Source organism: Oenanthe melanoleuca, chromosome 10 (genome assembly GCF_029582105.1).
Source record: "Oenanthe melanoleuca isolate GR-GAL-2019-014 chromosome 10, OMel1.0, whole genome shotgun sequence".
Lineage (NCBI taxonomy): Eukaryota > Metazoa > Chordata > Aves > Passeriformes > Muscicapidae > Oenanthe > Oenanthe melanoleuca.
This window is the reverse complement of record NC_079344.1, coordinates 3,126,185-3,371,138: the sequence shown is the minus strand read 5'-3', so window position 1 is coordinate 3,371,138 and position 244,954 is coordinate 3,126,185. Positions and strand designations below refer to the sequence as shown.

Genomic DNA, 244,954 nt, shown 5'->3' with positions numbered 1-244,954 from the left:
CTGAGTCCAGCATGCTGTAAGGTGTAACTGTCCTGTGTTGATTTTACTGTCGTGATCCAGATAACATCTTTCTGCTCCTCTCTTTTTAGAGAGCATAGGATTATGCCTTTCTATCAAAACAAAAAATAACAGCTTTTGTACTGTTGTTATTTCATAAGTGAGATGGGAAACTGATGCTGTTCAAAAATGTGGCAATTCTCTGCTGCAAAGCAGCCTGATGGAGAAATTACCTTTTGCTGTCTGCATGTAGGAATGTTTGTCAAAGTGTCTAATGTGAGCCATGTGCATGCCTGCTTTCTTGTTAAATCCCATTATTTTGGGTTAAAGCATGGCCAGTGAGGACAACTAGGCTAAAAAAAAATACTTGTTTTAAAGTAATTGGTGATTTTAGAATCTTTATCCTTGCAAGTGGTTGCATTCTACATCTGTTTTATGTAGGCTAGGCTCTGCAGAAGGTAAGTTCATCTGTAGTGTTTTAATGTTATTTCTATTTACTGTTTAATGTTCAAAAACTGTATCTCTCAATTCTTCCTGTTTGTTTCAGTGATGTCCTAGTCAACTTTTGCCCTGCAAATTGTACAGAAGTGTTTAAAAAAATGTAAATCTCAAGTCTCGTGTTCATTTTTAACAAGGGCCTTCAGTATTGGAAACAAGGGATACATAATTCCTGTTGTCTCTGATTCAGTTTTTTTGTAAAAACCTTTATTATTATTATTTTTTCAATAAAAGTAGCAATATATATTTAGTGATATATACACAAATAGTTACATCTGTAAAAAAATCCATTCCTGCCAGCCTGGGTCAGGTGAAGCAAGTCAGCAATGGTAAGGTATGGTTGAAGATTCTCTGCTGCAATGTAACCTGGAACAGCTGATGGAAATTAAAGCCATACACCTTTGGAGAATAGATGTTGGTAAGCATATCTGTAAAACATGTTCTTAGATACTAAGTCACTTGATGAAGGCATTTGTAGAAGCCTTGCTGAATGCCTGGTGAGTTGGGTATGCATGGTCTACTGGATCCATCCATTGGCAATATCAAATGATTCTGTAAAAATATTATTCACTATCTCCAAACTGTGCCTTATGATCTTGTAAGCAAGGATCTGAGAATAATTGCACTTAGTATTACATGGTCTTTACAGTATTGTGCACCACTTGTCTGTTTTGTACAGAAGTTGATGAGCACAGTAGATAGGGTGTGAAAATAAACTACAGCCAGTTAAGGTAAATGCTGGTTGGAAACACTTGGGTTATGATATTAAGTTTCTAAATTATATTAAAAATAAGCAATATTTTGTCAGAAAAATTATGGCTGCTTCCCTTTCAACTTTGGAGGAAGAACTGGGGGGAAGATCTAAGAGTAGATCTTAAGCTGTAGAAACAGCTTAAGGAAAATGAGATCAGCTATTTAGTCTGGTAGGCTTTTTTTATATGTTTGCATTCTAATGATGATACTAAATTACATACATTTAAAAGATTCATTTCTAGATGTGATCCTTGTTTACTGGTTGATTTTATTTTTTTTTTTAATATCAAAAATAAAAAGCACCTACCTGAGGCTTTCTAGTGATTAAGCAATGTATAGAAAATATACCATAATGTAATACAAAAATATCTGCATAGATATCAGGCCAAAATGTGACAGAAATGGAGGTGGTGGAGTGCAAGTCCTTGTGTGCATTGGCGCTTCACTTCAGTCCTGTTTTAAGACAAAAAGGTTTTACAATAGGCGTGTAGTTTTATGGTGGTAGAAACTGTCAGTAAGAACCACTCTGAAAATCCCTCAAGGAGATAGAAAATGTATGTGAATATAAATAAGTGAAAAGTGGAAGATCATTCTACCTATCCAGTGAATCTTTCAGCCTGGTTTTATGTATATACACAAATACATCTGTCACTACTGCATCTGCCAAATCTGAGCTTTGCAGGTAACAGAGGAGGTGTGCTTGTGTATCTAAGTCTTGTTCACCTTCCATGGGATCCACTGGACATTCTGGGGTGGTCAGAATGGATATCTGCCACAGAACTTGGTATGCTTTGAACTTTTAATGGATTGTCATAGTAATCAGGAATAGTTTTACCATATGGTCTTGAGGGTTATTGATTACATGATAATAATAATGTGTATGTAGTTGAACTACTCTTGGCAAACAGGAAAAACAAAGGTATTCACCTGTTTGTGAACAAAAAAGCACTTCTTAAAATAAGTTTGCTTTGTCATACCATGAAAGAAAATGAATATGATTAAAAGCACTTCAATTAAAAAGAAGTAATTCAGATCAGCAATTTGTGTTAAATTCCCTTTGTGCAGGCTTCTGCACAGGAAGAACTCCATCAGAGCTCCTGTGCAGTGTGTATGTAACACAGACTGGTGAATACAAAATCACACTTAACTTCTGACAGCCTCTTACTGCTGCTTTTGATTTATCAGGCTTAATACTGCCAAGTGCTGCTGGTTTTTTTCTGCAGGCTGAAGAGCTGCAGCACCCTTTGAGCTCACATGTGAGTGAAAATAACCACCACTGGGGGGGAGTCTTACCCAAGAAAGAGCAAACAGCTTTAGAGAGGGGAGATGTTGGGAAGGGCAGCAGGTTTTTATTGAATGCTGAAAGATGCTGCTTAAGTGTGGTGGCTCTTCCTTTGTATTCATTTTCCAGGCATTTTCACAGCAGACTGTACCAATGTCATATATTCAAACTTACTAACCAAGAGTTAGTTTTATAATTGGGCTTTTCAAACTTGTGTGGCCACTTGGGATGCTGCAATCCTGCCCACATTTGCCTTCCCTAAGCCTCGGGAATCTGTCAGAGGTGCAGTGTCAAGCACTGACTGTGCAGGCCTGGGACTGGGCTGTGATTCCAGCTGTGCACAGATGTGTGGCAGCTGTGCTGGTGCTGTGCCTGCCATGTGAGCCCAGCCTGGCCTGTGCAGCTCCAGGTGCCCAGAGCTGCTGGCTGCAGGCAGCTCTGCCTGCGTGGGCACAGGCACAGCCCCACTCCAGAGCTCTGAGCTCCAGGGAATTGCTTCTGGTTTATAGGGAAAGTGACATCCATACAGAGCCTCAGCTGTCTGTGCTGTCATTTAAAACTGCTGTCAGAGCTCATAAACAATGGGCATGTTCTTACAGAAGGTAGCCAAGGGGAAGATGTTCAGAGTATTGAAAGAGAGCCTGGCATGGCCTTCAGTGGTGTGGCAATAGGGAGCCCAGAGCTGCTCGTGCAGCTAAAGGATGTCTGTGTTCCTTTCAGTGTAAAGAACACTTGCAGAAATAGTTCTTTATCATGTCCTTCTGCAAAACAGGTTGGCTGAATTTTTTTGAGACTTGCTACTGCTTTCAGAAAACAGTGGTTGCTTGCAGGCTGCTTTTGTAGTTACAAAACAGATGTTCTTATTTAGAAAGCTGTGAAAGCAAAGAGACAGTGCAATCTCAAGCTCACTGTAGCCAGCTGCATTTGTGCCATCTCGTTTTGCTACAGCATGGTATTTTCTGCCTTTGTCATTTTTCCAGGACTGTGGGTTTTCTTTATGGACTAATAAACTGAAAGGGGAAATGCCTGAAGGATGCTCTGATGTAATATACCCAGCAAGAGATTTATGAACTTTTATAGATTTTTTTAGTCTGCAGTTAATTCATTTTTCATGTTCTCTTTGCATAAACTGTTACCTCTTTCAAACTAAATTGCAAAAAGCCTTAGGAAAGAATTCAGTGTTGTACAGAGTAATTTTCTAAAGGACAGTCTATGTAAGCTGTAGTGCTAGGGTTTTTTTACTATCTCAAAATGTTTTTTTCATAGCAGTGTGAAGTCTGTATAGCAATCTGGATGATGTAATCTAGATGAAATAAAAGGATTTTCTAGATCTTGAGGTTTTTTCCAAATCTTTGTCCTTCAGGAGAAGGAGATGACCTTTGTGTCATGGGAATATATAAAAAAATTCATGTTTAGACTGTTGGGTAATTATGTATATGGAGTTAAAAAAATGAAATTTTTAAAAGTCTTCCCAGGACTTGAGACTTTTGCTTTAAATGGATGATCCAATATTTAGCCCTTTTTAACTCTGTGTTTTCTTAATTGTAATAAGAAAATAATTACTTGGAGTATAGGTGATAATTTTTCTATTAACAAAATAAAAGTTAAATGCCAGATGTTCTATGAATACCTTTATGTAATTTCATAGACTTTAAGAAAATCTGCATGAATTTTTTTTTTTAATTTTAATCCAAGAAGATCAGAGATTTACTTATCTCTAGTTTTCTGTAAAAATGTACTAATTTTGGGTGGTGAGATCAGACATTTCTTGCAGCAATCACAGCTGAGTAAGAAGTCTCTTTCTGTTAAGCAAAAATTGATGTTCCAAAAATGTTTCTGCTCTTGAGTAGAATGAACAGATATTTTAAGGGTTTAGTGAGGCAACGAAATCCAGGGATCCATCTGTGCATCATTTTATTCTTAGTGAATGTTAACTTCTAAAAATAGGAAGGATGCTGGGGTTCTGGTGTAGAGTGTTATGTAAGGACAGATATAACTATGTAGGAGAGTATGTGCTTATAGCATGTACAGAATTCCAGAATGTTGTGCCCCTGTGTTTACAGGCATGGCATTCACTAAGGAGTTTTGTTTGGATGTTTATTTTGCATTAAGAACAGCCTTTGTAGGACCAGTGAGTAAGGGGAGAGTCCCAAATGAAAGGTGGTATAAGTAATTTCATTCATTCTGTATGTCTTGATAAATAATGAACTTAAATACAAAGTGAATCTTCATATTTAAAAAATTTAAATTTGTGGACAAGTTTTCTTAGGTCACTTGAATGTAACTAAAGGTAATTAAGGAGAAGAAAGCAATAATTCCACAACAAAGTTACCTCCAAAACCTCCACAACAGTCCAGGTCTCACATGCAGTAGTTGCTCAGAATTTTCTTCTTCAGTTTCAGTTCAAGTATGCTTCCAGGAATATCCTCAAAGTATTTGGGAAAAGAAAATCAAATTGAAAAGAGGTCGATCAAAAGTATATCTTGTACAGTCATAATTCTTGTGGAGCAATAGTGCTGCTCAGCTGCAGTTTAGCTGAATGCAGAGGGAATGGAGTTAAGTGTAGAAGTGAAACCAGGTTAACTTTCAGTCCCAGTAATAGGAATTGCAATACATACTTTTATTCAGCATCTTAATTTTTTTTTAGCATTGTTTGTGATTCTGATGTAGAAATGTTTCCCTCAGCACTAACAGAAGGCAAATTGCTATGGAAAAAAGAAGTTGCACTGTGGATATGTGGTCTCATGAAATGCCTGTGTCTTCACTCTGGTGCTGTGCTGGGGCATGTGGAAATCTCCCTGCTCTGCTGTGTGTTGCCTTCACATCAGAGCACCTTGTGAAGGTCTTGGCAGGAAGCACTGGGATTCACTGAGGTTCTGCTCCCATTCTGGCAGTGTGCCCTTGCAGCAAAGGCATCTGCAGTGCTCCTGGGCTGCATTAAGCTATTGCCAGCTGCTCCAGGAGGGGATCCTTCCCCTTGGCTCAGCACTGCTGAAGCCAGGCCTGCAGGTCTCAGTTCAGTCCTGGCTCCTCAGTCCAAGAGAGATGTGGATGTGTTGGAGAAGTGGAGCCAAGAGCCAGAGATGGTGAAGGGAGTGGGGCAGCTCCACTGTGAGTAAAGGCTGAGAAAGCTGGGGCAGTTTAGCCTGCAGGGGAGAAGACTGGGAGCGGGGGGATGTCTTTTATTTTTAATATATGCAGAAACCAGCTACAACAAGGAAGGGTGCAAAGAAGGTGAAGCTGGGCTCTTTTCAGTGGTGTCCAGAGGCACAACTAGAGAGACAGTGAGTAGAGAATGGAACCCAAAGGGTTCCTTCTGAGCAGCACAAACAACTTGATTGCTGTGAGGTTGCCCCTGGAGGTCATGGACTCTCCATCCTTGGAATTACTCAAAAGCCACCTGGATCTGGGTAACCTTGTTTGCACAGTGAGAGCTGGACGGGGTGACCTCTAGGCATTCCTTCCAATCTTAACCATCCTACAACTCTTCTGACCAGACAGTGTCACTTTAGTGCCAACCCAAGTGATGCTGTGCCCTCATTTTTAAAAGTCTAGGTGAGTTTTAATCTATGAACTGCTCTGGCCTGCTAATTTTTGGAGCATATGCTTGTGTCCAAAAGAAGTGGTGACAAAAATACCATACTTTGTAACAACCCTCTAAAACACCAGTGTGGTTTAAAAATTGATTAAGAAAAATTGCACAGTTGTTGTTACTCTTTGCTCTGCTGTCATACTGTTTATGGAAGAAGATTGGAAGCAAATAAAAAACAGTTCTAGCTCAAAATCTGTATGTATGGGTTACACATTTTTGCTGTTAATTGAACAAAATGTACTTGTAGCTGTCTGCAGCATTACTTTAATCTAGCTGAATTGTGTTCAGTGAGGCTTCCTGAAGGAAATGGCTGCAGAGTTGCCACAGTACAGTATGGATGTTGCTACTAGTGCTTTTATCCTGTAATGTGATCTTATCATGTAATACTTTGAAATTTTCACTCTGCAGACATTAATGCTGTAAAGCTTTCCATATTTGCACAGTATTTGCCATATTGAGAAGGTACAGTAACTCACCTGTATTTGATGCCCAGTGTCAAGAGGTATTAAAAGGGTCCAATACTAGAAGTGATCTGTCTTTTGCAGCAGTAGTAGCCCAGCTGCCTAGTCGGTTGTTTTCAGCTGGACAATGCTGTAGCTGCCTCTGCCTGGGAAATCATTGGTTTGGTGCTTGCAAGCAGCAAGGGCACTGTGACACATCATGGGCTGGGAGAGGCACAAACACACCGTGGGTCATGCAGGCTTCAGCTGCTCCAGTCTGCATAACTTCAAGGGTCAAGCTGCAGCTCCCTTCTCTCTGCTCCATTGTTCCTTTCTCACCTGAATAGTTTCTCACTGAACATTCCCAGGAAGGTTTCATGTTTGACAACAAAATCTGTTCTTGCCACCCAATGAACCTTGAAATACTTCTGAAAATAGAATGAGGCTAATGGAGGAGGTATCACTTCATTCTTACTACAATCTAGAGCCTCCTTTGTCTCAGTTAAATATTTACAGCCCATGTTCTATAATTCAGCAGGAAAAGGTTAGAGAATTCAGACATTAGAGTGTTTTGCTTCTAAAATTCAGCACATGATAAAAATGATTTTAGCTTCTAGAATATTGCTTTATTTATGAACCATCCCTGTCAGAGATGTTAATTTACGCTTTGCTTGCAGTGCAAAAGCTGCCAGGCCAGCTGTTGGATGCTGAAGCAAACTATTTATACATAGACCTTCAGAATAGAATCTTTTCATGGTTGTACAGAGTTAAGATTTAATTTGCCTCGTCAGTTTTTGTGTGGGATCACGGTTGTGGACTGTGGCTTCAAGTGATGACTGAAGTTGGATTTTATTTGCATTTCTTTAAGAAATAGTTTTTGTTCTGATTTAGGAAGTGACTTGTGTTTTCATTTTAACTGTTCCCCAGCACTTGGGATGGCACCTTAGAGCTAATAAGTGCTGTGGATGTATGTTTGTAGCCATCACTCCATTTAAATGACAGATCCTTCCTAAGATGTAATAGGCTGCCCACTGTGTCTGACTAATAATTGTTAATGTGATTCTCTGTTGAAGCAGAGAAAAGCTGCAGCCAGCAATTTGAAATGTGTGTGCACATACTGCTAATCCAGCCTTTGTGTATGTACTGGTGTTGAGTGGTGTAAAATTTACATGATATGTAAAGAGTCATGGTTTTCTGTGAGAGAAAGGAAAATCAGGCTTTGGGTTTTTTCCTAGTGGTCACAGAAGGGTCTTGTTATGAACATAATATAAACATTGGAAGTGAATGCAGTAAGAGACTAAAAGTGATTGTAATATCAACATAATAAGTCAAAATAGTTCTTTATCAGCTGGACATGCAAAGAAAAACAAAAACAAAAATACCCCCATTCTACCATTTCCATCCTCAGGTGTCCAAAACCTGCAGCAGAAACTAGCTTTACTTCACTCCAAGATGACAGCAAAACCTGTTGTGGACCTGGAATATACATTAGGAACAGGTGGGAAACAACAGCTGTATTGCCTGAATGTAGCAACTTTTTACTTGTCTAGCTTCTACTTCAACTTTTTTTAATCTGCTCTTAATTTGACATTGCAGTTAGTGAAATTTTCAGCAATTTTAAACTTACAGACTTTTTTGGGAATACCACAGATGAGCCACAAGTACTCAAAAGACAAGGACAGTGAAGGCAGCAGACCATAAAATGCCAGACTGACGTGGAGAACAGTATTATCATACATTGCATATGTGAGTTAAGCAGTTCTGAAATGCTGTGTTATGGGCACATATGGTGTGAGCTGTGTAATCAAGTTGTTATGCCTGGGTAGATATTGCTTAGAAGAGGAATGATGGATGGTTGCAAATAAGCTATTGCCTAGCAATCCATGCAGTTGTTGAAGGACTTGTGTTGCTCTGACCTGTGCCTGGCACACACAGCCCCACCTCCCAGCACTTCTCTGTCACTGCTGCTCTGGCTACTCACTGAGGAATGCTGGGGGAAACAGCAAATCATGCTTAGAACTCCAGTTTGCTGTAAGACACCACAGGAGGGGGAAAAATAAGCTGTAAATGACTGTGGCAGATATCCAAAAGTGAAGCACTTTTATTTATTGTTTGTTTTAAGCATTGCTTTAAACGGATTTCAAACATTTTTTTCTGAATCATCCCGTGTTAGTCAATCTGCTCTTCCACAGAGAGTCAGGAAGACATCCAAATCTGAAGAGAGTAACTTCTGGGAGAGACTAATGTTTTTTATGTGCCATTAAATACATGTAGGAATGTCACCAGCTGACTCTAAAAAGGATAATGACTTCATTGCCAAATATAAAAATTATAAACAGGAAATTGTTAAACTGTCTGTCAAGGATCTCCAATGTCCAGTAGTCTGTGTAGAGCCCATTAACTCTGCAAACCTGCTGTGTGTAATAACTGCTGTATCTGAAGGGCATGTAGGGAAACAGCTCAGTAGCAAAGACCAGCAAATCTCTTGCACTTTATGGAAGTGATTAATTTGGTTTCAAGTCCTTCATTAGAGTATCTCTGAACATACCTCTTCTTGTGGAGACGATCAGGAGACTGCTCTGTTGGAAACCTACCCATTTGTGAAGAAGAGTTCATAAGAGGCCCTGAACTTGGGTTGAAGAGGGCTGGAATGGCTGTGCTGTACTGAAATGAGATTGCTCTCTGATGCTGGCCAAGAGGATTTGTTCAAATAGCTTGTGCAATTGGGTAAGCTTTTGTATGTGGTAGCTTTTGTATGTATTGTCTTCACCAGGCAATGTACTTTGTAAGCAAGCTGCTACCTAACAGAATAAATATGGTTAGAAACCATTCAGATTAAGGAGGGGTAGCTTACTGGGTATCATAATAAGTATCATAATAAGTTCCTAGGATATTAAAAACACTGCTTTGTACTATGTTTTGGTTTGTGGCAGCCCAAAGCTTTATTATGGGGTTAAGTTGGCTCATCTTCTACTTTTCACTATTATCAGGGTCTTCTCAAAACCCAGGAAATGGAGGAGTTGAGAGTCATTTCAATGGCTTTGGTCTACTGTGTTAAATATGCTGTTTGCCTGACACAGTCCCATTCAGGATGGGGGAATCATTTATTTGTTGGTTGTTTTGAATGAAATATTGTTCATTTGTGGGTATTTTTAATTTAAGAGTTTAAACATCCAGGCTTATTTTCAGTCTCCCAGCACCACCATTCCCAGCTCCCTGGATGTCAGCTCCCAGTGCCATGATCTCTCTTCTCTCCTGTTTTGTGTGTCCTGATATGGAGGTGCAGCTGTGCTCTGGATTCAGTCTCATAATTCTTCCCACTCTATACAACAGCTTTAATCTTCCACCTCTGTTTTTTCTTGGTCTCTTGTAGTCTTTCCCTAAATAATTAAAATAATGATCAGTCTGTCTCCTGTTATGCAATAGAGATCACCACTTCAGGGAACCTGTTCCAGTGTTTGACTACCCTAATAGTAAAAATTTGAAAGAAATACTGACAAGGTCATATATTCATTGTTGACCAATAATGCATACTCTGAATATTCACTTTATCCTCTTCTATACCTCTGTTTTTGGTAAAGCAAAATTATCCTCATTGCTTCAAAGCAGTTCTCTTGTGTTACAGCATTTCCTCTTGCACAGAAATATCTGATGCCTGTAGTGCTGCCTGTGCTGTGCTAACTTGTTCCTCAATGGTTGTAATGTCCTAAGATTTGGAAGAAGAATCACAGCAGGTGAGGGAATGGAAGCTGTCAGGCCATGAACTTAGTAAAGGCTGCCAACCATAACATTTTACATTGTGAATCAAAATAATCAAGTCCTACTTTTGTTGGATTAGAAAATGTTATTTTTATGGAATAGAAAATAATAAAAACCAGGTTGTTTAGTATATCAAACCTCTTCATACTAATGATCCTTCTGTCTATCTATATCTTTAATATTGCTATTAAAAGGGACTTAATTAAATAAAATTCTCTGTGATTTATTGAAATAGCCTGTAATTGTTCAATGTGCTTATACCTTCTTGAAATTCCCAAAACACATTGTGCTAATGCAGCTAATGGCAAGTCCATCACTGCACCACCTGTCTATTTGTGATTTGTGAGGCCTATTAAGTCTATTTATCATCGAGCTGATATGAGGCAGAGAAGAAAGAATGAGGTTAGAATAATTTTCATAGAGGAAAATGGCAAGAGGAAGTGGGCAAGGTGAAGTAATTCTTAAAATGAGTGCAAAACTTGTTAAGTCACAGTTCTCTAGTTCTTTAAATTAGAATTTTCCTGAGAGTTTGATCAAAGAAACCATTTTGGTTTCTGAAGAAAAAATACTGTAGCAGGCTCTTTGAAAATACCCTGACAGACATCCTTCCCTTTGCAACTTGATAACGAAAGGGAAGACTTGAAATTTACCCAAGCTCTGAATTACACAGAGTAGATATCTGTTGGACTTTTGTCTCCCCAAAAGTGTGACTCTAGTGTAGATTTTAGTTTAATTTAGTTTACTTTCCAGCAGGATAACACCTGAGGATTATAAGCAATTTCCACAGTGGTCTAGGCTATGTATTTAATTCTATACTTACCAGCAATCAACTGAATATATAAATGTAAAAAATAGGTTTGTATACACACACAGCAGAAAGCAAAGTAGCTCATAATATACAGATGTAAGAAAAAATTACAGAATGCTATAAAATCTCATTAAAAATGATGTATTGTTCCAGTAGCTTTATCTGGGAGAGGGAGTGGGGAGCTGTAATTGCCCTTCAGTTGCACAGATCATATTAGAAACAGTGTTTAATATTTATATGCCAGAATGGTTTTATTTCAGTCCTGCCTTATTATTTTATCTATCTCTACATTTAAAGTAAAAATGTTCCTTATCTTTAATAGGAGCAGTACACTTACAGTAATGCTTTTCTTAAAAACAAACAACCCTAAACTTGAGCATAGCCATAGCCTCCCCTGACAGGAAGCACATTGGACACAATTTTCTGAGGCCACCAAGTGTGGTGACCCAGAGCAGCAAAATGCCTAGGATGAATTTTATTGACAGTTTCTGCAAGTCCTGTGTGAATCAAAGGGGTGACTTTCCAACAGGTGCCAACCTCCTTAGCTGGTAATGCAGAACATCACTCAAGAAAAAGGATTGAGAAGCACCTGTACCCTTCAGAACTGAAAACAGGAATTCATCAGGGTAAGAAGCACAAGAGGAATAGCAGATTTCCCCCCATTGTTTCTAATTTTTTGAAGCTTACTTTTCCAACCCCAGGAACATTTCACCCTTGTAATGATTAGAGACTATGTGATACTACTCAGAAACTGTTTAGGCAGTAATTTCAGGAGAACAGGGAGCATTAAGTGGTTGTTAGGTTGAAACAAAATCTTCTGAACTACTAAGAGATAATTAGGCTTTCAGTGGGGAAAGAAAAATATAATTTAAAGGCCTTTTCTAAACTTGGTTTTTCCTGAAGTGTTTACCTAACAGCTGTTCTCCTAAGGGACTCCCTTCTGAATTATTCATTTCCACAGTACAACACAGACTCCTACCCAGGGGCCTGAAATACTCAGAGAAAAACTTGAAATAATAATCCAACTGTCTCATATTCCGTGTAATTGAGCAATTGCCTCCAAATTGCTCTTGCTAACTCAGGCCCCAGTGCCCTTTCAGCAGGATCACTTTATTGCAGGAGATGTGTGTGAAATGGTACCAGTTTGAGCAAAGGTAACTCTGGCTTTGGCTCTGGTGGTGCCAGGGGGAGCAATGCTTTTTAATGCTTTTTGCTGCAGGGTGAACAAGAGGGCACTGAACAGGCTGGCAAACCATCAAATGGCCTCTTGGGAAGAAATGCTTTAACAAGAGGGAGATTTTAAAAAAAAAAAAAAAGTATTAAGAATTGTGCTAAAATACTGGCTGAAGGGTAATCCTAGTGGTACTCAAGCTGACCTTGTTAATTTTCCTGGTTCTTAGAGAAAGAAGCACAAAGCCTGAATGAAATTTCTCACTAATCCTTTTGTTTGAAGGGTAGTGAGACAATCTGCTTAATGATTTTTGGCAGTTGAGGTAAGTCTGTTTTTCAGCACTTGTCAGAATAACTAATATTCTGTTAGAGTAATTGCTTTTTCTGTATGTGCACCTCTCTATTCAGTGCTTTTGCATTATTGTTTTTATTATAAATCCTGCAGGGAATTATTCTCTCTGCCAAATCATTTTGTATCCTTGGCTTACATTTCACCTATATAGTTTTTGCCAGATTTCCCTGTATTAGTCTCTGACAACCACCATAATATAAGAGGAATGTAAGATTTTTTTTGTTTGTTCATTTTTAAAATTATCACCAAAAAGATTCCATTTAGAGACATAAAAACCCCCAAAAATAGAGACTGGCATTGGAATACAATTCTTCAGCATATTAAATCATTCTCATCTCGGCATTGCCAAAACCAAAGAGAGACTTTCATTCCACCTGTCATTTCCACAGACCTCAGGCTACTGTGGTGAGTGATGCTGCCAGCACTGTTCCCTAGGCAGCCACAAAAGTACACTGCTCATTATGCACTGATATTCCAGAGGGATATTTTTGATTTCCCCTCAGGGCCAACAGTAAGCTACTTTGGAAAATACAAAGGCAGTATTCCTTTAAAAAGAACAAATGCCTATCTTTCAGAAGAAACAATGTGTGGGAAATTATAGAAAAGATTTATTTTCCTTTTGAGGAAACCCTCTTCTAGAAGTGTCACTGGGTGCAGTCATTTGCATGGGTAAGATTTACTCTTTGTAGAATAGTGACAGAACCTTCTGAATGCACAAGTGATCAGCCATGTGTGTCCCATTGCCCTGGCCACAACCAGCCTGCTTATTTCAGTATCCTGTTTGGAGTGATCTGTTCTTTCTGGACTGGAACTCTGCTGTATCACAGGGCCCATGATCTATTTTTGTACCTTCCAACACAAGAGTCTTAATTCTGATAGAAATTTGGCCATGTACTTTTTGACGAGATAAAAACTGTTTTACAGAGTGCCACCTATGCTGAATTAATGCCCTATTTTAAAAGCACTTTGAGGAACTAAGAAAGCTTTACATGCTGTTAAAAAAAAAGCACACCCAATGTTCAGAATGCTGTCAAAAATGGAATATTGCATTTTTATACCAATTTAAGTAGACAGTTAAGAGTAGCTTTTCACAGAACAAATGTAATTTCTTGACTTACTCCATATTTTTCTGTGCTGAAAGGGAAGTTACACTTTTGTGCATAAATGAGCCACTTAGAGCAATAAAGATCCTTGGTACATATGGATAACAAGTTTATAAAGGCTTTTCCATACATTGATTGTAGCTGAATCATAAATATATAATAAATAGTTATGCAGAACTTATCTCTTCCTGAAGGCTTTTTTTCAGAAGGTGTACAGTAAGACTTGTCTGAACTTCAGTTCTTTTACAGTAAATTTATATATATATATATATATATATGTGTGTGTGTATATATATATATATATATATATATATATATATATATATATATTTCTGCCATTCTGTTACAAAAAAAGAGTTCATATAATACCTAAGAACTCCACATACCTCAGGATTTTATTCAGGTATGATATTCTATGTGGGTGATGCATTTCAGAAAAAATAGCTGCTCTTCAGACATATTTGTTTTAAGGAAATAATATTCTGTTCTACCACAGAAAAAAAATCCACATTTTTCAGCCAGTGTGTTGAAGTTAGAAAAAATTCATTTGCAATGCCTGGACAGATAAACAGTAAGTTTGGCTTAAAAAATAAACCTTGAACACAGGTTCAAGTAGGAAAGTAGGGAAGGTAAGAATAAAAAAAAAGAAAAAAAAAGAAAAAGTCCAACAATTAGAATTCAAAAGATATTTAGGGGGTTTATTTAATAACTATGAAATCTGGTTCTCTAAACTTTTCAGTCCTTGGTCAGCAGCTGATTTGGCTATGCCATTCTGCAGAGGGCTGTTGTGTATTTGGTGGACTGTCCTCAGGGTAGTGGGTTTTTAATCTTTCTCAATTTAGGTCAAGTAAATTGGGTTTGATCCTAAATACATTCTGTATTTCATCAGCATTTTAAACAAGTGGTTTTATACATGCTGAGATTATGTTGTTAAAGGATGCTGTTTTTGTGAAACCAACTAATCTGTGAATATCCTCAGTGTAAAAACATGACAAACCATGATAATGGCTGTACAGTAATGGCAGGTGCTTTGTCTGCTTCAGGTCAATGACTGGTTGGGGTAACAGACCATTTCATTGGTAGTACATGGTGCAGAAAATCTGAGATATTCAGGAATCCACATATAACTGCAAGTCTTTAAAAAGTGAGAGAATGATTCCTCTGTGCACCCAAGGATAGTGGTTTGCAGCCTGCAGTGGGTATGTGACTGTTCCCCTTATTTGTGTTATCTCTTGGACACAGACTTGTCCAGGCATTGGTTCATTACAGGGCTCCTGATGATTGTAAGGTAGATTTCTTGTTTTTAACGTATCCTTTTGAAAGCTTTCATAAATAGGCACTTAGGTTTCAAGCAAGGAAGCAGGGCTTAGTCAAAGTCTGGTGATCTTCACAGTAATTTTAAAAGTTTTTATTCATAATATTTCTGTACACAGAACTGGTGTGCTATGTGAGCTCTTCATTCACTTCCACAGAAAATATGCTGTAAAAGACTGGGAGTGCCATTGTACATCTGATTTGCCAACTGAAAACAAAGTGGATGCTTTTATTAGTATAAAAGTAGAGAGTTAGGAAGAGAATTTTTATTTTTGAGGTTCATTGATTAACAAGCCTGTCAGAGGCAGTGTTCCTATTTTAAGAAAATTGTTGAATCATCAGGAAGCAAAATAATACCAAAGATAGCAGTGCCACCATAAGGTTTTAAGTATACAGATTTAACTCTATGATCCCTTTTTATACTGGTGGGCACTGGCATGTATTGTCTTGTTGTCTTTCACACATTTTGGTATCTGCTACTATGAGGGGTTTTTTATATTTTCAAAGCCTACGGCTAGTAAAGTAGGATACTTCCTGCAAGATGTTGATTACAACTGGATGTGGTTTATAAATAAAGTAATCTTTTTTATTTGCTGTCTTGCCCTCCTTTCTGTCCCTGCCCAGTACAATTTTTTGGAAGATAAACTAAAGGAAGATTGACTGTCAAGTGCTAGAATATGTAAAAGTCTTTTAAAATGACTGAAATACCAGCTTCTGTTGCCTTTGGAATCAAATATCCTTACATGCTTAGAAGTTGGCATGTGAGAATAAGTTGCTCTTCAGTTCTGCCAATGATACAGACTTTATATTTAGGTAATTATATCCATAAACCAATTTCATTACTTCTGTAAAAATTAGATATATTGGAGATGGTTTCTGGTAAACTCAGATAAAGTATGTTGGAGTGCCTTACAAGTTATTTTTAGAACAGGGCAAAGTGTAGCCATGGGAAAAAATAATTAATTTTTTTATATACATGCCAAGAAATTATTATATGCTTCAACAGAACTTATCCTAGATGTTGTGGTCTGGATACTTGATTCCCTTTGAGGAATCAGCAGGGTAGGCAAAGGAAGTGGAATTACTACTCCTGGTGTTATAGGGATGCAACAGCATCTTAATGGCTGAGAAATTGCTTGTTAAATTTGAAAATAATAAATATACTCTAAGTCAAGATATCAAGATGAATGATGAAGGTTAAATATGGAAAGAGATATGTTTTGTAGGGTTTTCTCATTTTGTATGTGTGTGTAGATAAAGTTTACATTTTATTTTTCAGGACTTTCATTTGACCAATTTCTACTACATCTTTAGGATGTACATTGTATGGGACAGCCTGGTTTGTTAGAGCTTAGTAAGTCCTTAGAGCTGCATACATAAAGAGGAGCTGCTTCAAATAATGAGTTCATGTAAGGGATGCAGATTTGAGCCATGCTGCTTGTAAGTGGCAGTGGCAGGGCCCTTGGGCATGCTCTCAATATCTGTGCCCTGTAGGGCATCTTGGTAACGGCAAGAGAGGCTTTACTGTAACTATGAATTTACTTCTCTTTGCTCCAACTATCATACTTGAAAATGCCATTTGCTTCATCTCAAATAACAGTTGAAGAGACAGATGCATGAAATTCACTGCAGTGCAAAGTGAGGTAGAATAAATACAAACTTCTATCCACTAGTACAGTCCTGAGTATGAAGCTGCTTTCTGAACTGGTGGGAGCCAGTAAAGGCTGGCAGTACTGATGCTGTTACCATGGAAGTGGCATCGTTATCATACTGGCTTCTGGGTTTTAACAGGCTAATAATAAGGTCTGATATGTAGTGCCCTTCTGTCTGCCTTTGGGAAACAAATTATTTGGTGAATTAAAAATTAGTAGTTTATAGTGTTCCCATATAAACACAGCTATTCCAAAGCTTTTGTGACTACAGTTCTGGAAGAAGTTTGAGTACATCATCCCACTTACAGTTACAAGCAGTGATCTGGCATTGAAAAATGCTAATGGAAGTATTGTAAAAATATCTCTTCAGCAAAATAACTTTAAATTAGGGGCAATACAGCTTCCTGAATTGTTCTCAAATACTCCTCAAACAAATCCAGCAACTAAGACTCTTCAAAGAAAACTAAGAAGTGTATCCAGAGCTAATTCAGATCTTGAACAGTATCTGTCTATATCTGAATGCTCACGAATATTGAAGTGACAAAATGTGGTCTAAAGTCCTGTGGTTTCCTACTGGAAGCCAAAATAATTGCCTTCTGTTAGCCTTAGCTGGCCATTTTGGAAGCAGCTACCTGAGAACTTACACACACGTGCGGTTCGTGGACAGAAAAGGAGTATTGGATTTGCAGTGCCAGATCCTCCTCTGGATTACCCACAAATGTGGATTATTAATTTTTTTTATGTACAAGTCAGAAAGTCCTTGGAAATGAAGGCAAATTGCTTTGTATGTAATGCATACAATAGTATCAGCACAGGGAGTTAGTGAGATGTAAATTCACACCCCAGTGTAATGTGTCCTAATTTCTCTAAGCCCTAGGGCCATCTTGTTCCTGAATGAGAGCACCCAGATAGAGCTTTAAATGCATTTATTAAGGTTTCTAATTGTCCTGCTGTTGAATAACCTGAAGAATTTCTGCCTTGTTGGAGAATGAGCTACTTAATCATGGAGACTGCACAGGTTCAGTTTGCATCTGGGCTTTGGATTTGTTTCTTTTTGCTAGAACCTTTCACTCTATTTGGCAGAAAAATGGAACAGACTTTTCCTTGGCTTAGAAAGAGGGATTTTGAAGTAATGTTTCTAATGTTGGACACCAAATAGTTCTGCTTAAATACAAGTGGAAGTTAGTTTTAGTGTAAACTGGCATAAGCAAAAAGCCAGTGTGATCTATAACCATATATTCCCACCTGCCTTCATTTATCTGCTCTGGCTTTCAGATGGGAGGTAGCACACTGTGCCAGCAGTCAGTTTGGGAATATCTGTTGGTGTCTTTTTTCTAGCTGACTCCCATTTGTTATCAGGCCCAGTCTATGGTACTGTAAGCTAACTCTTCTTTTGATTATGAGCCATATTAATGTAGTACAATTCTGCATTTGACTAAAAACTTCCAGCAAAACTGCTGTTTCTTCAGCACAGTTTTGTCAGGTGCTTTTGTCCCTGATTAAAATACAGCTTGCACATGTGCTGGAGCAGTGTTTCAGCATGTTGGGGTGACAGCAGCTGTTATCCTGTGATGTTTTGTGACACAGTGAATTAAGCTGAAAGCAGCAAGCCTTTTTGTGTTCTTCTGTTACAGAACATCTGGATGTTGTATAAAAGGAGGGGACCTACTTTCTGACATTTTCCTGTCAAGGCACACTTTCTCACTACTACCTCCCCAGGAAACTGTTTAATGCTAAGAAAAGTTCTTGAAAGAAAAGATGAAGAGCCTCAAATACAAAGATTTAAACCTGGTGTACATGCGATGTTTGGGTTGGGGTTTTTTTGTATGAACATCACAGAATTACAGAAATGTAGGCTGCATGTACCAATTCCTGTATTAAAAAAAATTACTGTTTTAGCAGATTATGGTGCTACAAACATGTTAATCTTGGCATAGTTTTACTACCTAAACTGTCCTGCAGTATAGTTAGATGATTATTTGGGATTTGGGTTCTGTTTGTGTGTTTTTCATGAGTAGGCTAAGCTGTTTGCAGCTGATACTTAATCACTGTGATTTCCCTTCTGCAGAAAAGTGGCTTTAGGTGCTTTGGGTAGCCTTACCATGCTAGACCCTGTTGGCAGCAGCAGGGCTGGGAAGTTTTTATAATTAGGAGCTTGATATGTTTCTACTACTGGGGATGCTGCACCTGAGATTTGGCTATGGCTTTCTGTGAGAAAAAAACCCTAAAAAATAAAAAACGTTCAAGATGCTTTTTGCGCACCACTGCGACCCAGCCGTGCCCTTCCTCAGCCGCTGGACTGGAGCTGGGGGGAGCTGCCAGGTGCCGCTACGGCACGAAGCCCAGGTGGGAGCCTGGATTTTGCGGCTTTGCCCTCCGGGCGCTGGCGGTGGAGCGGGGCGGGCTCGGGGGCGCTGCCCGGTGCCGGGGGGGCTCGGGCCGGGCCCCTCCACCGGGCTGGGTCCGCAGGGCCGCCATTGGCCGCGCTCAGCCCTCCCCCGCTCGCTCCCTCCCCTCCCGGAGCGGCGGGGCTCGGGCGCTCCCTGGCAGCCACGGGAGCGGCGGCGAGCCGGGCTGAGGGGCTCCCGAGCGAGCGGGGCCGGGCCGGGCCGGGGCCGCCCCCGCCGGCGGCAGAGGTTGAGCGCTGCGGCCCCGCGGCACCCCCCGCCCGCAGCGGGCACGGGAGGCGGCGGCGGCCGCTGCCCCTCGCCCGCCGTGCCCCGGCCCCGGGCGCAGGGCGGCTCCTCCTCCATGCGGCGGAGCGCGGGGGCGGCGGGAGGCGGCGCGGGGCCGCGCCGAGGATGCCGGCGGGCGGCGCGGCGGCGCGGGGCCCCGGCGGGGCGCGCTCCCTCAGCCCCACCGCGCTGTCCCGCAGCCTGTCCCGCCTGCGCGAGCAGCGCGCCCGCTCGCGGGCCATGCTGGCCCTGGGGGTCACGCAGATGGTGCTCGGATGCCTCATCGTGGCCGTCAGCTTCGCCGCCCTGGCGCTCACCACCTCGGCCCGCGTCCGCCACTCCTGCCCCTTCTGGGCCGGCTTCTCGGTGAGTCGGGGGCGCGGGCGGCGCCGCCGGTGCCTCGGGGATGCGCGGCCGCCCGGCAGGTGGGAGGCGGGCGGTGACCGCGGGCCTCGGGCAGGTGAGGGCTCCTCGATCGGCCGCGCCGTGCTCAGCGCGGCTGCGGCGCTTCCCGCAGCCCGGCAGCAGCGCCGCGGCACCTCCAGCTCCCGCTCGGAAGGGCCGGCCGGGGTAGATTGGGTTTTACCAGCAGCGTCGGCTGAAAGTTGGGATGACAAACGAGCCTCCGGCGCTGCCCGTTCCATCGGCGCTGACTCGGGCTCACCTTGAGCTGCGGCCGCCGCGCAGGGTCTGGCGCGGTCGCAAATTCAGCCCCGAGGGCGGTGCTGCGGTGGCCGAACGAGCCGGGCACGGCAGGAGCGGGTTTGAGGCGCACACGCGGCTCCGTGGAGCAGCCGTGCCGAGGGGAGCGCCGTGCCGGGAGCGCCGGACAGGCCCTGGCTTCGGGCACCTGAGCCGGGCGGGGAGGATGCTGCTCTGAGGGAAAACCTTGTTCCTTCTGAACGCAAATCGGGGTCCTGATTCCTTTGCCATACCCGTGCTCACTTTCCATTGTGTTCTGCTGGCACACACGCACAAAAAAAGAAGTTGATAGTCTGACTCAGGTGGTCTGATGTAGTGCTGATCATAAGTGGCTGCATCAGTGTGTGGGCACAGTGCACGCATGGACACATTAGCGTGATACTGCTTCGTGGAAGTTTTTTCATAAGCAATGAAATGGGGCTTGACATTTCGGGAGAATTAGGCATTTCTGAGGGCACTGCTAACAGACTCCATGTTATTGGTGAAGATTTGCTCCATTTAATTTAATGCATTACCGGTTTCAATTATGTCTCTTCAGCTCTTTTAATGGACCAGAGAGTTTTCAACTTCCAACGAGCTTGTTAGAAACTTGAACAGTTAGATAAAATATTTTGGGTTATTTAGTTCTAAGCATGTGGTGGAACTGGTGTAATTTTAAAAAAACCTTAAGCTATTTAATATACTCTTATGCAGAATATTACTTTATTTTTTCTGAGTCTTTCAGAGCAGAAGAGTCATTATTTAGGTATCTTTCTTGATTTTGTTGTATTTTATTCTATTATCGAAAATGTCAGTTTACACTAAGAGCATTGATGTTGTAATAGTAATTCTATTTGATCCTCTGCAAGATAATATGCAATTATTTGTTGTGATGAGGTGTGAATTTGTCTGCTTACATAGTAATGTGCTACTAAACCAACAAGCTTAGGCAGCCTTTGTTTCTTACCTTGACAGAGTGAGCATAACTCAGATGCATAACTGCTTGTGGATTCCAGTAACTTTTCCAATAGCACCTTTCCCCCACCTCCTGTGTTCTGTGTGCAAAGACACTTCTGGTGGTTATTGTTATGCTCCCAAGATAGGCTGCTTTTCTGGCTGTGGATGCTTTCTACTCTTCTCTCAGTGCAGTGTATTTCACAGAAAATGTGTTTCCCACTTAGATTTCATGCATGTTAGTTGCTCACCAGAGACACCAAACCTGTGATTCCAGCGTGTGGTGGAACGGGTGGAAGGCTCAGAGAATTGCAAGACTGCTGACTGGAATGCCTTATTTTCCTGTGTTATCAGAACGAGGCAGGTGTACATTGTTTCCTAAACCAAGAGTTTACTTTTTGAAAAAATAATTCTACCTTAGAAGTGACCTATCTGAGCATTAGACTAAACCTTGGTTTCCTTCTGTTATCCTTACCTCTAAGTCTCAAGAACTAAGATAAAATAGAACAGTTTTTGAAGCATGATGAGCCCTAAAGAACTTTTTGAAGTTAGTTGATTATACAGCCTTTTCTAAAAGTCCTTTGAGGTATTTAGTGAATTTAAGAGACACTAGATATATCATCACTCACAGCTAAAAATGCTTCTGTGGAAGAGTAACAGTCTTTAGCTCGCTTCTGTAAAATACAATTAAAGAAATAACTACAGGTGGGTTTAAGCAATATGAGAGAAAAATAACAGAGCTAGCCTTCCCCTCTTTATTTAGTGCCAAAATCAAACATAGATATTCACACTACTTCCCCCTCACTTCTTGGAAGTAAATAACTGAGTTGTCTGATATTGAAGTAGCAACTCTGAATCTATTTGTGTGTGTGTGTGTGTATTTGTGTTATACTGTAGTTTTTAGCCATTAGAAATGTACATTCTGAAAGAAAGTAGTCTTGGCATTGGTATATTTCAGCAGTTTTTGACACCAAAAATTTTCACTAGAAATCTTAGCATGTGATTTGCTGTGTATTCTTCTATCTCCTTTATGTGTTGTTAGTTGACAGTCATTGTGTTCTTGTGTGGAAGTGTGTTGCTGGAAGATCTTGTGCTGCCTTTCCTTTTTAATAAGTTTCTTCTCAATTGTGCCTCTTTTCATCCATACTCCATGTTCAGAGCAGACCAATTCTTCTGGCTTAAAAGCATCTTTAATGTAGAATGTTTTCAAGGTTCATGACATACATGTTTTTTTGTGTTCTTTGAAAAATGAAACATATGTAGGGGGATTGTTGGTGTGAACTCAAATCCAACTTTTCTTTTATGGAAAATGGGAAATATGTTATATACTTGTCTATGCTATGAACTGGGAAAGCTGAATGTAGGAGCCTTTTTTGTATTCTTCTCTGACATTGTACAAAATAGGTTTTAAATCCTCACATGATGCTTAAAAGAGTTAATTTTCAAAAACTTCTACTTGTCTGTGACCTTGGCTGTTCCTCATATGCAGCAGGTTGTCCTGGCATGTTCCTATTCAGAATCATTGTGGAAGTGAAGGGGAAATGACAATAAGGATGATTTGTTAGCAACTGTGTTTTTCTCTTCTCCATTTCAGTTAAAGTGTTTTTTTCCCCTTCCTCCTTTCCCCTGTTCTGTCCTCCTTTTGTATTTTCCATTATTGTCTCTGGATAGTCAGGAGGAATAGAGTGGTAGTTGTACCTTGGGGCAAGGAATCTCAGTTTGCATGAGAAGCCTCTTGTGAACAGTGTGACGGTGAAGGCGAAGCGAAGCTCCTTGAAAGAAAGTAACCTTGCTGCTCCTGCTGTGTGATAGTGTTCACTGAACTGGCACAACTTGTAACTCGTTTATTTCTTTGTCTTGGAGATGACAATTTCATGTCTAGGACACAAAGGGTATCTTTCTCGTCTACCTCTAACTCTGTGGTTATCAGGTAGTTTTTCACAAAATGTCCTCTGAACTTCTGAGTGTGCTCCGTGAGAGCTCTGGATACTCTCAGGGAATATGAGAATCCATGGTATGGGCTGCTTGGTGGAGTCTCCTGGTTAACACACACAGCCTGAGAGCTCAGCCTAGAACTTTCTTGGAGGAAACACTGTTTGAGTGAGTATGTGACCAGATGCCTTCTCTGCAGAGGGTTATTCTAATAGAAGATTTCAAATCTGTGGACTTGTAGCAATGATGATTGGTTTATTGTGGACAATTTCTTATTTTGTGATGGTAGCTGCTGGTCCAGACAGTGTTCTGTATCTCTAAATATTCACTTTCATACTTCTTTTGGAGGAATTTGTATTGTTGGTTTGGGAATAGGGTAGGAAAATTTCCACACAGAAAATGTTTTTGCGAGATTTACCAGACTTCTAATGAAGATTATCAAATAGTCAGGCCCAGGGAACGAATGAAATTGATTTATCTTTGTGGTTGTTGAAGATCTTATGCCATTCCTGAAAGATGATGCATCCACACACTTGGACAGTTATTTTGAAGTTCCTTGCTTCAATTTGATGGATTTTTTTCCCCTTGCCTTTCCTTCCCTGTTTGTCAGGGCTTTGAACTGTAGTCTCTGGAAGGAAGTCAACTGTCTGGAACTTTGTGTCTCAGGAAAGCTGCTAGGGATGTGTGTTGCTGGTGCAGTGTTGGTAAAAAAATATCCATGTTACCTGCACAGACTTGCTTCTCACCTTTATAAAATTCATCAGGATTGCAATGTGTCTTGTCTAGGTGATGGATCATTAACAATTTTATTAGTATTCTTGGTTTATAATCCTGACGGTTTTGTGTGACTGACAAAAAACCCAAACACATCCAACCCAGAAAACCCATGAAACTATTAATAGATGCCAGTTAAAACTTGTGGCATTGGTGCACAAGAAGAGGTCCTACAAGTCATAGAACATAAGAACTGAGAAGCCTTGGGTGCATCCTCTGTGCTTTATGAAGTCTGTGGTCAGGCAGGGCTTTGGAACAGGGCATTCCTGGGTGAGAATGTGGTTTCCATATCCTGGTGGAATGATAACAAATCAGATGGTTCGACCAAGGAAGTTAGAAAGATGACAGTGTTCCTTTTTAATTCTTTGAACTATGCATAAATAAAATAAAATATGCATAACTACGCATAAATAAAGTAAAATAACTGTTTGTAGCTTCCTGAGGATTTGGGGCTAAGTACAACCTTGAAATTTTTTTGTCTCCAGTGCACTAGAGAGGAGCAGACTCATGGAAGGAAACGTTATTTGTTTCATGAGGCACATCAGCTTTTATTGTTTCTGAGTATGTTCTGTTGCCTTAGCCTTAAGAGCAATTTAATTTTAAAACTTCCTGTGTTACAGGAAAGAGTAATGGACTAAAGCAAGGATAACTATGATGATAAGCAGGAGGTGTCCAATCTGTAGGGAAGAAATAGCATCATTTTTATTAATCCTATATTATTATAAATTACATGTATTCTGAAGTCTTTATTTTTCTGTAGACAGCCAGACTACAGAGCAGAAATATTACCTTGAGTAAGTCTCTTGCTGTTGTCAGCATACAGTTTTTAGTTAGTTTGTTGTGGGTTTGTTTTTGTTTTTGTAGCAGAAAGACAGGTGTATGTCTCAGTGTCGAGTTTTTCATGGGTTTGGGTCTTCTAAGAGATGAGAGGAATTGTTGGTTGCTGTAAAGTTGTTTATTGCAGGAATACATAAATCTTGAAGGCAAAGAGTTCCTACTATTAAAGTCCATGCTAAAGCTTTCTGCATTGAGTCCTGAGCAGCCCCTCCTGCCTTTCCATTTCTTCTTCTCTTCTCTGTCACCACAATGCAGGGGATTTTATCCATAAATCATCCAGTGAGCTAAAAACACAATTCTAAAACATTCTTCCTACACCTCTCAGAACTTAATTCTAAGGTACAAAAGTAGTGTCAGTTCTTACACATAATTTACACATATAGTTCTATCTATTCACAGAAATGGTTCTACCTGTTTTATCTAGAAATGCAAACAGTGTTCTGCTATGTTTTTGTTATGTCTGGAGCTAAGTTGCTGAACTTTAAACTAGCCTTTAGGGCTTTTTACTCTCTTAAGGCACTTGAAGTATATTCCCATTTAAAGCTAAAACTTACAATTCTACTTCATATCTGTGTGGCTTAATATATTTTAATTTCTCTAAAGGCTTTAATTCAATCCCTGCTTTCTTTTTTCTCTCTCTGAGGGACTCAGAGAGGCTTCTATTTTATACACTTCAACATCTCAGTCTCCTTAGGAATGAAATATTTTTCCTGGGTGCTGGTTGTCCTTTCCAGCCATTTTTTAAATTCTGGAAATGGAGGAGCATTTGCTGTGAAAGACAGCAAATAGTACCCAGGAACTTATGAGAACTAGCTGTGAGGAACAGGTAAAGTCTATTGAGAAACTTGGACAGAGGTTCCACAAGTACCACTTGGTAGAAGTGGGAATTTCTAAGGTCAATAATCCAGTTATTTGCAGCTGCTGAACTTATTACACTTTCATTTTTGTTGTATGTTGTGACTTACTAAAGGAATGAGTTGTGAATTATCATGCTTAATTAGCTATTCTTTCACAATTCATTTTTGTGCTCACTCCTGTGCCTTCTGGGCTCCAAGGGCAGAAGAGATAATGAGACTCTGTAAGGTGTGAACTGAGTGAAAATATGTAACTTACAGGAGTGTAACGATTTCAGTGGTGTATTTAGAGAAAGCTGCTCTTCTAGAAGCAGGTGGTGTGGTCATTACCTCATCTCTTTGGGAGCAACCATATTGCTTTAAAGGAGTGTTATGCAAATGTGACAAATGTAGGGAAATTTATAATTGAGGACTATTTATACATTCAGGGCATCCTAACTTACATGCAGGCAACATTTTAAGATCAAAATGCCCTAAAGCTTAGTCTCCCATCTTTGGCAAAGTCACAGAATCACTGTCTACCCCATAAACAGAGGCTACAATCTGCTAATAAGGACACTATGCTGATAATTCCTGCAAAATTTCTTGCTTGTGCTGTTTGAAACTTCAGTCCTGCCCCAAGTATATTTTGCCATTGTTATTTTTGGTGGTCTGTGGATGTGTCCATGTCAGTGTTCTGGTCCTGCTCATGTGTGTGCTCCCACTGTTCCTGCACACCAGGAGTGATCTCAGAGCACACAGACTCGACTCTTGAGGGGTTAAACGAAGCCAAAGGTGAGCTGGAAGAACACAGGGAATGGAATCTGACTCTGGGAGGAGTGAGGTGTCTGGGCCAGACTAAAGCCTGTCTGACAGTCACTCAGCCATTGAATGCATGGTGTGGATGCTCTCAAACCAGATTCTGTTGCAAACAGATTTGTTCAAGGTCCATTTGCTCTTTAACAAAACCTCTAAGGCCAGTCTGAAAGCTCCTGTATTGTTCAGAGGATGTGAACTCCCTACACATTTCTAGAAATGCCTTCTGCTGGGCAGAATTTTCCTCCATCCTGGTTACATCTACATTGGTAATTTGATGCAGGTCTGCAGATTAAAATAGCCAATTGTGAAGAGCAGATGCCAGTGCTTGGTGTGTTACTTTTAAGGGCCTTGAGTAGGTGGAGTACTTTTGAGTTAATTTGCAGTAAATGAGAAATACTTCTTTGAATTACTGCTGCATTGCTTTTAATGAGACACTGTTTTCTGATAGATTGTGATTAAAAAATCAAAGGAATAATTTCTACAATATTCTAAAAATTTAGAATTTATTTGGTTTATTATTTTCATATTCCAATAAAAATGAGAAAATGTAAGCACTTTGAAGAACACGTATTTTTGCTTAAAGAAGATAAAATGAATTTAACTCTTGGATTTCTGATCTTTATAACAGCTTGATCTATACATAGATGTTGAAACAGCAGCGCAATTTTAAACTTTTGGGTCTGATTTACAAAGTAGGAGTTACTCTACTTTGCAAACTTGCTTTCAGTTTTGAATATGAACTTTGCTCCTTTCTAGAAGCCATCATCATGAGTAATTTCTGTTCTGCAGAATCAGCAAATAATGTCCTCGCTGATAACTATGCAGATTTTTTTATTTCTTTCACTTACAAAGAGTCAATCTCAGCAGGATTATTTTCATGTGTGGGATATAATGTTCTTATGAAGTTTTTTTTTTCTACTGTTTTAGCAGAAAAGAGCATGGCTTAGTCTGAAGACTTTAGATAAGCCTTCAGTGCCAGGTGAGATAAAAACAAGTGGTTTTAAACTGAACACACTTAATCCAGAGGCACTGAGAGAGAATAAACATGTAGCTTTATGCTTTCACTTTTGTATTCACTCTCTTCAGAGAATAAAACTTTTTTCATCTGTGTGGAAAATTGTATTTGCATCTTTTTATCAGATTTGTGACAGATTTTTTTTGTCTGCTAAAGAAATTAAGATTACTCTCTAGTTTAAAAAAAACACAAAAAACAAAGCAAACAAGTATTGAGCATTCAATGTAAAGAGCCAAGGGATGACACAATTTATCAATAATAAACATAAGTCATTATCTCACTATTACACATTCTAGTGAGTGTGCTTTTATCAGAACAGATAAACTTGAGTTTTCTTTTGTTATAACAGTGAAAGCATTTGTTGACTAATGTTATTAAAATAAGAGGTTTTCAAGTTCTGACTCTGTAAACAATCATCAAGAATTTTGATGGGGCTGTGAACATGTGACTCTGCTGAAAATAACATTGGTAGAAAGTGGTTTTGTCATATCTTGAAAGTAGCTGTAGTTCAAATTTTATCTTTCCAGAGGCTAAATGTAAAACCTTTTGAAAACTTGTGAAATATGTGGCTAAAAAACCAAAAAATTTACACTCTTCAGTGCAAAGACTCCTGTCCTGTGTTTGTGTTGATGTGAAGAGAACTCAGTCTGTTTTATGTGACTTAGGGTATCAAACTATAGATTTGACTCTTTATATGTTCCCATTTCAACAGAAATTTTCTGGGGGGGGGCAGGGTGATCACTTACACATTCTTGTGACAAGTTTCAGTTTTTATGTTTATGAGCTGAAAGTAAAAAATGCATTTAGAAAACTCCTAATGAAAGTGTAGGATTTTTAGATGCAGAACAGATGATCTTCTCTTGCTTGCCTATACAGACATGATTTGTGTCTGAAAGGTCATATCTATTGCAAATGAGAATAAACCAAATGGATGCTGTTGTAGTCCTTTCTCCCTTGAAAATTGCTCTCCTAAAAGCAATGTTAATTCAAGGAGTGCTAGATTTGAGTTTTCATTTTGCAGTGGTTTTAAACACAATAGAGTTTTCACATGAAACAAATTTTCATTACATGTAAAGAGTAAAATGGAGCATCCAAAAAGACTATTTTTGAGTTTGTCACAAATATTTGGTTATAAAGGATACTCGAAAAATGTTGACTTAGGGAGTGGAGATTTCTTTAGATACATCAAAGTGTTACAAATAATTTTCATGTTCAAATTAACATTCAAACCAGAACAAAATAAGCCACAAAACACTACTGGAGTGAGGGTGGGGGGGTGGGGAAGGAAGAAAAATACGTGTAGGATAATGGCTCATGCCCCTGAGACACATTCTCATTGTGTCTGTAATTGCAGGACTCCCTTACAGCTGCACCACATGAATTCACTGATGCAGCTTCTCCACTCCTACCACAGGACCTGCTGCATGGAGAATACTGGGGGCAGGACAGAAGGGGTGGCAGGTGCACTTTGCCTGCCTGACAGTGCTGCACACTTTGGGTAAGATGTTAACAACGTGTCCATGTGGCCCTTTGGGCACAAACCAGCAGTGGTTGTCCTTTCAGCAGGACAGGATAATGTTATGGTGGGTGGGAGTCAGGTTTAACATCTAGACTTAAGTCCTTCACATAACCAATTCTTCACATTTGTTCTGGTACAAGAGGAGACATTAACTTTTTTAAGGGGTTCCTAACAGCTATACCTCTTGTCCTGTTTGTTCGGATGTACATTGTTCTGGGCCTAATGGTTGTAAAATGATTTAGAATTACTTATTTTCCTCCCTTAAAACATCTCCTTCATTCCTTATGAAATTTGCAATGAAGCTTCACAGTCAGACCATACTTTGAGATCCTGCAAAATATCATTAGTAAGTAGTAACTAGTAGCAATACTAAAACACTGCTATCTGTTTTTGAAGTTCATGTAAATTCAGTAAATATTTTCTTTCCTAAGTAGTTTGTCTTCAATGCAGATTTTCCTTTGAGCCTTTCAAATACTCACACTGTGGTTTGACAGACTCATTCCTCTTGGTATATAATATTTGCCTTTTGAGTGAAGAAGAACCTTTTCTGTAAAAGCAATAATGACAGTACAAACAATAAGGTGTTGTAGGGATAATAATGATAACCAATATCTGGTGGCATTTAGTGTCCACCAGGGACCATGTGCTCATCTTCCTTCACTAACCTTCCTGTGAATCAGGTGTCTGACAGACCAAATATCAAACCAGCTATTAGCAAAGGTGCTCCCCAGTGCTAATACCTGTCAGTCCTAGGTGAGGATTGTCTGAAGAGTTCAATCATACTCATCATTGGTTTGTGAACCTAAAGTAATAGGCAGGAAGGCAGAAGGAAGCAAAACCATTTTCTGCTTTTATGACCTTGTACCTTCCCCTGCAGCAATGCCCTTTTTGCTTCTGGGACTGGAATTCATCACTAGGCAAATTGTAAAGTCCTTCCACCTGATAGTTCCTTCTCATGTCCTGACAGTTCAAAAACTTCCAGTATGAATTGTTTGGGGTTAGCTTCACGTTTTGCCTCAATCAGCTGTTCTTGTTCCTAACTATAGAAGTAATTGTCTTGTTAATTAACCTATTTTGAAAAATTAGAGAAGATAAGAAGTAGTGGGTAAAAAATGAGTCAATTTGAGAGTTACAGTTTCTTTTCAATCTTGACTATTTCTGCAACAAGCAATTTTTTTTTATTTTTGGAAGTTATTTTGGGATTCTGAAGATTTCTTCCCTTCATCAATGATTTGATTTATATAACATCAATGAAATAAAATAGGTCTGTGAAGAATTTTACCCATGGAAAAGAAATCCTATGTAATAACATTTAGAGCTCCTTGAAAATAAAATCAATTAGCTTTTTTGGTCTATAGTTAGGTATATTGTATTTAGGAACTATATGGGAGTCTCCAGGCAATATATTTCCTTGGATCTACTGTATTTGGCTTAATCAAGAGAAAGAATCTGATGCAAAATTGAATGCTCTAGTAATGAGCCATAGCCCAAATTCTTGAGAATTAGATCATTTAGAAATTAGAGCAATGTTTTAAGCAATATTTCCCTGATTCAGAAAGGTCTAAAAATACTTCTGGTGTTTTGTGTCTGTCTGTTAACCATATAATATAAAAAATGTTGGACCTCCTTTTGACTTCCTCAACCTCCAGCCTAAGTGCCTCAGGAATCAGTGTTTTGGACACTTCAGCTGTTATTGTAATTCTTGTGTAGAGCTTGAGAAGGTAAATGAGACCAGTGTTAGGAGCAGCTTTTTTGCAGCTTATTTTGGTTTTGGGTAGAGCATTGCAGAGTGCAGCACTGAAACTGTGCTGTGTTTCAGCCAGGGAGGTCCATCCTTGGCCAGGGGTGGAAGGGAGCAGCTCAGGGGTGCCCAGCTGCTGCAGAGCTCAGCTCCCCTGTCATGGGAGTGCCAGCCAGCCCCTGCCCCTTGGGACCTGCAGGAGCAGCAGAGGTGGCTCTGTGTGAGTTATCCCAAATCCTGCCTCATGGCAGGTCAGCTGCACAAAACAAAGCTGGTGTGAATTCTGACTTGTGGCACGGACCACAGAACATGCCAAAGGTGAAGAGGATGTGAAAAGCTTATACTTAAAAATAATCTGAGGCTTTGCAAAGTGTTCTGTTTCCTGAAAGCAGAAAATTCAACAGTCAGTGTAATTATATTTGTTAGAAGCCCACAAGAAGCCTGTGGATTAAAAATAAGGCACAGTGATTATATTAATCAGTAGACTCTAGTGGAAATGAGAGGCTTAAAGGTATAAATATACATAATGATACTTTGGATTAAGTAAAAAAAAACTTCCTGAGGAGATCATCCTGAAGAAGATGAAAAATTATAATTTTACAAACAGATCTGCAAAAAAGGATTCCATTATTTTCCAACTAAATTGTTGGTGAATAGCTTGAGAAATAAAAAGGTAAGGTTGTGTATTAAGGAAGGTGGTTTCTCTAGTGTGGAAAAAGATGCCTCATATAACTATTTTAGTTAGTAAAGTTATAATTGGATGGAGTATGGTTTACTGGATTTCTCAGAAGCAGGCACAAACTTCAGTGTATGGCAATAAAATCAATGTCTTTGGTGTTTGTTACAGAATACCTTGGTCATTTAACTGGGAGAAATGTTTGCTTCCCCAGTTGCCACTTGAAATGCCTGAGGAGTGGGAAGATGAGAATAAGCAACCAGTGTGTTCTCAGACAAGATTCACACCTCCCCAATCCCCCAAAAACTTTCTTGAGAAATGTGCTTTCTGTTCCCTCTGTGTTTCCACATCTGACAAGTGATGATCTGTTACTTTAGTAAGCTCTAAATATGCCCTACCATTGCTTAACAGGGCTGTACAAACATGCTGAGGGAACTCTAATAAACATTATAGTGATGAATAGTTCTTGCCCTTCTTTGCCTGAGAAATTAAAACTTTTCTATCTTAACCTACCCATGTTTTGAAAAAATAACTAGAGCATGTTGCAGGGACAATGAATTGTCATTTCACTGACCCAGTGGTCTGCAGCAAGGCTTTAAAGAATGTGCCAGCAGACAATGCAAGGAATATTTCCTAGAAATCTGGGATTGTAAGATAGCATTAGTTATGGTATAGGTTCACGGTTTATAATCCTGTGGAGTAGCAAACATACAGAAGTAACCCTTTTAAATATAAATGGAAATTCTGCACACTCATTTACTTTTTGTTGTTGGTTAGGTTTTTTGTTAATTTGTTTGGGGGATTTTTTTGTCTGGGGTTTTTTGATTTTGTTTTTGGTTTTTTTTTTTTTTTTTTTGGTTGCTGGGATTTTATATTTTGCTGTTCAAGTTGGGTTTTTTAATGTATATTGTGGGGATTTCACAATATGGTGTTGAAACAAACTAGAACAGGGCAAGCTGATAGCTGATCTTTCAAGGATGTACTGGAGGGGTTTATTTGTTTGTTTGTTTGTTTATTTTCCTACAAAATGAGGGGAAAAAAAGTGAGAGCCAGAAAATTCTTTTGCTTGATGAGGTAATAATATCAGAGTTTTGGCAGTAGCCTTTCTGTCTGTGGAAGTGAGGGTCTCCAGTTCCTGCACTGAGCAGCTGGGAGCTGTGCCCTGGTGCTTTTGCCAGATTTCCTTGGCTCCCAGCTCAACAACCTTTGTGCTTGAATGCAGCTACTGAGTGTCCCTTCCATCAGTAAATTAAACACCTCCTGGCTTTCTGTCATGCTTTGATCTTGTGATCTCTTCCACTGTTCTCTCTCATTTAGCTCCTTTGTAGAAAGTGTTGATGAAAGTTTGCAGAATCCAATTGATTCTTGACTGAGAGTAAAAAATGGTTAAATATGGTGTGTAGTTTTTTAACTGGTTATGTGTTCACCATGAAGAAACAACCAAAACTAAACCAAACAAAAAAAACCTAAACCAGAAAGTATTAAATTTGTAATTGGTCTTAATAATGTTCCTCCTGCTTTAGTTGCATGAGGAAGAAACATCACAGTCATAAAGTTAGTGCTTACAGTGTATGATGGGAAGGACTGGATTATTTAGTGGCCAAAATTGTCTTCTACCAATAGAATTCTCTCTTCCTGCACCAACACAGGTAAAAGCTGACTTCCAAAGGACACAGCTTTGCTGAGGGTGTGAAAGTAATGTCCTAAATAAAAATGGAATCAAGCTTGAGAAAAAAGCACTGTGGGGATGATGCTTGTGATTAGGAAGATATTTGGAGTCTTCTCCAAGTTTGTTAAATAGCATAATGGTGCTACCTGGGCTGGGTAAGAGTAAGTGCAGCTTGGATCTGAACGCTGCAAATCACAAGAATGATCAGTGATGATAGAATGAGGAAAAGGCTGCTACTATAATCTCAAAGAAACTGCCAGAATCGGTGATCACAATTAACATTATCTTCATAGGCTCTAATTAAGGGGCAGAAAAATGATGGTTCTTTCTGACAGTTTTTTCCATTTGCCTCTGTTGACCCACAGAAGCAGAATATCCTTCTGATTCTTACCAAGAAATTTATTTGACAAAAATAAAAATTCACTCATCAAAATGTAGGTATATAACAAGAATTTATCTACATTACAGAAAAAAAACCCCAGCTATGTTATAGCAAAAGGAGATTGAAGTAAATTAACAGGGCAAGTAAACATGACATGGACTCTAAAATAGCACCAAAGGCTGATTGTTTTTCTCTGTGTATCATTTCACCATGGACACAAGCTATATTGCACTTCATAGACTCAGATGGTAGGACTTGACTTATGAGTTTACTGGTGTAAGGCTATATTTTGAGTAGATTTTTCTTCTCTTTTTTTTTTCTTTTCCTTCAGCCTAGTGCCCTGCATGGATTTATGGATTTAATACCTGATGGTGTGTAACTAACTGGGCAGCAGCAGTAGCTTAGCAACATCAGCTAGTGCTGGTGCCAAAGAACAGTGTTGGCTTTCATCATTTTAAAATGCCAGCTGGTCCTTTAATAGTCTTTCTATATTTAGAGATTAATTGATAATTGTGTTTAAACTTGTAGACCTAGGCTTGATTTCACCATTAAATTGTTTGATAAAGGATTTGGGAGTCTCAGAAGTTTTAAGTGTAGGTATTGTATAAGATTTTAGAAGGGCATGGTAATAACTAAATCCCTGAGTGAGATACTTGGTGATGAAGAGTATACAGAAACCTTCCTTGCTTCCAATTCACTGTAAGTGCACAAGCAAAGCTGCCTAAATGTACCAAAGGAGTGGTAGAATGCATTCTCTGAGAATTATGATGTTTTCCTAATAAATAGTACTGTCCAATAAATATATGCACATTTTAATGTAAGTAGATTAGAAAATAAATTAGTATTACAAACATATTCTGATGCTGTGCTTATATGCATGCACACACTAAAATAAAACATCAAGAATATATATTTTTACAGAAATTATAAAATTATAGAAATGTACACCTGGGACATTTCTCAACAGCTCATCTACTCTATTTTCACTGTGAGATCCATCCATAAACAGCAGCATCCCCAGCTGAGTGTTTGTTTAGATGTTCAGATGTTCCTAAAGTTAGGTAATAAAGGAAACTGTAACCTTTATTACACCTTCCAGCACTTAACTACACCTGTGCTAGTATGAATCTCATACATTAACTTTATATATCCTAATACTGAATGTAAATTTTTTTCTGCAAACTAAGCTTTTGATAATTTTTGATGCATATGTAGTGGACACAAGGACAAATTATTTTGTTGCTATTAATTTGTTAAGGTTTTTTAACCTACCAGAAAAATGCTACTGTTCTTTAGCCTGGGTAGACCATACAGAACTTCCTAACCTCACTTATAAGTAATTTTCTAAACCTCTTTGCGTCTTTATTTCTGACCTACATTCTCTACAGTATTTGGGCATATTTAATAAAATGTGGGCGAGTGGGCAGAACATTCTTGCTGAGAATCTTCACCAGTGCTTACTGCAGCAGAATGGATACTGTGCAATCTGTTTGTATGACACTCCTGAAAATTTATTCCCAGATGCTGTCTGTGTCCCTCTGTCCCTTTCTTATTTATATTTTGATTCCTGGTTAAACTAACCCTCAAGTCCTTTTCTTCAGTTTTCCCATTTTTGACAGTTAGGGCCCCTTATGTACTGAAGTATTAATACCTTACTTCTCTTGAGTTTGCTACTTTCCAGCAGTGTTAGAGCATCCTCATTTGCAAGCATCTGTTAATTTCCTGAAATACTAGCATTTCATTTTTCAAGGTTCTTGGGTTGGTGGTGGTGCCAGCATGTCTCCCAGCTTCAGGTCTCAGAATGTCTCCATGTGTGGGTTCAGATGGGCACTTTCAGAATGAATTATGCACACTGGGCTTTGATTCATCTCCTGGAGCTCTCTGAGCTTGCAGACTGGGTGACACTAAACTGGAAAGTGTGCTTCCACAGCATCTCTATACTGCCTGGCTGTGGATGGGCATTTAAATCCATGGGCTCAGACTAGAGCTAGATCTTGCTTCTGAAGGCTTAACAAAACACCCCAACAACAAAAAACCCAACAAAACCCCCACACCCTACTGCAAAAAAAAACAAAAACAAAAAAACCCCAACAAAACAAAACAAGCAAACAAACAAACCCCCACAAGCACTGAACCAAAACTGGGAATGGAGGGGATTTTGGCTTCCCACAGCATCTGCTCCTCTGCAGTCAGCTCCTGCTGGCCTGCACTGCCTGGGGCTGGAGCTCTGCTGTTAAAAACAGTTTTGTTTTGGTAAGCTGCACACACTCCCTCTGCTAATCCCATGTAATGTAGCTTTTTGAGGGGTACAAACTCTCAGGTTGTAGCTGGAGATTTGGGTGGGTTTGGTGCCACTTTGTGGTGCTGTGTTTCAATAGGCTGTGCCTAGTTGAAGGGCTCAAATTCACCTCACTTCTTTTATTAATTCTGATTTACAGTCATACCCTGAAACTTTTAAAAGTATTGAATAACTCGTCATAACTACAATTTTTTGAAAAAAATGTATTTTCTGTGAAGAAGTTTGGGGAATTTTTCATGAGAGGAGCTTTCCTGATAGCTGATGGACAAGTCTTTGGCTTTGTGCTGCTAGAAGTTTTGCATGTCCCTCTGTGGCTTCAGCCAGTTGTGTCTTTCTGGTTCAGTCCCTGTATGATCCTCTTGCCACACTGCAATAATCTGACAGTCTGGTTCATTAGAGCTGCTTTTGGTAGTAGGTGTAATAGCTGTCATTGAAATGATTTTTTAATAAGTATGTAGGATGTTTCATGTTTGTAAATCTGCCAGTTATTAACACTTGCACGTGTTTTCTGGTCTATTCTCTCTCTTATTGTTCCTCAGAGGAATTACTGTACAAATACTTGGAGAAAATTACTTTCTGTTGTGTTTATATAACACTGCTAAAGGGATTTATAAATTGGAAGTCAGCACTATGCAACTCAAGTCATGTTTGACTCAAGCTGTAACGGAAAATTATTTTGAGTATTTAATAGTTTTCTATTGGGGTCGAGGGTGATCATTGACAATCCTTTTTAGGGTTTGCAGATATCAGGGCAGAAGTGGAAAAATAAAAGAAGGGTGGTACAAGGACTTAGCAACATGAAGTACTTTAATAATGATGGAAGTAAATGTGGGACGAGGCCCAAAAATCTGAATGCAGCAACCACTGAGCATGGTCTGCAGAATTGCTGGAGCAAGAATGAGAAAGTTTTGCACTCTGCATCACTTGGCATCAATTACTCCTCTGTGAATGGTGCTTTTGTCATGCAGCATCTCTGTTGCTTCTCCATAGGTTCACTCATCCTTCAGCCATTTTCAGGAATTTACAGAATATATCTGGAAAACTCATAGCTTAGCTTTCATGTTGAATATTCAACTTTAAAGTGGATAAATTATCATCTAAACAACAGAATATTTTGAATTTCATTATCATATTTTTGTATGTCAAGTGCTTTATTTCTTTTTTGGCTGCTTGCTAGAAAAAATACACTTTTTTTTTTTTTTTACGTATATTAATAGTTACAGTATTGCTTTTAGTTTTAAGGATGTTTTTAAATTTGATTTTTCTGACTTTACTACTGACTGCTGACAGTTTTCTGACTTCAGTTCTCTGGCCCTTTCTTTTTCATGTCCCATTTCCCCAGAGCCTGCCTGCTGCAGAGCTCCCTGTTTAGCAGTAATCTGCTTTTATTCTTTGTGTGTGTGTGTGAATTTAAAATCAAACAAAAAACTGCCCAAACAAAACCAGATTCCACTGAGAATTGACAGTGATCTCTACCTCCTGTCTTGATAATCCACTTGATGCTGCCACTGATTTCCATATCTCAAGATGGGAAGTAGGATAGGCAGTCTAGAGGGAAGAGACAGGACAGATTTTGTCTTTTTTTCTTCTTGTTATAAACAGCAGAAACAATTTTGCTGCCTCTCCTGAAGGTTTTTTTTAGTGCTCTAAGGCAGCTGTTCTGTAAAATGATCAGTAATATTTCTTGGTGCTGTTTCTTGTGAAGCTGTATTGGAATTCTGGAACAAGTTGGGTTTGAGGTCTTTCTGTAATATAAAGACTGAAAAAATGAAGGATGCTTCTCTTTGTCTTTCACTTGTTGTGGATAAAGAAGTCCTATGTCCTTCAAAGCAGTTATTAGCAGTGTGAGAAGCTGATGAAAACAATTAGAACATGAGTGAGGGTCTCTCTATCACCACCAAATTTCTGTGGCAGTTTCTATGGGGGGGGATATAAGGAAAAGATTAAGAACCTTCTGAGGTAACTACAACAGGGGTGAATTATAGATCTCTAAAGGTGTGTCTTCTGAAATTATTTTTAATACGTACAACACTACTTGTTTATTACAACATACTACAAGCAGAATTTGACATGCTCTATAAGATGTTCTAAGCTCATTAAATTTTGCAACATTACAGTGAATTAGCAAAGGGCTGTCTTAATTTGCAGAGTCTGAAGCATGAAAAGGTGTGAGATTACCCACTTAAGTGAAAAAGATTTGTGCTTTCCAGAATCAGGAAACCTACTCTGTGCAAAACGACCTGAGCTTTCCTTCCAGCTTTTTCCTTTGTATTTTCTTTCTAAGTCTGGTTTTGTTGTTTTTTTTTTGTTTGTTTTTTTGTTTTTTTTTTTTTTGTTTTTTTTGTTTTTTTTTTTTTTCTCCTTTCATGTCATTAGACTTTCCTTAGGTGATGTCTTCAGCCATTGAGTAACTGACAGTTCATAACCTTATGAAAAAAAGTACATGGTCCTATGGTGTGTGATACTGGTCTAAAGCAGGGCTTGATGCTGTGTGGTGTTATGAAGGATCTGTAATGTCTGGGAACAGTTTTACAATGAGAAGGAAGAAAATTCTGAAGGAAGTGGGATGAGAAGAGGTAGATGAAAGTTCCTTTATAGATGAAAGTTCCTTGATATGCTGAAACACAAAAATTACTGAGAATAGGATGATTTCTTTCTATCCAGGGAACAAAATCAGTGTCATTTTTAGAGAGTAATTGGAGTTTTTTGCAAGAATTATTTATCGGGAGAATTGTTAAAATTAAAAGGATTCCCAATACACAGTAATACTTTCTGCACGCTGTATATTATTGTCTTTTGTTTTTCATGGCCCTCATCATTCCTTCCTATTCAGTTTCTTTCTTTAAGGAGTACTTAGTGAAGCAGAAGCTGTGATTAATTTATGATGTCCATGCCACCTTCAAGATCAAAATTAATTTCTGTTATAATTCCCAGTTTCTGTGTGTCTTCTCCTGATCCCCTTGACTCCAGAATCAGCAAAAGTGTGTTTGGTTTGATCTTTGATATTCTGATCTCATTTTCTGGGCTAATCTTGTATCCATTCCTGCAGCTGAGAAGTGCTGATGTTGCTGGACTGGTTTAGGGTAACAGGGCTCTGAGTCCCTGCAGGTGCTGTCCAGCTCTTAGCTCCTCAGGGAGTCAAGGCACTGCAGTTTGGATTGCTGTGGGTTGTGCTGGGTCCTTTACAGTGATTTTGCACTGAGACATTTAAAATTTCCTAATGTTCCACTGGCATTCTGCTGGGGTGTTTCAGCAAGACTGACATATGCCAGGTGTAGATGCTCTGGTGCAATTCACTCCTCTTTTCTTCCCTCTGTTTGTTCTTGCAGAATGAGTCACTTGATATTCAGGACTGTCTTGTACTCAGGCCAATTTAGCAGTCGTCAGCTTTGCAAAATGCACTTAACAAGAACTAAATACAAATGCCTAATTATGCATGTGCACCCATGGACTGGTTTGAGGCTCATTTATTGGAATTGTCTGTATACTCTTTTTGATTCTTTATAGGAGTTGGATGAGTTTTTTAAAAACTGATTTACAGATTGCTTTACAGTTGCTATGTTTCATTCCTGCACCAAGATAATTTCCCTGGGATACTATACAATGTGCTATATAAATAAAGGTGAGTTTTAAAGGGGAAATAGCTCAGAAATATACTGGGCAAGTTACTCATTTTCTGGCTCTAGGATGGTGTTGACAAATGCTGTTTGTTAGGATCTCTGCTCTCCTTTCTATAGATTAGGTCTTCATTTTTGATTGGAAAGGAATGTAGCAGTAACTGCATTTAACTTGGCATAAAGTCAGCAGAAGTTTTTGATAAGAAGAACTTCATTTTACTGACCTAAACTCAGAAATATGTGTGAGCTACCTCAGGTAGCTGAAGCTGATTTGAGCTGGTATCTCTTAGATACCTGTCAATGGAAAAGCTGTAGGAAAATTGAATCCTACTTAGCAAGCTTTGAATATTTTGATTGACTTTTTGTCTTATGAAAATCAGTAGTACTCTAGATGCTTTCAATATCTACGTTTCCCAAGTTGATGAATGAGACAGGAATAGCAGACTATTTGCATAATGTAGTTTCTATTAATGTGACTTTCACATTTTTCAGTGCCTTTGTTTTCGTGTGTGGAGCTGTTCTTTTTATTGCTATATTATTTTCTCTTCCCTTGTCCTTTCTGTCAGCTTCCTTGGCACTTGCATTGATTTTTTTTTCCTATTAAAAAGAAAAAAAACCCACAACAACAAACAAAGAAAACACAACCCTGAAACAAAGAAATTGACCCCCTCTTCCCAACTTCTAACCATTGTTGTTCTGCTAATTTTGTAGTGGATTGCCACAGTTCTGTATCTGATATAACTCCTAACCAGAGACTCCTTGAAACACAACACAGGTTGTCATGTTCCTACAAATCAAGAGCAATAACTAGAGAGAGTCTTTGTTGACAGCTCTGAAGTACTGAGGCTGATTTTCTTCACATTAGCTGCCAGTTCAGTGTTTGAGGTGAACTCCATTTGAATTTCCCCTGTTCATTACTCAGCAAGCTTCAGTGTGGTCCTTGGTCTGTTCAATATTGCTAGAAAGCCAAGTTTAAGTTTCTCTGCTAAGTGCTTTTGATACTTGTGTCAGAACAACCACTGTTGTAATTGTTTTCCTGTCAACTTTCTCCATGTGTACAAAAAGAAAGCTGCTGGCCAGAGCAGAAGAGGTTTATCTCTCTCTGCATTCTTCAGCTTAAAAATAAAACTTTTGCTTCTCAGGTGGTGATTCTGGAAAGATAATGTGGAAGGATAGTGAGAAGATGGTTCTAAAACCAGATACTGTGTGCAAAGTCACTATCCCATTCTATTATAAGCCTAAGTTCAGTAAAATCAAGCATGTTTTTTGAAAAGACAAGTGACACCTCATATTCTGGAATACCATCCCACTGTTTCAGGTTTGGAGAGTTAAATTTCAAAATTATTTAATTAGACTGGAATCTAGATGCCAAAGTTATAAGTTACAAAACTTTTTAGGTTGTATTAGTGTGCATAAAATGTAATAGCCCTAAATAATTTGGAAGTAAGTATTAGTCTCTCTGTCTTGTTTTTAGTTTATCCTGTCTTAATGAATAAAGTATCTCCAGCTGAAGTAGGGATATAGCTGCTTTTATGAAAGTCAATATGTTAGGCTTTTGTTGAGTCTGTGGTCAGCCAGGCTGCAGTAACACAAACATTGAGAGTGTGGGAATCTTACTGGGATGGTAATTTCAAAGCTTCTTTGTGAGCTTTTTGCAGGCAATCAGAGACAAGTAGAACAAACCAAAGAGGCCCTGTCTTTGAAATATAATTGAGTTTGATGTACTGCTTACTCAGTTTTCTTTGCCTTTGACTCTGTGGAATTTTTTTAAATTAAGACATCTGACTGTGTGATGAAGTGGGAAAATAGTCATATTTGAGCTTAGCTATTTAATATTAGATAAAGTTATAGTGATTTCTTAGGAGGTATTTAAGCAGGTGTTTTAAAGATAATAAAACTGCTCAGTCTAATGCCTGTATGTGAATGCCTGTACCATATGAAATTAACATTTCTGTAATTTTTGGTCATGATGGTGGATCCACATCTAAAGAACAGACATAATGTTGGTTAAACAAACATGCTTCATAGGGCAGTGGGAATCACTTTTTCTGGATTTATACTGCCTCTACAGGTGACAGTACAGATGTATCTTGTAGAAAAAAAGGGTGGCAAGGAGGATCCTGGTAATATAGGCCAGGTAGCCTGACCTCAGTACCAGGTAAGGTTATGGAACAGTTTACACTGAAGCCTTCACACAGCACTTACAGGATGGCCAGGGGACCAGACCCAGCCAGCACAGGTTTAGGGGGGTCGTGTTTGACCAACCTGGTCTCCTTTTATGGCCAGGTGGATGCAGGAAAGGCTGTGGATGTTGTGTACCTGCATTTCAGCAAGGCCTTTGGCACTGCCTGCCACAGCACACTCCTGGAAAAGCTGCAGCCCCTGGTTGGACAGGAGCACTCTGTGCTGGGTTAGAACTGGCTGGATGGCCTGGCCCAGAGTGCTGGTGCATGGTGCTGCATCCAGCTGGGATCAGCAGCAGTGGTGTCCCCCAGGGGTCTGTGCTGGGGCCAGTCCTGGTCAATATTTTTCTTGATGACATGGATGAGGGTATTGAGTCTTTCATTAGTAAATTTGCAGATGACACTAATTTGAGAGTGTGTCAATCAGTTGGAAGGGAGGAGAGAGACCTGGAGAGGTTGGATGGATGGGCAGAGTCCAATAAGATGAAGTTTAACAAGTCCAGGTACCAAGCCCTGTATTTTGGCCACAATAACCCCCTGCAGTGTTACAGGCTGAGGATGGTGTGGCTGCACAGTGCCCAGGCAGAAAGGGACCTGGGGGTCAATGGCTGATTGAACATGAGCCAGTGTGTGTCCTGGTGGCCAAGAAGGCCAATGGCCCCTGGCCTGGATCAGGAATGGTGTGGCCAGCAGGAGCAGGGAGGTCATTCTTCCCCTGCACTCAGCACTGGTGAGGCCCCACCTCGAGTGCTGTGTCCAGGTCTGTGCCCCAGTTTAGGGAGGACTTTGATGTTTGAGCATGTCCAGAGGAGGGACAGGGCTGGTGAGGGGTTTGGAACACACACCCTGTGAGGAAAGGCTGAGGGAGCTGGGGGTGTTTAGTCTGGAGAAAAGGAGACTCGGGGGTGACCTTATCACTCTCACAACTCCTGGAAGGTGGCTGTGCTCAGGTGGGGTTGGTCCCTTTCTCCAGGCACCACTGACAGAGTGAGAGGACACAGCCTTAGGCTGTGCCAAGGGAAATATAGGTTGGGTGTGAGGAAAAAGTTTTTTTATGGAAAGAGTGATCAAGCACTGGAATGGTCTGCCCAGGGAGGTGGTGGAGTCACCATCCCTGGATGTGATTGAAGAAAGACTGGATGTGGCACTCAGTGCCGTGGGTTAGGTGAGGTGTTAGGGCACGGGTTGGACTCGATGATCTTGGAGGTTTCTTCCAACCCAGTGATTCTGTGCAATGCAGGTTTTATTTGATGCAGTAAGGAACCAGCTTCTGCAGGTCTGAGTTCTGATGATGAATGATGTTGCAAAACCCCAGGAACAAATTTTTAGGATAAAGTGTTTTGATCTAGCAGTAGTGTAAAAATGCAAAACTGATCTTTTAACACTATAAGATGTTTTTCCTCTTAATCTTGACACAAAGTTTCTGTTATATTTATCAGAAGTCCTGACCTTAGAGTCAAGTGGAATAAGTCTTTGGACTCCTTACTTTTTCTGTGGGGAAAGGGTTTCTGTAGAGTGAGTGTGGTTTGTGGTTGAATGGCCATTAAATAATCCTAGAAAGCAGACCACCAGGATCTGGCAAATGGGTCTGCTGTGAGATGAGGTCTCATACGAAGATTAGTGTTTTATTTTCACTTCATTTCTAAATTAATATGGAAAACATTTCAATTTGATGATCCAGCTTGGTTTTGTACCCAGCATTAGACAGGATGTTTTTCTGTGTGCAGTGTTTCAGAGTTCATGTATTTCGACCACGTTTATTATAAATTACAACTTGCTGTGCAAATGAGTTTAGTGTTATACATCAGTAATCTCTTTGAATCTCTTATGAAGAGAAAATAGACACCATTTTAGTTGCTCTGTAAGGATTATAGGATTCTCTCTTTCACATTCTCCTTGCACTTAAAGTAGCTCTGGGCTTTGACTTTGGAGCTAAGGTTATACTGCTGTTCATTCAGCATTCAGAATATTATTGCCCAAATAATCAATTCTGGAACCCTGTCAGGCTGATGCTGTGACCATTGCCCCAGAGAGCCCATTCCAGTGCCCAACCACCCTCTGGGGGAAAAACTTTCCTAATCTCTAACCTAAACCTCCCCTGACTCAGCCTTATGCTGCTTCCTCGAGTCCTGTCCATGGTGAAGGGATCAGTGCCTGCCCCTCCTCTTCCCCTCTTGAGGATGTTGCAGACTGATGAGGTCTCCCCTTGGTCTCTTCTTCTCCCAGCTGAACTCACCAAGTGATTTCAGCCACTCCTGGTGTGAGACCCTTCACCATCTTTGTTGCCTTCTTTTGGACACTTAATTACCAGCTTAATTTTTTTTTTTTTTTACATTGTGATGCCCAGAACTTCCCCCAGCACTGGAGGTGAGGCTGCCCCAGCCCAGAGCAGAGCAGGACAATCCCTCCCTTGCCCAGCTGGTGATGCTGTGCCTGATGCCCCCAGGACATGCTTGGCCCTGGTGGCTGCCAGGGCACTGCTGGCTCATCTTGAACTTGCCATGGAATTCATTTCCAGAGCCCCTGGTGTGCTGGCATGTTTGGAAGGCATCCATCCATCCTTAAATTAAACCTGTGTTACCCAAATTCATTTGTCCTTTCCCTCTGGAGTCCTGTTTTGATGTGGTGACCAGTCTGTAGTGGTTCTAGCTGCCTGGGGAGTGCTGTCTCAGGAAAGATGGTGAATGCATTAGTGTAGGTGGCTTTCACCAGGAGCCTGGTGACAGAAGTCAGGAGGCTGAGGACAGTGTTTATCTGATCTGACCATTTAATATTTACTCTGCTCCTTTCTCTCTTTCATTGCTGCCTGTGCATCTTTAACCTTTTCCTTTATCTGGTAGCATGGCCTGGAGGCAAATCACTAATCATGCTCATTAGAGTATGAGGTCTATTGCTATTTGATTAATCTTTCTCCATGTGCCCTGTGGCACTGCAGTTTGAAATATAGCTCCAAAAGGTCTGTGGAATTAGAGGAGTGGAGCTTACTCTGTCCTAGTGAAGTGCAGAGGCATTGCACATTGTTTTATGTGCTTTTGGAAGCCCTTCTGAGTTTGAGGCAAAGAAAATGTTCTAGTTGTTTATACTTAAATGGCTTTATAATACACCCCAGCTTTCATCCCCTGAACATTCTGTCAGTAATTGAAAGAGCCATTGTCTTGTTTCCGTTATCTAAACAATCTCAGTCTTCATTCTCATAATTATTGGAAGAGCCCAGCAGCTCTTCTACTAAATTATTACTAATTTCCTAATGCTACTGGGAAACAATATTTCTAGAATAATTTTCTGTGCTGAGTCAATGATACAACTCAAGATTGGTGTGGAAACAGATTAGGAAATGTCTAAAGAATTTTATCAGTTTTTTTTTTGTCACAATAACATTATGGATATAATTTTTTTAAAAAAACACAGTGAAACATAAAATGAAAATTCTGGAAGTGAAGTTCTGACAGCTGGGTGATTCCTTTGCCTTAGTAATGGAAAAATATGGAAATATTCATTATTGGAGTTAAGAAAAAATTTTCACATTTTCAGCCCTTGAAGGAGTATAACTACTATGAAAGAAATAAAGCATGATTTATTTTATAGACTCATAAATACCTTTTCAATTATTTCAAGCACATTATTTCTTTCATTACAAACAATTAAAAATGTGTCAGTAGTTTTGGAAAGAAAATTCAGTGTACTTTTAGGTGTGGAGGTTTTGTCCCTGTTAGAAATCATCTTTGTAAATCTATTGTATGGAATTCACATAAAGACCAAGAAAATAAATATTCAGATGAAGAAGAATTGACACTTGAGTTTACAACACCTGCATACAGATGTATCATATTGGACAAACTGCTTCTAATTTCACTGATTTCTTTGGTTCAGTGCATTTTAATTAAGCTTTTGACTGCTCCTCAGTAAACCCTTCCTGCTTCAAAGAATTGATAAGCTATCCACACTTATCTGAGCTACTGTAGAAATGCTAAATATCATGTATGGGCAGCACATTTCTTCAGTCAATTTTTTGTGAAAGAATTGCTTGGTCTGGCTTTCATTTTGAACGTTGTGGAACACAGCAGCTGGTTCTGCAGCAGTGCATTGTCACTCAAAGCTCTTGTGTTCTTTTGGTTCATTCATGGGTCATTCTGGAGAAGGGAAGTTGCTTGGGTTGTCAGGGAACTTCATTTTAATTTGAGAGAATTGTCCAAGAGTCACAAAATCTTCTTATGTTATCCCTTACAGCATCTCAACAGACTTTATTCTGAGTTCAAACTCTTCCCCTATGAAACAGCACATATTGAGCTCACTCTTCAGTTATCTGTTTATTTCAGGTTTGTTCATAAATAATCTAATACATTTGAAAGCTTAGAGAATTGGTTCCAAACTGCTTAGTTACCTTTCTGTTTAAATGCTCTTATGCTAATGGCTGTGTGCCTTATTAATGCTCATGGATTACATTAGGGGGCATAGAAAATAATGTAATAGTGTGTTCTGTGAGTATGTTTAATAAAAACCAGATTAGAATTAAGACTGTATTGTGAGTCACTGACATATCAGCTCTGTGCCTAATATCTTATCTAAATCCCTGTCCATAGCTTTCAATACAATTTGCATATTTTAGTGAAGCTGAGCATAACAGTTCTGAACCACTCAGAAGAGTAAAAAATACAGCACACGTGAAGTTTTTTGTAATTGAAAAATATATTATTCTGATGGGTATGTGCTCTATCAGTGCTTGTTTTTCTCTGTATGTCAAATTGTTTCCTTCTAGAAACAAATTATAGATGTGTAACCAGCAGATTTCTGAGGGGTGTGGGTAATATTTGATAGGAATACAAAGAGAAAACAAAAAAAAGCTCACCCTAGAGCTTAAAATAAGATCAAAACTGTGTACTCTTAATGCATTCTGGTAGCTGTGTCAATGTATAGGTAATTTTACTGTCCTGTTCTGTGGGGCACCAGGGGATTTTGTTTCTCTGCTCCTGTTTCCATGGCAATTAGAATTAGATTAGTTTTAGGTTCACAGTGGATAAATGGGAGCCACTAAGCTATGATGTAGTGTTTGTGAGTCAGGAACACACTGAGTCTTTTATAAAGTAGCCCAAAACTCTGCTTAAATCATTGTGGTTTTCTGGTTGCTGTTGACTTGCTTGTATTTATCTTTCTGCCTTCAGCTCTTTTGCTCGTGCTTGCAGTCTGGTGGCACTTGTGCTTTTTGTGTTTATAGGGATGTAGCCTTTAAATGAGAGAGCAGTCCCTGAATTCTAGGGGTAGCTGCATATTGAACACTCAGTCTGCATATTTGCTAATAAATATTTATATTAAATCTTTTAAAAACTCTAGCCCAGGACTGATTTTTGCAGTGTTTTCAACATGGTGTAATAGTATGATTTTTATCAGCACCCACTCTTTAGGATGACTTTCTTGGAAGACCATTCCAAAGCCAAGCCACTGTTCTGTATTTGTTCATACAGTTTTCATGTGTGTGTATGCCTATAGAATTATATAAACCTTTTTCTTCTTCTGGTACTTGTAAATACATTCATACCACCCTCACCCAGAGAGATTTTCATTCTTCCTGTTTTTCCAGGAATTGGAATGGAGAGTAATATTACTGGTGGACTGTTCCAGTCAGTTTTCAGCTAATTCCCATGCAGCTCTTTTTCCTATTGTGTGTATTTAACTTTACCAGCATTTTGCACTAATGGATTGCAGATGCTGCAGAGAGTGTTATTATAAGAAGATTTCATGCTCTGGTAGTAATGTGCCATGCTTTTATAGTCTCTGAGTATGTGATAGTTGTGACATTATTCACACAGTATTTAATGCTTGCATTTTGTTCAATAATTATCTACCTTTTTACAAAGGCTATGGTAGATTTCCCAGAAACATTGTCCTGGACTGCCAGCTCAGTGACATTGTTTTAGACTCTCTGAGGTACACCTAGACCTAAAGACAGTTGGGGTTATTATTGAGGTACACTTGAACTTCACCCTTCCAGGAACATTTGAGTTGACAAAATTAATCCCTGTATTAGACTAGAAAATAATTTTTAGATCCCAAGTAGGACTAAGGAAAAAAAAGTCATTTTATTAAGAAAATTAATACATAGATGTAAGTAATTTAAAATTTCTACAGTTTTTTTTTTTTTACCTTGATAGTGTTTCACTATACTTAATGTGGCTTTAATTAATAGTTACATAAATACACAATTTATGTGGTTCAGAAAAGAAGTTTAAAGGAACCACACTAGAGAATGTATTACATACAAGAGATATTTTGGCTCCTTGGAGGCTTGGAAAGCAGATGATTTAAGATACATTGAGAGGCTGAATCATTGATCTGTCCCATATTCAATGTCAGAGCCCTCTGGATTTCTAGGGATTCACCAGACTGTGGATGCAAAGTGCTGGAAAAGACACCATCAAGGGCTAATCCTTTGTTTGCAGTCCCTGTACTAGGAGATAATTTTACCTTCTGTTTTTGTCCTGCCTCAGTATGTGTCTGCTAAAGTAAAGGCATGTTTGTCATGCATGAGCACCACCTCATTAATGATAATGCAGTTTTCATATGCATGTTGAGTAGTAACTCAACATTTCTAGTGCTGCAGAAGTCAGCACTGATGTACTCTGTTTTTTCCTCTGTGCTTCAGCATTCTGATAATCAGCAGATACATAAACCCACATATATCTGTGGGAACTCTCCTTAAGGAATCAGGCAAAGCTACTTTTTACTATGTTTTTACTATTTCAATTATTATGTGATGGGGAGGTTCATTACAATTCCGTAGGTGGAAATTTGGTCCAAGATAGTAGATGAACATACTCTGCAGGTTCTGAAATCAAAACACATTGCCAAGGTTATGGAATTATTAAAATCTTCAAACTCCAGTTTACTTTTTCTTTAAGAAAGAAAAAAACCTGTGCACAGAATACATAGTAGTGATTTTTGAAAAGCATAAGAAGCTGTATGGATTGCAATGTTGTGCTATTGAATATTCTCAGTTACTAATGTAAGATATTTTGGGCCTGTAAATTACATACTACTTTTCAAATAATTGCTACTTTTGTATAGAATCGAAGTGAGGTTTCTACTAACTGTATTTAATGTTAGCTGTATTTAGTGTTAGCTGTTAGTTGTATTTAAAGGAAGAATAAGCTGAAGAGAAAACAAAACATAAAGACTGGAGGCTTTTTGGTTGTTGGTTTGTTGGGGTTTGGGTTTTTTACTTGTTTATTTGGGTTTGTGGAGGCTTTTTTAGTTTGGTTCTGTTCTTAAATTCCTGGTCATCTTCAATATCAAGAGAGGTCTGTAGATTTCTGTTTTGATAATCTGGTATATTTTGGTAATTTGGTGTATTCGAACTAGATTTGGGTGTGTGATGTCCTCTGTGTGATTTTTTTCCTTGTTCCATAGCTGTGCACATTGTGGTTAATGTGAGGTGCTTGGCACTGGAAGTAACTTCATCTCAAAGCACAAGAAGTTTTTTTGGATAACCAGTGACTGACACAGGGCAGTAATGGGGTTGTAAAATTACACTACAGCATTGTTGAAGTGACCTCTTACAATGCCAGAATTAAGAATGCAGGTGGAACACTGAGTTCTTGTGTCTATTATCAGTGTAAATTTATCAGGTGGCCTGGCTGTGCTTGACCTTTTGCCAGTACAGTGAGTGCCACGAAGCTCTCCTTTTCCAACCCAAAACACATGTACCTCTTTCATCTTACAGGGCCTCTGTAAAGGTCAAACACAGTTGTAGTTCAGCTGAACAAAAGAGATCAGCTCCCTACTTGCACCCTGTGCAATGCCACAAGTAAGACAAGAGGGGTAGGGGTTTAATTCATGGAAGGGAGGTGACAGTAAATGAAAGTAAAGATTTGCTGCTCATAGGTAGTGCACTACAGTATCTTGGCTCTGACCATCTGACTTGGAGACTGAGAAATACTGATTTATGTATGAATATTTTATGTATCAATACATGCTGTGGTTTGGAATGCAATTTCTTACTTTTCCTAAAGGGTTTTCTTTAATAACCTCACAATTTCAGCCTGCCCATTTATTTAATTGGGAGCATGTTGCTGTCCAGTGAGCAGACAAACTAGCTAACCTTGTCATTTTACCTTCTGAGTGCAGTTTCACATTACAGGATTATCAGCCCAGAGCCAAGTTATCATACAGTAATAATAAGCTAACATAGCTGTGTGAGCACATTTAATTAACTGCAAAGATGGAATTCTCGGCTTTTCCTTCACTTGGCCACCATCCAGAAGTGTGTAACTTCTCTGCTGTAGGAAATGCTGTGGAATACAAACTATGCACATTTGCATGGAGGCATTACCTGGAGAGCCTTTGAAATCCACATCCTAGTCTTGGTTTATTTTTATTATGCATTTATCTCTCAGCTGTTGCATTTGTGCTTTACTTAGAAACTATCACTGAGATTTTACTAAAAAACCTCATTTCATAGGTCTTTTTTAATGGCATAGCTACCAAAGAAAATACCAATAGGTGCATTTTCCATGTTGTCTTCTGAATAATGTTTTCAACAGCTGCTGCATCTGTGGATGTTGTCAGGTTGTGAAATATGCTTGAAACATGCTCACAGTATGAGTGTCCACAGAGCAGACTTTGTGAGAGCTTAAACTGGGCACTCCAGAGCTGCAGAGAGCCAGCAGCTCCCTCTCCCACATTCACACCACACACCACTGGACTGGAGTGTTTCCAGCCCAGCTCCCAGCACGGTGTACATTGCAATGCAGTGGCTGGGCACAGAGGCAGTTCTGTTTGTCATGCTCTACTATTTCCACACCTGAAAGATTGTTAGGAAAGCAGGATGGAGTGGGAATGGTGACTAGCTAATATAAAAGTTATTGTTACACAGATTCTTTGCACAAGCTGAGGTGAAAGAGTGACACTGTGGATGCTTGGAGTAAATACCTTGTGCATTCTCTTCTCTGCATTTAATATGGGTTCTACTTTACTATTTTTGTAATTTAATGTTCTAATGAAAATGTTCTTCTCTACTAGTTTTTCTCCCACACTAGGGTCAATATCCCTCACTCCTTTTCTTGTTTCTTTCTCCATTTTTCACTACATGTAAGGCTTATAGCATCTCAACTGTAGCTTGCATGTTGTTTTAAAACACTTAAGATTAGCTTAGATGTATAAAGGTCTAAATCCTGTTTGCTTTTGGTTTGTAGTACAGGGAGTAATGTGTCTGTATGCTAAATCCAAGTTTTTAAGGAATGTATGGGTCATCTTTCAAACATAAGATCAAATGGGGAGGTTATTTGAGTGGGTGAAACAGAGTACAAAACCCTTTTACTAATTTATCTGGATACCTGGATGATTTTGTGATTGCTCTGTCACTACTCCTCTTTTCCTAGCTAATTTTCAATTGTGCTAAGACACCACAAGAACATTTGCCCTAAACATTTATTCCACTTTAGTGTTGATAACATTTGGGTCTGGGAGAGAAGAAATGTTTTAATGACTTCTTGTGATCTGATCAGAATGGAGTGAATCTGGCAGCTGGATTGAAATTTGTTTAAAAGCAGCTTCGTACTAGTTCTGTTTATATTTTATTGACAATAAAAGGAAAGCATTTTATTTTTAACATTTGCTTTCTGTCATTCTGGAAATACATATCATGACTGTGTATTAACTTCATCCTGTTACCTCCCATGTTTTCAGTGACACTGCTATAACCATTGTGCCTTTTTAGTAACTCTGCTTTCTGTTCCAGGTGCTGTTGTCAGGATTGATTGGTGTTGTTTCATGGAAGAGGCCCCTGTCCCTTGTGGTGAGAAACTCCCAGAGCTTTTGTCTTTATAGAGAAGCCTGATAGTCTGTGGGGATGGTTTGCAGTGCTGTTGTGTATCCTGATATTTATGAACACTTAGTACAAAAGTGAAAGGCATTTAAAGTTGTAACATATAAGCTACCTGGGTGAAAATAATATTTTTCTGCTGTCTCACAAACAGACTATTGCTCTGCTTGTACCTTTGCATTTGACTTAATTTGCCAAAAAATGCACTGCAGAGCAATCTTTTTAGCAGGTATCTGGATGGAAAAAAGCAGATTCTGAATTAGTAGTTGTTTGTCTTCATCTGCAGGCAGATTTCCAGCTACATTATTATTTCTGTTGTGAGATTCATGTAGTTACTTAATGATGAACAGTAACCCATTCTTTGTGTGTGCATGCTAATAGAGTTTCAGTTAGCTTATTAATGTAAAGCAGTATTAGATGGAAATCAATCTTATTAAAAACAAGTGTGACTGTGTCAATAAGGATGTGTTAGCAGGCAAACATTGCCTTTGAAACCATGTGTGTGTGTAACAGAGTAACATGAAACATTTATAACATAGTACTAAAGATCATCCTTGGAATAAAGAATATTGTGGACAGTGTGAAATTTAAAGTCTTATAATAATAAGAGTAAACCTAATTAGAACTTCAGGTGTATCTTTCAGTGCTATGAACTTGGACAGTAGGCACAGAGCTCACATAATTTGAATAAATAATATTGACACATCACAAATGTTATCCAGGGCTGTTGAGACTTGGCTTCTCTGATTACTGAACACTCACTTGCATGTTGTAAATTCAGCTGGGCTTTCTAATACTGGCTCATTGAGTGAAATGGAAATAGGCAGTGATGGTCAGTGTAATTCAAGGGAATAAAGAAAAAAGGGAGGAAACAGTAATGGTAACCTTACTCCTTGGAGAGCAGTTCATCTCCCTGAAATCTGCTCTAGGAAATTATTTATTTCCAAGAGTAAGCTTAATGGTCTTGGGTTAGATCCTGGTCTGCACTGGCCCTTGGTGGTGATACTATAATCAGCTGAGGAATGGAGACAGGGATGGTGTTTTCTGTGTGTGATTTAGCTGTGTAGTGGTTTTACAGAGGCTACATAATGTCCTGATTTCCTTGCTGAGGTGTAAATACTCAGCTGGACCCCACGTGTGCAAGGTGACTGTTCTGTTTAGCAATCAATAATTTATAACTTTACAACTCCCAGCACAAAGTACCACCAATGTACTAATGAGCCATGTTTCTCCTGATCTGTTTATACAACACATATGCCAAATACATATGGTCAATAATTACCTTTTAACCTATTTTATAGTATTACAAGCAGCTAGATAATTGATTGTAATACGTGTGTTTTTTGATACAAGATCTGGCATTGCCAAGAGTGATAGCAGATAGATAAATAACTTTATCATTTGAAGCTATGAATAAAGTTATATAAAATTAAACCATGCACCATCTGTGACGTCCTGAAAACTGGTAAAACTGTGATAATATTTTAAGGTGCCAGTTTTCTGCATATTTTGGATTTGTGACTAAAACTGGTTTATAATAACCAGTGTTTTGACTATTTCTGTGCAGCACTTGAGCAGTATCAAGGCTCTCTGGTTTTCTCACACAGCATCACTTGCTTTGGCTTTCTCCTTCCTCTTTGCTTATTAAGCTATCTTTATCTCCATGCACAAGTTTTTTTCACTTGGGCTTTTCTAATTCTTTTCCAGTCCTGCTGCAAGGGGCAGTGAATGGGCTGTGTGATGCTTTGCTGCAGGGAGGGTCAGCCCCCCACACTGCTGGATGCACTTTGCTCAGCACTGTAATCATACAGGATTTTTCCACAGATGCAGTGTCTTTTCTTTGCAAGTATATTATTTTCTGCAGGAAAAAAGATGAAGTTGAAGAAGCATTACACAGAGATAGTTCATCTACCATTAATTTCTGGCTGTATCATCCTAGAAGTGCATAATGTAGAATTAGTGTAGAAATGAAAGTGTTGTTGCATAGTTTAACACTTTGGTTCCAAAGTAAAAACTGAGAGTAGTTGTGTATTTATAAGCTATTAGTGTGAATGCTGTTTGGGGTTCTGCATTCAGTCAAAGATTTACAAACATGCATGAACTAAGGACAAGTGTGTATTTACTAAGGACGTTTATAATATTAATGTATGTAAATTTAGGAGTTCGGCTAAAATGTTTTTGCAATTCTTAATTGTCTGGAAAAATTTTTGTTAGTTTATCTGAATTTTCTTGGTCACCACCTAGCTATTGGTGGCTTATGTTGCTAAAATGCTTTACACATGCAAGGAATCAGTGTCTATTATCAAACCTGTATTCACATTTACCAGAGGAAATATACAGGCAAAGGAGATTTTTAAATTGCTTACACATTGATTTTGAACAGTACTTGCTGTATATTCCAGGTTTTTCCTCATTAAATTTACTCTATTTTCATTTTGAAGCCTCAGAGTATTCATAGCACATTTGTAAAATCCCTCAAGAGTCCCTTTTTTGGAAACCAAGTGTTGTCTGTGTCACTACCACTGCTTAGTGTTAAAATGCAGTGTTAAAGTAGGAATTTGTTTCCTCATGGTCTATGGAAGTGTCTGAAAATTGGGAGAAAGCTTGTGTAGTTCCTGAGGCTGAACAACCTTGAAAAAAACTTTAAATTGTGCAGTCACATTATTTTTCTGTTACATTCTAATCTATGGTAATTGCAAATCTATTTGTGCTAAGGAGATTAATTCAGCCTCAGAATTGAGTTGAAAGCTTCTCTGCTGCCATCTGACATTTGGATGACCCCAGAAAAATGTTTTTATATTTCTAACTGAAGGTTTTTAAAATAAACTGATAACTTTAATATTTTTTTCAATGAACAGAAATGTGGGGTGTCTGTGAATGTCAGTGAGCACAAGATAATACTACTTATTAATAAATGATCTTGATTACTCAGAATAGCTACTTAAAAGAATTTACTATGAAATGTGCATTCCAGATCCAGTTCTGTGCACCAGTGAACACACAAACCAGTGTGTGTATAACTCAATGTGTTGTCCCTTCAAATGAACCATTGTTTCAAACCTTTTTTGTTTTTGATAAGCACATGGGATTTTCCTCATTTGAGAGAAGTAAGAGAAGCCACCCTAAATAGCTGCAGTTCAGCCTGCATCAGGCAAAAGGATGAGCTGTGTGCAAAGTCTCAGGCTGCACCCACAGTAAGTCTCAGTTATACACAAAAATGGACTTTTAAAGAAAGTATTCATCTTGAGTCAGCTTGGTAGTTTGTTGCAAAATTAGAGATTTTCTTTCTAGAATTCCAGTGAAAAACTTGAATTAGTTGAAATTCAGACTTGAATGTTTTTCCTTTTTTCTGTAAAAGAGATAGAAAAATATCTGCATTGAAAAAGGAAATTACTAATAATTTGAAATCAATACATTCACATATAGTCTTGCCCCATAAGATGGATGAATATGTAAAACTGGTCCAAATGTGTTTCCTCATTGATTATCTCCTCTCACTAAATATCATTGCAGACTACAGCAGGAATAACCAAACTTCAGGGAACAGATGAAAAATAAAACAGATAGAAATAGTGTACTAGTATTTTGTATATATTGTATTATATAGTAGCAAGTTTCCTGTATTCTGCTTAGTGAGGTGGAGTGTTGGCATGTTCCTGGCCATGCTGCTTAACCTGAGGTCCTAGAGTAGCTTAAGGGGTGAGAAAAGTCTTTTTAAACTCTTGTAAGAGAATATGCAGCTTCCTTTCAGATGAAATCTGAGAGAAATCTTTGAATTAAAAAAAAATGTGGGTTGTCCTCCTACCAATATCCACCCTCAAGCAGAGATTTGGTGTTTGCTTCCTGGAATAAAAAGATGATCTGTGTAGTGGAGAGCCAGTGTCAGCATACACAGGTTAGTTCTGCAGGAGAAAAGCAAGGGAACAAATGCACAGTGTGGGGGAGCAGCAGAGTGTGGGGCTCCCCTGCATCCCCTGGTGTGTCACTGCTGGTTTGATACCTGTGTGGTGCTGAGAGGAGCTGCAGAACATCCCTCTGCCTCAGCACACCCCTTGATCACTCTGCAGCATCACTTCAGCACAAATGTTCTTTGAATTCCTTGATCAGAATATTCTCTGGGAACCCTGCTATGAGACAAACACTTGTCTTTGAGGCTGAAGCATCAGTTTAAAGGTGAACAAAACACTGAGTGAAAGCAAATGCATCTTACATACCTGTGTTTTTCAGTTTCTGATGAACTGGGCAGGGGTTGAATTCTGGGTATTGCTGCTTTCAAGAAAAACTTGGGAGGCTGCAAAAACTTCTGTTTGGAAAGCAGATCCATCCAGTGCTGGCTCAAAAACCAGCTCTTCAGATGCAAAGCTGTAAATATTGCTCAGGGCTGATGTGAACCCAGGCTTTGGAATTGAGAGCAGAGTGTTTTTCTTTGACCTCTTTTCTGAGAGTATAGAAGGAAACTAACCCAAATTCAGGGGAGCTGAAAGCTAAATCAGGGGGAAGAGAATTGTGCAGGACTGGGACAGGAAGGAGAAATTGAAATGTGAGTCTGGCAACATGAGGAAGATAGACATCAAAAGATTTGAGAAGAACAGGACCTAGATGACCAGAAAGAATTGAACCAAAGCCATTTCAATAAGAAATCCTACAACAGGATCTCTGATGTTTCAGAGATTCAGTGCCACAAGTACCATAAATAACTGAATTGCAATAGATTTGTATCTTAGTTCTGAATTATTTCAGTGAAGAAGGTGTAGGCTGTAAATAGTATTTTCCTATACTTGGGTCATAGTTAAGTTTTCTTTGCCTCTTGCCTTCTTGCTCTCCCTTCACTGAGTTGTATAAAGCACTAAGGTGGCTGTGCTGCTCTCACCAAACTGCATCATCTGTCTCTGCACACTATTGCAGCATGGCTAAAAGTCTGTGAGACAGGATAGAGAAATCAGGTTAGTGTATTCAGTGATAACTGTATTCCAGGTTACATCAGTTTGAAAGTAAATTAAAAATGTATTTCTGTGTCATTGAAGATGCTTCTCTTTTATATTTATTTCAAACTGATGTCCTGAGAAGTCTTTACCCATTGTACAAACTGTTGGTTTAGGCTGTGAAATAATGTCTCTTGTTGGATTGAGTAGGGGATCTGAAAAGTGTGGTCTTCAAAACTTGAAATTTGAGTTTGTATAAACTCTGATTACATTCATGATCCAACATTTTTTTTTGCAGGTGAGTTAATATATCCATTTAGCTTTTAAAATGTGCACTGCCAATTGCTGGGGTTTTTAAAATTAATTTTATTTTAACTTACACTGCTGATTCCCTTCTTTCTTCTTTAATATCATGAAACAACTGACAGAAAAAACTACCCCCATTGCCCTTTCATTAGAATATACCTGACAGAAGAGGAAGAGGGGAAAAAATGAAGGATGATCCAGTAAAGTTATGAACTGGGTGAGAAAGAACACTTGAGATGGAAACAGAACAAGTGAATCAGGGAAACCTTTGCAGTGGTGGAGAAAAGGTATCACAGGGTGAAGCATCTCTTTAGAATGAACATTCTAAGTCCTCTTTTACAGCTTAACACTTCTTAAAGCTTTCTCTTGCCTAGGTCTCTGTCTGCCTCTCCCTGGTGCCCTTTTGGCCAAGGCTGCCTGTTCCTGGGCCCAGCTGCCCCTCACGTGAGAATCTGGACTCCTCTGCTGGGCATCCCTGTGCTCATTAGTTATCCCCAGTGGCAGAGTTTAAATAGACCACAAGCAGCTTTTCCTGAAGAGGAGACAAATCCTGCTGGGGCATAACACTTCCCCTTCCTAAACAAGCACTTGGTAATTCCCCTGGAGCAGTCCCTGCCCTTCCCCATCTGCTGCCATCCCAGCTGCTCCTGTGGTGCATTCCTGCCCTGGGAGCTGCACAGCTCCATCCCAGAGCTGCTGCTGGGGTGCAGAGTGTGCTCTGGCTGCTGCATCCACCCCTCCTCAGCCCATCAGTAATTCCCTTGTTCTCACACACTTTCTAAATATATCTGCTGATGGTTCTTTCATCTCATCTGCTCCTTCTTTTAGAAATGCAGGCTGCACCCCATCTGCTCCTGGAGTTCTTGGCAGCCTTTGCACAATCTAATTTCTTCAGCTTTTCTTGGTGTGAGTCTGGTTTGCTTCAGCATTTTTTCTTCCTCCTTGGTAAATTAATCTTGTGTCACATATCACTGGGGCTGGCTAGTTGGGCAACATGGGAGCTATTTGTTAAACTTTGTATTTTGTTTTCAAATAATGAGGAAACACTAGCTTCAAAAATTTATTCAAGACAAGATGAGCTGCATTTGAAATGCTTTTAAAAGTAGAATAAATATTTGTAAGAACTAATACAAATATTTTGAGGTGTGATGGAGTTGAGAATGGATACCTCACTTTTTGACTCGTACTCAAATCAAAACTCACATGATTTTAGTTTTATTTGTGTGACAGATGGAAGGAAATACACTGTTACCCAAAGAGAATATAATTATCCTTTGCTTGTTGAAGGAAAATACTTCGATTTCAGTGGGATTTGTTTGCCAGGTAAATCACAGTTTATATCCTGAGCTAGACATGTGTGTGATACTGCAGATACCATAAATCCTCCAACAGCCTTATGGATTAAGTTCTACTTCAGATATATGAGGAAAGGTCTTTGAAATCTTAAAATTCATTTAGTGATGGATCTCCATCAAATTATTCATGTGAGTCTTCTTGGAGATGCGTGTGCAATTTTTCTTGAAATGGCCAAAACTCGAGTGAGTTTGCATTACAATCAAATTGGGAAGAGCTGCTGTCCATGTTGAAGCCTTCCCTCAGAAGCTGGTACTGAAAATTCTCGTGTGCTCTTGCTGGAGATCAGCAGTTGTGGCTCCTGCCCCTGCTCACCTGGCAGAATTTTCCTCCTCAGGAAGGAAACTCAGAGTTCTGGTGTGCGAGGGCTCAGAGAGACCAGGCTGCTGTTAATTAATGAGAATAATTGCAAGGGAGTAGTTAATTGCCATTAATATGTGGGGAAAGACAGATGCAAAATATCAGTGTGTGACCTTTATATCCTGCTTGTGTCTCATTACATTTCTGCCAGGAAGGGCTGCTCTCAGAGCCTTTGATGCCTGTCCTTGTCAGCAGGACAACACCAGCCTTTATTTCCTCAGGGAATCCTGCTACAGATGTTATGGAGGTTAATTTATATGGAGTAACATTTCACTGACATGTGCATGGAGGTGAATCCTTCCAGCAATGTGACACTTGCAAAAAGTAATGTATTGTTTAGGTAGATGAAACCATTAAGCAGTTGCAATGGAAGTATAAATTCAGTCTTACGTTGATTTTCTTAAAAGTTATTAGACTACTCATGTTGTTGAAAAAAGTGTGTTCATTTTTATTTATCTGTTTTGTTTAAGTATAGATTGTATACAAAGCTGATTTAGAAAAATGCTGTCTTTCCTAATGTCCTAAGACCCTAAACATCAGCTTTCTTTTCCTGTTCTGCTGTCCCCGTGGAACGTTTTTGAGACAGTGTCTTACTTGTTAATTTTTAAAAAGTTTCAGTTTTTACTTCCTTGGAGAGTGTGTTGGAAGGAAAATTAAACTAATATGGCTGAGTTAGTTGCAAATTTTAGATCTGGCTCATGTAGTCAAAATTCTATTCAGGAAACCTTATATTTGACATTTTTATTATCACAGTGTATATCAAATGCTCTTTTTCCACCTGACTGTGCAGCTGAAGCAGTTGTTTTTGAAGCATTTCAAATTGACAACATTTTGAGTGGCATTAAAATAAGTTAGGGCTGTTTGATTTCTTTCTCTTTCAAAATAACTCTTAAGTTAAATTTCACATGCATGGATTTTTTTTATTTAGGGGAGCAGTGGTGCATAAGTGGAAATGTCAGTGATGAAAATCAGATTAAAAAAAAATCGTTGATAAAAAAAGTGCTGGTTTGAGTGCCATTTCTGTTCAGTAAGTTTTTTAAATGGGGTCCTTTAAAAATTGTATGTTTTATCTATTTAAACCTATAATATGTAATGAGCATTCAGCATCTGGCTGATCCAACAGGTGGCTTCTGGCTGTACCCCAGATAATCTTGCATTAACTTAGTCCTGGCACACTTGCTGATCTCACTGCTTCATAGCTCTTGGTGGTGATAAATTTTCAGGTTTGCTTCTGGTGTTTAACCTTCTGCACTTCTGCCAGGGAAACTATAAATTCTGTAGCACAAATAACAAATAACAATAAATGCTACTGTCTGCAGTTCATGTAAGAGAAAGTTCTGTGAGCAGAATACCTTGGGGCAAGTTTTTAATCTACTTATACAGTGGTTTACAGAGACAAGCACATTTACCTCTGGCTATTCTTGCTTCTTCACAAATGAGAAATATGTGTGTTAAAAGGAATATATTTTAAATCCCATTGAATATACCCACATGTATTTAATGGGTTTGGAAAGAAGCCTGTAGTACCTTGTGTCAAACTGCAGTGTCTCAAAAAAAATTGCTTCCTGCGAATGATTTCAGTGTAAACCAAAGTTCATTCAAGAGATTGTCTGACCTTTCAGGAGCTGCAGGACAAGAATTAACAGGAAAAAACACGTAGACACAGTATTGCAGGTACAGAGGATTGGCAGATTTACAGAATCCAACTTACTTGGCAATGGCTGATTTTATTCAAAGTCCTCTGTACAGGAGAGTTGAGGCAGGTCATCAGCACAGAGGGTAATTAATATTTTGTCTAAGTGTTCATGTCTTGATTATCAAACCACTGCAAACCACCTGGGGAAGTGGTTGAAATGCCAGCAATGAAAAAGCAATCCTGTTACATATACATCTCCAAAATGAAAGTATGAGGAATGAAATAAAATATTGCATTTAGAAATACGGTTTCATGTGGTACAATATTTACATCGCTTTTGGAGTACTTTAGTTATTTTGCATGTAAAAACTTCTTTGTCCTTGTAGTAGTAAATATTTCTTCAAACTGTAATGTGTGCTGTTCCTTTTCACTGTGTTCTTGGTGTGTTCTTGATGCAGCAGTGAGTTGCTGGTTTGGGTCACTTGTGCAAGATGACATCTCACATAGTGAGTTGTTATATAATTTTAAATAATTTCATCCTAACTGCTTAGAATTGTAGAATTAGTTTAGGACCATAGTAACACTTACATAGGAAGTCTCATCGTTTCTTCCAGAGAGTTCTTGGTGTAGAATATAAGCTTTGACTTCTCCAATTAGTTCTGCTACCACCATGTATAAAAATTTATTGCCTTCCTCTTTGTTCATGTATTTAGTTCTTTGTGACTTTTGGAGCTTAGTAATTAATGCTTCTTGCTGATTTTTAGGAATATTTTAGCTTGTCTATATGTTGAAACTAGAAAGATGAAGAACATTATATTGTAGTTTTAAATCTAGCATTAAGATGTCATAGCTCTCACAGCAAATATTTGATAGCTCTTTATTTGTTAATTTGTTAATTCCTTTTATTAGGACCTTTGTGCTCAACAAGAGGCAAGGTAGTTTCAAGACTTGCAAAGGACATGAATTTCCCCCTTTAGCTCCATGCCCAGGTTAGGTATTTCCTTGCCTGGGACATTAAGAAGCGAGGAATAAAATTGCAAAATTGGGAAGACAAGTGTGACAGAGAATTTCAGGGATATCATGTGGTGAGTGCCACTTTGAAAAGCAGCTCCTAAACAGAATGTGATACTCAGACCCACCGAGATGAACAGGAATTCTAAGAGCCAGTTTCATTATTTTGACAGTGCAGGGTCCTTCCCTCTTGTTTTGCCAGTGACAAGAGGAAGAGGTTACCTTGGAAACACCAATAGAGGTTTCTTCATTAATGAATGCTGATATGGAGAAAGTACTGCAAAGATAGATAAACCTGGTGCAGGTTACAGTCCTTGTTGTCAGCTGTGATGCTTGGAAGGATCTGAAGCTGGCAACTGAAATATGTAACACAGCTTCTGTCCTGTGGTTAACACTGTGGAGGTTACAGGGGGGATTGTCCAAAAGCACTAGAAAAAAATATACAGCCATTTTGGATTTAAGCTTGTCAAAAATATTTCTAGCACATGCACTGACAAAAGATAACATCTTGTGAGAACAGTGAAGGGCTGTAAACTGTGAGCATGCTTAGGGAAAAGAGATGCAACAGAATTTCTTAAAAATTTCATATAATACACTCACTCCTATTGAGTTATAGCAATGTCAACACAGAATATTTAAGGTGGCCACACATCAGGCACGTTTGTACTTGCCTCTTACTGCTTATGCCATTCCCTATATGTTGAGATTTGTCTGCCCTGACTGGGCCAGGTTTTTTTACATGTAAAGCAATAAAATGATAATTAAACTGATGGAATCAGGTTAATGATTGTTTTGTCACATTTTGAGATGAGAAAAAAAAAAGAGTAATTAACACTATGAGTAGTTGATATGGAGGATGCTGCTTAAATAATAATTGTTATTTAAAAACCAAGTAGTTATATATATCCAGAATTTTATTCACTCTTTTTCCCCAACTTGTAGGCACTCATGATATATGATATTCACAAATACTTTTCCTGTTTAAGATACCCATATCCCCATCAAAAGGATTTAAACTGTTTCAAGACTGCATCTGTTTATAATAAAACATTTTTCAAATCTTACTTTTTAGTAATGCCTGGTAATAAAACCCATTAAATTTTCAGTGTGTGAGATAAAAGTGGGAGATAAATGGATTATTTTGAAATGGCTGGAGGAAAACATATAATAGTCATGTCTAGTTTTGATTTAGCTTTCTCTTACAGTGCAAGACCGAGGACACTGTCAGATTAAGTACCTTACTCTCTTTAAAATACATAAAAAGTTGCTATCCATGTAATTGTGTGACAGGCTGGAAGTTCTTGAACATCTAAATTAGATTTTTTCCTTGTTTGCCTCTTGAAGTGAGTAGTAACAGGGTGCTTGGGGTTTTTTGCAGATAACATTTTTCATGCTGCTCTCTGCAGTGTGTGTGATGCTGAACTTGGCCGGGTCCATTCTCTCCTGCCAGAATGCTCAGCTGGTGAAGTCCCTGGAAGGATGTCAGTTGGTGAGTGATGGAAAACACAGTTCTTACCAAGGGCAAGGATTCTATTTTTCATCTATTAGGGTTTTATATGCACATTCCTTTAATTTCCAAAACAGTAGGTATTTAGTGGAGCAATCTATATGTGTTACAGCGTGAAAAAACATTTTTGGGAAAAGTTTGAGTTGAAGTGTTAATGTATTTAATGTTTTGTCGCCTCAAAAAGTAACTTTTAATGTCATAAGGACTGACTTCTTACTGTCATGGTAAGAATGATGCTTCAGCAGAATAGGTGGAATGCAGGCCACATCAGAGCAGCGTGGTGGTCACCATCTGACATCAGCAGGATCAGGATTTCTTGCATCCACTTCTTGTCCAGGCAGTGGATTTCACAACAGGAATGTTTTGGTATGTGTATGCTAACATTTTGCATGTCAACCTGAGTTTTTTTTGTTTTTTTCTTTTTAATTTTCAAAGTAAATTAATATTATTTTTGTTAAATAAAACACAGAACAATACCATGATGTGGCATTCTCAAAATTATAAGGTACAATTTACTTAAAGCCTTTGTGTTTGTCTCAGGAAAAAAAGTAAATACACATTGAATTCTAGCATATTTTCTGACTTCAACTTGCAAAGATGTCTACAGAAGTAGACTCATGACTGAAATATTTGAGTTTAAATAATAAGTGTTCAAACTGTAGTTTCTATTTTCAGAGCATGATGAAATCATGAGTAGCTTTGTCTCAGTGTGTTGTGCTCTTTAAGGGCATGCTGATTTCATTGTGGCTGTTTATCATATCATAACTGTCCCAAAAAAACAAAAAAAGCAACAGTTTCTTCTACCCAGACCTCACTCTTTATGCTTTCCTTGCTCAAAATCCCATTTCTGTCAGGCTGAGGACTTACACATGAATATATTGCATTGCCATGTTGCAGGGCTCATATACATGAGATTCTAGAGTTCTGTTCTCATAGCCCACCCTGGGAGGGATGCACTCTAGTGAGCAGCACTGCTTTATGATTAAGCACAGAGTTTGACTCAGAAGCTGGTGATGTATTATGCTGAGCATATTTAATTACTTTATTACCATTTTTCTCTCAAAAAGGAAAAATCCCAGTTTCTTAACAGCTTGTTCCAAGTGTATATTTAATTTTAATTCCTTAGATGGTTCTCTTTAGTGCTGTAGATCTGTGCAGTCCTGCTCTATGTGACTGGTGTACATTACCAAATCTAAATCTTTTACTTGCCTCCTAGGACACAAATGTACTCTCTGGGGATTCAGCTCTAGGAGTCAAAATCCAAAATCCAGCCCTTGCAGACATGTGGTTTGAAATACAGTTAACATCCTGTATAACTGAACCAGTAAATTTCCAAGCGCAGTATAGGAAAAAAAGTCAAATTCAAAATAAATTCTGTTTTAGTTCTGGTATTTCTGCCAGACTCATTCATGGTGAGTGCATGGCATTAATAGTGACAATAGTATCTACCGTATTATGGAGTTTAAATTCAGCAGTGTTTCACATGTATTCTTGTTATTTGAAGAAAAAGAACAAGACACAGTGGTCTTATTTTGCTTTAAACACTGGGGATTTATTGTAGATTCCATAATATGTATTTTTGTGTGAATACATGAAATGTGTTTGCCATATGTTAGCATTTTGAATGTGTAATTTGTGAAGTTGGTATTTGTGCCTTTATCCTGCAGCTTAGCAACATACAGCACTGAGAAGAAAAAGGGGCAGTAGCCTTAATGTCTTGTTATGAAAAATTAATTGGAATTTTTTACCATAATTAGCTGCAGATCCTGTGACCAAAATCTGCAGGTTTGGCTACAGAAGATCTTGTAGCTGCTGCTCTAAATCAATGAGAGTCAGATGTGTATGGAGAAGTTATACACTCAAGCTGTTCAATAATGTGTATAGGAGAAACATTTCCATATAGAAATTTCTTTTTCAAATAATAGTTCTCTAAAAATTGTTCTTAAAATATATGGGTAGAGCAATTAATATATTTTATGTTCTATTATTGCACAACACAAAATAAATTTTATTTCTTCATCTGTATTTGGTTTTATTGAGTTTACCTGTCTTGTAAGTCACTTATTCATTTAGAAAATAAATGCTGTAGTTTTAATCAAATTTGCAGGTGATTATTATTCAGAAAAGTAGCAATAGTGTCAATCTCTCTGTTGAAATATTGCTTATAATTTTTAGTTGTACAGCTGAAATTGGCCTGTGGTTACAGTAACACATAAAGGAAGACTTTTCTTTCCCCTGAATTATCTTTAGCTGGATAGACAAAGCAAGGAAAACTGGAGCAGGTGTACAAAGAGCTGAATGACACAGCCCGGATCCAGAACTGAGGTTTATTTGTATTCTGTTTTGCACTGGAGCTAAACTCAGGTCTGTGCATATGGAAAAACAATTTTTAAAATTCCAGGAAAAGAATACACTCTGTTTTGTTCTTATTCATCTCTCAGCTTTTAATCTTGATATTTCCCTACAATGCAACTTTATCTTTACTGGATTCTCCTGTCTTTCCCTCTGCATAAGGTACTAGAATTGATTGAAGTATAAGTATATTCCTTCCCCTGAGTACACCAGTGGAGCTTTCTGGTACTTCACTGCCTTGTTACCAACTTTGGAACTCTTATACTTCATTTTAACTAATTCCTGATTTTGCCCTGTTAGGGAAGGATGTGTGTGCACTTAGCAGCCAAACAAGCAAACAAGCTTCTTTTCAGCACCATTGACATAATTTAATGTGTTGATACACATGAAAAAATTAACATAAGGCCTGTGAATGTGTGTGCATGTATTTGTAATAAATCTAGAAAGTCATTACTTTTTTGATTCTCTGCTATATGGAAGTTGGGATTTAATGGGTTTTGACTTTTGAAGTAGCAGTACTGCTTTTTGACAAAACAAAATAAACTTGCAAGGCAATTTATGGATATAGGCAGCTCTGGCTGAAGTTTGAAATTTTAAATATGGTTTGGATGAGTGTGTACTGTGCAACTTTCATAAATATGGAAACACATAAACTCTACTGTGAGTACTGACTGGCATGAGTAAGAATCACAAAGTGGGACACAAATCTGCACAGAATGGTGGAGGTGAGTGCAGGGGATGAAGTGAGTGATTCTTTATTCTAGAGCTCTGCCAGCCAAAAAGAGATTGAAACACAGTCAGTTTTGGAGTCACTGCTGATGTAATTGAGCTGGAGTGATCCCAGCCCTTCTCCCTGTACCAATGCAGGTTTATTGTCAGTGCTACTGTCCTGCTTATGATGTCACACAGTGGATGGTGTCTGAGATGTGATTTGGGCTAACAATAAACCACTTCTCCTCCTTCCTTCCCAAATGAAAAAAAAAGTTAATTTTGGCACAGTTTAGGTCACAGAATAGCTGTATGTATGAACTCTTGGTCCTGTCTGCACAGGTGAGATGGCAGCAGGGCAGGACAGGGCGTTCTGGAGCTGGGGCTCAGGAGTGCTTTCAGCTGCTGTGCTGCTGGGATCATGAGTGCACGGACACCTACAGCCTTTTGTCCTGCTCCCCTCTGCAGAAACACAACTCAGCAAGAGGTCACTTCACCAACATGGAAGGAAAAGGTGCACAGCTAGGCAAATTGATAAGAAATCTCCCAAAATAATTTGCTTCCAATCTGGTAGTGAATCTTGGATGGTTTTGAATATGCTGTGATTTTAACATGGCCCTGTGTTTTGCAAGAACTGTCATGCAAACAATTAGCTTTTAACTCATTTTAAGAATTAAATTAGAGCTTTTGAGCCTTATCTTTGTTACACCTGTTTCACATTTGGAATGCCACATAGATGGCATGAGTCAGTGCCTGTATTAAACAGGGCCAGCAAGAATCAGAATAGATGATTTTGCAGCAGAAAGCTTTGTCTCCATTTTCCTCATTACAAAAACTTTTCAGCAGCTGAATCTTATATTGATTTGCCAGGTGTAGCCTTCTGGCCCCTGGCCTTGGCACAGCTCTAAATTCAAAGTGTAAGTTCCAAACTTCCTCAGCAGCATTTCTCAATCCCTGTACCATTTCCAGAGAGTTTTAGGAACAAGACTTGCCCAGTGGTGTTCAATGCTTTGATTTTACATCGACTTGATGAGCTGAGGTCAGTTGATCATAAACCATTTTGCTGGGTTTTCCTCAGATCTTCCACTTTTTAAAAGAAAATATTAAAAGATTACAGGAATTGGAAAAGAACTAGTCTGAAATTGTTCAAGCTGCTTTGTAGTTAAATTGGATGCAAATGAGAAGTTAAACGCACAACTATCATAGAGGTGAGCAAACCATGTTTTTTCTTTATTTCTTTGCAGTGTCTGTGGCATAGGGTATGACCAGTCCCTGAGTTGCCACAGACAATTACTTCCAGTGTTACCTTGGAGAATATGGGAAATGGTGTGATTTACATACCCAATTTTTTCTAAAGCCTTTTACAAATTGTGCTGGCTAGAGGGCAATCTGGAGCCCCAGGAGCTGAAGTCCCCTGAGATAGCTCCTGCCCTGAGCATGCTTTCATCACAGTAAGCAAGCATTCAGTCATCTGTACCTCATCTGGAGAGGTTTATTATGTTCTTTTAATTGACTCTTATTTTTGCCCTTCCATCTGCTGTCCTGGTCACCAGCACGTAAGGAGAGAGTGGTACACAAGCCTGATAAAAGTAGTACTAAAAAATACATGTATTTAAACATAGAGCTTTTAAAATCGTATGAACAATTTAAGCATTCTTTGAGGTCTAAGAGGTAAGCAAATATTCTTTTTAAATGATTCTGTGAATAAGGCTGTGCAAGGTAATTCCACAAGGAATGCTGATGCCTGTTTTTGTTCAGGAAATTGGCAACATCCTAGGGAGAATTTGAATTAAAAATAGAAAATGCATATTTGAGTTAAGATTTTTTTTTTGTGTATTTCTGTCTGGAAATTTTGGGAGTTTTTTATTGCAAAAAGTAAGTAGCAGGGTGATTCAGATCTCACCACCCAGCCACTGTGCTTCCATCCTTGCTTTGGGGATAAATGACTGATTTGTGATCGTGACTCCTTCACGTATTTTCTGACCTTTTTCTGTTATTTTTGGTTCTCTCATATTGGGTATGATTTTATGTTTATTCAGTTGAGTTCCTCTGGTTTCACTTGCCCCTGGAAAGCAATTTTTTTTCAAAAAGAGGCATAAAAGGTAACACTCTTTGACATTGAATCCTCTTTCTGTATTTTATGTGTTTTTATAGCTTCTATTAACCAGTGGAAAACATTCTGCTCCAAGGGTTCTGCACAGAGATTTTAATTTTGCATTTAGTAGTCACTACTGTAACTGTAAACACCATTTTTGGGGAAGTGTGTTTCTGCTGATTTATACTTTCTCTGACCTTTTCTTTTCTCCGTAGATTAAATTCGACAGTGATGGTGTCTGTGTTTGCTGTGAAATGCAGCACCAAACTTCAGGCTGCAGTAACCTGGGAGAAACACTGAAACTGAACCCTCTGCAGGAGTGCAATGCAGTGAGGCTGACCCTAAAGGTGTGTTAGGAAAGAATTAACTGTTTATTGCAGTTTTGACTTAGCAAGACAAAGTGTGTGATGAAGGGAGCAGCAGCTGCTGTTCTCTGCCTTCATCCACCCTTATGTGCAAAGACATCTTCATCACAATATCAACATTTGTGTAACTCAAGAAACAGAGGTTAAAACTGGCTGTGAGTGACGCTGGAAGGTGCAAGAACAGGTATCTTTCATTTTGCTGTTCCAAGGTGGTGTTTATTGATGTGATAAACTGCAAAGAAACCCAAAGTACTGCAGGATGATGAGGTGTTTTGTGATGTGCTGCTACCATGAAGGCAGTGATGTTACTTTGGGAGAGAAGAGTAAATGTTCTGTCTGGGTAATGCTGGAAACTGCTTATAAACTGCCCTGCAACATTGTAAGAAGTTTAAATCTTCTAGCATTTTGTGTTACAACTACCCAGATGAAAAATAGAGAGCAAGTACTAAGAATATTGTATAAGTGGGTTAGAGCTCAGAGTAATTGCTCCCATCATTGCTTCTCTTCATTATCACCAAATGGGAAGGCATTGATGCTGTTGTTTGGAAAAATAATAAGGAATCAATGAAAGAACTGCTCAGAAAAAAGGAATCCTAGGCTGAGAGGCAGATATTGATTCATTCTAGGGTTATTTTCATGATCAGCAGAACTCTACATCTGTAACTCTCAATTTCTAAGTATGTATTTCAATAAAACTAATAGAAAGAATGGAGTAAAGTGGAGAAATTCATTATGAGAAGGATCTTAGGGAGGAAGATTATAGGGTGGGTCCTGAGAAAGCTATAAAAGTTTTACTGTTGTTTGAAGATATATTTTAAAATTCAGAATGTGTAGAAATCCTGTACAGAATATGTGGTAACTATCTAAATGTTCTTCAGCCTCCTTAAGAAAAAGCAAAAAAGCTACCACCAAGTAATAAGGATGAGATAGAAGTTAAAATATTTTTATGGCCCCAAAATTCGGTAAGAACTCTGCCTCAGGTTTTAAGAGGATGATAAAGGTAACAGAGCAAAAACCTACTGGGTAGCAGGAGTTTAGTAAGTGAAAAGAAGAATAATTTGACATTGCTGGTCAAAACACAACACTCTTCAGTGAAATGTATTACAAGAAGGTAACTTCTGAGAAGGGCAATCCTCTAAGTGTGACAGATGCAGAAACATGAACCTGTCATTCAGGAAAAACTGACATGCTAATTCCATAAAAATAAAGATGGAGGGAGCATATGTTTGCTTCCTGAAAATATGTCAGTAAGGTAAACTTTAATGAGAGGAAAACAACTGTTTATCTTTGGAGGACACTGTCAGCATATGATGTGAGTAGAAGTGACATATGCTGAAAATCAAGACAAGGGTTCTAACCAACACAGCAATCAGTATTACAAAATTTAATTTCTTTTAAGATATAACTCAATCATTTATAAAGGGAATTGACATATCAACTTACACTACAAGAAAATGGGTTTAAACACAGGAGTTCCCATGAGTATAGTCTGAGCCCAATTTTAATTATGTTCAAAACTTTTCATCTAAGAAAGGGTAGTTAGGAAAATAACTTTTTCAGGAAGTTTTTTACATATATTTCAATTTTAGTTCTACATTTGCTTTCTATTTAGCTTACCTCTGTAAGTTTCCTGGCTGTAAGTTTAAGAAAAGCATTCTACTAAGCCCATAAGAAAAAAAGTTACAGCTCATTAGGTAACAGCTGACAGTGATAGGCTCATCCTCTTTAATTACAATTAACAACTACAATGTGATTTTAAAGAAACAGATGTTTTAGTACCAAAAGCTCAATTGTATTCACTGTTTGAGGAGACAGAGAGAAAATGTAGAAAACCAGAGTTAAGATTATACATCTTCATGTCTAACATTAAGCAGGTTTCATGCTCCTCTTTTTTGCAAGTGGGATAAAAATCTTGTGTTTCCACTAAGGCAGCTGTGGGGTTTTGGTGGTAGCAGCTGTGGAGCTGTGCTGTGAACAGAACAACGGAGGGCACACCTCACCTGTCTGATCTTGTCCCCAGGCAGGCAGGACTCGGAAAACCAGCAGTGGCTCCTGGTCCTGTGTGTTTAACTGTGCCTTGTATGATGTTGGGTGGGGGGGTTATAATTGCTTTGAAAAAATCTCTAAATTTGTTGTTTTTGCAATGAACCATCTCTATGTGCTTTTTTGTAAATCAATCCTCCTTACTTCATTTCAAGCCCTGAATAAACTACTCAAGAATTTTAATGGGGACAAAGGAACTATCACTGCAGTTTGTATGGTCCCACATATGCACATTTATAGATACAAGTATTGATTGCAAGTGCTGACTGATCTGTAAGTGCTGATTTCTGAGATTAGTTGAATAGTGGGATTTCAGCACAAAATTATATGTTGGAGCAAAATGGACAAAAATACTTTGCCATTTCACTGTTGTAATGGGGTCTCAGCCCACTCAAGGGTGGTGAATTGGTAGGGTTAGAATTATATTTATAAGATACCATACCTGTAGTCTTCTTCCACTTGCAGAACAGAGGAGGATGGCTCCTAACATGTTCTTTAGAGTTATGAGAACAGACTTTTCTCAGATTTACTGCAAGACCAAATGCAATATTACTAATTTTAGTGAATGATCTACCTGAAAGGCTTCATAAGCTTAAAATTGGATAAAGCTCAGCACAGAATAAGTAATTCCATATCAGATTTTTAAATGCTGGACTTGTTTCACACTCCTTTACTGGCAGCTGAAAATATTCCCTACATTCTGAATGTATTTCCCACACCAAGACTATCAAAATTCGGATGGATCAGGGTGGGCTTTGTAGCCTGAATGCTGAGCTGCTTTTCCTTCCTCTTATTTTTTTCTGTTCCTAGCTTGGACAATGAGGGAATATGGTTGTAAACATCTCTCTTGGCTGAAAAGGTGCCTCTTTGAATGACTGGAATCTGTTTGTTCCATCCTTGTCCAGTTATGTTATGAAACCTTAGCCTTTCAGGAGTCTCTGTCATATCCCCTTTACTAAGTTTAATGCTGATACCTGAGTTGGAAGGTTGAAGTTGCAAGCAGACAAGACCTTTTTGAGTTTATTTTTAAGTAGCAGTTGTGCACTGCTTTTTAAAAATACAATAAAACAATGAATTATACTGTACTTTCAAGCCTTAAATCTATTTTTTGAAGTGTTGACCATCTCTCCATTTACAATGCAATGTGTCTTTGAGACCTGTTTGGCTCAGAATTAATTCTTGAGCCTTCCTTGTATTAGAACAGATGTTTTTCCCAGTGCTTTTCCAGACATATCCAGTGAGAACAACTGAAGTTATATTTTGAGTTAAAAGGATTGTTGTCCTTGAATAAAAGAGGTACATTGGCACTCATTTCATGGGTGAAAAAGCTTTCCTGCTCATTATCTCTTTCCAGGATACAGTAGGATAAGAAATGAAGCACTATAATTGAAGTCAATCATGGAGAAAACAAATCATCACACATTGCAGGAGTGGAGCTGCTTTTAGCCATTGATGGCTGGGCATGTGGAGATCCATGTGTCAGGGCTGCTGCTTACAGAGTGTTCTTTTTACACAGCAGCAAGCTGATTTTGCTTCTCTCACAGCACATTGACTAAGTGCCAAGAACTTAAGAACCTCAAAGACTACAAATCTTTTATTTCCCCAGGAAAATAGTCTATTCAGCCAGCAAAATGTGAGTGTGTTGTAAAGAGAGCTGTCAGCTCAATACTGTTGAGCGACTGGAACTCACAAAATGATGGATGTACTTTATTTCCTTCTAGAGCAAACCTGGTTTAAATACAGTTTCTCATTCCTGTGTAAGCAGCACATCTGATTAATTTTCTGTATAATACTTGGCAGAATGAATATTTTGAGGTAATAGAGTTTCACCTGTATGGTATGTTCTGTACTGAGCAACAAATTCTCTGCTTTGATGCTCATGCATGTAATTTCATTTACAGTACAGTTCATTGCTATGATAGGAAGAGGCAAGAAAGTGACTAAATAGTTACCAAAGTCTGCATTTGAGTTGAGTTTTGAAGATGTCCAGACATTCCTGTTTTAGTCTAGCTTACTTGATGGTTTTGAAAGATAACTGGTACCAGAGACAAATTCAGTTACAAATTGTTGTCTAAGCTGAAGGAACTCTATGGGTATGGCCCACCATTAAAATGAAGTGATACTATTCCAATTTTGCTTTATATTTGCTATGACAGGAGATACAAATGATGTTCTGAAGGACAAAATTTCAGGAGAGTGAACACACATGCAGTGAGTGAGTGTTGATTGCTTATAAAGGACCCAGCTCTGTCAGTGCACCCATCACTGAGTGATGGGATTTGTGCCATTGTCATTTTTCATTTTAGATTCTATCTCATCTCTTAGCTTCTGCCAGGTAATTGCATGTGCTAACAGCTGTTCTAAATTGCTTTGTTAAATGATTGTTTCTACAGTTGAGTTATCGATGTGACAATCACCAATTTTTTACTTATTCCAGTTTGATACCATCTGACTGCTTTATCACCCAGCAGTTTGATGGAAAACAAAGAAAATCAGTTTTTAGGACAAATTGATTTTTGAGCATATTGCAGTAGGAGATTTTTTATATTCTCAATTAATTATATCTTAAAATTATCTTTTTTGAATACAGAATATTAAAAAATTTAGCAATTAAATGTTCAGATTTTAAATCATACTCAGGTTTTGTAATACTTCTATTTTAATGTGTTCTGTAGGGTTTTGGACTACATATTTATAGGACATGCATTTTTATACATTTATGTATTATTTTAATTGTGCTAGTAAAGGAAGAACTGAGGTGCAATAGCACAGAAACTGTTTCAAAAGAATAATAGTGAAAACAGCTTGAATTAGGAAAAAGCAAAAATAGATGTTGTGTCCTGTAGTTAGACATATGGAAAATGGTAGTATGAAGAAGATTTAAGAATGCACAGGAGTCCTTTGGGACCATGGCATAAGTCAGAGGTGTCTGTTACTGTGGAGGGAAAGCATGATAAACAGTTGTGCAGGTGCTGGCACCATTAATTTGGTAATTGTTCAAGCTGTAATACAAATGGAATACTGCAAGCATGATATCTTGCTTTTTTCACTGTCAGTATTAAATTTTAGTTCCACTTCTAAGATTCAGTGAGGAAATGGGAAAAGAAACATCTCTCAGTGCTGTCTGACTCCTGTGGGTGTATATCTGGACTGATCCAGACATGGTTCCAGGCAATTCTGACAGCTGATTCCACTCTGAAGGGGATTTGTGTCCTCTGCAATTAGTGAGCTAAGGTGTGTGAAGAAAATTGTATATGTAACCTCTAGAGAAATAATGCTAAGTACTTATCAGAGCATTAATTGTCATATAAACATGCTGAAGAGTCAGATTTTTGTCTTAAAAAGACAGAGAGAGCATCTAAGAGAAAATTTGTTCAGCCCTTTCAGAGGAACAGAGAATTGTGTTTCAGGCCATTAGAGATTCATGTGTTGTGTGTTGTGATTAATGCTCTGGTAGATGTCAACTAAAGATCTGTCACTGAAGCTCCCTGATTTTGTACTTAACAAAAATTTCCTGCTCCTTTAGACACCTATGAATGTAGCTGGCTGAGACTGGGGAGTTGCAATTGCCCTGTTGTGGTTACTGTGGCTTTTCACAGACATTTCCTAAAGGACATCTTAATTGTCCTTGCTTGTTCCAGCTGCCATCTGTAACCACCTACCCTGCCCCTCTGGAAGTGTGTTTGGGCATGGAGGGTTTTAGCTCCTGCTCACACTTTTTCTATTGCTGAATAAACGAGTGTCATGGATTACCTGATTGTTTTTTCTACAGGGTACAGGGAGTGAATTTCCTGAAAATGGTAAATTGCCTGAGGCTGATTAATGTTTGGGGAGGGTGGGGGAAGTGGGGAAAAGAGAAGGTTGGGCTGTGGCTTGATTCCTGTTTGAGTTGAAACAGACTATAGGATAAAAAAGCCAAAATAAATAAAGAAGTCTTGCTTTAAGAAATATCTAGTGATGGTGAGGACTCCACAATCATTGCTCAGTTATTACTCTGTAAAAATTTTAGACTTACAGTATTTTCCATCTCTTTGCTTAACTTCACTGCCTTTTTACATTTTCTGGCTGCTAGATGCCTGCTCCTTATAGATCTTTATGAAATACCTAAAAACTGTGCATCCCTGCATTTGGAACACTCTAGTTGTACCTTCACCTTCAAAGAGATTGGAGCAGGAATTGTTGTGTGCTTAGCCTGGAAAGGAGTGTGTAGGGAAAGGCTGCTGCTCCTGTGGGCAGTAATCCCTGCCCTGCATCAAAACCTTAATGCTGAATAACAAACTTGGCACAGCTGTCCCAGCATGCCAAGGAAAGTCTCAGGGGGGCAAGGACAAGTGTAGCCTGCAAAGCACTAGAAATAATCCCCACACTAGAGTCAGTGTTTGCAAGTCCTTCGGTTGTGCCTAGTTTAGGATTCTGCATTTAAGGAAAAATGTGGACCCAGGTGAGGTGAAGGAAATTAAATGAATGAAAATGATCAGAGGCCTAGAAAGTTGAATTCAGTCAAAAATTGGAGAAAATGGTGTTAATATTTCATTCAGTAAAGGTGAAAAAGGCTTCAGGAGTGATAATAGAGTTCAAAGGTATAAAAGTCTGCTGTGTAACAGCCTGTTCTTAGGAGCTGTGGAAGAAAAGAAGCCATGGGTTCCATCTGTGGGATGACTTAACCAGGACATTGATGGTAAAAATAAACACTGGAATAGTGGGATGAAGCTGTGGGATCTTTAGGAACAGATCAAAGAAACATCTGTCATGAGACTTAGAGGCACAGTTAAGTCTGTCCTGGGATATGTAAAGTTGTACAAGAGTCATGGAGACACTTTGCATCCTAATTTAGAACTTTGATTTTATCATTTAGCATAAATGGTATTAAGTTATGCACTCAGATTGGCTAAGGTTTTGTATTTAAATGGCTGTAGGAGGCAGTGAATGAAGTTTCTTCCTGCTAGGAAATTGTCCTGTTTTCTACCCTAGATCTTGTCTCTACCTCAGTGTTCTTTACCTAGGTTTGCATATGGAAAGCAGAACATAAAGGATCTCAATCTCTTTTTTTTGCCACTGTAAATAATTGAATCTCCAGGGATCACTTTGCCTGTTTACCTCCGTTTGAATGCTCTAAGGGGGTCTGTATGACTTTGAGTGAGTTCTCTGTATCACCTTCTGTAAATGAGTTGGTGATTGGCCCTTTCAGTACTCTGCTGATAATGCTGATGATTCATTATTCCCCTGGCTGAGGGGCTGGCCAAGAAGAGAGAAAACCACTGACCACTACATGTCAGCAAGAGCAAATCTGGCTCAGTGTAAGTTATTAAATAACTAAAACTTGTTGGCCCATTTATTGTCTGCCTGGTTTCCATGGCTGGCATTTCCATCTTCAAATGAAGGTCACTTGAGGAGCAAGCAATTACAGTGGCAGGATTAAATCATCTTTCCATCATTTGTTTCAGAACTGTTGGGGAAAACAAAATGATTTATAGCATGGAAGTTATTTCATGCACTGGCAATGAATGAAATACTCTTTTAGACTTAGGTCCTATGGAATGTTCTTTACACAGTGAATGTTTTTTTGCTCATGGTATTGTAGCAACTTTGATTTAGCTTTTCATCTGTTCTCTCTGCTGTTTTTTCTCAAATGTTTTTACTGGCTGTTCAGAGAACTAAGCCACACAACAGCCACAGCAGCCTCACAGTTGCTGTACAAGGATTGTAGTAGTTTTGAAATGTTGCCAGCACACTAAATTCTTTTCTTGTCTTTTCACTGGCTGTGGAGAAAGAAAATACAAATCCAGTGATTGAAAGAGAGATGGATGCTTTATTTTAATGACACCATTGCTATAAAAATGTTCCATTTTAATTCAAATGTTTATCTTCTTCTACTTGTTAAACCAATATTCTGTGTTCTATTTTAAACTTTGCTTATAAAAAAACAAAAACAAAACAAACCAACAATATGATCATAGGCACTCAATTCATCAGTAGAAGGTGAAATGTCTGGGTGTGTAATCACTGCTTTTCTCTCATAAAAATATTTTAGATGCATCAAGTTTCTGAAACAGGATAAGTCTCTATTTCATACTATAATTTTTTTAACACACAGACCTAAGTTGTGGATTTCAACTACTCAAAGCAATAATATTTCTGCATGTCATTTTTAATCAGAAACGTCTTTCACAGTATCTTTCTTGTGATAGCTGCAGCTTGGAGTCGATTGTGAAAGAATAATTTGTCTTTTTGGGGAACTAGGAAATTTGAATATCAATATTTCTGAGGAAATATCGAATAGCAAATGTGTTGTGAGAAGTGGGGAAGATGTTTGTTTCTGTAATTGCTGCCTTTGTGGATTGCTACCTGAAAGAGATTACAAGCTAAATGAGTTCTACCCGGTTATTTGACACCATATTAATCGATAGCAGTTGACAGTGTTTGTTATCAACCCCCTCGGGCATTTCCTGTCCTTTGTGTCCCTGAGAGAGGAGATGATATTCTGCTGATGTCTCTTGCAGGACCTGTTGTTCAGTGTGTGCGCTCTCAATATCATCTCCACCATTGTCTGTGCTTTGGCAACAGCAATGTGTTGCATGCAGATGGTTTCTTCTGATCTTCTGCAAATGGTGAGTACGTTTCAGTGACAGCACAGGGCTTGTCCAGCATAACACTTGTTGTTCTCTGTGGATATTCATTTGCACCTACTCTTTGCTTATAAACTTAAGCCTATTTGTGTGTCTCTGTGTAGTATATGGGTGTATTCTTTTATCTGCATACATCTGTATAAAAATAGCATATAGATGTATGCAGCATGAGGAGCTGCTGTGTTTTCATGTTTATGTATTATAGTAGAGTGTTGTGATCGGGATTCTGCAATTGGGAGTTGTTGTTTTTGTTAACGAGCTTATTAACGAGGTTCAGTTACAGATGCACATTGCATTTGCTGTCATTGCTTGTATATTATCTCCAGTTTCCACACTCCCCAGAGCAATTACTTAGCTTTAACATCCCAGTTTTCACTACTAGATTGGCATGAGAACTACAGAGTATGAGAAGTGTAAGCTCAAAACTGGAACTTTTCACAGCCCTGTGCCAATAACTGTGTTTTCATAAGGAAAACACAGCCTCAGAGTAGAATTTGTGTTCAAAACAAGAGGGAAAAGGATCATTAGTCTTCTGCCTAGTCAGCTGCATCACAGGATGCTGTCTTGTTTTGGTTGGACAAAGGCAGCTTTCCTACTCAAAATGAGTATTTGGATTAACAAGATTTCTATGTTAAAAAAAAAAAAATTAAAACTTTTGTATTTTTCAGACCAGCTACACTGCTTGTAACCTTGCTCTATTACTGATTAATCTAGGAAATGTCCTGTTTAATAAGGGAGGGCAAACTCACAAACCTAGTATTAGCCATTTGTACATCTTGTATTGAAAATGTTTACATGAATGGAAGACTGGCCAGCAAGTTAGCTACAAACCATTTTAAACAGAAATGTTGTATAGCCTGCCCATGCAGGCATGGTTGTTTTAAAAATAAAAAAATAATTAGAAATACACTGGCTGCCATGGATATTGATTTAAGTGCATGAATTACAGAGATAAGGCTGTCCTTTCTAGACAAGTGTTCCAGTCACTGGGTTTCAAAACCAGAATATATTCTATCTGGGATCTGGTGTTTGTTTCACACAGTAATGGGTACAATAATTTAGGCTCCTATGTTTAGGTAATTACTACAAATAGTACATAAATGCATTTTTGCTATGGGTCTCTGTATGCAAGTTGTAGAGGCTTGTAAACAGTGCTTATTTAATAACAGCAGTATGGATGTGAAACAATTAACTGAAATAATAATTTCAGCTGATGACACTTATATTTTAAGTGTTAAAAGGTTTTTGTCATATTCTGGGTATTCTTTCTTTTCACACACTCTCCCCCCTCTATATTCTACAAGAATGCCCATTGACTAAAGAACTTTTTCACCTTGCAGTGATGATGAGGAGATGAAGAGATTGTCACACTTCGAAAAATCTGTCTGTCTAGTGGAAAATTGGTAGCAGTGGTCCAGAAGTGTATATTCCAGGAATCTTGATCTACACTTAATGGTATTTAGCAGTGTCAGAGGAATAAAAATGAATAGACAACAATGAACCAGGAACAATATTAAAGTGCTTCTGACGGGCATATGCAAGAAGCAGTAACTTCAATAGGAAGCAAAATTCCTTAAAAGCACATAATTTTTCTCTCTGCCACCTCATTCTTGATGTCTTTCTTTCCCACCTGGCAATGCTGCCATTATGTTAATTTTTTTGCTTCCTATGCTTTGTGTTTCCAGCTTTGTGTCTTCCTGCTTAGTTGTCCGTTCTCCCACCCTTTCAGCTCCATCGGCAAGAATTTTCTTCCCTCTCCACAGAAGAAGGGAAAAAGAAAATATACATATATATATAAAATTTTCTGCTCAATCCCAGTCTTTTCTTGTTTATCAGTTTTTCCCTTTCTTTTTTCAGGTTGCTGAGCCAGATTCCTCCCGGGCCTAAGTGAGCGTAACTTCCCTGGGGCTACGCTGACTTAGACCAGCTCAACTCTCACCTGAGGATTTCTTTTTCTTTCACTGTTTTCAGCCTATTGTCCCATGATCTGCAGTTCCCCTTTGCTCTACTACACCCAGAAATCTGATCAACTTCCTTTTCTCTTGCCTGTTAATGCTGGATTTTTTTGCTTTTTCCTTTTCCTTCTCACTGATGCATGCAGCTTCTCTTAGCTGGGTTGTACCATGTTGGAAGTTTGACAGCAGCAGGAAGAGATCCCACTCCTCATAGCTGAAAAGGTTTCAATCATTGTGCTGATGGTTTTACTCTGTTCTGCAGTGTTCAAGAGCTCTGTAGGCTCTTCTGTAGCAAGGCAATAGGGAATACCCTCCTTGGATGTCATTAGGTTATCACTAGAGCAATGAGTTCTGACTCATGCTGTGTTAGTGTTCTTGTCTCAGAAATTAATCAATGGGAATGGTAATTTTTGTAAATTCAAAGAATTCCAATTTATTGCTTAGCAACATAAAGCAGGTGCAACAGTATCAAGAAATTCTGCAGCAATGATGCTGTGATTTTTGTGCTTTGTTGATGACTTTTGCATACAACAAGTGTCTTGATTCATACAAGCAAACTGATTTATTTTACTGGAAACTGCTGTCTTCTGACAGCCCAACCTTCAGGAAAAACATCCTAAAAATGCAAACACAAGCTGTCTGGTACAAATCACAGTTTAAATTTTCTAGTGAATTTGTAGAGGGGTTCTTTGATTTAAAAACAGTCCTACCTAACAAATATTTTATTTCAAGTGCTAAGGAAAAAAAAGAATACTGCACAATACTTCAAAGTGATTTTACTACTTTCTATTTTATTTTATATGTTTTCTGGATTGTCCCTTCTTTGAGTTGACTGTTTCAGAAAGTACCCCAAAATTTTTATTTCACTCACTGTGTTAAGTATATGCATCTGCTCAGGCAGAGAACCCCTTCCATTTGTACTAAAGCTGCAAGAGAAAGTGATACCATAGCTAAAGAATGAAAAAACATTTGTTGTGTTTCACTAGAGAGTTTAAGGATGCTCTCTATTACAGAGCTTCCCAGAATTGTTCTTTCTATGTACACGCTCTTCCAGGAGATAAATGTGAATCAAATAAATTCATATCAAGGCTCTATAATGTGAAGAAATCTCTCTTAATAAGCAAACTGTCACTTCCATGATATTTCATTCATTGCCTGAGGCAGTTTCAGTTTGCATCTTCCCTGATGAATGGCCACTGCAAAAATGCACCCTGTTTTTTCAAAAGGGAGCTGCCTGGATTAAGGTACGAAATACAAGATATTGCACCCACTGTGGCCGAGCTAAAGCACAAATTGCACCTATTCCAGTCCTCCTTCCACTCCAGATATGTTTATTCAGTTCTTATCCTAGAAGTGCTGGCACTGATACCATTGAGTGTGTTCTGATTTTATCACCATCATGTTGTGTGATACCTAAAACCATCTGTTATTTTGTAAAGAAAATAAGGTAATGATGACACATGCAAGCTGTAATGTTTAATTACTGTTTCCATCAGTCCTAATGATAATTCAGCATGTCGTTATCTTAATAGGCTGTAGTTAATATTTCTTCTCAAACACCTCACAGGAAGCATCTCTGTATGAGGGTAATATCTTGCTGGCATTGTTTAACCCCCATATTCTGGTGAAATAGTAATTTAAAAAATCTGCAGGGTGAGGCTTAAGTGAGATTTGATCTTATGTTGTTACATATAATTTATTATCTAATATCAATACATCAAAACCTAAATAATCATTTTTTGGGCACAAAGTTCACTTACAGGTTCTGTAAAACCCCAATGACAGTCCCTTTAGGAATATGCATTGGGAATGATGCATCCATAGAAAGGTCCTAAATATAAATATGATTGCATAAATACTCCCTTCATACCCACCATTAATGCAAACCTTAGGTTAGAAAATATTTTTATATTTTTGACAAATGTACCATTTTTCATCAAACATTTTATTGGTAGAAAAAGGAATATTTAATATTTAAGACTAAAATATGGTCAGTACTTAAAAAAAAGATATCACAGGGCAGTGCCCATGAGGCTACAGAGCTAATGGCTTGTGATGGTTGTAGGAACAGCGACTGGAAACAACTGAGCAGAAAAATATGAATATGTTTTTCTTATCAAAATATCTTCTGTCTCATAATTTCACTTTAAGATCAGGGACAAATGAGAAGAGTCAGCCATGGTCCTGTTCTTGTAGACAATTAGAGTCTGCATTTCCCTTCAGCAGATACTGATTCCAGTGTTTCAGAAAAGGAAAACAGCAACCTGTCCAGGAGGACAGTTAATTGAAGACAGAATTATAGACCCAAGTGTATTGCACAGAGCTTTTACTCAGGATAACATGCCAGTATTTAATTAGATGCAATTAGAAATTTTTATTTCCCATTCTCAAAAATCAGCAGATTTTTATACATTAAATGAGAATAATGAGCTCTGGAGTCTCCAAAGGACTGATTTCAAAGTTATACAGCACATTTAAGAAATGTGATATGGAAGGCAGAGGTAATTAGATGCAGATATAGGGAGAACTCCAGATAAGTTTCCCTTGGAGCACCAGGCACATACTGATATATGGCACTTGTGGTTTAGATAAGCTCTAATTGCTGAGCAGGGATCCCAGCAGTGGCATTTGCATGGGGTCAGTGGTGCTGAGCAGTGCAGGGTACACAGAGCACAGGATGTCCTTGCTGATGTTTAGTGGGGAGGTCCCACAGCTGGAAATCCTGGTGCAGAGCTCTTAGTCTCACATACCTTGGGCAGAAGAATGGACCACATGGTATCACATGAGGAGCTGCTTCAATAGAGAATTATATTGACAGGTCTTACCTGCTGTTCCTTCAGTTCCTTAACTGGATCCTTCAGTGAAGAGCTGGAAATTTGGTCAGACAAAAACAGAGGGAGTTTTACAGTTTTACACATATTTATGTAATGGTGTTTATTTCACCTGGAGAAGTTAAGCACTGGGAGGTGTGTTATTCTTCACAGGGCAGAGATAGCTGATGTGTTTGGCTGCAGCTGTGAGCTGGCAGAGGAGGTCACTGGTGTCCAGCCCTGTTGTTTACTGTGTCCAATTCTCAGTGCTATGGCAATGGACCCACTGCATTTTCAAAAACTTTTACCTCTTCTGGAAGTGGGTACTTCTAGCATTTGTGCTTCTAATTCTCTCCTTCCTAGCAACTTGCTGCTGCTGCCATGGCAAACTTCTGTATTGAAGGCAAGTCCAATCAGTGGTTTACAATGTTTTACAGCTTTCTTGTTTGCCCTGCTGCAACCAGGCAGAGAGCATGTTTTACTCTTCCCTCATAACTGCAGACAAAATAAAAAAAGCAGATAATCCTCACTATGAGGGTTGTTTACATCAGACTGTTCAGCTCTGTCCAAGCCAGATGTGCCCAGTGAAAACACACCAAGTTCTGTGGTCAGTGTGTCTCTGTGTGGCACATCCCTCTAGCACATGCTCTGGTCTGTGCAATGCCCATCCAGGATCAGACACGTTTCACACACTAAAGTAGGGCCAAGGATGAGAAAACACCTCTGTAATAGTTTGAATGCCAAGCTTCAAACAGAAGGTCAGCTGTTTCCTGAAAGGAGAGCATGAATTCCAGATCTGTATTTCATTGCCTGTCAGATTTCTGAAAGCTCCCAGCATCCAACAGCTCCAGGAGGGTAACAGAAATGGTTGAGTCTTGGATTTCCACAGCTGTGAGCTTTCTCTTTCTTTCTAGTAAATATGTTTGAAGTATCTGTGGATAGCTATAAATTCTTGCTAAGTTTTGAATGCAGTTGGGTGTTTAGCATTTACCAGAGATGCTCTATGCTGTTTATCTTTGTCTGCAACCATTTTCTATCCATTGCTTCTGCAGTGGCCATTAGTTTAATCCCAAGGCTGGCTGGGGGACCTGCTGTGTGAGCTGTTCCACAGTGTGAGCTGTCGTTTTTGACATGATATTGAGTGCAACTTGATCCTGTTTATCCTGGTGACTGAACAGACCACCCCCATTTTCTGCTTGGCAGTTCTTGTTGCCTGTCCCATTTGCCATCAGTATCTTGATACTGACTATTTGATAACAGGTGTCTTCTAATACCAGAAATGTGTGTTTCTGTATGAAAGTATTTGTCAGTGTTTCTTCAGCTTTCTCAGCTCGTTGCATTTTATTACTGTCTTTTTCTAACCCATGAAATTTGTATTAAGCCTTTGCTGAAACCCTGCCAGACTTCACTATTTGAGACTAACTCTTGAAGATTTTTAAAATACATTTTCCTGTAGAAAGAATAAGCTTTTGCAGGCTAGCAGAGATCAGTTGATAACATAATATGGAATAAAATATGACTTAATTCCCACTTACTAGCTTTCAATTGTTTTCTCAAGGATGTCTGTTCTTTGTGGTAATCCCTTATATTTGCTATTGTTTCATTTCCTGCTAGTTTCCCTCTTACAGCCTTTTTCACTTTAATTTCTGTGCCTTCCAGCAGGATGATATCACACAGGTAAACTGTTCTTTATAAACCCCCCAAACGTGTATTTCCATGTCCATTCTGCTGCTTGTTGTCAAGTGCTGGTCACAGTTTGTTGCCATGGTTTGTAGTGCTGGATCTGGAAAGGGATGCAGATAATTCTGCTGTTCAACTGAGCTGCATCCAAGCTCAGGTCTTTTCCTCCTGGAGCCACAGCCCCTTCTGCCCTGTGTGACACCTCTCCCTCCTGTCCTGTCCCACAAAGTGTGTGCTGATGGTTCAGTGCTGTGACAGTGCTGTGTGTGTTTAATTGCCCTGTGCTGACAGTGCTGAGACTATCACTCCCAAAATGAGGCTGAATGGATCCAGCTCCAGGGATCTCCAGGACTGAAGAAATGGAGCTACAAGTTCTCTGGTGCAAACCAAACCTTGGGGTCCATGGCAGTATGGAAACAGTCTGGGAGAAGGTCGAGGAAGTTGTAAATTAAAATTGTTTTGTTTCCAGACTGTAAAAATGAGCCAAATTATCAACACTTTTAGGAAAATGAGGGCAGTTCTGAGTTTGGTGGATTCAAATAGTGTACAAAAAATGACCCAGCATACTCAGATATTTGTGTTCATTATGATAAATGTTTACAGGTTTTAGATAATTATGTTGATTTGTCTTGATTCCATTTTTCCTAAAAGATTCTTCCACATATTTGAGATGGTAGCAAATTGATGATTGCTTATGATTTTATGATTGCTTAGGACAGAAGTTTGGAGTTTAATGGTTGATATTAATGTAAAGTTACACTTTGGGAAATGGCTGTTGAAAGATCAGATGAGTTTAGACCAAATGACTGCAAGAAAATTTTGGGGTTTTTTTCCTGTAAGCCAAGTAGAGAAATGTCTGATAGTAACTAGAACAACAGCATCCCACCTCTCCTGGAGGATGAAAGAGCATCAGACATTTCACATAACAAAGAGTAAATCAAACTGATGCCATGTCTCTGTGCTGTACCATGAGTAGAGTGCAGTGGCTGAAAGTCCTTGGCTGGCTGTAGGATGTAAGAAATGACACATTCTGCAGAGGAGATTCTTTATTAATAATTGTGTGTGGAAATGTCTCTGGAGAGCCCATCAGTGAGCAGCTAATGCTTCATTTCACAAACAGTTGATATTGGTCCTCCTGACCCTCTGCTGTGCTGTGTTATTACAGCTCTGACCTTTGAAACAACATACACAGAGTGAGTTTAATAGAACTAAGGTGCAACTCAAGCTTGAAAACACAAAAGACCAGTATCATTTCTGTGGTAAAGTAAATTCAGCAGAACTATACCAAGTTAAATTTCAAAAAGTGAAAATATGGAACTGTGATTTTAAAAATGAAGGTAATTTGCTTTCTATTTGCTGGATGTCCTAAGCATAAACATTTTCCCTTTTATTTTACTGCTTCCCAAGTCGTTATCATGGATTTAAACAAACAATAATGTAATGAGCCAACAGTACAAAAACATATGTTGTCTTGTTCCAGTCTGAAAAAAAACGTGACTTCATTAAAGTTTCTTAGCTGGCTTGTTTTAGAAGGCAGGAGCTAAAGCTCAATTAATCTACTGGTCTAACAAAAGTGCTATGACAGCAGAAACTTGCCTGGAGAAGAAAAAATTCTGTGGTTTATGGGTTGTCATTTAGTCCCCTTTGATCCATGGGGGACCAAATAGAGCCAGGTGTGGGTTGTGGGATCTTCAGGATGGTCCATGTTTGATCATGAATTAGTTCTGGTATTTCCCAGAACTCTTGTGAGTGCTCCTGGTATCAATGGTACTGGAATGGCTTCTTTAAATCCCTGCTCTGCTGGAAGTTAATGAGGTTCCTGTCACAAATGTGGATGTGGTTCTCAGTATTATTTCTTTTTATTGTGCAGTGCAGTTATTTTCTTTTAGGCTTTGAGATGTGTATATGAGGCAAATGTTTTTCTTACTTATACTTATACCACATTTAAGTGTGCAGTGTTTGTATCACCAAACCACAAAGAACTATTAAGAATATCTCATTTTACAAGAGTAATAAAGAGTAGTTATAAATGGCCCCTTCACTGGAAGTGAAAAATGGGTTGGATATTTCCAGTTGTTTTATTCAAAACATTATGTCTATGTAGCAGCCAGTTTCCAGATAGTTTTATTTTGGGTTGTTTTGGGGATTTGCATTGGGGTTTTTTTTTCTCTGTAAGTGCAAGACCGTTCAGATTGGAAACAAAAACATGTAAATAGTTGTTCAAGTAGTTATATCTCTTTTTCATCAGTTATTAAAATAGAACTGATTATGTGGAGCTACAATAAAACAATATACAGTGTAGAAATATTTCTTGAAAAGCCAATACATTGTAAATGTCTGTGTCCTAAGAGTGACTGACCTGGAGGCCCACAGCCTCTCTGTCCACAGTAAAACCTTGTTCTGTATTTTGGCAATCTGACCCACCCTCCTCACTGATCACAAGTATTCTTATGCTCCAGAAGTGCCTTTTTCATTTCAGCTTGGGTATTAATGGATTTGGTGTTGGTCAGTGTTGCTAATTTTATTAAAATTGTTGATATTGGAGATGATGTTTCTACCATCTGAAGGAACTTTACCTATTCATTTTCAGTTTCTGCCACAGAGGCCACATTCTGCCAATCCTGACTGCATGACTCCACATGGGACTGTGCTGCACCAAACCCTGGATTTTGATGAGTTCATCCCTCCAATCCCCCCCCCTCCCTACTACCCTCCAGAATACACCTGCACACCTGTGGGGGAGGCACAGAGGTGACTGATTCCCTTCCCTGTTGCTGCAGTCAGCACTTGGTTCTGGCTCTGGGCTAGGGAGCTCCTGCAAAGCCAAATAATGTCCTTCATTTGCATTGGGCTCTTCTTTTCCAGAGAGATTACATATGGTTTTTTTGCAAACTTGTTAGACTACATCTGGAAATATTTGTGTTAAAGCACTGCTGCAATAGAGAAATGATTGAACTTAGCTAAGACAAGGATAACAATGTCTGAGCTTTGAGCCAAGATCCCTTTGTAAGTGATCTTTTCACAGTTATTAGCATTTTACATTTGAAGTTGAGTATGAGATTTAATTTTTTAAGGAAAGCATTATGTGTATTAATTGATAAAGATTAATGTTAATTAAATATTAATTAAAGTAAATATTAATACAGTTAATGTGTATTAATTTGGAGTAGTGGAGGACATTAATGATGGCAAAACAGGCTGGTAAAGATGGCTGGCATCCTAAATAAAATAGAATTATTAACCCTGTGAACAAGGGCTTCCTTTTGGATATCTAATACTTTTCTTGAATGTAATTCTTTGCAGTGTATTGGCTTTGAATTCAGAGAAGCCTTTACATCACTGTGGTGTAGGTAATAATTCCAGTGAAATTTCTTAATTGTTTGCTTGTCTATGTTTTTATGTAGAAGTCTCCATTTGGAATTCCCTCATTCCCCATTTGGTGCTTTATATGAAGTCACCATTAACAGCCCAGGAATGCTGTATCCAAATGAGCTGCCCCCTCCCTACGAGGCAGTGATTGGAGAGATGCCTGACAGTCAGGTGAGACAACCAAAGAAAATTCTTTACGTGATCTTCACATTTTCATGGTGCAAAATAATCCTAGATAAACTTTAAAGAACAAACATTAGAAAATATTTATATTCTTTAAAAACATTTGCCAGACCATTTTCTTTTTAGGGGTTTAGCTAACATCTTACTTCCTACACAACAGCAGTCAGTAGTTCTCTATTGCTGAACCTTTTGATTGCTAAAGGTTTTGGTAATCATATTCTGCTGTTATATGGCAAGAGCACAGAACATCTATACCCTGAACTTGCAGAAGGAATCCAATGTACTTGAGACAAATATTTATGTTACACTTTTTGCTTTGTTCTGTACAGTATTGACTGAGCTGAAAGTGGAATGATAATGTATTTGCATGTACAGCCAGAGCTGATTTGAGCATTTGCTTGAAGGAATTTGTGGTGATTAATCAACTGTCACAAAGGGGAAATACTTACAATTGCTTTTAGAAGCTCTAATTTCTTTCAGGCTTCAGTAAAAACTCCAGGAGTCAAATGTTCTAGGTATTCTTTATCAGGTGTTAACAGCACACTGAGGAAATACCTGTGTTCAGGATGCCAAATTACACCACATTACAGAGGGTACTACTTTGCCTTTCCTCAAAATACAACATTGAGATATTTCCTAGTGACTTTTTTCCACATTGGGGAAGCCAGAATTGAAACCACAAATCTAAAGAAATGATACAAATTTTTGCTATTATACACAAGAGGATTATTAAGATAATTAATAAGACAAGTGTCTGAGAAAAAAAGAATGTTGAAATGCAAAACCTCCAACCAAAATGCACTTAAATCTCTCCAAGATATGCCTAACTTTGCATCTTCTGTGACTGACAAAGCAGCTTCTGACAGGGCTTCTGATCTTGCCTTGTGCTAAACCCTCCACCCAACACAACAAACAGGCCAAACATTGCATTACTTCTGATTTGTTTGGCTATGACAAAATGAATCTGCATAAACTGCTTTTGAGTGAAGTTCCTTGCTGAACAGCAAAATTGGAGTTTTCAAGGCCATCTCCTTCTAGAACATTTTTTATCCAAGTTCCATCATTTCTCCTTGGCAGTAACTTGATGAGGCTGCAAACCTTGGAGAAGTCAATGTTTTTCAGTGATTAAAAACCTGGACAAAAGTGACATGAATCATGCATGGTTTGGGAGAAAGAGAAGTGATGAGAATTCATATGTGGTACTAAGTAAAGATTAGTAAAGTGTCTATTTTTAGTGAAGCACAAAATCATTTTGAGCACTCTTGTAGCTGGTGCCACTCTTGGTGTGAGCATCAACATTCAGCTGTACAATAGCACCAGCATGTAACCAAAATATAATTTAACAAGATGTGACTTAAAGCTGTGAAGTCATGTTCTTGCAAGAAGAGCTTGGCTTTATTGTGTAGATGTATTCACTGTTAATTTTTGGCATCTGGGGTCAGTTTCAGCACCTTGTCTGTTCTCCTGTACCCACCTGAGCTCCAGAGGTGTTTGTTCTAATCACCAGTGAAGAGTGGTGGCTTCATTTCCAGCAGTGATAATTATATAATTTTTTACCAGGGAGTGAGTTTATCTGAACTTGGTAGTTGCTGCTCAGACAGGCTCTGTGTCCCAGCACTGAACCTCACTGGCAGGGGCAGCCAAAGCCCACACTGACACTGCAGCCACAGATTTTTCTTGACAACAAAAGCCTTCATGTATTTTTTGCAATTAGAGCTGTAAATGGAGAATGGAGCCAAAGTCCAAGGCAGTTTTGGGTCTACAAGAAGAACAAAATCAGGAGGCCTGAGATCTTCCATGCTGCAAATGCTCCCATAGAACACAGTTCAGTAGGAGCTGAAATAATGAGATTTATAAATCCCTCAAAGGCAGGCTTGGCAATGGAAATCATGGCAGGGATTTAGCTACAAAAGTGCTTCTGGGAACCATTATGGAATAATGTCATAATTGTAAAACCTTTTACTGTGCATCAAGCAATAGGTTTTATTTGTTTTTAAATGGATTGAGGTCCTTAGAATTGTATTAAATTGTACCAAATTAGACTTGATATTTCATGCATTTTGTGGGCAACAAATGTCAGTGCTAATTTAAGTGGTTGCATCCATGTAAAAATTGCTGTTGTCATCTGTACTGATTAGGAATTCCCATTTCATGACTATAAAAAAAAGTGGTTTTCACACTGTTTTCCATGCAAAGTATTGACTGGGATATAGAAAAGATAAGAACAAACAGATCAGGGTTCTGGGTGAACTAAATCAATGGTGCTTTGTGAAGTTTTCTAACCTGTAGGCTGTTCAGTCTTGTTAAAAGCACAGGTTTTCTTCCTTTTTACTATTGATGGCTTAGTGACTGTCTGAGGATGTGGAATTCAATAAGGTTTTGTTACTCTTGGCCTGCATGAAACCATGTGCTGTCCCTGACCTGGCTTCAAAATTGTCAGTGTTACCTGCTAAAATTAAAATCCTGCTTATCCTTCCCCCAAGCAAGAAGGTTAATCAATTCCAAATGCATATAAAATACATTCAGCAATTATTCAGAGACAATGTAGAGTGTCAATGGATGTTTCAGCACAAATTTTCAGCAGATATTTTCCAGTCAGTAATTCTGAAAGTGCCTAGATTAAGAATTTATGAAAGCTCCTAGAAACTCTAGATTTTTAAAAAGAAACAAACACCCTTAAGACATTTTACTATTTCTTCCAAAAGTCAGTCAGTCTGAATTTTCTACAACAACAAAGAGTATTTGTGAACATTTCTTGCTTTTCTAGTTAATTCCCAGAACTTCCACAATTAGATCCCAGGAACAATCTGTGACTTCGAGTGACACCACATTGTACTTTTTACCACAGGTGTGATACTGATACAATCAAGAAAGATCCTTTAAGAAATTTCCAAGGGAAGTGGTAAAAACAGGAGTGATTTCACTTTTGCTTCCCAGTCCTCTATCCATCTCTTGCTGAGTTAAAGTATTTCTGGTACTGTTCTTTGGGATTGTTGTTTGGAGTTGTATCTGCTAACCCTTAAAATAATTTTTAAAAACTAAATTTGTATCAAAAGAAGTTTCCTGGTCACTTGATCACAGCAAGTGATAGATAGATAGATAGATAGATAGATAGATAGATAGATAGATAGATAGATAGATAGATAGATAGATAGATTACAATGAGCACAGTAAGTTATTCACAAATGTGGGCTTTAATCTACACTGGCATGTGAAATGGAAGCTCTTTCCCTAATAACTTTAGACTAATTGTGTCACATCCAATTTTTTAGAAGGCCAGACACAGATTAAGTGCTTGACAAAAGGGTTTGCACAGAGGTGACTGATGTGATTTCTAGACTGCCACCAACCATAATAAGCTCTACTAGTTAATTGTGGCCCTAGAGACAGAAGTAGATATGATGCTTTCTGCTCAAGATGATATCAATATCATTCCTTTCAACCTTTTTTGTATTTTTTCTCATTTATTATTACCAGCTATTTATTGGAATAATTTTTTCATAATCACATTCCCAAAGAACTGCTAAAAACCTGCTGATATTGGCAACAAGGTCCAATCCAAAGTCTGATCAAATCAGTAGAAAGAAAATTACCTAAATTTCAGATATTTATGGATCCAGTCTTTCCAGCAGGAATGATTCTATATTTTGCTCACATGATTCTCAAAAGTGAAGGGAAAGTTACCCCCTTAGATCCACCAGTTCAGAAAAAAAGGTGAGTGGTAATACTATCTCCATTCAGCAATTCCAACAGGCTGCAGAGCACCTGGGTGGCAACGATGATATAGGGCTTCAGAGCACATTAAGAGTTACATCTTCACAAATAACTAAAGGAAAATACTGCTCTTGTGCTTGTTTTTGTGGTTTCTGGTTTTGTCTCTCCTATTTTAGGGTGATATGATGTGGTGAACAAAAAAACAAGCACAATATGAGAAACACAGACTGTAGAAAGAGAGATTGCTCTTACCAAACCCATTGGTGTTAAGCATTGCATTAAGTTTAGTAGTGTGAGCCTGCAGCCCCAAGTGCCTGTGAATTCAAGATGAATTTACCTTGTAGATTCTGGAAAAATGAAAAATTCCATTAAGCATGTGCCCTTGCCCTGCATTTGCTCCTGACCCAAAGATTTAAAATAATTTAAATAGATTTCAATCTGAATAGCAGCTCATATGAAAGTGACTCTCATTGTCAGGTGTGTCCTTTAGGTCCTGAGCACTGCACTTTGGGAAGCTGCAGGTTAATGAGCTCTTTCATTCCAAATGTTCATTTAGGTCACTGCTGCTGCTCAGCAAGGATCTGAATCGAGCCTGGGGGAGAGGAACACAACCCCGGACTTCAGCACACAAGGTGATTGCAGCTTTGCTTTTATCTCCTTAAAGATGGAGTGGGGGGTTTGAGCTCCCCTCTCCCTCTCCCTCTCCCTCTCCCTCTCCCTCTCCCTCTCCCTCTCCCTCTCCCTCTCCCTCTCCCTCTCCCTCTCCCTCTCCCTCTCCCTCTCCCTCTCCCTCTCCCCCTCCTCTCATTGATGGCAAGAGGGACCTTTTCACAGTCAGAGGCTGGGGCTGGAAGTGCAGAGGAGAGTTTTGCTGGACAAAGCAAGCTCTGGCTAAGCCCTTTGAGGTGGATCTGTCGACTGTCATTTCTCTTTAGAGTCCTGCACGTTCCTTGCACTTGTGTCTCATCAGCAGCAACCATGGGTGGTTTCTCCAAAGGGTGGTTTCCTCTGTGGCTTCCAGGAGCCTGGATAGGAATCTTGCTGCCTGAAGCACAGATGTGGGGATTCAAGTAGATGAGTAGCAGTTCATAGCCTGTTTATTTAAAGTTCAAATGTCAGTATCAAGAGCTGCACAAAAATGTATTTGCTGAAGGATACTAAAAAGAAGTAAATTACTTCAGTGTTTTTTCCCCTCTTCATCTGAGCGCTTTTGAGTTCTTATTGATAAAAGAATTTGCAGATTGCTAAATTTAAATCAATCTACAGAATATGGGGAGAGAGAAGATTGGGAGAAGTTTTTATTTTTCTCTGAATCTGTTTTCCAGTTTCTGTTGAGAGCACCTCTTTGATGGTCTCTGAGGCTGTTGATATCCCAGGCCATAGCTACTCTGAAGATTTTTGTTTGCTGGAAGTTCAAGGATCTCTCCACTCTGCGGATCTTTCTCCCTACTGCATAACCCCCAAGGAGGCTGCAGACCAGAGCTGCAGTGCCCTGGATTGCCACACTCACTGCAGGTTTCACAGAACTCACTCAGAGGGCTTTCCTGATGAGGGTGACAGTTCCCGCAGCCCAGCCTCTACAGACAGGTCTCAAGGACAGAAAAAGGACTGTGCCCAGGGCAGGTCCTTGGACTGCTGCTCAGGGAATTTCAGCCCCTCAGAAAGAGAACTGCAGAGCTCTGCTCACGAGAGCAGTGCCACGCCGCCTTTGAAGCAAAAAAACCCCTGCTGTGTGGACTTCAGCCAGCCTCCTGCCACTTTCCAGACCTCTCCCTGTTCTGCAAACACTTCACCATGTGCAAGTGGCCATGAGGCTGCTGTCCAGCAGCAGCATGTTAGAAAACTCCCAGCCTCAAACATCGTCCGGTCCAGCAGTGCCCCCGTGTCCTGTTCCTCTGCAGGTAGGTGTGGGACCACAGGGCAGCAAATTACCAGCACTGCTTTGTGCAGCAACTGGTGCTGCTGGAAATTATATACAGCATGCCAAACAGGGTTGTTCTAGGTGTGAAGGCTTTAGCTCCATGCATATTTTCTAAATTTGACATTTTTTTAAGAATGGAAATGCAAAAATCGACAGAGTGAAATTAATTTTGGCTTTTCTAAATTTGACCATTCTTTCTGCACTGCTCAGAAAACCATGTGTTGAATAGCTGTTTCCACCTCTCTGTTACTGTTCTTCTGAGAAGCTAAACTAAAAAGTGCAATGGCAGCTGGGGCTTATTTAGGAAACTGTTACTGAAGCTGTCACACTCGTTGTACAGCAGGATGTGTTTCCTCAAGGTGACACTGACATTGGCAGTATTGGGGCATGTCAGAGGTGGTGACTGTGACTACTGACAATGGGTGTATGGTGAAAAGTTTTGAAGGACAAAGAAATGAACATGAGGCACATGACAAGATGATAAAGGAAAAGGAAAGCTTTTGGCTGTGATGGATAAGTGTCTTTTGCTATGAATCTCCTTTTAGAAAAGTAGGGAAGAGAAAATACTAGCTGAACAATGTATCTGCTTGTTAGTGAATAAGAAAGGGTTGATTTAGTAGAGAATAATAGCAGGAATGTAGAACTGTCTAAACCATTTAAAAGGGGCCTAAGCTGTTCAGAGGGATTCAGATGGATAACCTGGAGAAGTGGCTTGAAAGTAAAGATTGAAAGCTTTTTAAAATGTCATGGGTTTTGCTGCTACAAGATCTGTTTACCAGGCTTTCTAAGGGATCTAGAGGAAGAACAATGTGACTAGCAAAAGGAGAAAAAATATTAAAATAACTGGTTTCATTTAGAATGATGTTTAGGTTCTATTACACTTCTTGCATATTTATAAATTTCAGAGATGTCATACTTAGCTCAATAATTGAATGTCTTTTACCTTTAGAAATGTAGCCTCTGCATCTGGGCCAGGAAAAGTGAATCTTTAATCTAGAAGTCTGCATTTATTTTCTGACATTTACTCTGCTAAGACCTACATGCTATGAAGCTGCCATGCAGGCAGTAAGTAGGAATTTCTGAATCCTTTCTGCTGTGTGAAAGTCAAGAACAACCCTTTCTCTTCTGGAGCAGGCCCTGCAGCTTTCCAGAACTGTGCTCCATGTGCTCTTGGAGCAGTGATTGCCATGGGCAGCTGTACCCACGTGCTCCAGCTGGCTCTGCACACCTGCTGGAACAGATGCTCTGCCTTCTTTTTTAATGTGCCCTAAATCCATTCACCATCTCTTCTGGGAAAGTGGCATGGAGGGGCATTACTGAGATGGACATTACTGAGATGTAGCTGGGCTTAGTGAAGACTGAAGAAAAGAGGCAGAGAAAGCTCTAGAGATACTGACACAGAAGGGGCTGGGTGCTGACCTATTTTGCCATTTTTTGCTGCCTGCAGGAGACACTTCCTAATGAAATCCTTCAGGGAAGAATTGAGTTGAATCACTAGTTAAGCCTAGATGTATCCCTTCATGCATATGTTTGGCAAATTAGTTTGCAAAATTTTACTCTGTGAAGGTTTTCATTCCATCCCCTCCCTCTATTTATTGAACCTGATTTGAAAATCATAGGTAGGTTAGAAGGAGCCCAAACCTAATAACACATGCTGGCTGTTTGTAGCAGCCCTGAAGCTGTATTAAGTATTTTCCCTAAGCTGTATTTTTCCTAGCTGTATTTTTCCTAAGCTGTGATAAACAGCTGAAGTTCGTTACAGTCTTTGTAAGTTTAAAAAGTTTAACCTTGGCTTTTCATGACTGACTGTTGATATTCACTGCAGAATTTTCAAATATACCCATGGAATTGAATAATAGGCAAAGATAAAGGGAACCAGCTGAGCTCCCTCAACCAACACACAAGTACTTTGGTTTTTTTATGTAACATACACCAACTTCTAAAAATTGTCCTGGAGTAAAAGAACTGGTCAAGGGACTTGACTTTATAAAAGACAGAGCTGTAACTACCCATTGTTAATACTAGTGGACTTTGGAGAACTGAGGCTGGAGGAGCTTTAGCCATGTTCACAAAAGGGAAAATACAGTGGTTAAATTGTAGCTGGGGCTTGGTTTTTTCTTGAGACACTGCCTTTCTACTACAAGAAAAAATTACTAATTTATCTTCTGCCTCACTTCCAGGCCAATGTGAAGAGGTTTAGGAGCACAACCTTGACATCTACTGTGTAGATTTTTGTGAAATGTGTTTTGAATGTTACTGAGATTGCACTTCCTCATAGTTTGGAACATAAATTATTTGACATGGGGATGGTGCATATGTGCAACAGGACAGTGACATAGCAGTGATGAGATCTAATGAATTACCAGTATTTTAGGCCAATAAAACACAATTCATTTGCTTCATGCACATCTTGACCTGATGGGGTCTATATATCAAATGCATAGTCAAATAATTCTCCGATTAAACCTTTAATGCTGAAAGTGAACTTGTTTAAAATACCTGTCATTCCTAGTGGAGAAATTATAAATGAAGGTTTAGTTTAATAGCTGTCTTTATACTCACTGTGTTCTCCCTGAACAACATTAAAATGGTGGGTTCACATACTGCTCAGACATAGTTCCCTCCTAAAAAAATTACTTAAAAGTTAACACTTTGCACATTTTTTTCTCCCTTTTCCCTGTAAAGTTTATCATGGCAAAGGTGGACAAAATCAACTCCTACCACAGATGTTTATTGCAATAAACTTCATTTATAATCAGCTATGTTGGACTATGTGGCTGTATCAGTTAAGTGCCTGAGTGATTACTGTAGTGTTTGTGTTCCAGATAATTCAGGGTCATGCCCAGTGGTGTAGTTTTGCCACAAGTATGTTAAACAGTTTAGTAATGGATAGGAAGGCAGAACCTCTGAAGTGTCTCCTCTTAATAACCATGCCATTATTCATGTACTGGAGTACTTAAGCATAATAGGACAAATTAAAGATAGAATAGAAGCTGTCTCTCTTAATTTCTTACAGATTTTCTATGTTTATAGCATCTTACATTTGTTTCCTTCATTTAATTATTCACTCTACCAGGGAGGATTATGCCAGCTTCTCATTATAAACTGTCCCTGGAGATGTGGAAGAAAACCTCTCCTAAGCTACCTAGAAGTTCAAAACCATTTTCAATCTTGGAAATAATTAACCAAATGTGAGGGTTTATTCCACCTTGTCACAAATGGAAAAGACTGCAGTGGTAGTAACTGTATAGTGTGATCTCCTCATCATTGATCTTCGTGCTGGAATCCCAGAAACTGTCATTAGATGGCATCCAAAGCTGTTCATAGATGCTTCATAAACACTTGTTATTGATTGGCTCATCAGGTACCACCCTGCTCAGCTACCCATTAATTTAAACAGTGGTGTGTTACATTTGTACTGAAAATAATGAGGCTATATTAAAAAGAGGAGGGGAAATATGGAATAAAATTTTGGTTTTGTACAAATGAGAGGGATTAATCCTTTTTGTTTTTCCCATTTTCCAATATAAATTCTGTCCACCCAAGAAATACAGAATAGGTCTCAGGTCTGCCTCTAAGCTTTCCATAGTTTCAGCACTTAGGCCTGAAATATTTAGGATTACAGAGGAAACCATAAAGCATGAGCTCTGTCTTCCTATTTGTATCTGTGTAATAACTCACAGGGATTTCTGGGTGTAGTAACTTCCCTTTGTGAATGGACATTTTGAAAGCAGTATTTCTTCTGAGGCATTTCATTCTGTAAAGGAGATAATAAAGGGTTCCAGTGCATTTTTCCTTGCTTTGGGCAGAGGACAGCAGGGGTTGACTTTGCTCTTTCTGTCTGCCTTTGGTTAAAGGTGATAATTGTGCCTGGACTTCTGTGTGCAGGCAGTGCCAAGATGCAGGATTATCTCCAGCTACAGGAGAAACAGGTGAGAATTGGTTTTCTAAAGCAGAAGATGGGTTTCCTTATTTTCTTTTAAAAACAATGAAAAGTTTCTGAGAGAGAAATGAGCTTTAAAAATCTGGGGCACAAAAGTCAATTGACAGCATACATGTATGGTGTACAACGCTGATGGAACCTGCCTTGAATGGAAATAAATGCTGTGAATTAGGTCCTCTGGTTTAGATCAGCATTTTTGCTTTCTCTGTGTTTCTCATTAATCTTTCTTGCATATAATTTCCAAGGCCTAGAAACAGGCAGAGCTTTAGTCTTAAAGTTGGGGCGAGGGACTGGGCCTAAAACTTCACAAGTTATGTAACTTGTAAACTGTATTAACACGGAGTAGCTGGTGGGTTTCCTTATCATTAATGTCAACTGAAGTCCTTGAAGGTGGAGGTAACAAAAATGTCTGGTTTGCAAATACTTTAGATACTCACCCACTCATTCTCAAGGCAGTCCTCCGTGGCCATAGGAAGGTCTTATTCCTGACCTTGGTTAAAATTACTCATTTTGTAGTGTTTCCTTGACTTTATGTTTTTGCTACTCTTCAAACAAAACAGACATCTTATGACAAAGCAAAAACTTTGTGACAATATTTGTTTTGCCTTTTTTTTTCTTTTTTCTTTTGCTTTTTTTAAACTATTACCTTAAATATTTTCTTCCCCCCCTTTTTTAGTTCCTGTCTCTGGTTCTCACATGGCTGCCTCTGCTTGCCAGCATTCTTTGAGCAGTTTCCTACTAACTGGACAACAGAGGGATACCAGGAAAGCTGATCTGCACCTAAAGCCAAAGGCTTTTCACTCAGTCTCAAAAGAGCGGCCACATTCCTTAGTGGACCTTAAGGCCTATAAAGACACAAAAATTTTAGTGGCAAAATTTTTGGAACATTCAAATTGCAGTCTCCCTCCAGAAGTGCGTCATGTAGTGAACAGCATACGGTCAGTCATTAAATCTGATGAGAGACACATGGAAGAAGCCATCTTCAGTGCCAATATCATAGACCAGGTAGGCCACTGATGTTCTAAAGATGTGTCCAGTTCCCATAGACAAATACCTTATTTCAATGTTTGTACAGTTCTTCAGACAATTCCTACAGAAGCTCTTTTATAGTAACATGGCGTTAGTAAGAAATAATTTGTATTTATTGGGCAGCAGTACAATTCACACTGCAGTTCAGTCAGAAAGCCTGGCTGTGCTTTCCAGGTGCTCAGTCCTGAGCCCTGACCAGCTGCAAGGACAGAAGCAGAAGGAGTTTTGGAGGGCTGCACCTCCTTTGGAAGAGTTTCAGCGTTAAACAGCTTAAACGAAATACAATTCAGACACTTTGCAATGAGAACTTTTCTTACCCCGTTTCCCCCACGTTTTCCCTGCCCACCCCTGCCTGTTTTGCAGGTGATTTCGAGCTCCCAGCAGAGCGTGAGGAGCTGCAGGAGGCGGCTGCAGGAGGATCTGCACCTGCAGAGCTGCGGCGCCCTGAGCTCCGGCGCGGCCCCGGCGCTGCAGCCCCGGCGGCGCCGCGGCCCCGGGCGGGAGCGGCCGCGCAGCCTGGCCGGGCTGTGCCGGGAGACCATCCTCTGACAGCCGAGGGATGGATGGCACCTGCTGAGAGGAAACCAGGCTGGGAGCAGCTTTGAAAGGAAAAATCTCTTCCTTTGGAATTCCACTTCTTTCCCCACAGCAGGATGAGAACAGCTGTTTTTCTGAATGTAAATTTCAGCCTTGATTTTGCAAACTTTTAATTGATTTATTAAGTCATAACAAGTGTTTTCCCAACCAGAAATGCATTTATTTCACTGTATTTACAGAAATGCTACTGATGTTGCCCAGCCTTTCTTGGAAACCATTGCAAACCAACCAGAGACTGGCTGTACAACTTAAAAGTTGTATTTATTTAATGTACCTCAAAGTGTTTTAACTATCGTCAGTGTTTTAATAAAAAAGTATTTCTGGACTTTGCCTTTTCCACAACTGATTTGGATCCAAACATAAAGGTGATTTATACACACATACAGTGCTGCTTCAAATCCATTTCCACTGTCTTTCATTCCAGACAAACTGATCTGAGCAGTTAAAACTGCTCCTCCCTCCCAGTGCTGCCCTTTCAAACCCCAGTATTGGCCACAGGGTGGTTTGTTCCTGCTTTGTTCCAATGTTCACGAGTTCAGTCCTGCACTAGTGTGAGTGACCAAGAACTGATGTTTAATCCCCTGCAGTGTGTGACCAAAAGATGCATTAGGGAAGAAGACTGAAATCCTGCATTTCCAAAAAGCATCTTTCACAAACCTTTTACAAACACCAACTGATAGGGAATTAGAGGAATTTTTAACTAGCAGAGCCTTGAATATTTTTGAAAAGAATTGTTACTCCAATTCATAGTTTTGACAATTTTATTACTAAAACATGTTATTGTGGTTCTGCTGTGTTTATGATTTATTTAACATTGATCTTTAAAAAAATAACAAAAAGTGAATATTGACACTGATTTCATTACCAGCATAAACACAGGTCTGCCAGCAATATCTTCCAGTACAAGCTTCATCCTAAGTCTTTCAGAGGAAATTGGAAAAGCCTTAAATAGAAGGTTCTCATAAAGAACCTACCACAGGTTGATATTTCAGGGTTTTGTAGGGTTTTGTTTTTTGTTTTTTTTCTTTGCAGCAGTGCTTGTCAGTAGCCTTAGTTTCCTTTTGAGGTTTAATCATATACTGGTTTCATTTGTGTCACTCTGAGCTGGGCAGACATCCTGTGAAAAGGTCACAAAGGAACGTAGCTGAAGATGGGTAGTTTAAGTTTTACAGATTTATCCATTTTAATGTGTTTTAATTATAGCATGCTTCTGAATTGATGTGAAGTTACAGTGACATCCAGTGGCAACAAGGTGTACTGATTGAAAGCTTCTACTCTCAAGATCATAATTCAAGAGAATATTTTCTTTTTAAAAAATAATCTGTGACCTTTGCAACTGCACTTAGATGAAGAATTAAATGATCTTCTACTTGGAATTTTTTTACTATGTAAAGTTACACAACAAACAAAATTAAGCAAGCTTCCTTTCTTATTTCAGATTTATTAGTGATAGGTTAATTCTTTCCTAAGGTCAGTTGCATGCAACACACTACTCCTTGAAGTACAGTCATCTAAAGCTCTTTAGTTACTGCATGGTAAGGCTTCTTAAGTCACAGTGTATTTTCTTCAAGGCCTTGGCCAAAAGAAAAAAAAATAGACAAAATTACACCAATTAACATTTATCTCATAAGGAATACAACTTTACTACTAGGTTTTTTATCTACACACATTCTAATACTGTTGATGGTGCTAGGTTATTTGTCAAAACAATTTACATTCAGAACACATTGCCTTAGGAATAAGAATGCTTTATAAAAGACAGAAACAGGTAAGCATGGCTTTCCCATTTTGAGCTAATATGAACAAAATGTTAATATGCAAAAATTAGAGGAAAAAAAAACCCCAGCCCAACACATACATTACACAACCTGTGCAATAAGTTATCCATGAAATAACTCTGTTAAATCATAAAAATCACAAGCATTAAAAATAAATATGTATCTAAATAAATATTTTGATTTTAATCTTGTGGCAATTATTCTTTATTTAGCATATGAAACACTTGTTACATGTTTATGTTCACACCTTGCCAGACAGGTTACACTTGTCATAACAATACCAAGTACTACAGTGGTTTTCTTTACAGTAGAATCTAAAAGTTTGAACTGCACACATTCCTTTCCACTGAAATACCATTGATTCAGCACCAGTTTTAAAATTATGCAAAGTCATCAGTATTGGACCACTTTATGGGACTGGGATTGTTTTTTAACTTGAGGCAGCCAGAACTTTCTCTAATTACTTCTCTTTGCTATTTCCTGCAGTCTCATTCATCAAATATTCACATTCACTGTGTTATCAAACAAGACAGACATACATCACTCCACATAAAGGTTACAAATAAATATGTTTTAAGTTCTATGAGAAAAGAGTTTAGAAGATGTTCAAAATACTTAAATGTTTACAAAGATTTTTGTCGTGATTATTGTCCTTGACCAGCCTTCTCAACACTTTTTGTCAAAGAAATAGAAAGGAAGGAGAGAAAAGGCAGAAACACCTGTCTGTTCCTTGTTCTGGAGTCCTCAGATCAGCTTCCAAGCCTTTCATTCATACAAAATACAAAATTCTCTTCAGCTAGGACAGCTTCAGCTTGGATGGAAGATGTTAGATATACAGGGGGGTCTCTTGGCCTGTTAGAAGCCTGAACATGGCAGCTGGCATAGTCTTCATGTGAATCTGTCAATAGATTACAAAGACATTAATAGAGCTGGCACTAGTTTAAAACAATCCAGAAGGCCACATCTCTCTCTCCCTGTGGTCAAAGTGTATTTTTTGTCCTGCCTTCTACAGATTTATTACTAGAGTTTCTAGTTCAAAGTTCTCTGGTTTTAAAATATTGCTTTGCTGTTTTTTATTTTTCTCACATAGTTTGGCATTTTTTTGTTTGGTTTTGTTTTGGTTTTTTAATTATTTATTAAGGACAATTATATGATATCACATCATACAGTTTTAAAAGCCACCTAAACATTTTCTGTTGATACACCCTACTCCAATTACAGTAAAATTTACAGATGTTAAATAAGAAGTAGCACAAACCTCTCTGAAAATTCATTCTGCTGTTCTGGCATTAATGGATAATAAGATTTGTATTGTATCTTCCTTCTCTGTGGAATGTCATTTCATGTTTTTGCCTAATTACACTATGATCTCTGAACACAAAACTTGGACTTTGCCACCTGAAGTTTAAATGCCAATCAAGAGCTTGGTGGAACAGTTTCTCTAATTGCTAATGTACTTAAATTCCTTCCTCAAGGAGTACTGGGACTCCAGTCCCCAGTGCCAGAAGGATTTCACAGACTAACAGAGTCCAAGGCTCAGGTAATCAGGGCTCCACCAGAACTGTGCTTGCAGCTCTAAATACCTGTTGGACAACACAAGAGGAAGGAAAGGAAACTTTACTAATTGATAATACAGACCCTCACCAGCTGCCTTGGTAGCTTCATGCTGTAAAGAAAACAGTTTCATGCTGTATTCCTGTGTTAGGTGAGAAGTCACACAGCAAAGATGGACCATAAAGGTATGGAGGGGCTGTTGGGATCTACAGCTCTGCTCCTGACAAAGTGCAAATACTCTGATTGGCAAGTATCATTTTCCAGAAGGAAACCAACTGTCTTTGATTTTTGTCAGAGGAACTAGAGGGAGATCTGGCCAGGGTTCTGTATTAGACTACCATTAAATTCAAGAGGGATTTTGAAAAACTGGACAATCTTGCTTATTCATTGCTGATCTCTCTAGAAGTACTGGAGAAAGGTGTCTTAACTTATTCATAAGGTAAGTTGGAAATTAAATTATTAAAATTTATATCAATTTGCATCTCTCAGACATAGTAATTCATTTCCATGGCAGATGATATGATAAGCCAAGAGACATTTTCACAGCCAATACACCTGAGTGATTTTTTCATTTAATCACTTGATTTAAATCAGACAGTAGGTTGAAGGTATAGAATTATGCCAGGAACTATTATACATGAATTAAAAAATGCAGTGAATGTGCATCATTAGTTGTTAAAAAAAAAATAACTCTGTTAATAGTTTCTTACTAGTGCCAAACTCAATGTACTGAATTGATGGTTTTAATGCTGTGTTGACATTCTTTTCAACTGAAAAGTACACCTTTTCAACTATTTTGCTTTCTTGATAAAGACTTTTTTTCCTTACCTCTCCCACTGAGTTAGACAATGCTTGCACTATCTTCTCATGAGCAGTGGCCACGACGCTCTGCCCGTTGATCTCGATAATCCGATGTCCCACTCTCACCCCTCCCCTCTCTGCTATTCCGCCTCGCATCAAGCTGCAAATCTGCCAAGAGAAAGCAACGTGCAGTGAAGGTCAGAAATATCATAATGCAGCACTTACTGGGGTTTAATGAGTGATAATGAGTGGTGACACTGTAAGGATTCCAGAAGATGCTTGTTGGAAGTATTAATCGACGAGTTTTTAAACGCTGCTTTAATGGTTTGTTAGAGTGAGATTTTTTCTGAGATTTCGTCCTATTATGATTTTCAGTCTTCAACTGGGAACATAAAAATACCTTTGACAGTGATACAGGTAGTAGCCACACAAAAGTGGAGACTGGGGAAGAGAGATCACAGCTCCACTCCACGTTGGTCAGTGCTGCTGGCCACAGCCAGCTCTGGATGAAGAAGGCAAGTTAGGCCACTCTTCTTTAACTGGCAGCTGAGGTTCCAGTAAAGAACCAGGCACAAGTTTTGAATGTTATGACCCCTACAGTAGGCCAATAATTCTACAAGAACTACATTCAGCACACAGTCCCAGCAGACGTTGCTACCCTGAAGTATTCTGAGGTTGCAACATGTGTAGAGTACAGAGAAAGAGAAATCTCAATCCAGTGTGGGATTTGAAAAGGTTTCCTCCTTAGCAACAGTATCTGTGCTGCAAGGGGATCCTCCCTGGCAGACAGGCTGCTGTGCATTAGGTAGAAATTGCTCATAAATTATTTTAAAAGACTAAGCCCGTGAATCACACAATGCAGATAATATATAGCTTGAATCTCTGGAACTAAGCAGACTTTAGCAGCATTGGGATTTACCTTTTGTTTACTGAGAAAAAACAATTCTTGGAGGAAAAGAAATGAGTGGAGCATCAGCTAATGCCAGTTTCTGCAGTTACTGTCAGTGGTTAAAATGATACATCAAGAATCATTATTAGCTGCAATCTGCTCATTTGCTCAGAGCTAAATACAAGTGTGATAGGATGTGGCTTGTACCCCAGTGAGTTTGTAATCTAATTCTGAAGCACAGTATGTGAGGAGATGGCCAGTCTGGGAAGCATTGAAGGTAAAACTGTCTATGCTTGACTGGAATCTTTTCCTGTATAGCACTAGCAGCTTTCTTTAAACTCCTCTCCACAAACAACAATGCTATAAAAAACAAATCCCTTCTCACTCGAAGTTCAGACTGTTTGATATGAGGAGTGAGAATATATCATTATTCTTTGTTTGTGAAAGGCCTTTCTCAGCTTTCAGAAAAAAAAAAAAAAAGAAAAGACCCAACACATTCCCTTCTGCAGAGAGATTTATCTTCTTCCACCATGCTCTCTCCAGTGGCTGAGTGTCACCTCCTGTGGTCCTTGAAGTACTTCTGATGGGCTTCAATGGAAAGAAGCACTATCACTTCACAGAATTGTGTCTTGAATTTCAGTCACATACAATATTTTGTTGTGCAGGTAGTCTACCTTCTAATCACACAGCTCACAAGCTGTACTACACAGATCTCTTTTACAGAAAGCTTCTCAATTCAACTCACTGTTAGAATGTTTGCTCCTTGCTGTTGGGGAGCAGTAACCAGAAAGGACAAAAAGCAGCATGTACTAAAAGAAACCCTGTAAATATATTTTCTGTGGTGTAAAGGAAAATAGAGAGATAGCACAGCTGAAATAAAAGCTTTTGGAACAAAAGGAAATGTGATCCCTCACCCCCCCAGCATAAAGGAAAATATAATGGCTTGCATATCTATCCAGAGCCCTTTTCACTGTGTGGGTCTCAAAGCACTTTTAGCACTTTTAATACCATCAGTGAGTTTCTTCTTTCTAACAGCCCTAGACATAGAAAGTGGTCTCTTCATTCAGGAATCCCTCTCCAGGGAGGGCATACTCCTTTTGTGAGCATTAAGTGTTTTAATGAGGTAGAAAGAGAAGCAGACACGGAGGCTGAGTGGCTCTGCCCAGCCTCCCAGACACTGCTAAGCCAGAAACAGAACACAGAGAAAAAAATATTCTGCATTTACAGCACACATTTAGTCACTTCTGTGTTTACAAGGGCTGACTCAAAGCAGCCTTAAGAGTTTTGTCTCCAGCCAGTAGAGCTACAACAGCTGAAGCTGGTGAGTTCAAACATAGCAGTATCTCTAAGTAAATATGATTTTATTCAGCCAGGCCTCTTTAACCTGTTGTATTTGTTGAATATGGCAACAGCTATAATAATATTAGATAAAGCAAGAGAGATCTGCTTCTTGTAAGTAAAAGTTTATATTCTATTAACTCTGTAATCTGTGAAAGGTTTCAATGCCTTAGACAAGCTGTAGCACATCAGCTGTGAAACTTAGTAGCTTTACAATCAGTTTAATTGCAACTGTCCATAGAGTAGCAAAGCATTAAGTATAAAATAGTACTAGACAAACTTTATTCTGTGTAAATGACTTAATCATAACCTGTTAAAACCAGATTTCTCCTCATCTCACTTTTATATTACACTGTTGAAACCCTGTAAATTTTTTGCCAGATTAAATGACAGTAAACAAAGGCAAGGAAGAAAGAATAAAATGTTCTGTAAAGTTTTACTGTATTTTTAGATAGCTTGTGCTAGGCTAGGGACCGTATAGATAGAGTTCTCAGAGAAAGTGAGATCTAGACTGAGAAGTGGTGTTTTATCAGCAGTACAAGTATAACTGGTAATACACAGATTTTTTTATAATCTAGAAAAAAAAATAATGTGATACTCAAGGATCAAATATAGAAAACAATAATGTGATACATATGGACCACTTGTACCTAAATAACATCATTTGAAAAGAACTGTGGCTTAATGACTTTCAGAAGATGGCTGATAGGCCATCTAATTCTCACCTCCCATCATACAACATTCATACTTGTTACATATGTATGCACAACATCCTCTTTTTCAGTATCTGCATCTGCCCAAGAGCCAGTGCAGGCAAACCCAGCTCAGATGGTGCTTCTGTGTGAGCAGAAGCTATTCTGTGTGTTTATGGGCTATTGCCACTGTAATGGCTGTGCATCCTGCACAGATGAGATAGGCAGGGTGAAAAGGAACCTCTGCAAAGCTGCTGTCAGAGGATGCACAGAAATGAGGCCCAGCTACATGGATAGTGAGGTAATGGCCTACCAGAAAGAGACATTTACTATCTCTTCTGACAAGCCATTTGTTTCTTTGCTGTGCTAATGTTGAGCCAACAAAGAATAACAACATTACTTCTGGATCCTATCATAATTTGTAACAATTGCTGGCAATTACAAAACTACTATTAAAGAGTACAGTGTCAAACTACCAGAGAGACACATATTTTCAAATGTTGAGAGTTTTTCAGAGGAAAGGATTTTACAGGCCCAGAGGTTTGTCTCCATAGCAGCCTAACAAAAGATGTTAATCTCATTATTTTGTTCACTGGCTTTCATATTCAAGCAGACTTTTCATGAATGAAATGCACTGCAAGGCTTTTTTTTTTTTTTCCCTTTCCTATATGAAAAGGATTTTTTTTTTTTTTTCTGAATTTGGTGAAGTTTATATTTGATGTCATTTGAATGTTCCATTTAGCTGGAACAAATGATGTATCCACCAGTGTGGTGACAAATGGCCAGTAGATGGAGGGAGCACACTGTGACAGAAAACATGCAGAGCCTGTAGAATTTACTAAACTGAGGCTCCAATCATGTTGGAGATGATTAGCAGGGACAGATGAATAAATAGGTTATCACCCAGACTCCCTGTCCATGTGAGGGCATGGGCTCCTGAAAACTTGCTAACCACACCACAGGGATGCTGACAGGTCCTTAAATGTATTCCCTTCTTTTGATCCTACACCAGTGGAACATACAAGATTTACAAAGGCAAGCAATTAGGAAAGAGACCAGTGCCTCAAACAGGGCACCCTCTGTGAGATCAGGTAAAACCAGATCCTGGGGTAGGAATCACTTCAGGGTGCATCCAGCTGGGCAGTGCAGCAGTGTCCTTTATATGTGACCTTAGGTAGTGTTAAACTTGGGTGGAGTAGTAACTAAGAGAGCTGCAAACCCACTCCACCTGAGCCATCTGTTTGCTGAAATGCCAGAAGGCCCTTGAACCACATCCTACCTGCTACTCTTCCAACAGAGATCTGCCAACTTCAATTGATGCATTTCACAAAACAGGGGCCAGAGCCCTTTGTCATGTGGTTTTCTATGTGAGCAGGCTGATTATCTTTTTTCCTAGACTGGAGGAAGAGGAAATGGTGATGGTTCTGCACTACAGCCAGTCTCTAATGCTAGTGTCAGTCCCAGAAAGGACAGTGACTGCCGAGCTAGTTGTGTGGGAGTTTGCTTTGGAAAGGTGTCAGAGAATGGCTTGGGAAGGAAGAACTGCAAGAGGAAGACCTTGAGCTGACTGGGTAAGTGTTCCCTGCCACATTTGCTCTCCCCCTTGTTGCTGTTATTACAGGGAAGCTGCAGAACACAGAGAATGGGTCCCTGGGCCACAACCTATACAACTTTGTAATGAGAGATTTCAATTTTATAGCTTAGTTTTAATAAGAGAAGGTCACAGTTATATTCCCTTGCCTACTACCATGTGATCCACATAAATTATGCACAGCAGAAGAAAAATTAGAAGTCTTAGTGAGTGTGTAATGAAATTTTAAAAAGAGGAACAGAAACAGATCTAAGATTAAAGTGCTAGAATTGTAAAAAACCGTTTTCAGAATAACTTTTCTTTGCAACTCTGGCACTAATGATCATGTCTTACATGATCAGGCTATTGAACCAAATAATCTGGGCTATAGATCTTGTTACTGTATTAGGTAGAAAAATCACTCAATTTCTCCCAGTGTCATCCATTTGCATTATATTACTCAGAGACTATAAGGTTTTAATAAACACTAGAAAAAGTGAAGTTATGAAAGATTCTTTCAGTACTTCCACACATTTTTTGAAGAAGAAAAAACGAAATGTAAAGGGGAAACCCCAAAATAATGAACACAGAAACTTACAATTCCATTCTGTACACTGAAGCCCAGCTGATATTTTAAGTCTGGTCGTTTTATGAGGACAGTAGTAACAGGAGGACAGCTGACAATGTTCAGTTTGACTTGTGTCTGATTCTTGAGTCCCTGTAAGATATTCCAAAAGTCAGTGTTTCTGAAATGAATCTTACTGTGCCCTCATCTGTGATTTCCTAATTGCAAGAGTGTTGAGCAGCTGATCTGAGAAAGAACAGTGAGAGTTAACAGAAACTGGTTGTTAACTTAGAGATACATTTCTCTTATTTATTTCCCAAGATATTTGGCTCAAAAACGTTAAAAATTTGCCTTTAATTACTACAGAAATTTAAACGAATCTTTCAATAAAAACCAAAACTGACTACTGCTTGCCCTTTTCCAGCATCTGGCTAATTAATTTCCTGCTTCTGCTGCTCTTGGTAAATCTGTACAGACATCAGATTTCGTTTCCATGACTAAAGATAATGCATTTTGAGATTCCACTGTGTCTGCAGATTCTTCATCTGCTCACTTGATCTGTCCTGCAGTCTACCAGCCTCCATCCATTTTATCTGCATGGAGCCCAAAAATGCATAGGAGATTTTAATCCTCATATTTTATTCTGGAGGCTATGAGGAAGCTTGAAACTTTGAAGACAGCTGAGTAACTTACCTAGGCAAGTTTTACAGACCTGGCCTCATTTGTTATAGCCCAGTAACAAAACTGCAGTCATGTTCTCCAGCCCTAAATTTCTGTGCATTATCACTCCTAAATCTCTAATTCTTCTTTTTGTTAATGGCAGATTACTGGGGTTTTTTGCAGTGATATGAAAATTGCATCTGCTGGAAGTCTACAGGATCACTTATCAGAAGATTACACCTCTGTTTACTTACAATCTACAGCATAGAGTTGTAAGTTTGGGGTACCTTTATGATCCCTTGGCATGTTGCAAGAGGTAGACCAACTAAACTGGTACCATTAATGGACATAATTTGGTCTCCAATGCTCAGTTTTCCTGAACGTGCTGCAGGGCCTCCATTCATCATGTTGGCCAGGATAACGGTGGGTAGAATGGATCCCCATCCAGATTCCACAATCACTACCCCAAGAATTTCTCCCTTCTGTTTTTCTAGCTGGAGCTGCAATTAAAAAGAAAAACATTTTTTTTTTGCTTTGATTTGTCTGACTTTGAGCATGTGTATCTCATTTGCTCCCAAATAACATCTACAAACCAAGTTCTGTTCTTTGCCATTAGGTACTAGCATGATTTCAGTGTTAATTGTGGAACACACAGCTGTTTGTTTTCAGGGGCATTCTCCACTTGTTTGTTGAAGGTCATAGAGATTTAATAAGCAAAACACTAACACCTGGGTAACTGAAGGAAGTGGTGGAACTGCATGCCAAGGGAATGAATGCTAAGGAATTTTTTGTCCATGAAACCTGGTAGCCAGAGAGGGAGACTCTAACATTTTGTGGCTAAAGCAGTGCCTGCAGCCCAGGCTTTGGTCAGCTCCACTCCTGCCAGTACTGCTCAGGCTGTCTCTTGAACTCAGGGCTTGTCTGTCCTTTTCAGGCAAGGATCTCTTATTGATTATTAATGCTATTATCTTTAATATTGTTAATTATTAAGTATACTTGTGCCTAGGATGTTCATGTAAGATCCCTGATGTAACATAAATGATACCTTACCCTGAACTGTCAGCAACCACAGAACAGCCAACACCTATGAAGTGGAACAAGAGTTTAAGTAGAAAACATGCTCTTGAAGAAAATACATGGAATTATTTTTTCTCAAATGTGGAAAGACAGGGAATGCTGATGGCCAGCTGAGTTCTGCTGAGGTTATGTATTGCAGAAAACCACAACTCTCTCAGCTCTTTCTGTGTCTGTACTTAGGTGAAACATAAAATTACCTTACACTGAGTACTGTGAATAACAGAGAGCTTATCTAGCTCAGATGTAAATGTACTATTCTGATCAATGGAAACAGAAAGGTCCTGAACATGAAAACAAGAAATCTTAATAATGCATAAAGCATACACAGGACTGACAAAGGACACATCTTGAAATTGTAACATCATCCTTATAAATGCCAAAAAATAGTTCTGAGATCTACATTACTCTGGAAAAAAAAAAAAAAAAAGATCAATCTGAAATCAAAATCCAAAACTAGTTTACCTCTTTGCAGTTTTCTGAATTGGAGAAGTGTATGAGATCATCATTGTACATCTCTTGGGTATTGATGATGTCACTGTATTCTTTCTGACTGAGATCCTCTGGGTTAATTCCATTGGCTCTTAAAAATTCTTGGTAAGCCACACTGAAAGCCTGACCAATTGACTGAGCTATGAGCTGTGCCTAGAATGTAGAAAAAACAGCTCAGAGAAAGGACAGATTAACAGTTTACCAATGAAACCACAAGAAACAAGCAGAAAGATTGGATTTTAAAACAGAATCAAAATAAGGATCTTGCAGAGTTTCTGTGTGAAGTCTCTTTAAGGTCTGTTGTGCAGAAAGAACCCATTACATCCAAAATCAAATTGCAAACTCCGTTAAAATCCCCTGCTGCTCTCCCCTCCTCAGTACATTTCAGCAGCAAGCAGCCATATGCTGCTCATGTACCCATTCCAATAAACACTGGAGAGCCCTGGCTTCAGCCCAGCCTGGAAGAGTGCCACAAGCCCTGCCTCTGAACACAGTATGCCTGCAGGGCTGGGGAGAGGAGGGATGCTCTGCTTGCACATGCCTGCACTGTGTGCACTGATGATTCTGGTTGTGGTGACACCTGCTGCTTTTCCACCTTGGTTTTCCAGGACTGAAAACACTGCTTCAACACAGCCATCTGCTCCCCTATCACTGTCCCACATTCCCAGCAAACCAGTAATATCCCTGCTTACCCACTGCACAGCTAGGACAGCTATTCCCATTAACACCTGGACTAGTAATGTCAGTGATCATTTCAGGAATGCAGCCACGATTAAAACTTGCTAATGTTGAGAACACCCATTCAAGTCCCCTTGTCTTTCTTAAATTTTGGAGCACTTATCTGCACATTCCACTAGATGGCAAGGGAACACAGAGAAAAAGATCATTAAAAGGAATGTTTAGTCCGCTTTTTCTACACTTAAATTATTTTTTCCCCACTCTGAGTTTACCGCAGCTCATAGGAGAATGCCATGTTGAATTTTGTATATTTGTGGGTCATCATTTGTGGGTTCATTGGGGCATATGAGTAACTCCTGATTATATGAGGCATTAATTGTACCTTACACTCCCTAAAAATATTACTAATCAAACCTGTATTCTGGAAAAGCAGCACAACTTCTTACACAGCCAGTACATTTTAAATGCATTTTGAATGCATGGGGTTTTCTGGACATTATAAATCTCTACCTTCTTACAATCTACTGGTCAGGTGTTTTCTTTGAAGCTGAAACGTTGTTTCCTTATTTCATTTGTACTGCTGTGCACAAAAGCACCAATCTGCTTGACTGGAAAATGATTTCAGGAAATCAAGGACATAAGTAACCTAACCAGTCACCAATTGTTTCTTCATATTTTAAAATTTATTTTCAAGTCTTTGCTCTATACCAAGAGGTTTGTACAGAATGACATAATATGCTGACTTGGAAGGGACCCATCAGGATCATCCAACTCCTGGCTCTGCACAGGATATCCCTAAAATTCCACCCTGTGCACCTAACAGCATTGTCTGAACATTTCTAGAAATGGGTCAGGCTTGGTGCTATGACCACTGCCCTGGGCAGTATGGTAGTAGAGAAGCACTCAGGACATTTTCATATCATTCCATTATTAAAGTTCATCACCAGTCCTCACTGAGTGCTTCTGATCTCCATTAGCACTGCTGTCTCTGTAGTTCATCCTCTGCTTTTGCCTTCATTCTACATTCTCTAAACCAACATCTCCAGATGTCATGTTCTGTTCTATTGCTGCCAGTAAGAGTCAGTTCTCACATCTTAATTTCATCTCTATCTCTGAGGTCTTGTGAATGTTTATGGAAGTCTTCAGCATTATGCACACTTAGAGATAATGTAATTAAGTTGCATGAAAAGGTTACCAAAGGAAAGCTGTGACAGAACTGAGCTAACTAGGTCTCAGAGCAACCCCAGTCCAGCACTCTAACCTTTACTCAATGCCATTTCTCCTTCACAGGCTTAATTGCTTCAAAATAATGAAAATTGATTGCTTAGCTCAAAATATATGCAACCTCTGAGTTATCACTGTCTGACCCAAAGACCTCCATTATTTTTAAATTTGTATTATACTTAAATATATACCTAGAAATAATATCTATAGCTGTTCCTATAACAACAGTGATGACAAATATTTAGTACTGCCTCTTACTGTCAAGTTAGAAACAGACAACAAATTTTGCTTTTCTGTTTTACTGCCTTGCTATATTTTTCCACATATGTTTTAGGTTGAAGTCCCTTGCTCTTCCACTTCTATGATTCTATATTAAAAATCTAATTTGTAATTTTTGCTAGGGATGGAAAAAAGAACTGAAACTGTTGAATGTGTTCCTAAACATCAAAGGATCAAGTTAAAAGGATGTCCAGAATGGTTCCACCTCATTCCTAGCACCTGGAGGCACATATGTGTCATTTTGTGTCAAATCACTGGACTAAAGAATACAATCCAAGATGAATGATCAATTTGATATCCCACAGGTTAATTTTGCCCATGAACGGCCATTGACTTCAGAGATCTCTACACATTGCTCAAATTAATCGATTTAAATTAACGCTGTTTAATTAATTGATTCATTAATTGATTTAATTAATGCATGTAGTTTAAATTAATGGATTCCATTTACTCACATCCTCTGATTCAAAGACATGGCAGATCATTTTGTACTGCTTCTTGCCCTCCTGGGCGCCGGGGGTGGTCTCGATGCAGTCCTGGGAGGCGGAGCGGGGCATGCGGCGCCGCGCCATCAGCACCACGATGTTGCCGATGTCGGCGATGTAGGAGATGGTGCGCAGCGCGTGGTCCATCATGGTTTCCTGCACAGAGCAAGGACAAACACAGCAGTTCTCCATGCCTGCTGCTCTCCTGCCAGCACTGAGCTGCCCTCTCCCTGACAGCACTTTCTGTGGGCCCAGACTGGATATTCCCTTCCGTCGGAGGGAAGCAGAGCGGCTGCTCAAGCCATTGGCTTCAATGGAAGTGTTGCCTGAGCAAATACAGCATGGCTGCTACTGTGCTACTGTTTTACATTTATTTTCATGCTGTTGAAAAATTATCATGAAAGTATTATGGAAAATTATTTACATATTTTGGTGTTATTTTGTTGTTGAACTGTTCTTAAAGAAATAGAAAGGGTACATTTGAAAATTGCTTCTGGCTGGAGTCACTGGTCAGATTGGAGAGATTTTCCAGGCTTTTATCTATTGCTCAAACTAGACACAACCAGAAGCATAATAGTTGTTGATTTAAACTAGTCGAGGATGTGTCCGACTGTCCCTGAACAGCTAAAAGCATCCACCAAATTCCATCTTAATTGGAACAATATAATTTGCAATTTTAATAATTTATATAAGCAGCAGCATTCTTTATGTAAACAGTTTGGCACTAATTTAGCATTAGCCTAAAGAATTTCTTGAGGCCTAAGGAAGAAGGATTTTTCTTCAAGTGAACAAAAGTAATTGTTTTATGAAATTCAGTACAAGTTTTTGACAGACAAATCTATAAATTGTCATTGTTTCTTAGAACCACTTGTCTTGCTGAAGATAATCACTACCCATAAAATTATTGTAATGATTCTTCTCAGGCTTGAAATAATGCTTATCCCTAACCTATGAAAAGTAATCATGGTTAAGAGGTGGTTTAGGGAGTGTCTCTAAGGGCTGCAGGAGCTCAGGAGGATTTACAGCACTTCTGTCAGAATGGAGAAACATTTTATAATGGACATCTCTCAGCAGGATGTTGGGAGCTCTGCAGAGGTAATTGCTTTTCAGCAGTGTGCACTAAGTATAGAGTAAGGGTGTAATCAGACATGCAGTGTGCACAAGAGTGAATGCATTGGGAAAATGAAGGTGTTTTATCTCACCTGCCAAGAAAGGCTTTATGCCTGTATCATCACACAGATGTTACTCAAAGGGTTTGAGTCTTTTTTATTTTCCCCTTGTAGGGGTGAAAGCAATCATTCCCCCCATCCCTCCCACATTTTTCCTGTTAAGAATAAGGCAAATACTATCTAGTGACTGTAAACATGAGTTTACTTTTGACTTACTTCTGACTTGACTTTTTCCTTTCTCTCTCCATATTCCATTGTACTCAGTTTTCCATTACCAATACCTCTTTTTCACCCCTCTCCTTTATTACTTTCCCATAAATCCCTCAATCTTTGCCCATTGTCCTCTCTGTTCTTTCCCTTATCTCTTTTCTAGTCCCATCCTTGTTGTCCTTATATTTGTCCTTAGAAATTCAGCCTCTCTCAGGCTTTTCTGAAACAATTGTTCTTTTCTCCTGTCTAGATTGCTCTTTCTCAGATTCTCTCTTCTTTTCCATGGGATTCTTTTAAAACCATCTTTGTTGTTTCTCCTGAATTTTGTTATAGCTCTCTGAAAGACACACTGTAAAAATAAACCCAAACAAAACCATGAAAGGATAGTAATGTTGTCCTAAATTTCAGGAAGAAGAAGGTGTTTCATAGTCTCCATTGTTAGAAAAACAATTATAATTAAAACAAAAACCCTAAATCTAGAGTGCTACATTTATCTTTCTTCAAGTGTCTCCTATAGTTTCAGCTAATTTCTTAATTTAGCCATATTTCTGAGCTCTGATCTGATACACCAAGTTACAAGTTCAATAACCATGTTCTCTTTCTATTTTCCAAGTTGTTTAGAAAATACTGAATGTACTACATTAGAGTCATATGTTTGTGAGTCTCACTCTGCCCTTTTTTACATTGCCACATAAATGGCAATATATCAGGCATAACTACACTCTGAAGTTTTTATAAGCCTGCTTCTATCCCTAAATATATATCTAAATCATACAATCTAGAAAATTTTATAAGATATTAAAGCCTTATTTAAGTAAAGAGATGGCTGGTGCTGCTTCTGAGCCATGGACAAATATATCACCTAAACAAAAGAAATTATTGACTTGACATGATTTACTTCTGACAAAATGTTGTTAAAATTGCCCTTTTCAACACCTCTCACAAGAATGAAAATTTGAAGACTTCCTGTAAGTATGGTCAAAGTTAAGAGATCTTGTGAGATTACTAAATATTGGGATCCATGTATAAATTCTGTGTATTTAGTTATAAATTCCTCAAAAACTCCTTTTATGAAGATCACCTCTTGTTGAATATACAAGCATTCCTAGAAGTTGAGGCTGATCATTGCTGTGGTCTCCAGATGCTGCTTTAATATGAATGATTAATAATTTACTTTAGGCACGAGGACGGTGGCTCAGTTGTGATTTATGGAAAAAAAATGAGATTAAATGTTTAAAATGGCAGGATATGAATGGCTTAGTCAAAGCAGCAAATACTTCCCTGTTGGACTGTAAATCTGAGTTCTGAAGCTGTTCCAGAGGAGTGGTGTACATGCATTCTGAAAGGCTTTTGAATCTTTTTTTAAATTGAAATTAATTCCAGCTCAATTATAGCAACATGTGGACATCTTCCAATACATCAAATAAGCAAAATAGGTGTCAGTCTTACTATATTGGAAAGTGTTAGAACAATAGGAGCTCTTTCTGAATACTCTGAATACCTGCATTTGTCTAGGTTCAATAAAGTGTCCCACTAATTGTATAAGAGCACAGTCTAACTCAACATTATTCTCCAGGAGTTTAAATCCAACTTACCTGTGTGTCTGCATTTAGAACTTTGATTCTCTGTGTGGAGATGAACAGATCCACTTCAGTCAAGGCCTGGGAATCTCCCTCTGAGGTCTAAAATACAGAGTCTTTGTTATAAGGGGATTTTTATTTTCACAATGACAAATTCACTGACTGCTTCAAGCATAATGTGATGTGAGGCAACTGCACTAAACCATTACAGAGCTGGCTAATCAAAGGTGTTTCTAAAGACATGCAAAGAGTACATTTATTGCATAGACAGTGAAGCCTACTCTGATCTTCTGGGTATGAGGGAATATTTGGAGCCTGTGGGATTGACAGCACAAGTATGAAAATTCTCTATTTATAGCCAAAACAGGTGAAAAAGTATGGCTGTTTTTTCCTCGCTTTCTCACTGATGCACTTCAGTACTTGAGGCACCAGACTTGAGAAAGTAGGAGAACTGAGAAGGTGACTTAGACCCCATCAGCTGTTTAGCCCTTGCTACCTTCAGTGAGCTCACCAAAAAAAAGAGAAAACTGATGCTCAGTACTGTGGTGGGGTTTAGGAATTTTTTTTAAGATTTTTGGTTTTTTCCTATAAAACAAAGAACTGAGCACTGAACTAATACTTCTCTCATATCGCAGAAGGCTGTCAGGGGACTTTTAGACCACAATTTCTTCTGAGCACTGGTCACTAGGGAAACACTTCCATACCCCATCAGAGGGCATGGTCACAGGGCAAGAGGGATTACAATGTGATGTCTTGCTCCAGTGTGACTCCTGGCTCTGTTCACTTGAGAAAACAGGAGAAGAGGTGGCAAAGCAGCTGCTACCTCTCACAGAAGCACTGTCCAAGAGCTTTCCCAATTCTCTAGTCCAGCAGGAACATATGGATTGCTCCAGGCTGCTTGGCCACAGGGTACCACTGCAGCTGGTATTGGGCAGCAGCCTCAGAATGGCCACAGATTGCCTCAGCCTGGGCTAAAGGCAGGCACCAGTCCCCAGGTCAGACACTGACTCATGATGAGAATGATGTACTTGCTAATCTTTTTTGGCATTATAAAGGCTTAGCTATGCCTATAATTAATTTAGATTAATTTTATTTAAATTATCTTCTAGCAAAATACAAAGCAAGAACATACTTTGGCAGACTCTACTTGTATTGCTTCCATCCTTATGGTGATATTTTTGTCAACTGTATTTTGTTATCTGAAGTATTGTTTTTAACTGAGTGCAATGTTTCCTGTATGAATTGTTCCAGCTACTACGTGGTGAATTTATTTTGCTTTTAAGTGTCAACAATAATCTAATAAATATACAGTAAGTCACAGGCACAGGAAGTATGTCTTATTGCTTTAGTTAGTAAAATCAAAATAAGCATTACATTCAAAAACATCTGCCAGATAACAATGGCTGTACATCTGGAGTAAACAAATCACAGGTATTCAACAGGAGAAGGGCAGCAGACAGGCACTCCAGCAAATGAACAATGAAGAAAATGAGTTCATTTTACTCCATTCAATATTCTACTGTGGAACAAAGAAGAAACGAAAATGACAACTTTATGAGGATCTGAAATGAAAGACATGGCACTCCATGGAAAACAAGGACAACAAAAATGTAAGTAAACATTAGCATTCAAGAAAAACAGTTTACACACCGCTTTTTTCTTGATTTTAGCCGCCTTTTGCATCCTCTGAGGAGTAGCATAAAAAAAAGAATGCAGACAGATGTACACACGGGGAAAGAGAAAAGACAGTGTGGGAAGTCAGGGGAACTTTGACTGTGAATCCAGACTGCTGAAAAGTAAAAAACTGGGAGCAGTGAGGGAAGGATGTGCAAGAGAGAAAGATTTGTTTGTACCTTATGCAGTTCTCAAGCATAACTGGATTTCATGGCATTATCTATGTTGACAATTGATTATAAAACAATCAGTACCAAAGTCTTGTCTGTTATCAGCTGCTCCCAACATTTATCCTCCCAAATTTACAGCAGCCAAAAATGGCAGCACATGGAACTTAAACATCTTAAAGGTTTTGTCTCCATCACACATCTACATGTAACTGTTGAACAAAACACAGCTCAAGTTCCCTGCCATGGCTGTGTAGAGTACTCAAGTACCCCTGACAGATTAGGGTTGGTATTAATACATAAAACAGTTTTTAGGGAGTTAATTGCAATCAACAATTACTGTAGCTTGAGATATCACAGTATGCTAAATAGAAACAGAAAAGTTTGGAAAGTTTAAAGAGCTTGACCTTTCTTGGATTCCATTTCTTTCTAAATGCTAAATCAATCATCAGTCATGACAATCTCTAAGTGGCCTTTCCAAACCTGTTTCCTTCAAAACCATGCAAATTTTAGAAATTAAATATTTCATTGACTATGCACATACTTTTTCTCCTAGCATTTAAATCTGCCTCTAACAGTGTGTTTATTCAGATGAGGTATTTACAGCAGAGGTAAAATAACTTTTAAAATGAAAATTCCCTACTAAGATTCTTAACCAAAAAAACTGTTTTCTTTACACAGCTGTATGAAGCAGTGTATAATACATTATTTACAAAGAAATTGTTCACTGTATATAATATCAAATCCAAACAATAGCAATGAATATCCTTGTCTAAAAAAAGTCATAATATAAGTAATAATATTGAGACTAATTTTCTAAATTTGTAATAAGTTAAAGGAAGTAATTACAGAAGAGTAAAACCACAGTCAAATGAATAACCTACTGGAATATTTTCTAATTGCAATCTGCAATTTGTCTCTCATACTTGAATTTGTTAAACAGTCTTCACAGAATTTTGAATAGACTCCAAAATAATTTATATTTTGCTGTATGTATTACTACTGTAAACTAATGGTATTTACAATACTGATCTCTACTTACCCAACTGCACCTCAGGAGAGGTTTGAGGCTGCAGACTCTGCACCATTCAGGATCAGCTGTTAAAGGATCAGAGAGTATTCTGCAGCCCACAGAGATGCCCTACCTTGACACGGCTCACTGCCTCCTGGGCCTGCATCATGCGGATGTTTTTGGAAGGGTTGCGCTCCGACAGCAGCTGGGTGGAGCCCAGGTAATTGGCTGCAAAGATGATTCCATCAATGAGGTCCTCAGGTTCACAGGGTCCTGGAACTGACAGGAGATGAGGAATTGAATAATGGATATTGAGGCTTGACCAACCTTTCTAATACTGGGACTATGCTCACCATCCACTTTATTCAGCTGTTAAGCTTTACATCCAACTTGATTAGATTGACAGTAGAGTCATTCCAGAGTTTGGCTGAAACCTCTTGATAGTGAACATTTTTTATTCCTCAACAGTTCTATAAAAGAAATGTGCTTTGAGCTAGATCTACTTGATGACCTTCTAATGCATTTTTTTTAAACTATAAAAAAATCTCGAGTGAGGATAAAAATGACACTGAAGGGGAATGTTAATTTTAAAAAAAAGGTTTATTGTTCAGTGCTCAATTTATTTATAATCAAATCAATGTGGAAGATTATTATGTGGAAAAGAAAAAAAAATATATGGCATGCTATGCTGATTAAATGTACTGAAATAGTGGTTTACACATACATCTTTTAGTGAGCTTCCCTATCCTTTGTATTCCCATCTAATTTAGCAAGTCTGCCAACAGAATATTAACATGATTAAAAGGAGTGACTTTCCACTTTAGGCAGTGTTGCTAACACTTATTCATCCCTGCAGATCTCAAATCCACCTGCCAGAAATCTCAATCCCCAGCCAAAACCCACAGTCTTTGTAATTCAATACTTAAGGTATATAAACATGTAGATATATATTTATACCAGTTCTGTACTCTTCAGAGACCTGAGATTAATTAACAATGCTCACACAAATTGAAGTTATTTGGTTTGCTATCAAATACCATAGTTCTAATGCTCAAAAGGATAATTTTATACCACAGAACACATTTGATTTAGCTCACATCTGTGCAAATCCAGTAATGCTTTAGATCTTCATTAGAACTCAGAATAGAATTCTGTGGAATTTAAAATTTTCAAAGTATTGGGAAAGCATAAAAAAATATCTTGACAATCTCCACTAGAAGCATGAAAATCCTCAAAGAAATCCTTGAGAAGCCAGTAATTTAGAAATCATTAAAATTCTTCATAAAGGCCAAGTCTTTCAATACCTCAAAAAACAATCTTTGCTCTTGCAGCCTTAATTCATTAAAAGAAATCAAAGAAAATGAAAATTCTACAAGCACTCCATTCCTGTATCACTGTATCAGGATTCCTCCATATCCTGTTCCCTTTGCTTACATCTCTGTACCATTATGTTTTTCAGCAGATGGATGGTGTATTTTGTATGGTGCCTCTTCTGATGGTGTTATTCATTTGTCTCTTCAGGTCTAAAATTTAATCTCATACATCTGTACTTCTTCCAGCATGCAACAAAATAGTAATGCTGTATGATATTGACATCTTGTTTCAAGGGCAGTAGAGAGGGAAATTAATTAATGATGTGAATTTAATGTTAAGGTAGCAAAACTTCATTAGATACCTGCATCAGCACGCTCACTCAAAATTAAAGTTGCTTTAATTTTGTTTTCTTTCATTCACTTCAGGCTAAGTAAATGAGGCTAAATTAAATCAAGATTGCTTTAACTCTGAAATAGGCTTACACACATGTTTAAATGAGTTTAAGTAAACTCCCTTAGTAGGTAATTTAAATTAATTTTCTTGATGTGTTTGTGTCTGAAGACAAGTAAAACTGCAATTCTTTGTGCAAATTCTCATACAATCATTGCTACATCGAGCAAAATGCCCAGGGTATCTCTGGAGTCTGTGCAACCTATGGATGTTACAAAGGAAAAAAAACACTTCTCATGTCTTGGCTGTTTGTCATAGCAATGGTGTTTTAAACTAATTTGCATGAAAAAATTCTTGAGCATGGAAGTAATCTAGGGTGTTAAGCAATTTTATAATCCTAATGTTATTTATTTGGATTCCTTAAGGCTGGGGCTTTTTTTGTTGGATGTCATTGCATTGTCTCTTCATAGCTTTAAAAAATTATGTTTTGCAGAATCATTATACTAGCAAAAAAGTCAGCTGCATTATGTATAAACCAACAGTGTGCAGAAAATGCTTACAGCAGTAGATAATACAGAAAAAAAAAAAAAAGACCAGAAAAAAAACCCCAAAAACATGTTGGTCAGAAAACATTTCCAACATACATTTCCCATCATGAAGGCAATGTAAGCAACTGCCAGCTAAAACAAGACAACTCTTGGAAGGATGGAATGGTGTTGGAAATTGCCAGGGTCAAATTAGGTCACCTGGGTGTTTTCTTCCCTTATCTCTGCTTTAAATAATGCAAAAATGCAGACTTGGCTGAGGTCCCAGCTCATCAGAGCACTTAAGTATGCCCTTGACTGCAAGCTGTGTAAGGCTTACTGATGAGGAAAGGAAGAAGGAACAGGTTTCAAACATGAAGGTTAGTTTGATGTGAGCAAAGATTGCAATTTTATTCTGAATATCGGTGCTTAAACGTTAGATAACTATTTCTGAAAAATCTAACTGCAAATTTCTGCACTTGTCAAAGCACTAGAGATTACTTGGCTTTCTGCTGATCCACAAATGTAACAAATATAAAGGTATTTCTAGACTGAGTAGACTAGGTCTAAACATTTTTAAATTAATGTTTGTATTCATAAATAAGAAAAAAGGAAAACCCAACCAAAAAAAAAAATTTAGCATAACTGAATTCATGAATCTGTTAGGAATGCCTTTTTACATCTACCTAATATCATGTAAGTCAAGGATTCAGACAGTGTTTAGAATCTGCACTCTGAGCACAGAAGTTCAGTTTCCTGCTGAACTCTCAGACTCCATGAAATCACTGAGATTTTGGGATGTGTGGCACAGTAGCAGATTTTTCATAAGCAGAAAATGGACACAGGGCATAAGTCACCTTCCAGAATGCCTGTCTACAACTCCCATTTTCTGACTGACTTTTTTACTTCATTATGCTTGTTACTGTGTAAGGGAGTAAGATTTTTGGTGACAGGACAGAGTGCAGAAAAGCCAGAACCACTGAACATAGAACTACTCCTATGATCATGTAGAGGTACTATTACTGAAACAATTCTAACAGCAAAGGACACTTAGATATGATAGATTAAAAGATAACTTTTATGTTCACCTGGCATATGAAAAATATTATGTATCAATAGGAACATAGATATAGCTTTGGTAGTTAAGGAGTTATGCTGAAAGTGCTTTAAAACTGAATAGGAATATAACCAGAATGTGGTTGTGGTATTGCTATCAAAGCTCAGGGAACAGCAGAGTTAGCTGGCAGAATCTTTTCTTACATGCAGAAAGGTCCTGTACTTTTTGGGACTCTACACACAAATTAATAACAAAACCTATGTTTTTCTCTGAGTTCAGAGAGCAGTTGTGTAAGCTATCATAAGCTCCTAGTGAGCCATCTATTTATTTGCCTTAGCCAATGCTATCTATACCTGCAATAGAAGAATCCTAATAGACAGCTTATCCTCATATACTGTGCCACTACAGAAAAAACCAGAGCAAGCAAAATGATTGAACTAAAAAAAGGTATTATATTATGTAAAGGATATCCTGACCCCTTCCCAGCAGAGTAGTGAGCTGGCTGGTATGTAAAGAAAAAGACACAACCTTTTCATCCCAGTAAAATTAAAATGTGCAGCTGTATCTGCAGTGCCATGAGGGGGGAGTTGTCTTGCTGGCTTTAAAGTTCTGTGCACACTGGCCTTGCTTTGTGCTTGTCCACTATACAATCAGCAGATGCTTATTACAAAGCATCAGCTTACTTTCTTGTCTCTGCCACCCTCAGGGAGTGCATTTAAATGTACTTCTATTTAGGGCCTGTTAGCTAGTACATGCCAAGTGTTCCATGTAATATCCCTCAGATATCAACCTGAAGGGACAATCTTTGAACTCTACATTTATATTCTAGTTCTTTAAGTAAATTACTGAAACAGAAAATGCTTGTCAAGATGGTGAGATCAGGGAATAAAAGAAAAATGTGTTGGACATCCTAATATTATTCTAAATTGAATTAAGTTTTCCCTGAGTTAAGAATGGCATTAGAAATTAATTTTTTCACATTCTTTTAAGGCTTCTATTATATGTGTTCATGGCAGATCTAAGGTATCCAATTCTTGAAAGTGTCCTATTCTCTTTTCTCACTTTAGAGTGTAGTCATTTTCTTTTCAAGAAGAAGAGCTGTGTGCATTTTCCCTATAAAAAGTTCTTCAGCTGTCTGTGAATCAGAGAATGGTAATGTTTTTCAGTACAATCCTGTTTAATTTCTGTCTACCTGCTTGTGTTAATAAATCAACTAATTTTTCTTCAAACAGAATATATGTAATAGCACTCCAGAAGAGACTGAAGAAACACCTGAAAGCTTTACTCTCCTGAACAGGGGATTGTGTTACCATTGTTTGGTCAGTTCAGGAGAACCTTTCCATTTGTGCTGACACTGAGGTTCCTAGAGTGCAATAATGGGCCCTGAAGAACACAGTGCTCTTACATATTCATAAATCTCCTGCTGGGGCCCACTGTTACACCATTTTTAACCCCTTTCAGATATGTAACCATTCTTCATTTTCACCTGAATCCTTCTGGGAGCTCCACCTGCTTCTTTTTATCACCACTAGCTTCCCATTGCCATAAGGAGGGTGAAAATGTTAAATACTTCCATACTTGAACTTCTCAGCTGTGTTCTCTTGGGTTTTACTGGTTTCTAGAACTGTGATCTTTTATATATATCAAAGTGTTTGCTTCCACTTTATCCCAATCTAGCTATGAATGATGTCAAACTTACCATCAACAAAACTTGGAAAGGAAGACACTTTCTTCGTCTGTGGAGAAATAAAAATAATATAGCTGAAACAAAATAACTTTCACACAATTAAGTGAATTTTTATTATATTTAAACAGCTGACCACTGTCACAGAGGCACTGTTTAGCACACTGAACATATTACATTGCAGCCATTAACCCAACCTAACTGCTACACAGTGCTCTCTACTTGGGAGTCTCAAAGTATTTTAAGGCCCCACCAGACAAAAAAATAAGGGAGGCCATGAAAATGGCCTAGGAAGTCAGATGTTAAAGGAACAATACAAACCAGCAGTTCCCAATAAAATCAGTTGCCTACTAGATAATATTGTCTATTAGTGATAACCCAAATTTCCAATAAAGAACATTTAACAATGTTTACAAAGCAAGATTCTGGGTCAAGTGAATGAAAATAACTGCCCCTGACTTCTCAGTACATAGAATTACACTTAATCTTAGCAGGGGCCATAACAGTGCTCTTCTTAGGCTACTGTCCCTTGTCACAATGAACACATACAGTCTTTCCATTCTCTGTTTTTTCCCCATCCTCCTCAGTCATTCCCATTTCCAGGAAAGAATCTGATTTCTCCATTATGGGAAATGTGCCTCTTGGTTAATATAACAGGCTACAGGCTAAATATGTTATGGTTTTGAGATACTCTTCTGCTTTTAAGTCTTAATTTCATTTCATTGTGTCTAGCCCCAAGGATAACTCATTCTGCATTCTCAGATGCATTTTTTGCTCCAGTCTTCAGTGACAAGAGCAGGTCTGTCTATCACTGTGTCTCTTCACAGCTGACTAAGCCAGGACTGACATTGGGAGGGGGCAGGGGAGGAATGGAAGCAGAATATGATTTCTTTTGGATGCCACTTTTGCACTCCAATAATCCAAAAAGAGAACTTCTGAAGCATTCTTCCTACTCTGCATGTCATCAGAAAATTTCAGGCTTAAGCACATGCCATAGACAGTTACATAAAATGAATGAGGCAGCAAAAATTCCTGGGTATAGTTCAAAGCCTTTTCAGAGTAGGCAGATATGGTATTTATTGTCAGTTCAGGAGCAGAAAGGGAGCCTAGGTTTGTGTGTGAGAGGGAGAAGGCTGTCAGTGTGAGGGCTGCTTTCCCTGCTGGAAGCCTGGCTGCAGGAAGCCAGGCAGCACAGCTGGTACCCACCTCAGGGGGATTGTTATTGTCAGCTGGGCCATTGAGGTCTGATCGCTGCTGCTTCCTGGGCTGCTCCAAACCATTGCACATCTGCAAGGAAAAAGAAAGGATTTCAAATCTTTTTGTTTTCTGGAAAGCTTCAGAACAAAGTAAAGATTTCGTGGAAGTCAATCATGCAAAGATGATCAGAAAATTTTGACCAAATTAAATAAAAATTCACAAAATATTAACATATTAAACTCTATTTATCGTGTTCCCCATTACTTACCGAAGTTATTTATGTACAATCAACATTCATTACTGGTACCAAAATATTATAATGTGATATAGCAGTTGGAATTTCCTGCTAAAATTTAGCAAATATTAGTTTCACATAAAAAATGTTAACCTGTTTAATTATAATAAAGTATCTACTTTGAAAATAATAAGACATTCAAATAATCATCAAGTAGCAGTTACAGTACTGATTTAAATTTAAATTATTTTATGTCAAGGCAAATTTTTCACATGAAATTAAGTCAAATGCTATCATGTCCAAGTAAATCAGAAAGCAAAGTCAGAAGTTTTAAATGCATTTATTCTCAGTATTGTACAAAATCAAAACATCCCTAATGGCCATCTCTGATCTGAAAAACAGAATTCTAGCACTGAATGTAGGATCCTATGTTTGTAGAAGATACTTCATGGCATCTCCTTCCTCATGGGCCAAGCAAATTGACAGGATGCTGGTAGTACAACCTCAGGCTTCAGAAGAAATGTGAAAGAGAAAATATAAAATCACACACAAAGAGAACACTAAGTATTTTAAACTACAGAACACTCCTTTTTTCCTGTTCCAGTAGTCTCAGGGGCAGAATTTCTTCTCCAGACCTGACCCAAGTCACACTATGCCAGCAACTGACAGGAGAGTGCCCATATCCTCTAAGTGACGTTTTCATGGCTCAGATTTTCAGTGCTACAAATCTGGAAAACCAAGGTGATTTCTGGAACAAATTTTTATGGTTTAGGATATTTCATTTCCCCTTTTTTCTTAGTTTCCCTATAATGTATAAAAATGAGGGCCAAAACACCACTGCTATTGTAAAGCTTCAGAAACAAAAACTTGTATAAACAATTGTGCAAATGGAAACCACTGAGGATTATTAGAAAGGGTCAGCCTGAATGTTAAATGGGAATGTAACTCCTTGGCTTCCAATGCAGTATGTAGCTGTAGGCAAAGCAAGTCTTCATTAGTCAGCAGAACAAAATATACTGATGAAGCAGAGCCATTAGAGCTCAGGTATGACAATTTTCAGGTGAGAAAGCATACACAAAGCAAAGATTCACCTAAGTATTAAGCAGGACTTTAAGAAAGAAACTACTATCTGAGATATACTGAGATATATCCAGACTTGGGAAACTCACAATATCCCTGCTTATAAACACTATTCTGTTTGAGACAAGACAATTCTAATTATATTGCTTGGCTAAACTAATAGGGAGCAATCTGTCTTGATGTGCAGTGAAGTATATTAATGAGGTAAAAAAATATCTAGAGGATTTTATAATAAAACAAGTATAATAATCATGCATTATTCCCTAAAGTAGCAGGATTTAGATCAAGTGTACTTTAAGCAGGGTTTATGACATGGCCACAGTGAAGATACATTAAACTGTAAATACTGACAGCAAATACATTAACTCCAATATGTTCAACAGAATGTCAGTATTTTTAAAGCTGTCAGTTCTGATTACCACACACTTGACTGAACTGCAAATGTACCTGCATGTAAAGAAAGAGTTGTCTGCTTTTGTAAGCATCACCTGGGTGCTGTGACATTGAAACGGGTCTCTGCCTCAAACCTGCCATCTGAGTGGATTCAGTCAGCCCTAGGGATCATAATACCAATCATGCTCTGTGATAATTGCTGCATACATAATTCCACACAGTTCTAGTAAAAAAATGTGGCTAAACATTTGTATAACTTCTCAGTTTTGATTTATCCAGAGGTGTGATTTACTGGAACTCCTGTTTTCAGGATTCCAGGAGCATGAACAAAGCTTACTTGTTCCCAGTCACATATGTAGTCTGTATGTTGTTATCATGTACTTCCTGGTTCCAAAGGCAAGCCTAAGCAGAATCTGCAATGAGTTGGGATCAATTACACCACCTCTACAAGCAACCTAACCAATGTTGTTTTCTTATTATTTGGTGTCCAAAAATGAAGGCCATTATTTTTCACCCCAGAGTTTCATCGATGTGTTTAGCAGCCCCAGACTAATTAGGCAGAATCTCAGGTACAAAGAATTCATCCATTCATTTTAGGCATATCTGTCCAAACAATATGTTCTGCCTCTGGCAGATCTATTAACACTTTGCTATTTTAATAGGTTGTGATGGAGTGGGAAGGGTGTGTGTTGGGTTGCCATACAGGATGTGACCAGAATTGTGTATTCTGCTGCAGCCGGGTGGGGCAGTGTTCCTTATCTCTGTGGTACATACTATCTACTAATGGATCATCTTTAAACCAGCTGGGGCAATCATCTTTATCTTTCCCACAGCCCATCCTCTCTCCAGGAAGATATCATCTGCTGCTGGGCCATTGAGTCCCACTGCATGACTCATAAAATTACATCATCCCACTGGGAAATACTCTAGCCAGGGGAGGAGCCAAGCCTTTCCTATCTGCATAAAAACTGAGATTTGAAACACCAAGGTACCTTCTTTCCACTGGATTCCAGAGGAAAGCCAGACCTTTCCACATCATCCCTGGACCTTCAGAGGAAGGAGCACTGCTCCATCTGAACCACATCTGCCACTGCAGGAGGATGCAGCCACCATTTAATGGGACTGCTGCCAACCCCTGACTGACTGGCGGGTGTCAGCTTGGATTCTGACTGTCAGTGTTTTACTTTAACAGTTAGTTGAGAGATGACCAAGATGTCAAATGAGTGTGTAGAAAACTCCTAGCTTGAGGGAGTTGTTAAATTTTATTTGTTATAAAATACCCAAAATAGTTCAGTTTAACTTCACAGATATGATGCCTTTCTTAAATAACATAAGTGTGGGAAACCTGCAAGGAATAAGAGTTGTGTTAAGCAGTGACTTGGATTTAAGACAGGAGACTGGCCCACATGGAAAGTCAATTAAGATGCTTATTTTGTTTCTCCTTCTCTGTAAATTGTTGGGTCTTTCTTAAAAAGCCACTGTTCTCTGGGCCAAACCTAGCAACAGGAACATTTAAATCACATTAATTTACCTGCTATTTAGCAAATGTCTTGCAAACAGAATATTAGCACCTATCATGAATTAATAAGAATTAATAGCTGGGTATTTTAAAGGAAAGTAAATATTATAATAAGCAGTAATTCTACCTATGTGAGGCAGGAAAGGAGCATGAAAAAGCCAAGCATAGCATGCTATGTCCATAAAACAACAAATGCACCTTCCTGCTTTCTCATTGTTTACAAAATCTGATATAAACTTGTATATCTTGAATTAATGCTTTCAAATCTACATTTATTTAAAGACAACTGAGGCAAAAAAAAGTGCTCTATACGCAATATATATTCCTCTGTCATCTCTTTCAGCATGATATTTTGTACTGTGAGATGCACACTTATAATAACAGACCTTTTAGCAGGGTGACAAAACCAAGGCTCTTTTAAGCAGCTTCTCTGCAAACAGTAAGTTTAGAATGCAAATGTACTGCAAATAGCCTTGGGGTTTTTTTCCTTTCACTATGGAAGAAACTGAATTATTGTAGTTGGTTTAAATATTGTAGTTAAAATTATGCCTTGGTTTCACAAATGAGACACAAGTTAATTTAGGCAGTACTCTAATTTCATCCATCCCTTTGACATTTCATAGTAAATATTAAAATAATTGAATGCCCCAGCAAAAAACCAAAATCCTCTGCACTTTATCTAAGTTCTTTGAGGTCCAGTATTAATGCTAAAGATCCAACAACACCTTGTACTAAGGGCTTTAAAGGAGCTATTAAAAAAAAACTAACTTGGGCAGAAATGGGTACTAAACTCTTATTCTAATGCCCTCACCATGAGCCTGATTCGTGAGTAAAGCTGAAAATGATTACCTGAAGTAGGTGAGAACACAGCAAGGTAAAACCAGTCTTGTCATGACACACACATTCAAGTAATGCTTGCCAAAGGTTATTGAGCCTGTTTTTTACTCTTTCTTTTCCATCCCTGAAGGCCTGGGGTGGGTAGAGGGAGAATTACCTCATGTCTCCAATTGTGAGCCCCTGTAAGAAATACCACTTCACAGCTTTTTGCCTTGGAGGCTTGTGCTCTTCTCTTTAGTGAAGTGTCCACCGAAGCTGTGCCTTGTTGCCTTTCTTACAAATGAAATGCCTGGCACCCAGTTTGTTTAGCCTGATCTGGAGTAGATACCTGTACTGCTGTATCTCTAATTTCCTGTCTCCCTGTTGGAAGAAATGAAACACTGTGTTCTGTCCAGTGCTCTCTATCCATTAAGACAGGAGTTCGGGTTGCTGTTAAAAGTGATGGTATAAGCTCAGTGGCTTCATCCAGCCTGGGGTTACCTATCACAGCAGTGCTCCCCTCGTTATTAAATAAGATGAAGGCATGGGTCCAAGACTGACAGGAAATAATAATCAAAGCTCAGACTGGCAGTTCAGAAATACTTAGGTGCTTTTGGTTTATTTCACACCTGGGCAGTTATACCAATATCCAGGTGTTACATAACCCTCAGCTGTTAGGAGTCTATCGAAAATTATAAAGGTACAATGCAGTTCAGCTGATAAATAAATTCCCAAACAACTAAAAGTTGTAGAAATGAAAGTCTCAAATATTGTTTTGAATGGGTAATCATTCAGTGGTGGGAAGGAAAATCCAACAGTTACTTAGCAAGCACTGAGGAATTAATTCTTTCTTATTCAGGAGCTCCTCTTGTCTTTTGTTCTGCAAATATTTTGAGAACTTGCAAGGAACAATATTCCCAGTAGTAGCTGCTGGGAGAAAGACCATCACTAAGTCTAAAACATGCTACCTCAGCCTCTGTGCTCCCAGCCAACACCTAGTAGCTGTTTAAACCATTCAACATCAGCAACCTTATTCACTAAGGGACTTTTATGCTGGCAGTAGGGCACTGAATAGAGTAAGTTGCACAATTTGGTTATAATTATATTTCTGGAAATAGAATGTGGTAATGAATATTAAAAACTTGCTGCAGATATGGGAAATCTGAAAATATCCCCCTAAGACTTTTTTTTTGTTCACAATTATAATGAAGGTCAACCTGTTTCATCAGCATAGACTTAAGCATTTGATTTCCTTTTACTGTTTTTCAGAGGAATTAATGTATTTTAATGGAATCGCCTAGACTAAATTGTTTAACTGTGGGGCACTTAATTATAGAAAATTCTATTTACAGAGTTGATAAAGCTGAAACAGGAAACTTAGGAATGGAAATTTTAATAAAGCATTTTAATTAAAGATTAGGCAAAATAATTCATTTATCCTTACGAGTTTGTTATCCAAGCATATGTTATGTTTTACCTCTTTTAGGTAGATCTGTTCATGGCAGAAGAAAACTAATATTCAACAGCATATAATTTTAGAGATACAAAGTCAAGGCTTTAAAATTACATTAGGGAATGAGGTATGTCTCTCTAAGAAGTAACCACATTCAAATTGAAACTTCAGGGAAAAAAGTCACACCTCTTTTTTCTTTACAAAAGCTTGAGCTCCATTTTTAGACTCTCTTTTTCTGGCATTCAGCATTAGAACAAGAAAAGATCATGCACAGTTTAAATTAACTTCTACATCATTCTTGTGATAAAACTGCTTAACAGCATTTTTGGTAAGAGTAAAGCTCCTATTTCTTCTTCCTTGTCAAGGACAAGATATGTCCAGCTAGTAAAAAAAAAACATAGCAATATGCAGGAACTTCTTGGAGGTTTTTAAACATATACAGTATCTAGATTCAACATGCATTCTATCGAAAACAGAAAGTTATCAACCATTAAGGCAATGGAGTCATTAATTGAAAAAAACCCCTCAACTATTTCAATGCTGACCCCAGTTTCAAGTTTCTTCAGACTTACTGCAGAACGAAAATAGTGTAAAGAAACTGGTTTTGTCCCATGCATCTGAAACACCTTTTCTAGAATTGTCTCTTCTCTGTGCAAAACCTCTTTGCTAGATCTCTACATATGCTGATTACATTTAGCACCTCTTTGTAAGCACAATATGATTATGTGAATGCAGTTACCGTAAAATTTTAAGTCTTGCTAATACATTTACATAATAATACATAAAAAATACTGCTAATTTTGTTTGGAATAACCAATTAAACACTTGCATAATGCCTCTGACAGTCTAGTTGAAAAAGACACCTCCTACCTGCTCCTGTGGCCACTTCTGCCTGTCCTCTGGGGATCTTGACTTTGCTTTAAAACCTCGATGCACATCTCCACTGTGCTTAGAGGCAGATGGGATATTCAGAGATTTTGGCCTCCCCTCGTGCCTGTTAGCACTGTGAACAGCTTCTCCCTTTGAACAAGTCTCTTTGTAGTCATGTGCCATGTTTTCAGTCCCAGAGTGCTCTGGACTCATCTCTGTTGTACTGTTAATACTGCTCATGCTCATACTCATTTTGATTTCTGCTACAATCTGGTCAATGTCCTCTTCCTGCTCTTCCAGCTCTGCATCCTCTTTTCTAGAATGGTATGGTGATATTCCCTGTGAATTTCCATTAGCCTCTGCTGGGTAATAGTCCGGATAGTCACCTTCACTTTGACAGTACTGTATGTTTTCTTCTTGGTCTTGGATCTCCAAAGATGATGCTTCATCCTCCAAAATCTGAATGCCATTATCTTGACCTTCCTGCCACTCTTGCCTGTCCATCACCTCATTTTCATCTTGGTGCTGAATTTTACCTTCAGCCCACTCTTCTACAGCTTCCTGACAATCATCTGTTTCAACATGGTGTTCCTCATGGGGAGCATACTCCTCCCCATTGCAGTCCATTCCTTCCAGGTAACTGTCATCCTCTGGACAGTATCTGATGTAGTATGTGATCCCCTCCTCTTCTTCTGGCAAGCCTTCATCGTAGTCCTCCTCCTCAGAAGTGTTGTTTACATAGTCAGAGCTGGAGTCGCCATCTCCACTATGGTCATTGCACTCATGTTCCACAGGGGTAGGACTACCTGGTCTGACAGTTGCTAATTCTGCCTCTTTTTCTGCATAATCTTCAATGGGAAGGTCACTTTCTTCATTTTCAGGCTCCCTGTTGTGAGAAGAAGTCGGGCAAGCTCTGGCTCTGTGATCCAGCATGCTGGCTGTAATGCTTTGATGTTTCCTGTTTGCCATAGCCAGCTCCTTACATGGCAATCATTTCCAGCAATTACTGCAGGGAAGATGGAAAAACACACATTCAGGAAAAGGTCATCAGCAGAGAGCAGTGATGCTAATAGGAAGCAAACTGATAGATCCATTTGGTAAAAAGCCTGTGTTTGTAGATATTTGACCAAATTCAGACAGCTAACTTTTAAAATGCTTATGCTATGGAACCATGAAATCAAAGTAATAAGTTGCACTCTGAAAGGAACAGATAAAGAGAAGGTTCTATGTTTATGCTAAATGTATTCTAGTGCAGGCCCTTTTTTGTCAATTTGACAGAGAATTAATCCTGAACCTTGAAATTAGTTTTCAATTTTTCTTTCTTGCCAGCAAGGGGTCATGCTTTGATAGCTCTGCAGTAAATGGGACCTCTTTTCCATTTTCAGCTTAGACATTTCTTTAACGTGTACTGAAAGCAAACGTTTAGAATCTGACCTGCTCTTACCAAAACTAAAGGAAAATACTTCTATTAACTTGGCAGCCACATAGTGTGCTAAAAGATAATGCATTAGTATTAAAAGTGTTATTTTTAAAAAAGCACTTGCTGGTTTATTAGCCCTTTCTATCTGGATGCCATGAAGTATCTCCCATTGTTAAACTAAATATTGCTTTTAGAATAGATTATTTCAGCTGGAAGGGACCTACAGCAATCACCCAGTGCTGACCAAGTCAAAGCATGCTTTAAGGGCCTGGTCCAAATGCCTTTTTAAACACTGACAGGCTTGGGCATTGACTGTCACTGGAAGCCTGTTCCAGCATTTGACCATGCTCTTGGTATAGAAATGCTTCCTAATGTCCAGACAAACCCATCATTATACAGCTTTGAGCCATTCCCAAGCATCTCATCACTGGATACCTTCCCTGGGGAGAAGTTCAGCATCTCCTTTCCCACTTTCCCTCTGGAGGATGCTGTAGAGGACAATGAGGTCACCTCAGCCTCCTTCCTACAAACCAGACAATCCCAGAGCCCTTTGCCACCCCTCAAAGGACACGTCCTTCCAGCCCTCTCACCAGCTGTGCTGCCTTTCTGTGCACACATACAAGGACCTTCACATCTTTCTTAAACTATGGGGTCCAGAAGTGCACACAGCACCCAGGTGAGGCTGCATCAGTGATGAATGCAGTGGGATAATCCCCTCTTCTGACCAGCTGGCCACAGTGCTTGACAGAGCCCAGGATGTGCTTTGCTCTCCAGGCTGCCAGAGCACGTTGCTGAGTCCTGAACTGTGTCAACCAGCACCCTGGAGCAGAACCTGGCATTTAGACTTGTTAAATTAATCATGGCCCAGTGCCCCAATCTATCCAGGTCCCTCTGCAACAGATCCCTCTGTTTTTCAAAGTCTAATCTATATTCCAGGTAAAAGACACATTTACAGTAAAATCTCACTAATTCTTCCTGCTAAACACTTGTGCTATTTTAAATTACTTTTTTTTTTTTTTTTTTTTTTTTTTTTTTTTTTTTTTTTTTGTCTAAATACTGGACTCTAAATAAGCAGAGCTTATATGAACTGTATGAAAAATAGCTAAAGAAAATAGCTAATTCTAGACAGGCTTGACAAGCATGATCTGCTGCATGATTTGGAAGGGAGAAATAATACACTTTTAGTATTTGTGTTTCTCTGTATTTCATTGTTGTATCCTTATGACAACCTTGACCTGTGCAGTTAGTTCATTGGTGTGAAGTCAGCTCAGGCTCCTCACCTGCACCACACAGCTGCAAGAACATTTTGATTTAACCAGTTTCCCAAGGCTTGAGCAATAAAACTAGCACAGAGCTAGAGGATTAGAGGAGCTATATAGTGAGTAATTTCTTAGGCATCATGATCTTAGGAAAAAAAAAAAATCTATCTCTGTAACCTAGAACCTTATAGATATCCCTGTAGAACTTAGTTAAGATGGAGTGCTAGAATAATTTTGAATGGCACTGCAAGAAATCTACAGGGATCTCATCTGATTCAAGCTAAAATCATTTTTTGTCAAGAACAGAACAAATTAAGTGCCTCTGATTGAAAGAAATGTTCTCATCTGCAATGGCCTCTATCTTCTAGTGGAAATATTATCCAAATTAAATAATACTTAAATGTTTACAGTGAAGTTGATCCTGCACATAAATCACTACAGTGTAGCTGAAGATACAGAAGCACAAAGCCTCTAACAAGCACAGTTTGAAACCCATGACTCAGATTTTCCTAAAGGATATGGAGATGAGAACCCTTTTTTTAGCCAATGTGATGGAGTTTTTCCACCCACATCTAAGACTCTTCATTTAGTATCCAGGCCCTAAAACTGCCATAAATGGTATCTCTGCAGTGATAGCCTTCTATAAATTCCAGTAGTCAATGCTCAAAGATGTTACTCACCTGCAGGAAAATCCAGTGTGTTCTAAATACTCTAGAGCACATTGCAAGAAGCCACCTGAATCTCTTGATCTGAGAGCCAAAAGGCAGGGCAGGAGCCTAGGGAGGGAGGGGTGGCTGGTGGGTGAAGCTCCATCAGCTGTAGGGAACTTCCCACAGTGGTTGAGGGTTCTACGCTGGGCACTGCACTCCTGCCCCATCAGGGGGCTGTTAATTAATGTGCAGCTGCACTGTAGTGGAAAAAACTTTAAAAAAAACAGTGGCAGACTGGAAATTTTTTAGAGCATAGGTGTTAAATTGAGAAAATAATTTCTCTCAGGCATGTCTAGCACTGATATACTGGGACATGGGAAATGGGTTTTCAGTTATTTCAGCCTGAGCAATGATTGAGGACAGTGCTGTACCTCTGTATGCTGGAACTGAGGCAAAATAAGCTGGATTTTTTGATGAGAGGCAATGCTGGTCTTAATGCTACAGAAACTCAAGTTACAAAGCAATCTCTGCACAGCTATTACAATTCTAGTTGGCTTCCTTTGCAATCTTCTCAGGCACTACTCTTAAGGTAACAGAGTACTGAAATAAAAAGGCAGAATTTATTATTTTCAGCCCATGAATTTCAGATTGAATGTGCACTGATTACAGCATCTTCAAGTACAAAATGTAACTTCTCCAACTGTACCAACACATCAGAATTACTGAGCTGAGTTTTCAAACACCAGTCTGAGAGCTGCTCTTTATGGAGCAGCACATACATTGCTGTTAAGGAAACACACAGCTGTATTTAACTCAAATATTAGAACAGCCACAGCAGCGTAGTTTTCTTCCCCTGTATCAAAATATCTCTCAAGTTTCCTAGCAAAATGCTTTAGCCACTGATTAGTTTTAGCATAACCTGAATATCTTAAGCTGTTTCATGTCACACAGCAATGTTCCTGAGGGCCACAGGTCTGACCTCTCCTGTCTTCTCACGTACAGAGGCATTAATCTTCCAGTTTTTAAAAGAACAAAACCAAAATTTTGACCTTTATTTTTTTTTTTTTTTTAGAAATGCAACAGATACAAATTTTTACCATGTGTTCTGCTATTCATACTACTGCACAAAGCCTTCCTGAGTCCCTGACTGCATGGATTAGTACTTTAGCTCATATCAACATCAGTTACTGTAACCTTCTAATGTCATAGGTATCTTGAGAAAATTAGAAATTGGAGAAAATACTGGATTTCTATGTAATATTACTCAGTGTTGAAGTGAAGAGAGGAGTAATGATTTGCTGGTCCAGAAGCACTTTATCAATAAAGGCTCCAATTGAGCCTACAGATAATTTCCCCTGCTTGGTGTAAGACTCCCTCCTACTTCTTGTGTCTCACCTCCCTACTTGATAGCAGGGAGTTAGGTCAAACTTCTGCATCACTCCAAGCACATCTTTCCACTTCTGGCTGCAGTTGGGATTAAATGTTCCTGCAAACGTGGATCAGTGCTGGACACTTGTTTACCTTCATTGGGATTCAGTAATTTTATCTTGCTGAGACAATCAAACCCTGACTTCAGTTGTACAGTGCATCACTAAATCTCCATCAGTGTTGTCAGGATCAGTGAATAAGGGACCAGTTACACAGGGTTCTCAGTAAAAATGCTTTTCTTTCAATAATGTTTTTACTTTATTTTTCTCAATTTTCCCTGGCTCAGCTCAATGTTGAAAGGAAAATCAATCTCCAGGAAACACATGCTGTATTTCCACGTGAGAGTAAAAAGGAGTATGCATAGGAGAACCAATTTCTTCTGCTTCCAGAAACAGGACTACTGGGTTACAGCTGGAATTTATTCTAATCAGTGCTCATTATACTCATTAGCTTTCTCCTGAGTTTGCTGCACCTAATCCCAGACAGCTGCAGTGAGGGGTTAATGAACCTTAACACTTCTACATCTTTTCACCTGTGTAGGAAGAGCTCTTTACTATCTTTCCAGTGAAAGAGACCAATTAAATTAGCATTAAAAATGGGAAATGGTACACAATTATGAACATGGGGAAATACCCAGTATCATACTGCTGGCTGTGGTTAAAGAACTGCATTTTATCTATATTTGATTCACAAACTGAATGGCATTTTAGTGGGAGCAAAATAAGTTATTTATATTTAACATACCCAGTGATCTGAGGGGGCAGGGGAGCACTGCTAGGTTCTTTTTGCAAGAAACATACTGTTGCATGCTTATCTACAGCCAAATGATTTTTGAGCCCTGATGTTTCAACTTACAGATGAACCTAAGAATTTTACTGGCCTGAATTTTATATATTCACTTTATTTTGCAAGGCCTCTTTCCTGTGCCTTCTCCTCCCCAGGTTTGTTTTTCCATCTGCTCCTCAGTCATTCTCCCACACTTCAGATATTTGCACCCTTTGTCAGTTTTGTCAAAATTGAAACTCAAGTTTTGCTTTTCTGGAATTGTTCAATACCTCCTATTTTCTGCAGATATCCTCTGCAATCTTGCTGCTATTAAACTGGTTCTACTCTTTATAAATAATCTTCAGATGTAAGTTATAAGCACTGCCACACAATTTACTGCCAGTCAAGATCATAGCACATACAGCCCACAGCCGTGGATGCACTGCTGACTGAAGCTACTCCATATGTTAGCTCTATACATTCATAATCCAGAAATGCTGAAAAAAAGAAAAAAAAACAATACCCAACCCTCTTAACATGGACACAAGTTTAGATCTGCTACATTCATCTACTTACTCAGTACATCTGTAGCTGAGATAACAGTACTTTTCAACAGAACTGCATCAGAAAATTCATGATTGCAGGGCTTTATGCTAATTACACCAGTCTCTTCTCCAACGAAGAGATAAGTTAAAGTGGAAAAGTATCTAACTTCAATTCATTTAAAACAATTTTTAATATTAAACTAATAGCATTTCTCAGTAGGCTTTCATTACAGAAGACTTAATAGGCTCCCATCTGCTAAGTTGGTCTAGAGGAATCATGACTGAACCTAGACTGGAAACTGGAATTTTAATAAGCTGATAACAGAACATGAGCCTTCTGGGACTATGTCAGATTCTGTAGTCATTTGATTCCCCAAGGCAAACTGCATTAACTTCATTTTTTAGTGGTGCTGACTCTCCAGTCCATGAGAATTGATTATGCAGAGCCCAGAAGCAGAGGGCAGTGATACCAGCTCCTCTGAAAACAGGTGGAACTGGGATCCTGACTCTCACAGGAGCTCTAATCTGGAGTGCCAGTGACAGCAGACTGAGCATGTGACATGGGATTTTGGAAGGAGCACAGTCTCTAACAAAGGTGAGGGAGGAGGTGACACAGCACAGGAGGAAGGGGCACGCTGGTCTCCCTTGCACACAGTGAGCCTGGGCAATACTGACTGCAGAGATGATATTCTTGAGCATATACCCCAGCTGAGTGTAGCTTTTATAGTTAAAAAGATGAGCTATTTCCTGCAGCAGCAGTAAAAATGTGTAATCATGTATTTAATTATCATGTATTGTTGATATGGCTTAATCATTCTTTAGGGTTTAATTCCCCAGCTCAAAGAGTGATAATAAACCTGTGGTACTGCATCCATACAGTTGTGAAAGTTAGGACAAATATCAGTTTTGCAGTGTTAAGCCTGCCATAGAGAAAAAACCACCTTATTTAAGGCCCCTTAAACAGGGGGAAGCACAGAAGCAGAATATTAGTATTCAACAGAATGAGACTCCAAAATTAATGCAATGAGATTTTATGGCTTATTCTTGTGACTGCTCTGCTCCAAGAGATCTGTTTCAAATAATGAAAAAGTACCCCTCAAGCACACAAAGTTCCAGTAATAGCTATATGCAGAGGCATCAACTTTGAATTTTATTCCATAATAAATACAATTTTTAGTATCTTCTTATGGTTATTGTATCTCCTAATTTACTGAGAATAAGGGAAAAGTATAGGATGAGCCTCTGGCAGTCAGCCACACTTGCCATGCTGTTCCTTTTTCCTTATTCAGTCCTTTGTTGTGTTTGTTGAGGTTTAATAAACCTTTAACATTTTAAAGTGGGTGGCTGTTTCTCGCACTTTGGAAAAGATTATTCACTGGAAAACCACTAAAGAAAAAAAAGCATTTGGCCCCAATATTAATTTAGGTAGTACTTTAGGACTAAAACTGATTCCACCTAAAATGTCAATATATGGATTTATTCATTTTTGTCTACAATAATTCAGTGTTTTGAAATGGATTGAACAATGACTGTAAAGTGTATTGTGCAGTTGGAAATGTTTATAAGGATCAGACAAAATCTACTTTTTCTGGAATATGGAAAAAAATATTAGTCTGTCATGGCAAATTCCTAGAAGAGCCTTTTAAGCCACCATATCTACACAATGATGGGTGATTTGGGGGTATAGATGAAAGATGAGGCAGGATTTAAGGACTCCCTCCAAGATGAGGAATCACTGCTTTTTACAAGATGTGTAAATTCCAAATTTCAAAGCTATTAGAGGGAAAAAATGAAACTGCAATAAAAAGGTCTTCGCAGTAAGAAGAAATACAGCATCTCTTGGTCCCTTGAGATTCTCTTCCACAAGAGTACAAGTGGAAGCTGTAAATGTGACCATTTCCCTTTAGCAGAAGTCTGTTGCTGTGGTTCACAGACAGCTGTGAGCCTGGCAGCCTGACACAGCCATGGCACCCAGTTCCAGCCTCCTGAGCACACCCAGCTGGACCTGGGATTATTCCTGGCTGCAACAATTCTATTGAACCTGACATGCAGTTGGAACGAAAAGGAAATTAGTTAAATTTAAGCTGTTTGAGCAAGTTTGCACTCTGTCACTATCACACAGCTAAAAAAACCCCAAAGGGTGTTGGCTAACTAGGTTTACACACACGCAAGAATAATTTTAGCTCATCACGAATTTCAAACCTTTCATTTTTGGAACTGTGTGTCAGACACACACACTCCCACTTGCTGCAGATGGAAGTGAGGCTTCTCTTACAGGTCATGCATGTTACACAACAAAAACACAAGCAAGTATATATCTTATAGACATTTATATATTATTAATATCTACATAGGTATAAGTAGTAAATCTATAACTTCATCACCCTCAATTCCTTATCTCACTAGAAAAAAACTAGGAATCTCTCTAGAAAAGTTTTGGGGCTATTCTAATATTAAAATAATTTGGAAAGATGAATTAGCTTATAAAAGAATATTTGAGGAATGCCAAGAGAGTTATATGGGTTGGGACAGTTCAAAAATTATAATCCTGCCATTTGAACATCAATTATTTAAGTACTTTGAGGATTTATATAATGGAATACATTTATCCATTAACAATATCAGATAACTATAAGGCAGAGTTATCTAATTCACCATCACCATTAAATAGACATAATGAAAATGATGAATTTTTGTCACATCCAATTCCACCTGAAATACAGCAACCACATATATTCCTGTTATTTGTGTCTTTGAAATCAGATTTTTCTTGACAGTTTTCAGGAAGCTATGGCTGTTAAAGAATTAAAGAATTAACTCTTCAGGGTGGATGTAAAAGCATTTGTGGCAACCGTTTTCATCATCTTTTTATCTTTTAAAAGCCAGGCACGTGGCTTTAAGATCTGTCATTTGTTGCAGATGTATTTCCACATATACATACTTGGTGCACCTGTAGTCCACAAAACATTACTCTCACCAGTACAGCTGTATTCTACTCCCTTTATTCTTTGTTGTGTTTGGAAATACTGCCAATTCTCATCCTGGCTCAATTTAATTTACAGAGAAGCTGCTTTATTATTTTAATACTATAGAATTATGCCTTCAATAAATTTTTAATTGTTTTGCTTTTACTGCCATCAACTTTCTTCATTGAAATAAATGTCCTCAGCAAAGTCTGTATTTTTGAGTATCCCTTCATGCAGAAAGGTGATGTCATATCAAAGTAAAACATAATAGCATTGGGAAAAAGGGGACATTTTAGAATGCCATTATTTAAAAATGTTGTCATTTTTCCATTCAAAAGGAGGAGAATTATTAAATTTGATACTTAGTTTAAAATTCATGATATACAAGCAATTAATGTTTCAAAAGTTACTTATTAGCATTTTATACTTCTGTTTATCATTTACCACTAAAAGATCCTTTGATATTTTTTCATTATGCATCTGTTCAAATTTTTAACATAATAAAATTGGAAATGCTTACCACAGGCAATTAATTAATCATTGTGAAATGATCTCATGTATGTGCTTCTCCAGCCTTGTGAGTAAAAAAAAAAAAAAAAAAGAAAAAAAGATGGCATTCCTTCAAAAAATACTAATTTCAGGTTAGGTAGAGGTAAATTATGTATACCATTTGAATAATGCAGAAGGGAATTATGAAGAATAGGTCACCTTAAATAAAGCCTAGAGATTCAACAAAACATTTCAAACTGTACCATTTAAGGCAAACATTTTCAACCTCACTGGAAGAGCATCCATTCAGTGAATGGCAAGAGGGCTGAAGGAGGGTGGTTGGAATACTGAGACTGGCAATTTAGAAGAGTTTTGGAGGGAGGTCACTGGAAAGGCCTCATTTGTAGAAGGAAATGGAGATGCTTAACTTTCCCATTAGTCAGGGTTTAAGTGCTGGGTTAGAGGTTCACACCCAACCATTTACACTCAAGTTTTACAGCTTCTTGGTTCTGAGTGTGTAATAACTCCTCAAAAAGGTTTCTCTTTATCACTATTGACCTTGAAGTTCTGTGAATGGTTTCACAGACCCTCTTAATGTAACCATGGGGAAAAATGAATTTTTCTTTAAAATGTTACAGGAAAAGACTGACAGCATCATTTTAATTAGTTTAACCTCGCCCAAAATTAGATTTTTCAGGCATTGACAATTGACATGTTCCTCATTAACACTCTTCCCATTTGATTAGAATAAGAGGATTAGGTTGCATTTTTCTCCTTAATAGAACATTGTGGTTTTTAAACTCATACAGATACTTGCATGCTGGCAGATTTAGTAAATAAGTAAAAAAAATCTTTTGAAAGAATAAAACAAGGATAAAGACTATTGTGTTAGTTCTTTTCAAGATAAAATAGTCTACCTTTGTTCAGCAGAATTAGCAAATTGCAGGGTTAATTTATGAGACCTTTTAATAAAGATTTAACAAGAGTAGTAGATAATGAAGATGATCAGACTTTAACTGTGAATTATATTGTGGGATTTTGCATTTTCCACCTTTGAAAAAATATCTGTAGCTTGCAGCTGGTTGTGTTTCAGGCACCCTGCTCCTTAGTAGATGATCAGCTCATTTGAAAAGCAAGATTAGAAAGATTTTTTTCCTCTCAGTTTCTCAGGCACAAATTGCACATCAGTAAAATCCACTGCAATTTATAAAAACCGGGAAGAAGATAAAGACTCTGTCAATCACTGTAGCAGATCCTCAGGATGGCTTGAAACCTTACACCCACCAGCTTTGATTTGTATATATACACCTCATGGAAATGAGACCTTTCCTTCTAAAAAAGTATTTTGAATGCAAAGTTGTTTAACTGTGCTCTGAATGACACAGTTACAGCTTAGCAGGTTTACATGTAAATAGTCACAGGAAACAAAGCACTTACCACAATGCCTTAAACTCTTATTTGGCATTAGAGACACACAGTGACCTGATGGGAGAATGCTGTGCTCAATGCCATGAGAGCAGTGAAGGATGTGCTCTGAACTAAGTCTGCAATTTAAATGGGTATTGACAAATGGATTATTGGCCCTTCCTGTTGTCTGCTCTTCCCTATGGCTAAGGGGGAATAGGACATGCTGGATAAAGGGAAAACAAATGATGCTTTGGCATCTGTAGTTGAATTAATTTTCACTAAGTCACTACAGTCCAGCAGGGCCACCTATAAGGCCAGTATTAAATCAAACCCCACACTCATTGCTTTCAAGCCTGCCCAAGAAGCAGCATGCACAGGCACACTGGTGGATCTGGCAGAACTAAGCCTTATATCCTAGGGCACAGCTGACCTGAAAGGCTGTTTCAGATGCTGGACAGCAAAGAAGGTGCAGAATCATTTAGCTCTGAGCATAGGAGCAGATCATTAGTGTGTAAAATCCATATTCCTGGAGCCACTGTCTGATTTCATAAATGCACATTTACCACCCACTGAGGACCCAGACTGAAGCACCTGAACTATGTGAACTGCTCTTTATTTCCTGGTTCCCAAATCAGCACTTTAGCCACAAACACCTTCTTTCTATTAGGTTAGTAAATAACATCTAAAAATGCAGATCAGTCTTGACCCTGAGGGAGGCAGAGTGAACTTGGTGAGCAACACCTGGCTTCAAATGTCTCTTGGGAAAACCAGAATAAACTTACATCTTTCTTCTGTACAAGAAGTCTCATTTACTTCTGAGGCTAAGTTAAAGTCTTAAAAAGGAAGAATTTGATAGCAGTGCCTCTTTCCTCAGGGAAAAAGGAAAACTCCGAAGAAAAACACATATTCAAAAAGACTCCTGACCTCATAGAAACAGACAGACAGTTCTGGGGAAGTCTCATTAGCTTTTCTCTGTTCTTATCTTCCCAAAACATCAGCTTTAGGCCATGCTAGAAGATGGGTACTGGGCCTGATGACTCTTTCTCCTCTAAGCCAGCACAGCATGTCACCTAACTCAAATTCTGCCAGTGAATAGCTCTGAGATCATTCCTACCCTAGAAATTAAATGCTTCTCAGGGAGAACCCCTGCATGTACTACCATAGTTACAGCTAAACCATCTTTTCACATCTTATTCTATCACATTTCCCTTTTCTCTACTTCTGTTTTTATGATTTCAACAGTTGTTTAAAGTTATGTCTCTGTCTCCAAATGTATTTCTCCAAAGTAAGGACCATCTTTTTTTTCCTTTTCACATGATTAAGCTATTCAAAGCAAGCCTCAAGGCAGTGATTTAACATTTGGTAACACAAAGATAATGAGATTTTCTGGCTCAAACTAAATCATAGCTGTTGCATATCTTGACAATTTTGTGCCTGGATACTTAACTTAGGGATCAAAACCATTAATCTAGAACGCATCTATAAATTTATAGAATGTTGTACCAATGGATAAAACTTTCTGAGTCACTTAAAAATGTGTTTTATTCATGTATATTAAGTGGCAAAGCAGTAAATGTGTTCAGGGTATGCTGTCTGCTTCTGAGAGATAGGGATGTCTGAAAGAGATGTTACAATTCACCTTTTGCCAAAGAGATGTCTTTATTTTTATCATGTTATTTAGAAGGATTTCAATTAAATAAACCCCCCAAATCTGTAGCTATTGCAAAAAATTATTCCTCCAGTGTGTTTGGTTTACCTTTTGTAGCCCTGAGTCTATTCAATTTCACCATTTTCAAAGCATATGCAATTTCTGCTTTGCCTTTCCTAGAGTTGCTAAAAGGAGAGTATCACTAGAGGTGGTGGGGAGGCAGCTACATGTTAAAAACTATGTGACAGAGGAAAGCAACTCTCAACTTGGTAGGCTTCAGGTTATTTTAATTTTTAAATTAGCTACCAAGCTTTTCCCTTTTATTGTTTTTTAAAATATTTTTCAAACATGTATCCAAAATTTTCTAAACCTACTTTCAGCAGTAACATTGTTCAGAATGCCAGTCCTGCTCAGTCAAAACACTACTCTAAACACCTGCTGAGGAAATATTAAAATTTCACTAGCTAAACACAATACACGGAAATACTGTCAGAGCAGGTACTGCTGAATGAAATTCACATATACATCTAAAAATGTGGACTAAAAAGAAATGAGAAATACATATAAAATTGGAAATATTTAGCTATGATTCAACCAAATTTCCAGTTTAAAATTTTTGCCATGTTTTTGGATATATAAGATACATACATACAGGCATTTTAATTTTTTAAGATCATGCATAAGATCTTTGAAAGCTTTGGTAGCACTTGCAGGTAGTAAGTGGTTCAATTGAGGGTTAATTCTTCAATGCCAACCAAGAAATAGCACTGGCAAGTAGGAAGGAGGCACTTCACTAATCCATGTGTGTTCTAATAGAAGATTCTGACACTCTTCCTGGCCAGTTTTAACCACCTGTAGTCGTGACCCTTGGTCTTGCACAAGTTGGCTAGCAGCCACAATTATTTCTAAGAGTAGCAGATTTTTAATTCTTTAAATTTTAATTATTTGCAAGGGCTTCTTGAAAAGAGCATGTGCATGAAGAATTGGAGATGTATGTTCCCACTGTAGGAGGTCTGAGAAAGGACTCATTCTCATCTAGCTCATGAAGTTGCATCTGTGAGGCTGCTTAATACAAACTATAGAAATGCATACTGACAATCAAGAAGTTGTTAAAAGAGGATATTTTTGTTAAACAAAAACCCTGAAGTTGTTCTTTTTCATTCTATTTAATGCAATAATCCATAAATGTTGTATAGTCCTACTGAGGTAATATTCTTTGGAGGAAAAAAAGGGAAAAATATTTTCTGCATTTGTAGGCTGGCATGGTATCACTTTAGTGTCACAAATGGAGCTAAGAACACACTGAATTCTATTTCTATTTCTCCACATCAAAAGAACCTTTTCCTGCTGACACAGCAAAGCTGACAACATGCTACATTAATCAATGCTGTGTCTTAGACAAACTCAAGCAATGCAGGCTTTGAATGCCTGCAGATATGCTGTCAGTAACAAGCTGTCCTGAATAATCTGAGGAATAGCAAACAGAGCATCTCCACATCAGCAGCTGCCTGAAAACCTCTGCCATGTCTTCAGGAGGCTCAACAGAATGTACTATCATTGGCTTCAGACAAGCATCATAAAAACATGGAAAAAGTTGTCCTTATTGGTTATTCCAAGATAATGAAAGCACAAAAGCCTCTTTATTATAACAACATTTTTATCTTTGAACAATCTGCATCACACAACTCCAACACTAGGAGCTGAGGCAGGGACACAAGCACATAAGGAGGACCAGGTTATGTGTGAACAACCCTCAGTTTAGTGTCAGGTGCCTGCCAGGCTGCCCTGCTAACACACAGCACCAGCAGTGCTATTCTTTGCTGGCTGCTGTAATTAAAGGTGTAATTAAAGGAGTCTGTACAAGAAAGGATACTGCTCAGGGACTCCAAGAGCATTAAGGAGCTCCAGATCACTGAGGTAAATTAAAAGCTGGAAATTAAAGATGCTCCTAATAATTTCTCATATTAGAAGGGATTTTGCTTCATGGTTGTACTGGATATTCTTAAATGTGCATTTTCTCCAAACTTTTATATTACAGTTTGATAGTTGCCAGTGTAAATTGCAAGATACTTTGGAAAAGTGAATACAGTTTCTTTCCTATAATTTTGTATCAATGACTCAAGGACATATTTCCACATGTATTAACATAAATAAACAAACAGTCTCTATTTAAAAACTAAAGCCCATGCACAAAATTTAACCTTTAAATTTCTTATTCAACTTTTCGTCTACGAATTTCTACCTCTTTTTAAAATAAGAGATGGATAGAATTTAATGTAATTAATACCTAGCGACTCTAAGTAAAAAATAAAACTTTTTCTTTTGACATCAGGATGTTTTAAAAAGAAAATGCCTTCAATTGACACTGGATTCCTTTGCCATCATACTTTTCACTGTCAGATGTCCTCACACACATAGGAGCTTTTATAGATAGTTTTTTGTATGTCCACAAAGTTCCAAACACATATATCCATGCATAAGCATAAATTAAAGTGAAAAATGAATACATGCATTATCCCTTCTTTTTAGATAGTGAGCATATGTTCATTCTTGACAGCTACAGGACATGAAGTTTCAACTTCTGAATAGTTTAGGATTCACCAAAAAGATTAAAATATTATATTCAACCAGCAAAAAGACCACAATTTTAAAAATTTGAGTCTGCAAAATGGAATTCTAGAATGAAAGTCCTTCTTAGCTTCAGCATGTTAGGATGTCATGTCAGTTTGTAGCAAATCTAAATTCTAGTCATTTGCAGAGACAAATTGGTTGCATTTATTACAAATCAGAATTATTTTTAAGAACATTTCCTGACATTTTCTGTCAAGCTGATGTTTCTACAGGGTATTGGGGCATTTTATTTTTATGCCTGTGCAGATAAAGAAAGAATTCTCCCCCAGGTTAGAATAACAAAGGATTTCTGTTCCCATTCTGATTCCATAAAAAAGAATCTACTTCCTGGTGACTCCTGCCTCCTTTCATTTAGAAAATTCTTTAGAATGCTGGCAATCCTTTTAATTCCCCTTGTCTCTAGGCAACACTTCATAATCTACATATCTTGATTAGTTTATCCTATAAATTTTATACTGTTACAAAAAATGTCTAACACTCTGATGATTCCCCTCTTCCACACTAAGATTCTTCTGCATCACTTAACTACTACAATTAACACGTCCAAGGCCAAGCAAATATTAAGGGCTAAATTGCTAAAGCAAAATAAGACATGGTATGAAGACTAAAAGAGAATATTTATCTATTTTATTTTCCTTAAGTGCAGGATAAAGGATGGTACAGACTGCACCACTACATGTCAGGTGGTACCATGGCAGTTAACACTCATGTGCTGGACACAGCTCCAGCTGGCACAGCCTTGCAGCTGGCCAAGGAAGGAACAGAGATGTCTCATGCAGGGAGGAGAATTCAGGTTTTTGTTTTACTGTAGACTCAAGACATTCTTTGCTTCTCCCACATAAACACTAGCAAGTGTCACTTGTAGGATTTTTTGTAGTTTTAGGTGATCTTTGACTTGATCATCTGAACATTATAAACTACTCTTTACTAAACTTTTCTTTCTTAAAAATAGTTGCTCCCTTTTACATTCTCTGGTGAGGATACACTGCTTGGAACAACACTTGCAGCAGGCACTGTACACACAGACAGCATGTTCAGCATCTAGACAGACATGGGGAATAAAATGCAAGAAAGCAGAGAAAAACATGCAGGTCCACAGTCTTGATTTTTAGCAAGTCATTACCAAAACAAAAGGCTTTCATTCTCCCAATTATTCTTTAAAAATATGTTTTACACTAAGTACTCTCCCACTGAAACAGTTATTGAAAAATACTTTTTACCAAGAAGTTCAATTTCAGATGTGAGCAGCTTGCTCTGAATTGAGTAGGCAGCACAAGAACACTGCAGAAGTGTTAGTGTAGAAGTAACATATAAGTGCATGAATAACATCTTACTGATTTACTGTGAAATATGTTCTTTTGGCATTCATAATTAAAGGCAGAACAGATGGTGAAAGCTTAATATGTCCATTAAAATAAATTATGTTGCCAGTGTTTCCTTAAACTTTGATTGGGATGGCTATTTCAGGTTGGTATTTTTTGTTCTCCTTGGAATGGTTCCTGTGCATCTGCTGGAGAATATTTTGTATTGTAACTGTAGCAGAAAGGGAGGAAAAAAAGAAATTGGATGGGGAATTCTGTCTAAGACTAACAACACATTTAAATGGGAGAACTCTGAATTAATTTTCTCCTCCTTCCCTTACAATCCTGCTCCTCACTAACAGAAGGCCCAGTTGTATTCTCCTTACTCTCACTTTCAGCATGTCAAAGGCTTGGAAACAATGCACTTGGAAACAATACTTTCCTTCTTTACATGATCAGTAAAACCCAAGGTTTGTTTTATGTATTGCTGAGTTGCATCTCTGAAGTACAGCATGTGTATTGTCTAGGCCAGTATTTGCAAGATCTGAAATATATTTATTTATTCATTAAGGACCAACAAGGGGTTATATAAAATAACCACGTGCTGTATTATTTAGAGTATTTTTAAGATAATATTCTGAAATAAAATGAGATCAATATCAGAATATGAGGTTGAAACTAACTCCTTTCTGTATCTGGAAATAACTTTTAAGAGTTCAGAGCACATTTAGGATATGCAATAAAATATTTTGCAAGTAAGAAATCAGTAGGGAGTGAAAATGGCTTTGAAATCTGAGCCAGTTGGTGCCTGGCAGCTGGAAAGCCACTTCATTGCCAAGCTCAGGGCTCCCCTGAGCAGTGGGATCCAAAGACAGCCAAGTTCCAGTGCCTCCTGCTCTGCTGCCCCTCTGCCAAACAGGGGAAGGAGAGGTGCTTGAGGAAAAAGACATTGCTACTATGTTTGATTTATTCCTGATTTTAAGAAGAATCTTTTAGGGAAGAAATGTGGACAGTCACAGATTAGTACAAACTTCTAAAAGTAGAGTAAAAGTGTGAAAGTCACAAATCAGAATAGCCTCACCACATGATCATTAACACCATTCTTCAGACTAACCCCCATATCTTTGAAAAAAAGTAAGTAATTTTATTTTTGGTGGGTTTCCATTACATGGAATATAAACTGCAGTCATGCCTGAGATTTAGAGAAGATGGGGTTCACTTTAAATGCATAAATGATGCTAGATGTGTCAACTGCCATTTCTACTTTAAAAACCTTCCTTCAGTCTTTGCCATCTGTACCTCCCTTCCACTGCCTGGAGACCTGCTGCTCCTCTTATCTCTTTGCACGCCTGTGTTGTGCCTGATAAAAGATTCTGCTTTGTGAAATGCAGATTAGTTCACTGCTTGCATTAATAGAAGCCATAACTGCTAACTACATTCCAAAATAACCTTTCCCAGAAAAATCAGCTAGGGAAAATACTTCTATAGACATCATCTAAATATTACACTTTAAGATCTATTTTAAAAAATAAACTAAGCCTTACTAAATGATATTACATATTCAAAACTGAAATACCACACCTAGATATGTTATAAAAAGAGTAAATAAAAACAAAAAAAATAAAGTGCTTGCATTTAGAAAGCAACAGAAGCATTGGAATCAAATCCTCAAAAGCAGCTATTTGATTGCTGTGCACAACAACCCTTTTTTGTATTTGAATCTCCATAGAATTTCCCTCATAGTTCCATCACTGCAGAATGAACTCTGAAGAGATTTCTGTATTAGTGGGCAAAAAACTGACTAACTAGTTCAATTCTTCAAGGGGACAACAGGCAGACAGTGTAGACAGGTAGACTTTTACTAGGAGGTTGGAATTTCAAAATTTAAACTACTCTTGACTCTGGGAAATGAAGTGACAGTAATGGGGAAATGGGAAAACATTATCCATGAGAAGGGGGCATATAGTCCATTAGCACTGCACATGATGAGAGTCTGTGCATCTTCTGGTGTTACTTTAAAGAGTAAGAACATTTTAGTAATTAAGGGCTCTATCTTAGGCACCAAGTTGAAAAGGACTCAGTTTTCATCTCTGCCTTAGACTTCCTTTAAACTCTTGACCAAGTCTTGTGCCTATTAATAATCTTCAGATGTACAGAGCTAGAGCTTTCCAAAAAAAAAAAAAAAAAAGCAATTTTATATAAATGGATGTGAAATAGCATAGGAAGATGGATCTTGATAAAGTTTTTACTATCTCTTTGATAGACCAGTTTATTTTTATACTATTGCTAACTGGAAAACTGTAGCAGAGAAACCAAGGCAGAAGAACCACAAATTGAACTCTTTACACAGAGGTGGAAGGGAAAATGAGCAGTGGGAAGCCAGAACTATATTTGTATTATACATTATCCCCCAGTTATAAACAACTTCAGCTCAGGTCCTTCAGTGGGATCACTCTGAGGTAAAGACATTTATCCAAAGTGTTACTTTGTAAAAATTTCTGCATGATTAAATTTGAATGAATATCATAGCTGCAGATCAAAGTATTCATGGTGCTTTAGCTTTGGTACTAGGCTGCATTATTATTCTATGGAAACAAATTGTTGTCAGTATTACAACATTTCACTGCAAAGACAGTATAATTCACATCAGCTTGTAACCCCAAGCAGCCACTACAGCTGGGAAACCATCACTTAATTAATGAAAAACATGAGTTCACAAAGCAAGCCAATTAGTGTCAGCAAATTTTAATCTCAGCATATTTCATAAAGCAGATTAATTAAGAAGAATACCCCTCCCCTTCTCCATCAACCTATTAACAAAAGAGTATCTCTAACTGCTTCCATTCTCTGGTCATTAAGTTTCAGAAAAAGGGAACAGGATATGTGCTTTGGGAAAATGCACTGCAGGCAAGCAGAAAATGAGACAAGAAAATATTCTCAGATCTTTCTTTGTGTGTCTGCCTAAGCAGGACCTGAACCATGCAGAAGAGTTATAGATATCTATGATATGGTTTTCCACATCTTTTGATTTCAACAAAAGTGAAATGTTAGTAGTAAGTCCTATAAGGCTAAATACTTCTCTCTTAAAAGAGAGCAAACCAAAATAACCAACCAACCAAAAAAATCCACAATTTTAAGATGAATACAACCAATAAATGAAAATCAATCATTTGAATCAAGTTCATATTTTTAGTCCTATGTCTCAAAAAATAGTCAGTATAGTGCTTAAGCAGCTATTGCTTTGTCTGGGGCAGTGAAATCTACTCAGAAAACATGACATCTTCTGAATTGCAGACCTCTAAGAATCTACAGTACCTGAAAAGTGGTAAATTGATGTATTTCAGAAATGTGCTTTGCCACCTGCATGTCCTGTGTAACAGCTTCAGCCCATTGCCTTATCCTAAAGAAAATGGGTGTACTGGGACAAGCTGGTGTAGGCAAGGGATAGGGTGCAAGAGGATATCAGCATCCTGCCTCTTTCACAGGGTTTGTGGAATTCGTAGTGGCTCTCTTGTCTATGTATTTGCCTCAGGGCACCTCTCTTACTGTATGCTTATCAAATCCCCACCTGTAAGATTTTAAAGGTCTCAGTATTATTTTACAGTCATTCTTCAGCAACATTTTCTTATTCTTCAACTTTGTTTTCACACCTCATCTGAAATTTGTCCCAACAGCTAAGCACAAAATGTACCCAAGAACAAGGAAACACAAAGTACACAGTAATTTCCTTCAAATGTCTCCAAAGCTTTAAAAGAACTTCAAAAATCACACAAAACTATAAGCTAGGAATACATAATTTCAAATTACAATATACATAGGAAGGGACCTTAAGTAATTTCCGTTATGCTGTTTTTCTACAACATAGCTCCATTTTAATGTATTGAATCGTGGCTGGAAATTTTCTAAGAATTCTCCATAGTATTATTTCACAAATGAAAGAAATGGGTAATCATCCATTGGTTCTGAGGCCTTAAGTCCTCCCAGGAGCATCACAAAAAGAACATAATGTTCCAAGAGCTGGATCACTGGTTGAGCTGACGGATGTGAAAAGTCTTGTAGCTAGATAGTAGCTATTGGCTGCAGCTGTAAGAGTGAATAAATTATTTTAAGCTTGGTAGTAATTCATGCTCACAAAATGAGTAAGGCTACCATCTGTTCAAGTACAGACAATACAAAATTCTTCTAATTTGATAATAAATTGCTCAGTTTTGACATAGCCATGTCACTGGTGAATAATCCTTATATTGAAGCCCTATAGAAGCAGTACCTTTTCTGAACAATGGCAAGAAATCACTTAGGCCTACAGGCAAGGTAGATGGAAATGTAATAAATAATTTTGGAGTGATATATGGGGGAAATTTGAACTCTTAAAGGGAGAAAAATTAAAAAGGAGGAAAGAAGGTAGTAAAACTACTTGGGAGTTTGAATAGTTTCAGGTTCTCACTGTTCTCCAGTGGTGTTGAAACTTTGAATAAGCAGAGTATTCTGCACCAGGAAACACAGGAACTCTCTATTCCCAGCTTACTTCATTTCCATGTTTCTAATAAAAGCCTTAACTAACTCTGAAGTTCTCATTCATCTCCCAAAAGAACTTACAGTCATACCTCCAAAGTAATTTAAATAGTTTAAGGCAATGGACATGATGTGCATATAGAAGCTGAAAATTTGAGTAGAAACTACTTTTAATATATGTATTTTTTTTATACCTCATAGATGGTATTATCTAAAAGTAATTAATTTGTGCTGCTTCTAGAGAAAGTGGGATCATTTCCTATACTCCATAAATATTTTCACTAATTCCTATTGGAGGAAGATAGAAATTTAGTTTTAATGATATTATTGCTTTGGGCAAAATAAATTATTATTTATTATTATAGAAGTAGATTTGAAGAGCTATATCATACTTCTTCCTCTTGTCTCTCATGAGAAGGATGGGGAATCTATGCATTCCTCCTCCCTGTGCTGGTAGTTTGCCAAGTCAGAGGAAATTAGTTGAGTCTACTACAGTTTACTATTCATATTACACAGGACAAGACAGAATAGCTGCAGTGGATGGTCAAATACAGAACAGCCAGGTTTTCCAGGGCCAAGCAAGTTCCTGGTTCAGCTCCAAGTAAAAGCCAACAGCATCTCCTGCAAAGGAGAATATAAAGACACTGATACAAGGTCAATCATAATGAGCACCAGTATTAGCACTTCAGTTGCCTTTGGGTAGGTAATAAAAGAAAATAGAATTTTCTTTATTTATACACAGGGTATAGATAAATCTTCTCAAGGGTTTCCTAACACCTTCTCCTACATGCAAGAGCCAGCATGGGAAAAGGTCTAACCTGCTTACTAGATACAATAATAAATGGATGATCAAAATCCTGTATCTCTAGTTGGTTGCTGGATAATAAATAAATTAGGAGACTAAGGACTTTTAAGGTTTTCACTTTCAAAATAAATTTTTAAAAATTATTATCATTATTACTACTACTGTTAATGGAAGAGGATGCAGTGCTTTGATGATATGGTCACACCAGAGGTGTAAGAATATGATCTCTGTAGTGGTAGACTGAGCGGTTATAAGAAAAGAGAAATTGCACTTACTAAGATCAGAGAAAAAAATTACAGAAATTAGATACAACTTAACTGGAGTTGTAAAAGAAGATTACTTCCTTGGATGTGATACAGGAAGGTATACTACATTTAAGAACATATGAAAAAGTACATCCTAATTGCAGGCCTGAAGGACAGGCAAAAAAGTGTTCTTTTGTACAGTGGCTGTAAAAGGAAGTAACAGTATAAATAGGGTATAAAGACCTCTGGTTTAGAGGTGTATTGGTTAGATATTTCTGTTTTAGGAACACTGAGAGAACATTTAAAATCCTAAACAAAGGCAATGTCTGGAATAGAGGTGCAAGTATAAATCACCCAGCAACTAAATACAAGATTACTGAGACCAAGGGTATGGAGGGAAAAAAGATAGAGCAATGGACACTGTTGTAATGACTTCTACAGGGAAAGAAAGACTCCTTGGGAAGGCACATTGAAAAAATATTCAGGACCACAGAAATACAGCCATGAAAGACTGACAGCAGAAAGCAGAATTTCAAGAAGAAAATCATGCTGGCAGTGTCAAAGACCTCTGAGAACAGAGCAATAGTTTTGATCTTTGACCACCAGAATGAAAAGTCTCAAATCAAAAAGCAGTTCTAAAGCAGTGTCATCTGAAACCTGCATTTTGGTCTCATAGCTCAAAGAAGAGAAATAGACGTGGGTTGGAAGGGACCTTAAAGATCATCATGTTCCAACCCCACTGCCATTGACAAGGACAACTTCCACTAGGATAGGCTGCTCAAAGCCCTATGATACAAAAATTAAACTAGTGTGATAAAGTGTTTCAGCAGATTAAATTAGGTACTTTTATTTGCAATACTACTTTTAATAAAAGTTTTCCATGTATAATTCCCTTTTTGGTTAGCAGCTTAATATCTTATATCAGAAACTATGCCACAATTTGGATATTTTTCCCTGGTTTTTTTTAGGATTTAGTCCAGACTGCTGAAGGGTGGTGGAAGCACCACAGTTCTGGGGGACACAGACAATGTTTCTGCACAAGCTGGATAAGATCATGAAGCAATGTTGTCTACAGGAAGTGACATCATTAATATTCTAAGTGCTTTGTTAATAATCATGCAACCACCACCATGCCTTTGTTTAACAACCTCCCAGTGTAGAGCTCTCCTCTGTGACACAAGTGGGTTCTCAGAATCCCAGCCTGGTCAGAGCTCCTGCACCCTCTGTGCTGCTCTGGAGCTGGAGGCACAGCAGTGCAGAGGTACAGGGACCTTGGTGCTTCCAGAAATCCTGCTGGGATTCCTCCCACACTGAGCAGTGACAGGGTGCAGTCACAGCCACTTTCCAGGACCTGCAGGTGTGTTTGAACATGGCTGAGCTGGCTTGCCACAAGCCTACGTGGCTGAGATCAAAGTTCTCACCAAGGACCAGAAAACTTTTCCACCTTGTTTTGTAGCTCTGTTGAACCCTTCTTCTCTGCAGGGGAAAAAAAGCTTTTCTTTTTCTTCCCTTGCTAGTTTTGCAAAGAGATAAAACTCCTCAAAAAATGGTGAAACTGGGCTACAGAGGTGTTATGTAGGACATCTACATGTACAGCAAAATACTTCTCTCTCTTACCACACACTACAAGCAACTTGATGTTATCTCTGAACTTTCTATAACAAAAATATCTGAAATTATTGCATCAGGAAGCAAGGAAAGTTCTTTGTTTTTCAGTAAGTCTGTTTTTTCTAACTGCAGGTTTTGTAATATTGGTCTCCCTCCTGTTCTTCTACAATTGCTGCTGCAGTCATGCAAATAAAGAGTTCTTAAGCAATTAAAGTAAGAAATTAAAGTCTTCTAAAAATTTAAGAAGAAGTGGCTTGGGTTAGACATGAAAGAATTTCTAGTGCTGTGTTAAAAATGGAATTTTTTTCAACAGTTAATATTCTATTTAATTATTTTGCTTTAAGATATGCAGTCTTTTATAACACACTCAGTGAATTATCTGCCCAGTTATTAGAAGTCTGTAAAAGAAAGTAACAGCTAATACAGCACATTTCCTAGAAGCTGTACTCAAGATATTAATGCTTCCTACTAAAGTAATTTAAATATGCCTCTCAGTTCAATCACCTCTAATTGATCTTGTGATAACTTGGTTCCATAGCATTCCAAACACATTCTCTCTGCTTATTGAGATGCATTTCTTGTACAATAGTATTATACAAGCTGCCATTTATACTTCACTGTACATTTTAATATTACTGCATTATTTTATTATAATGTCCTTGATATCTACAGTTAGAGATCAGCTAATTTTCCCCAGTCCTGTACACAGTAGGGATTAAAAGTGCTACAAAACTTGGCTGTGATAAGATTCAGCCCTTGGGATTAATGCCAAGGGGTGGCAGTGAGCTGCTGTACCACTGCACCACACTGCAGCAATTTTCCTAGGCTAACCCACAAACCCATGTATGCACTCTGAATGAATAAGCAGCATTCCAACACAAGCATTTACAAAAATACTTCAGGTTTATAGCAAGTCTGATCTGAGGAACAGCCCCACACATTTCAGTCAAGTGAAGCTTTAGCAAGTATGTATTTTAAAGGTCAAGGAGGGAGTAACTTCCTTTTTGGAATAAGAAGGGCCTGTGCCATACTGTGTTTTGGCAGAACTGTTCATCCTCATGTTGAGGCATGAAGTTACAAAGGAACCACAAAAATAGAGGACTAATGCTCCAACAAACAGGAGATTAATAGTGGGCAAACAGATGCTGCCATGCTGAGATGATGCACAAAGGACATACTCCTCAAAAAGATTCAAAGAACCTGTGCCTACTGGATAAAAATGATAATGAGGATGTGGTACTTGTTCTTTAAATAACATCCAACACCTTCAGAGGTAATACAGCAGTTATGTCTGCATACATTAGTTGGAAGAACAGATATTAAACTGGAGAATCCCAAATATCTGTAATTGTCATATATCATCAATACATTTTTAGCTTATTAAGATTATGATGAGATGTCTCTCAAAATCCCTTCCAAAGTGTTCTGATTTGCCTCTGATACATATTACTGTGGTCACTGCAAATTTTAAAAAGCTAGACAAAGATAATTCAGTTTCATCAGTTCAATTTCAAACCATAGTGACAAGCCATCTATTCCTATCTATTTTCATTTTCCTATTCAGCTCCAGCTGCAGCCCAAATACATCACCATAAACTGTGAAGCAGGAGTCTCAGGAACAAACAGTTCATAGGTCTGCACAAAAGGAATAGAGCACCTTATTAAAAATAAAAGCTAGTGCTTCAGTAATAAAAAGCCCTTAATTGTATCAAGAGTGTCACCTTTACTACATGAGCAATGAAACTTGAAAGCTCTAAAATTGCTGAAAGGGCTGTTGATTATCACCTAGGTAGGTCTTAAACTATCAAATTCAGTGTTTTCTATTCTTGAATTGTTAGTTTCCATCTTGAGAAAGATTTCTTTTGCATCTAGAGACACAGGTATGGCAAGCAGTTAGAAGAAAATAAACCAACTGCTGTTCTGCATAGAAGATTGCTGCACATCACAAGCTACAGATAATAAAGGAAACACTGGCAAAAATCCACTCCATGATATCCCAAACCACTACTGTTTACACTCTATGCAGTGTAAAAATAACCAATGACATCTAATCATTGTTGCCCAGATCTGCAAATCTGCATCCAATTTGATTATAGTGCATGACAAATGAGAATGCTATTTCCAACTTCAGCCAACCTGATAGTCTACAATTGCACTCCTGCAGCCCCAAGGCAGCATTTTGTTTGTTCAGGATAATCCTGGTCTAAGATTTTTTTTCTGTACTTTTTCACCTTTCATTTAAGCTCAGGTGAATTTAAGCCTTTTCCTCAAAATTCCTTAGCACTGACATGATGCAGAGAAATTAGCTGAATAACCTGGTAAAGACTCTTCTTAACATGACTGCTGTATTTTACATCTGTCAGGAGTGCTGAGGTCTGGGTGAAGTTAAGGAAGGAGGCTTAGAGCAATTGAGTAAGGAGAGGCAGAAATGGAGCATATGTACAAAGCAGCGTATCAGGCACAAGGAACAGAGGTAGCTACTTTAAAACCTATTTGAAACAGATCAATTAAGGAATAAATTCTTATTTTTGTGGAATTAGAAAGCTAATACAGGACGATGACTGACTAGAAAATTATAGGACACAGAAAGACAGCAGTACAAAATACCAATGTGCAAACCCAAATGAAAAAATTTGTTCCAAAGCAGGAGCACACATTACAGGTACCCAATTCCTATTCTTACTATAAAATCAAAGTGTACATTAAAAAAATCTGTAATTAATAGTGTCTTCTATGAAATTGCAGTAAATGAAAGCTATTCAGAAGAGCAGGAAGTGACATATGGTCATTCCTTCATGGATAATACTCCTATTCCAAAGATATATGAGCTGTTTTACTTAAAGGGAGATGCAAGTCATGCAGAAGAGCCTAGCCTTCTCTTGTCTCTCTGAGAAGAATTAAAGGTCTCTTTCCATTTAAATGTAAAGGTTCTTCTGCAGTAACAATACTAAATGATGCAGAATTACCATGTCTGAATTTAGTGATCAACACAGTAAACCCTAACTGGTGGAACAAAGACAAAACACAAGCCAAATTTGCACAGTGCTTTGTGAATCAACTGTGGCATTTTATCCTTTCTGAGATTATATGGGCCATGCCCAAAGCTGCCTCCTTCCACAAGTACTGATCACCTCGATAGAGTTACAGTCTAGTACTCCTAAATCTCTGAATTCCTAAATCATTTGACACACTGCTTTTATCACTATTCTTCATCATATTCCTTCTACAGACAGAACACTCCAAGAATAATCTTGGCTAAAGATGGTGGCAGTGAAACTGGATTAAAGGACTGTCAGTTTTTTCTGCCATCAGGGCTATTAGATCCACAATGTCTGACAGAGGGTTACAGAATTAACTACTGGCCATGTCCATGCCTCATCCCAAAGCTAAGAGCCATTCCTAAGCCACACTGTCCTCCACAAAACTGTATGTCTTTGCTGCAGACATCAATTAAGGATGACACATTTACATCAGGCTGTATATGGCCCTGTGACTCTGCACAAGAATTCATTAGGAAGGAAAGTCTTATATTTTTAAAATTATGATTGGTTTAAAATAGAATCTAAAACCTAGAAGGAGTTTTAATGCAGAGCACCCATGTTTTCACAGACATAACTGGAGATATTCCTGGGGCAGAGATGTTTGAAGCCCATGTGAGAAGGCTCCAGATCATCTGTTTCTGTGGAGCATACACACACGCTCTCGAATAGAAGAGATTGGCTCATTCACTCATTTTTTGTCTGTGTGCTGAAAAGGGCATACTCTTGTGTTTATCTAGACTTCATTTGATAACTACATACCAGATAATTATTGGAATCCATGAATATTTCTTTATGGTATTTTTCTGAAGCTTCTTCCTAGGATATACAATTATTCTTAGGATGATCACTGAATGCAATTGCTCCTAACATGGTATTATTTCAGATGTACCTCCTGGCTGCAGTTATTGGCTCTCTTTCCTCTTCTTTTTAGTGAAGAATAAATTAAGTTTATTTTGTTTTAAATCAGAGTTGGAAACAACATAATAAAATATGACAGGTTATAGCAGAAGTCAACTCCTGAGAATTCTCTTATTTCCCCATGCTGAATATGAAGATGCCATAAACTCAAATCCTCTAAGCCAGTCATAAAATTTTAATTAGCTAAACTAAAAATATTGGTACTACTTACCACTGTTCTCATTTATTTCTAAAACTGCTAGACTTAACACTACTAAAACAGGTTGCCTATTGTAAAGGCTGTCACTAGTGCAGTAATAGTCTGTTTCAGCATACATGTGAGTATCCTGTTCAGCTTCATTGCAATTAATCAGTAATCTAGTCTCTTGTTTCTCACTGCCAAATGATAAATTAACTACTAACTACAATCATGGATAGAATATTAATTTATACAATGCCCTGGGGTACTTCTGTGTGTAGTACAAGAGGCCTCATGAATAGATCTCATTGAAAGTTTTAGTAGAACTATGAAACAAAATAAGAGTAAATCTAGTCAGGATCGGCAGCAGCTATATGAAAACAGTAGAGATCTGTATCACAATTGTAGTAAACACCACTGAGATATAAAAAATTAAACATGGACATTGCATGGAATAATGAATTCTTCTTTTAAATGCAAAAAATCAAGTACCTTTCAGTGCAAAGAATACTTTGACTCTTTCAAGGTCAAATTATGTTGTCAGAGTATAGCACTGTATGTGTGTTGTGTAATGGGGAAAATTGCCAGTTCTGGAAAGGAAATAATTTTTCCCCCAGTTGCTCTGCATTATCTGCTCAAACTTCCCATTACATGCATGAGGACAGCAGATGGATCCAGAGGTTCTGCCTCTGGCCTTGCCTGTCTCAACATTCCTTACATGCTGCAGGCTTTATCTTGCAGGGTTTTTCAGCTTTCTAGTGCATGAAAATGACCTTTGCACATGTGCAGAATTCATACACAACTGTTTACTGCTTCCATAGTCCTCTTTCTGGTTTATTTGCATTTTTTCTAGTTTTTGAATATCAGAGAAGAAAAAGTATTAATTTTTAAATGGTGGAAGGAAGTTCCATAAAACACTTACAATCTGGTGGTAATCTTGGTAGTACCAAAACACGCTTAAGATGCATTATATTACAAAATTACAGTATAAGAGGATATGCATTTTTTATTTAGTAGCTCTGAAAAGATAATAAAACTTCAATGGGGAAATTCTGTCCTCTGTTGGTTTTTCACAGTTCAAAGAAAACTGAATACAAGATGAGCTCTTGGTAAGACTATAGTGGGGCCTGCAACCCCCTGTAAAATGCTAGACTGCATTTTGAAAGCTCACAGCATCCCAGCTCAGAATTATCAAATCAAGGCATTTGGTCATTTGAGCACAAACTGCTTGAGTTTTGAGCCTATCAGCAATTCAGAATGGCTCTCATAGCACAAGAAACACAGCATAGGAAAATGCTTGCCAAGAACAGGATGAAAAGCCACGGAGAAAGAAAACAGGGTTATTTTCAAATTTCTAGCATAATAATTTAATTATTATGATCTTTCTCTCATAGGGATTTTTTAAATTCCTCATTCTGAAGTCAATCACTGCACCATATATAAAATAATTTCAATCATTAATTATAAAAGAAGAGGCAACATATTTGAAAGCAGCATAGAGATTTAGCTAACTCAGGCATTTCACACAAGGCTCACATTTTGATGTCACCTTTTGTTCTCACATTTTGATGCTACAAGCATCCTGCTTTATGAGCAGGTTATCATTTATTGCACAGCAAATGCCCAAGAGCTTCTGTTCTCCCTGGACCCAGCAGCTCTGTCCCAGGTACAATGGGATCAAAAACTGGTACAATCTCAAGATCTAGACTTCTACAGGAAATAAAGGATTTATTTATCAAGCAAAGCATATGGAGCTGCTCCTGCAGCAGTATTATTAATTGGTCTGCATGAAGTGTAACACTATATGAGCCACAGCAGATACATTTACAAGCATTTGTCTGAGGTATCATGAGATAAATTTGACATGAGACTCAGCTACATCTTTGTTTACCACCCTTGCAAAGACCTAGGGCACACAGAGCACAAGTTTGACTTCTTCATTCCAGATGCAAGGTTTTTTGGAAGGAAAAAGCCTTGGATATGGACTTTTGAGCTTCTGCTGTTGTCCTTTTGGAAAGGTAAGGACACAAGAAAAGAGCATTCTTTATCAAACATGCATCAAAGGGTTCCTATGGTGACTCCTCAAAAACCTACCAGTTACATTACCTATTCTATTTAAATTTAAAAACAAAACCCTGGACTTATCACATATCATGCTGGTTGAATAAACAGTATTAGCTCATCTGAGATAAAATTCAATAAATTAATAACTGCTGGACATTTCAAACATCCAGCTATCTGAAAATCAAAGTCTGAAGATGAGGATTTATAAATTGCAAATGAAAGAACTAGTCCCTCATGATATCAGGCAAATGAACAGCATGTTGGTAGATGTTAAATCCTAAAGCACAAATAATCTCCTTAAACCTACATCTGTGAAACCCAACCATGAACTTACAAAAATATCTGTCCTTTATGCTCAGCAAAAAATAATTTAAGCAAACAAAAGATGAAAAACAGAGTAGCCAAAATGCTCTTCACTATTGGATTGTTGTATCCAGAGGACCTGGGTGGAATTGACCTGATTTTGCTGAAAAAAAAAAAACAAACTGATCATTCTACCATTTGCAATGCAAATTTCAGCACATTATTTAATGCCATCAGAAAAAAGCAATCAGCTATGGATGGATCATCCACAGTAACCAGTATAATTTCAGTAATGATATAATTATTTATCCTCAGTTGGGGTAGGTGGAGTTTTACATTTAGGATGTTGTAGTTCTTTTGAAGTCTGGTTCACTGCAGCTAGGTTTTTCGGTTGTACAGACCTTTTGCTTTCCAAAAAAGTACCAAGCACTTACACAGATGTTTAAATCTTCCAGTTGTAACATGGTCTGTATGCTGAAAGACTAGGATCTTATTCGTCTGGGCAGAAAGAGCTGATTACTAAGGTGAATATTTAGATAAAGCCTATTTTCTGTTCTATTTAAGGATCTATTTCCAGATGTTACTGTAGTCTCACACTAGGAAAGATTTGGGTTGATGCAGATTGAGTTTTCTGAGGTGTAAACTGTCTCTACTACTGTATTTTCAATGCAAAGAATAACATTTGAAGAAAGTCTTCTCTGCACCAAGTCAGTGAAAAACACTTGACATAAACTTCATAACCTAATTTGTCTATTTCATGTAACGACCTGTATTCAGTTTGTTGTGATTTATGCACTCACATCTCTCCCAAATCAATTTAAATCATTCCATTTTAAAGGCACCAATGAGGTTATCTGCTTCATATTTACACCAGCACCCACAGATGTATGGCATTAAGGATGGGGGGTTTCTGGTATCAAGTTCAAGAGCAAGAATGCCTTCATGTCCCTATTTATGCTCACACAGATCCAGGACTGTAGCTCCATTTATATGCAAAGCAACAAACCCTATCCTTGGTTACTCAGACACTCCAGCAATGACTGTCTATAATTTATGGACAGAAGATGACAAAGTGCCAGTTATGTAAAGAGCTTTGAGCAGATAAACAGACGAGTCTAAGCAGATTTCTATCAGTGAAATTGCAATACCAAAGACAGTGTTCTTTTATTTTGGACAACCAAGCTAATTTTTTTTCCTTCCTCCTTTTTCACCTCAATATCTTCATTGCCTAAACAGAAGATTTCAAAGTTTCATTTCTTTTCTGATGCTACATAAAATACAAACAACATTCATCTTGGATTGAATAAAATGTGCAATAAGCCTGCAGCTAAAGGATTCTTTGAAAAAAATGTGACTTTGGCTATCTCAACTGTCTACTCTCTAGTTTGAAGAAGTTTTTCAGTAAAGGTGGAAAAACCCTTTACAAGAAATCTGCAGGCAAAGTTCAAGTGAAGTTCTTGATTTAACAGACTTTTCTGTGCTGAAACTGTAGGTATTAGCTGTGTTGTTTAAATTGCTCCACTTACAGCTAGGAAGTGAGGCATCATTAGCTGTCTAGGCTCTGATGTACAAGTCTTATCCCATTAGATCCTAATGGCTCATAAAGGAGAAGAGCCATGTGGATATTGTCTAATTGGAGAAGTTGTTGAAAATTGAAGAACTGAGCTTCATCAGACAAAGCAGGAGAACAAAGCAATCCCACGGTTTACCCCTAAAGTTTATTCCCTATCTTGAGTGGTTCTGGTAACAAAATCAAGGGACTGAATATTTCTTAAAGTCTCTGACTATCTTTGGAAAAAACATCTTGATTTTAGGTGATTTCTGTAACAACTCAACAGAATCTGCATGATTCAAGCCTGATGCTGGGAGATGATACTCCATAAATTAATCACTTCTGAGCATAGTTCCCATTACACATCAGCCTGCTGAAGGTCTTAGGAAACATTCATTTTCCTTTGGACCTTTATGATGATAACTGAATGTTCATCTCACTTTTGCCAAGTCATTATAGGGAAGAGCAACTGTTCTAAGTGATATGGTAAAGCCTACTCTCTACTGGTGTCTCTAAAGCTGAAATATTGTCATTAAGAAAATAAGAGTAAAATGATTTAGAAAAAGATAAATATTCCAGCAGAAATGGTAGAACAGATTGACATGAACCTTTGGCAGCTCATACTATGCTATTTTGAATAATCTTGGACTATGTGCACATCATTCCTCCATGCTCATTAGCTTCATGAAGTCACAGGAGATGATAGCTGGCTATATCTTGTCTTCTCTGCTGTCCTCTGCTCTGCCAGAGATGGGAACATTGACAGTTCTAAAAATGTGCCCAAATCCTATGTGGAGAGTTCAGCCTGCATTTGGGGCTGATCTTTCTTTTCCTTTTCTTCACACACAGGTACAATGACTTCCCCTATTGGTAACTGACAGGCTAAGCAGGCAACAGTGCAGCACAGAACAGGGAGAACAGTGAAAACTCACTGTTAGACAATATTCTAAAAAGTATTAATACAGCTTCAGCCATTCTCTTGGAGGAAGTATGCTCTGTGATTGAATAAGATGCCATGTCAGCAGGGTTAATTAGATCTACAGTTAGCCTAAACAAGAGATTAGGTTTTGACTGCAGCTGGCTTAACTGCAGTATGTAAAATAATGGCATTACACAGAAAAAGAACTCTATGGGGCAGATATGTTGCAGAAAAGGCACTAATCCTGCAGTGCAAGGTTGCTGTACCCCAAGGTTATAGCTGAGCAGCAGTATGGAAGACACCTACACACAAGAAGTCTCATGCTACATACCTGACACATTGACTAGCAAAGGACTAAGGGAATATTAATGAAATTATATTCTCTAATATTCTAATATCTTTAGAAATAGATATATTTAAAAGCTAATGTGAAACCAAGAATTTCCCCAGCATTGTATTTGTTGTAAGATAAAGGTTTGCATAATGTATTTAAATAAGCATGCATTTCCCAGGTTCTCAGTGAATGTACCTACGCGCTTGGCTAACACTTTCAAGAATTAGCATTTTTCCTTTAAAGATGAAATGGTTGAAAAATCACTGAGGCATCACACTGGTACATTGTGGGTCAGTCTATTTTGTGGTTATTTATGAATTTTCCAATTCAGAACTCTGCATCTCTCATCACTAAACATGCAGTAAGTAGCTACTGAGGCAATAATGTAAATGGTAGTTTGAGTCTTGCTGATTTATTCAGTAATTTCATTATTTGTTCATACATAGACTGGTTTGTCTTCAACTGAGCCTCAAGGCAATAGGTGTATAAATTTTGATATCTGCTTTAAAGTAAGTAATGCCTACAGTTGCATAAATATATAGATATATGACACAAAGTATTATGGCTGGCAGAATATGATCCTTAGACACTACTGACTATATAACTGTCATGCTCATGGGGAAAGTCAAACATAGACTAATTCCTCTAACAATTGCAGCAATTACTATTTTTCTATCATTAGGTCAACACCTTTCTAAGGTTAGTTGTTATCAACAACTGAATTAGCTGAACAACTACCCCATGGCAGTCTCCTGCTGGTAACCAGTTCTTGTGTTGAGGCAACAGGCAGCCATGGTCCTGCTGGGCTGTGGGACATTCCTGGGGACAGGAGCTCTGCAGGGAAGGCTGCAGGTTGTAGCAAAACTGAACACTTGAAAGATGCTTGAGTCGCACCCAGTTAAAATCAAAGGTCAACTTCCAGCCACTTAAAGATATGTCACAGTACCCATATAACAGAAATTGCCTACACTGTAAAACAACTACCTAAACACTGTGTGCACCTCTCTTGGGCTCTCCCAATGGATTGAGAGGCTCCTAGAATGCTTCTCTGCAGGATCCAGCTTTGTACCAGCCTATGTAGCCTAGAACTGCAAGGGTATAATCAACTTCTGTGCCTCCAGATATCAGCCCCTTGACCAGATGCAAACCCTGAACAGTCACATTATATATTCCTTTCCATTCAATTCTTCTTCTTGTATTTGCTATAATAACAACTTTCAACTGGGAGCAAATAAATCCTACATTATGTGTGTTATGGAAAAGTCCATTAACCAAGATTTCATCATGTTAAGTATTCTGCAGATATTCGTGCCACAAAGAGCTTAAAAATCTGTAAGTCTACAGCTGAAAAATTAATATAGCAGACTTTGGAGAGTTTGTTTAAAAAATCAAATATACCTCCACTCCCACCCCCAGTGGCACAGTAAAATAATAAAGAAAAAGCTCAAAACTATGATTCTCACACACCAACAGCTGGAGCCTTAACTAAACCATGAAATATCATAAGAGTCCCAACACTAAAACATGTTAACACATCTAAGATAAATCAATGTTGGCTCAAGAATAAGACAGGTATTTTACTGAATTGTGACTAAGAACTTTAAAAACAAATATAGATATATGCACAGAAAGGAAAGCAATACTGTTGCAAAGGTATAGTAGTACTGTAATATATAATTCCCCTCCATTTTCCCCCCAAACCATTATGTGTTAGTTGGGGGGTCAGTTATAATGCATGCAAACTGAATAATAAATGGAGGACAGAGACCAAATTAAACACATGCTGTACAGATTGTTTATTATCACTGCAGATAGGTGTGGAATCGATGTGGAAAAACTTTGAGGTGGTCTCTTTCCAGGTACTGAAAACAACCAGTATCACAACAGATATCTTTTACTTGGTGAAAACTGAGACTTCCACCTGTCACCGAAAATATAAAGAAAATCCCTTAATTATTAAAAAAAAAAAAAAACAAAATCACAAAATCCAATCAGCCAAATCAAAAACTAAGCAAACAAAAAAACTCACACCAACCCAACTGACTTAAAGGCACAATCCTGATACTACACAGGTATTTTCACAACCAATAAAGCAAGTAGTCAATCAGAAATGAAGAATTCTGCCACCAACAACCTTCATAACCCTGGAATCAGCAATACAATGCAAATCACTATTTACTAGGAAGCAAACCCTTCCAGTGCTCATTTTATGTCCCTAATGCAGAACTGAGCATGGGATTTCTAGTCACCAACAGAATTCCTTCCCTTTCATTCATCTAGTATGCAACAGCTCTTATCTCCTGGGCCATAACATGTCAAATACTTCTACATAATTAAAGCCACACTGATTGACTGGCTAAGAATATCACAGGGATAAGTTTCTTTTTAAAGCTGCCTTGTCTCTAATCAGAGTTGTCTTCCAGTAACACGAGATTTTTGTGCCTAAAGGACATTTTATATATATCTACACACAATTATATAGAAATAATGTTCCTTTCTCCTCCATAATACAAGAAAATGCCATACTCTGATTTCTTTTTGTCGTGTTAAATTGGAGGGGACCAAAGATGGCAAGAGGCACTTAGTAAGGTAGGCCAAATGCATATTTTTTTATATATGGAAACCATAATCAATATTCCCCCTTTGATATAAACCTTTATTGCACTCCCAAACAGAATCTTTCCATAATTCATTGACTCATGTATATCTTAGATTTGTTGTGATAGTGGAGTTTATTTTAGGAAAGAAAAATATTTGGATGCCAAAAAACTATGAACAAGTTGGCAATGAGGCTTATGTCTTGTCAGGTTATTTTATATTTTAATGTACTGTTAACAGTTCATCTTTTTTTAATAGAAATCTAAGGGCAAATTTAAATATCAAGGCAAACAATCTGGTAGCATGGCAACAATGTGCTATGCTGCATAGTAAGAATTTGGAATCATGCAAGTCTGCTTCTTTCCTATACTGGATCATTTTATAAGAGCAGAAGTATTTCAGTTCTTTGTGTAACTGCCTTCATGATTAATCATCTATTAGTAGCTGTAGCAGTCTTTGAAACTCAAGATAGCACAGCAAACCTGAAACCTGGTACCAGTCAAAGTGGCCATCCTTACCAGACACAAAAGCTGCAGATTAGAAGAACAAAAAAAACCCAAAACACCCCAAACAAACAAACAAACAAACAAAATGCAGATGTTTAGTAACAGTGTTTAATACAAGACTTCATTCCCAGGAGAGAGATTTGGTATGGATTTGAGGAGCATAGCAGCTCTGAAGCAATCTTGCTTCTGCATGAAAAACAGGCAATTCCATCTCCATACACTCCCCCTGATGTGTTGAAAAGGCACCTCTCAGCTTTCAGAGTATGAGTCTTGACTCCTATTTTAAGATTTGACTAAACCAAAAGGGTACACTTGCCCTTGCACTGAAATAATTTTTTGTAGTAGCTTGTATTCTTGATTCTAAAGAGCAACATCAGTTTATTGATACCATTTCACTCTTGGCACCGTGCAAGCCTCATTCTCTTCAATTAATACAGTAACTCAGGCATATTTTACCATGGTATTGGAGCAGGAAAAGGCAAAGTTAACTAACACTTCTGACCTTGAAGGGCACACTGTGTGACACAGCCTACTCAAGCACCTTTGTGTCTAGTGAACAAAAGCAGTAAGGATGTGGATAGAATTGTGGAAATATAATTTTCATAGTTCTTCACATAAAGATCAGCTGTGTTTGGCATTCGCTGTTCAGGTTCAGTGAAGTTCTTCTGAAAAGTTCTTATAATACCTGGCATTTTCAACTCCAGGGGTCAAATCTAGGCCTGCATCCTCCCAGAACACTCATGGCCAGTGTTACAGAGCTATTATTTGGGTTGTGAGCTGTTGGTTGCTGGTTTTGTACATTTAACATAGAAAGAAGTAAGTGTGCCTGCTATGAACTTATTATGAATTCTTAAATAAATTGAACCTCTGCACTCAGTTGAAAGACTTTTAAATCTGTTTTTACACTTAATCTTCACTAAATTAATAATTAAAATAAAACTTACACTACATTTTCAAGGGTCAGACCCTGTGACCCTTTAACACAAAGGCAGAATACATACACAAGAAAAACTTGCAAGGTCAGGTCTCTCTTGGAGAATATTTCAGAAATAAAAAGCATTTCACTTCAAAAACTTTTCAGAGTTACTGTACAACTGACTTGGGAAGAGGAACTTATGCAAAGGCTGTAGCTGAGAAGTGCATCTGTGAAGCGGATCTCTCAGAAAGTAAAGGGAATCTGGAAATAATGCAAATTGGTGATACGCTCACAAATATTCCTAATATCAATGCACAAAACAAAGTCCAAAAATTCCATTCAATCAATAGAATGGAAATACTCAAGCTGCCTTTCAAGTAACAAAGCAATAAAAATTTCTATGTGGCTGAACCCTCATTATTACGCCTGTAACTAGGAAGGCTATTTTCTGAAGGAAATTTCATCCTAATAATTCAAACCAGGCAACTATCCCAAGATATTCCTCATGCAGCTCCCACTGGAAGCCTGGGTTGGTGTCAGTGGATGTTTGTATTGCAGAAGTACTACTATTTGAAAATCCTTATCTAGACTGCAAACCTCACATTGGTTATAACTGACACATTTTGTATACCTGTTTGCCAACTTTCCTCTTCATTTCCTTCTATTTCAAAGGAAAATGATCCCTTCATGCATGAGTATACTTCAGAATATGCATCTCCAGCAGTATTTCATGTAACCTTGTCATTGGAGAGCAATGACACTTTTTCCTCGTCATCCCCACCTACAGGGCTTCTAGTTCTTCCTCTTTAGCTTAGGTGGAAGCACCTATTAATCCCAGAGTTTTCCACACCAGTCTTTGCTCAGCTCTAACTTACTCCTCTTGAAGTGCAAATCACCTTCCTCTGCTGCAGCATGTAAATGAAGACAGTAAGTACTGCAACAAAAAAAGGAAAGCAATGTCATGTACTCGAGTGACAGTGCATTTACCTACCAGCATCAGAAACAAACAGCTCAATCCATACTTTTTTTTTTTTTTTTATCAGCTGTGCAAAGACTTCCTTCCAAAAAATAGTACTGTTAGCCAAGACCTAAGTTCAGACAAAACTGAGAATTCAAATGGAAGTCCTTCTCATGGGTGCCATGACAAAGCTTCAGTGGTGCATGTTCAGCTCCTGCAGACAGCAAAGCCTAAAGGACTTCACCAATCACATGGTGCTGTCTTGAGCTGCTTTTCATGCAGCTCTCATGGGTCCTCAGGGGGAAAAAAAAACAACAAAAAAACCCCAACATATACATATAATATTCTTCCCAGTAGACTAAAAGCATTTGCAAATACTTATAATGAGCATCTGACCCAGCAACTGCAGGTTTGAGTATCTAAAAACCAGCGTATTCTGATTCTGCTTTCAGCTCTTCCTCTTAACTTGTGAAGTGCATGTGACTGCATCTTTATTTTCTCTAGATGTAACAACTACCATTACATATGTTGCACAAATGTTGCAAATCTTTAATTGCCTCTTAGTGCCAAAAGATACAAGCTCTTGCTTGGAAGTAGTGTGCATTTCTTTATGTTTATTTCAAGCAAATACCTCTTCCTTGGGAGGCTTATAGTAAGGTATTAGTTCATATTAATGTAATGTACTGTTTTACATATAAAAGGTTAATGTATCATACTGATGCTGTATTCCATCTTTACTGAGATGAACAGATGAGTCCTAGAATGGAAACTCTAAATCTTTCTTTAAAAATCTGACTTCTGGAAACGTGTCTGCTTCTTGTATCATGTACAGTTAGGCACAAACAGAATCATAACACTTCAGGTTGTTAAGAACATCAGCAATCTCTTGTCCAACATTCCCTTGATGTCCTGGCTGCACTGTTGTCCATACAGACCAGGATGCTCCTGGCTTTGTTGCCAGGGGACCTGGCTGGTTTCTGTCCAGTTTGCTGTTCACCAGGACCTCTGGGTCTTTTTGGAAGATCTGCTCCTTCGCCTTTACCACTGCTATGCTTAAAGCATGAAATAATTCCCTTGTTTATTTAAACACAGATTACAAGGGAAATTGATATATGAAGTCTGCAGAAGCACCTAACCCTGATGTGTTTAAAGGCTACAACCAAGATTTATTCTGAACAAAACCAGAATCCTCCATGACTCTCTGGGAGATGGTAGCTTGGAACTGGTCACTTTCTCTAATTTCTCCACCATCAGCACAGGAATATTAACTGAAAGATGTTTAAACTGCGTTATTTTCACAAATTACTTCTTAGCAAATATTCTTGTCATAACAGCTGGAGAGATGGTAATATTATGCTTCTCAAAGTGGTTTTTCATGTTCACAGCCTTAAGCAAAGGTCACTTTTTAAACACCTAGCTTGTTTGAATTCATGTCCAGTCCCCAACCTGAACTGCATTAATCAAGTAATTGCACAAAACATGTTTTTCGAGATTCCTCCTTAGGACTACAATACTTTGACCAAAAGAGCTGAGCAGCCACAGCCTTTGCAAGAGGCCATACTATCAGAGGATCAAGAGGGAGCAATAATGTAGCTGCTGATGCATTTTTAAAAATAGCTTCAGAAATTTCCAAGTGCAGATAAGGGCTAAGCTATCAGAGAATTTAGAAACTCTGACAATCAGGTTTTATAAGGACAGTTCTGCAGTACAAAATCCTGTGAGCCCAAAACGGACTAAGGACAGTGGCTTTGACTTCAGCAGTTTAGCTCTCACAAAACAACTGCAAGAAAATAAAAAAAAAAAAAACACTTTCATCTTGTCTGTCCCATATGGAGAAGAACCAATACAAAACAATGATAAATTCCCATCTTATGCTTTAACACAAGTGTCAATCTTCGCTTCTCAAACTCATAACCTGCACATAGTGTTTTATCTTGAGTGACAATAAGGACTTAAATTCCTCCCCTTTAAAACTATGCTGCATTAGAAACACTGTGGCTTACACAGAATCACAAAAAACCATGACAGTAGTTGTTTCTCTTTTTCAATTCTACTCATTACTTAATGAGGGGTTCTTGGGTGACAAGCATAATAGAGAAATACCTTTTCTGCAAAAAGATTTCCCAGCCCCTCCTAGGGTGGCCTTGGCCATGTAATGCGACTGAAAACACTACTTGCATTTTTCAAACTGGTCACAGTAATTTCAGACTTTTCTTAAACATCACTGCAATGCACATTATCTCTGTACTATGCACATTGTATCATCCTTGTCTTTATTTAAATTTATTTTCCTGTACGTCCTCACTAATGTGCAACAATCACCAAAACGACACTGAGGATGCAAGCACATAAATCTGAAAGCACGGAATGCCAGCTGAGGCAAAATAAGGCAGTCTTTGACTTTCCAAGATGCAGCTCTAAATGCAGTATTCCATTCCTTTCCCCCACCCCCATCCCTTTTGTTATGGCAATACAAGGCACCACACACACACATTCAAAAAACCGTTCAATAAGAGGCAAACATACCATGCTATAATATCTCATGCTGCTTATCCCAGCAAAAAATCAGGTATTCTTAATTAAGCACCCTTTCCCCTCCAGATCTCATGATGAAGGGAAGGGGAAAAGAGCGGATCAAAGGCTCTGATCGGTTTCCTACAGTGGAGGCATGAAATCAGAACCAGATATAAACTCCGAACGGTGCTCCATTACAGGAGGGCTCCTCTCGCATTTCTTTTCATTCTTATGAAGACACACGGACCTCAGCCTCCCGCGCTCGCACAAAGCGCGGACACGACGCGGATGCCGCTCGGCCGGTCCCGCCGTCCCGGCGCGGGGGCTGAGGCGGCCGGGCCGGGCCGGGCTGGGCTCGGAGCTCGCAGCGCCCCGGGGGAGCCGAGCGGAGCCGCAGCCCGGCCCGGGGGATCGCCGCCGCTTCTCCCTCGCCGGGCGGGGGGCGGCGGAGCCTCCCCGGGCGCGGCGGGGACCAGCGGGCGTGCGGAGCCCCCGGTGCCAGAGCCCCGCCGTGCCGCAGGGGCTCCCCTTCCCCTCAGCTCCCGTCCGCCTGCGGGCAGCTCGGTTGCCAGGGGATGGGGATGAAGATGGGGCGAGGCGGAGGCAGCCGCTCGCACGGAGAGCAGCGCCCAGCCCCGATCCGAGGGGAGCACCGTCCGTGCCGGCGCGGGGAGGGGGCCCGCCCGGGACTGCCCGCTCCCCTGAGAAGACCCGCGGGATGCTGCCGCCCCACCCCGACGGAGCCGTCGATGCCGGCGACCACCCCGGCCGGCGGTCGGTCGGTCGGTCGGTCAGCCCCCCACCCCGCGGCCCCGGTCCTTACTGCGGTGCGGCGGCGGAGCCGGTCCCGGGCGCAGGGGCAGCCGCAGCCGCTCTTTTGTGTGGCTGCTGAGCGCCGCACACCGCGGCGGGCCCGCCCGGGAACCTGCCTGCGCCAGCGCCCAGGAACCTGCATGGCGCATAGCGCCCGCGCCGCCTCACGGCCGGGGGGAGCGGGGGGCTGCCCGGCCCCGCACTGCACAGCACGGCCCGGGGGGAGCGGGGGGCGGCCCCGCACCGCACGGCCCGGGGGGAGCGGGGGGCGGCCCCGCACCGCACCGCACAGCCCGGCCCGGGGGGAGCGGGGGGCGGCCCCGCACCGCACGGCCGATGGGGAGCGGGGGGCGGCCCGGCCCCGCACCGCACCGCACGGCCCGGGGGGAGCGGGGGGCGGCCCCGCACCGCACGGCCCATGGGGAGCGGGGGGCGGCCCGGCCCCGCACCGCACCGCACGGCCCGGGGCATCGGCGGAAAGCGCTCACCTGCCCGCGATCCGCCTCCACACCGGCCGGGCACTGCGCCAGCTCCGCCTGTGCCACACTGTCAGTGCGGTCCAGCGACAGGACGAGGAGCAATGGCTATTAACTGAAGCACAAGTTTCACCTCAGCGTGAGGGAGAACTTCACATGGAGGGTGGCAGCGCACTGGAAGAGCTGCCCAGGGAGGGTGTGGCGCCTCCCTCTCTGAAGAGATTCGGAGCCCGCCTGGACGCGTTCCGTGTGCCCGGCTGCAGGTGACCCTGCCGCCCAGCCCGAGCAGCTCTCTGGTTCGGGGACTGAGGCGAGCAGGCCGCAGCCCCGGCCCCAAATCCGCTCCCGGCCCCCGGAGCAGCAGCTGCGGACAGCGATGTGTGCGGCACGCATCCCGCTGTGAACCCGGCACGGCCACTCGCCATCCCCGGGACCTGCTCTGCCGCCGGCCCCAAGGGGAGGGTGCTTTCAGTGAGTGTCCGCAGCATCTCTCTGTGAATCACACTCCTGAATGCCGTGCAATCCTGTTAGGTAATGGCCTCACCTTTCCCTGCTGCTTGAGGTGCTCCAGTGCAACAAAAACACCAAAAGTTTGAACATTACGGCAGAAAACTGCACTGGACTCAGTCACATCCCATCATACAGCCAGATTTACAAGAACAAGAGAACAAATCATGATTATTGTTCCTTTGTGCAAATAATACAGAGATCCACCCCTAAAGTTTAGAAATGTATGATTCAATGTGTACTATTCAAAAGCCCACTGAAGGAGGGTTTCTCCAAGAACACATCTTATGGTGAATGATAAACACAGTTGGTTCCTCAGGCCTTTTATTAGAAACCTCTAGATCTTTCTAGGGCAGCTAAGTGATAGTGACTATTTTGTATATAAAGAAACACATATCTTAGGGCAATTATGACAGGGTTTGCTCATAATTATGCAAATTTGAGACAGTAGCTAATCTTTCCCACAATAGAAAAAATGAAAAGCTGTCCTAATGTAATGATACTGCATTGCAATTAGCTAGGTATCAGTGTTTACTGCAATAGCTGAGTGCTCAGTGCGGTCTGTGTTTATTTGCCCTGGGGTAGCTATACCCCAGGTGTTCGTATCAAGGCACACTCCATGAACATACAAAGGCCCTTAATGGAAACACCATTTTGTGTGGGGATGCTTTTAATTTAGTTATTAAGATTCTCCATTTGCTACTAAGAGGTTATTTTCTATGGTTTTCTATGGTGACTTTTCCCAGCAGTCCCCTTCTACATCCCAATTACTTGACTGAATTTGGTTTTCTTTTGAAGACACTAAAAACTCAAAACATTATCCAAACTGTAACACATGTACATTTTACACAGAATTGCAACATATCTGCAGATATAATCTGTAGACAGGTTGTTTAAACATTTGGCAAATAATGTTTTAATTCATATTATTAATTCTCAAAATTGTTAACTTGATGAAACAACCTCATATACATAATTGAGTCTCACTTTATCAACATACCTGTTGCAGTTGCCAAGACAGACATACCTGGCACCATCACCAGTCCCTTATTAAAAACCTTTCATGCCTTCTCAGGCAACTCCACACAGCACTGACTCCTCCTCATCTTCAGTCTGCAAGCTCCCTTCTTCCTTCTGCATGATCAGCTAACCCCAGCCTGTCCCTTACCCAACCACCCAACCCTGTCTGACCCTCACAGAGAATCTTACCCTGCCAGTCCCTTGCATGACTGCATGTTCCTTCCTGCTCACATCACAGCCAGCAGACTCAAACTGCAGCAGACCCTGGTTCTCTAACTCTTAGCCAGCTAATCCACTCTTTTATAACACCCATCCTCATTGAACAGGCAAGGCTGTTTCCACTCCTCAACAACTAGTACAGTTGTAATTCATTGAGGAAAATTGCCTTCTGGACTGTCCTTACAAACCATCTTCCCACACATACCAAGAGCAGTATTTCCAGCCCAATAGGGCAGGTATGTTCTTTTTGAAGGTACTGAAGCTGAAAGTATTCTACCACAATTGACCTCTCAAAGATTTCAGAGGTCTCAAAGGGAGTAGAATGCTTTTTTTAAGATTTTTTAAATTTAAGTTTCTAGCAATCATTCTCCCTCCATGTCATTTTGGAGACAGTAATTCAGACAGATGGTTATTATAGAAAATAATGTGTTGGTAAGTGTTTCTGCAAAGGAAAACTGTATTTGTAAAGTAAGTGAAGAGGTTAATTGCTGCTTGTTCATCTCTTCAAAATGTCCTTCTATGGAGAAAGTTTGGGAAAAAATTTTCAAAAACCCTAAAAATAAAAAATCTAAAATGCTACAAGTGCATTACGGTCTGAAATATATGTCAGGCAAGTAATTTCCATGTTCTCTTCTTGCATGGTCTGCACATCCACAAAGTTCATAAAAAAACTAAATGATGATTTATGCATTGTAACTTCCTTGGCAGTAATGGTTATGTCAAGAAAAACTTAATTTACTGATTGCAGACACCCATACAACAAAATATAGATTTTTTAATTGCATGAACCAATCACTGTGAAGCACAGTGATGAATGGTGAAAAGAGAAAACACAGTGTTTGTTTTCCTTCACTTCTAAAGAAAATGTCTAAGCTATATTGTTGTCACTGAGAAGTGGGTCTCTGCTCTGAAATGTAGAGCAAAATAATGCAGCTTGACCTGGAAACTTTACAGTTTCTGTGGCTACAGAAGTAAAATCATGCTGCAAACCGGCAACTAAAGAAAAATTACTATGGTACATATGTAACTTAGCTGATGTGTTTGTGTTTAGAGAATTCAAAAAATTCCAGCATATTAATTCTGAAAATCAGATCAGCAACAACAACAAAGACCTGAATCTGTAGCACTATTTCAGTGCTTAAAAGCTGTACTTCATCCGTGGGAACTACAATGAACTTGTAGAGACTGAATACCACATCAATATTCCCAGCACCACCTCAGGAACTTCACAACTCTTCTATTGTTTTATTTATGAATATTGCAGCTCAGGCTTGCTCAAGCTCCACAAGGACTCCATGGCAATCTTTAGGGTGAAGAAAAATCACAGGTTTGCCATGTGCACCTATTTTTGGCTCTTCACTCAATATTCGTATCTTTTTTTTCTTCAGTTCTGTCATAGCTGCTTTTATGTCATCAACCTAATAAAAAAGATACAGTTCACAAAATTAACATATTGCACTGTCTTATGCAGATTTTACATTTAGGAGCATTTAAAACATCTAATCTTAAAAATAAAAATACTACAGAAGTTTGCATTTGTTATTTGAAGATTTTATAAAACACCCTTTAAACAGATTGTGCTATATTTAAGAAATTAATAAACCAAAAATCACTCATGCACAAAGAACATTGATTATTTTTGGTGTTACTTTATAAGGACTCCATAAATAATCTAAATTCTGCATTACTTTTACTAGGAAGATTATATTGCTTTCCAGCTCTCAATAACTAAAGAAAAATACCTCCCTTTATAAGTGATGACAGAGCACTGATTCATTAAATGCTGCTGAAAAGGGAGGGCAGTGGGCAGAAGGTAGAAGTCCCTTTTAGATTTATGTATTCTCCTTCTGATTAGGTTATGATTCATAAAGTTTCCTAAAGAAAAAAGCTTTGAATAATCAAAAATATATCCAGACATGGTCTTCCTATTGAACTTAACTATAATAATAGCCATTAATATAGTATTTCAGTACTGTTTCCTACTGAAATATGTAATTAGCAAAAACATGCCTATACTGTACACTCTGAAGTTCTGATGATGTCATGTCATCCAATTAAATTTGAATTTTCCTAAAACTTAAATGCATTCATTAAATGAAACAATAATATTAATACTCTGTTTAAAAAATTCAATAATCAATAATCAATAAAGACCTAGAATGAAAATAATATCATTGCTATTTTTCAAGACCAAGGTGTCTGGACATAATTTGGTGAATAAACGCTCCAAATGCCATTGTAGGGAAGAAGGAAATTCCTAGTTTTAATTTAGAGGAACAGACATCATCTAATTCCTACTCATTTGCAGCAGTTTTGTTCATGAATATTCCAAACTCACTACAGTTCTTCCTACACACAACTACCAGTCTACAAAACAAAAATTAATGACTGTCAAATTATCTAAACTAGAAAGGCCACATGTGCCATGGCCCCCTCCAGATTCTTTCCCTGAGCAGAAAAGCCACAGCAGCTGCTGCTCTTGTCCTGCAGAGATGGCCTGAAGAGGAACTGAGTCTGGGCTCAGCTGGAATGAACTCCTGCATCCCCAAGGCTGAGTGAAGTAAACACTGGAGAGCCTTTGGGTGCATCCATATTAGGAGAGTACTAGGCTTGGATTCCTCTCTCACTCTACTGTGTCCAGCACGGTTTTCACTGCAGATATTAAATTGTAACTGGTCAGGAATAATTTAATTTCTTCTTAAAATACCTTTTTTGAAACAAGTTCCTATCAAAACATCTATTTAAATTTTCCTTTGCATAACAGAGAAGAAATATGTAAGCCTTATATGTTAGTTCTTGACAGAGGTCAAAACTATTAAAATATGCATACTTGAATATATCTATCTTATGACATGAAATATTGTGTGAAAATACCTCAATACAGATATGATGCATTCCTCCAGTCTTGTTTTTTTGCAGGAAGCTTGCGATGGGACTTTTCTCTCCTAAAGGATGTAGAAGTTCCAGCTTGGTATTTCCCAGCTCCACAAAAACAGTGTAGACACCATGTTCAGGAAGAGCAACAGTCTCACTCACCTGGGCTCCTAACACATCTTTATACAAGGACTGAGCTTTCTCCAGATCAGGCACTGCAATTGCCACGTGATTAAGTCGGCCCAGTTTCCACAAACAGCTTGGAATGTTTTGTGAAAAGGACTTTGATGATGATAGAGTTCGTACTGTGGGAGCTAAAGTCTGCAATCTGCTAAGAAGCCCTGAAAAAAAAATATGAATAGCACTGACACAATGCTTTTGAGAAGTCTCAGTGCCTGCTCTTTCCCCTATAAAGGCCTGCAGAGCTGCCAAGTCATTGGCACATCCTTGGGCAATGCTCAGGGTAGACTGAGGGCAAGGAAACAGTTACTCTATTTTCAGACTAAGTAAATATTCAAAAGTATTAAAAAAATAATAAATAAAAACCCAAAGCAGACTCAAATTCGGTGTAAATCCTTACATATGCCTGTTGAAAAGAGGAAAATGACCAATTGTAAAGGTCAACTGTACAATGCGTTTAAAAGTGACTTTTGAAATTTTCAGAACTTCTTACAAAATAGAGAAATAAATAAGGATATACCTATACATCTCAAAATTATAGCAAACAAACAAAAAGATCACGAAGAAAAAGAAAGCTATAAAATGGGGGTACTTACAAATTAATTACATTTAAAATTAATCTGTCAGTACTAGAATCTAGAGGTGTTGGGGGTGGGGAGAAATTGTGATAGTATCAGTTCTGGAACCAAAATTAGAATTAGATTAAAGGAGATATTCACAAAAGCCACATTTTAATTCCATGCCAGTTTGCTTTATGCCAAGTCAGAGCTTCATTGCCTCAAGGCCAAGTTAGAGATATCTTAGCATTTTGAGAGTCTTTGAGGCATTCTTTGCTTCAAAGTCACAAATGTGCTATTTTGCTAAGAGATTGTGCCAATGATGCACTGAGATTCTGGATGCTCTGCAACACACTGAGAACAGATAGCCTGGCTGGCTCTTGGTACTCTGTAAGGTCAGTAATAGCTGTAATTAATTATATCAGCTATGCTTTACTGTATGTAACTGAGAACCACCATTCCACAGGACTTCAAGATTCTACAGCTACCTGTTAATTTTTCCTCAAAAAGATAACTGATAAATCCTTAAACCTAAGCCTTTCTGAGCATGGTGCTGTGATGGAGGAAGAAATGTTTGCATGTATTTGACATTAAAATTACAACATGCAATGTGCATATTAGCATGGACTTAGTATCACAGAAGTCTATTCACAATCTTTTGATGATACTAAATCAACATCCTACATTAAGTATTTCCAGAAACTTGTCCAGTGCTACAAACAACTGCCCTGCAGTATTTCTTGCCAGGTTTTCACACAGTCCATCCTGTTATCTCCTTCATCACAGCCAGAAGTTCTGGACAATTCTTTCACTTGTTATCTTTAGGCAATCATACTGGTAAAGGATAGCAACTGTTTTTCAACTTTTTACATGTTTAAGAAAATCTCCTAGAAACTTTCACACGCAGAAAAATTCTTGTTTTTCAAATGTCTGTGCAGCAACTATTTTGCAGGAACACTTGCCATGTCAATGCAGCTGAATCAGGGCGAACCAAGTGAGGTAGCAGTACTGTGCAATGCCTAAAATGCACGAGGTACACACATGCAGGAACTAGGTGGCATGATTAAAGGCATGATAATTAACTAGAGTTTTACAGTTAACCAGAGTAAATACATGTGTTCCAAAAATTAACAACCCTCCTCCCAACATCTGCTATACAGTCTTTCCTGCCCACCTAAGCTTCTACTGAATTAGCTCCATTTTGTACTGTAATTTCTTAAGACATTATTCAATTCTTGCTGAAATGTGAGATATTTTTCCACTTGGAGGAAGACAGTATTCTCTAAATAAAAAAATCCTTTGAAAGAGAAGGATCCCTTGCTATGTAATTTATTATGTTTTCCAGAGCCTTTTACTCTTTTATTCTTTCTTACAAATATTAACAGACTGCAGTTCAATAGAAATACTACTAATGTACATCTTTTTTTCAAGCAGTCTGTACTAATGAAAAGGAAAGGATTTTCCCATTCTTTTACATATGACATCTATAATTGTTGCTGCACTTCACACAGGGCATATAACTACATAGTTATTGTAATTTAATTAGTATTTTTTCTATTTCAAGTAAATTGACAAAGACACAGACTGTTACTCAGCTATTTGAGAAACACTAGAAAAAATAATAGAAAATGCTCTTTCTTCTGGGTTCTGCCCAGAAATGTTTGATTTCTTGGGTATTTCCTGGGAAGGCAGTAGATTGAAAAAGTGAAGTATATTCCTAGGATTCTTGCAAAGTCAAAGATACTTAAATGCTCACTCATATAAGCATTTATTCTATGAAGTCTTGTGAATTTATCCTAGCTCTAGTCAGATGAATACAGAGTAATAATTTAAATTCCATTATTGAATTGACTGAGATTAAATAAAAAGCATTTGTTTTTTTCTTGTCTTACCTACATTAGTAACTATATGGATTACTTAAAATTCTAATCTTCTTCTAACCAATAATCAAAAAATGGCCCTGCAGTGAAAAAGAAAGGTTTTCAGCAAACTTTAGATTGAATCCCCATCACTTCTGTATTTCCAGGAAAGAAACACTTGTATTTATTTATGTATTTATACATGATGTATTTATACAACATAAAACTTGTTCTATGGTATATAACCTTCTTCAGCTTCATTTGAAGAGTATTTTTAAATTTATCTATTTGGGGGTCATTCTACTGATGGTTGACTGATCTACTAGTAGTATGCACATCAGAGTTTAAATATACAGTTGTACCAAGTAAGGGTTTCATTCTTTAACCGAGCAGATTATGAAGTAACAAGTCTGAAGAACCCAATAAACTGAGATTCTCACTCTTCTAATGTTTATTTATAGGCTTGTTTGTTGCTTCTGATGTGGAGCAGTGTTCACTGACTTATAGTGTGGTCATTCTTAAATTCCAGAAATTTCAAGGTGGTGTGAGCATCTTGGGAACTCTGGAAGCCAACTAGGATCTGCTCTGTGCCGGACAAGGCTTTTGGGAATCAGATGGGCTCCACAGCTCACGGAAACTTAATCTTCGTGTGCTGCAGCTCTGATTCCTTCCATCAAAGTACAGTCATACAAAGGGATTTTCATTCCCAATATCCTATAGATCGACCACTGACAGCACCGAGCCTCTCATTCACTTTTCTCCTGGTCTGTGGCTACCAAATAAAATGGTGTGGTTTAGGTACTGTGAGTTTAACCTACCCTACCAGAGTGAGCACTACAGGTTGTTATCATCAACGGGAAATTATTTTGAATTTGACCTCCAAACCACACCTCAAAAAAGACAAGCTCCTCCTCGCGCCTTAAGTTTGGAGTTTGCTCTGTAAGTTTACCATATGCCAGCTGATGTCAGTTGTTAATGTGCCCGTCAGTTGGATCGGAGACCTTGTTTTCATTTACAGTAGTTTCGTTCGGCCTGTGAGTCTCTCACGGGGACATCCGGCGGAGTGGAGCAGGCACCGAGACCCGCGGCCGCCCCGTGCCGGCCCCGCCGCCCGCGTCCCCGCCGCCCTTCCCTCCGGCCTTCTGGCCGCGGCCCCGCGCTCCCGCCCGCGCTCCCGCCCGCGCTCCCGCCCGCGTTACCGGCCGCTCCGCGCCTCAGCACCGCCGCCATCTCAGCGGGCAGCACCGCCCTCCCCGGCCCCGCTCCGTGCGGGCCCGGCGCCAGCGCGGCGTGCCGGCAGCGCTGTGTCACGGCGAGGGGCCGTGCCCGGCAGCACAACGCGCCATTGGAGCTGCACGACGCGCCTGCTGCGGGAGGCGGCCGTGCCTCCCGGGACCGTGCCCTCCCACAGAATCACTTAGGTTGGAAAAGACCTCCGAGATCATCGAGTCCAAACTATGACTGAACGTGACCTAGTCAACTGATCCAGAGCTATAAGTGCCACATCCAGACTTCCCTTAAACACCTCGTGGAACAGTACCTCCACCACCTCCCTAAGCAGCCCATTCAAGTATCTAATCACCCTTTCTGTGCAGAAATTTCTTCTGATGTCCAACCTAAATGTCCCCTGGTGTAGCTTGAGGCCATGCCCTCTTGTCCTGTTGCTGTTGCCTGGGCGAAGAGACCAACCCTCACCTGGCTACACCCTCCTGGGAGTTCTAGGGGGCAATAAGGTCACCCCAAGACTCCTTTAGTGCAGGCTGAGGCACCCCAGCTCCCTCAGTCACCTCTCATCTGACTTGTGCTCCAGTTGCTTTTCCAATTCTGTTGCCATTCTCTGGCAATGTCTCAATGTCCCTCCCGATTCGAGAGGCCCAGAACTCAAGGTGGCCTTACCAGTGTGGAATACAGGGGAAGAATCACTTCCCTGGTCCTGCTGGCCATAGAGCCTGATAGAGGCCAGGACCCCATGAAGCATTGCACCAGAGAGACTCAGGATAGCAAGCAGGCTGTCTGCTGATGCTGCACTCTTGTTGTGTCAGGCATAGCACACTGCAAGTTGCTGAGATATAGCCTAAATAGATAACTAGCTCAAATCTGATTATATGTGGTTAAAAGCGCAGATTAAAATCAGCGGTCAAAATGTGTATTTGAAAGTCCCAATATATGACACTTTAGATTTCCAGCCCAGGATGTGTTTCTGAGAGAATTGCAGTACAGGTCACAGTCACAGCTCTGCTGGCTGGGCCCTGCTCCATACCACGGTTTTTGGAGTGTGCAGAGTGACAGTGAGGGAACGCAGAAATGGCATTGCAGGCATTCTTTTCTCTGCACTGAAAAAACTTCAGTTGTTGGTAGGAAGGAAACATGAAAGCAGAAGAGGCAGAAGCAGTATTGAAGTTAAAAGGTTAGTCACAGTTTTGAATCAAGTTGCAGAACGGCTGTGTGGGTGGCTGGAAACACAAGGGTCTGTGGGTGCAGGGCTTAATCTGACTTTAAAATAAATACTTTAAGGAAACTACATGATGTAAAAGGGGAGCTGAAGAGCACTGGGCAGTCTTGTGCTGATGGTGAAGGGGTATGTGTGTGCGCCTCGTTAGCCAGATAAGATGGGGTGTTTTGCCCACAGAATCAGCTGGAAATGTATGGTTCCAAAACAGCCCTTGTATCTAGGTCAGGGACTCAAAACTGTGAGGTAAGATGACTGTAGCTTCACTATATTTAGAGCACGTTTCCCAGTGCTGATGCACATCCCAGTCTACAGCAACACCGCAGCAGCCATTTCGGGCACGACTGCCATACCCTGCTTGGAGTTCTGGGAGAACAAGGCGCCTCTAACAGAGGGCTGGGCCAGGAGGCGGGAATGGAATGGTTCGGCTCATGAGGCAGGAATGGTTCGGCTCATGAGGCAGGATGGTTCGGCTCATGAGGCAGGAATGGTTCGGTTCATGAGGCGGGAATGGGTCGGTTCATGAGGCGGGAATGGTTCGGCTCATGAGGCGGGAAGTGCTCGGTTCAGGAGGCGGGAATGGTTCGGTTCAGGACGCGGAAATAGCTCTCGGTTTATGAAGAGGGGATGGCTCGGCTCCGGAGGCGGGGATGGTTCGGTTCAGGAGGCGGGAATGGTTCGGTTCATGAAGAGGGGATGGCTCGGCTCCGGAGGCGGGGCGGGCAGTGTCCGCCGGCGGAAGCGCTGTGTGCGGAACCGCTGTGCGCGGAACCCTGGCGGCGGCCGCGGGAGCCGGCCGGGCCGCACGCCGCGCCGCTCGGCGGAGGCGGGGCCGGTGCCCACGTGTGTGTGCGGGGCCATGGCGGCGGGGCCGGGGATCCCGGGCATCCAGACGTGCCTCAGGGTGGCGGGAGCGGCGGCGGCGCGCCCCGAGTGCTTCCTCAGGTACCGCGGGACGGCGGGGGGAGGCACTGGCAGCCCTAGAGAAAAACCTGGAGGAGACTAGCCAGGTGTAAAAGTTGGAGTGAGGCGGTGGAGAAAGGTAGTTACCTCTGTGAAACCTGGAGTCTGGCTCTTGGACCATTGGGGTGTTTAGTGCTTACTGTTCACTTCCCCAAAATGTCTGGAGTGCTTAAATAAGATCAACATATTGTAAGATGCAGCTGTAGGAATCTGCGATTTTCTGTCCAGCTGCTGCTTCATACACGCAGAGTAATAAAGCTGAAAGGACTAAGCATTTTTTTTTCTTTTTTTTTTTTTTTTTTTCTATGAATGTGTAGTAGCAGTACTCCAAGAGATGTGTGGAAAGTTAAGTCACAGTAACTAATAGCAGTAACTATTGGAAGGTGCTGTTCTGCAGCACCGGAGTACCAAGCAGATACAAGAGCAGCGTGTGATTGACTTAATGGAAAGTGTTAAGTTTTATTTTTCTGCTCTTAGTGTGCAGGATGGACTGGCTGCCGACTTTAGAGCAATGACAAAGACTCTCTACGATTTGAATAAAGGCAGTAACATAGTTCGTGGGGGCCCTCTAAAAGAGCTGGTGATAGAAAATTTTGACGAAGAACAGATTTGGCAGCAACTAGAGCTCCAGAACAATGCAGTTCTCGACTTCTTCAAGAAATCCATTGCAAAGGATGCCGAGGATGAAGATCTTTGCCTCCTCTCAGACCAGGAAGAGGATGGCTCTGATGCAGAGACCAGCAGTGACAAGGAGTTGGAAGACAACATAATGGAAGATGAAACTGAACAGATTAATGTTCATACAAAAGACAAAGATAAAACTAAAGCTAAAGAAAAGCAAAGTAAACTCAGCAAAAGCTTAATGCAGAAGTACAGTGATGAGGATTCTGATATTGACTTTGATATTGAAGCACTGGAGCAACAAGCTAAAACAGCCAAGGAAACCACATTAAGAAAAAAGGGAAGAAAATCTGTAGTGGATGACAAGTTTTTCAAGCTAGCTGAGATGGAAACTTTTTTAGAACATGCAGAGAAGGAAGACAAGGAAGAAGAAGATGATGATGATATTAATTATTTTGAAGACATTATCTCAGATGATGAGGAAGACTCTGAAGAAGCTAAAGTCAAAGTAAGAATATCAGTAAAATAATTTTGTGATATCTCTTTTCCTTTAAATCAAAATCTGATATCTGTTAGGATGACATAAAATGTTTAACTCTGTGTAGGAACTGCCAGGTTACATTTGTTTAGGTGACTAATGATTACTTCTGAAGCTTTGACAATAAATATCTGGTAAGAAAATTTGCTGGTGTAGAAGGACATAGCATCCTGCTATTCCAGTCTCTCCTTACATGGGCCTTGGGCTTTTCCATAAATAAAGGAAGAAAATCAGGGAAATCAGGAAATCAGAGACCTTAAAAAGCTACAGAATAGGTGACCCAGCAAATAAAAAGTATTTGTCACTCAGCATCTGGCAAGTAGAGATCACTAAGGTGGCTGATGCAGAGCAAAGGGCTTTTTTTCCAGGGATATAGCCTTGTAATTCTGATACAACTTAAACTGATGAGTAATTGATTCAAAAATAAGTATTTTATTATTTAATATTACCAGATATTCTCACTAGCAAGTAAGAAATATACTCAGGGAATTAGTGTGCATTCCAACAAGGATTTGGCAAAATTTACAGCTCCTTGACTTCTGGTAGAGAACTGTAAATACCAGGAAAGAAATCAGTTTTACTATGATGCTCTACCAGAAGTTAATGCATCACTAACCTGAATTACTGTTACACAAGTGGTGCTGTTCCTCAGGCACTAAAGACTTTAAAAGACAGGATGCCCTTTGATTTCTGTCAGTCTTAACAGCTGTGGTTGTTGTTTGTTTTTTTCTTTCCCTCTCACTTTTTTAGCCAATTAAAAGTTCTAGAGATATGACATATGAAGATTTCTTTGATTCAGTTGATGATGATGATGGTGATGATGATTTAGTAGCTAATGATGCTGAAAAGGATCAGGAAGAGGAAGCAGACAGCGCTATTGAAGAGCAAAATGAAGAAAGCATGTCTGAGTAAGTAAAATGCAGGTAAAATGTCCTCATAATTTTAAAAGTAAAGCAGAAAATACTGAGAATGCCATGCTCACTTTAGTCATAGTTTGCCATTCTCAGTTAACTGTTGTATGTTCATGGTTTGCATTATCACCTTATGTAAAATCAGCTTATTTAAATTTTTAAAATATTGGTCCTTGATCTTTATTTGAATAAAGCATTTAAGAGTTTTTCAAAGTTTGTTTATTATCCAGAAGTTTCCCTAGTGTCCTCTACCTTTAGGGGGGTCTTTGAGACCTGTTGTAAACTGGTCTATAAGTTGGGTGTAACAGGTAAACATCTAAGGGCTGAAATATCTTCATGTGAAAAATTATAAAGGTTTCTCAACTTCTCTTTCATATTAAATGTTGTTGCAGGTTTGAGGATATGGATGAAATGGTGGAGCACATGAGAAGTAAAGAAGCTTCTAAAAAAGTAACTTTTAGTTTGCCAGATGACAGTGAAACAGAACATGTAATTGAAGAGCAATTAGAGAAGGACATCAGTCCCAGTGAAATAAAGTCATCATTTGAGAAGAGACAGGAAAAGGTGATTTTGGTTTGGTTTTCCTTGGGTTTTGTCCATATTTTATTTGGCTAGTACTTCAAAGCAGTGGCAGTTTTGTTGTTTTTTAACTGGTTGTGTCATTTGTTCAGAGTCCAGCAAATACAAAAGGAGTATTTAAAATTTAAGGAAAACACGTGGTTTATCTACATAGATACATCTGCAATCATATATTCTCTCACATACCCAAAATAAGTATTAATTTCTCGCTGTGAGTTTATGACTGAGCTCTATTTTAAACTTCCTAGGGCATTGTGTTTTTCAGATGAGCAAAAAAATAAAAAGCTTGGAAGATGCATTGCTAGAGGAGAAACCTTGGCAGCTTAAAGGAGAAGTGACTGGACAGAAGCGGCCTGAGAACAGCCTTTTGGAAGAAACAGTCCTTTTTGACCATGCAGTCCGAATGGGTAAGGTGGGGGACTGTGAGGTTGTGCATTTTCACAGTGGAAACTACAGAAATTATAACTTTTTTTGTTAGTTTTTCATTTACCTGAAAGTTCATAATCTTGGTAATTTATCAGTCTTACATAATATGACTTACTTTTACTTATATTTACTTATTTCACCTTCAATTGCTTTATTTTTGTGAAGATTTTACTTTCTTTTTCTGTAGTTTATTCTTTACAGAACAAGAACTATTTCTTGCTGGATAAACATAAATCTTAAAATTCTTTGCTTTTTTCTTTCAGCACCTGTGATCACAGAAGAAACTACTTTTCAGCTTGAAGATATCATTAAACAGAGAATACTGGATGAGGTTAATATTATCTTACCTGTTCCTCCTTACATTGTTCATAGACTTGATTCACAGGGCACATTCTAAGGATGGGTTTGAAGCATTTCCAATGTTAGGCGTAGAATTGTCTTAATTTCTGCAACTGGTTATTTTATTCTTTTGTCTTGATGAACATGTCTTTAGATTTCTAAGGAGCCCTATTTTTATATCCCTGTTATACACTAAGTTTTGGTGCACTTCAAAACATGAGTGTGTGCAGATAAAACTGTAAGGAGTTTATTTGGAATATAAAGCCTGCCTGTAAGTGTTGGCTGTTACCATAACTAGTGCTCTGAGCATTCTGAACACTGACCAAAACTGAGTTGTTCGCTTCATTTTGCTTCAAAGCCACTGATAGAAAATTTATATCTCACGGACTGTTGAGCCTTACTGTTCATTAAATTTAAAAAGGTGGAGAAGAGCTTGTAACTTGTTAGTTTTTGCCTTCATTCAGTAAAGCCAAGGACACAAATAGAGCTATAACTTTCATTACTTTTTTTTTAATGAAAGTGTGAAATTCGATGAGTCCTGAGAAGCTGCAGGCATAAGCTAGTTAATGTGCCAGATAAATAATTGAAAAATATTCTAAAAAAGATGTAGCTGGTACTTGACTGAAGTTGCATTTGGTCATTACTTTATGACTTTCTCAGGCATGGGATGATGTAGTACCAAAAGAAAAACCCAAAGAGGAAGCTTCTGAGTACAAGAAGCGGATCAGTTTGGATCATGAGAAGAGTAAGCTGAGTCTTGCTGAAATCTACGAGCAAGAATACATGAAACTTCACCAGGTAACACAAACAGTGCCTTTCCTTTGGGTTTGGAGTTCATGCCATGTACTCTTGTGTGTTTATTTATACACCTTCAAAGTGGAAGTAATTTAGTCTTTCTCTGAGTGTTCACCAGTGAAATGGCTCTGAATTGTGTTGTTACCAGTCTTGCTAAAGTAAAATAGCCTTATGAATGGTGTTGCAGTTACATTGCATTTTTAATGCAGCAAAAGACTGAAGAGGAAGAAAATCCTGAACACAAAGAAATTCAGGAAATGATGGATTCACTCTTCCAGAAGCTGGATGCACTTTGTAATTTCCACTTCACACCCAAACCAGTAAGTAAATAAGTTTAATAAAGTTGGGGGCTTTCTCCCTTTCTTTTTAACTGGATACTTTAAAATATATTCCAGAAATTGAAAGCAAAGTAAACACTGGTGTTTACTGAGCTCATTCTTATTTTATATTACATGCACTGTGATTGCCTCTAAAACAAACCCAAATACTTGTGATCTTCAGTTGTCTGTCAGCTGCTGAGATGCTGTGCTCAGTCCTGAATGTGTCTCCTCATTTCTAGCCGGTGCCAGAAGTCAAAATCGTTTCGAACCTTCCAGCTATAAGTATGGAAGAAGTAGCACCAGTTGCTGTTAGTGATGCTGCTCTCTTAGCACCAGAGGAGATCAAGGTAAACATAAAATGGCATAAGGATTGGGAGGGAATCTCCGTGGTTTATAGAAGGATGTGTCTGCCAGATCAGTGGGAATTCTGCCCTTCCCATCCTGGTGGGTGGTTCCTCACCTTGTGGACTTTTTTTGCTTAGAATTTTAGCATTTGTGGTTGTTGGGAGGTTTGGGGGGCTGTTATTTTCAGTTTTTTGGGGTTTTTTTGCTAACTGGGGAAAGAGTAAATTTTATTTGGCTCAAGTAGGCCATAATGTTATGCTTTGTTTTTGATCATGACTGTTATGTGATGGTCATTGTTGTCCCAACATTTATAGGGGTATTGAGAGGGGGAAAGCTAAATGACACTGGAGCAGAGCAATTAGCATGTCCTGGATCAGTTGTACAAATCTCATTTCCCAGCTTTTGTCTGGTTTTGGCCTTTGCCTTATCCTGAGCTGGCACTTGAAATAATGGAAATGCTGAGACAGAATTGAGTTCTGTGAAGTGAGCCTTGTCTTTTGCACTGTTATGGATCTATTTAGAAAAAGAACAAAGCTGGTGATGTGAAAACAGATGCAGAAAAGACTCCCACAGACAAAAAACGAGAACTAAGAAGGAAAAAGCTCCGTAAACGTATGAGGCGAAGGGAAAAGGAGAAACGTGAAAAGCTTCTTGAGAAGATGAAACCAGAACAAGGCACAAAACTTAGCAAAAAAGCTGCTGTAGCAAAATTAAAAAGGCTTACCAAAGAAGGCAAAGCATCTCTGCTCAAGGTAAGACTAAAATCCCAAGGACAGATGATTTTTAGCTAGAGGAAAGGAAACTTTATCCCAAAGAATTACAAGTATGAGGTTGGAAAAATATGAAAAATGTATGATACTTTTATATAGAGTAATTGTTTGTTCATCAGGCAGAAATAATTTTGTGTGAGGTGCTACTTTTCTGTTTATTTCGAAGTTCACAAGGTGATGTACCTGCAAATACTAAGACATGTTCTTTATTGACTGCATTTAAGCCATTCCACTTCATCAAGTGGGACTACTTGAATGCATATTTCTATGTTCTGTATAAGCTTTGGGTAACTTACTCCTATTTAACTTTGTCGTTATTGGGGAGCCTTCCCTGTAAGCTCGAGATTGATATTGTTTTGAATCCTATAAAAACAGTAAACTTGTGCACCACTTATGATGCCTTTTAAAAAAAACTTTGTAATTTTGAAGTATTAGAAACTAATAGGAGAAATAACTTAATGACTTCCAGATGTTTGTACTTACCTTTTCAGAAGGCAAGTAGAACACAAAATGCAGATACCCAGTTGTAGTTCATGATATGCAAGGACCTGTTGTTGATGCCTGCTCTTACCTATCATGCTAATTGCTACCTAGGAAGAGGATGTAATCTTTATTTCTTTAGATATCAGGAATGGAAATAAAAAAATAATATCCTTTGAAAATCAGTTACCACATCTTTTTAAAGTCAAGTACCATTATGCTTGAGTAACTAGTAAGTAATATAATGGTACTGTTTGTACGTTTCTTGGTTATAACAAATGTTTTGTCCAATGACAGGATGAAGGTAAAGACAAGGCCTTGAAATCATCCCAGGCCTTCTTTTCTCAGCTACAAGATCAAGTGAGAATGCAAATCAAAGATGCCACCAAATTAAAGAAGAAACAGAAGAAGGAGAAAGCAATCTCTGTTCAAAAACTGAAGTTGTAATTTACCTTTTTTATATGTTGCATCTTGTATATATTAAATTTTTTCTCCAAATTTGAGTGGGTTTTATTCTGTGATGATCTTTAAAATACTTCCTGAATTTCTGAGGTGATGTTTAGAAGGTTTTTTTGTAGATTTTACTCTTTATTTTCTACCACAGAACTTTGATTTATTCCAAAAAGAAAGATTCTTGGTGTGGGCAGATGCATAATGGTTTAAAATACTTGACATGTGCTATGACTGTACAGTCTCTTTAATCTATGGCCCAGAGTTTGTATCTGCTGTTGTAATAGCTCTGGATGTATAGCAGGAGAAAATGCATTTACTGAAGAACTTAAGATCTATCTAGGCATTCAAATTATAGGAATTATATGTTGAAATTGTGGGTGGCATAGAGGGAGTGCACAAAAGATTTTTAAGCCTGTGGTAACCCAGAGCCAGGAAATGGCATCTTTGAACTTAGAATGAGTCCAGGAATGGTTCGGGTTGGAAGGGACCTCAGTCAGGCTCAAGCAGGGTCATCCCAGAGCAATGGCACAGGACTGTTGTGGAGTACTGCAGTGACAGACTCCACACACACAGCTCTCTGGGCAGCTGCTCAGTGCTCAGTCACAGTAAAGCAGCTCTCCCTCGTGTCCCGGTTCGTGCCCTTGGCCGCAGCGCTGTCCCACCGCACCGAGCAGAGCCTGCTCCCTCCTCTGGCCCCTCCCTGCACACACTGACAGCGAAGAGGGCCCTTTTCCTCATTTTTATCAGCCAGAGAATAATCTCCCATACCAGCACCGTTCGCAGAGCCCATACAAACAATAAACCTCAAAGTGGAAATATTTCACTATTTGCTCTTTCCCTGGCTGAATGAAAATTCAAAACAGAAAACCTTACCACCAACACAAGAAACCTCCAGCTGCTGCTTCTGTTGTCGTAAAAGGGAGTTTTATCCCTGCGGCGGGCGCGGTGTTTGCGATATCCCCGCCGTGCCTGAGGAGCGCACGGAGCGCGGCCGCCATAGGCGCTGCATTGCTCAGGCCTGGCGGGGCGGCGCGGCCCGGCCCTCAGGGCGCGGCCCGGCCCCCACGGCCCCGGAACGGCGCGGTGCCGGTGCGTGGGGACGGGGGGAGGCTGTGGGGGGCTACGGGAGGCTGTGGGGCTGTGGGGGGCTCCGGCCGGGCCCCTTTCCTCGCTCCTGTGGCTGCAGCGGGGCGGGCGCGCCAGGATGGCAGCGCCGGGAATCGCTCGGGAATCGCTGGGTGATTTACCGAAATAAGAGTATTGGTCTAATACCGATACTCAACTGTGACGGGCAAAAGACTCTAACAATTTAAAGTCAGGAAGCATGTTTATTCAGCGTGAGGTAATCTTCTAATACGCACTGCAAAATCACAGGTGATCACAGAGTCTGTTTATTGGCAAAGGATTCAGTCAAATACACAATCATGATAACAGCCCCTCCCATCCCTCTTCCTGTGGTAATTAGCTTGATTAGCTATCAAGCATACGTGATTGACTTCTTAAATTAAGTCTGGGGTCATTTTCATGGGGAGGGGTCTCAAAAGGAAGAAGTAAGGCGAGTCTTCCTCACCCTAAACTCTTTTATCAATGACAATACAAATGATTTCTGGGGATAGTCCCATTTTCCAAAGAATGGGTTTCTGGTTGTATTGTCTATGTTCCTTTGGATCCGCTCGCTAGTTTCGTCTTTTCTCATTGTAAGCGCAAGATGAGCAAACATGAAATGACAGACAATCAATTATTTAAGTTTCAGATAACTGCTCCCTTCTAACTTTTAATTATTTTCAGGTAACTAAAATCCAAGTTTTCTAAGGTTAGTGTTTCATGGGGCCCGCCATGCAGGGCACTGTGCAGCGTGTGGAGCCTCGGCAGCTCCTGAGCCCCCAGGGCACAGGAAATAGTCTGTCAGCAGCGAACAAGACAATGCTAACGTGTTCTAATGACAGGACGAGGAGCAGTGGCCAAAAACTAGAACATGAGAAGTTTCACCTCTGCACGAGGGAGAACTTCACACTGAGGGTGGCACTGGAAGAGCTTGCCTGGGGGGTGGTCAGGGAGTCTCCCTCTCTGGAGCCATTCCAAACCCACCTGGACATGTTCCTGTGTCACCTGCTCCAGGTGACCCTGCGTGGGCAGGGGGGCTGGACTGGATGATCTCCAGAGGTGCCCTTCAACTCTGACTATTCTGTGAAAATTAGAGGACTTGCCTAGTTGAATTCCAGGTTTACTTGCTAACATAAACTTAGATTAATTTTCCATTTATTAAGGCATTTAAAGGCAGCTGCAGTGCTCAGCTTGCCTTGATGTGCTTCCCTGCCTAGTAAGGCAAGCTAAAGGACAGCAGCATTGTAAATTAAGGACTGCTTGACTTCTCCACTTGTCTTCTGTTCATCTTGTTTGCATCTGGTACCTTAGAAGACCACTCATTCAATGTATTTTTTTTTTCAAAGCATGTCAGAGGATTACAGATGGAAAAAGAAAAGCCAAGAAAAATTTTTTTAAATATTATAGAATAAAGGAATATGACCTGAATGGAGTTGTCTGTTCCATGTAATCGCTGTGAAGTTTTGTAATGGCAGAAGCTAGATCTTCAGGAATCAAAAGATCCCGAGTAAGTTTGTCACTCAGTAAAAATAAGAAGAAAAAAGAAGCAACAAAAAAAGTAGAAGTTATAGGAACACCATCTACGCCTTCGGCATCATCCTCTATTACTTCTTTTTTTAACAATGTCCCCCCTACCAAAATTAACTGTCCCATGTGTGGGCAGTTGGTGCCAAGATATGGAATAAATAAGCACATTGATGAAACATGTCAGAAAAACCATAGTGAGATTGCTGCCACTGATGCTACACTGATTAGGAATAAGGGTCCCTCAGCTGCAAATCCAAGCAATAATTCCAGCTCATATTTTTCAAAAAACCTCTTAAACCCAGAAACAAGCCCTTCCAAAAGTAGTTTATTGAAAGCAGGAGGGAGTGCAGCACAACAGACTAGTCCTTACTTTAGCAGTAGTAGTTCAGTCTTTAGTGCTAGCAATGAATCCCAGGCTCGAACAGTGAGAACAGTCTCCTTGGGAAGCTTGTCTTCAAAACTGTCCAGAAGACGCTGTCTGCAGGGAGGAAAACAGGTCTTGTATGAAGAGATCAACTCTTCCCCTCCAGCTGTTCACAGTGCCTGTGGAAGTGCTGCAGCTCTGGATGATGATGATGAGATTGATGCTGGGCAGAGTTCTCAGAAAGAAAATCAGCCTTCTCAGACAGAGCACCAGGAGCAAAATTTTTTAAAGAGGGAACCTGAATTTCAAAATGAAATAAACAAATGTAATCAAGAAGATCCTGTGGATGTGGTTGAAGTACCTTTACTGGCTGATAACAGTAATGACAAAAGGTTCCCATCTGGTACAAGGAGCACCAAAGCAGAAAGCAGGTCTGAAGGTGGGATACTTAGTCCTGATGAATTTGAAACATCTCTGGACACCCATACTTCAGCAGAGCTGACCAGTAATTTGGAAGCTGAGACTCAGCCTCTCACTGAGGTTACTCCTTCTTCAAAGACAGAAGGGAACTGTGGGACAGAAAATTGCTTTAGCAGGGATGAGGCAGAGGTACTTCCTGTGGAAGTTCTTGAAGACTTTAAGAATGACATGAACCATACTTTGTTAGAAACTGTGGAAAAGACAGAGTCTCAGGACTCCACTGTGGACATTCTAGATAAAATAGATGAGGTCCTCTCTGTGCCCAGCTCTCCTGGTCACCCATACTACCTCCAGAATTTTTTAGTAGTGCTGCAAGCAGTGTTGAAGAATGAAGATGATGTCAAACTATTTAATGAACAAGATTTGGACATTATAACCAAGTTCTACAAATTATCAGGTATCTTTTTTTAAAAAATACATTTCCATATTCCCTCTTGTAGAGAGCATTGTTACATAGTATTATGTGAGAGGTGCTATATCAATTGACAATTTAACTTGATGAATTTAAGGGAAGAAGCTCCTTTTTCTGAGGAGATGTACCCCTCAGTGGCTTTTTGTAAATAAACTCTCCTAATGTTCTTAGGTACAGCTCCTGACAGAATGGGGGGAGACAACCTCACACAGCCCTCCCAGCAGCCTGGCTTGCATCCTAGTGGATCTGAGCTGGGCCATGGACACAAGCAGCCAAGCCTGGGGAGGGGGATGTGTCTGGAGAGCCCATTGGTGCACTCCAGACCATAAGAATATTACAGTTGTGACATTTTGGAGCTTGGTAATGCCTTGTTTATCCTGATGTAGTTAAAGGGTAATATGTAAAGAAAGAAAGCAACAAAAGTCTCATTACTGACTCTCTGGGGCAAGCAGTAGATGCACATCAATCACATCCAAAGATCCAGGATAAACTCACAGTTAGGCCAGTAGTGTCTGCAGGCATTGGCTACTTTGACAAACACAAAAAGAGATGTTCAGGATACACCTTCCCCATTTCCACACTCTGTTCCCTGGATGTGAAGAACACTGATCAGTAGCAGGAGCTTATTCTGTTAGAGAATATAACTTGTTTCTCTTTCAGTAGTGTAATTTCAGAATTCCCCACTCACATGATTTGGGAATACAGAAAGAATTACTGGAAAACTGGTGCTCATAAATCCATGTCTGCACTGGATGTGAGGGTCATGGATGAAACAATCTCTCTTTGCAGGGTAGGAAAGATGCTGCAGCTGGGCTGTGAGAAGTGAAGGATAGCACTAAGTCAATAGATAACAAATCCTGGACAACTGCCAGATGAATGTCATGTCTTCAAGAAATACCAGGCAGGATACTTTAAAAGTTCAGGTAGATAAGTTATCTGTCCCACATGAGAAGTTTCTACCCAAGTGTTGTCTATCAGTTATCATAACACAAAAAAGCCCACACACCTCCTTAGTGCTATGAAGTTGCTTGAATATAGATATTTTCCAGTATTTAATTATTTTCTGCTGAAACATCTACCATTCTTCAGTGAATTTTCTCTCACTCAGTGAAAGTTTATGAGGCTTATTATGAAATTATTGTTGCAGCACTAGTTTAGTCAGTTCCATGGTCTGGAGAAAGAATGTCCATGTGTTAACCTTCTTCCTTTCTCCAGGACAAAAAAAAATCTGTCTGGGGACAGATTTTAAAGGAGTTGTAACCCCCACAGGGAAAATGACAAGCTTATATGTCTGAATGTAGTTCTCCCAGTGAACTGATCCTGGAAAGATTCTACCAAAGAAAAGGCTGAAAAAGTTTTATAAGAACAGGAGAATTGTTTATCTGCCATTTCTTAAGTATGTCTAGGTCTGGTAGTATTTCGGTGGTTTTTTATTAATGATCAGTTTCAGTTAAGCAGCAGCAGACAGGGGTAAAAAATTTAGTAGTTAATGGGGGTTAAATTAAGTATTCAAAAGGTTGTTGAATGTAGTAATAATAGCTAAACTATTTTCAGCTAAAATTTAATAAGCTATTTTGTTGAATTTCAGCATTGTTAGTATTTAATAAGTCTTTTAAAAAGGTACTTTAAAAGAATACTTCCCTGATAAAAATCAAATTAATATTTTTTCTCATTGTTTTCAGTAGATATATTAGTATAATTTGGCTTATATTTGGAAAATAAGAATCTGAAGAATGCTGCACAGAGAGGTATTCTGTGATTATGAAATTATTCTGTCAGACTGCAGCTTCTTTTGTTCCCTAGCATGAAATGTTTGGTTATTGAATGACTGTGTAAGAAAGCAAAACAACACAGAATGCAGGGTTGAAAGTGAAGTTCTTTGTCTATAAAACTAAATATTTATTGAAGGATAAGCATGTCAAAATGCATTTTAGTAATGTACATTACTTACAAAATATATTGCAGTACTTTTCCGTCTACAAAACTTCAAGATTTTAATAAACTTATTAATTACTTGGAAAGGTAAGACTAGTGTTTTACCAAGTCTGCTTGTAGAACACAGGGAGATTTAAAATGTATTTTAGAGAGGACTTACATCAAAGTAATTTTTCTTACATCAAAGTACTTCGTTTAGAATTTACTCTCCTTTTTCTCCTTCCCTGCTTTAAATAAAATTTGCAGTTGGTGGACAGAAGTTGTATGTGAGACTTTTTCAACGCAAGCTGAACTGGTTAAAGGTGAACAAAATAGAGTATGAGGAGATTAGCAAGGATTTGTCACCAATAATTGAAGAACTGGCTGAGGCCAGATTTCTACAAACAGGTAAGGCCAGCATTAATAAACCTTTAAAATGCTACAAATAAAATCTGAAGTTGTGGCATGTTAGAGATCAATGCACTACATGCTTTTCTATGTGTCCAGGAAAGAGAATAGAGGAACAGAATAAAAGCTTCAGGTAGATGAGTGATCTTGTGAAAATACAAATAATGCAAATTAGATAGTGGAGAAGACCAGTTTTTCTGGACAGCATTTTTTTTATAATTCAGCAGAATTTTTTATTTTTGCAGTTGTTTTGGAGTTGTAGAGGGTGTTCTTTTTCTGGTTATTCCATTCTTTCGAAGTAGACCTGTGAAAAGGTCCAGAAGAAGGTGCAGAAGAATTTCAGGATGAACCAGATTGTATTTGTTAATACATTTTTTTAAGAATCTGATGCCTATATAACTTAAATCAAAGTTACAAGATACTTGAATTATAAGATATCACTGTAACCTAATATATCTATATAACCTGATATCAATATAACCTGAATCATAACTTTTATACCTATATAACCTAATATAAACCCCAGTGTATGGGGTTTTATTTCCAGCCTATCTTTTGGGCATCAAACCGAAATCGTTAGGTTAGTGCTAGGTTGTATAAATTACTCTGAGCTGTTGCTTGAGTGTTTGTGTATAACACAATGAATATATGTGGATAATTTTACTTTTAGAATCTGAATTGGAAGATCTGTGTGAAGGGCTGGATTTGCTTTCAGCCCCTGAGCTAAGAATACTGGCAAAAGTCTTTCACTTGCCAAACCCAAATGGTCAGAAACAGCAACTTGTGGATGATTTTCTGAAGTTGTCAAAGCAGCGTTCTATCTTCAGCAGGAGTCAGGCTGGTATTGGGACAGTGATTTTAAAAAGGTAAATGTTTACAGCTGAATTTTGCAGGTGAATGGAAATTGTGCTTCAAATGACTAAAATCTAGATGTCTTGTCGAGGAATGCATTTAGTAAATTTATTAATAAAAAAGGTGGCATTACATTTTAATTCACAGTGAGTCAAAGGGAAGGGTAAATACTAAATTGCATAGTCTCTCTGCTTCTTTCAAGGAAAATCAAGTTTATGCATTAATTGACTTGAAAAAAAATTGTTCTCATACTTCATTCAAGTCATGGTAAAAACCATGTTATAATATTTTTATTTGTCTTTCCAGGGTGAAGGACCTGGCCGGAAAATGTGTCAGGGTCTGCAAAGGCACTCGGGCTGTCTTTTCCAGAATCCTGCTGCTGTTTTCACTGCCTGAGTCCCTGGAGGAGGAAGAAGCTGGCAGTGCTGGGCAAGGCCTGCTCTCCACAGTCCTTAGGGCAAACATGGGGCAAATGGTGTTCCCCAGTTACACAGTAAACAGGAAAACACAGGTCTTCCAGGACAGAGAGGATCTCATCAGGTGGGGAGAGCTTTGGCAACTCTGTTCATTTCTAAAAAAGTTTACTGCAAGACTTGTGCAAGCAAATAAGAATTCAAATGTAGAGCTCCAGATGTAAATATGTAGAAGTGTTAATTTTGCAGTCATTTTAAGTACAGTTTTGTATTGAGCTAGGACTTGTAATTCACAGTGGCTTGCACTTTGAAACAAAATAGCTTATTTATTTGCTTCATGATCATGTGATGAAAGCTGTTTCTTCATTTGCTGTGCTGATTCTGAGCTAAACAAAAATTATATTCTCTAGTGTTAAGTAAATTTAAACATAATGTGCCCTGCTAGTTTAAACTCTGCTAATTCTTCAAGGTTGGGAATAAAAATGGCTGCATGTCTTTGGATGGTTCAATGCTTTGGAGACTGGAAGGGAAAGAATTTATTTCTTTCAGATATAGATGCTTTTTAAGTGTAATAAAGGTGTAGTTTTTTACCACAGATATGCAACTGCTGTTCATCTGTCAAATGATATAGCCACCTCTATGGTAAATGGGAACTGGGAAGAAGCTAATCGTCTCTATTTGTGTGCTAAAGAAACCTGGAGTGAACTGAAGAATCACCCCTCTTTGAGGTAGTGAACTGGGAACTGCTAAGTGTATTATCTTACTTTGGGTACTTTTCCTTTGGAGAGAGGCTTATCAACTAGGGATGTTACTTAAACCTGATAAAGCAAGAGACTTCAGTGTTCTTGAAAGCTTGGAACTTCTTGGTTGTTTAGCTTTTAAGTTACAATATGAAAAGACTTTTTTATAAAATAATGGGGAAGAATTGATAGGCATAGATATAGCACTAAAACAGTTCTGTTCTGTGCACCAGTGCAGGAGAACAAGAGCCTTATTTTTCCATTGTCATAGCTCTTTTTTTAATGGCTTTCAAACAAATGGCAATAAGCAGAAATTAAAATCGACTGTGAACAAAAGGATGTTGAAAATGTTATGGGAAAACATGCTGGGTTATTCATGTCTTTAGATTTCCAAGTGGGTGTTGCTCAGGAAATATTATGGGATATCTGAGAACTGACGTGTATTGGGTTTGAAGTGTTCTTCATCAGTTTTTCTTTTATTTTGTTTTCTGGCTTAATGATACACCACAAGTTAAAGCCTTATGTTTAGCATTATATTCAATTCCATGGCAACTGATTTAAAATAATATTCATAGATGTTAATCTGGAGGTCTGTTCCATTTTACACTGAAGACAGTAGAAAAATCTATTTTGATTTTAATAAAAGATTCAAAACATTTGTCCTGAAACACAGAGGTGCCTATGTTAGTCTTCTTTTATGGCAGGAAGACTTTTTCTTTTGTCCAGCTTTGTTTCTGAAGTTAAACTGCTATGTTATGAGAATTAGTTGGTAACAGAATATGATGTAGTAAGTTACTGTTTTATGTTTGTTGTAAAATTGATTAACTGATAATTCTACTGGTGTTGAAACTAAAATATGCTGTGCAAGTGCAGCTTGTACCTGCTCCCTAAGCCAAACTATTGTCTTACCTTTGGGTTCCTGACTTTGCATCTGGGATACTCATTTCAGATCAAATTGAATATATAAGGCATTTAATTTGGTAAATGCTTTAGGTATAAGTATTCTTAGTAAAACTGACATAATGGAATTGATCTGAACTGCTCTTATTTTTCAGCTATCACAGAATTTTACCTGATTACCTGCGACGTTTCACAGTTGGCTGGGTGTACACAAGAATCCTTTCTCAAGGAGTTGAAATTCTGCAGAGACTTCACAAGTATAAGGTAAAGTGGTGAGGTGAATAGAACTATGTGCTTAATTTTTGCACATCAATGTACATTTCTGATGTGGCTGGAAAATGGTGGTAATGTTTGCCAGGGCTTGCTATGGTTCTAGTAACAGGTTACTTTTAAGGGAAAAGAGCCATTTTTTGTGCTGCTTTAGAAAGTTAAATTGTTTTGATTTCTGCTTATGCTTTGAAGATCTACCATATGTAATACACCTAAAACTATTGCTGAGATATGTTTGTTTCATTATTTAAAGATACATGTGTTTCACTAGATTTGGCTATTGCTTTTAAGTAAGAAAAATCTTGGAAGAGAAGTCTTCTAGAAATCCTTGCCTCTTCCTTAGAGAATTCACATCTCCAAAGGCCTCTGACTTGCATGTTAATGAGATAGTTTTGAAAAAGACTTCACCTCTGCAAAAGGCAAAAAGTAATCCTTAAGATACTTTTCATATACAATAAGGGATATAGAGAAAGGATAAAAAAGACTGTATATTTGGCAGCTAACCTTTAAGTTTACATTAAAGTACATCTATTCTAGAGATTTTAAGATACACATATGGATCTGAAATGGGTATATTTGGGTAGTGGAGTAAAAAGTAGGTTTGGATTGTCCAGAGACAAAGTTTCTGTAGTATTCATCAGTTAGAAGGGAAAGTGACAAGCTAACTTGAACTTGGTTTTGTAATGGAGCTGCAATCCCGTTGCTACAGGAAGCAGTCCAGCAGCTGCAGAACCTCCTGGCCCAGGACGTGTACTGTGCTGACAGCAGAGGGAGATGGTGGGATCGGCTGGCTCTCAATTTGCATCAGCACTTGAAAAACACTAAGAAGGTATCCTCACAACTGCTGCTGGAAAGCTGGAAACACTGCAGGCATTGTCTGAAAACATTTTTTAAGTCTTTCTTGTGGAAAGAACAGTGGAGTAGAGTCTCCTAAAAATGCAGATTTTGTTAGAATCCTAAGGTCAGACAACCAGTTTCAAGTAAGAAAATGAATCCACTTCCTTAATCTTATACTGATTAGTAGAAATTGAGGGGAATAGTATAAATTTGAATCCAGAAGCCTCCCTGTGCAAAACATTACTCGTTGGTTCGAACTTCACCACACCAGTTAGCAAGGTGGCCCTGTCCTGTACGTTGTTCTTACACTGACGTGTGTGTGTGGTTAAATCAGTTGCACAGAGCAGTGCAGAGCTGTGTGTGAGTGGCTGTCTGTCCCGTGCTGTTGGCAGGCCGTTGGCTGCATCCGGAGGGGGCTGGCAGACCCGGCCGTGCGCACCGGGCACCGCCTGTCGCTGAGCCAGCGCGCCCTGCGCATCAGGGACTCCCCCAGCTGCCAGCAGCTGCAGGGCCTGCTGCACGGCCTGCCCCTCCTCAGCGTGCAGGATGTCACACACGTAAGTGAGGGAGCAGCAGCTCCTGGGCTCTTTTCACTTCTGGCAAGGAAAAGTAATCTGGGAGGCTGGCTGCATGCTGTGCACCCGCCTCTGACCGAGTGGTGCAGGAAAAGGAATACTAATGTGTTTCTAAAACAAAAGCCTCTTGTAATCAAATACTTCTAGGTCTGTCAGCTTCTTATCTGAAGTTACTCAGCTGCACACTGATCTAATTTGCATTGCTTTATATCTGTTATGGGTGTGATCAGCCATAAACTCCACTAATTTATCAGTAATGCCCTCAGAGCCTTTCTGGCTGAAGAGTCTGATCAGATCAGTGCATTGCCTCTGGTGGCTGCAGGCCAAGCATTCTGTGTGCTAGAAAAAGTAATAGTAACTTTAGCATGTTGTCAGCACTAAATTAATGGAAAAAAAAATGCCATTGCTCTTTTAGGAACCTTTGGAAGTTATGCATTCTGAATATGTGTTATGCAAATATTCAGTGTGGGGCATTTGCATCATATTAGAATGAATTAAAAAAACCTCTATATTTTCCATACCATTGTAAAGATAATTCTCTCTGGGCAAAATCAGAGCACAGCCTCACTTTCTCTCTCACTTTCACCTCATGACATGTCTCCCTGCAGCCCTTCTTTGTCTCAGCCCAGAGTCTGTCTTAGTTTTCTGTGTTTTTGCTCCTGGTGTTGCATATGCAAAATATACATTCCCATCTGCCCGGAATTTTTGCTAGATATTTGTTTTCTTAAAAACAAGGGTTTATAAAAGCTAAACAGGATGATTGCACAGGAGTGATGGGTTAAATTTTATTCTGCTGATTTTTGGAAACAAATCTAGTACTGATTTTAAGAAAACTGAAAGGGGGATTTTGGGCTAAAGCTTTTGAAATGTGATGCTGGAAAGTAACCAAATGTTTTAATATGTTCAGGTTACAATCAGTGGAAAGATGTGTCCTCAGACAGGAATGGGAAAATCTGTGTTTCTCGTGGAGGATGTTGGTGATGGAGAAGGAGGCGAAGACTGCAGGGTATCCACAGTCATGTGCTCAGTTGAGGAGCTGGCATTAACTCATTACAGGAGGAATGGTTTTGATCAGGGTAACACAACTGTTGGTTTGGGGATATTTTGCAGTAAAATAACTGTGGGAGTAAATAAACTATTTACTAATCAGTTTAGTTAATAGAGCAGTTTTAGCTGATTTCATTAGACCAGATTTTTAGGCTGATTCTCTTTTCCTTCCCAAACACCTCTATTACATCACTTCCTTACCAAAGTGCTCTAATATGTGTTTTCAACCTGACCTGCTTCCTGGCCTTTAATGATTTGCTGCCTTCAGTTACTAAAGATGGTTTTGAAATGTATTGGGAAAAACCCCAGTGTTTTTAGTTCATCTGCAAAGAAAATTGCTTACTTTGCCTTCCTTCCTAAGGATAAAACAGTATTATCATTTAAGGGAGTGGCACTAATGAAATTTAAACCTGCATTGATTTTTGGTACTAGATGACCAATAGCATAACACTGCATGATTTTTTAAAAAGGCTCTATTAGTAGTTTTTCATGTGTTTTTACAATTTAGGAGCTATGAAAAGCCATCAGCTAGTAAGAATATATAGGTCTGTTTTACAGGAAAAAAGTAAAATTCAGAAAGGTAGGCAGATTATTTTTAAAGATAAAATTTGTATCTTTCTATAAAATATATATATTTTAATATAGCTTTACTTAATTGATAATACTGTTGCAGTAAAAGTGGGGGTTTTGATGGTTCAGTACCTCTTCATATGACATTGCTGTAGAAACTAATGTTTCCATTTTTATTAAATTCTGCTATTCAGGTATTCATGGGGAAGGCTCAACGTTTATTACACTGTATGGGATTCTAATGTGGGATATCATTTTCATGGATGACATACCTGACGTGTTCAGAACTTCCTATCAGGTAATTTTGAAAGGTTTTCATTAGTTAATTTATTTGCCTGTTGCTGTAGACTCAGTAACCATGCTAAAATCTTATTTCGGATTAGAGTAACATTTTATTCTAAGGGACTTTCCAGACAGATCTTGGTGTTTCCTTCATTTTATTATTTGTTTCATTTGGTTTACTGCCAAGGACCTCCTCAGTAACCAGTTGCTGTGTCAGGCTGGATTCACAGTCAGAGAGGGTGGGATTTGTCTGGTTAAATGCTTGTGTCCTGTAGCTGAGCTCAAGGTGCCCTTGATAGCCAGTGGAGAAACACTGCTGTGCTCCAGCCTAGCTCCTCTCCTTAGAACACAGCCTTGTTTTTAAACTCAGGTTTGTTAACACCCCCACCCACCCCACCATTTTTTTGGGATCATCTCTTCTTTTTGACACAGAAAAAAGCAAACAAACAACATTAGACAGCCCTCTCCAACAGCTCCCTGTAACACCCTAAGCTGGATGATTCCAGGTGAACTCGTGGGTTTATTTGTCTTCACCATCTGAAGCAGAAGTCCTTGTGGCTGGGCTGGAAACCACCAGGCTCACAAGCAGGACAAGCTGTAACCCCAAAGGCCATACAAAACTGTGAAATGGAATTCATGCAAATAGCTCCTCTTGTCCTTATTAGTGCAGAGCAAAGCTATCCTGATCCTCAGGCCTCAACAGTGATGAGCTGACAGCTCACACCTGATTCTCTGTCATTCCTAGGCTGTGTTTTGTGGGATTATGTGTAGCAGCTGTTTGTGTAAGGCAGTTTCCTAAGCACTCTGCATATGCTTTTGAAAAGCTGGTGGCTCTCTGGCCCTGCCTGTTCAGCAGGGTCAAAGCTGAATTGCTGCAGGGGCTGTTTTTACACACTGTCCCTTCCTGTGGGCGCTGGAGGACCCGCCCCAGCTCAATCACGGCTTTGTTCTTTCACCTCAGACTGCTCACCGTGCTACTTCTCAGAGCACTGGGAACGCACAGAATTCTTTGTTAAAGGAAACCTTTGCCTAGAGTTCAAAACAACAGAGCAGAGGCTGAGATGTGGCCAGTGTTCGTTGCACTGGGTCTTAAAACATGTGCAAATTTTCCCCCATTTAATAAATATTTATGTGATGGGCATGTTCAAGATAAATCAGCTCAATGTTTGAGTGACTTTGTGGTTAACAAAAATACGAAGTAGGACATTGCCATTCTGGGAGTAGCTGCTGTGGTGGCAGTTCCTGACACCTGTATTTACCTTTTCATCCAGACATTCCCTCTGGATTTATACACTGACAGCTTCTATGAGAACAGGAGAGATGTCATCGAGGCCAGACTCCAGCAGCTTCACACAGCTTCCTCAGAGACACTGGCAAAGTTGGTTGCTGATGTCTGGACCACTCAGGAGGGGAAAGCAGCAGCCCTGGTTAACTGGGGACGTTTTATTTCCCTCCAGCAAGTCCAGGTAAGTAACTGTTGTCCAGCATGGGCACTCCAATTAGGCTTGACATTCGATTACACGTGGCCCTTGTGTGCTCACAGGTTGTATTGAGGCACTGAGCCACGGCAGATGGAGAGTGGTGGGAGGGAGGAATTGGGATTAGGGGTTACTGTGCTGAAGTCCCTGCCCCTAAAGGTAGTGTTACAATTTTCTCATGTGGCCACTTTTCCTGCAACAGTAGCTGGGAATACAGCAGAGAAATCGACGTAAAAAAACATCTACTGTTTCTTGTTACACCAGACTAAACAAAGAGTTGAGCCGGGTCCTCCAGTATTTCTGTGAGGGTTGAGAAGTGGTTCTGCAGGACATTAAACCCAACCCCAAGCAAGCAGCCAACCTTCTCTTGCAGAGCCTGGTCTCTTGCCTGGGAGGAGCGTTCCTGAGCGGCGTTTTCCGGCGGCTTTCCAGGGACCTGCGGCACTGCCGGGGGGGGCTGCCCGACCTGCTGGTGTGGCGCTCCCACAGCCAGAGCTTCAAGGTGAGCGGGGAGCACGGAAATACTCAGTGCTCAGGTGCCTTCCCTCCTGTGAAACCTTGCACTTAGCCCACACACATTGGCATTTCCTGCGGCGGGGGAGTCAGATCTGCAGCTTGGCTGCCCCGCCCCCGGGAGCAGTGAGTGATTATCTGCTCCTCCAGCGCCGTGCTGGAGGTTTAATGGGCATAGGGAGCAGCAGATGGACAGGTTGGTGTAGAAAAGGTCTTTGATGAATTGTAATGTAAAGCACCTGTCACCAATCAGCCACACGTTGACTGTTAGGAAGGAGTTCTGCTGGCACCGCTTAGACAAAATCTGGATTGAGTCTACAGCAACTGTGTCTGTGTCTGCTACAGCAACTGAGTAAGCAGTCCTGGATGGTGCCTTGCATGGTAGTGGAATAGCTACTTGAAGACTATTGGACATCTCATCTGTTGGAGCAACTTGTTGTGTGTTTATGATACAGAGCTGAATAGCAGAAATTATTTCTTTAGAGCACCTGAGTAAGTTGCTGTCAGTATCAGCTGCAACAAGTGAGGGTGCAGACAATCTTTTTTTCAGTATGAGAGAACTTAATTCACAGACAGGGCTTCTGTCTGTGTTTTGGTGGATATTTGCTATATAAAATTTAATTCTCTTAAATTTTAAATACAGGGTAATAATTTAGCACTCACTGCACATTCCATTGTGCTAAAATCTCTATTATTTTGTTGCAACTAACAGCTGTAAAAAAATACTTCATGTGTGGGAGCTAATGCCTTTCCAGTTTCTCCAGGGACACTTGTAACCATCCCCTTTCCCTGCAGCTGGTGGAGGTGAAGGGCCCACACGACCGCCTGTCTCCCAAGCAGATGCTGTGGCTGAGTGAGCTGCACCAGCTGGGGGCTGCAGTGGAGGTTTGTCACGTGCAGGACGTTGGAGGCAAGAGCAAACGCCTCACCTGACAGAGGTCAGATCATGGGGAATGGGCAGCACACACCCATGGCTGTTGTTGCTTATTAAAAATAATTTGTTCTAAAATTCTGGTTTCTTGGAACATTACTGTAGTCCTTTTTAGCCCAAAATATTCTAAAATGTAATTTGAGAAAACTGTCAGTATGATTTACTGCATGTCACTTTGTGTTTAGAAGGGCAGAGACCTTCCCTTCTCTCCACAATTCCTAACTTTATCTCTGGGGTAATTTGGGGTCTGCCCACTGACAAGGAAGACCTGCCTTCAGACTGGTATGCCCTGAGAGCATCTCTGCAGAAACTGGGCCATCAGGCCCTGCTCATTTCCATGGTGCCCTTGTGGCCTCAATTCATTATGTTGGGCAAGTCTCCTTGCACGGTAAGTTCAGCCCCTTGCCAGGATTGTCAGGTCCAGCGTGGTTCTCTGCCTGTCCCCACTTAGCATTTTGTATTTGAATTTTGCACTTGTACATAAACAGATACAGGTGTTCAAGGATGGCAGAGTATGGCATAAAGCATTAATGCTGTTCTAATGTGCTGCTGTGTATGAAAGGTTAATTTATTTAACAGCCCCTTCTGTTGTATCTGGATTACCTGTATAAAGGGAAATATTTCTGGTAGTAGACAGGAGTTGGTCAGTGCCAAAATAACCACACTCAGTATAGTCAGTTCTGCCCCAGTAAAATTGATGAGTTTGTTCATTCAGAAGTATCAGTCAGCTGGAACTAAAAAGATTAATTCCCTTTTAAGACACCAAAATCCCGTGGGTTTCTTGTAATTTTAACACACAGCCAACATCTTTTCTCTGGAGACTTCATTCTCATACTGAGTAAGTTCCCTGCTACCAGAAATTCTGATCACTTTGCAAACTGCAGATACTATAACAGAATATAGCAAGAAACAAGAAAATTTGCACATCATTTTTATTAATCATCTTTCTATAGCACAGAGTCCATGCTATTCTTGGAAAAAACCACACACACACAATTTATTTTTTGTTAGGGGAAGGGAAAGAAAACCACCTGAAGTTCAATGTGGAAAGGTAAGAACTTTTATTGACTCTAATTTACTTCACATTCACAACTCAGCATCAGGCTTTTATAATCTTCCTGCCACTGCTACTTTACTCAGTAAATCATTATCAGGCACAAAGGTTTTAGTTTCAGTTGAAATGGTGAACTCTAAACCATCACAGCAACAGCATTAGAAACCTACTGCCTAGAGCAATTTGAGGTACAGATTTCTGTCTCTTGGTTAGAGGCAAATGTAAGATTTTGTCTTTTGCTTGAATACATGTTAGAATTTTTTGGTTTTAATATCTTCCCATCTGAGAATAAGCTGCAAGGTTTGCCCAGCTTGCTACATTTTCATTAAACAAAAGGCAGTTAATGATCAGAGTGGTATTGCAGGCGAGTGCTCATGAAGCACACGTGCAGGGCTGGGCAGACACACACAGACACTCAGTGCATTTCTGGAGGCAGGACATGTGTGACACAGGCAGTGCCCAGAGGCTGAGCTGCCACTGCAGTCCCAGCCCTGCACTCAGCCCAGCTGTGCACTGGGGCTCAGCAGCTGCAGCAGCAGCCACAGAGCTCCCCTGCATGGTACAGTCATGACTCAGGAACAGCTGCAGTAATGCACATGTTCTACTGACACAAAAGGATGAGCTGCTTGGTAGCTTTTCTACTCTTCCAACATGAAAATGGCATTTAACAGTATCTTGTTTTAAATGGTGAACAGAAATGAAAATTCGAAAATATGTGTACATGTATATACACAGACATATATATACAACTTGCATGTCAGTATTCTGTACACTGAAGTTAGATACATACTCACACCCCAAAATTGCTTTTAAAAGTTATTAAAGATATTCAGAACAGTCCCTACTGACTTGATAAGGCAACTATGCAAGAGTGGAGGATATTTGAAAACCAACACTTGGTACCTGTCTTTCAAAAGTGAATCAGAAAGTATTGAGCTGTTTAACTGTGAGGGAGCAGCAGCATCCACAGCACACCTTCACTCCCAGACACAGCAGCTGCTCAGATCCTCAGTAAGGCCATGTGACACAAGGAAGCAGAACTTCTTCAAGCCTAGGGAAAGGTGGATCCTTCCTCTCTGCAGGAGGTGCCCCCTCTCAGCCTCCGCTTACCTAGCTCCCTTTTTGGAATGGTATAAAGTTTCTTTTTAAGTCTATTTGGCAAATAGATATTTTGACAGGTTTTGTTTATTATAAAGGCATATTATTTTTAACCCTCTCCCGTGCTATATATATAAAATACAAAGACCCTGTGCAGCATCTGTACACATCTTAGAACTGAAATGTAGAGATGTCTGAAATCTTATAAAAGACAATTCTGTTTAAATATAGTACCCATTTTTTCCCCCCAAAGGGTACTACCCTAAGCATTTTTTAAATTCACCAGCTGCTTTTGTGGAGTAATTTATTTACACATTTTTGGTACCTTTAAACCAAAAAAGTTATACTTTTAAGGAAAGAAAAAAAAAAAAAAAAAAAAGAAACACTATAGTTTTAAATGTCATTTTAAAAGAAAAAAAATTGGTACCAAAAGACACTAAGCACACAGGTTGAGGTCTTTATGTCAAGTATCAGCCCAGGGAAAGCAGTAAGCTAATGGGAAAAGAGGAATGGCAAAAGCAAACCAATACAAACATTTGAATAATGAACAAGTGAGATGACTGCTGCAGCAAGCTTGGAAATAAACACAACTGGTTTGTGGACCATTTAACATGCTCAGCTCATCTTACAGCATAATTAGGCAATTGAGGTGAATACACGTTTTTTCCTCACAAACAGTTGCCCAGAACAGAAGCACCTGGCATTGTGTCACAACAGCCTGTGCCTGCTTCTTTGCATAGGAACAGGGCTGGGAAGTTTGGTAAGGTAAAAAAGGAATCCCCCTCCCCTGACATTGTTCATCTTTGCATTTGGCCCTGCCTTGCTCCCCTCTACAACCCCAGCACTGCAAGCACAGCACTGCCTTGGAGGGCAGGGAACAGCCTGGGAGCCAAACCCCACTTTGTGATTTAGGTTGTGCTGAAGATCAGTTTGGGTTTACAAACAAACAAAGATCTCTAAATCCTGTCCCCTTAACTGGTGAGGCAACACCTGGATAGAGGCTCAGAGTATAAACAGCATTGGTGTTTATACAGAAATAATTTAATACAAAATACTGCCCTGCTGTTCAGACAAGGCAGCTGACAGGAGCCTTAACCTATGAGAATGACATGTCACTATTTCTCCAAGCTCCTGGAATTTTCACACTCCTGCCTTCCTCCCTGTGAGTCCTTTTGTGGCACAGCATCCAGGGAGATGCATCATTTTAAAAGGTTTCAGAACAACAGGAGGCTGCTGCATTAAGCAGAGGGAAGCTGTTGGATGCAATTCCCTTGGCAGTGCTTGTTCATTGCACTGTCCCTGTGGATGTGGAGTCTGCAAAAGGAAGGCACCACTCTGCTCTTCTTGCAGCACCTGCCTACCAGTGACCACAGCAGCAGCATCCCTTGTGGAACTGGCAATGAGGAGCCAGTGCTCCTTTCTGGAATCCAGCAGGGCTCAGGTATGAGTTCTGCTGAAACCTACTTCATCCTACAAAAAAATGAGAGGTTTGGCAGGGATCAGGATCTGTGCAGGGGTATAATGCTGAGTAGTTGAGGTGCTCTTATAAAAAGGTGACAATCTTGTGGGACTTCCAAACAAGCTTAACCTTAAAGAGGGAACACCTGTTGTTTCTTCTGGATGCCTGCTGTTTCCAGAAATGGAGAGGGGGAAGCAGGGGATGGAACAAGAACTTGCCACAACAATCTGTTTTAAGAAGTTGGAGGGGGTGTCAGCTGCATTAGAGTAATCCTGCTACTGTTTCCTCCCTATTAAAGGCACTTCTAAAGCTACTACATTACCATATCTACAGTAAATGTTTTAAGGTTAACAGTGCATTGTCCTGATGTGGATTTCTATAGTCTGAAGTCAAGCTCATGACAAAGAGCACAAATCTGACTAATTGTTAATGAATGCATTTTGGGGAGAGGAAGAAAAGGGAGCAACCCCTTCCAATGATACACTGCATTAGCACAATTAGGGTGATCAGTCATGGAACTTAAGTATGTTTTTATCTATGCAAGTAAGTATTAGTCCTGATGAGACACTCTGATAAAATAGTATATTCCCAGATTTCAGCTGTCAGTTCATCTACTTTGGCTTTCCAAGCTGTTTTATCAAAGGGTCACTTCAGTCACAACCTGGGAAAACAAAGGTATTTCAAGCAGAACCCACACTAGCAACCACACCAAGCCTTTCAATTTGCTAATGAAACTCTTAGTAACTTGTAATGAGCCAAACCCTCAAAAACAGGAGGAATTGGGGAGCAGAAGCCCCAGCAGATGAGAACTACTGAAGACAAAATTGTGCGATTTGAAGCATGACTTGCCTTGCTTTTAAATATTTGTGCAAATCTTATGTAATATTTGTATATAAAGATTATTACAGCTTTCAATGCTGCATTTAGCAGTGTTAAGTTAGAAAAGACAAAATGATATGCTCTATTCTCCCCAAACTTTTAAACCTCCACATCACCTCAGTCCTCATTTGCAAGCGTCTCAGTGGACAGCCAGATTTTGGCACCACTTAAAAATTTGCTTAAAGGTGTTCCCAAAATGCTCCGTCTGCATAGATTCCCTACAGGAGAAAATGGGAAGGAGGAGGAGAGAAAGTCTGGGGCGCCTGAGGTGTCATTTAGACCATTTGCTCTGAAGTACATCCTGCTTTGATCCAGTTCTGAGCAGTGGCCTTGCAGGGAGGAATTGCTCTTGTACTGTCGCAGGCTGCGGTTCAACATGTCCACCTCGTCTGCCAGCAGAGACACTCTGTGGAACGCGGTGATGGAGCCCCCGTGGCTGATCTGGGCCTCGGGAACCCAGCGGAAGTAGCAGAGTTTCCACAGTTTGATTTGTGTTCCAGACAGGTGGGGCAGAATGATGCCGTGCAAATCCACGGGCTTTGCAAACCAGTCTCTGAAGTACTGCTCCATGCTGTGGGTCTGCCCCTCTGCTGGCTGGGAAAAGTCTGGCTTCAGTTTTAGTATCAGAGAGTTTCTTCTTGGAAGGAACTCCTGCTCGCCGATAATTCCGTTTCTTAGTGCTGGGGGGACACCTCGCAATGTGGAGCTGTAGTTTTTCTGCAGAAAATAAACACTTGTAGTTTTCCAGTTCCACGTTCATTGGAATAGCAAATTTCCCTGAACTGCCAGAGTGCATCAACCAGAGAAATGCTGTGACCTTTAAATAGTTCTGAGCTTGTGAGTCACTACTGCAGGGCTCACAGGGCAAACTGTGGCCTTTAAAAAGAAATGCATATGTTTTTTATAGCAACAAATGATTGACTTATAATCAGTATTTACTGAAAATACTGGCATCCCTGGGGGAAAAAGTGGCCTGTCATCACTTTTCCAAAGGTGAAATAATACTAATGTTGGCAGTGACTCAGCCACACCAGAAAATGCCCTAAAACACAAGGCTCAACAATTTACATCTTTACTTCTAAAAAAATAATTTCTTTAGGCTGGGAAGCCAAGAGAGTGAAGGCTCCTACTGCTAATCCAAGGGCACCTGCAGCCTGCCCAGCACCACCCTGAGTGTGAGCACAGCCTCAGGCTCAGGCTCAGGCACAGCCCCTCAGACCCCCATTACCTTGGAGCGCTTGAAGGCCCAGAGGGCCCCGTTGTGCACGCTGGGCGCGCTCTTCCCCACGTACAGCGGGTTGTGGAACAGCAGCCGGTCCCGGCTGGAGAACTGCAGAGACCAGTCCCAAACACACGGAAACCTCAGGCCTTTCTCATCACCCAGCTGAATATTTTTGCTTATAGCAAATTCCTGCAAGAAGTTAACATTCAGGCAGATTAAAATCAAAGAAAACTGGCTTCTTCTTGAATCTTAAAACCAGCATGTAACTGTTGGGCAATGAGGAGCAGGGTAGCACAACAGAGCAGCAAGACAGCTGAAGGAAACAGCTGCTCTGCATTTACTTTTCAATTATATTAAATTGTTTGTTGGCTTACTCTTAACTCCCAAACTGGCATTTTGAGAATTCACCAATAGTCCCTCAATGCTCTACTTCTTTGTAAGATTGCTACCTACAACTTTAAGGGGAGAATAGTTAATGAAATAAGTAAGTTTCACTTTTATCAGCCATCAAATATTTTCTACACACAGTTCTGATAAGCTCCAGTTTTCAAAAACAAATTTAAGTGTTTAGTTTTCTAAATGCTCCCATTGTGCATTACTATTGGAACTTTATGCAGCATCTCCAACTTTTTCAACTATTTAAACAATTATGTCAAGAGATTTCAAAGTTTGCCTGAAGCGTGAAATTCTATTTATTGCCTGTCATTCTATTTTCTGAGTTCCAGATACAGATTTGCTTCCTAGAGGAATACAAATAACAGTGTAGAATAGCAACGTTTTCCTAGGAAAAAAACAACAAAGAAATTCAATATACTTTCTTCTTGAATAGTTAGTCACTGCCTCTGCACAAATCAGCTGAATGTCATTAGGACTGTATTCACCTGGGGACCTAGTGTTTTGCCCCTACAGAGCATGGCCATTTGAAGGACACACAGGAAGCATTAGCTGGGTTGCAGCTGGGCTGCAGTCTCCTGCTGGACAGCAGCTGCAGCCCCTCCTACTCACAGTGCTTTCCTTGACTCGCTGGTGAGGGCAGTTGAAGAGGAAGGTGCCGAACAGGGAGATGCGGGCGCTGTCGTACAGGATGGTCAGGTACACTTCAGAGAACTCAAAGGCTGCTGGGTATTGCTCCAGCAGCTGCCAAACACAGTCCAGGAACATCAAGAACAAAGGAGACTGGGAAAAGAAACAAGGAATTATCAGATTTTACATAAGCTTTTCCTAAATCGTACCAATTTCATCACAGTTATGGTATTTGGCTGTACCATTGGTACATGACTCAACCATAGGGTAAACTATTTGGAGTCTTGCATTTTTCATGATTCTTTGCAACTGTTACACTCTGAGTCCTGTTTAGCCACTTCTTTCTCAGCACTACCTTTTCCCAGCTTTCCCTTCTGTGTAAAAACACAGTCAGTTCTGTCCTGGCATCCCCTCATACTCATGCAGCTACAAAAATCCTTTCTGCCATCTATATGTCCCTCAGAATTTCCAAATTAGTGTTTGTATGAGCCTTCCTTGCCACTTGGGCTTGTTTTTGCAATGTATTTACTTCCTTGTTCGAAATGACTGGAGAGCTTATGATTCAGCTATGTTAATTTCTCACCACATTTTCTAGCTCTTTTCCATAGCAGCCCATGAATGGCAAAAGTATAAACTATCATTTATGTAAAGCTTTAGAAATATTTTCCCCTTCCCATTTTCACTCTTCAGTTTACTCTTTCCTAGGGCCAAAATAGCTGTTTCATTATTTCCTTCTTGGCATCTCATTTCTTTATCCCTTCTTTCATTTTCTCTGCTTGGTGCTCAGTGCCCTCAGCTTATGTGTGGGTTCCACACTCTGGGGATGTTCCCATTCTGTGACTCTGGGCACTGTCCCTGAAAAAGGTTCCTAACCTGGGTCCTCTGTGCTGCAGTTAGCAGCCCCTCTTTTTGCCATGAAGAGGCCAAACAAGATGAGCTGGCAGCATTGGAAGCTGAGCCCTGTGCTCTTCCTTCCACCTCCTGGCAGCTGTGTCAGCTCATGCAGCTAAAGGGCTTCTCCAGCAGCTCCCTGCTCTGAAAGCACTGCAGAGTGGCAGCACCACAGGGATGGAAACCAGGATTGATAAAACACAGCAAAACTACCCCCTCCAACCCCACTCCTCATCTCCTTTGGTTTCAGTTTGAAACATGAGCTATGCCAGTGTTTGTAGCAGTAAGATACTTTTATATGTAACCCTAAAGCAATATAAAAACCCATTGGATTGCACCTGGTATTTCACTGATTCTCACACAGCTACAGAGGGCAAAGAAAAGATATCTCTACCCTTGAAGAAGACTTCCTCTGATACTATTGTAATGAGGTTTGAAAGTATTAAAACATATTTTTACTTTTAGATTTCTGTACAAATAAATGTTCAGGGTGATATCAAGCAGATACTGTGATCACATGCAAATATAATTAATTTTTACCTCTTTGTCAGATCTCTTTAAGTGGTTACACCTATCTAAAAATTGATATCCTGCCATGACCCATTCCTTCTGTATTAAGCTTTGAAATCCAACAATTGTTCGAAAATAGGGATCCAGCATGACTTGAATGAGAGAAGCAGCAAGACAACTCAGGTCCCGTCCCTCTTCCTCTGCAAGTAACAAACAGAATGTACAGAATATACAAGCTAAATGCACATGTACAGAATTAGATTTCAAAGAGCAAAAAGGGGCAACTAGGTCCCATGTTTTTCTTAGAATTTCCTTTAAAATATACTTTTATACTTTTTCATAATAAAAAAAAAAAAAAAAAAGCTAGAAGAAAACCACACTTTTTTTTTCTTAAACTGAGACTCATATTATAGAAAGGGTTCCTGCAGTATCCAGCATAGCAGTGCATTCATCAAGAACAAAATACCCACCCAACTGCATAGTACTTAAACCAAGATGTGCTGAGGAGGAGGGTGTTCATGCTGCTAGGTATTCTCAACATTTTTCCACCCTGAAGGTTCACCCTAAGGTTTTGGTTCCATCATCATTATCAGAACAAAACAAAACCCACAAAGACTCAAAGCAAAATATTCCTTTGATGCTAAGGGCTATACTAGAGTTCTGATATGTAACAAAATTATTTTCCCTTCTAGTTCCCCAAATGCCTGAGATATTCAGAAGCCATGGGGTTTGTGTATAAAGATTACAGCTGATTTTATCTAAATCTGTTTATCTACATTATCACAGTAATGCAAATAATTACAGCATTATTATAATTATAATACAGCATTAAATACAATACTCTGTGTTGTATTACCTTGTAGAACCACAGAAACGTGCTTGCACTCCATCATATAGACAAGCTCAGCAGAATGCTTAAGAAAGGCTCTAGACAGGAAAAGAAAGTGATTTAACAGTTAACAGAAATTCACACTCTAAAAGAAAAAAATATTTGGGTTATCTGTGTTTACCTAACTTGTATATTAAAGAATCCTCCAACTGATGCACTGCTCATTTACAGTGCTGGAAGTTTTGCATATTCCATTGACTATCATTTTATTAATGGTACCAACCTAATGTACTCTAACCAGCGAGTGTTCTCCAGAGAGGACAGCCACTTCTCTTCAGTTTCATCAAAAGGCTCTGCAACAGAGACAGTAATTACATTGCAGAACAACTTCCAGTAACAGTCCCTGTCAGCCAGGTTGACTGGAATTCACTGCATGCCAGGAAAGCAACCCTCATAAAAGAAGGAAAGCCCAGCATACCATTGACACAGAGCTGTTTGAGTTTGATGTGTGCAGCCTGGATTTCCTGGATGTTGGGGAGACACTTGTCCAGGTCAGATTTGTAGACGTCACTTCTCAGGGGATGGCTTCGAGTGATGGCATTACAAATCCTGCAGGAGAAAAATCAGCAGGTTTAGTGTTGGAGAGGAAAGAAACAGTCTTTCATGAAGCATGCCACTGTCTAACTGCAAACAATTAAACCCACATAAAACATCACCTCATTCTGAAAATAAAATTTACTGGTTCTTATTCAGGAGATATATTGCTCCTGCCATAAACCTACTGACTCAAATATTTTTGGTGTCTGCTAATTACAAAACAAAAAACCAGAAATGATGGATCATTAAGACATCACATTTGAGAAATGAAATCTGTGGCTGACAGTTAAATAACTCTATTCAGTTATTCAGTTTTTAGCAAGACTTACCTGTGCTAAATGAAGAAAACATAAAGTTTATGAAGTCAGGAAATCTGACAGGGTTTCAATTAAAACTCAGAGCTCCAGTCTAACACACAATGCAGGTGTTTGCACTACTACAAAAAATCACACTACAAATGAAACCAAAGAACAAAAACCATTAAGCTTGCAAACTTCCTACACAAGGCACTAAATGCCTTCAGTCTTTCATTAAGGACTGTGCATGACAGATATTTCAAAGAAATACCATGTGCATTGTGACACTAAATCTGTTGAATTGTATTTCCCAATGCCACAAATGAAGGGTTTTTTTACTGTCTTGCTGAAGGAGGTAAGAAAACCTCCACCAAACTAAGCTGTATTACAGTAAATCTCATCCTTTTATCAATAAATTCTGTCATCTGAATGATTAGCCCCTAAAAAGTAAACATACCTTAAAACCTGAAAAGTTATTCAGTATTTGAAACTGGAATGGCCTTGAATAAAAATTGTGCCAGAACAAGATCCAGTCTCTCCAAAGTCCCTGCACTACAACATTGCAGTGTCACACAGGGTCACCTCCATTGCCACCCACAGCTGTGTCACAGTCACCACTGGTGTTATCCTAACCCTCTGACTGAAGAGAGACACAGTGAATCATTTACCTTTGGTCAATTCTTCGCTGCTGCAATACATCTTTTATGTTGGCCATTCTCACAAGGGCACTCCCGTTAGGGTGATTCCAGGACCACAACTGACATGGGGAAAAAAGACGAGAAACAACAAAATCATGCAGGTTAGAGCTATTCTGTACAACTTTTTTCCTTAATGCTATGCACAGAACTCTGTTAACTGGCATACACAGCCCCAAGCTGAATACTGTGCAATGACCAGGAGCAGCAGCAGAACAAAGAGGACACTTACAGGCATTCGCCTCCCAATGAAGGAGTAGGAGTACAGCTTCAGGTCTTGATCTGCTAAGGAAGATGGAACCACAAAATATTCTGGAAGGCTTGTGGAAAAAAATTGATAAAAAGCGGTTACTTTTCTCTGGTTTTTTTACCATCTTCCCTCCTGCTGCAGTGGGGTGTCACCAGCTCAGTGAGGCTGTCCCAGAGCAGCCCCTGAGGGCTCAGCCACAGCACCAACACAGCCCCGAGGATGCTGGTGAGAAACTGCATGTCCCACATGGAAGTACAGAAGCACCAAAGCAACAGATGCCAAACCATGACATTTCCTTTTGGGACAAGACTTGCAGCATCTTTCATCCCTGCAGAGAGCAGCACAATTAAGAGGTGCAGTGCACAGCTGGGTGCAACAGAGGCTGTGGGGCACAAAGGACAGGACAGCCCAATTCCCTCCTACTGGTGTCCCAAGAGACACTTACCAAGTGGAGATCATATAACCTTCATTGACTGAGCACACTCTCCACTCGGATGCACCTGTCCTTTTGATTTCTCTATCCCAGTCTGAGTAAGTCTCAAACAAAGGAGTCTGCTGACCGCTGGCATTGCCGATGCCACCGCCACCTCCTCCTGGGTCTATGCCATTCACCTTCTTTGCTAGGAAAAGGAAAGTCATCAATGCCCATTAAAAAAATAAATACAAATCAAACTCTTCACCTTCCTAATCACAAAAATAAGCCATTAGCATCAGGACTAGTATTATCTACATTACCTACTGTTATATTACAAGAAAGAGGTGATTTAATGGCAGCTTGATGATACATGAAGATGTCAATGTATTCTTTCCCTGCAATTTCATTAGAAAAGCTACATAAAATTGGCCTGCTGTGCTGCTTGACAGAAGCCAAGGCATACTAATATTCAGGAACAAATGTTATCTCCAGTCACAGGCTTTCTTCATTCAATATGCCAAAGTTTGCAATGTTTTAAAAATATGAACCCCTTATAGGCTACCCATTAATAGCTACCATGTCAAGAAAGCAAAAAAACCCCAAAACTTACATAATTTCAGCAATTCTAAATGACTGCTGTATTAACAGCAAATAAAAGAAATAGAAGGCCATGTTAAAATATTGTGGTTTCTATATAGATTTATATTCACACAAAAAGATGTGTTTAGGGACCAGGAGCTTAGAGAGGCTGTTGTTATACAGAAGGATCTTTGCTGGTCATTCTTTAGATACCAAGGGGACAGTCAGCTGTGTCAAAAAGAAATTACATCTTGTTTCTTGACACTTGAAATACATTTTTAGATGGAAGTGGAATAAACTGAAATTCAGCCCTGTTATCTCCCCCATGAAAGCTCTGAGCCCTGCCCACAGGAAGCAGAGAGCATCACAGCTCTGCTGATATCCCATAACCTCTGTAGTTTCTGCTTTCTATGTCTGTCAACTTCATTCTTGTACTGGCACTCTAATTACTTAGGATTTTCAGAAGAAAACGGGACTATAATCAGACCAAAGTAGTTCTTCAAAGATGGTAAAAAGAGAAATACAGTAATTACAAAAGGAGTGAATTTTCCTGTTTAATGGCAGGATACATAACTATCAAATATAGCCTGGGAAAAAACCAATGTATACATAAACCAGAGCAATGCAGGCTTTTTATGTTCCCCAAGAAGCACAAAGACAGCATTTCACCTTTTACTTTACTGGGAGTACAGGGATAGAGAATCATTAAGCAGCACTGGAACTGCAAGAGCAAAGCCAGAGGTCTATGGGACAAACACCAGGGTTCACAAGAAGAACACCCCAACCCCACCCAAATGAATTTCAAATTCTCTTAGGAACTGCAGTGTTGCAGAACAACTCTCCTTTGCCATTCTGGTCTGCTGCTCCAGAGGAACATTTTTACCCACCTTATGTAATTCTTCCACTAGGTATTTTTCCATATAGCAAGGGGTGTTTTAAAGGTAAAGGCAACTTTGTGACAGCCTAACATTTTATTGCAATTTTATCTGCAAATTGCCTTCCTCCCTGGTACTTTATAACATGAAAATACACGGACCTTAATAATTGCCCAAGCTTTATGAGGTAAGAAATTTCAAGTGTAATTATGTGTGCAACATAATCACATACACACTTATTCTTGTGCATGCAGAGGTCATAGAGGCACCTGGATGAAAACCATGCACTGTTTTGTAAATTTGAAGGCCTGATCTCATAATTGCACAAGGTTCATGTTTTGTAAGAGGTAGATGAGTGGTTTCTAGTGCCAGCTGCCGAGTTGAGCTCTCAGTAGCACAGCTCTGCACAGCAGCAGGCTCTGTGGGGAGGCTGGGCACCCTACAACTGATGGTTGTCAGCTGTGTCTCGGCTGGGGAGCACTCTGCAGTGACCGCACAGCGTTACGCCAGAAATCAATTCCAAAGGCATCTTTGCAGGCTTACCTAACTGACAAGGTTCAGTTGGAGATTGGCCTTGAGCAGAGAGGGTGTGCTCCAACTCAGCAGGGGTGGTGGAGGTTTTGAGTGGTAAGAACTGCCTAGTAAGCCTCTAGGAAAGAAGGTATGGAGTCCCAAGTTGCACAAATCCTCCTGCAATACCACCAGAAGAGAAACTTATTCCCAAAAGAAGGGCAGGTGAGCAAGCCTGCCTGATGGGACATTCACTGGGTACCCAGAGTACCAACAGAGACATACAACAGGAGGATGGAAGCCTGAATTGAGAAATAGAAGTATTCATGCTGGCACAATTTGGCTTTGTTTTAGACAGGAAAGACATTTGTTTGGATTTTGGTCATTAATGTCTATCCCAATGAATGACTTTAACCATAAGTAAGAGGCTGGGTGCCGAATGAGCCGATTTTGTTACCCTTGGAGAAGGCCTCAAATGCTTTTTGCCTCTGCTTCTGGACAGAAGTCTTACTAAAAGTACATATTACAAAACAGGAAAAAAGCACAATCCAAGTACCTTCATCCTTACCTGGATTATGGTATATTTCCCCAACATACTCAAATGCAAAGAGAAGCTGAAGATCTGTTGGCTGAGAATAATGAGCTATTGCAAGGCACACCTAGGAAAGAAACATTTATTCCTGTTATTTATATATCATGTAGGCAAAAAATGTATTGCTCTTAACTGTAACAGTGTCAAATATGCAGAATTGTGAAAAAGCTAAAAATAAATCTTTTGATATTTTTTTTAATGAAAATACTCATCAATCCAGCAGAAGAAGCTAAGAGCATACAGGGTTAGTTTAAAAGGTCCAACCTAGCACTGTGAAAAGAGAGGAAAAACACAGAAAGAACGTAATGGATTTTTTCCAGGACAATTTTGAACAATTAACAGTTCAGGCATGTCCTGAACTAAAATCTGGTATCAGTATTTAACAGCATTTGACAGGTATTTTGGCTACAAAGTTGTCAGTTGGGCCAGGAGATTTTTCATGTGTGACCTCCTTTTAAAAAAACCTTATCAGTTCTTTCCCTAAGATTATTAAAATTAAGAATGCAGCACATCATTAGATCCTAGATTTAAAATTTAATCAAGCATTTCTAGTTTCTGTCTCTTTGAATGTAGATATTCATTGATAAATACAAAAGATTTGACAAAAACCCTAATGTCTAGAAGAATCAAATTCAGGAAGAAAAAAAACACATAGAGATTGATGCTGTTATTCTTCAAATTCCAGGACATGAATGGAGGCTTTAACTTTGTCCTGTTCCCTTAGTACTTGCTTCTGCATTTTACTAAATTGTACCTTTTAACCAGAGACAAAGACATAGTGTAAGCCTCCATTCTTACCATCCAAATTTTTTTCTTTTTATTTTCTTTCTTCCCTTCAACTTTTCCTGACTTTTCATATTTAGAAACATATTTACAAAATTTCTTTAGAGTTTAGCAGTTTCGAATATTATTTTTGAAAAAAGTCCTGTGCATCCAAGAAATTGTTTTCTGTTAGTGAAGGAAAATGTCCTGATTGTGACAGACATAAAAGAAAGATTTGCACCACACAACTGAAGGAATACAGTGCTGGCAGTGCTGGACAATGAGAACAAAGCTCAAGAGCTCAGTTATGCTGAGATCTGCATGGAGAATGTTGCTGTATTTTTATTGTTTGCATGCAATATACATGGTGTTATGTTTATGTATTTTTATATACTTTGACTTTTGGTGGGGACAGTCCTTATTATTTACAAAACCAGTAATGACAGTAGACTAACTTGAGCTGAAAATGTTATTTCACAAACACTTGACAACAAAATTCCAGTGGAGTCTTAGAACAACGGTTTCTTTAATTTTCTCCCCACACTTTCAGTTCTACAATGAAACTGCAAAGGAAAATAGAGGACAGAACATTCTGGGGTGACAACCCCTCAAAAAAACTCTAACAGTACAAGTGTCTCTGGAGAACAGTATAGCAGGACTTTCCTAATGAACATTCACAAGCTAATTTCTGGGATTTGATAACATTTTTAATGACACAACTGGAAGCCATGAACGTTTTACTAAATCTTGTGACCCAGTGTATGAACCAAAGCAGAAGAAGCCAGCTATTCAACAATATTTGACCACTTCTAACAGATTACTTTGGCTGTCATTCACGGTGAAACAAAATGAAAGTATGTGCATATGCACATTTTGACTTCCATTTTTCTATGTAGCTTTTCACTACAGTAACTGATTCTAGCAGAGGTACTCCTCATCTTCATTTAGGGAGTGAAAGTTGAAAGCCTTTTATTATGCTAATCTACTCTCAAGACTTCAGGACAAACTGCAGGAAGAAAATTCCATTGTGCTGCCAAATAACACAACAGAAATACAGTAAAACCTATTTTTAAATAGGCAGTAGCTGAAATCTGTCATTTGCTTGCCATATTTGAAAAAGGGAGTATGTGTGCACTGTGTGAAGAGGGATAAAATGGTGGGGAGAGATAGTGACCATCCAGATCTAGTTCCCTACAAAAAATATGAGACCATAGTTGTGCTTTTAAATAAAGCAGGAGCTGGAAAATGCTCTGGGTGTTCCATGGAATACATCTAACTCACACCATGTACTGCATGGGTGAAACAGTTTACCCATAGGTTCAGGGCCTCTATTTCTCTTATTTTAAAAAGTAATAGATTTATCCTGCTCTTATCTCTATTTCTACATTTTAGAAAAATTCCACTCATAGATACACTAAGCAAGTACTAAAGACATACTAATTTTCTGTTTGTTCCTCACTAAATCCCTATAATAGCTTTATTGTCTCAGAGATTCAGAAGACAAGCACATTCCACAGATCTCAGCAGATTATGGCCATAAGTAGAACACTCTAAACTGGAAGCCAAACATGTTTTACAGGAAGCGTTCTCATATCAAACTCAAAAATGTTTGGTATTCTTGCCAATTTACAATTGTGTAAAGCTGAAGATATTTAGGCTCAGACAAATAACAAGAGAATAGGCTGCTTGTTGGAAAGTTCATTTATTAAAAGCAGTAAAAACAATGGCTGTAGTTATTTCATAGTATAAAAGCCATTTCCCTATGTCAGTGTCCCCTGCTCAACCTCTATCTGAGAAAAATAAATGGTACTTTCAGGGCACACTCTCTTCTTCAACAGGAATTTTACCAAAGGCAAGAGCTTTGAAGTAATGCTCTTGCAGAGGAGTTATGAACAGCAGCATTTCAGATGGGCTAAGTTAGCATAGCCCTGCATTTTCCCTCCTTCCTTAAGCCAGGCTACCTGGCTTATGAACTCTCTGGAAAAATACTGTTTTCCATTGCTACTGCAATTCCTTTCCCAGGCAGACACCTGGTAGAAAGTCACACAAGCAGGACTACATCAAGTCCCAAAAACAGGTTTTGTTCATATTCCTAGGCTGGAAAACCTATTGGGAAAAGAAGCATTCAGCATTAAGAGAATTACTAAAATTCATCAGTATTTTTAAAAATACCTTTTACCTTCTCCCAGTGAAGTTGTGGCTGTGCCATCCCTGAAGTGTTCAAGACCAGGACAAGGCTTTGAAAAACCTGGTGTAGTGGAAGGTACAGCCTATGGCAGGGTGTTGGAATGCAATGAGCTTTAATGGCCCTTCCAACCCAAACCATTCTGATTCTGTAAGTTTACTTCTAAAAAATGTTTTCTTCATCCCCTCCAAAGACAGTATCTTATGCATTCCCAGTGCCTTGAAACAGTACCAATTTTGTGATCTGTATAAACAATTAGAACAAGGTAATACAGTTGGGGAGGCAGGAGGAACACATTAGAAAGGGTCAGGACTGTTTGTCCAAAACTCTTAAGAGTTTCATATTATTGTTCATAACAATTAGGGAAAAAAGCGTTCCCCTTCATCCCAAGTGTTATGACGTAGGAAAGGCTACTTTTGATTGCACAGGAAACAAGATTTGAGATTAAAAAAATTCCTTCTGTTTTGATGGACCATGTGATTCTGAAACGGCTCTCATTCAAAAAAGCTTCCTGAAGGAAAAGAACTGAGGGAGGTACAGAAGAGAAAGGGATGAGAAAATGGAGATATACCCATGGAGGCACAGGGTGTGTGCCATTCTGGGGCACTGCCAAGATCCATATGCACACTAAGGCAACAAGCTGGCCATCACCTAACAGTCAGAAGATCTACAGTCTCACCTTTTCATACATTTTATTTTCTCAGTCTAATGTCAAATACTGCAGTACCTAAAAAAACAGCAGGAGTTTTCAGTTTGACTTTCTACTGTCATTTCTGGAACAAAATCATTCCTTTCCTCTAAGGAATGTGAAATGCTTCTTTTTTTGCACTGCCTAACTTAAGACTTCCCCAACTTGCTTACCCTTGCTTCCCCATCCTCCACTTCCTCCCACACCCATCTGGCTTTCCTTCCTTTGGAGACTCTATCGCTTTACTTTAGAGACAAAACAAAATGAAGTTGCTAAACAGTGGTGAGTGCAAATTTCCATTCCTTCTATTTTTCCTTAACACTTGTTTCCCAAACATCCACTAATAAAAATAAGGAAGAAAATATTTACCTGGCTGACTAATGCTGAGACAGTTTTTTATGAGCATGCATTGGCTGCAACAAGTACTGAGAGTATTTTTCTAACAGAACTGATTTTTAAGCTTCTCCATAATAATTTACCTGAAAATGAATGAATGTGTTCTCACAATGTTTCTGCTTAAAGACAAAGAAAAACACCTCTGAAAGCTCTGCCAACATTACCCATGTGTCTATGTGCAGTCAAATCTGTCAGACTGTCCACATCTGTTTTCAAACTTGGATCCTTCTTTTCCCAGCATCCAAAGAGATCCTTAGAAACAGGATCTTTCCAAGATCCTCAAAGAGAGACTTGGAATAATCTCTATTCTAGTAAGGCAGCTTAATTATTCTCCCTTATGCCCTGTTCAGCAAATAGAGACACTTCCATGGAACAGATTATACTCTCTTTGCCAACACCAATTTATGTCACTGGAAGCTTCTGAGTATTTCCAGTATATGCAAGGAACTATGCTTGAAACAAATTACTTAACTGCATAAAGCTAGCATCTGTTGTCCTTCTAACTATTCCATATATTCAAAACTTGTTTTGAAACATTAATTGCCATGGGTATTGTTTTTATATAACTGTTGCTCTAAACAGAACATTTGTGATCATCTGGCAACAAGTAGAGACATTTATACTCTTGTATTTTGAAATCCATATTTTAGTTGTTAGTAGTTTTCTTTTGACCTACCAGGGATTTATTTATAGAGTGCTACTCCTGTGTATTACTAAGATGACATTTAATTACAGCCTGATCTAATCTTGGCAAGTCTGAAGAGAAAGGTGGACCTTGTGATGATGTCCACAGGCCCCTCCATCCAGAACCCAAATTCCACGGTCAGTCCTCTCCCATGGCACTCTCCCAGTCAGATGGCAATGCACCCTCAGCCCAAGAGCAGGCTTCCCCTCACATCAGAACTCAGTTACATTTCAGTCTTGGTCTTCCCTACAGAAGTTATGCACACACAGTTATTTCCAAGTAGACAGCTAACAAATTTTTCTTGTACAAACAGCTGGATGTAAATATAGATTAAAGAGGCCCTTCAGAACTTTAAGCAGGCCTTATCACTGTCTTCTGTTTCTAAACATTAGGATAGCCTTGCTAATATGTACTACCTGAAGGGCAGGAACAGAAACCAGATAAAATCTTTCCATACCATGGTGCCAGCATGCCATCTAAATGTCAGAAAGAACAAAACAACTCCACTTAATGTACTGTGTAAGACCACTCTAGATGTGTTCACCAGCATCCCAAAATACTTTAAGCAAAATCCTGATAACAGGAAAACTTATCTAAGGATGTCATGGTTCTATACATTTATATTTTAATGTTAAGAGAATAATGCTATTATGGAAACATTCCATTAGATTAGCTGAACCTGTTCTCCCTTCAGTAAAAGTGCTTCTGTGCTACACCCACACAAAGCTGCAGTAACCTACCTCCATTGAAACTGCAACACTAACCACACAGCTGATATTTGTACAAGTTTTCTTCCTCACCATGAGCACATCCTGGTATTTGACAATGGCAGTTGTTATACTTTTGGTCACTACTAGCACAACTCTATAACCACACAGGCTCTGGTTCTCTAGACCTAGCTGTTCTTCCTATCAGAAGAAAATACCTAAGACCATGTAATTATAAAAGCCTAATGTAAAGGCCTTCATAAAAGGGTATCATGGTTTGCTCCTGCATAAGAAAATTCGGCACAAAGAATGAGATGCTGAGTTTACTCTCTCCTTCTCCAGGCTAATCACTCTCTTTGCTGTGACAGCCAATTAGAAATTAGTTGCTGTAAAGATATTGCAGGAGACAGCAGCTCCAGGGGCATTCTGGAGAAGCTGTGCAAGGGAATGACTGCCAAACGTGGAAGGTTCCAGGTGGAACAGGGATGGAAGGGCACGCAGAACAGAGCAAGGCCAGAGCAGGGTGGTTAGTGATGGGCTCTGCCCGCCCGTCTCTGGAGGGTGAAGGGGCAGAGCTGGTTCTGCAGCTCCGGGCAGTAACTGCACACACACTCATGCTGGGCAGATGGTCCTTGGGACTTACAGGGCTAAACTCCAGCCTGATCCTACTGAGAAGGGGAATTGTTAAGCTCCGGGAGCAAAGTGGGTCAGTCCTTACGAAACACTGCTGTGGCACGCGGAGCTCCGGGAGATGCAGCAGTGCCGGGAACGGGAACGAGCCCCGACAGGGCTGAGCAGCGCCGGGCAGCACCGGCAGCACGGCCCCACCACGGGAACGGGAATGGGAACGGGAATGGGAACAGGAACGGGAACGAGCCCTGACAGGGCTGAGCCGCGCCGGCAGCGCCGGCAGCACGGCCCCACCACGGGAACGGGAACGGGAACAGGAACGAGCCCCGACAGGGCTGAGCAGCGCCGGGCAGCGCCGGCAGCACGGCCCCACCACGGGAACGCGCCCCGACAGGGCTGAGCCGCGCCGGGCAGCACCGGCAGCACGGCCCCACCACGGGAACAGGAACGGGAACAGGAACGGGAACAGGAACGGGAACGAGCCCCGACAGGGCTGAGCAGCGCCGGGCAGCGCCGGCAGCACGGCTCCACCACGGGAACAGGAACGGGAACAGGAACGGGAACAGGAACGGGAACGAGCCCCGACAGGGCTGAGCAGCGCCGGGCAGCGCCGGCAGCACGGCTCCACCACGGGAACGGGAACGGGAACAGGAACGGGAATGGGAACGAGCCCCGACAGGGCTGAGCCGCGCCGGGCAGCACCGGCAGCACGGCCCCACCACGGGAACGGGAACGAGCCCCGACAGGGCTGAGCCGCGCCGGGCAGCACCGGCAGCACAGCCCCACCACGGGAACGGGAATGGGAACGGGAATGGGAACGGGAACGGGAACGAGCCCCGACAGGGCTGAGCCGCGCTGGGCAGCGCCGGCAGCACGGCCCCACCACGGGGAACGGGAATGGGAACGGGAACGGGAATAGGAACGGGAACAGCCCCGACAGGGCTGAGCCGCGCCGGGCAGCGCCGGCAGCACGGCCCCACCACGGGAACGGGAACGGGAACGCGCCCCGACAGGGCTGAGCCGCGCCGGGCAGCACCGGCAGCACGGCCCCACCACGGGAACGGGAACAGGAACGGGAACAGGAACGAGCCCCGACAGGGCTGAGCCGCGCTGGGCAGCGCCGGCAGCACGGCTCCACCACGGGAACGGGAACGGGAACGGGAACAGGAACGGGAACGAGCCCCGACAGGGCTGAGCAGCGCCGGCAGCACGGCCCCACCGCAGGGACTGCACACTGCAACACGGGCACAGGCGGGCAAGGAAGGGAATCCCTGGCAATGTACAGACCCAAGCAATTCCTCCTGCCAAAAGGTGCACCAGCCTTCACTGACAAAATCTTGATAAAGAGCCCAGCTCATGTAAACAGAACAAAATGGTGATTCCAACACCTCGCTGGAGAACTTACTGTGTGACACCATCAAGGATATCTCTAAGGCAGTACACTCAACCCTTGGGCAAATTAAGCTTGTGACTTTCAGAAAATGCATCAAAGTTGAAATATTTTCCATAAAAATGCAAACATCTGTTGTACAGCTGCAACGCAACATTCTGATTCCAGTCCTTAAAAAGACTTATTTAATAAATTAATAACTTTTTAAAAAAGTACAACAGATATGACAAGAAATACTGGTTTGTCTTATATGATACTAAACAGTTAGTACATCACACTAAATTTTTTCCCTGATAGATTTGACTCTAAATGTCTAGATACTGTCCTGTAACAGAATGTAAATAATTTGCAATTCTTCGCCCCCATTTCTCTATCAAAACATAATAATACAAACTGTTTTCATCAGCACATGTAATGACTATAAGGCAGGAATTCACAACAAGATAATAATACCTTTTTTGCACTTTCAGGACCTGCTTCATCAAAACGAAATCTGACAATACGGAAGTCTTTGCAATAAATTATTAATTCAGTTGGATTAAATTTAAGTTTTTGGTTGGGACCAAGGACCTTCTGTTTCCTCTTGGTGTCATTCACTGCAAAGAGAGACAAAGTTATTCAATTGTTTTCTGTAAGGATACACAAGACTGGCTCAAACAGTAATGTTGCTACCAGAAGTTTTTTATTTATTGGCACATTTTGATTCAGGTAGAAAATCTATTAGTTTCCTCTTAGTAAAAGCTTGTGTTTCACTAAACTTAGGGTAAACCTCATGTTTTATAAAAGGGGCAACAAATATGGGCCAGTGCAAGACAACATAACAGGTCAATAGCACCTCTTTGTTGTAAAAAAAAAATAAAAAATAGCATTTCTTCATCATGTTCTTCCTCAGAAACACACTAAACTTTTCATAGTGATCACAACCAACTTTGGGCATTGAAAATTTAAAACCAATAATTTAGATTACCTAAAGTCAGAAAACCAAGTATTTAACAGACCGTGCCATAAACAAAATTTGCAAAATTATTACTTTTATGAAATTTTACAATTACAAGATGAAAAAACATCCTTAACAAATAGGTTAGTCTAAAGAATCCAACAAATCAAAACCTGGTTCTTCACAAGAAGTATTTTGTTTCTTCAGATTAAGATGTCGATTGCCTTTTGCAGATTTTTGGAGATCACCAGCTATTAGCTTGCTAAGAATTAGAGAGGATTGAAGACTACAGCATTTCTCTTGTCAGAAATCCTAGCTATGTCTAACTGTATAAGCTTTTTGAAATCTAGTATATTCCAGTGGCAGAGATTCAGATGAAACAATGTAAAAATGTTGCTAACAAAATTTTCTACTGCTATAATGTTTCTCTCCTCCACCACCTGTTGATTCAGTATGGTAGTTATAAAGTCTACAATATAAAGACCCAACTAAGCCTCCTGCTTGGCACCTCAAGATTTATTCAGCATTTGAGGCCTTTATCCTAATTTTAAACAAACCAAACACTTAAATCAGGGAAGATTAATGACATAAAACCTCAAGTGTCAACAATTCTGCACAACTTTACAGGCAGGTAACAGTTTTGCACTGAGTAAGAACAAAGCCAAACTATTTTTTACATACCTGTGACAATCTGCTCAATGCATGTGAGTGGAACATCATGTTCACCAAGGAGGAGGTTTTTATAATGGAATTTCTGAAACACATGAACTCACAGCCATTAATTGCAGTTCTGCAGTTTGCAACCAGATATACATCACAACTTTGAATAAACTATGATAAAAATCAGGCATGCCTAGGCTTTTCTGGCAGGTATCACCCTTGCTTATTACCAGGTAATTAGAGGCTGCTGAACTGCACATGCAGCCATCTAGAAACCCCAGTGGAATATGCAGAATAACATCCCTATCTGCACTGAATTTACTGTATTAGTATCAAAAATTACTGTTAGAAATTCAATACAATTTGAAGTATAAAATATATATGTGTGTATGTGTGTGTGTGTGTGTATATATAATATAAGAAATCTCCAATTATTATTACTTTTGTAAGCATAGAAATAAAAAAAAATAGTAATTCTACTTTCAGGGACAAGTTTTGATAACTACTTCATGCCAAAAATCAAAAACCAACTTTTTGAAGTAGCTTTGGTCAATCTTCCTAACCAGTACTGAATAAGCACCATGTGAGCAATAACCAACCTGCAGTGGCATCGGGTCATCCGTAATAAAGGAAATCTTGAAGTTAGTGCAAACCAACTTGCCCCACAGATCATACTGGCTTGTGTCTGTTGCAATGCACTTTCTTACAAAATTTACTTCGTTCACCACAATTTCACCTAAAACAGAAGAAAGGGAAGGGAAAGGAGAAGCCTATATAAATCCTGTAGGTACAACAATTCTAAGTCTGTAGTACCAAGGAACCCCTAACTCTTTACTGGTTTCAAGTTATCCACCTCTTCTGGGTACACATGGAGTTTAGTTAGCACCACTCCAGGGAAAAGAAAAAAACTACTGTTCCAAAATGGACAATATTGTGCAGTAGTTGAAAAAACCCAAAACCAACAAAAAAAACCCAACCAACTTAAAACAAAAAACAAAACAAACCTCAAATAACAAAACCCAAAAGAAACCCCACAAGAAACCCAACCCACAGTCAAACCCAACAAAACCATGACACAGCACTTCCCTTAGATACAGAGATCAAGATCTGCAATTCTCCACTATTAAAAATTCATTGGTTTGAACAACACTGTCCTTTAAACAAGCATATATTCCTGTACTTCAGCTAGTATTTATTTTAAAAACTGAAATTAGCTGGCTATTGTTAAGTACTTCAGAGAGGTTTATGAACTTTCTGAATTCAGAATCATCAGGCCACATCACATTTTGCATTTATAAAGACATTTTCAGGTGAATTCAAAACAGTGTGCAAAATTATTCCCAACTTTTTACTGTGACTGTCTAATGAAGGAGACATTTTCTTGGTCTCCTTCATAAAATAGAAGATCCAAATGAAGAAAAAAAAAAAGCTAATTGGTCTGGCATAAGCTATAAAATATAAAAAGCATATACACAAATGAGACTGAGGACCATTTAAAAAGAATACAAAGTAAATCACTACACAAAATGATACTTTTCAGTTCCATAGCCAACATTTCTGAAAGCTAAACAGTAACTCTTCTTCTTAGTAATCTAACTTGGTAATTCCTTTTATTCCTGTACAGGGCTTTCACTTCTGTCATCAGATCAACCACCTCCCTGCTGCTGCTGTCTACCATAAATAGCGTGGGAGTACAAGTGTGTTCCAAGAAAAGTGTAATTTCATATTGGCTCTGAGATTCTGCTGAGAAGAAACTAAGAGCTAAAGACTGCTGAAGTCTAATTTGCTCGTAATAGGTTTGGCATGTTTGGTCCCAGTGCCCAAAATGCCATCTCAGTCATGCTCTGCATGGAAACAGCTCTTCAGGCAGCTGTGCTGGCAGGAACCAGTTACTGTATGCCCAAGGAGTACAACCACAGCCTGGAATGAATTCCCCATTTATATCCTGCTGTAGAGCAGGTCTTTTCCTCAGGTGGCTATCACTGCAGCCACGTAACCACATCTTGAAAGGACTGCCTTTAGTGTCCCAGACACTAAAGAGAAATTGAGAGAAATGCAGGTTTTGCCCTCTCGAGCCCCAGTCCCTGCACATGCTCCTCATCCTGAGCTGTTTCACTCAGCTGTCCTGCTGGAGCTCTTGCCCCTGATACGATCAGGGATCTGCCTGGAAGTCACTAAGAGCAGCAGCAGCATCTCTGCTTTTGGCTCAGTTGTTCAGCTATAAAAATATCTTGGTCTAAGTCTGTAGCCTTGAGCTGCCAGAATTACAATCTGTGTTCTGGGACTCTTTGAAGATGTGAGGAGACAAGTTTCATTGACCTGTGTTATCATATACATGAATATTCTATGTCAGAAGTGGCAGGAACTGTGAAAATGTCTATAAACAGATCTCCTGGAGTTTTAAAGTCTTTCCTCAAACAGTGCTAAAATATGCTTAAATAAGCTTTTGAATATGAAAATAAAAAATCTGATTCTGACAGCTTCAGTACAAATAGTTAAAAGTTCATCCAAGTCCACAGCAGCTGAAAACAATGTCTTATAATGGGTACATGAGAATGACATGTTAAATATTCTGTTAAATATTGTAATGAAAATGTTTCAATACTTAGCATGGTCTGGCCTGAAACTTCTTAATGCCCAGCATTTCTTAAAATAATCTATTTACTTAAATAACTGCAAAAGCCCAAACCATTTATTGAGGCAATTTCTCTTCAGTTGGTATTAAGTCATCAGCTATTCAATGTGAAGTTCTAAGTCACCTCCTGTGTATGAAGAAAAACAACCTCCTCACAAACTGAGTTCCAAGTAATTTTTATTCCTCTCTCTTCCTATTGCCAGACTATCACTGCATTTTTAATAAAAAAAAATAAGGAGAGCTAAATACACAATGAAATGTAACTTCCATAGCTTTTTTTTGGTAACATTCACTTACCTGTTACCAAGCATAATATTTTTTACTGCCACATAAAAGACACTTCTAGAAGCAAATTACTATTATCAAACTATTTCAGTACTTCATTACTTTGACATAACCAAACAGTAATGAAATACATTCACACACCTTCAATTTGAATTTACCACAGTTTAAAACATGCCTGCTACATCATTCTCTTTCCAAAGCCAGTCTTTTTTACCTCCCTCCTCCATTCCTCATAATTGTGTGGCTACACTGCAACATGTTTATTCTAATCCTATTTTAGTGCAACCGCATTCAGTTTCATTTCATCCAAGTGAAATACATTCTGGATTTTCTGGCCCAGCTTCTCTTCTGCTCTAAGGTTTACAGCTCTAATGCAGAACTGTCCATTTTGAACCTAAGGACTAAGGTATGGCAGCACAGAGAATGTGTGCACACCAACTTCAGCTGAAGCATGAGAAAGCTTGCAAATTTAATACATGCAATTTTCAAACACCTCTAGAAATTGATTTTTTTTTTTCCTGAGATGCAGGTTTGGAATTTTATATGATCCATCTTTTATCCCGCATTTGGACATCTATAATGAGCAATATAAAAAGAAACAAACCATTCAAAATTAAAATGCAGGAAAGTAGATAAACAATGTGAGTAGTAAGTGCAGGACTTGCACAATGAACCCTGCTTGTGTTTGTAGTTGAGTAGGTGATTTCTCCTATACAAGACAACAACACAGCTCTTCAGAGATTTTACACTGCACATTTCTACAATGTAGCTGCTGCTTTTTTCCAGTAAACAGTCACAAGCTGTTCCAGACACGGAACAGCAGTCAACACTTCCATGTGACTCCAAGAGTCAAAGAATGATCTCAGGAGACAAGAGCAGTTTGTTTAAACTTTGAGAGGAAACCAGAAGAGAAATTACAGGTTGCCACCCTTACACAGAAAGCCTAATCATGTTTAATAAAATTATTTCTACATTGAATACATGAATTGCAATAAAACCAGGAGATCCTGAAGGATCTATCTAGCTAATACACCCTTCACCTAACACACAGCCTCAGAAAAATTTTGCTACATCTTCCAAAACACAGGCAATCTGACTGGTTCATATTTTGGATGTTAAGAGAATTCATGGTATGTATCTTATCCACTACAATTGAAATAGAAAGCAGGCAGCAGAGGCTGGGAACACGTGGGAGCAGGGAGAGGCAGGACTAACCCTGCTGAGCACAGGGATCAGCAGGAGGGAGCACTGAGAGCACAGCTGCAGCCACACCACTGCACCAGCATCTGCAGCAATTTGGTTCCTCAAAGTTTGAAACACAATCCCTCTAACCTCCTAAAATAAAGAATGTTTACACCATTTTCACTACAATATTTTTGTAACTTTTGGTGCCCTGCCTCACATGATCAAGTTTAATTTTTTTGCTTATTCTATAAAGGCAGCAATTTGTAACTTTTCAGACAAGAAGGTTGATTTGAGTAGCATCAAGGACCTTATTAATACAGATGATACAGACTGAGCAGTTTTCGACACCTCTAACAATACTGACTGAACAACAATTCTGCACAATTAAAGGAAACGAGCAATATTTTATTTATACAGACACATACACAGATCAATACATATACAGAGATGGAGCATGGCACACATACATATATACAGTATTTTTATCTCATTAAAAACCTGATACTTGCTAGAGGCAATGAATGGCTGAAATCATACCCCATAAATTAATAATGCAAATCCTACAAGCTCAATAAACTTGCAGGTACCTGACCTGCTGCTAAGGAAAATTTCCCAATGCTGTACTAGAAGCACAAGAATAGATTCATCAGCATAAACTTTCTTTAATGAGCACTGAAGCTCTAAGGAGATGTTTAGTGTCTAATAGATATAACCATAACAGAGGTTATTAAGTACTTTATGCAGTCATGTAATTTCTACCTCAATCCATAAAAACCAGCACCAGAATGCACTTAGGAAACTGAACTCCTGTTTCCCATTTACAATGCTGATAGTGATTATACCCAAGTAAGACAAGAGAAAACCAGCTTGTTTATGTCAAAGATAGTTTTAGAAGTTCACAATAGAAAAGCTCAAGTTAATCCAAGTAGCCATTTAACCATTAAGAATGCACAATGAGTTCACTTGTAAAATATTTGGCAAATAATTAACTTTTGGAAATTCCCAAGTAAGAATTTCCAATAAAAACTTCATTAATAAGTAACTGAAATCTACAACATTTTTGTCCCTTTATCAGCTCTCCTGTGGAGACAATACCCAACTTGTATGAGTTTATTAGTATGCACCAAGCATTTAGATGTAAATGTCTCTAATCCACTTCTAAATGAATCTTCTGTTCAGTGTGCTCAGGCACTTCCAAAGTTAAGAAAAAAAAAATTTTATTAGCTCATGAAATAATTACCTTTCATCTATTTTCTGATTTTCATGAGCTCTTACAAGGTTATTTCAAAAGGACAGCTCAATTCTGTGCTTACTGGGGAATGAAAAACAATTTGCATTAATTTTTAATAGGAGAACCTGGGATTTCTACTAAAGAACAGCTCTGACCACTGCTTGGAGAGTGATGTGCTACAAATGCACAGTACCAAATAAGCTTGCTTTGACAGTCTTACTAAAAAATTGTTATTAAAATATCATCTATGAATATTTCAGTTTCTCTAGTGTGCTAAGAGAAAAGAGCTTAGATAAATTTTTATACGTTCAGTATAGGAGAAAGTACCAAAATAATAAAGGCTTCCTGCTAAGTCTTCAAAGATCTTCTCTCTGTTTCCCATGCACAATTAACAAGGCTAAAATCAGTATTTGCCCAGTAATGGCTAATCTTTATGAACATTGAAAAAAAACTCAAACAAACAAACAAACAAAAAACACCAAACCAAACAAACCCACATCTGGGACCTGAGAAGATAAGTGCTTTTCTGAACTAGGATGGGATGCTCCACAAAAGCTTTCCCCACATCTCAGAACTGCAGTGAAGGACACAGGAATGTAGAGTATGCAACAAACAACAGAGGTTCAGGTGGCAAGAAGGGAACATCCATCAGGAGCAAAGCTCTCATTATCAAACAGATTGAAAACAAAGTATTGCAGCAAACTAAAAAACTGCTTACAGAGTTAATCCAGGGACTTGTATTACTGCTAAAATAGAAACAGTTCCATAGTTAACATTCACTTCCACCTCAAGCCTTGTGCTGGCACTGCCATTTATGACAGACTTTGTTAGACACATCAGAGAACCGATCCAGTTAAAAATGGATTTTTTTCTGTTCAAATTTCACCTGAGTTAGCTCTAATCTGGCTTGTTCTTTGGTTGTACAAAAAAGCATCAGCACAAAGTAGTAAAGAATGCACCTGTATGTGAGAAAAATAGAATAATAAACAGCTCCTGTTAGCATCTGTATGTATAGTTGGATAAATTAAAACAAACTCTTATCACCAGAACCCCTCCAATAAGAGTTTTTAGGAAAGGTCATTGTTCTGTAATGTGAACAACAGACAAGCCAGTGAGAAGGGAGTGTGTTTGGTGTTTGCATATTTTTAAGTCTGGCTACATAAACTACAGATTTCCAAACCCTGACTTTGCCTAAACAATATAATCAGTAACAATTTGGGAAGACTGAGGTTTCCAGCTTGTTATTTTATAACTAGGTTACCAAGTTACAGATGCTGAACTTTTAATGTACTACTGAGTCTTTGTTAAATTATACAGGTTTGGCTTAACAAATAAATTAATACAGACATATTTGTTTAGAAAGTAGTTTGGGATCCATTCACTGAAGACTTGCTTCATTGAAGAAAATATAATTGCAAAGAGACAAAACCCCCAGTAGCTTGAATAGATGACAATTCAGAATCTACTGGATTTTAATGGCCTGTAGCATTAAACACATATGGGGCAGAGTGGGCAGAAACCAATTGCTTTTCAACTTCTTTACAAAATGCACATGTAAAAACATTAAAATACTTAATTTTAAAACAGGCTTATCCTTCTAGCTTCAAGGAATTATTCCAATATTGGCTGATGGGTAATTTGTTGAATATAGGAAATTATTTTTGCAGATGTTTACAAATACTAAAATATATTACTAGTCAGAAGCTTTAAGAAACACCTTTTATAACAAAAGGCAAGACAAAACTACTCCATCCAGTAAAATCTACTTCTAAGACTGTATCTGGTACTTGGATTCTGCATGCAGACTGCCTTTGTTGTACTTATGTCCTGCCAAACCTTAAAAAAACCAAACCCAAACACAGAACAAGCACTTAACTGAACTCAAACCACGCCTGAAAATTTATTTTGAGCCAAACAAACAAAAAAGCTGTAACAGAAAAGAGCACTTAGCATATACTTACTGTGACATCTCGTTCTAAATCTAAGTCAAATGTTTGGTTCATTTTTAAACTTCTTGCAGTATGAAAAACTAGTTTGCAGAAACCTGTTGTTTCAGATTTCTGAATTTGAAACTCTCATAACTTATATAAAACTTCTGGCAATCTTTGTATAGCCAACAAAAAAAAAATTGGAACATCTACTTTAAAGAAGTTTTAGGGAATTGCAATATTTTCCAAATTGCCATTCTGATCTTCTAATCTGACCATTCTTAAACATTGAAAATAATTTCAAGCTTTTGTATAACAACGATTCCTGAAAACAAGTTGCAGCTACAAAGCTTTTTTGCTTCATTTTTTATATCACATATTAGTTTTAAAAACAAACAGATGAATTTTCACAGTAACATTTCAGCTTCAAATAAAAAACTTGATGCAGGGGAAAAACCTAAGGGTGCAATGATGTCTTCCTCAGCTGCACAAGGAGGGGGTGAGCTCTGCACAGCGCTGGAAATGAGAGTCAGCAGCTCGGAGTGCTTTGGAGCAGAGAGGAGCTGCCTCAGGCAAGTTCTGCTCAGGTGCCAGCAGCACTGAGAGGCTGTCGGTACTCACCAGCAGCACAGACACATCCTAAACAGATCAGGCAATGCCTTCCTGAATATCAGCACCTCACTCCAGAAATAGCCACAGGAAAGGCACCGACAGTGACAGCACAGCACTTGCACCAACTAAACAAGCCCAGTTTTCCCTTGGAGGAATTAAGTGGAAACGATTCCCAGCAGCCAAGCAGGGCAGAGCCGGCAGATCCCGGGGGTTACTCATTAACCTCACACACAGTCCCCACCCTGCCCCCGGCACCCAGCACTCACTGCACTGCACTGCCTGGCTCTGCTCCCCACAGACCAAACGGAAATGCCGAGGAAGAGCTGCAGGGGTCCACAGCAGAGAGAAAAGAACATACCTGGGACACTAATGCACAAGGGTGCCTCAATGATCAGTGCATTTCCCTCTCCTATCACATGATGTGTTGCAGCTGCTCTGGAACACATGACTCAATGTAATAAGGAATTGCAGAAAGCAGAAAAAAACAAAAAAACAGCTGGGAACTAACTTGCAAGCGAAACAGACTCTTCTAAAAGATCAAATCTTTCCATAATACAGTCTTAAAAGCCTCCTAAAATGAAATTTATACAGTCACTTGCCTTTCTAAAGGCACATATATATAAAAAAGCCAAAAATAAAAAAAAAAAGGTGGCAAAGTCAATCAGCATTGTTAAATAAAAGCCAAATATATCCAATGGCAAAAATCTTGAACGTGATACATGACTCCACCTCAACAAAAAACAGGAACTCAGCACAACCAAAAAATGTTCAGAATTAATCAAAAAGGTGATCACAGATACAGGAAACTTCATTTTCAGGACCAACTAAGACAATTAAGCTAAAGGAAAGCAAAACAAAGTGCACGTGTAACACAGGTCTGAAAACCACAACTTGCACGAGATGGAGCAATACAGCTTGATGTTTTCTGTGACTTACAAGAACTAGGATTTATCCAAAGGAACTGGACACTGGTAATTTAAAAAAAACACAATTACAAGGAGTTGTAACAGCATAAAACTAATCAGTGGCACTTGTTACCATGAAGCTGTGGGTGATAAACATTTACACAGCTATAGAAAGTAACCGCATAAATTGAAGACAAATCCAGCAAAAGGAGCATGGTAGCATTGTTTCTATGATATCCTGACTTCACCACCACTGCCTCTTTAACTTACTTTAGCATGAGCAAGCCTTAAAGATAAAAACTACTATTCCAATTCAGTTTAGTCTATAATTTTATAACCATTTCTAGCCTTCTTGTAAAAACTTACAAGTAGCAACTACTAGCTTAATCTACTAGCAAATTAGGATACTGAGCAACAATCCAGCTAGTTCATGTGGACATTAAGATTTGGGAGGCACAATCCTCTCCTCAAACTCAATCAGATGCTCCACTGGTTACATAATCTGCTGCAGAATGCCCTGTGTGAGCAACAGGGAGGATCTCATTGGCTGTTCTTGCCTGAACCACAACGTGGCACTGGTTCCAGTACAGACACTGGACTGGTCCATTGTCCATTGTCCTGTACTGCACTGCTGCAGATTCCTTTGGCATTCACATTATGGAGACACACTCTGCATTCACAGTCCACTAGGGCTGGACAGATTTTCTGAATGTTCAGGTTGATGATTGAAAACACTACAGACACAGTTATGGAAAATAGGCTACAGCTGATGACCAGAACAAAACACACCTTCAGGTTTAATAACTTGAACTCTGCGCTCCCCTAAGGTACACAGATTCATTTCCTACCAGCCAGGCAAGGCACTTTACAGACTGACTGGTAGACTATCTGCTATTTCTGTAATTTTCCACTTTGACATGCTTATAAAATCAGCAATGCACACAAAGGGGAAAAAAGTGAAACTGTTACAGAGGCCAACTCAACTAATTCTGCAGAAGCTCTCATTAGCAGAGCTAACACTAGGAAAACAGAGGCCCAGAAAGAAAAAGAAAACATTTTTATAACTCCATCTCAAACCTATATCGTGTTTTGCAATAAAATTACACCAAATCCTATAAAATTACTTGCTTTTCCCTACTGTAGTATCAGTGTTGTCCCTTACAACCAAGGTTTTTTACTTGTTTTAAATGATACTTGTTCCTTTTCCCAATAAATACCTTCCTCAGGGCATACAGTTCCACAAAAATACAGGACTTTGCTCCAAATTCTGATGGGATGCAGGCTCTGGGCTCCAGAGGAAACTTTCAAAACAAACTCTACAGGTTGAAAGTTGATTCCAATGAATATTTTTCTTTTTTTTTCAGTAAAAACCACTTCATTTTCTTACCAGATGTATTATTTCCTAGCCTATAACTCCTTGTCCTAACCTGCACTGCACAAGCTAGACAGCAGGGTATTTAGCTATTTTGGAATTAGTAAGCAAGCCACTCCCTCAGAGTCACTACATTTTAGGAACCAAAAGCTTAATACAACCATTTGCAGGTTTTGAAGATTACTAGAGCCAGTACCAGCTTGTGCTAATGCAACTTAATTCCAAAAGGACTCCTTAAAAAAACTCCTCTACTTAAAAAGGCATAACAAACATTCAGGTTTATCTCTGTTCCTGAGACAAAAAGCAATTTCACACAACTGTTAAGGATAGGATGTTATGAATGCCATACTGAAACTGTATTTACAAGGAAGTGCAAGTCAACTTTAATATAATTAAATGAGTTGGAATTTGGCCAGTAACTTGGGTTATGACAAATCCAAAAGCCAGTCTATCCAACAGTACAATGTGTACTTGTTTATGCACTTTTCTACAGCACGGCTGATGACAGAAACAAAAAAAATGTGTTTAGGCTGGTGCTTAACTTCAAACAGGAAGAGCTGCATTTAACTAATTTTAAATAAGTCACTCCTAACACCCTCCCCATTCTCACACAGAGTCATGAACAGATTTTGTCAGAGCTATTCTCTGGCTATATAGAGCAGTGAATTTTGTTGTGAAATAATTCAAAATAATACCTTAGAATGACATGGAGGTGGTAATTTTAAGTCTGTAGTACATCATACTGTAACTTCTACATAACTTGGAGCAACTTACTACCAATGTCCCAAGAGCCATCAAATGCTGACTTCAAAGAGAGGGCAGACAAGGAAAACAATGCAAGAGGGAATAAATATAAACCAGTTGAAAAAAACAAACCCAGTCAGCATTTTAAGAGTACTTGGGAGTTTCACAAATAGAGAATGAACCAAATGCAGAAAGTGGCAGCACAGAAGCTAGTTCTTGTAACTGCTCATGCCCAGGTCCCACAGCAAAAGCAAGACAAGCCACATTTTGAGCAAAGCACTCTGGTACTGCCTTGCATTTGCTGTGGAATGTCTCAGAGAAGAACATGCAGTCACTTCCTTGTGAGTCAAAGGCCTTGGATGAATATCAACGGCAACAGAATCAGTGAGATGCCAACTGGTAAGCAGAAGTTTTGCAAGCATAAAAACATAACTATTTCAAATATCAAGCTATCTCAGCAATTTTAAGACATCTATGCCTCAAGCAAACTGCATTCTTTTGTTTCCTGAAGAATGTCAGGCAGTTGTTATATACTCTTTCAGCTGAACCTTTTCCACAGTATTTCAGTCTCTTAGGTACCTCACTGGACCATATCACATATCAATTAGTACTGCTTAATTAGCAACAGGCCCATGTAAAGCAGTGACAGAAATAATGTTAAGAGTTGTTTATACCTACATCAGTGGGTGTGTAAATTCATAATTTTTAATATGCATTCTGAATGCTGAGGAGAAACTGTAGTATAACATTGTTTTAAGCTCAAAATTATCCTTGGAAACTGCAAGCCAAATTTATTACTGTGATGTACAGTTTGCAATGGGAGTAATCTTGAGAACAGTGGATTGTTCCTTCCATATCTGAAAAAAGGCTTTTAGAAATCCTCATAGATCAAATGGTCATTTACCAGAGATTATTTCTTATTTAAAATATGGATGTCCTACATATATCCACCCTACATTTTTATAAATATGGAATGATTAACAATAATAAAGGCATTGCTTTATTTCACTCACACTCAAAAAAGATTATTCTGTAGAGGTCTGAAGACACAAATTCCAAACTTACCTAACAGCACCACATTCAATAAGAGTAAATTAATAAAGATGGCATTAAAAGTTTTCTAATACAGAAGTCAATCATTCCCACCTACTGGAAATTCTATGGTTATTTTCCTTTAAAATAAAGGCAGACCCTGACACAGGCTTTGGTACTGGGTTCTGCACACAGATAAATATCTGACTTATTTAATGAAAGTGTAACTACCAGCAGTCTTCCAAAAGGTGTGAAGAATGTAAAAACAGTTAACAGTGGTTTTATTTCCAATACTCACAATAAAACCAGGACATTATTCTATATGTAGTAAAGCATCACACAGGCAAAATTGCCTAAGTACTTATTTAGCATATCAGGTGGGTTAGAATAAGTTTCTACAGACACAAATATCATTGCCTTTTCCTGCTCAAAAGCAATATTCCCTTAACAAGCAATGCTAAGATTAAAATATACCAAAATCAATACCAATAGAGGTATTTGTCAAATTCCTGATTCATGCCTACCTGGTAAAAGTACTGGTTCCAGTTTTTTAATCCTTGGTTCTGATGCTATAGTGTCATCAGCCTGAAGAAAAAAAAAAAAAAAGATAATTTACTTAAGGCTCAGAACTTTACTGTCAGACACAAGCCTGATCTGCTTGTACAGAAGAGAAATTTTAAAACTTTTTTGAGTTTTTTAAGTTTTAGCTTAAAAAGTTCATCTTAAGGAGCTAGAATCCAACAACAGCAAGAGTTTTTAACAATTTTGAGGGCATTTAGATTTGTACCAAAAGAACAATAAAATATTTTAAATATTCATGTTTAACAAATTGGGCAACCCAAACTATCACAAGTCACAGGGTGAACAAAAACCAATTTGACATTCCATAATGGCTCGAGATCTTCAACAAGTTTCACAGATACTGACACTCAAGTTCAAAAAAACTCTCTACTAACTTCTAACATGCACAACTTTCCAGCAAAGATTTCAAAAAAACCCAAGGCCTAGAACACAAATGTTTACTTGCACTTCAGTTTCAAACCTTAAAAATTAAAATCTTGTATAAAAAGACTGGAATCCTTGGTGGAATAACTCACAGTTCCTACAATGACAGCAATATAACCATTTCCCAGGACTAGGAATATCCAGAGCTGTGCTACATTGACAGTTCACTTTTACTAAGAAATTGTGAAAAAACAAAAATCAGTCAACATGCCAAACATGTTGCTAGAAGAGGTCCTGTCTTGTTTAAAGAAAATACCACCTTCTGTCAAGTGCACATCCAGATGACACAAAAAATCCCGGTGGTTGTCGACAACCTCAGTACTATATACATTATATATAATTGATAGATATACTTGGTTTTATTATTTATGCCATCAGGCACGTTCTAAAGGTGAAACGATGGCTACAAGCGAGCTAATTATCTGCCCACTGCTTTCTCCTCATCCCGCCCAGCGCTGCGAGCAAAGCGAGCCCAAACACCTGAAGCACACCTCAAACTTTCCAAAATAATTCCGCAGGGGCCGATTTTAACGAAGGCAAGACCTCATTTCGACAGAAGTCCTGCTTCCCGACCCCAGCGCGGGCTCTGCCCGTGTTTGACGCGGCCGCGGAGGCCGAGGGGCTGCACCCCGAGCGGCCGCTCGGCTTTTGTTCCCCGGTGCCACGGGGGGCTCGGGGCCCGGCAGCACCGCCACAGGTGCGGCTCGCCCGCCCGGGCCAGCGGGCACAGCGCCGGGCGGCACCTCGGCCAGGGGCAGCGACAGCGACAGGGACGGGCGGGGCAGGGCAGGAATGGCAGTAAAAGGCGGTTACCTGAGGCAGAAGGTACGACTTGAAGGTGGGTTTGGGCTGCTTGAGGGAGAACATTGCGGCCGCCGACGGGCGGGGCGGGCCGGGCCGGGCCCCGGAGGTGGTGCCGACACCCGCCGGCTCAGGCCCGGCGCCCGCGGCTGCTCGGGCTGCGCTCCCCGTCACACCGCGGGGGCGGCCCCGGCGCACCCTCCTTCCCCAGGGGAGGAGCCAGCGGCCTGGGCAGGCCCGGGCTGGGGCCGCCGCCGCCCCGCATGGAGCCGCGGCTCCCTCCGCCTCGCTGGGCCGGCTCCGCGGGCCGGGCCGTGAGGGGCGGGCGCGGCCGCGTACGGCGGCGCGGAGGGAACAAGCGGCGCCCGCGGCACCGCGCAGCGCCGGCCCGGCCGCGCTGCCGGGGGCGGGACACCGGCCGGGCCTGCCCTGCTCCAGGGAACAGCCAGAGCGGGTCAGCGGCCCGCCCGGCCCGGGCCTGCCCTGCCCCAGGGAACAGCCGGAGCGGGTCAGCGGCCCGCCGGCCCCATCCCGCCCGGCCCGGCCTGCCCTGCCCTGCCCCGCCCCAGGGAGCAGTCGGAGGGGGCCTGCGGCGGGCCGAGGCGCAGGATCGCCAGTTTGGCCTCAGAGCCCTGCGGGAGCTGGGAGCTCCGTTCGGGTGCCTGCAGGAGTCACTGCTAGCCAGGGCTGCCTCGTGAGGCAGCGGTAAAATCCAGCTCTGGCATGGTGGTGAGAGGGTGGTGAGACACTGGCACAGGCTGCCCAGGGAGGCCGTTGCTGCTCCATTGTAATGTTCACAGTCAGGTTCTGTAAGGCCTGAGCAACCTGTTCTAGTGCAAGGTGCCCCTGCCCATGGCAAACCCCTGACATTCTGTTATTCTGTGAATCACCCTCTATATAAGGTGTGCACATTGCAGCTGTGGGGTGCATGCAGCCCTCTCAGCTCTCTCAGGCACACGAGGGATGGTTCTGTGCAGGGCCAGGAGCTGGACTCCACGATCCTTCTGGTCCCTTCCAGCTCAGCATGTTCTGTGTGATTCTGTGGTGGCTGGATGATGCCCTGGGCAGCTGCTGCAGTCACCCTCCCACTCTGCAGCCCTGCTGACTGTGGGAGCTGGATGTTGATCCAACACCTGTAACTCCCTTTAAGCTTTCCAGGCATTCTTGTATTGCTCACCTGAGTTTCTCCAGGCCATGGAAATAATACAGGCACCTACCTAAACTGCCAAAATCCATCACTGTTGTCTCTTTTCAGTACGAAACTCAGTAACTGCTCATGTTTGCTTAGTGGCCTGTGGCACCCATAAAGGTCCGTACTGCTGGTGATTATGTGACTGCTCTGAACTTGGCCTCCACAGTGGAAATACCTTTTACAAGAAGCAACAGTTTGGGTGGAAATGTGGTTTAATGGAGAGCCCTAAATCAGGAATACATGGTCAGTCAGCTATGAGATCTAAGTTTTTGTTCCTATTCAGAGCACTGGTGAAAGGGAATTTGACTTAAAAAGGGGGGAAGAGAAAGTGAAGGAATGGGGAAGGCAGAAATTGCCCAGACTTGAAATTGCACATAATGAATTTGCCAGTGATATTAAAAATGGTGATTATTTACACCACATCAGAATTGCAAGAGTGTTTCTGTGTCAGCCCAGAGACTTTTAGGAGTAGCTGCAAAAGCAATCTCACTCATGAGAGGGTGATCACAGGACAGCAAAATTTTCCATTAAGGACTGCTCTGACACATTGATATTGCAGTGCTGTTCTGAAAAGGAGCAAACAAAATCAAAACTAAGCTTTCACAAGATTTGTGTGGATTGTTACTGGAGCTGGTTATAAGTTTCCACTGAAAGGGTTCTATGCCGCTAGGAGAAGAAGGCTGATTTGGCAGAATTGAGTCTTTTGGAGAAGCAAGTTAATTGTCACAACTTGCAGTGAGATGCAGAAAGGCAGAACAGGACAGGCAAGTAGAGCAAGATAGGCAGGCAGGGCAGGGCAGGCAGGGAAATCCTCTGGCTCCTTTTTGGCAATGAACTCAACTACCTGCCCATCTCTGACCACCCTAGCTCTGCCTCACTTGCTCACTTTCTTCAAACAGTTCCACTAAGCCAGAGACTTTTGAGAATGCCTTTGTTCTATGAAAGCAGTCTTGAAATAATGGTGGGAAGACAGCTATGCAACAAAGTCAGCTGAACTGAAAAGACTGCAGATGTCTGGTGTTATTAATTTTTTATTTATTTTTTTTTAAACTCATCACAGTTATTTTCCTTGCCTCTACCTTGTTATTCAGTGGTATCTCCAGTGTGCTAGACTGACCAGGACCCTTTCACTTGGCCACTCTCTCTGAGAAGCAGCCTGGCCTGCATCACCCCCAACACTGGTTGTCTCCTGGGGCTCTTTCTACATACATGTTTGTGACAGTGCAGATAATTATCTGCACAGCTGTGGCTGGGTGCATAACCTGCTGTGTTCAGTGCACAGTCAGATTAGGCACCTTCCTTAAAATTCTGGTACAACCTCCTGAGGCAGCTCTGTGGCTGAGGAAGTGCTTTGGCTTGTGCAATGCATTAGGGCTGGGGTTAAGTCAGAACAGATTTTCACAATGGTCCCTTTTGATCTCTCAGCAGATTAGAGAATGGCTTTCATCAGAATGTTCAAGAACAGGTTAGACCACCATCTGCCACTGATGCTATTGACATAGCTGAACTTACCTAGTGCAGATGATCTCTTCCAGGCCTGTATTTCTATGGCAACTTGCATGTTTTCATAGCTCTCTGAAGACTGGTTCAATTATTGGCTTGAACTCCAAGACAAAAAGACACAAGTGTTGTCTGATTTCACAGCTGAGCTATGTGCCCTGAGCTATAGCAAGTGTGCAGCAAGTCTGCAAAGCCAGGGATTCACTGATGAAAGTCAGTTCAATTTCTCACTGAAAGAGGTACAATTTATTACTTTACCTGAACACCTCTCTACTTGCACACTCAACAGTTTGTGCACCCAAGTTGCCTCAGCCTGCACTCAGAAGTGTGGGACTCTGACTGGGGACTTGTGAGGGAGCAGCCCTACAGATCTGCATTACCTCTTACAGAATAAAAACATAAAAACACCCCTTGGGCTAATGTAGCCTCATAACCCTGCAAACAGAGGCTAATTGTCACTGCTAGTAACAGGCCACAGGCTTTATGCTGACTTTGTAAGGCCTCAGGACTGCTTTGTCTGAACTTGCCTTAACCTGCCTTGAGCTGTCCCTCATTTGTTTAGCTGTGAAACCAGTTTTTCTAATGATGAGAAAATTCAGGTTTATTTGTAGGATTTAAAGGCCAGTGATGAAAAACAAGATATAACTTTGTAGCTTAGATAAAAATGCCCCTGAAGTAGCAAAAAATAAGGACAAAGAAACAACATGAACATCGTGGTCACCCTACAAAGGACCTGGGATGCTGACAGCTGGCAGTATGTCCTCACTATCCTCACTGGTAGCCACTGACCATTAGACCCAGAGGATCAGAGCAGATGTCAATAAACATCAAAATAAGGGGTAGACAGTAGGAAGTGGGCATCAAATAACTTTAGCTTTTTCTGGTTTTCCATTAGTAGCACAGTAGTATTCTTTTCAGTTCTCTCTGGTCTCTTCTCCAATTAGATAGTCTAACTAATTCCAATTCATATATTAGACTGTTAAAACTCGTTACACTAAAAATAAATTCTCGACTTTACATCCAAGGCTTCCAACAGCTTTTGAGTGCAACACTAATTCAGGCAGAAGTGACCTG

General features: G+C 39.3%; 6 protein-coding genes across 12 annotated transcripts; 3 read left to right on the top strand and 3 right to left on the bottom strand.

The window, feature by feature from the left end:
* The first annotated feature begins 19,521 nt into the window (after positions 1-19,521).
* ENTREP2 (endosomal transmembrane epsin interactor 2) lies at positions 19,522-99,589 on the top strand. Of its 2 annotated transcripts, none has more exons than XM_056500263.1 (12): positions 19,522-19,761; positions 51,057-51,113; positions 62,107-62,217; positions 67,606-67,737; positions 76,299-76,406; positions 85,460-85,620; positions 86,274-86,409; positions 90,692-90,767; positions 91,461-92,036; positions 95,914-95,988; positions 96,910-97,004; positions 97,392-99,589. In XM_056500263.1, exons 1-12 carry the CDS (start codon positions 19,522-19,524, stop codon positions 97,575-97,577), a joined length of 1,953 nt encoding a protein of 650 aa, XP_056356238.1. In that variant the 3' UTR covers positions 97,578-99,589. The 2 variants fall into 2 exon arrangements, with proteins under 2 accessions (XP_056356238.1, XP_056356237.1); XM_056500262.1 differs by having other exon boundaries at positions 96,676-97,004.
* APBA2 (amyloid beta precursor protein binding family A member 2) lies at positions 98,654-172,068 on the bottom strand. 4 transcript variants are annotated; one of them, XM_056500259.1, is made up of 13 exons: positions 171,352-171,552; positions 130,049-131,054; positions 123,692-123,772; positions 122,501-122,537; positions 117,650-117,795; positions 116,314-116,349; positions 114,679-114,765; positions 111,675-111,860; positions 109,012-109,191; positions 107,760-107,972; positions 106,846-106,965; positions 101,786-101,926; positions 98,654-100,301 (listed from the first exon to the last, which is right to left on the bottom strand). In XM_056500259.1, the coding sequence occupies exons 2-13, from the start codon at positions 131,015-131,017 to the stop codon at positions 100,230-100,232; spliced, it is 2,268 nt and encodes a 755-aa protein (XP_056356234.1). In that variant the 5' UTR covers positions 131,018-131,054; positions 171,352-171,552; the 3' UTR covers positions 98,654-100,229. The 4 variants fall into 4 exon arrangements, with proteins under 4 accessions (XP_056356234.1, XP_056356236.1, XP_056356231.1 ...); XM_056500256.1 differs by lacking the exon at positions 171,352-171,552 and adding an exon at positions 171,830-172,068 and having other exon boundaries at positions 99,061-100,301; XM_056500261.1 differs by lacking the exon at positions 116,314-116,349 and having other exon boundaries at positions 171,352-171,438.
* A 2,720-nt stretch (positions 172,069-174,788) lies between these two features.
* MCEE (methylmalonyl-CoA epimerase) lies at positions 174,789-180,400 on the bottom strand. Its single transcript, XM_056500255.1, has 3 exons — positions 180,233-180,400; positions 176,438-176,778; positions 174,789-174,981 (listed from the first exon to the last, which is right to left on the bottom strand). The coding sequence occupies exons 1-3, from the start codon at positions 180,261-180,263 to the stop codon at positions 174,829-174,831; spliced, it is 525 nt and encodes a 174-aa protein (XP_056356230.1). The 5' UTR covers positions 180,264-180,400; the 3' UTR covers positions 174,789-174,828.
* A 769-nt stretch (positions 180,401-181,169) lies between these two features.
* On the top strand, positions 181,170-189,072 carry MPHOSPH10 (M-phase phosphoprotein 10). Its single transcript, XM_056500254.1, has 11 exons — positions 181,170-182,427; positions 182,923-183,574; positions 184,355-184,512; positions 184,908-185,079; positions 185,360-185,501; positions 185,784-185,851; positions 186,520-186,657; positions 186,864-186,974; positions 187,214-187,321; positions 187,841-188,071; positions 188,867-189,072. The coding sequence occupies exons 1-11, from the start codon at positions 182,099-182,101 to the stop codon at positions 189,014-189,016; spliced, it is 2,259 nt and encodes a 752-aa protein (XP_056356229.1). The 5' UTR covers positions 181,170-182,098; the 3' UTR covers positions 189,017-189,072.
* Positions 189,073-189,901: 829 nt separating this feature from the next.
* FAN1 (FANCD2 and FANCI associated nuclease 1) lies at positions 189,902-204,728 on the top strand. The gene is made up of 14 exons (XM_056500250.1): positions 189,902-190,111; positions 191,473-192,894; positions 195,091-195,231; positions 195,902-196,097; positions 196,390-196,623; positions 197,093-197,224; positions 198,292-198,400; positions 199,116-199,235; positions 199,636-199,800; positions 200,726-200,894; positions 201,630-201,733; positions 202,989-203,183; positions 203,569-203,697; positions 204,504-204,728. The coding sequence occupies exons 2-14, from the start codon at positions 191,595-191,597 to the stop codon at positions 204,639-204,641; spliced, it is 3,132 nt and encodes a 1,043-aa protein (XP_056356225.1). The 5' UTR covers positions 189,902-190,111; positions 191,473-191,594; the 3' UTR covers positions 204,642-204,728.
* An 829-nt stretch (positions 204,729-205,557) lies between these two features.
* Positions 205,558-241,465, bottom strand: MTMR10 (myotubularin related protein 10). Of its 3 annotated transcripts, XM_056500251.1 has the most exons (16): positions 241,201-241,465; positions 239,907-239,967; positions 228,053-228,189; positions 227,475-227,547; positions 226,310-226,452; positions 218,390-218,480; positions 215,888-216,062; positions 215,425-215,512; positions 215,166-215,254; positions 214,083-214,213; positions 213,888-213,957; positions 213,632-213,702; positions 212,806-212,975; positions 211,357-211,527; positions 210,358-210,540; positions 205,558-209,846 (listed from the first exon to the last, which is right to left on the bottom strand). In XM_056500251.1, the coding sequence occupies exons 1-16, from the start codon at positions 241,252-241,254 to the stop codon at positions 209,247-209,249; spliced, it is 2,307 nt and encodes a 768-aa protein (XP_056356226.1). In that variant the 5' UTR covers positions 241,255-241,465; the 3' UTR covers positions 205,558-209,246. The 3 variants fall into 3 exon arrangements, with proteins under 3 accessions (XP_056356226.1, XP_056356227.1, XP_056356228.1); XM_056500252.1 differs by lacking the exons at positions 239,907-239,967; positions 241,201-241,465 and adding an exon at positions 235,688-236,241; XM_056500253.1 differs by lacking the exons at positions 239,907-239,967; positions 241,201-241,465 and adding an exon at positions 235,339-235,458.
* Positions 241,466-244,954: the final 3,489 nt, after the last annotated feature.

Bases quoted from the DNA above. Each gene is read 5' to 3' on its own strand.
- ENTREP2 (XM_056500262.1), top strand. From the start codon at position 19,522: ATGCCGGCGGGCGGCGCGGCGGCGCGGGGCCCCGGCGGGGCGCGCTCC. The intron at 62,218-67,605 runs GTGAGTGATGGA...TTTTCTCCGTAG, and splicing joins CCCTGGAAGGATGTCAGTTG to ATTAAATTCGACAGTGATGG. The intron at 76,407-85,459 runs GTGAGTACGTTT...ATTCATTTTCAG, and splicing joins CTTCTGATCTTCTGCAAATG to TTTCTGCCACAGAGGCCACA.
- APBA2 (XM_056500256.1), bottom strand. From the start codon at position 131,017: ATGGCAAACAGGAAACATCAAAGCATTACAGCCAGCATGCTGGATCAC. The intron at 107,973-109,011 runs GTAAACTAGTTT...TTTTAATTGCAG, and splicing joins ATTCAGAAAACTGCAAAGAG to CTCCAGCTAGAAAAACAGAA. The intron at 101,927-106,845 runs GTAAGTTTCTGT...TTCTCTTGGCAG, and splicing joins TCAGTGTACAGAATGGAATT to ATTTGCAGCTTGATGCGAGG.
- MCEE (XM_056500255.1), bottom strand. From the start codon at position 180,263: ATGGCGGCGGTGCTGAGGCGCGGAGCGGCCG. The intron at 176,779-180,232 runs GTAACGCGGGCG...TTTTTTTTTCAG, and splicing joins GCTGAGGCGCGGAGCGGCCG to GGCTTCTTAGCAGATTGCAG. The intron at 174,982-176,437 runs GTATTTTCACAC...CTTTTTTATTAG, and splicing joins TGCATCATATCTGTATTGAG to GTTGATGACATAAAAGCAGC.
- MPHOSPH10 (XM_056500254.1), top strand. From the start codon at position 182,099: ATGAAGAGGGGATGGCTCGGCTCCGGAGGCGGGGATGGTTCGGTTCAG. The intron at 182,428-182,922 runs GTACCGCGGGAC...TTCTGCTCTTAG, and splicing joins CGCCCCGAGTGCTTCCTCAG to TGTGCAGGATGGACTGGCTG. The intron at 186,658-186,863 runs GTAACACAAACA...TTTTTAATGCAG, and splicing joins AATACATGAAACTTCACCAG to CAAAAGACTGAAGAGGAAGA.
- FAN1 (XM_056500250.1), top strand. From the start codon at position 191,595: ATGGCAGAAGCTAGATCTTCAGGAATCAAAAGATCCCGAGTAAGTTTG. The intron at 195,232-195,901 runs GTAAGGCCAGCA...TTTTACTTTTAG, and splicing joins GGCCAGATTTCTACAAACAG to AATCTGAATTGGAAGATCTG. The intron at 198,401-199,115 runs GTAAAGTGGTGA...CCGTTGCTACAG, and splicing joins AGAGACTTCACAAGTATAAG to GAAGCAGTCCAGCAGCTGCA.
- MTMR10 (XM_056500251.1), bottom strand. From the start codon at position 241,254: ATGTTCTCCCTCAAGCAGCCCAAACCCACCTTCAAGTCGTACCTTCTG. The intron at 227,548-228,052 runs GTTGGTTATTGC...CATGTGTTTCAG, and splicing joins ATGACCCGATGCCACTGCAG to AAATTCCATTATAAAAACCT. The intron at 218,481-226,309 runs GTATTATTATCT...TTTCTTTCCTAG, and splicing joins GTCCTGAAAGTGCAAAAAAG to GTGTGCCTTGCAATAGCTCA.